The 245,060-nt window shown below is 48.4% G+C and overlaps 2 protein-coding genes and 1 long non-coding RNA gene across 3 annotated transcripts; 2 read left to right on the top strand and 1 right to left on the bottom strand.

Moving 5' to 3' along the window:
• The first annotated feature begins 6,576 nt into the window (after window positions 1-6,576).
• TDP1 (tyrosyl-DNA phosphodiesterase 1) lies at window positions 6,577-52,826 on the top strand. The gene is made up of 15 exons (XM_083166524.1): window positions 6,577-6,622; window positions 6,921-7,444; window positions 7,534-7,627; window positions 9,249-9,345; window positions 10,198-10,232; window positions 10,937-11,029; window positions 17,513-17,683; window positions 18,285-18,363; window positions 18,587-18,772; window positions 21,888-21,936; window positions 31,459-31,525; window positions 34,644-34,751; window positions 44,987-45,089; window positions 48,314-48,428; window positions 52,639-52,826. The coding sequence occupies exons 1-15, from the start codon at window positions 6,597-6,599 to the stop codon at window positions 52,710-52,712; spliced, it is 1,821 nt and encodes a 606-aa protein (XP_083022650.1). The 5' UTR covers window positions 6,577-6,596; the 3' UTR covers window positions 52,713-52,826.
• A 5,739-nt stretch (window positions 52,827-58,565) lies between these two features.
• KCNK13 (potassium two pore domain channel subfamily K member 13) lies at window positions 58,566-144,296 on the top strand. The gene is made up of 2 exons (XM_083167800.1): window positions 58,566-60,789; window positions 140,100-144,296. Exons 1-2 carry the CDS (start codon window positions 60,447-60,449, stop codon window positions 140,990-140,992), a joined length of 1,236 nt encoding a protein of 411 aa, XP_083023926.1. The 5' UTR covers window positions 58,566-60,446; the 3' UTR covers window positions 140,993-144,296.
• A 37,077-nt stretch (window positions 144,297-181,373) lies between these two features.
• On the bottom strand, window positions 181,374-187,018 carry LOC146049466 (uncharacterized). The gene is made up of 3 exons (XR_014466136.1): window positions 186,863-187,018; window positions 182,809-183,105; window positions 181,374-181,604 (listed from the first exon to the last, which is right to left on the bottom strand). It is a non-coding gene; the product is annotated as an uncharacterized LOC146049466 (long non-coding RNA).
• Window positions 187,019-245,060: the final 58,042 nt, after the last annotated feature.

Here is a 245,060-nt window from a genome sequence, read left to right as displayed (position 1 = left end):
TAAATTTTTCTCCCCCCTGCCAAAAGAAAAATTCCGACCGCCCCCCGCAAGACGGGGCGAGGTGATGGACTATTGATGCCGCTGGCTGAGCTGACAGGCGACCCAGGCAGCAGTGAGCACTGAGCTGGTCCCACTCCGTGCATATCTACTGAGCGGGGACCCAGCGCAGTGCATATTGAGCGGGACCCGCTAATTACATGTGCACGCGGTGGGGACCCGCTCATTCAATATGCACTGCGCTGGGTCCCCGCTTATTAGATATGTACTGGGCGGGACCAGCTCGGCGCTCACTGTTGCCTGTCAGTTCAGCCAGCGATGCCCACCACAGACCCCGCCGGCGCCGCTCCCTCAAGCAGTCGCAGGGTCTGCCACATATGTAGCTACGCCACTGTCCCAGAGGGGTATGTGTTTACCCAGAGGGGAGGTTTCAATCGGGGTGCTGTTATGCACTGAGAGGAGGAAGGGGGTTTCTTTATAAGTGTGGTCTGCAAAAGGCAAGTATTGCACAGTGGTCTATTCTGAACAGAGACAGTATGGAAAACGGGGATGTTCTGCACTGAGAGGGGGTATTCGGAACACATACCTCCCAACATGACACTCTCCAGGAGGGACACAATGCTCTGCTCCTGGACTTCCCTCTTAATGTATGATGGCAATCACAAACTAAGGGAGAAGTCCAGAAACAGAGTAATGTATCCCTCCTGGAGAGGGTCGTGTTGGGAGATATGTGAACATGGCAAACTGTTCAGGGGGGTATTGCACAGTGAGGGGTATATTCGGCAGTCAAGGGGTATATTTTGCACCTAGAGAATAGGGATGGCCATCGACCATCGATAATTCAAAATCATTGATGGTTTATGGCCGATGTTGAATACTTTTGCCATCGATGGGGGAGAACCAGATGGTTTCCTTACATGGATGGCACAGCAAAACCAATGTTTTGCGTTTTTTTTTTTCTTCAAATTGCTGGGACACAGAGCATAGCTCTGCCCCCGACACACACGAAGCCCCACCCAAGTGATTTGATTGGTCCACAGGCCAATCACTCACATATAATAGATTACCATCGATATGTAAAACTATGATGGCAAAGGCACCAATGGCCATCCCTAATTGGGATGGAAAGGGTGGGACGTTCTGCACTTGGAGAGTATTGTGAAGTAGGGATGGCCATCGACCCATCCTACATCGATGGTTGCCATCGATTGCTTTTAAGGCAGTAACCAACGATGGCTATAAAACATTCTATCGCTAGCCATCAATGGTTCCCGCCATTGCTTATCCGCACATGCGCAGAAGAACGGAGTGGGTCGTGCCCGCCAGGAGGTGTGTGTATGCACAGTAGAGAGTGACTTCTCTTTAGGGTGACCAACTTTCCATAGGGCCAACCCGGGACAGGGGGTCGCGGGCTCGGCAACCCCCCCCCTCCCCCTCACAGAGTGACTCACCCGGCCGCATATACAGGCAGGGGCCACACTCAGCAGCACACCGTCGCAGACGCAGAACAGACTGACAGTCTCAGAGAGTCGCAGAGTTGACTCGCAGGCTCCAGCCTCCAGCAGCCGTCGGGTCACTGCCTTCACCTTCCTCCTTCAGTCACGCCAGGGGCTCACCAGCACAGGCAGCAGCAGGTCATTAACGCGGCACCGGCGCCGCACTCTAGAGATGGGTCGTTCGTGAACGATCCGGTTCTTTTGAACGGTTCCTTCAAAAGAACGAGGGAGCCGTCGATCCCAAAATGGTGAACCGGATCAGTTCCGCTTTACATTGCATACAATACAATGCATTGCTTGAGCTCAGCACTGCCACCTTTGGCAGCTGAGATATTTTCTTCTAATTGGAGACTGAGTGAATAGAAAAACAAGCCTGCTTGTGCTTGTGCTTGTGCTGTTGCTGCTGCTGCTGCTGTGTCATGTGCAGATCTGATTCTTCTTGAAGCCCTGAAGGAGGTCAACAGCAGACTCAGCAGAGGCATTGCAAGATTGCTTCACCATCTTCTACTAGTACAGTGTCACAGAAAGGTGTGTAGAAGTATGAACACACATTCTCACAGACACACAGACTTTGGTTAGGCAGTGCACATGTTTTTTTTTTTTACTAGATCTGTGTTTGCTGGGCTGTGTAGTACTTTTAACTTTAATTTGGAGGGGGAGGGGGCCTTCTTTTAACCTTCATTTGGGGGGGGGGGGGGGGGGGGGGCTTGGCGATGAGCAAATTTAGTCCCCCTTGGCAATGAACAAATTTAATCCCCCTTGGCAATAAGCAAATTTAGTCTCCCTTGGCAACGAGCAAAATTAATACCCCTTTTACACCGCCGCAAAACCCCGGGTCTTCAGCGGGTCAGACCCCGGTCAGCGGCAGTGTAAATGGGACACGCGACTTCTACCCAGGTCCTGGGAACTGGATTGTTCGTCAGACAAGCGTTGGTCAGACAGTCACTAGGTCGACATGCAGAAAGGTCGACATGGGAAGAGGTCGACATGGAACAAGGTCGACATGGACGTTAGGGTGACATGAGGAAGGTCGAAAGGTCATAAGGTCGACATGGGGTTTTCGCTGTTTTTTTACCCGAATGTCAACACAGTTGGAAGTGAAATCGGACCCTCGCATCGCTCGCAATGCTTCGGGCACAGTGGATCACTTCGCTCGCCACACTATTATAATCTCACTCCATGCCCTAGTGGATGGTAGGGCATGAAATACCGCCTGTCGGCACATGTCGGCTCAAAAAACAGTGAAAATCCCCATGTCGACCTTATGACCTGTCGACCTTCCTCATGTTGACCTATAACCATGTAGACCTTGTTCCATGTCGACGTAAAACCACGTCGACCTGTAACCACGCCGACTTTTTCAACACACCCTGTATGTTACCTTGTCATTTGGTTTTTGTTTACTATGTACGGCGCTGCGGACACTTTGCGGCGCCTTATAAATAAACGTACTACTACTACTAACCACGTCGACCTTGTTCCATGTCGACCTAAAACCACGTCAACCTAAAACCATGTCGACCTTTCAGCATGTCGACCTAGTGTTGACCTAATGTTGACCTAGTTCAGTCGACCAAACGACTGTTTCCCCAGGTCCTGACCTGGGTAGAACATGACTATGACCTGGGTAGAGGGCAGTCGGTGTAAATGGGTACACTGGGTCATCCGACCCGGCTCCCATTTACATCAATGGGGGACCGCAGCATCCGCAGGTTGGACAGTGGGGCACAGACAGCCTGCGCTGCTGTCTGCTATATTCAGCAGACAGCAGCGGAGGAGGTGAATGGATGCCGGTGTGAGGCATCCATTCACCTCCAGGACGATGGCTGGAGGGGTGCACTGGGGCTGGGGGCAGCCCAGCAGCTTACCTTGGTGCTGGGCTGTCCCCAGCACGGCGATCAGTGGTCCCGGCGGGGATCACCGCGGGCCTGGCGCTTGGAGATGATGTCATTACATTTCTCTAAAATGTGCAATGTACAGAACGCTTTAAGGAGCCGCATCCCGCTGTAAGCTCCTCTTCTCCTTCTGATACCCTCTGTGTACTCCCTGGCTAGCAGCTGTACATGCACCAGAGACATGGTATCTTCTACTCTAGTAAGCCAGTATCCCCTAAATGTATCATCGGGGAACCCCGCAGCAGGAATCTCCGATCCCTGCTGCGATCCCCCTTTCAGCGCCGCCGGCCGCATCCCCATAGTTTCTATGGGGGATGCGAAGCTGCCCGATGTACCAACATCGGGCAGCCCGGCTTCGCACCCCTGAGCTACCGCCATTCTGAGATGGCGATAGCCCATTGTAGTCTATGCCTACACATCGCACTGCACGGCTCGGATGAGAGGGGTCAGCGGGGGTCTGACCCCCCCGGCTTCCAGGTTAGGGCTTCGCAGGGACGGGCTCCTTTCGGAGCCCTGTCCCTGCGCCCTCAAAATTGATAAATTGCCCCAATATGATCAATACCCCAGGACACCACCTCACAAAGGATTATTCCCTGTATTTGTCATTGTACAAGTATATAGGTAGGCATGAGGGAAATGGTTGTATTTAATGGGTGAGTAGACACTTTTATTTTTATATCGTAGGGACCCCCTCCTCCCTCCCGAAACTGGCAATGAAAAGGGGTCTTCAAGAGGGAGGCCTGATTTGTACAGTGAGCCACAGAATGTCAGACTCCACCTCCCCCTACTCCGAGCCGAATTTCCCATTAGGCACGTGAGGCATCGGCCTAGGGGCGGCACATGTTTGGGGGCGGCACTTGGATGCCTGTGATAGTACTGTCAGCCCAAAAAGTACCAATAACTGCAAAATATCCACTGTACTGTACTATATTCCATCTTAAATAGAGTGTAAATGGATAGGACATGCAGATACTGCCCCTATAAACTGTCCTACTTAGTAAACATTATTGTTGTGCCTAGGGGCGCCCTCATCCCTAAATCCGCCCCTGCCCCTACTGCCGTATCCGGCGGCGTGTATGCCTGAAATGCTGAGGGCCTATTGGGGAGATATTCAAGGGGAGGGGCTACAGGCTAATTGTAGTAGTAGTACAGAGACCGGTAGCCCCACAGGAAGGGACCCTGATATATATAAGGGGGCAAACCCAACGTATTCAATATTCAATTATCTACTGTGTTTACCACGCAGGGCTATTCAATTATTAGTCAATTTCCCCTGTGTGTAAAACCATAGATTCTACGGGCTAATACTGTGGAGAACAATCTATGTTAAGTGCACCACCTAGGTCAGGGTTAGAGAACCTTTGGCCCCAGCTGTTGTTGGACTACACATCCCAGCATTCCCTTCAACAGTTTTATCATGGCCAAATAGCAAATTGTAGCAGGGCATGCTGGGATGTGTAGTCCAACAACAGCTGGAGGGCCAAAGGTTCCCCATCTCTGACCTACGACTTTGCTCTGTTTCTGGACTTCCCTCTTAACGAATGATTGCTATTACCTGTTCTAAACAGGTAAATGGGTAAGAAAGGTGTTTCCACACAGGTAATAACAATCAAACATTAAGAGGGAAGTCCAGAAACAGAGCATTGTGTCCCTCCTGGAAAGGGTCATGTTGGGAGGTATGGTACACTAACTCAAACCATAAATAACTGTCTTTTTTACACAAACTGAGCCGCAGAGCTGCCCAAAGGATCTAGATCTTTTCACTGACCGACCCGGGTCCGCTCAGTGACCCGTTTTGCCCATCTCTACCGCACTCCCAGTAATGCTGCCTGACCGCACCCGCCCTGGCTGGCTGCACAGCATTACTGGGAGAGTGGGAGGGGACGCGGTCACGCGGCGGCCGAACTAACCAATGATGGGGAGGCGGCGGCGCACACCGCGTAACAGCTTCCCCTCCCACACTCCAAGTCTAATGCTGTGCGGCCGGATAGAGCAGTGAGCTGCCCGTCACGTCACCAGGCAACAACACCAACAATTTAGTTAAAACGGGACTTTCTGCGTCCCGGGAATAAGTTTGGCCGGGACGCGGGATTTAGGAGGTCTAAATCAGGACAGTCCCAGGCAAACCGGGACGGTTGGTCACTCTACTTTACTTGGCCGTCACTCTGTAGTTTTCTTCTGCGCATGCGCACCTCTGGCCGAGGTGCCGGCACTTCGCCGGGTGAATCATGAGTGACAGACTCATTACCTAGTGGCTGCCAGCAGCAGCGTGACTACAGACCACTGCAGTTCACTCCACTCCACAACGCGACCTGCTCGGCTGCAGTGCGCGAACGCGCACATGTCCACACAGCTCACCTGCAGCACAGCAGGCACGTCATACGCACAGCAGGGCGGGTGGCCAATCGAAATGCGTTGCCACCCTGACTCAGTCAACCAAGACCACCCAGTGAGTGCCGATCATCGCTGGCCCTGGCAATAGAAGGCAAGACGCTGCGGTGCAAATTGCAGTGACAGAGATTGAGAAGACAAGTGGTAGTAGGGCAGCAGCAGACAGTGGCAGGGGAAAAAAATAAAAAATAATCACCATCGGTTGCCGTCCATCAATGGCATAAAACTATTCAACTCTCGCCTATCGATGCCCAAAACATCGAGCACCAGATCCTGACCATCGATGTTTTGGGAACATCGATGGCCATCCCTATTGTGAGGTGTATTCTGATACTATAAGGGGGGTGAGGGTATTGCACAGCAAGCTGTTATTCACTCAAGCTGTATATACTGCACAGGGGTAATTATTGCATAGTGTGGGTTTGTTGCCCGGATGGTAGTCGATCACCGGTAAACAAAAAGTAGATAAACGGCCAGAAAAGTCCGGCCACCCCTGCATTACACAGCTGAAGGGGATCCAGACACTACCATTACACTATCTCCTGAGCCCGGGGTTGGAGGCGAGTCGGCTCGGCAAGGCCGCGTCACCATGACAACAGAAATCATGGGACAACATTTCCCTGCATGTTATAGAGAACGGAGTTGCTTGTGGCCGGACAGGCTGGGAGTCTCCGCCCCCCCGTACAACAGAATTGACGTCACTAACATGCGCCCCGTGGTGACGTTATCACCCAACACATGACAGCTGGAGAATGCACAGGTGATTCAGGGTGGGGGTAACGGTGACAGGGTGGAGAGAGGGGTGCAATGGTGATGGATGAGAGATGGAGGCAATGGTGACAGGTGGGGAGAGGTAGGGTTATGGGGGGAGGGGGGTAATGGTGATAGCTGGAGAATACACATGTGATTCAGGGTGAGTGGACAACGGTGACAGGGAGAGAGGGGGTAACGGTGAGAGGGGTTAAGGGTGGCAGGGGCTAAAGAAGAGTATAAGGGTGACAGGGGCTAAAGAGGGGAGTAAGGGTTAATAGAGGGGGTGACTGGGGGATAGAGGGGGTAGGAGTGACAGATGCATGTACTGGTCTGACCCCTATTTGTGAGTTCCCACTACAGGTGTATAATATTATATTTGGTGCACTAGGGGTGTTGGCTCCTTGCAGAGTAGCTACGGGAAGTGGACATTGTCTAGCAGTGATGATGAACCAGAGGACAAGGAGAAGCCTTCCACCTCTTCGCTGGTGCTCAGAAAACACGTTGATACTTTGCCACAGTTCCCTTGCTCCGACGCCAGGAAAGAGTCTCATAAGAGGAAGGCGCAGCCATTGAAGTTTGAGGAGATAACTGGGAAGAAGCCTTCACCGGCCAAAAAACTGAAAAGAGACCAAGAGGAATCAGGCTGGCATTTGTCAAGCAGTGACGAGGAGTCCAAGCCGCCACAGGCACTGAAGGTAAAGACAGAGAAAGATTTGACATCTCTAAAACAGGAGGTGCCAAACACAAATAGGAAACGCCGCCCCAGCCCAGATACACATGAGAAATACAAGACCCCTAGTGACTCTCAGGACCCCTGGGATCTGATGAAGACTGGGGAGATTTTTGGCTTCTACCTGACAAAAGTTTCGGGCATTAAACCCAAGTACAATGCTGGAGCCCTTCACATTAAAGGTAAGTTGTCAGGGAACAAGTCGCAACATGATTTCTCACTTAATAATGAGGTTGATCTCTGGGGTAACACAAATGTTCTCCATTGGTAGATATTCTGTCTCCGCTCTTTGGGACGCTTGTGTCTTCAGTTCAGGTATGTACCCTCTGTGTCCAGCAGGTAGGTGCATTGCCTTCCACACACAGGTACATGGTAACAACCTGACAACAAAGGTTTCACTTTAATGTAGCTTTCCTACAACAATTGCTAATTAGTTTACTGTTGCTCTACATCAGGGCTCGACAAATTCCGGGCGCAAGGTCGACACATTTTGCTTACTGGCAACCAGATACTTGAACAAAATGAGTGACCTGGTCCGTGAATACTGTGCTGGCAGCTTCAGATCATCCTCACCTGACCTGTCTGTGAGTCCATGGCCCGGCCAATTTCTGGATGACTGACACTCCGCTGCGGCAACCGGTGGGAGGGGAAGTGTCATCATGATGTGCCCTCCTCCTGCGCTGTGTGATGGTGTGCCTCAGTTTCCCACTAAGGCGCCGGGTGAGGAGATATCCCCGCAGCACAGCACTACCTGCAGCCTGCCCTTTCAGCACTCGCACCGCGCCCAGGCCCCAGGAGCAGCTCGACTGCCTGCCTGCCAAACAGAGTTGCAAGGTGGCCCATCTTTCTGACGACCTCGGCCCCAGCCCAGTCTTTGCAAATGCTGGCATTAATAGACAACAGACTTGGCATTCGCCATCACCACTCCCTCCGGTATCACAGAGCCGCCTAACGCAGACTGACAGAAGAAGGCAGGCATCAAGGACACACTGCCCTGGCCCTTATGGCCCTTATTTAGATCTGATTGCAGTACAAATTTGTTTGGAAAATGGACAAAACCATGTGCACTGCAGGTGGGGCAGATGTAACGTGCAGAGAGAGTTAAATTTGGGTGGGGTGTGTTCAAACTGAAATCTAAATTGCAGTGTAAAAATAATGCAGCCTGTATTTACCCTGCACAGAAACAAAATAACTCGCACAAATCTCACTCTCTCTATACATGTTACATCTGCCCCACCTGCAGTTCACATGGTTTTGCCCATTTTCCAAACAAATGTGTACTGCGGTGCTATCATGCTGGGACTTGTAGTTCTGCAAAGAAAAATACATGGTGCAGATGCACACTCCATATTAATAATCAAGGTACTTGTTTCCTAGCACGGCCACACCGATTAAGATCGGGGTGGTCGTGCTGAAAAAAATCGGGTCGATCGCATCGCATGCGATTTGGTCGCATGCGATGCGATCGACGCGACCGACCGATTTTTGACCCGATTTTTTCATTAAATCCAATGTAAATTGGGTCCCTGGGACCCAATTTTACATTGGATTGAATGAAAAAAATTCCAAACCCCCCCAAATTGAAGCGCGTACACAGCGCCCCACGATAGACGGCAACCCGAAGCGTGGCGAGCGCAGCGAGCCCGCGAGGGGCGGCGGTACGCGTCCTCCGACCTTTTCATGCCCTACTATCCACTAGGGCGTGGAGTGAGAATAGAATAGTGTGGCGAGCGCAGCGAGCCACCGAGCCCGAAGCGTGGCGAGCGGACGCGGATACCTTCACAGGTAATCGCGTCCCTTCGCGGGCTTCACAGGTGTCCGCGTCGCCACGGACACCTGTGAAGCCCGCGAAGGGACGCGTTTACCTGTGAAGGTATCCGCGTCCCCTCACGGGGCTCGCTGCGCTCGCCACGCTTCGGGCTCGGTGGGCAGTGGATACGTTTTCCTGTGTCTTGTGTACCCTAATCGTCTGTATCTTCTTGTAAGGAATAAGCCCCTACTCATTGTCCATGGTGAGAAACAGCAAGCTAAAGCGCAGCTGCATGAGGACGCGCACCCGTATGAGAACGTCCGGCTGTGCCAGGTAAGCCTGGTGTTCCTGCGGTGCTATACTGACCGGCCTGGCTCATATAAGGCCCCGGCTGCTCTACAGGAGTAATATAGTCATTGTAGCAGTGCGCTGTGTTACCATGCAACCGCATGGCTGTAATGTTCTGGCTGTGCCAGGCGAGCCTGGTGTTCCTGCAGTGCTATACTGACCGGCCTGGTGCATATAAGGCCCCGGCTGCTCTACGGGAGTATCATAGTTATTGTAAAATATGGTGGTTTTTGTTGTAATCTATGTTTCGGGAATAGATTACCCTTCCTCAGGACAAAATTATGTAGACTACAATAAAGACCATCATAGTTCTAAGACTCCAGAGTGCTGCCGTTACCATGAGTGATTACATGTAAAGGTTCTGTCTTGGGAAGGCTGTAGGAGCAGGTATTTCAGCGGTGTGGCTACCGAAATCTGAGTCCCCCAAATGGCACAACAAAGACCAGCATGCTGGTCTCATTTGTGCCTTTCAGAACTGAAATCTAAAATTAAAGCTGCTCTATCAGTTTAGGAATACTGTCAATTTGCTCTTAATAAGCCAGTGGCCGCTGGCAAGCAAAACACTTGAATTCCCCCCTATAGAGGTGAGAAGGATTCTTTGGATCTGTTGACCGTTCACAGACAAAAAATGGCTGTTGTGGACATGCGGTTCGAAAACAACCTCCCCATACCCTCTTCCATCTTTATCGGTTTATACAGAGATGGAACCTGCTGCTGCTGGGAAAGAGGTGGGGGGATGGGGTGGACACTGTCCTGGCTGGACATAGTAGTTCTCAGAGATTGTCACTTTTCCCTGTAAATGCTAACCTCCTAATAAGTACTGTACTTTCTCCGTAGGCAAGACTGGATATGGCGTTTGGGACTCACCATACGTAAGTTACAATTCCATCATTGTACTAATGTAACACAGGACTAGGCTGCATGCCAGAATTTCTGCCACTGCTTATACCCACTTATTAACAGGAGGGATGTGGTGAGGTTGGTGAGGAGATAGGAAGGACGTAGTGAGGTGAGAGGTGGGGCAGGAGGGACGAGGGGAGCAGGTGGGGGGCAGTAGGGCTCAGGTGAGAGGGAGGGGTGGGGGGGTATAGGAGGGACGTGGTGGGGTGAGATAGAGGAGGGGGGGCTGGAGGGATGTGGTGAGGTGAGAGGGAAGGGGGGAGATAGGAGGGATGTGGTGAGGTGAGGGATGTGGTGAAGGATAGGAGGGATGAAGTGAGAGGGAAGAGGGGAGATAGGAGGGACGAGGTGGGAGGGAGATTGGAGGGATGTGGTGAAGGATAGGGAGGAGATAGGAGAGGTGAGGTGAGAGGGAGGGCGGAAGATAGGAGGGACATGGTGAGAGGGAGGAGGAGGGATGTGGTGAAAGGGAGGTGGGGGGCATGAGGAACGAGGTCAGAGGGAGGAGGTGGGAGCAGGAGGGACGTGTTGAGGTGGGTGGGGGAGGTTGGGTCGGGCAGGAAGGACGTAGTGAGGTAGGGTGAGGGGGTGGTAGGAGGGACGAGGTGGGGGGGGGGGGCAGGAGGGACGTGGTGAGATGAGTGCATAATAACTGAATCTTTGTCCTCTTGTAAAGAAAGATGATGCTGCTGTTATATGAAGAGGGGCTGCGGGTGGTCATCCACACCAGTAATCTCATTCATGATGACTGGCATCAGAAGACCCAGGGGTACGTACAGTATACACCAGAGACCCAGAATACCCTATAAGTAGAGATATGGCTATTGTTATATCACTTCTGTAGTTACTGATCCCTGCGCTGCTTTTCCTCCACTTATAAAGGACAAGCTGGAAAGGGGCTGGAGCCACATGTTACATGTACAGCACCAGGTGTAACACCTGGTAACCCATGCCAACCATAATGCAGCTGCTTGCTATGGGTTTGCTAGTAATTATACAATGCAGCCGGGTTGCTTTGGCTTTCCTAGCCTTTAGTCATTATTCCAGTGCCAGACTGGGGACAGGGGTATTATGGCAATTGCTTGTCCTGTTAAAGCCCTCACAGCTGAGACCTTTCATTGAGCGCCTTCACCTGGTCCCGCTGCCGCCGTTATATTCTCTGTGGGGCTTTGCTGCTTCCTTTTGTCTGTATCGCATCTAAAAGCTTTTGAGTCTGCAGCCTGAGCCCCTCATCACCCCTTGAAACACATTATCCTTGGCTCAGTGTGATGCTGCATCTAGTCCTGCGCCTGTGTGATTACCGCACTGATATATATTGTGCAGTGTGTGCTCTGTGGTACTGACAGCCGGTGCAGTACATGGGCTGTATGGTTACATTGTATGTGAATTACAGGTCTCTGTCACACCGACAGCAGGTGTAGTATATGGGCTGTATGTTACATTGTACATGAATTACAGGTCTCTGTCACACTGACAGCCGGTGTAGTAAATGGGATGTATGGTTACAATGTACCTGAATTACAGGCTTCTGTCACACTGACAGCCGGTGCAGTACATAAACTCTATGGTTTACATTGTATGTGAATTACAGGCCTCTGTCACACGGACAGCCGGTGTAGTACATAGGGTCTATGGTTACATTGTACCTGAATTACAGGCCTTTGTCCATTCGCTGTAGCACTGTGTAGGGGACGCATATCTCAGTAATGTGTTGTGTTACTGGGTGCTCGTTCACTGTGATGTCACACATCCGCTCAGACACCAGTCTCTGCTATCATCAAAATGTTCTTTCTCATACGGTATAATAATAGCCAGACACTCACTGCACAAGTCGTAAATCTCACGGAACATCCATGTATCTCCTTATACAGGTGATGTATGCACACAGGCACCCATTGTAGGAGGCAGCAGGTTTACAGTGCATCTGGAAAATATTCACAGAGCTTCACTTTCTTTCACATTTTGTTACAGCTGTATTCCAAAATGGGTTGAATTATTTTAGTCCCTCAATATTTTACACACAAAACCCCATAATGACAATGTTTGAAATGTTTTTGGGAGATTTTAACAATTTAATTAAAAAAAAAAAAAAAAAAATGAAGAAATCAAATGTACATAAGGATTCACATTCTTTGCCTTGAAGTTCAAAATTGAGCTCAGGTGCATCCGGTTTCCATTGCTCATCCTTGAGATGTTCCTACAGCTTCATTAGTCAAATTAATTTAAAGGAATGGTCTGGTTTAGCTACCGGAAATTCCATTTCTCCGATTCCACAGGGGACAAAGCAGGCTGCTTACAATGGGGGAGTGGTGGACAGATAGGAGTCGGCACTGTACATCCTTTAAACTGTCTGACTCTCCCCCTCCATCTCCCCTAGACCCCAGTTTTAGAAAACTGTGTCCAAGAGGAAAAGAGACCAGGGAACCTCCAAGAACGGTGGAGAAAGACGACAACACACACACACACACACAAAAAAAAAATCAGGCTGGGCGACACAGTGCTGGGAGAGTGTGAAGTGTCACAGTAGGTAGGTACCAAATTCCTCTTTTCTCCTTCATCTACTAGGGCAGTGATGGCTAACATTAACACTCCAGCTGTTGTTGAACGACACATCCCGGCATGCCCTGCATCAGTTTTAGCATGGCCAAATAGTAAAACTGTAGCAGGGCTTGCTAGGATGTGTAGTTTAACAGCTGGAGTGTCAAGGTTAGACATCACTGCACTAGGGGTTATTGCAGGCTGCTTACAATGAGGACATCCCAAAGCTACCCCATGGAGAGTACTGGGAGCCCTGTGCGTCCAAATTTATGGTGGGTACACACCAGGACGATGCAGCTCATGAGTTGTTAAGGGATCATGAGAACGTTCACGATGTGGCGGAGCCTACAACCCGCTCAGGAACGGCATCCGATCTGATTGCGACCCGCACACTTGAATGGTAGTTTCTCAGATCCTAACTGCTGCAGATCGGATCTGAGAAAAGACCTATCGACCAATGGGCTTGCGCACCGGATCAGGATCGCATCATAACTGCACTGAAATGGCCCAAAATATGCCCAGTTTACATACAATCAATCAAGATTGTATCTAAATTGGCTCATTTTAGGCCATATCATCCTGTACCCCACATTAGAAGCTGACGCAGCAAAAGTGTCAAACCTGTAAAATTTTGTAAAGGTATTCGGACCTTTCCAGGTAGCTGCCCTACACACTTGTGGTAAGGACACTCCCTTTGCCACAGCCCAAGACGCGCTAACCGACTGGGTTGAATGAGCTGAAAGCTTGATAAGCACCTTTAATGGTAAGACAAATCCACATGGCTAGATTTTTTTTTTTTTTTTAGTAGTCGGCCAACCTCTCTTGACTGCATCATAGAGTTCAAAAAAGGGAATCCTATTTTCTCACGAATCTGTGCGTTCTAGATAGATTCGTAGTGCATGAATCACGTCCAATAAAGCCAAATCTCCTGTGAGAACTAGAACCACAATAGGCTTGTTTATATGAAAGGACAAGAAGACTTTTGGCAAGTAGCCTTGGCGGTTGCGTAACGCCGCCCTATCAGCATGGAACACTAGGTAAGGAGACCGGCATGAAAGGGCCCCTAGATCAGACACCCATCTTGCCGATTCTATCGCTAGTAACAATACTGTTTTCCAAGTTATAAAAAACCCGCAAATCAACGAATTCTATAGGTTCAAAAGTGTCTGATTTGAGGTCAAATCCCACAGTTCTGAAGGCGTGACAAAGGGAGGCTGGAATTTAAGAACTCCCTTGATAAACGTCTGGACTTGTGGTATAAGAGCCAGGCACCTGTGAAAGAACACTGAAAAAGCTGATACTTGTACTTTAAGTGAGTTAAGGCGAAGACCGGCAAAAAAAACAGTTTGCAGAAAAGCGAGACAAACAAAACACTGTGGTAGGATACAGACGATGCTCGCACCAAGCAACATAGCTTTTCCAAATGCGATGGTTATGAAGTGAAGTAACCTCCTCTTCTGGTCCTTAACATGGTCTGAAGAGGGAATTCCTTGTCTTCTCAGCAAGGTGGTCTCAACAGCCATGCCGTTAAACGAAGGCGCTGTAAGTTTTGGAAGATGAATGCACCTGGTTGGAGTAGGTTGTCTTGTAAGGGAAGACGCTACGGGTGGTCTGCGGGGAGGAGGTGGAGCTCTGCGTGCCATGCCCTCTGAGGCCAATCTGGCGCAATCAAGATCACAGAAGTGGACTCTTTTTATGCGTTTTAGTATACGCGGTAACAATGGCAGAGGAACAGGTATACCAGCTAGTAGTCCCATAGGACTGAGAGCGCATCCACTGATGCGGAGTCCTTAGAGCAGTACATTGGCAGCTTGTGGTTTAGTCTGGAAGCCATCAGATCTATACAACCAACACATGGAGCAATAGGGGAGGGGGAGCCACTGACCCCAAATTAAAACCCACAAAATTATATAAAACACTCCACCCACAAAGGAGTAACTTACTGGACCCCTAATGTGGCAAATACAGTGCAAAGACATAGCAGGCAACTGGGATCCCAGCATGAGTCACAGTCCCCTGGGAGACAGCAGTGTGGGTAGCCTTTCCATCTGTGCAGAGAAAACTCCAGCAAAGAACTCCGGGACTTGGCTCCTCCCCCATACAGGGGAAATGGCGCGAGGGAAACTGATTCCCTGCCACACGCACGTGGGATCTGCCCGATGATGACTGCTTCCGCCAAAATGGCTCTGCCTGGCCAGTGCACTTCTGACTGGGAGCCACACGGTGCAATGCACCCTTACCTGATCCTATGCCCCGGCTTGTGTGGCTTCTGGCCTGTGGACCCATGGCAAATTGCAGGCAACTGCGGTGGGTCTCTGATGACGTAATCGGCGGCCGGCACCAAGGAGGCGCACCGCGTGCGGTGGCGATCTGGTCACACCAGGGCTCCCACATTGCAAGCAGACAGCAGGGTACTGTCTGCCTGTCCTTCAATGAAAAAATAAAAGCGAAAAACATAAAAGAACTTAGTCCATTAAGGAGGCGAAGTGGGTTATTCTAGTTCACTCGGAAAGGCACAATCGCGCTCTAATGGACTGCAGGTGGGGCTGATGTAACGTGCAGAGTGAGTTAGATTTTGGTGTTTTATTGTTTCTTTGCAGGGTAAATACTGGCTGCTTTATTTTTACACTGCATTATAGATATCAGTTTGAAGTACAAACCCCACCCAAATCTAGCTCTCTGCACATGTTACATCAGCCCCACCTGCAGTGCATATGGTTTTGTCCATTAGAGAGTGATTGTGCCTTTGCGAGTGAACTAGAATAAGTCCCAGAAGACCGACTCTTCTGGGCACTTTTCTAAGACTGCGGGGGGGGGGGGGGGGAGTGTAGGGGGCAGGCGGCAGGCAGTGCAAAAGATTTAAAGTGCCGACTCCTATCTGTCAACCACTCTATCCCCATTGTAAGCAGCACGGATGGTGTAATGGTTAGCATTACTGCCTCACAGTACTGAGGTTATGCGTTCGATACCCACCAAGGCCCTAACTGTAAGGAGTTTGTGTGTTCTCCCCGTGTTTGCGGGGGTTTCCTCCGGGTACTACGGTTTCCTCCCACAATCCAAAAATGTACAGGTAGGTCAATTGGCTTCCAACAAAAATTAACCATAGAATGTCTGTGTGTGTGTGCATGTGGTAGAGGATATAGATTGTAAGCTCCACTGGGGCAGTAAATGATGTGAATGTTCAACTATACTCTGTAATGCGCTGCGGAATATGTATGCGCTATATAAGAAACTGTTAATAAATAAATATAAGCGCTATATAAGAAACTGTTAATAAATAAATATAAGCAGTCTGCAGTGTCACATAGTGGATGAAGGAGATCTGCTGCTGTAAAGGTCCCAAAGAGCACAGTGGCCTCCATCATCCGTAAATAGAGGAAGTTCAGAACCACCAGGACTCTTCCTAGAGCTGGCCAGCCATCTAAACTAAACGATTGGGGAGAAGGTCCCTAGTCAGGGACGTGACCAAGAACATGTATTCCTCTGTGGAGAGAGAACCTTCCAGAAGAACAACCATCTCTGCAGCATTCCACCAATCAGGCCTGCATGTTAGAGTGGCCAGACAGAAGCTACTCCTTAGTAGATAGCACATGGCATGTGAAGCAATATGAATACTTTCCGGATGCACTGTATGAATAACTATTCACTATATACAGTATGTGTTAGTGATGTCACTGGCTCCTAGAGACTGGTTAGGCTGCGCTCTCATTGATTGTCACTCTTTCTCCGCAACTTGCACTCTGGTCTCCGAGACCTGGCGACAGTAGCACACTCGTCCTTTTAAACACGGGGTGGCCAAGCCTGTCCTCAAGGTCTACCAAGTGTTCATGTTTCAGGCAACCTGTGAATCTGTAATGGAAATGAATGCAGCATGTATTAGAATGTGACAGTTGGTAATGACTACAGCTGTACACCAGCTACAAGGTCAGGTAAACGTGGATCGTTAGTAGAACTCGAGACCTGTTTAGCCAGCACGGTTTTTGAGGGTGCAAGAGACTAGTCTAGCTCTTGTGTGTGGGGTATTGGCATGGTTTCCCACACACACACACATTAGGCAGCCCTGGACAGCGACTAAACCAGTGTTTTCCCTGGCATAGGGGCAAAGTATAAACTGGCCCATAGTGTGTTGTAGGCACTCTGCAAGGGGGCGGAGCATGTGAGACGCTAGTTTGCCCCCCCCCCCCCCTATCTATTCTGCTTTAGCACAGCCCAGATCAGTGCACTGCAGCTCCAGAGACCCAATTCCTCTGCGGCCTGGCACTGTATGGGGGAAGGGGAGGGCGGAGCTTGTGGGAGCCTGCTCCTCCTTAAAGCAGAGCCAAGTGGTTTAATGGCAGACAAAGCAAAGGCCACTAAGGAAGTTGGTATTGCAATGTGGACAGTTGGACTGTGACGACCTGGCGAGGGGGCTGCATCTGCCACGGTAGAGCCGGCCTGAGCGGTTTTCTGCAGACCAGGTCTTGTTCCCTTCCTCCTAGAGGGGGGTTCTCATCTGGTGTTTAACCCACCTTGTGTTCAGGCCTTGGCGCATATGGCTTTGCGTTTTGAGAAGGACCCTAGGTTGCGTAAGGCCCAAATAGTATTCCTTTCTTAAAGATGTGATGTTGCCCATAGCAGCCAATCAGATTTTGTCTATCATGTCTCTATAGCATCCAGAATCTGATTTTATTAAATTGACCTCGTAGTTCCATCTCCATGTTGCTGTGTCTTGCAGGATCTGGATGAGTCCCCTGTACCCCAGACTGCCGGACGGGTCTTCATCCTTAGCCGGGGAATCCACGACCAACTTCAGGACTGATTTGGTGGCCTATCTGGCCTCTTACAACTCCCCAAGCCTCAAAGAATGGATGGATAGAATCAAGCAGCACAATATGTCCGAGACCAGGTCTGTACACCACGGCTATTGTGTGCGCCACGTGGGGGCGTTGCTACATATTATTCCATGTAGAATGCATAGTGGGGGTCCCACATGCCAGACTGTGATGAGTAAGAATGCTGGAGAGGAGGCATTGCTAATGCAGGGGTCACACCGGTGCTGCTGTTATGTGATTCTGGGCGAACGCCGATGCTCACAGTAACCCATACATGTTATATAGAGTGACCAAGCTCATTACCCAGCAATCTGCTGATTATTGTCTCTCTGTTATTGATCATGTTGTAATTAGCTGCTGGTGGGTGTGTGGGGGTTTATTTACTAAGATGGAAGTTCTATTGAAGAGTGGATGTTGTTATGGGCAACCAATCAGATTCTATCCATTATCTTCTAAGAGGTCCTAAATAAATACATAGAATCTGGTTGCTATGGGCAACATCCCGTCTTCACTAGAACTCCCATCTTCGTACATACACCCGTTTAAATTGTGCAGCTGTGCACAAGCCCCTCAGTCCCCCCCGTAATAAGCGGGTGGATGAGTGTATTGCACAGATTTGGGGTGTATTAGGAAATGCAGCTCCTTCATTCACTAATATCTGATTACATATTGCAGGGTGTATCTTGTTGGATCCACGCCTGGCAGGTTCCAGGGCAATGACAAGGAGAAATGGGGGCATTTCCGTGTACGAAAGGTATGCCAGCTACCCACTTGTCCGTCCTGCCCCGCACCATACATAACTGCAGGGTAAGGCTATGGAGGTGGGTTCGAGGCCACGTATGCCGTGATATTTTTCCCTTTACTGCAGCATGTCACCAGTACAATACATCCAGACCCCTCCTAGCTCAGTGGTGTAGGATCCACCTGTGGGGCGTCTCCTACACCCGCTCAGTCTGCTGTGTTTAATCTTCCTGCAGCTGCTGAGAGAGAAGGCTGGTCCCATTGCTGGTGCAGAGTCTTGGCCTGTGCTTGGACAGTTTTCCAGTATCGGCTCAATGGGGACTGACCGGACCAAGTGGCTTCATTCTGAGTTCAGTGAGAGCCTGAAGACCCTGGGGAAGGGGGTGAAGATGCTACAGAACCAAGGGAACCCCCTACAGCTGGTAATCACAGTACTGGTATTATCCTGTCATGTGGGCTAGTTCTTGGTCTTCTCACAGCTGCAAAGGGGGGGGGGGGGGGTAACTTATTAACAGCAATACTTCACCACTTCTAATAGGTTTGGCATGGGTTAACCCATTAGCCCCGATGTCTGCATCCTATGCCCTATCTTATCCAGGAGGTATGCATAGCATAACCGAATTCGGGGGGGGGGGTTTAACACAATTGCGCTGCTAAGCAATAATAACACTCTGATTAAAGGTTTGTTGACCAAAAAATCACACTGGACACGCTTTAGAATTGTTAATTTTTATAGAAATATAGAAAGAAAAAAAGACATATCTAAATGCACAATACAATTATAAAAGCACCTAAATACTCTAAAAACATATAAAGTTTAATTGTCAAATGAACAGGTGTGTCTCCAAGGTTTTAAGTAAATTTCCCAATGGTGTAATTGCTCAAGTTAGAATAGTGATATATCCAGGATATATTGTATATTTATTTGTTTATGAATCTCAGTTATTCAACCCGCAACAAGATGTTATTGATGCCAATTAGCATGTATACGAAACATGCACTAGGTGGAAGGCAGTTCATCAAATAGAAACAGTGAAATTTGTAGCATTAAGGCTTCTCACCCATGGATGTTTGTAGTCGCGGGGAGCCTTTGTACAATTGTAGTTCTACCCTGGTGCAGGATCTCCAGGTGCGGGTTCCTGGGACAGAGTTTCTCCTTTCAAATTGATAGTAGATGAATGGCGCTTATAGCGCTACAACCGGTGTCCCCAATATGTTCCGGGGGACAAGCTGGTCAGTGGTGAGAGGTCCCTTCTCACCCGCCGGGATAGGGTGAAGCAAGCCGGCGCCGCTGAAGTTGGTATATAGCTGGCGGGCAGATGCAATAACAGGCGGCTGCGAGGTGAGCAGAAGTCGGGAGTGCGGCTAACCATGAGCCGCGCCGTGAGCTTGAGGAGGGACCTTGGAGACACGTCTGCAAACTTCAGTGTGATGTCAACGCGTTTCGTACCCACAGTAGTTGGGAACTTTTTCAAGACACTTGTTTCAGGACTATTTCCAGGCCCGTCCAATACAGGGATGCCAGTCCTAGGTGCTCTAATGCCACCTTTTCCGTATGGCATGGCGCCCCATCTTGCATGAATATTCCGTAATTTCTTGCAGGCCACTTTCTTTTTGAGGGACAGGACGACTGAGAACAACCCGAATGTATGGCTCCTCATCATGCCTAGAACAGTATACAGGGGGTTATTCTAGTCCAGGGGTGGCCAACCAAACAGAGGCAAAGAGCCAAAAAAATCGGTTACCAAAGACAAAGAGCCGATACCATGCCAAAGTGGGTGTGGCCTAGCTCACAAAAGGCCACGCCCCATTTTAAGTGGGTTGTACACTGAAAAAAACAAAGGTATGGGCATGCTAACACACACAAAATGTTTTGGCGCACTTTCAAACACACCTATAAATATTAAGGGCACACACACACACATAAATTGTAAAGGCACCCTAAAACACACACATAAGTTGTAAGGACATACACCTCCCTCCCCCTTCCCACCCCCACCACCAAGAATACCTCTGTACTGCAGTGCTCATCTTGTGTCCCCAGGCAATGGACTAGGAGCAGTCAGTGGGGCCTGCATATCATCCATCCTGCAGCAGGACTTGGAGAACGTGTGGGCATGTTTTCTGCTGTGATTCTTCTGTAATGGTGGGGCAATACTGGGTTTGTATTCCCCCACAGCATTCTGACATTGATAAATGCCCACCGTGCCGTGCTCTCTCTGAAGGTAGAAATCCCTTCACTAATTGTGATACTGCAGCAGTAGAACACCATGACTCTCAACACGGCACATGTGTGTATGCACAGTTTTGTGTGGGCGGGCCGGACGGAGCTGTGCGGGATGCGGTGGCGGAGCCAGGTAGCAGACAGCTGTTATCTTCTGCGGCAGAGCTGAAGGGGGAGCGGCGCCAGCAGTGAGACGGTCCTGTGCACGATGCGGCAGGTGTGAAGGGGGATCAGCACCGGAAGAGATCCTTCTGATATGCTGCCAGGGGGCGGGGGTCACATAAGCAGGAGCTGAGACACACTCACTGACTGCCGCTGTCCTCGCGTGATAGCGCATGCGCCGGCCACTGGTCCTCTCCTTGTGCTCTTACTGCTGTGTCCCGGCGGCGCTGACCTGGGACAATTTGAATGACGAGCCGCAGTTTGTGAAGGGAAGAGCCGCATGCGGCTCGCGAGCCGCGGGTTGGCCACCCCTGTTCTAGTCCATTCTTTCTGACAAAATCCTTCTTAGATGGACAAACCATGTGCACTGCGGGTGGGGCAGATGTAACTTGTGCAGAGAGAATTAGATTTGGGTGGGGTTTTTCTTCAAAGTGAGATCTATATTGAAGTGTAAAATCATGCAGTCAGTATTTTCCCTGCACAGAAACAAAAGAACTCACCCAAATCTAATTCTCTCTGCACATGTTACATCTGCCCCCCTGCAGTGCACATGGTTTTGTCCATCTAAGAAGGATTTTGTCAGAAAGAATGAACTAGAATAAACCCCACAGTCACCCTGGGCCACAACCTCCTGTTGGTGCATTGCAGTATGCCTGCTGCACTCGAGACGGGACTCCTCCTCTCCTGGTCTCCGCTGCATATACTGGTGGCATTTGTCCATAGTGTACAGTACTGGTGTCACAATAGCGCACCTAGAAGTAGGAAATACTGTAGGGATTACAATGCATATCTGATAGGCCTTTACATAAAGCTCAGCATCTTTTATGCTGCTAATAAAACATGTACTGTACTCATTGCACACCATTCATTATGATAGGGAAATACAAGCCATTAATATTTTCTTACCTTGGCCCAGTTACCCGCAGTCCATGTTTTCTGATTGTTGGCCTATTCTGGGCACTTTTGTGTCATTGTTGGTGTTCTCATCAGTTCTGCAATCTAAATTGCAGTGTAAAAATAAAGCAGCCAGTATTTACCCTGCACGGAAACACAATAACTCACGGTGTTACCCAGGTGTTCAGTTACTGTTTCTTGTCTGCTTTATCCTAACTCAGAATAGGCATCTTTATCTTTTTTTGTATCTTTTCCAGATCTACCCCTCAGTGGATAATGTAAGGACCAGTTTGGAAGGATATCCAGGTATGTACAAGTATCAGGCAAAAAGCTGAAAGAAATATTACTTTTCCCTCCTACATAATGCACCACCCAACATATTTATTATATATTTCTCCTTCGTCCACCAGGTGTCACTGGAGTAACAGTGGGGAATAGAAGGGCGACTGCAGGGAGCATGGGCACTTTAAGAATTTAAGAGACAGTGTGGCCAGCTCCTCCCCTTCTACTTCCCCCAGACAGTCTTATTTTGTGCCCTGCGGGAGCTAGGCGCACTTCTGGCTTGCTCCAGAGCAAGTTCAGGAGAATTGCATTTTTATAATTTTTTTATTTTACAAGAGAATCTCTGCAATCAGCAAGAGGATGGGTCAGACGGCCTCTGCCCCTATCTGACCCCGCCGTTGGAGCTGCCAGGGGCCCCCGTTCGCAGCTGCATGCGGCTTGTGCTCTGGTCCCTGGCTGAGGAGACAACAGTCTCCGGAGCTGACCGAGACACCGCTGCGTGCGGCGCGTGTCCTGATCCTCCGCCAGCCCAAACCGTCCACTAGCCAGCCAGGCAGAAGGTGAGTAGAGCCTGGTCGCCCCTGTTAGTGAGGGGACCAGGTTAAAACTAAAAGTGACGGTCCTTGGCGCTCATTTTTTCAAATGGTCGCCATTGAAGACGGAGCTAGCTAGCTTCCCCCCGCGCTCCCCAGCACGCGCGGCCGCCATTTTCTACAGAGGCGCCCTTCTCATCGTGGCTGGAGGCTCCTGACACACTGTGTCTCTCTCCCTCACTGAAGACCTGGCAAGTCCAGCCCCAGGTTCCGTGAGTCGGTCAGTGGGGTATAGTGGGTGCGGGTCAGCTGAGGCTGTCTGCAAATTTAGGTCAGAGCGCTCCTATCATATAGTGCTGTATCTGGCTGGGGCAGCTCCTCTTCTGTTATACCTCTCAGCAGTCTATACTATATTCTTCTGAGTGTGTGTGTGATATATATGTCTAACATGGTTAAAAAATTGGCATGCAGGAAGTGCACAACTAAGTTTGTGCCTTCCACAGAGGGAGAGGTTTGCTGTGATAAATGTAAGGCTGACACCCCGGCGCAACCTGCTCCAGTGACCCCTGTCTGGGCTGCACAACTCACTGATGTCATGTCTAAGTTGGCCTCAGAGTTAGCTGCCTCCCAAAAAGATAGGGTGGAAACTATAACACAGCAGGCCAGTTTAGCCATTGCTGTGCAGGGTCTCACTAATGCACTGGTGCCTGAACCCGCAGCTGTGGTAAGCTCCAGGCTTCCCTCCTAAAAGCAAAAGATAATTTCCTCACATTTTGGAGGATCATGACTCTAATGATGACATGCCGGCCTTAGAGGGTGACTATTCTGAACCAGAGAAGGTTCAGGTGGAACCTGAACCGGTGCCACAGGGTCTTGAAGACCTTATCATGGTTCGACAGGCCCTTAAGGTGGAGGACGGAGACCCTACTCCGTCTCGGCCTTCTATGTTTGGGAAGCGCCAAAAACAGGCGGTCTTTTTTCCTTTATCTGAGGAATTAGATGACCTTTTGCAAAAAGCCTGGCACCATCCTGATAAAAAAATTCAAATTTCAAGGTATTTTTTATCCACTTATCCCTTCTCTGCAGAAGGGAGAAAGCTTTGTGAGACCCCTCTCACAGTGGACTCTTCAGTATCGCGTCTTTCCAAGAAGACGGTTCTGACGGTCCCAGGGGCTTCCTCTCTAAGGGACCCCTCAGACAGGAAGTTAGAAACCACTCTAAAATCCATGTACATAGCTGCAGGGGTAATTCAGCGCTCTGCAAACGTAGGATGCTGGTCAACAAAGCCATCGGTGTATGGGCTACCCAAAGAGCTACTGACTTACGCACCGATCCTAACGAGGATACCCTCATCAGATTAGCAGATCACATCCGTGAGGCTTCTGCATACTTAGTTGAGACCTCATCGGACATATGCATCATGGCTGTAAAATTGTCTGCCCTTTCCATATCAGCCCGTAGTGCACTATAGTTGAGGCAATGGCAGGCTGATGCTGAGTCAAAGAGCAGTGGTTAATGGTTAAGTTCTATTCGGGCCCGAACTAGACAAATGGATCTCCCAGGCTACAGGAGGTAAATCCCATTTTTTACCCACAGCTGCACCTGCCCCAGCTCTGCGGAGGACCTTTCAGGGGCCCTCCTTTTGGTCCTATCGTCCAGGCTGCAGATTTCGTGGACGTACCAGAGGCAGTTTTTCGTAGCGGGGGACGAGAGGACGTGGACGTGGCTCCACCACTACCCAGTCTGAACCAAAGACCGCCACCAAAACCACTGCATGACTGTCTCCCAGTCCACCTGGGGGATCCCGGAGTGTGAGTGCGCCTTCAGCTCTTCACAGAGAGGTGGGAGCACTTGTGCCACGATGCTTGGGTGAAGGATTTGATAGCTTCAGGCTACAAGATCATCTTCCAAAGTACTCCCCCTCAAAGGTTCTTCAAAACCGGTTTGCCAGTTTCTCCAGAAAAAAGCTTTCTATTGATGCAGGCCATAGAGAAACTGGAAAACTCTGGTGTGGTGATTCAGGTGCCTCGGGACCTTCGGAACCAGGGATTCTACTCCAGCCTTTTCCTGGTGCCAAAACAAGATGGTTCGGCTCCTCCAATTTTGAATCTGAGAGACTTGAACCCTTACTTAAAACCTATAAAGTTCAAGATGGAGTCTCTCTAATCAGTGATTGCCGGATTGGAGAGGGAGGAGTTCTTGATCCCATCTGTGCCTCCACCACTGGGTGATTTTGTCACCCAGGGCTCTCCTCTCCCTATTATGGCAGCTCAATTCAGTGAATCTGCAGAAGGAGAAAAGCTGCGGAATTTGGAATTGGACGATCCTCACTACAGACTCGAGTCTTCGGGGATGGGGAGCAGTCACCTTAGATCAACGGTATCAGGGGATCTGGTCTCCCCAGGAGGCTCTCCTGCCAATCAATATTTTGGAACTCAGGGCGGTGTAGTACGCCTTACTACAGGCTCAACATCTGTTACAAGATCAGCCTCTTTGTGTCCAGTCCGACAACTCCAAGGCGGTGGCGTATGTAAACAAGCAGGGCGGCACTCGCAGCCATGAGGAAAGTCAGTCGGATTCTCCTCTGGGCCCAGGACTACGCACAAGCCATTTCCGCAGTCTTCCTTCCAGGGGTGGAAAACTGGGAGGCCGACTTCTTAAGCCGACACGACATGCACCCTGGAGAGTGGTGCCTGCATCCTCAGGTGTTCCACCAACTGGTGAGGAAGTGGAGGAAGAATTCCCAGAACTATAAAGAGGGCAGGCAGTGTGCATGGTGGGGAGGCCTGTATAGAGTCTATTGAAGGGGAGAGGGGAAAGAGGAAGCTAGTAAAGAATTCAAATGGGTCCTGAGGTGAAACTAATCACAATATTAGAGCCATATCTAAAAATAAACATAAATTAAAATGCTTACTGGCTAATGCAAGAAGCTTAGTGAGTAAAATCGGGGAGCTAGAAATGGTGATCAGTAGGGACGACTACGACATCATTGGTATTACAGAAACATGGTGTAATGAGTCGCATGACTGGGCAAAGCCCCTGGCCTGGATGGTCTTCCCGGGGAGGTGTACCAGAAATACATTAATAAACTGGGTCCGCAGTTGCTGATAGTTTTTCAGCATATGGAGGCAGAGGAGTGTATACCTCAGTCAATGACTGAGGCTGTAATAATTATGATTCCCAAGAGCGGAAAGGACCCGACCCGAGTCGACTCATACAGGCCTATATCATTAATAACGACGGATGCAAAGATATATGCCAAAATACTAGCAACTAGACTCCAGAAAGTAATACATCAAGTGGTCCACCCCGATCAAACGGGATTCATGGTAGGAAAGTCCACTACGATCAATCTTCAAAAGGCATACACTTACCTCCAGGGAGTTGAGCTGAGGGGGTCGGATGCAGTGCTCGCGTCTTTTGAATGGCCGTTCCTATGGAGGGTGTTGCAGGCCTTTGGCTTTGGGGAGAGGTTTATTAAACGGGTTTCATTGCTCTACCAAAAACCGAAGGCTAGAGTGACCATCAATGGGTATACGTCTCCCTCCTTCTCTCTCTCTCTCCAGAGGTACGCGCCAGGGATGTCCTCTGTCCCATCTGCTGTTCGCTGTGGTGGTGGAGCCCCTGGCGTGTGTGCTGAGAGCAGCTCTGGGGGGAGGGAACGGGGGAGGGGGTCCTAGTAGGAACCTAGTTTCGCTATACGCGGATGATCTTCTGGTGGGAATGGCAGTGCCCGGAGATATACCTGGGGTGATAAAATGTATACAGGAGTTTGGGGGGTTACTCCGGCCTCACAATGAACTGGGGCAAATCCAATTATATTCAGATAGGAAATGAAGATGGAACAAGCCAAGCGTTAGATGTACAACTAAAAAGGGTGGGAAAATTTCAGTATTTGGGAATTTGTTTCGCTAGGAACTTGGTGGATTTTATTCCCGACAATCTCATCCCGTTTATTAAAGAGCTAAAGATCAAGTGCCGAAGTTGGTCCAGACTTCTGATCTCACAAATTGGCCGGGTTAAGATGGTAATACTGCCTAAGTTTTTGTATATTGTCCAACACTCCCCTGTTTACATTAAGGATGACTATTTTAGGAAGATAAAGAGTAGTAGTAGTAGTAGTACGTTTATTTATAAGGCGCCGCAAAGTGTCCGCAGCGCCGTACATAGCAAACAAATGACAAGGTAACGTACAGGGTGTGTTGAAAATTACAGTATAAATAGGGGTATAGCTGGTAGAAATAAAATCAGCATCAGTTCAGAAGGAGAGAAATATATCAGAGTATAGTCTCCACGTTTATTTGGAGGGACAAGTTGCCTAGAGTTAGAATGGACATTATGTGCCGGGATAGGGAAAAAGGTGGACTCACCCTTCCAGACTTTAAAACATATTATATGGCCGCATAGATGGTACAAATCAGTGCGTGGTTTAGGCCAGGGGAGGACTACGAAGCCTTGTGGAGTGTGTGGATCCAGATTTCTCTCCTCTCCAAAGACTGTTTGTAGGGGGGGCAGGGGCAAACGCAGGATTTTCAGAAGGGGGTTTCCAGAGGGGCGGAGCAAAGTACGGAGATGGACAATTAGGTGACCCAGTATATGTTTTGATGTCCCGCGGGTGGTAGGGGGTATTATATAAACCGCTCAGCATGTAGGGCCTGGATCAGTAATTTCCACTAATTGCCCCTTTACTGCACAGATGGTGGGAGAAGGGGGCATTGTGCTGAATGAAGGGGCCCTGATACATACCTTCCAGGGTGGTAGGGGATGTTTAATATGCATAGGAGGGGTGTATAGTGGAGTGGGCTTATTATTCATAATTTTCTGGTGGGAGGACAACTTGCTTGACTGCAGATATCTCCAGTTCCCGGAAATAGATTTATTCGATTTTAATGGAATTAAAAACTAGAGAATCCCACCTACCAAATGGTACTGGGGATGAGGGGATCAGAGTTCAGGAGGCAGAGCAATCTGTCAAGGAGTATATAAAACTACATGCCAGGTGTGTGGAGCTGGAGCAGTAACCAGCTGCTTGAAGGCTGATATCTCTGGTTCTGGGAACAGTAAAGACAAGCTTCTAGTGTCCTTCAAAGGGGGAGAGTCACAGATTTTGGAATATATCCTCAGAAAAACACTACGTCAGACAGAACCGGAAATATCTGACTGGGAACAGCAATTTACAGGCTTGGATGGGGACCATTGCTTTGAAGTCAGATATCTCTAGTTCCCAAGGTCCGATTTTTAAAAATTCTTATACTCTTGGAAAGAGGGGACCCTCAGCTTTCAGAAAATGGCCCTTAGACTCCTGGGGGGGGGTTTCTGGGTACTCGGAAACCCCCCCTGCGTGCGCTACTGGGGGGCTCCGTCGGGATCTCCACCCTATAATCAGTTAAGCGATTAAAGTATGGAGATGGTCTTGTAAATTAACAAAAGCTGTGGGTCTTGATCCGGACACTCCTATCCTCTCTCTGCCTGGAATGAGGGAACTCAAGGGACAACAAGGAGGGGTAGTCTGGAAATTCTATGGAGTTACCAATCTAGGTCAATGGTGCCAAGATGGGGTGGTGAAATCCTTCTCTCAGTTACAAACAGAGTTTAACTTACCCAAGGAGGTAATCTTCAGATACCTACAAGTAAGAAGTGCCATGACCCGTTGCTGTAAGGCAGAGAGGTGGGTGGTGGAGGAGGCTCCCTGTAAAATATTCATTAAACAACTAGTGAAGGGTAAAAGGTTGTCCAAAATGTATCAGTATCTACACTCATTTATCCAATCTGAGGAGTTAGGGGCCTTACGGGCAAAATGGACCGAGGACATCCCCCAGCTGGATGAGAACAGGTGGAGGGTGGCCTTGGCAAGCCCTCGGCAGTCGACCAATTTAATACGGACGCAACCGGTCCAATTCAATATCTTGCACAGGACCTACATTACCGCGGTCAGAATGAAAAAATATGCCGGCTCATTGTCCAATCAATGTCCTAAATGTGGAGAAGGGGCGGCTACATTTGACCATTTACTGTGGAGCTGCAGGGAGGTTAGCAGGTTCTGGGACGAAATAATGAAAACCCTCATCCAGGTAGGGGTTCCTCGAGTAGCTCTGAATAAAATTAATCTGGTCCTAGGGATATGAAGGGAAGGGGTAATTAATTGCGAGATGAAGCAGCTGGTAAAAAATCTTGCGGCCCTAGCTAAGGTAATTAAAGCTCGACGATGGATGTCCCCCTTGACCGCTCCATGGAGAATGGGTCATCTTGGTAAATCAGACCAGTGAACATGAAAAATATGTATATGCATCCAGGGGCTCGTCCATTAAGTACCAGCGTATATGGGGCCACTGGAATAGGTCAGTTAACTATAGAATATATAATAGTGAGAAGGTAAAGATTTAAGCACTTTAATATCTCAAAAGTAGAATTTGTACTTAGAGAGGTATGATTGTGTAGGGATCTCCCGACTTACACAGAGGGGGGCGTTTTAGCCCTACTATAATATAACTGTTTTTGATAAGCACTTTGTACATGACGGGAGAATGTTGCGCAGGTATGCGCAAGAGGGGACCCGACAGAAAGTTGGCACATGTTTTCTTCTTTATAGACGGAATGATAGTGTTTTATGCAGCAGCCAATAGCGATTATTGACACATGGGAAATTTAGGCTAATAAATGCGCGGCACAAAGTCACTAATTATGAAGGTATAGGTGCACATTATTTTACATGTCTTATTCCTTTTTTTTTTTTTTTTTTTTTTCTCTCTTCTCCCTCCTTATTATATGTGACATTGATATAGTAGTAAAAATGGGACGGCCTACAGGGTACGGTATGGAATAGCCCAGTGGGAAGTATATATAGCTGAGAAATCGGGGGAAGCCAGAGGGGGATCTAAATAATAAGGAATAAAAGGGAAATAAAGGGATATCCACGTTGAGGTTGGGACAGGGCAGGAGTACGGGAAGTGTGCAGCGGGATGTAGGTAAAGCAGGAGGGGTCTCTCAGGTTATATAAGAAATGTAGTGCTGTGAACTTGTCTATGTATATGTTAATGTCTTTGTTTTTGTACTTGAGTGAGGGCATTGAACTGAATAGTTTTTGATATTGTGTTAATATTGGAATTACCTATTAGATATGGTGAATGTGTATGTCTTTGTGTGACAATGGAAATTAAATAAAGACGCAAAAAAAAAACCTATAGTGGGCGCCCAACTAACATATGAGTACCATCCGTATATTTCCTGAGCCGCTTGGCTTTACTTCCAGAGGTACAGACCTTTTTCCAGGTGGTGCTTCGCATTCAGCCCCCCTTCAGGGCCCCAAGGGATTTGGACTTGGTTTTAGGTTTTCTCCAATCCTTCCTGTTCGAACCCTTGTTCTGTGGAATTGAAATCTCTCACGTGGAAAACTGTGCTTCTTTTTGCTTTGGCCTCCGCTAGGAGGGTCAATGACCTAGGGGCTCTATCCTGTAAACCGCCGTTCCTGACCTTTCACCCGGACAGAGCGGAGCTTCGCACCTGCAAGGCTTTTCTGCCAAAGGTTGTTACAGCCTTCCACATAAACCAGCCCATTGTAGTCCCCGTCTGGCTGACCATTTTCTGGATGTGGTACGGGCCCTCCGTATCTATGTGCAAAGGACGGCTTCCTTTAGAAAGACTGATGCTTTATTCGTGGTCTACGATCCGGCTAAATGAGGTTGGCCGGCAACCAAACAGACGCTATCTAGATGGGTTCGTCTGACCATCAGATAGGCGTATATCGCAGAGGCTTGTTCTCCTACTACATATCAGTGCACTCTATGCGCTCGGTAGGTCCCTCTTGGGCGGCTGCCAGAGGGGTTTCCATTTAGCAGCTCTGCCGGGCCGCTACCTGGTCGGGTAGAAAAGTCTTTGTCAGGTTTTATCAATTTGATACGATCGCGGACCCTGCTTCTCAGTTTGGTCGCGCGGTCTTGAGGGAATCTCAGCGCTGTCCCGCCCGTGTTGGGAGCTCTGGGATGTCCCCACTGTTACTCCAGTGACACCTGGTGGATGAAGGAGAAAACAGGATTTTGTACTTACCGTTAAATCCTTTTCTCCGATTCCACAGGTGGCACTGGACGCCCGCCTCTGCGCTGTAGTTCATGTTTTCTTCATTACCGACCAGTTAGTTTTCTTTGGTTTTCTACAGCACCATAGGTCTGTTAAAGTTAGGTTAGAGTTTCCATCAGTAGGGTTTGCTGAAACTCTCCAAAGTTGTATGTGTGGTCAAGGTTGTTTTATCTACCTTTTTTATTTTCAGTTACTGTAGTTTCTTTATACTGTTCTGTATATATGCGTGTTTTGTTTGTACTAACCTCCTCCTTGGAAGTGTTTTTCCTATCCTCTAGCTCCCTCCGGGCACAATTCTTTTGACTGTCTGGGGGAAGTAGAAGGGGAGGAACTGGCCACACTGTCTCTAAAATTCTTAAAGTGCTCATGCTCCCTGCAGTCGCCCTTCTATTCCCCGCTGTTACTCCAGTGACACCTGTGGAATCGGAGAAAAGGATTTAATGGTAAGTACAAAATCCCGTTTTCCTGGTCTAAAATCTAGCATTGGCCGTGTTCGGCATAAGATAGAGGTATCACCTGGCAGGCTAGGGAAAGGTATCGGGGAGTTGCGTGGTAACTGGATATCACCTGGCAGGCTAGGAAGAGGTGTCGGGGAGCTGCCTGGTAACTGGGTATCACTTGGCAGGGTAGAAGGTGGTGTCGGGGAACTCTGTGGTATCGGGGTATCACCTGGCAAGGTAGGGAGAGGTGTCGGGGAGCTACGTGGTAACGAGGTATCACCTGGCAGGGTAGGTGTCTGGGAGCTTCATGGTAACAAGGTATAACCTGGCATGGTAGGGAGAGGTGTCTGGCTCGCAGGCACTGACTCATCCATGCGCTGTCCTGTTATCAGGGTTCCCGGTCCCTACACAATTATGTCTCCTATGTATGACCACTGTCACATGTAGTTTTGTCGCATTGTGTGGTTTGTACTCAGTGTGTGAACCATTGTGTTTTGCAGCTGGCGGCTCTTTGCCGTACAGTATCCAGAGCGCTCAGAAACAACCGTGGCTCCACTCCTATTTCCAGTAAGTACTCACAACGGGGCTTATTACCTGCAAATGTGATGGCATGAGCTCACTGCACCCAGACGTGACGCAGCAATACACGCTTAACTCATGCTACATTACTGCTGCTTGTCAGGAGAGATGGTTCCCACCACGATTTGGATCCGGGGGTTGATTTACTAAATCCTAGCAATGAATGAAATCTCAGATGTCATAGAAGTAGAGGTGCCCATAGTTCCCGTTCCCGGACCGTCCGTTCTGTACTATGAGATGCGCGCTCCCGCGCATCTCCTAGTACGGTACAAAAAGTATGTGCTGCACATACTTTTTGTACTAGCTACACATCGCATCGGATCGCATTGCATGCACACTGCATGCAAAAGGCATGCAATGCGATGCGATGTGTGCTAATTAAGTGCCGAACGGATCCGTTAAACGGACCGTGTATGGGCACTTTAGGATTATTCCCTGGGGCAGGTCAGAAGATGCATTATATTACCCCTCGCTATTCTCATACAGGGGATTTTTCTCTGGGGCAGGTCAGAAGATGCATTATATTACCCCTCGCTATTCTCATACAGGGGATTTTTCTCTGGGGCAGGTCAGAAGATGCATTATATTACCCCTCACTATTCTCATACAGCCGATTATTCCCTGGGGCAGGTAAGAAGATGCATTATATTACCCCTCACTATTATCATACAGGGGATTATTCCCTGGGGCAGGTCAGAAGATGCATTATATTACCCCTAACTATTATCATACAGGGGATTATTCCCTGGGGCAGGTCAGAAGATGCATTATATTACCCCTCACTATTATCATACAGGGGATTATTCCCTGGGGCAGGTCAGAAGATGCATTATATTACCCCTCGCTATTATCATACAGGGGATTATTCCCTGGGGCAGGTCAGAAGATGCATTATATTACCCCTCACTATTATCATACAGGGGATTATTCCCTGGGGCAGGTAAGAAGATGCATTATATTACCCCTCACTATTATCATACAGGGGATTATTCCCTGGGGCAGGTAAGAAGATGCATTATATTACCTCTCACTATTTTCATACAGCCGATTATTCCCTGGGGCAGGTCAGAAGATGCATTATATTACCCCTCACTATTATCATACAGGGGATTATTCCCTGGGGCAGGTAAGAAGATGCATTATATTACCTCTCACTATTTTCATACAGCCGATTATTCCCTGGGGCAGGTCAGAAGATGCATTATATTACCCCTCACTATTATCATACAGGGGATTATTCCCTGGGGCAGGTAAGAAGATGCATTATATTACCTCTCACTATTTTCATACAGCCGATTATTCCCTGGGGCAGGTCAGAAGATGCATTATATTACCCCTCACTATTATCATACAGGGGATTATTCCCTGGGGCAGGTCAGAAGATGCATTATATTACCCCTCACTATTATCATACAGGGGATTATTCCCTGGGGCAGGTAAGAAGATGCATTATATTACCCCTCACTATTCTCATACAGGGGATTATTCCCTAGGGCAGGTCAGAAGATGCATCGGTACTCTTTACCTAGCACGGCGCCCATCGCGACCATCGCATGCACTAAAAAACGGGTGCGATGCGATGCCCGCGATTTTCCCATAGGGATCAATGTTAAAAGTCAGATTGGTCGCGATTTTAGCGTTAATTGGCTCAATGCCCGCGATTTTTACATAGGAATCAATGTTAAATGGGCCACAGAGCCCTAATAGTCCCCCTGAAGTGTGAAATGGCCCCCACAATTTTTAACGCCACCCCACGATCAACGTGAACCCGAAGCGTGGCAAGCGCAGCGAGCCCGCGAGGGGCGGCGGTACGCGTCCTCCGACCTTTTCATACCCCCACTATCCACGTCGGCGTGGAGTTGAGAATAGAATAGTGTGGCGAGCGCAGCGAGCCACCGAGTCCGAAGCGTGGCGAGGGGACGCGGATACCTTCACAGGTAAACGCGTCCCCTCGCGGGCTTCACAGGTGTCCGCGTCGCCACGGACACCTGTGAAGCCCGTGAGGGGACGCGTATAACTGTGAAGGTATCCGCGTCCCCTCGCGGGGCTCGCTGCGCTCGCCACGCTTCGGGCACGGTGGCTCGCTGCGCTCGCCACACTATTCTATTCTCAACTCCACGCCGACGTGGATAGTGGGGGTATGAAAAGGTCGGAGGACGCGTACCGCCGCCCCTCGCGGTACCGCTGCGCTCGCCACGCTTCGGGTTCACGTTGATCGTGGGGTGGCGTTAAAAATTGTGGGGGCCATTTCACACTTCAGGGGGACTATTAGGGCTCTGTGGCCCATTTAACATTGTTTCCTATGTAAAAATCGCGGGCATTGAGCCAATTAACGCTAAAATCGCGACCAATCTGACTTTTAACATTGATCCCTATGGGAAAATCGCGGGCATCGCGTCGCACCCGTTTTTGATTTACCCGCGATGCCCGCGATTTTTTACCCCCGACGCCCGCGATTGTAATCGCGGGCGCCGTGCTAGGTAAAGAGTACCGATGCATTATATTACCTCTCGCTATTATCATACAAGGGATTATTCCCTGGGGCAGGTAAGAAGATGCATTATATTACCCCTCGCTATTATCATACAGGGGATTATTCCCTGGGGCAGGTCAGAAGATGCATTATATTACCCCTCGCTATTATCATACAGGGGATTATTACCTGGGGCAGGTCAGAAGATGCATTATATTACCTCTCACTATTTTCATACAGGGGATTTATTCCCTGGGGCAGGTAAGAAGATGCATTATATTACCCCTCGCTATTATCATACAAGGGATTATTCCCTGGGGCAGGTAAGAAGATGCATTATATTACCCCTCGCTATTATCATACAGGGGATTATTCCCTGGGGCAGGTAAGAAGATGCATTATATTACCTCTCACTATTTTCATACAGGGGATTTATTCCCTGGGGCAGGTCAGAAGATTCATTATATTACCCCTCACTATTCTCATACAAGGGATTATTCCCTGGGGCAGGTAAGAAGATGCATTATATTACCCCTCACTATTATCATACAGGGGATTTATTCCCTGGGGCAGGTAAGAAGATGCATTATATTACCCCCACTCCAACCATGTCCGTATATTTCTCCTTTGTAGCAAGTGGAAAGCTGAGACCTCAGGCCGTAGCAGAGCCATGCCGCACATCAAAACTTACATGCGGGTATCCCCGGACTGCCAGAAGCTGGCCTGGTTCCTGGTGACAAGGTACAAGACGTCTGCCATGTGGGCAGCATTTCCTCAGCGGGATAGGGAAATTTACTAAAGCATGGGCAGATATAAAGCAGTGTATGTACTAAACTGATCTGTGTCCTTGGCTCTATGCCAGGCTGTGACTAGTCACTGCCCCAGGTACTTCTACAATGAGCCTATCACAGGCACACTAGTTGCACCAACATTGGCGTAGAGCGGAGTGCGGCTATATCTGTATGTCTTCCCGCCTTTTGGAGGTTATTCTGGTTGACACACAGCTCTGCAAACTTTGCGTGTCTTTTTACGCCCACCAGCCGTTCGCATTACCACCCACCCCCCTTCACAGAGTGGATTTGCCCGCACGGCTGTGAATGGATGTTTTGCCTAACCATCCATTCGCAGCCTAGGGGGTGAGGTCCACACCATTCGATGGTCACCGACCATCGAATGATGTGGAGCGTATACGCAAAACTAAGACACTCTCAGTACGAGGACAGGGTGGGCAGCTGCCATCCAGTGATGTCAGATGCCTGCCCCCGGCACTCGCGTCATCAGGGCATTACCATGAGAACGCCCAGTGTTTTCTTGGGAAGGCCCATGAACTGTACTGTTGTCTGTGGAGATGTTGGAACATAGCTCTCCGTAAATGGTAGTAATATCGATGTGCAGGTCTCGCATCAACACACAGAGAGCGAGTGATAACTGCATCACCCATCCATAAACTGCAGTCTGTGAGTGACGATGTCTGTTCTCAGGGTTAGGGTCATTGATTTATCTGCTTGTTTGCCACAACAAATGAACACAATACAACTCTGCACAATACATCCCAGCTGAGCAATTGGGGATAACCAATAATTGTCTGTTTCTACTTCTTCTGCTGCGCTGTTGTTATAGACCGTACGCCCGTCTGCCCAGCACTAATTCCTCAGCAGCTGACACTGTGGGGGGTGCTGTGCGCTTTTGTTCAGACGCATTATGTACGTCTTAGAGGGGGATAGAACTGAGAACTCGTCTGATCTTCATTAACTGTTGTGTCATGGAAATATAAAGCGGTGACGTTGTACCAGTCTCCTTGTTAGAGACGTATGACGGTGCTGGGAAGTCGGCTTCCGGAGATCGCACAGCAGCTGTCTCAGTGATTGTAGGGGTTTCAGGTGCTGTTAGGTGGTCCTCAGTGCAAGGAGTCGGCAATCCCAGAGAACAGGTTTCCATGGCAGCATCAGGAGCCGTTTATCCTGTTATAATCAGCCCATGTCACCATCATTCAGGGACTGGCAGAATTGCAAGTTGTCTGAGCGGGGACATTTGTGAGAAGGGGATTGCCAGCTGTGATATTTACAGATGTGAGATGTAAACTATTGTTAATAAATATACATTTAAGGTGATGATGTATCCTATATAATAAAAGCCTAACGCTGCTTCTTACATCTGTGGTGCACCAGTGGTCACTAGATGGCGCTATAACTAGTAGATGATATTTGCTGAACAATAGGTGATTTTTAGTAAATGGTGTCCTGGTTCCCCAAATGTAGGGATTTAAAAAAAAAAAAATATTTTACTAAAAAAAACACACATATTCGTTAAAATCGCATGCGAATTCTGACTTTGTCTAAAAAATTCACACACTATTACATTTTGCCCAAAGTACGAACCAAGTAGAGTAGAGGTGATAGAGTTCCCTGCAGGAAGAGGGCGGCGGCAGAAGTCACTGCAGGAAGAGGGCGGAGGCAGAAGTCACTGCAGGAAGAGGGCGGCGGCAGAAGTCACTGCAGGAAGAGGGCGGCGGCAGAAGTCACTGCAGGAAGAGGGCGGCGGCAGAAGTCACTGCAGGAAGAGGGCGGCGGCAGAAGTCACTGCAGGAAGAGGGCGGCGGCAGAAGTCACTGCAGGAAGAGGGCGGCGGCAGAAGTCACTGCAGGAAGAGGGCGGCGGCAGAAGTCACTGCAGGAAGAGGGCGGCGGCAGAAGTCACTGCAGGAAGAGGGCGGCGGGAGAACTTGCTTTTTTTTATTAACCGTTTCTTATATAGCGCAGCAAATTCCATTGCACTTTACATTTGGAAACAGTGATAAAACAGGCTGGGTATTTACAGACCGTCTTGAGGGCTATAGAGCAGACCTCACATTGTGGACCAGTGATGGTAGCTGCCCCGGTATACGGTCATTAGGTCAACACTATTAAGGTCGACACTCATTGGGTCGACCACTCAAGGTCTACAGGGCTAAGCTTGACAAAAAAAGTTTGACAAAGAATTACGTCGATAATGGGAAGGTCGGCATGGGTTTTTCACTTTTTTTGAGCAGACATGTTCCGACAGGCGGTATATCATGCCCTCCCAAACACTAGGGCATGGAAGAAGTCCATGTTGACTGTGTCGACACCCGGGACAAAAAAAGTGAAACTCATGTCGGCCTTTGGTCGATCTTCCCAATGTCAACATTATGTTTGTGTCGACCTTTTGATCCTGTCGACCTTAGCCATGTGACCTTTTTCATGTGTCAACCTAAGCCCTGCCGACACAATGCATGTCAACCTTTATTTGGTTGACCCAATGACCATACCTGCTGTTCCTGTGATACATGATAACCATAAACCATTAGAACTATATAAGCCTGGGCAGCAGCAGCTTTATATCTGCATGAGCTCGGACTATACAAGTGCTCTGTGGCTATTGTACTAATTGCTGGGTGTGTGTGCGCGCGTGCAGAGGAGTACAGAGCTCTATGTCAGTGCATAAGAACACAGCTTTCTATCTCCGGTGTGGCCCTGCACCACTGCTGGGTGTGTAACATCGGGGGCCACTTCATTCTGAGCCATTGATCTTTCCAGCCTTTCTTACATGCATGTGTATCTGCAGGTGTGTCATCACGTTGCACGGACAGAATTGTCCTTATGTTACAGAGGATAATTGGGTCCTGAGAGATCCAGCTGTTTGGTTGCAGGATACTGACTCCATGCTGCGGTTCCCCCTGTGTGTAGTGACATTGCCAGCTGTGTGATCTTACACTGACCTGTGCATAGTGTTGCCATCCTCCAATGTCCCTGTTCCACCTCCCTGCTTGGTTAGACAGTGTTTTGTGGAGCTTTGTCTGTGCTGTGGAGTGGAGAGAGGAACACAGGGGCATGATGGCTGGAATACAGTCCCAGCATTTTTGCAGCCTTTGATCTGACACAAAGGAGGCTTTTAAAAGCAAACCAAAAACCCTTTAGTAATGTTCTTTTGAACACAATGAGAGTCATGAATTGTCCAAAATACTGGGAAATGGACCAATTTCTATACCATAGACCAGGGCTCCTCAAATCATTTTGCTGTGGGACCCCATCAGACAATAAAAATAATTATAGGACCCCGGCAAGTTATTGCAGAAGGTCATCACATCATATGTGTAGTCAACAGACAGCACATGCAGGGCAGCATTGTGGAGACACAAAATTATGGGAGGAGTCTAAAATAACAGACCATTCAACAGATTTTTCAGATTCCTTGAATCCCTGACTGAGATTAGAAAAGTCATCAGCCTGATGGTCAGCAATATGGAGTCGCAACCCCATGCTCAGAAGGTCGGGACCCACTTTGAGGTCAGAACCCACGGTTTGAGAACCGATGCCCTAGACTTATTATGGAGCTACTGTATGGTACAATCTAAATCACTTTATCAGCCAGATTGAAGTCCAATATACACAGTGATGGTGCAGGAGAGAGGTCCGTTAGATATACCCAGCAAATGAGGCAGTGAGATGTGAGGCTGCCATCACACTGATACAGGAAGACACAGGCTGACCGTTACATAGTGGGAGGAGCAGGGTCCCAAGCAGCACAGAGCAGTGATGTGAGGCTGCCGTCACACTGATACAGGAAGACACAGGCTGAGGGGGGAAATTTACTAAGCAAAATACGTCTGAAATTCCTATTTGTATAGTAAAATAGGAATTTTTTAGACGTATAATTAGTTTCAAGATTTACTATCCTGAAAATACGTTCATTTGTATTCATGGCACATTTGTATTTGTACAATAGAGAAAGGGTTTTAGTGTAGGAGTATAGCGCTTAAGGTGTTCTCATAAAACAGTAGGGATGTCTTAAATCACCATATGTCCAAAATCCTCCTGGTAAAAGTCCAGTTTATCCAATATGTCTGACAATGTGTATAGGATCCTCAGATTTTCTCCATATGAAAAAACAGAGAAACCCAGATGGTGCAAATAAAGTTTTTAACACATAAAATTAAATTTTGAATTGCACTCAGACAGACGATTTTAAAAGCATATAGAGGGAGTCCAGAGGCAAATCAGCAACCACAGGTGTTAAAGGCAAGCGTCCTGAGCAGCACCCGGTCCGGACCAGTCAGCTGCTCCACACTTGTACTGTTTGTAGTAAGCCGTTCCACCAAGGGCAAATACTCCTCCTCTGCCACACTTAACGCGTTTCTGGATTGATCCCTTCTTCAGAAGTGTGGCTGTTTGGTTAGGGTCCTCTCTCAGGGACCTCTATCTCTTGCATTCTACTTTCCTTCCTTGCAAGAGATAGAGGTCCCTGAGAGAGGACCCTAACCAAACAGCCACACTTCTGAAGAAGGGATCAATCAATTCTGTATTTGAGTGGTATGGGGATGTCACTCATTGTGTAGTGTGGTTAAGCTGCTAAACTAGGACCGGCTCTTTGAGCCTGGGGCTGGTTATGGCCTGGGGGGGACCCCACGCATTTTTTTTATTCATCTCTCTTTTTTTTATTTTTTTACACTGTAGCCTGCACAGATCTGACTGATCCATGCAGGCTTCTGCCAAATACACCAGGAAGATTAAGTGTATTTTTCTGGTGTATTTGCCCAGCAATTAGCGGCCATATCCTGCTAATTTGCGGTAAATAGCGACTGTATATTACATACGGCCGCTAAGTAAATTAGGAATCACCATTCGTTTGAATGGGGATTCTTTGTCATATACTGTCGAGGGCGTATCCATTTGTATTTACAAATATAAATGTAGAGAAAAAAAAAAGTGCTTTCAGTGCTAAAGTGCGCTTTAATCCCCTCGACAGTATATGACAAAGAATCCCCATTCAAACGAATGGTGATTCCTAATTTACTTAGCGGCCGTATGTAATATACAGTCGCTATTTACCGCAAATTAGCAGGATATGGCCGCTAATTGCCGGGCAAATACACCAGAAAAATACACTTAATCTTCCTGGCTTATTTGGCAGAAGCCTGCATGGATCAGTCAGATCTGTGCAGGCTACAGTGTAAAAAAGAGAGATGAATAAAAAAACGCGTGGGGTCCCCCCCCAGGCCATAACCAGCCCCAGGCTCAAAGAGCCGGTCCTAGTTGTAAAAAATCTGGGAGAAATTTGAGTAGGGTTCCCCTTATTTTTTACAACCAGCGCCAGGCGTAAAGGCCGGTCCTGGTTCCCAAAATACAGGGGACAAAATGACTAGGGTATTTTAAGAACCAGCATCAGGCCCAACCAGCCAGCAGGGTAATGCCACAGCCAGGGGGAGACTTTTTATACAAGTTCCCCCGGCCAAAGCATTATCCCCCTGACCGGTCAGCATGGGCAGATGTCCTGGGGAAGTGGGGACCCCCCCCCCAAAGAAGGGGTCCCCCCCTCCAGAACTTACCTGCCCATGCTAAAGCCTGGGGCTGTCCTCCATGCCCCTGGGTGGTGGGCATCGAGCTGAATATTTGTGTAAAAAAAAGATAAAAACTATTGTATATTGCTGGTGAACTATGAGTCCCAATAGTTAAATAAACACACACACACACACACACCAGAATAATAAAACTTTAATTCACATGGAGCCCACTCATACTGATACTTACCTATGTTGAGCCCGTAGGTAGGTCGTCGTCCATCCATCGGTGGTCCGGTCCTGAAGAAATCTATAGGGGTACCTGTGGAAGGAAAACATACTTACCAGGGTCCTCTGGCTTTATATCCGGAGGATGTTTCTTTACCTCCGGCGGCTCCTTCACCCAAATGCTGCTATTGGCCGCTTAGCAGCCAATCCGGAGCCGATAGGCATGTCAGGCATTGACATTACTGAAGGTCAACATGTGGTTAGGTCAACATGGTCATTAGGCTGACATTTTTTTTGTCCCGAATGTTGACACAGTCAACATGGACACTTGTTTTGGGCACGGTGCCTCGCTATGCTCGGCACATTATTCTGTTCCACCTCCACGCCCTAGGGGATGGTAGGGCATGAAATACGGCATTTCGGCTAAAAAAATAAGTGAAAAACCCCATGTCGACCTTCAGTTACGTCGACCTTATTGCATGTCAACCTAGTGGTGTTGACCTAGTTGATGTAGTTACCTAGTAGTTAAGGCTGAATAAAGACTTGCGTCCATCGAGTTCAACCTTGGTTTTAGTGAGTATAATCTGTTAGTTTATCCCTTAGTTATACGTAGTGTTTTCTGATGTCTTTAAAGACTCTGATTATTGTGACAGATTATGATTATGTAGACCTAGTGCCATATCCCCTGAATGCACCTCTTCTTCCTAGACATGATTTACAAGTATATAAACCTTTCCCGGCGTTATCACTGCGAGAATGTATTCCTCAAGCTTTGTACACACTGGTCGATTCCAATAGTTAAAGAACTAGAGCAGTGGTAGCCAACCCTAGCCCTCGAGAGCTACCAACAGTTCACATTTTCCAGACAACCTAGCTGCTGCACTCATTAATCACTGACACATTTTAAAAGATACACAGATGGAGCTAATTAGCTCACTTGTGATTCTGTGAGGAGACCTGCAAAACATGCACTGTTGGTAGCTCTCGAGGACTGGGGTTGGCTACCCCAGAACTAGAGTGAGCGATTATAGAATTTACGTCTATCAATGAGCAATTGTCTGTAACCCACTTCACCTCCAGAAGCAGATTATTCATCCTAAGAATGTTTCATATTGTTCTCAGTTGGTTTCTATGGAAACATCAATTTCATGATTTTAAAATATTCTATGTCCCAAAGTCTTCAATATTTGGTGATCAACCATCAAATAAATAGTCTTTCATTCTGGCCATTGTGCTTCCTCCGACGCCTTCCCCCCACTACCCTGACATACAAGTGGTCTCCAGGTCTATTGGGTGTCGCTGTCAGAAGCTTGGTACATCGGGGACGATGCGAATTCTAGGAGCTGTCTGCACACCGTTGGCGATGCAGGATGCCGGCAGAACTCTGAGGTTTTTCTTTAAGGGGCAATTAATTACAAAGAAAAACCACGCCTTCTAATTGATTGCCCTTTTAAAAACCTCCAAGGATGTCCGGCATCCCGCATGGCTGCCGAATATTGAGGCTTTTACATATAGCCATATAGGCCATCCTCAGGTTGCTCACTGTGATCTTTCCTGTTATTTGCCTTAGGCTGGAGGTCAGGCTGCTCTGTTGTTCGTGCCACAGACAGAGTTGGGTAGCAGAGAGGCAAGGGTATTCCCAACAGTGTGGCCAGTTTGTTCCTTTTACTGATATCACTTGTTTCATTTGTGTAGATACATCTATTAGATATTAGAAATATTGTCAGCACTTGTAGTTTATTAGTCTTTTTTTTTTTTTTTTTTAAACTTTTTATTGAAAGTTTCCATATACACAGACATACATATAAAGCGAGAAAAGAACGGTTAAGCAATTGCTTTGCACATTGTATAAGGAAGTTGAACATTGCTTTTTCTTTTGCAATAGGTCAGTTTTACAATGTCAGAAGTTGACAGCCAGATGTTGCTTAAGCAATAACATGGTATGATGCAATATAGACGAAAAACAGACACATCAGGGGTGGGGTGGGGGGGGGGGTTGAGATTAGCATATGAGTGGATAATTTGATAACTTAAAATGGGTATTGCCGACTTCAAATCGGATCAGGTACTAAACAGGGAACAAATCTAGGAGCTCTCTTTGACAATCATCTCTACAATAGAGTATATATGTCTTTTAGGAAGGTATTAGCCAATTTGCTGTTTGAGTAGTTCCTTTTGGAGGTACAATATGTACGGAGTCGAACAGAAAGAGTAGTAATTGAGAAGAGTTTACTAGTTCGAAGCCAGGTCTGATGACAAGCCTTTCAAATGGGGACCTGCTCTTTCCCACTCTCCCTTATTAAAGAATCCCTGTATGGTGATACGTGATTCTTCGTCCATAGAATTTATGAAAGCGTCCCATTTGTCATGGAAGGATTTTGCGGACACCCCTGCATTTATCATGAGGGTTTTTACATCAAAATATAGTAACTGCAATAGTTTGCCTATCAGTTCTCGTATTGTGGGCGCTGATTTTTTAGTCCAATGTATTAGTATGGTTTTTTTTGCTAAAGTTAGCGTGATCACTAGAAAGGGGACCCGAAGTGGTGTGTGAGGAGCTAGGCTCCAAGAGCTAAAATCAAGGAGCAGGCATGCCTCTGGTGTTGGCAGGGCTGATATTCCCAGAACCCTGTTGACATAGGCTGTCACCTTTGCCCAATACCGACGGATTTTAGAGCACTCCCAGAAGCAGTGAAAGTATTTTGCGTTTGCCATTTTGCATTTAGTGCAGTCACCGGATTCCGCATTCCCCGGAATTATGTATCTACGCTGGGCGGGGGTAATAAATTATCTATGCAGTGTCTTTAGATGTGTTTCTTGTAAGTAGGCAGAGGTTAAGTAACGATTACATTTACCGTAGTGAATTATTGTGGAAGCGGACAGTCTACCCGGATCTGTAATATCTGAGCTCCATTTTGCTATTAAGTCCTGTGTGAGGGGTCTGGGTTTATTTTTTGCCTCTACCAGACAGGGATATAGGTATATTCTACGGTATCCCACGCCCGAAGTATGGCAGAGATAAGGTGTGTCTCCTTTCCCAGCAGGGGGCCCCTGTCCAAGGACCACACATAGTGTCTCACCTGAAGATAGAGATAAAAGGTGTTATTTGGTAATTTAAATTTCTCCTGAAGGTCAGCAAAAGAGGCAACGTGTCCTCCTGGATCGAACACCCTGCTTGCAAGGTCCACGCCAGCCTTGAGCCAGATCTTAAAAACAGGATTGGTCAGGGATGGACTGAAACCAGGGTTTCCCCACAGAGGTAGGTAGGGCGAAGTGTGGTATTCACGGTTAAGAAGTTTGTTAGTCCCCACCCAATTCTTGTATGTGTCTTTAAATAGGACATTTGCGAGTATCTTTGAGGGAATATCAGTAGGTTTCATATGCAGTAGTGCCGCAGGTGAGAAAGGATGTAGGACTGCCCGGTCTAGTGCTGCGTCAGTATATGTAGACCTCCCCAGCAACCAGTCCCCTGCGTATCTGAAGAAAATAGACTTGGAGTATAGCTCAAAGTCGGGTATTCCCAATCCACCTTGGGGCCGAGGGTTTGTTAATTTTGCAATCGAGATCCTGGCCCGACGTCCTTTCCACAAAAATTTAGAAATTGCCGATTATCCTTTTAATGTCGGTTTGGAGTATAGCTATGGGGAGCATCTGGAGTGCATAGAACACCTTAGGAAAGATCACTGTTTTGACTGCCGCGGCTCTGCCTAAGAGAGAGAGAGGAAAGCTTTAGTTTATTAGTCTATACAGATGTGTCATGTACATCTAGCCGCCATCACGTTAAACAGTTCTTCTTGTCGCAACTCTGTAGTACTGGGCGTCTTTCTACAACTTTCTTCATTATAATAAGTATCATCACAAATAAGACACGCAAGCAGCTTCTGCTGATTAAAATGTGTGGCGTGCCTATATTCTGTATGTGACTATGGCTGTATCTACTTATGGAATGCTACATTACAATAGTGTTTTCCGGGAAAATATTGTAACGGTTCATTTCTTATGTAGATACAGCAGCGGTAACACACAGAATATAGGCATGCCGTATATCAATGGTGCGTCTCATTCACTCCGTTTTGCAAATTAGATCACTTTTAAATCTCATGAAAAGATGCTCAGCACTATCGAATGACACGGATCTCACACGTTGTGTAAGGCAACTTGTAGCACACGGAGGATAGCTCACGGGGAAGATATTTTCTTATGCACAGCTGACTTCCTGTTAGCAACTAACACTGCAATTGGCCACATTTGAAAGGCTGCTAATTATAGGAAATTGCTGGTATTGTCCTCTGCTGCACAACCATCATCTCACTTTATTAATTAATTTATTTATTTATCTATCTGTACTATAACTGCAGCTCATCACCTAACATCCTGCATGTGGCAGAATTGAATAGTGTTAATGAGGGGTTTTCCTGCACCCTGACTGATGTCTGTGTGTTTTCTGTTTGCAGTGCTAACCTATCCAAGGCTGCATGGGGGTCTCTGGAGAAGAATGGAACCCAGTTGTTTATCCGGTCCTATGAGCTGGGTGTCTTATTCCTGCCATCTGCCTATGTAAGTGTAATTCTGCTGCTTTGCCTACACCAGGATTTCATAGATGAGGGTTTGGGCAAGTATTCTGTCTCCGCACATAACCCCCAGCCTCTGTACTACCTCGCTGAATTCCATTAGCCTTCGATTCTGTACACAGAGGGCAGCAGTGCTATGGCTTTGTCTATGCCAAGTCCCATTGCCCTATCTTTGCCCCTCTTGTTATGCCTGCTCATGTAACAATATTCTGGTGCCTGTTTTGCATCTTTACTTTCTGCTGAAAGCGAGTATTAAGCAGTTGTCAATGACTGCACGTTCCAGCGGGGTCAGGGGACGTAACTGAACGTTCAGTATCTGCACTATATCGTTCGGCAGGAATAGATGATGATATTGCTCATGGAGCAAATAGTCTAGTGTCTATGGGACTTATGTTGGAACACAGGCCCTTATTCAGATTTGATCGGAGTACAAATTTGTTCTCAAAATGGGCAAAACCATGTGCACTGCAGGTGGGGCAGATGTAACATGTATAGAGAGAGTTAGATTTCAGTTTCAACATACCCCTCCCAAATTTAACTCGCTCTATGGGCCACATTTATCAAGATCGCATTTACAATGCGATCTGGGCAGAATATTACCACCCAGGTATCACCTGAATGTATTAAGTTTGAGGGCGCAGGGACAGGGCTCCGAAAGGAGCATGTCCCTGCGATAGCCGGAAGCTGGGGGGGTCTGAGCATGCGCGGTTCCGTGCTGACCGCACTGTCGCTCGGGCAGTGCGATGTGTAGCCATAGGCTACAATGGGCTACCGCCATCCCAGAATGGCGATAGCCCAGGGGTGTGAAGCCGGGCTGCCCGATGTTGATACATCGGGTAGCTTTGCATCCCCCATAGAACCTACGGGGGATGCGGCCGGTGGCGCTGCAGGGGGATCACACCAGGGATCAGAGATTCCTGCTGCGGTCCCCCTTTTAATACATTTAGGTGATACTTAATATTTGCGGTTAACCCGTTTAGAGAACAAATTTGTACTGCGATCATATCTGAATAAGGGCCACCCTGTAACTAGGATGCACAAGGAGACGGTGCTGTGTAATGTGATAGATTTGACACCTGTTTGCTACAGAATCTCTGATCTGTACATAAAGTGCTACAATGTAACAGCCGCATCTTTTTCCAATGGAAATTGTTCTGCTACGTATACAGCCTCCATCACATGCAGTATACAGATCTGCCACACAGTTGTCACACATCACATCACTCAGCTCTGTATACAGCCTCAGTCACACCCGGTATACAGGTGTCATATAGACATCACTCAGTGGGGTCTACTCCGTATACAGCCTTAGTCACCCAGGTACAGGTGTCACATATGAAATCACTCAGAGCAGTCTGCTCCATATACAGCCTCAGTTACACGCAGTACACAGCAAAATGTGTGCCAGCGCTGGCTGCTCCAATGATAGTCTATATCATTGGAACAGCCAGCGCTGGCACACTTTTTGCTGTATATTGTATAAGACGGTTCTCAATTACAATGGTAATTTAATAATAGCGCACCACTTCACTTTTTTTCCTTTTTACACGCAGTATACAGGTGTCGCACATCACATTACTCAGCGTCGTCTGCTCCGTACACAGCCTCAGTCATACGCAGTATACAGGTGTCACATATCACATCAATCAGCGCAGTCTGCTGTGTTTACAGCCTCAGTCACACGCAGTATACAGGTGTTGCATATAACATTACTCAGCGCAGTCTGCTCCATACACAGCCTGTCACACGCAGTATACAGGTGTCATATATCACATTACTCAATGCAGTCTGCTCCGTACACAGCCTCAGTCACACGCAATATACATGTGTCACATATCACATTACTCAGCGCAGTCTGCTCCATACACAGCCTGTCACACGCAGTATACAGGTGTCATATATCACATTACTCAGCACAGTCTGCTCCGTATACAGCATCAGTCATACACAGAATACAGGTGTCACATCACTCAGTGCAGCCTGCTCTGTATACAGCCTCGGGGCCGCATTTATCAAGTAATATTAGCGGCTAAATCCCCGAAAACACCCGTTTTCACGGGTTACCCGCAAATATTAATGCGATCAATGATAAATGGGGCCATCAGTCACATGCAGTATACAGGTGTCACATATCACATCACTCAGCGCAGTCTGCTCTGTATACAGCCTCAGTCACACAGTATACAGGTGTCACATATCACATCACTCAGCACAGGTGTCACATATCACATCACTCAGCACAGTCTGCTCTGTATACAGCCTCAGTCACACAGTATACAGGTGTCACATATCACATCACTCAGCGCAGTCTGCTCTGTATACAGCCTCAGTCACACAGTATACAGGTGTCATATATCACATCACTCAGCGCAGTCTGCTCTGTATACAGCCTCAGTCATACAGAGTATACATTGTCACATCACTCAGCGCAGTTTGCTCTGTATACAGTCTTAGTCATACACAGTATACAGGTGTCACATATAACATTACTCAGCACAGTCTTCTCCGTATACATGTACATATAATAATATTGCATTGTAGCCTGTGAGGTTACAGAGGGATAAAAGCTGCCGGATATCATTATTACTATCATTATCTGTGTCCGTTGTGCCTCTGTTCAGCATCTGAGCTGCACTGTGCACTACAGTCTTGTCTGCCAGGCAGTTAGAGCTTCTTACACCGGAGACTGCTGTGTAATAGGTTACTGTAATGTAATTACATAATGACCTGTGCGTGTTCCTAGTGCTGTATAAATAGTCGTCTCCTGCACTGTTATGGGGACTGAGAACAGGACCAATTTCATGGATGCTGCCGGGCACACTCTGTCCATTTCCCAGACTCACCAGCAGTGGGCATTACAGTAGTGTGACACCTATATACTGTGTGTGAATGAGGCTGTATACAGAGCATTGGAGTATAGCTTAGGCTGCTGCATTGTAGCACTTGATGTACAGAGGGTGATGTAGGGTAGTGAATAACAATCAGCTCTTTGTTCTCAAACAGAAAACAATAACATCCTTCTTCCTCTTCCTCCCCTGATATGAAGGTCCCAGTGTAGATTTTATTGGTGCAGCTGTTTTTCTGTAATACCCGTTAGAGGGCATTCAGTAAAACCATTACCCCTGTAGCAGAGTAGGATTGCTCCCTCTCCCTGCCTCTGTGCTATATCTGTGCCAGATGTTTCTAGAATGTTCTCTTCTGTCTCTGCAGGGCTTGGACAGCGGAACATTCCACTTGAAGGCAAATATCTATGAAAGAAATGATGACACTAAAGGAGCATTTCCGGTGCCTTTTGACTTACCTCCTGAACACTATACAGGGAGAGGTGTGTCAATAGATGCGAGGAGAGGTGTGAGTGGTCTGGGTGGGGGTGGAGAGTTGTGAGTGGTCTGGGTCATTGGAAGGGAGGAGAGGCATGAGTGGAGTTTATCTTTGCGGGTGAAGGAGAGGCGTGAGTGGTGAATGTCATTGGATGAGAGGAGAGGTGTGAGTGGCCTATGTCATTGGGGGGGGGGGGGGGGCTGTGTCATTGGATGGGAGGAGAGGTGTTAGTGGCCTGTGTCATCGGGGGGAGGTGTGAGTGGCCTGTGTCATTGGATGGTAGGAAAGGTGTGAGTGGCGTGTGTCATTGGATAGGAGAGGTGGGAGTGGCATCTGTTATTGGATGGGAGGAGAGGTGTGACGGGTCTGTGGTTTCATTGGATGGGAGGAGAGGTATGAGTGGCACGTTTCATTGAATGGGAGGAGAGGTGTGACTGGTGTGGTGGTGGTGGTAGGGGGTGTGTGTGAGTGGTGTGTGTCATTTGTGAGACAGTTGGGGGGGGGGGGGTGAGTAGTCTCTGACCAGGGTTGAGTAATCCCTACCCAGAGCCTGTGCACTAAGATGACCCAGAGGTTGCACGTGAGGAAGAGAAGTGGTTCCAGCAATCTCAGCAGTGCCTAGGGAGCACTCTGCTTCTGGGTCCCAGTAACCCCTCCATCACTTGTTGGAATGAAGGGTGAAACATGTCTGCAATAATGGGAAAGTTTTATTGATCTCTAATCTACATGTATGACAGAACATATATGGTGTTTCTACCATTGTGGTATTAATGATGACCTTTGCCGCAGCGGCATAAAATAAGTGGTGGTATGATTTTCCGCTTGCACCTGTTAATTCCCTGCATTAGATGAATGGAATTGAGCATTACCATAAGGCAGTAAATCATGCTACAGCCGCTGCCGGCATATATAGCCACTTTGTGTGCACCTCAGAGTCAGGCTACATGTCTGTATTAGCGGGACACCCGGGTTACCTAATTCCCTGACCAAATGCAGTGTATAGTATTACATGCACCTGTTATCCCAGTGCTAAGAGGAGGTGAGCTCCTGTGGCACGTCACCCCCCACTTCCCATTATCGGTTATGGGTGTTTAACAAATCTATGGCTTGCGTGTCCTCATGTTACACTTCTCCACTGTCTACTGGGCTGTAATTGTAGCTGAGTGATAATTATAAGTTGGCATAGACCAGTCTTCCTCTCCGTTTGGGGTCTCCACAACCTCTTTGGCCGGATGTAATAAACTCTAAAAAGCAGCACCATAAAAGCACATTATGCTGAGCACCGATTTGGAGAGTCTAAAGGAAATTGGCTGTGTTCTCATTGAGAATTCATTATGCCCCAGCTTTGTGTAATGCCGTGGAACAATGCATTACATTTCATTTCTCTTCCATGTAAGTGAAAATAAGATTTCTATCATTTCTACTTAGCCCAAAAAACACACATTTGTTTTTCTGAGTTCCAGGAAAAATGTTATTTTACAAACGTAGCTTCCATTCTAACAGTATATTTGTGCAGAGGATGGGTGTACTCGGAGCGTATGGGTCTGCTCCACTGAGGAAGATGTCCGGGAGCAGGATGTGGTTCTGGCATTAGGCTACATCATTTATATAGACCTTTAGGCAATCAGACTTGGTATACTTATGTATGCACACACAAATATTCACTGTGCCAGCAGAATGGAGGGACGAGGAGTAACTGACCAACGCCTTTTTTGTTGCCTGTTTATTGACACAGGCAGGGGGGCTTCCTTAGAGATGCATTTCTGTGATCCGATAGCAATGGCCTTATGATCACAGGGAGGGACCCAGCCTGCTGGGTGGTCTTGCCCTGTGCCTGGTGGCCCCTACCATGCCAGAGACACCAGTAGCAGTTTTGCCTTTTTAGCAAAACTGAAGCTGAATCAGGCCCTTTGTCTTAAATATTAGTGAGGGGCTATGGCTGACTACCCACTGTTTTGGAAGTCATTGCACTCTTTGGATTTGATTGCATGCTAATCTGCTTTGTGGACGGGTATCGCAAATTGTATCAACTGTACATGTACTGTACATACAAATCCTTTAACATTGGGTCTCAAGTTGCGGCAAATATCCCCTCTGAGCTCACCTGGTCCCGGTTGGTCCAATGCCACGAAATGCTCTCACATAAGTTGTGTATCTTATATTAATGAATAAAACAACGCAGTGTTTTTTATTTTATGTTTTTAGCACATTTACACAGAGAGGTCTGCATAGGTCTCACCGACCTGCGCAGGCTCCATGTACAGGAGCGATTGGCTGGCAGCAAATACAAGCACGTACACCATTGGCACACACAAGTAACTAAAACATCAGCGCATACTCAATTTCTTTGTTTCAGTAATAAAAAAATAAAAAAAATCACCCATCAATGTCTGGAAAACATGGGCGAGATATGATTCCCAGTAGATTTACCCTTTGGTGTATGAGGACAAATCTGTATGGATAATTCAGATACTTATTGCCTATGGCAGTGCTGGATTGTTGGGGTCACATTGCTAGTGATAGGATTGGGGATGTGACAGGTCACAGCTTTTGTGGTGAGATACGGGAGGATGGCGTGTGATATGCACTATAGTACGTTGGACATGTTGGTGCAGTAATTGGCTGGGGCTGTATCATGGACATTTGCTTTGAGACCGAGGAACACGGATGTCTCATTGGGGGTAACCACTTTGTTGCATAATGTGGTATTGCCCTAAAAATGGGGTTTTATCACAACTTTGTATCCAGTTATTTGCAAAAACCATAGGTTTTATTAGGAATTTGCTTTTACCATCTATGAGCAGGTGAAAAGTTGGGGGTAATTTCTATTTGTAATGTAAAAATGTGCGGTTTTTTATTCAGAACCCTTGGACACCAACCCTACTAATTGGGCAGTGCAACTTTTTACATTTTTCTTAATTAGCCATTAAAAATGTCCTTTTTGGGGACAAACAAGTGAAACTAGAAATTGGGGTACATGCCGTAAGACAGGTATATTGGGTTTTTAGGCTTTCAAGTGTGAGTAGTACCTGTAAATAAACCAAATACATACCTATACCCATTGTATCTACCTTTCATTTAATGAGAGCATTTATTTTGCTGAATAATCATAGATTTCTTTTTATAATGCATATGATACCAATTTGACCCAATTTAAGTAGCCCAAATCGTTTTTATGGACACTGGTAGACTTCTATAAAGTTTGACTTTTTTGGGGTACAGGCAGAGTTCCCGATTTTCTCCTGTACTTCTATGGTTTCCACAGCTAGAATTATGTCACTAGTCCTGTTTTTGCAACACTTTTTCCCGGGATAGCACATACTTGTGATAAACCATTTTCACTGCATGTTTTGTGCAATAAGCTGACCCGGGATAAATTGCTGCGTTTTCCCGGATAATTGGATGTCTTCTCTTTATCTTTCATTTGGGAAGTTGCAGCACTGACTTTCTTGGTGATTAAAGTGCATCTATATGGAGCATGGATACTGTACTTTTACCTCTGACTTCAGTAGATGTGTTTGCCTTCCATCCACTGACTGTCACTATAAACATCTGACTTATACTGTATGTCCCACTTTCATTGTCTCCTTGTGGTTACTCTGCGGGCGTCCTGCCAGGGGCTGGGCACCAGGGGGTAGTAGAAATAGGGGCATGTACACTATAGAACCTCCCCCTGCAATGACAGGCAACTATTGTTATTACATACTGTACATAATATATATATATATATATTTATATTTATAAAATGCTGTTATAGCACCGGGCCTGATTCAGGTCTTGGCGCAGTAGCAGAGCATGTTGCAAGTTACGGATGTTTGGTGCGTTGGGAAATAGCCGGACCTGTACTGCACACGTGTGGCATTGGTCTGTGACTGTCGGTGATTAATAGCCTGATGCCATTTGGGGGCAGCAATAGCCTCAGGTTCTCAAAACAGCCACGTGTTATGGGGTAAGAACTGCCGCCGGTTGTGTGACCCCCATGGTCTGAGTCACTACAATGACTGCATGGAATGTGTATTATAGAGTGGCAGGTGTAGATCACGTTTCCTGGCTGCACAGAGCTCCGCTCATCCTCACATTTATCCATACAAACATCCCTGTGTTCTGCTTCCATCCGCCCCCATCTGCCATCTAAGCTCCCTTTTATCTTCATCAGTGCGTTCACCAGGCAACCAGCTGCGAGTGGTCTCACTAACCCCTGTGCTTTCTTCCAGACAGACCCTGGGTGTGGAACATTCCCTACGTCAATGCTCCGGACTCTCACGGGAATATCTGGTGTCCCTCGTAGGGTCACCCGGACATGGAACCATCTCACTGTCTGACTGTACAATATGTATTATTATTATTTGTATGTTTTCATAGAACTATGAAAGAAACAAATAAAAATTTTGAATTATTTCTATGGGGAGACTCGTTATTCAGGGGGGCGATGGCTTTGTGTCAGAATAGTTGGGGGGGGGGGGGGGGTGTCTCTTATCCCTTTCTTGCTTACTACTGATCGCTATGTAGGTGATGGCATCTAAGTGCCATCTCAGCCTGGTCACCAGCTGGTCCCACCTCGGGTAACACCATAAGCCACCTCATACCTTACAGCAGTCTCTGCCTGAGCATCAGATGATAACGTCACGGGGCACACCATATATGCTGGACACCACTGCGCCATCTCTCCATACAGTGCTGTTATTGGTGCAGACATATGCTGGACACCACTGCGCCATCTCTCCATACAGTGCTGTTATTGGTGCAGACATATGCTGGACACCACTGCGCCATCTCTCCATACAGTGCTGTTATTGGTGCAGACATATGCTGGACACCACTGCGCCATCTCTCCATACAGTGCTGTTATTGGTACAGACATATGCTGGACACCACTGCGCCATCTCTCCATACAGTGCTGTTATTGGTGCAGACATATATGCTGGACACCACTGCGCCATCTCTCCATATAGTGATGTTATTGGTGCAGACATATGCTGGACACCACTGCGCCATCTCTCCATACAGTGCTGTTATTGGTGCAGACATATATGCTGGACACCACTGCACCATCTCTCCATACAGTGCTGTTACTGGTGCAGACATATATGCTGGACACCACTGCACCATCTCTCCATACAGTGCTGTTATTGGTGCAGACATATGCTGGACACCACTGCGCCATCTCTCCATACAGTGCTGTTACTGGTGCAGACATATATGCTGGACACCACTGCACCATCTCTCCAGACAGTGCTGTTATTGGTGCAGACATATGCTGGACACCACTGCGCCATCTCTCCATACAGTGCTGTTATTGGTGCAGACATATATGCTGGACACCACTGCGCCATCTCTCCATACAGTGCTGTTATTGGTGCAGACATATATGCTGGACACCACTGCGCCATCTCTCCATATAGTGATGTTATTGGTGCAGACATATATGTTGGACACCACTGCGCCATCTCTCCATACAGTACTGTTATTGGTGCAGACATATATGCTGGCCACCACTGTGCCCATCTATAAAGTGCTGTTATTGGTGCAGACATATATGCTGGCCACCACTGTGCCCATCTATAAAGTGCTGTTATTGGTGAAGACATATATGCTGGCCACCACTGTGCCCATCTATAAAGTGCTGTTATTGGTGCAGACATATATGCTGGCCACCACTGTGCCCATCTATAAAGTGCTGTTATTGGTGCAGACATATATGCTGGCCACCACTGTGCCCATCTATAAAGTGCTGTTATTGGTGCAGACATATATGCTGGACACCACTGCACCATCTCTCCATACAGTGCTGTTATTGGTGCAGACATACATGCTGGCCACCACTGTGCCCATCTATAAAGTGCTGTTATTGGTGCAGGTATATATGCTGGCCACCACTGCGCCCATCTATCCATACTGTGCACTTATTGGCGCAGGCATACATGCTGGCCACCACTGTACCCATCTATTTATACAGTGCTGTTATTGGTGCAGACAAATGTGCTGGCAACCACTGTGTACATCTATAAAGTGCTGTTATTGGTGCAGGCATATATGCTGGCCACCACTGCACCCATCGATTTGCACTGTGCTGTTATTGGTGTAGGCATATATGCTGGCAGCCACTGTGCCATATCTCTATACAGTGCTATTATTGGTGCAGACGTTTGTGCTGGTCACCACTGCACCTGTCTATACAGTGCTGTTATTGGTGCAGGCATACTGTATATGCTTGCCACCACTGCATACATCTATCTATAAAGTGTTGTTATTGGTGCAGGCATATATACCGTCCTTATACCACTAAATCTTTATTACTATCTTTATTACTTGCCGCTATAGAGACTCTAGTAACCAATAGATGCATATATCAGCTTTGTGGATTGCTAACTGTGCATCAAATCCATTATATGCAGATAATATCTATAACTCTCTGTGTACTAGGAGCTCTCAGACTGAAGCTACAGAAACACAGGACCCTATCACTGCCGCGGCATTCATCTAATTAAGTCAGGGACAACAAAACATTGATTACAGTAAATAGGAGCCATCTGTCAGTCAATCATTGCAAATGAGCCTCGTGCCTCCTTGTGCGTGGTCCCTGGATGCAAATGAACAAACCACTATTCCCAGCTCATGTTCTGTAACATGGACAATAGGATGATTGGAGTGGCATAATGCAGTGTGGGTAAAATTGGGTGCGGTGTACAATGTACTTTATATGCCATAGGGGCTATAGAAGAGCTCACTATGGAAAAAGTAGGTGGGGGGAGAGGTATAGGTGGGGAGGTGTACAGATGGGCGGAGTAGTACAGGGGAGGCGGTGTACAGGTGGGGGGGGGAGTAGTACAGATGGGGAAAGTAGTACAGATGAGTGAGTTACAAAGATGGGGAGGTGTACAGATTGGGAGCTGTACAGGTGGTAGGAGTAGTATAGATGGGGTAGTAGTTTAGATGAGGGAGTAGTACAGATGGAGAGGTGTACAGGTGGTAGGAGTAGTACAGATGGGGGGGGAGTAGTACAGCTGGGAAGGTGTACAGGTGTGTGTGTGTGTGTGTGTGTATGTGTGTGGGGGAGTAGTACAGATGTGGAGGTGTACAAGGGGGACGTAGTACAGATGAGGTGTACAGGTGGGAGGAGTAGGACAGATGGGGAGGTGTACAGGTGTATGTGGGGGAGTAGTACAGATGTGGAGGTGTACAAAAGGAAAGTAGTACAGATGGGGAGGTGTGCAGGTGGGGGTGTAGGACAAATGGGGAGTTGTATAGGTGGGGGGAGTAATACATAAGGGGAGGTGTACAAGTGGGGAGAGTAGTACAGTTGAGGAGGTGTACAGGTGTGTGTGGGGGAGTAGTACAGATGGGGAGGTGTACAGGTGTGGGGAGTAGTACATAGGGTGAGGTGTACAGATAAGGGGAGTAGTACATATGGGGAGGTGTACAGGAGGGAGCAGTAGTACAGATGGGGAGCAGTACAGGTAGGAGACTAATATACTGTAGTTATGGGAGTAGTACAGATAGGGAGAGTAGTACAGATGGGGAGGTGTACAGGTGTGTGTGGGGGAGTAGTACAGATGGGGAGGTGTACAGGTGTGGCGAGTAGTACATATGGTGAGATGTACAGATAAGAGGAGGTATACAGGAGGTGGGAGTAGTACAGATGGGGAGGTGTGCGGGTGTGGTGAGTAGTACATATGTGGAAGTGTACAGGTGAGGGGAGTAGTATAGATGGGAGGTGTACAGGTGAGGGGAGTAGTACAGATGGGGGAAGTCATACAGGTTGGGGAGAGTAGTACAGATGGGTGAAGTAGTATAGATGGGAGGTGTACAGGTGAGGGGAGTAGTACAGATGGGGTAAGTCATACAGGTAGGGGAAAGTAGTTCAGATGGGGAGGTGGTGTACAGATGGGTGAAGTAGTACATATGGGGAGGTGTACAGGAGGGAGCAGTAGTACAGATGGGGAGCAGTACAGGTAGGAGACTTATATACTGTAGTTATGGGAGTAGTACAGATAGGGAGAGTAGTACAGGTGTGTGTGGGGGAGTAGTACAGGTGTGTGTGGGGAGGTGTACAGGTGTGGGGAGTAGTACATATGGTGAGGTGTACAGGAGGTGGGAGTAGTAAATATGGGGAGGTGTACAGGAGGTGGGAGTAGTACAGATGGGGAGGTGTGCAGGTGTGGTGAGTAGTACATATGTGGAAGTGTACAGGTGAGGGGAGTAGTATAGATGGGAGGTGTACAGGTGAGGGGAGTAGTGCAGATGGGGGAAGTCATACAGGTAGGGGAGGTGGTGTACAGATGGGGAGAGTAGTACAGATAGGTGAAGTAGTATAGATGGGAGGTGTACAGGTGAGGGGAGTAGTACAGATGGGGGAAGTCATACAGATAGGGGAAAGTAGTACAGATGGGGAGGTGGTGTACAGATGGGTGAAGTAGTACATATGGGGAGGTGTACAGGAGGGAGCAGTAGTACAGATGGGGAGCAGTACTTTTAGGAGACTAATATACTGTAGTTATGGGAGGTGTACAGGATGCAGTGGATGTAACAGGACCGTAGGTTGATTATGAGTGCCACTGGGGGAAATAGTCCCTCACGCTATATAAAGGGTTGTTCTATGTTTTGGTAATATATTCCTGAACATCACTTACTGGGTCACATGCTCAAGGCAACAAGGTAGTTGTTGTGGCACATGGAAATCTATGATGAAGGATCAGCAAATCCCATGCCATTGTTAGGAGGGAGGTGTGGCGTTGTCAGTGGTTACGGTGTTGTCTCCAAGTCATGTGCATAGACTGTGTGCATCCAGTGTGTAAGTGGGGCATGGTATTATTAATAATAACTGGCCTGTGACCCTAATGTTACTTGTGACAGTCCTCCCAAATGTATATTTCCAGAATGTGTGTTCTTTGTTACAGGGATCAAAAGGACAATTCTGTTATCCCACAGCAAGGGGGAGTAGAGACCAATCACCCCTCCCCAATACCAGTAAACTAAAGTAACTACCAAACCGAGTTCCTTCGATAACTCACCAGAAATGGATGGAGCTGCAGCTCCAGGCCCCCATATAAGAATAGGCCCATCATCATGACAGCATGATGCCCCAGACAGACTCCAGCTGCCACATGGTCGGCCATACATCATGCGCAGGGCAGGGGTAGTGTGCAGACAATGGAGCTGGCTGAATTATCTCATTCGTGCTGGAACCACATCAGGTTGGGTATGTCTCTGGAACGTGGTATACTGTACATCGAGATATGAAAATAAAGTTTAGTCACCACTGTGGGATATCGGTAGACGTTCTGCATTCTCTGCTAGATCTGTCTCCCAGTTCACTTTATGTTAAGATTTCTAATTGTCTGACAATGTTTTATCATCAGAACCATCTGGTTTTTTTTTTCTGTATGAAAACTTTATGATGGATGTGGCGAGCTGCGCTAAAGACACCGGCTGTGATAAGGCGTAACAGCCTCATCACCGTCAGTTCCCATCTGCGTCACAGACGGTATATACGAGTGAGGCCACAATGATTTATTTCTAGGATTATAATGGCGAGGCTGTCACATGATGGCCATATATACATTGTAGTCCCAATTGTATTTCCTTATACTGAACTGATATTAACCTTTTCCAATGAATTCAGAATTTATAAATGGTTTTAATACATGGTATTTAGAAAGCACCACAAGTGGTTGGCAGCACTGTACAGAGGGCACACATATTTTTGTGTCGTTTGAATGGTTTTAAAAACACCTGGTGCCTTTCCCCGATTGGGATTGTAGCCGATGTATGTCTTGTAGACCTGACTGCTAATGTATTACAACAGTGTTTCCCAAAAACTCCCTGTAATACTGCACTGTCAGGGTGCTGTGATGGCTGATGGCTGTGATGGGGAAAGATTTTATTACACATGTAACCACTAATAGTCCAATAAACTGACAATGGGGGTTATTCACATCTGCTCACAAGGCTGCTACTTTACAGAGCCCTGCCGTTCCTCCAGTGTAAAATCCTGCCCTGTGCAAGCTAGCTAATGGCCTGCAAAAATATCACAGCCCTGCGATTAGCTGCAAAGCTATTCACAACTCACCATCGAATGATTTCCCAGTGTGCGCAGCTGCGATAGAATTAAGCTGATCAGGGCTGGAGCTGACGTCACAGACCCGCCAATAAAGTACCACCACTATGCCTACTATAGTGCCACCACTACACCTACAATAATGCCACTACTGCCCATGCAATGCTGCCACCACTACCTCTACACTGGTGCCACTACACTTGCTATGATGCTACCACTAACTCCTACAATGAAGCTGCCACTACACTTACAGTGGATCAGCACCTCGGACAGGGAACTGGCCCGGGATCAGCACCTCGGACAGGCACCGGCCCGGGATCAGCACCTCGGACAGGGTCCAGCACCTCGGACAGACTAGCCTGGGACCAGCACCTCGGACAGGGACAAGCAACTCGCACAGGGACCATCCTTTGATCAACACTTCGGACAGGTGCCATCCCGGGATCAGCACCTCGGACTGGGACCAGCCTGGCATCAGCACCTCGGACAGGGACCAGCCTGGCATCAGCACCTCGGACAAGGACCCGGTAGGGGCACAGGGCTGCAGTCAGTAACAGGACAGATTCTACACCGACCCCTTCACCCATCAGATCGCTCCGATAATCTGCTCTGACCTCTCTGCCTGCCCCGACCGGCAGCCCAGGTGCTGTACAAGGTACCGATCCCCCGGTGTCGGTTCTGGGGGTGTGATCTGTGCTGTTAGTGATACAAAGTACCCGGCAGAGGCTGCACTCCCGCCGGCCGCCACACGGGGCGCTGCATATCCTGAGATTCCGCTCAGAAGGACGGAGAGCACAGCAGCTGCTGGCAGCGGAGAGGAGACCCTGGGGGGAGAGCGGAGAATATCTGGACCCGGGGGTAGCAGCACAGGGGCCGGAATAGCAGCTGCACCCTGCAAAGGTCTGAGCGGGGCAGAGGTTACTCAGCCGCTGCCGGCATTGCCCCGGGGTCCAGCAACTGCTCCCCACAATCCTCTGATTCCCTGCAAATCAAACACCCAGCAACTAGGTGCGAGAAGTTGGAGGAGTCAAAGTTCCATTCTGTGCATCAATGTGATATTGGTGGCATCAGCAGCAAGAGGGCAGATCCGGAAACTGCTGCCCATCATCCCAGCTACCGGGCTTCCCAGCTACCGGGCATCACAACTACCGAGCATTCCAGCTACCGAGCATTCCAGCCACCGAGCATCCCAGCTACCGAGCATCTCATCCACCGGGCATCATGCTTTGGCCAGACACAATGAAGTCATGAGCTCACACCACGGATGAGCCCATACAGATGAGAGCACCGGGAAGTTACACCTCCACACTCATCTTCCTGTGGATCTGCAACTAATCTATAAACCCTGGGAACTATGGTCAGCCCGGAGACCAGAAGCTCTGGACCTGGATCACAGTAGCCCAACTGAGCACTGAGACCACCCTGCATTATACTGAATGTACAGTAAGGCACAGAGGCTGCAGATGAGCTTGGGTAAGGTCTATGTCAGTAGTGTCCCAGCTGATGGCTACCACTATGGAACCAGCATTAGTCCTTATTGGGAGCAACCAGAAGTTAACCTGACAGCCACCCTTCATCCATATGGGGAGATATGGTCCTAGACAAATCAAGACCATGGAGCTGGGTTAATGTTCTGTTTCTGTTCTTACTCATTTATACGGACACTGAGATATGCCTAACTAGGCATCATCTTTTTACCCTGGCACAAGTGGGCACAGCTGGTTCCTTTCCAATTAGCTGGCAATATGTGAACTTTATAAGTTGTCTTAAATCATACAGGAAATCCAGAGATGTGTTTAGGTAAGCCTTCCAGCTGAGTGTACTACCATAGACATCATGTTCTCTGCACCCACCATGCACATTGGGTGCTATTTGCAACTAGTTGATGATTGGATCTCTGCCACCTAAATGAATGTACTGGACAGCAGATACACCTTGACATAGGTGCCCTACTAATTGCTGCCCATGGGCATGGCTTGCCGAGGTGGCTGTTGCTGTGGTTTTAGTCACCTGAATGAAGACAATGGTCGTTTCCTATTGTTGGCAATCCTGATCATTCTTTACTTGCTTTGTGGGGCTGCTGTATTCTCAGCCATTGAGCAACCCAAAGAAAAGGAAGCCAAGGAAAGATGGCAACATAAGTTTGACAACTTCACGCAGAAATTCAACCTCAGCAAAAGCGACCTCCGCAACTTCCTCCGGGAATACGAGGAGGCCAATGTAGCCGGGATTAGGGTGGACGCTATAAGGCCAAGGTGGGATTTTACAGGAGCATTCTACTTTGTTGGAACCGTAGTCTCAACAATTGGTAAGTAATCATTTTATTGACTTATCCAGATCCCTCTGTGCAAGAGATGGTTCATAGGAGATGTGCAAAATTTAGATATGTTTTCAAATTAGTTAAAGTTTGTGGCCTTGAAGACAGTTCTTTAATTACATATATAACTTGCTGATCATTAGCCTTCCATCTATACAGAACATGCCTGGTTTAGAGGTTTAGAGGCTTAGAGGCAAACCATCAGCAGTCCATGCTTTTGAAAATTGCCATTTAGTGAATTACCCTTAAGAGCCAAACTTGTTTTCCTGTTATGGGAAATACCTGGGTGCAATGTTAACACTGAACAATACTGGTAGGTATATAATATGGTCTACTCCTTTATACACAGAAGACACATCATCTGTTATATTTTCTATTAAGGCTTTATTTAAAACTCTTAGTCATGCATCTTCCTGTGGATCTGCAACTAATATCCTACAAGCTCCAGGAATCATGGTGAGCATGGAAACCTGTGCTGGTCAGAAGCTATTGGTGTAGATCACAGCAGATAGAAAATATGAAAGGATTTTGGGGTGATTTTATCATCTGTTTATAGGACTTTGCAGGATCCTGATAAGCATTGGGATTTGCAAAAGGTCAATTATTGCCAGGATCTGCTCGGGTCCCTGTGAACCTTGATTCAGACCTGAAGGAGCAGTGAGGGAGCAGGATGTGTACAGAATGAGGAGAGGGTTTGGGCAGGGTGAAGACAGCAGTGCATCTAGTTCTGCAGGCCAAAGCAATAATGAGACTTTTCTTTCCATGGCATGATTGAATTAAGATAGGAGAGTGCTAAATTGTATGGGTCTCAGCGCAAAATTGGTGGTCTTGGTCTTGATTTGCTCCTTCATGAAATACAACAACAGAGAAGGGAACTATCCAAGCAGTATAACAAAAAGCTTTAGATCTAAGAAAGTAATAAAGACTACTGTTGAGTTTAATTGCATACATGAAGATAAGAAGTCTTAGGAGAACATCTAATTTGTTGTATGTAACGAAAGGGCTTTGGTCTTGGTGTGATATTTACACTTCTGTACAATGAACCTCTTCACCCCAGGGTTAGGGTTCCTGGATGCCATCATGGCTTGCAGAGGAATCTCATGGGTGATGAGTGGGCACCCTTCATGTGCCAAGAGCAGACAATGAAGAAACAATTCCCAGGCATCTGGCTGCATGCGCCTGTGACCTACACAGTATTTCAGTCAGTAATAAAGGAGGAATCTCAATGTAAATCCCCCTTGCTACAAAGCCTCACTCAGGTGAAAATTGTGTGGCTGCATGGCCTGTGTGTAATGGGATGACTGACAGGTGAGTTCATCTGAGAGGCATCTTATTGTAAGTGACAAGAAAGAACAGAACATATGTTTCTAGTCATGTAAAACAAAATGTTCTCTACTGTCTATGGGAAGTCTCAGTGCTCTTAGCTTGTGCCCACGATTGAGGCAGTTGCAGGCAATTATAAGGTTCATGGTGACACTCTGAGGATATGGCTATTACAATCTCCAATGTTCTCTTCATGGAGTTTAAGCTCCCAGGAGATAATGGTAGAAATGTGTCAATAAATTTGCTATAAGAATAAAGTTCTGTCCATAGGTCCCATTAACACAAATTATTTTGTCATAGGATAAGACCCATGAGGCAGTGATGGAGATAGGGTTGTGTTTGAGAAATAACTTATTCATTTCATCTCAGAAGTTCTGTTCTTATTGGCTGCATTAGTGCTGAAGAAAGGTCTCTATTGAGTCATCATTCAGCTTAGACACAAAGCTCTGTATGTCTGTGCTCAGCGCCATCGAATCTTTGTTCATATGATAGGATATTATGCAGTGAGAGAACAGAATTAAATCCCTGCAACATTTGCATTTTCTCTGTCACCTTCTTTCACACCCAGAGAGTCTGTGATGGGAGTTTCTGAGAGCATCTGTTCTACAGTCTCTAAATGGGCCTATATCAGTGGCAGAGTATAGAAGAAGGTGATGACTCAAAGCAGTTTATGGCTGGGAGCATCCAGACTCATTATTCTCCAGAGAGGAGGTCAGAGCCAAGTGTAGGACTCACTAAGCAACTGTGGACTTCTTCCATAGGAGGATGGAAACTCAAGTTGGGGATTTTGTTTGCTAAGATCTTTTGGATGAGGAAGTGTATATTGTGTGTGAGTGTGTGTAGACTTATTTTGGTGTATATACTGCATTCTTATAATTGAGATGTTTACTAATTACCACAACACAACAATCATGGTATACATGATAATAGTTATCATATATAAATTCTGTAAATGTTGACTTTGGAAATCCAGAGCAAGCTCCTAGTTACTGTAAATGATATAAAGTTAACACCATTAGTTACCAATAATTAGAAATGGGCTGGTGGTAGTGGTGGGGGGCATTGTCATTATACAGACCCCAGTGTACTGCCATCTCTGTTTACAGACCCCCATATGCTGTACTGACACTGCAGTAAACAGAACCCCCAGAACACTGCCATCTCAGTATACAGAACCCTCATACGCTGTTCTGACACCCCAGTATACAGACCCCCCATGCACTGTACTGATACCTCAGTATACAGACCCCCCATGCACTTTACTGATACCGCAGTGTGCTGCAATCTCCGTTTACAGACCCCCATGCGCTGTACTGACACCCCCAGCGTACGGCCATCTCCATAAACAAACCCCCATACGCTGTACTGATACCCCAGTATACAGACCCCCCAGCACACTGCCATCTCAGTATACAGACCTACATGGCTGTTCTGACACCCCAGTAAACAGACCCCCCCCATGCGTTGTACTGATACCTCAGTATACAGACCCCCCCATGCACTTTACTGATACCCCAGTGTGCTGCAATCTCCATATACAGATCCCCTATGTGCTGTTCAGACCCCCCCAGCACACTGCCAGCTCAGTACACAGACCCCCCATGTGCTGTACTAACACCCCAGTATACAGACACCCCCCCAGTATACAGCCCTCATGTGCCTTACTGAAACTCCAGTATACAGACCCCCCCACTACACTGCCATCTCAGTATACAGACCCCCCATGCAGTGCACTGACACCTCAGTATACAAACGCCCCATGTGTTGTTCTGACACCATAGTATACAGACTCCTTGCACTGTACTGACACTCCAGTATACAACCCCCATGCCCTGTACTGACACCCCAGCATACTGACACCTCAGTATACAGACCACCCATGTGCTGTACTGAAACCCCAGTATACAGCCCCCATGCACTGTACTGACACCCCAGTATACAGCCCCCATGCCCTGTACTGACACCCAAGTGTACTGATGCCTCAGTATACAGACCCCCCCCCCCATGTTCTGTACTGATACCCCAGTATATAGCCCCCATGCGCTGTACTGACACCCCAGTATACAGACCCCCCATGTGCTGTACTAACACCCCAGTATTCAACCCCCATGTGCTGTACTGACATCCAAGTATAAAGCCCCCATACGCTGTAATGACACCCCCAGTGCCATGTCAGTATACAGACCCCCAGGCACTGTACTGACACCCCATGTGCTGTAAAGACACCCCCAGTGCCATGCCAGTATACAGACCCCATGCACTGTACTGACACCCCAGTATGCAGACCCCCCAGTATACAGCACCCATGCACTATACTGACACCCCAGCATGCTGGCACCCCAGTATACAAGCCCCCATGCGCTTTACTGCCATCTCCATTTACAGCAGTTATCATTTCTGAATCGGGCACATTGTCCACTGATTTACATACATACACAGGGGCGGTCGCTATTAACACTAGATCCCCTACCAGGGCCGGCACCACCACTAGGCAAATCTAGGCATTTGCCTAGGGCGCCGGCCACTGGAGGGCGGCATTTTTCCCCCGTGCTGCGGGGGTACCTGTCCTGCGGCGCTGTGTATTTAAAGCTGGCGGCGTGTCACGATAGGGGTTTTGGGGACCCAGTTGTGATCGCAGTGAACCAGTGCTAGATACCTGTAACACAGGGAATCTGGTTCTGAGGACTCTGGGATTACTAGCTTGAGTCAGAGAATGCCAGAATAACTTTGCATACCGGATCTGGGAGTACTGAATAAATGAAGGATACCTACTTTGGTAAACGGAAATAATAACTTAGAGATAGACCTCCGGCACTTGTGACTGCGACTGGTTGAAGAATTCCTGACCAGCGTAGGAGCACTGGGAGAGTGCCCTACAGAAGCGGGTGTACAAGCTGGAACTGGAGCGGCTGGAGGAGGTTGAGGATCTGCCTCTGGCAGCAGTCCTGTGGCAGGCTGCGCTGGTGGTGCTTGAAGCTTGGCGGGTAGTATGTAAGACCTACACATAAAATCTCAGGCAGTGAGTATTGACTGAACTCCTTGGCGAGGGCGCGGAGTCTAACTGCCCAGCGGTCTTCGCCAGGGACCCCCGCAAGAGGGTTTGGATTTCGCGGCGTCTGGACAGCAGGTCGCGGCCCCTCACTAGGAGAACTCACTGGTGGCAGGAGAATAACTGAATGGATTACTGGAGGTAGGTCAGGACACAAAGGTTAGGGAATAGGTGATAATAACGAAGAACAGAACTGGCCGACTTGGTGTGGAGACTCCGGGATAGTAATGGATAACTCAAAAGGCCGACCTGGCTTCAGAAGAAGGGAAGTTAAACAGCAGGATAAATTAAAGGACCGGCTCGATGAGGAGACTCTGGATGGGTATAACTGGAACTTAAACGGCCCACTTGGCTTCAGAAAACGGAGCAGGATAACTTAAATGACCAACTTGGTTGACGGAGTACTGGTACTTGTGGAGACGGGAACCACAGGGTTCAGCAGGAACAAAGTCCAGGGTTAAATGCTGAGGCACTGGAACAACACCTCCACACAGGAGCTCTGGAGGTAGCTGCAGAGCTGTCTACTTGCATCTGAGAAGCCAGAGGCAGCTAGTGACTGTCAGTGGCTGGGAAGCCGCAGATGACTGGATACCTGCTGGGATACTGGAGACCAGGAAGCAGCTGAATGCTGGGTACGGATGGGAGCCGAATCACTGGATGCGTCAGGAGAGCTGCTACAGGCTGGGTAACAGAGCGAGATAGCGAAGTTGCTCAGAGCAGCTTCTGTCTCCTTGAGCCAGGCTTTTAAATCCCTTGCCTTTCCATGATTGGATGAATGCTCTTGAAGTTGCCTGTAATAACAGTTATGGATTCTGGAATGAATGCCAACATGGTAGAATGATACTGAGAGTGTTATTGCAGGAAACAGTAGTGCAAACCCACTGGTGCTGCATAGCTAGCAATCAGGCACTTGAGAGGTTAATAGCTGGTTAGTATCCTCTGTAGTAAGCTGGACTACTACAGGTGCATAATTAGAGCTGAAGCATTGCAGAGCAAGGCAGATGCAGTCCAAATAAAGGCAGGCTGGGAAGTTCTCAGGACACTGCAATCCATGGCATGGACTCAGGGAGCTACAGGTTGAACTAACAGGTGTTAAAACATAGAACAGGCCACAGAAGGGTTACAGGTGATGTAGCTTCAACCTGGATTGCTTCCAGGTGCACCAGTAATGCACAGACTGACTAGGAGCATGAATGCAAACAGAACTGCATCAGGCTGAGACTTAAAAAACAAAGCAGAATCACAAGTCTGGTAAGCTTAAACAAGCAGATTCATGACAGTACCCCCTCCTTCAGGGTGGACTCTGGACACCTATGGCAGAACCTCCTGTGGAAGGGAGCTCAATGTCGCCGAAGATGCTTCTTCCTCTTCTTGGATGAACACTTGGATTTTCTTGAAGAAGGTGAGGCCTTTGATTCTGAAAAACAGTCATTGGAAAACACAGGGCCTCCCAGGAAGGGAGTGGCGTCACATTCGGAATCAAACTCAGAATTTGAGTCCTGGTCTAGTGTTAAAATTGGATTCTTCTCCTTAGATCTGGAACCCCCCATTGGATCACTGAAATAACATACAGCTGATGAACCAATGCAAATTGTGGGAATTGAGGGACTCGGATCCAGTTTGAAAGATGCATCCTGGGAACTAGAAGAACCAAGGGTATCTACATAAGGAGTAGATAAGGATGTGCACCCAACTCTCATATCCCTGGACAAAGACTGAGGAGATCTGTGACTCTTTTGAGTGTTAGAAACTTCTGTTTGTTGATTCCTTGATGCTTGGTCTTGTAAAGATGGTTTAGAAGTAACTACAGGAGATGTCTTGGGAGCAAACCTTGTAACTACAGCTTTGCTAAAAGACACTAAGTTCTGGAGCACTGGATCATTAGACTCTATGAGAGCATTTGCCCATTTCAAGGCTTCACCCCTAAAGGCCAAAAACAGGTATTTAACTACATTAGCCGGAGTAACATCACCAGAAGGATTTAGTTCCATCAAAGTCAGATATTGATCAACCAATGCATCATATTGTTTAAGGTCCCCATCAAAATAAATGTAAGCTGAACCTTCAGACGTAATCTCAGGAAAAGAGTAATTTGAAGATTCTGCTGGAGACAAATTCAACTCTGTTTTAGGTTCTCCAGGCGAATAAGAAAGCTGAACAGTATTTTTGGGTGCAATGGATGCACAGTGAGATTGTCCCGACTGGGCAGGAATCCCATAAGGCTCAGGCTTGGCATAAACCTTTGGTGACTTTGACAGAAGTGGAGCTTTGGATTGCCTGGATTGGGAAGGAACTTCAGATGACTTTGACTGATCGGAGACCCCTTGAATTTCAGATGAGGCTTCAGGAATGACTGGCATCTTGGACAAAGCTGGCACCTCAGACCCAAGGGCCAGGGCAGGAGTGTCCTCAGGCCCGGAGGCCAGGGCAGAAGGGTCCTCAGGCCCAAAGGCCAGGGCAGAAGGGTCCTCAGGCCCGGAGGCCAGGGCAGAAGGGTCCTCAGGCCCGGAGGCCAGGGCAGAAGGGTCCTCAGGCCCGGAGGCCAGGGCAGAAGGGTCCTCAGGCCCGGAGGCCAGGGCAGAAGGGTCCTCAGGCCCGGAGGCCAGGGCAGAAGTGTACAAATGTCCGAAGGCTAAAACTGACATATTGGACTCTCCACCAGGATCCCTGGTGTACAGGACCATGTCCTGGGACTGGACACCTGGATTCACCCCCTCCTAAAGGTTGAACACTAGAAATCCCAACTTGGGGCTGGACGCAGGACACCCTCTTCTTGGACTGGAGACAGGAAACCCCCTCTTGGGGCTGGAAACAGGAAACCCCCTCTTGGGGCTGGATACTTTGTGCCCCTTCTTGGGGCTGGAGACTTTGCGCCCCCTCCTGGGGCTGAAGACTTTGAGCCCCCTCCTGGGGCTCAGGGTGGTGGACCCCCTCTTGGGGCAGGTGACTTGACATCTCTGCTGGAGCGGGAGCACAATATTTCCCAACATGAAATAAAGACATACCAGGTTTGTTTATTGTTTGCAAACCTAAAGACCCTTTTGATGTGGTAACCACAGGAGCCTCTCTTGAATTCATCTGTACAGCATCAGATTTATGCTTGGTGAGGACAATTCTCATTCTGGGACCCCTATTGTAGACTTGGGTCTCTCTCTGAAGGGAAGAGTTAGCAGACCCACTATTCTTGGTTCTACGTAGGGCACAGTCTACTATGAAATGATCTGGGTTCCCGCAATAGAAACACAGTCCAAGCACTCTGCGTCTTAGAAGTTCTACTTCGGAAAGTTTAGCTCGTGGTCTACTTTGGTGCCTATCCTTTCTCAGTACTTGAGTGAGTCTCTCAGAATGATGTGGAACTGAAACTGGAGACCCCTTAGACTCAGAACTTCCAGTAGTAGGTATAGTGAGACCAGCTGTACCACCAAGCATGTTTGCGATCATAAGCAATATTTTGGACAGGAGACCTTGCAATTGTTCAAGTAAAAGGTGGAATGGTCTTAACAGTTCAAGTAATGACTTAGAAAAAATTTGAGAGAAACCACTACCCCCGCAGGGGCAACTTTCATTCTCAAGAGGCCTTTCCTTCACGGAATCCTCCATTTCTTTACTGAGGAGAGAGAACAAACCAACTGGAACTGAGTGAGGTGGTACTGAATTACTCGATGCGGCAGCTGAAGTCTTTATTGAGTTGGGAATGTTCATAGACAGAGCTTGATGTAATCTACATGTACTGACAGACAGGTCCTGCAAAACCTGCCTGATTGGAGAAGGGATTTCCACAGAATTCCCTACTTTGGTACCATGCACAGGCATACCACCACCTTGGTCACTAACCAGGTCCCTGGGCTCTGCGCAAACTGTCACGATAGGGGTTTTGGGGACCCAGTTGTGATCGCAGTGAACCAGTGCTAGATACCTGTAACACAGGGAATCTGGTTCTGAGGACTCTGGGATTACTAGCTTGAGTCAGAGAATGCCAGAATAACTTTGCATACCGGATCTGGGAGTACTGAATAAATGAAGGATACCTACTTTGGTAAACGGAAATAATAACTTAGAGATAGACCTCCGGCACTTGTGACTGCGACTGGTTGAAGAATTCCTGACCAGCGTAGGAGCACTGGGAGAGTGCCCTACAGAAGCGGGTGTACAAGCTGGAACTGGAGCGGCTGGAGGAGGTTGAGGATCTGCCTCTGGCAGCAGTCCTGTGGCAGGCTGCGCTGGTGGTGCTTGAAGCTTGGCGGGTAGTATGTAAGACCTACACATAAAATCTCAGGCAGTGAGTATTGACTGAACTCCTTGGCGAGGGCGCGGAGTCTAACTGCCCAGCGGTCTTCGCCAGGGACCCCCGCAAGAGGGTTTGGATTTCGCGGCGTCTGGACAGCAGGTCGCGGCCCCTCACTAGGAGAACTCACTGGTGGCAGGAGAATAACTGAATGGATTACTGGAGGTAGGTCAGGACACAAAGGTTAGGGAATAGGTGATAATAACGAAGAACAGAACTGGCCGACTTGGCGTGGAGACTCCGGGATAGTAATGGATAACTCAAAAGGCCGACCTGGCTTCAGAAGAAGGGAAGTTAAACAGCAGGATAAATTAAAGGACCGGCTCGATGAGGAGACTCTGGATGGGTATAACTGGAACTTAAACGGCCCACTTGGCTTCAGAAAACGGAGCAGGATAACTTAAATGACCAACTTGGTTGACGGAGTACTGGTACTTGTGGAGACGGGAACCACAGGGTTCAGCAGGAACAAAGTCCAGGGTTAAATGCTGAGGCACTGGAACAACACCTCCACACAGGAGCTCTGGAGGTAGCTGCAGAGCTGTCTACTTGCATCTGAGAAGCCAGAGGCAGCTGGTGACTGTCAGTGGCTGGGAAGCCGCAGATGACTGGATACCTGCTGGGATACTGGAGACCAGGAAGCAGCTGAATGCTGGGTACGGATGGGAGCCGAATCACTGGATGCGTCAGGAGAGCTGCTACAGGCTGGGTAACAGAGCGAGATAGCGAAGTTGCTCAGAGCAGCTTCTGTCTCCTTGAGCCAGGCTTTTAAATCCCTTGCCTTTCCATGATTGGATGAATGCTCTTGAAGTTGCCTGTAATAACAGTTATGGATTCTGGAATGAATGCCAACATGGTAGAATGATACTGAGAGTGTTATTGCAGGAAACAGTAGTGCAAACCCACTGGTGCTGCATAGCTAGCAATCAGGCACTTGAGAGGTTAATAGCTGGTTAGTATCCTCTGTAGTAAGCTGGACTACTACAGGTGCATAATTAGAGCTGAAGCATTGCAGAGCAAGGCAGATGCAGTCCAAATAAAGGCAGGCTGGGAAGTTCTCAGGACACTGCAATCCATGGCATGGACTCAGGGAGCTACAGGTTGAACTAACAGGTGTTAAAACATAGAACAGGCCACAGAAGGGTTACAGGTGATGTAGCTTCAACCTGGATTGCTTCCAGGTGCACCAGTAATGCACAGACTGACTAGGAGCATGAATGCAAACAGAACTGCATCAGGCTGAGACTTAAAAAACAAAGCAGAATCACAAGTCTGGTAAGCTTAAACAAGCAGATTCATGACACGGCGGAGGCAGCGAGGGGTCCCTCCAGTCAATAAGAAAGAACGAGCGCTATCCGCTGGGCTATGCGGAAGCGCTTCTGTTGTGAAAACACTGTCCGCACGCTAATCAGCGTGCGTCGTGCGGCCAGTGTTTTCACAACAGAAGCGCTTCCGCATAGCCCGGCGGATAGCACTCGTTGACTGCAGGGACCCCTCTCTGCCACCGCCGCCAGCTTTAAATACACAGCGCCGCAGGACAGGTACCCCCCCTCCCCCGGCACCGGGGCGCCCCCACCCCGACTTGCCTGGGGCGCTCCGGTGCCTTGCACCGGCCCTGTCCCCTACTACAGGGATCCACACAATCCAATACACAACCCAATAGTGTTATTAAGCGCCCATGTACAATTCAACAATACAATGTATTCAGTCTTTCCACTCAATGTAGAATTATCATTAACCAAGACTTCTTTCAAATATAAAACATTTATTAAAAAATATATATAAAAGAAGGTAATACACTTGGAATTAGAAGAACTTTCTTGGAATAGGGATCAGACCAAGTTCTTTTATATATATTTCTTAATAAATGTTTTATATTTGAAAGGTCTTGGTTGATGATATTTCTACATTGAGTGGAAAGACTGAATACATTGTATTGTTGAATTGTACATGGGCGCTTAATAAAATAAGATTTGTTCTCTGTGTTTTCTATATATATATATATATATATATATATATATATATATATATATATATATATATATATATATATATATATACATACATACATACATACATACATATATATATATATATATATATATATATATATATATATATATATATATATATATATATGTATGGGAGCAGAGCCAGCCTTATCCAATCTGATGCCCTAGGCAAGATTTTTGTTGGCGCCCCCTAGCAGATTATACCACCATCAAATATTCAACTGACGGCAAGTTTGGCCGTGGAAACGGCGAGGCTGGCCACTATATGCAGTGGGCTCGCTGCATTTTCGCCATTCTGGGGAATCCTTGCCGCACCTCTGACTGGCGGAAGTTACAGCAGCGGCTGCAGGGCCCCAGGCATAGGCAAATCTAGAAATATGGTAATGAATGGTCCCAGATCCAAATACTCAAGCAGGTTGGACCCTTGCGTGGCAAAAAGGGGGGCGTGGTATTACACATTAGACCACACACCGTAATGCCCATTACACATAATATCACACACCGTAATGCCCATTACACATAATATCACACACCGTAATGCCTATTACACATTTTACCAAACACTGTAATGTCCATTATACATAATGACACACACCGTAATGCTTATTACCTATTATACCACACACCATAATGCCCATTACACAATATACCAAACACTGTAATGCCCATTACAAATTATACCAAACACTGTAATGCCCATTATACATAATGACACACACCGAAATGCTTATTACCTATTATACCACACGCTGTAATGCCCATTACAAATTATGCTACACACCATAATGCCTATTACACATAATATCACACACCGTAATGCCAATTACACATAATATCACACACCATAATGCCCATTACACATTTTACCAAACACTGTAATGTCCATTATACATAATGACACACACTGTAATGCTTATTACATATTATACCACACACCGTAATGCCCATTACACATATCACACACCTGTAAGGATTTCTGGGAGTATCCCCGGTACCCTAACTCCGTTGCCTCTGACTGGAATCGACAGACGTGTGCGGTGCTAGGCTTCACCTGGGCCCGTCTCGGCTGAAGGGCGAATTAGGTCCGCCCCACTCCGCTTCAGGCAGGTCTTAGGAAATGACAACACGTCCGCCGAGGCCAGGAGAGAACAAGGGGAACAGCTAGCTAAATCCCTATACCGGGGAACTCCCAGAAGCCCAAAGAAGTAATAGGCTGAGCAGGAGACCCTGACTGGCAGCAGTGTATAAAGATATAATATAATGAAATGGCAACAATGCTAATGAGATGTTATATAATAAAATGGCAACAATGCTAAAGAGATGTTAAATAAAGAAGATGGCAACAATGCGAAAGAGATGTTATATAAAGAGAATGGCAACAATGCTAATGAGATGTTATATAGAGAAATGATAATAATGCCCAGTGACACCATGTGTCACAACTGCGTAAGGAGAAAGGCAGGGTAACCCCTGACTTATCTGAGAAGATGATGGAGTCCCAGAGGCAGTTGCAGATCTCTTGGGCAGATGAGTGTACAGCGAGACAGAAGCAGAATCCCAGGCACAGCGGGACCAAACCAGGCAAGGCAGGACAGGCGTGGAACAACAGGAGGCTTCCGATAGGCACCAGGACCAGGAACACACTCAGGCACAGACTGACTGAACGCTATAACCGGCGTCTGTTTGAGAGAGACGCCGGCTTATATTTCGAATTTGCCGCCCCCTGCGTGACGTCACATCCGGTCCGTCCTGCAGAGTCTTCCCCCTGCAGAGACGGCCGCGGTGGAAGTTCGGGGCGTTGCCTAGCAACGTCCCCGAAGCCTTCCAGTGACGTGTCCCCGGAAGATGGCCGCCGTCCTAGCAGCGCAGATGCTGCTGATGGATTAGGACGGCGGCGGTGCCTGGCAACACCGTAATGCCCATTACACATTATACCAAACACTGTAATGCCCATTACACATTATACCAAACACTGTAATGCACATTATACATAATGACACACACTGTAATGCTTATTACATATTATGCCACACATCGTAATGCCCTTGACAAGTTATACCACACTCCATAATGCCCATTACACATTTTTATTTGGGTACAAGGTGTCTCACACACACATAAGGTTAAGAGGGGATCAGACACCAAGGAAATTGGGGATGATGGGGTCACAGACACAGAGGAAAGGGGTAGCAGGGGATAAGGTGTCACAAACAGGTGAAGGGGGGTACAGGAGGGGTCAAACACCAGGGATTGGGGGGGGGGTACAGGGGGGTTACACACACACACAAGGAAAGCAGTGTACAGAAGGTCACACATACAAAAGAAGGGGGGTCACACACACAAAAGAGTTGATGGGTATAGCGATCCCTGGGCACTCAATAATCTGTGGGGAGGGGGGAGCTTCAAGGTGTCATGGTGGCCAGTGGATCCAGGGACAGGGCAAAGGGGAGGCCTGCTGCAGGAGGAATCCAGGAATTACAGATCGCACCCTGAGAGGCTCTGGCTTGAGGAACGCTTCCAGTTCCTCCACGGTGCGGCTGCGGAGGGAGGTGTCGCTTCCCCCATGGTGCCGGTGATGGGCAAGGAGACAGGGCAGGTCCTTGCTTACATCGCTCCAGCCGGGTATCGCTGGGTGTGCTGCACTCATCTGACAGACACTAGAGGTTAAGCCAACCTCTAGTGTATGTCTTCTTCATATTTGGAGTGGCCGCCGTGGACAGAGTGCGGTGCTAGCTCCCCGCTGCTGCATTCTGTGTAGGAGAGGGCCTATGCTGGCACCCCCGGACCACCCGACCCTTAGATTCTCCCCGGGAGCTGCCGCCCCTAGGCATAGGCTGCTGCCCTAGGCAATTGCCTAGTATGCCTATGCCTGGGGCCTGCTCTGTATGGGAGAGGGTTTATGTATATGGGTGTAGGTGTATGTATGTCTGTATGTTTGTGTGTGTATTTATATATGTATGTATGTATTTGAGTGTGTTTATGTCTTTATGTGTGTCTGTGCATAGTATGCCTGTGTGTGTATGTATATGCATGTTTGTGTGTGTGTATGTTTGTGAGTATGTATGTGTATATGTATGTATATCTGTGTGTCTGTGCATTTACTGTATGTATGCCATTGCCTGTATATGTATGTATCTATGTATGTATGTGTGTGTTTTTGTATGTCTGTCTGTCTCTGTGTATGTATGTACAGTATGTAGGTATGTATGTATGTATGTGCCTGGGTGTAGCTGCACAGTACCACTACACTTTGGCAGTGAGCAGGAAGTAGCATGAGCAGTGGCGGATTGGGGACTAAAAGTGGCCCTGGAAAATTTCTGGAAGTGGCCTCATGTGGGCCGTACCAAATTAAAAAAAGGGCGGGGCCAACATAGCAGAAGGTGGAATTACTACATCACCAATTTGATAAATGAAGTGTGGCAAATGACTCTCCAACTTCTCCCGTATGCAGAGTTGTAAGAACATTTTTTGGTTGAGGGAGAAAGTAAAATTTTAGTTTGGTGTCAATAGCTTCTGCCCAACTTAGACAGGTCACTTGGACCTGTATGGAACTCTATAGAGCAGCTTGAAGTGAGTGGCCCCTTGTGCACATTTTGCCAGGTAGAGCTCATTGCACACATTATGCCACGTAGAGACGCTTATACACATTATCCCACACAGTAGAGAAACTTATACACATTACATCACACAGGAGAGCTGTTAATACATGTTACGTTACACAGTAGAGCCACATACAGTATACATGTTGTGCCACAGTAGAGCTGCTTATACACACACAACACAATGGTAGAGCCCCGTATAAATGTTAAACCACAGTAGAGCCGCTATTAACCGATTCACCACAGTACAGTACTGGTGCAAAAAATGTATATATGTGTGTCACACATATATGAAATATATGACACTCAAATATACCTTTTTTGCACCAGTGCCACTGCTTTGGCCAGGGTCTGGGATATAGCTAGAAACACAGAAAAAATTAGGGATTCCCTAACATAAAATAAGTTTCAGATTCTTTTTATACATAGTACAAAGTAACCATATTGTTACCCAACTTGTGTTCCCTACCTCCCGTGTCCATTATCTTCTTCCCCATTATCTGTTTGGGTGCTGGACGACTCACCGACAGTCGGGATTCCGACAGTCATTACCCCGACATCGGAATCCTTACTGCTCCCTCGTGTTGGTCCATGACCCCCATAGAGTGAGAATAAAATAGGTGGCGAGAGCAGCGAGCCACTGTGCCTGCAGCGTGGTGAGCACAGGGAGCTTTGTTGCGCTCCCCCTGCTGTGCAGTCAGGATTCCAACGTTGGGCAAATAACTGTCGGAATCCCGACTGTGCGTGTGTACCTTACTCCTTCCTTCCATCTCTCACCCCCACACCCTCCTATCTTTCTCCACTTATGCACCATAGGCCTTCCATCCATCACCTCACCACAACCCACTCCCTCCTATCTCTCTTACCCCTGCACCTTACGCCTTCTTTCCATCACTCCCACATCCCACTCCCTCCTATTTTTCTCACCCTTGCACCTGACTTCCATCTCTCCCCACACCCTATTCCCTCCTATCTCTGTCACCCCTGCAACTTACGCCTGTCTTCCATCTCTCACCCCCACTCCTTCCTTCTATTTCTCACGCCTGCACCTTCTGCCTTCCTTCCATCTCTCACCCCAATTCCGTCCTATCTCTCTCACCCTGTACCTTATGGCTTCCTTCCTTCACTCACCCCCACACCTTATCTTTCTCATCAATGCCCCTCACTCCTTCCTTCCATCTCTCCCCACACCCTCCTTCTCTCTCACCCCAGCACCTTACACCTTCCTTCCATCTCTTAACCCCATTCCCCACTTCTATCTCTCTCACCCCTGCACCTCATACCTTCCTTACATCTCTCACCGCCACACCCCACTTCATCTTCCCCCCGCACACCCCACCCCCTCCCTATATTTTCAGATACAGCCCAAAAAACTAGGCTCACTGGTAAAATATATTGACCAAGGGGCATTGGTGAAAACGCTGATATAAAGAAGAGGGGCTGATACATACAAGACAGATAATGCTGATAGGGGAAATACTTAAAAGAAAGGCTCAGGGAGGAAACCAAATTAAAGAGGCTGATAGGGACAAAACATAGCGTAGATGGTGATAGAGTGATTATAAAGAATAGAATGTGATAGGGACAATATAGAAGCTATATAACAGCTATACAGTATAACAAATATGAGAGAATTATGATCTGGGAGGGGCAGTACCAGCTTTTAATGGGGGGGGGGTTTGAACTATGCAGCCTGCTCTGGGGGTGGAGGGTGCAGTGATAACAGCGATGTGGCCTGGCCGAGCTGGGGGTCTCACACTGGTGACAATGGGGACAGTCATAGCCGGCCCTAACCAATTTGATGCCCTAGGCAAGATTTTGGCTGGTGCCCCCTAGCGCATTATGACCACAGTCTAAGGTGCGGTGGGGAAGGCAGAGTGATTAAACAACAGGAGGGCAACGGGGAGGCGATGGACCGTTGCCAGGACAGTGGGGTTGTGGGGTGCAGTTTGGACAATGCAGGTGTGTACAGACTGTTTGGGGGTGGCATACTTGTGGCTTCGCAGCTAGGGGGATACTGGTTATGTGCGAGCACTACGCTGAATAGCGAAGTGTTCCCACAATAGCAAGGCACATTGCGAGAAGCGATGTGGCATGCTGTTGCAGCCTTTCCCATAAGTAACATATACAACATCATACATAAAACACATACAGGGGGTGATTCTGCTTTATTTGGTGTTATCTGAATTTGTCCCCATTCTGATGTTTTGGGGACTGCGAATCTGCCAGCCTGATTATGCGCATGTGTAGCCTTCCTGTGTGTGCGCCTTTGGCAACTATCACAGTTGCCAAAGTGTTCACAGGCATCAGGGCGGGCAGGAGGATGGTGCATAGGGACACCGAGCCCACAAAAATGGTGGGTGCACCCAGAAAAACACTGGGCTTCCCCATCCGAATGCAGGTTTGGGGAAGCCTGCATGGGGTGGGCGTCTAACGTCACATGACGTCAGCACCCACCCTGATCTTGAACATTTCTGAACCAATTAAAAGTCAGTATAGATTGACTTTTATTTGCGAATGGGGGGAAAAAAAATCATTCGATGGTCGGCAACCATCAAATGATTTTCTCCCTGAACGTCCGGGGAGCAGTGGGTGGCAATAAGCCGCTCGCTAAGCAGGGAATGACCACTGCTTAGCGAACAATCCCGAATCACCCCCACAGAACATATACAAACACACAACAGAAACACAGACACTTATGTTTTTAGAGTGCCCTGTTCTGATAGAGGAGGATGTCATTGCCACAGGAGATCAAGGGGGAATGGGGAACATCACTTTTCATCAGTAGGCCCCGCCTCCACAGCATTTTGCCGCGGGTCAGCAGGAGGGTGCAGAGTCAATATGATGCAATTTAATAAGATCTTGGGCGAAATGTAATAGGGTGCGATTTTTGTGCATGTACAAAAATCGCCCCAAATCGCACCTTAAAAAAAAAAATTTTGCCGCAAATTCGCATATGTAATGAGATGCGAATTCAAGGCAAAAAAGTGCGATATGGTATGATTTCGGGCGATTTTTAGTCATGAAAATGTGCACATTGTAAACATGCGATTTTGTGTTAGAAAAAAAAAACGACGTGAGGTCCCCCCTCCTGAGCATAACCAGCCCCGGCTCAAAGAACCGGTCCTGGTTTCATAAAATCACAGGGACAAACATGTTGGGGTTCCCTTGATTTTACAAAACCAGCACCAGGCTCAAGGGCCGGTCCTGGTTCCCAAAATACGGGGGACAAAATGTCTAGGGGTCCCCTGTATTTCAAGAACCAGCACCGGGCCCAACCAGCCAGCAGGGTAATGCCACAGCCGGGGGGAGACTTTTGATACAAGTCCCCCCGGCCAAAGCATTCACCCCCTGACCGGTCAGCATGGGCAGGGGTCCTGGTGGAGTGGGGACCCCCCCCCCCAAGAAGGGCTTCCCCCCCTCCAGAACTTACCTGCTCATGCTGAAGCCCGGGGCTGTCCTCGATGCCCCTGGGCGGTGGGCATCAAGCTGATAAATGGTGTAAAAAGAAATAAAAACTATTGTATACTGCTGTGGAACTATGAGTCCCAGCAAGCCTGAACTACATGCAGGGACTTGGAGAACCACAAGTCCCAGCATGTGGGGCAATAAAGGGCCCACTGGGACTTGTAGTCCCACAGTAGCACAAATAGTTACATAAATACACATACACACACACACTGACAGTAACACTTCATTACATTGTAAAATCAAGGGAAACCCTACATGTTTGTCCCTGTGATTTTATGAAACCAGGACGTTTCTTTGAGCCCGGGGCTGGTTATGCTCAGGAGGGGGGGGGGACCCCATGCCGTTTTTTTTCCCTCTTTTTTTTTGACAGAACCATGCACATATCACAATGATCTGTGCATGGTTCTGTCAAATTCGCCAGCCAGAACCTGGTCTAATTTTTTGGCGATTTTTGGTAACCTTTACCAAAAATCGCACCCTATTACATGTGCGAGTTAGATGCTTTCCAATGGGAAAACATCTGGATGCAAATCTCCACTTCAAAATGTGCGATTTCGCAGCAAAAAGTGTGATTTTTTATGCCGCGAATTGCCCCCTATTACATGTGCGATTTTTGTAAAACGTGCAAATTCTGCCTTTTTTAACCAAAAATCGCACATGTCTAAAAAATCCCACCCTATTACATTTTGACCCTTGTGTCATATTTGAATCAACCCTCCCCTTCCCCCCACAGACCAGCGATTTGCGCATATAGTTGCGAAGGGGCAGAGCTACAATGAAATCATAATAAGAAGAGGAGCTGCTACTGCTGGTCAGGCACAGAAGCCCTCCTCCTGAGGCGATTTTTAGACCTCCCCGCTGCCCTCACTTGCTGCTGTCGGGTCCTGGCTGAGCTGTCTGATCGGAGCTGAGAGTCCCGGTCATGGCAGCCAGCCCAAAGCACAGTGACTGCATCTGGCAGGAGGCAGAGAGCGGCGGCAGCAATACCTGTGGCTGTACAAGGGGCCGGAAGTTGTACATGATGACCCCTTCGCAGGTCCCGACGGCAACATCTGATCTGGGGGTGGTGCCAAGTCCTCGAGCCTTCTCCCGCAAGTTCACCAGTGGGAGGAGGCAAGGCCACAGGGGCTGAGTCCCCGGCCGAATTGTGTGGGTGGCGCTACACACGGGAGTGGGTGGAGCATCCATGTCTCGGGAACTTTCGGCCACCCTGGAAAGTTCCCGATGACTTAAATGGCCAATCCGCCCCTGAGCATGAGTATACTGTTACTGTGCAGCTCCCAGCACCTGTTCTGCCCAAATCCTACACTAAATTACAAGGGTGCATTGACACAAGCACTAAATACAACTCGGATGTGATATCCCAAGGTATAGATGGTACTGGAATCCAGCACCTACTTAAAGAGTTTATATATATATATGAACTCTTTAAGTAGGTGCTGGATTCCACTACCATCTATACCTTGGGATATCACATCCGAGTTGTATTTAGTGCTTCTGTCAATGAACCCTTGTATTTTTTCCATTGTTAGATTGGGAGATTGATGGTCTCCCAGACCGACACTAGCTGCTGATTATTTAATTATTCCCTGTATATATTGCGCCAGGTTCCAAGTACTTTTGTTGTTCCCACACTAAATTAGTCCAATCATATTCCTACTGCTGGATCACTGAGCCCCGGGGGAGGCTGCCGCCGGTTCCCTCTGCGTTCTCTGGATCACCCATAGAGTTTTATACAGAACAAATAAAGAAACCTGTTACTTTATCTGTGACATCATAAATTCTCTCTGATGCTCAGATGTGTCCCCGATTATTCTCCATCTCATTGTGGTAAAACAAGAGCGTGACCTGTGTGATACGCCCTGATCATCTGCCGGCACGACTGTAAGACACGGTTACACTGTCGACATCATCCCCTGATAAGTTCTTAAGCCTTCACCCAAGGGGTAACTTGATCCCCCTGCACAATGTCAGCAGCTGACTCAGGTGATGGTAGGTAGAAGCACTGTATGTTGGCCATGTTGGCCTGTGGCAGGTATGTGGTGGCTGCTGCTCTATTGAGACCTGATTATTTAGGAAAATGCATCCAACTCATTACCTTATAACATACATACATGCTATAGACATTGTATAGAGTTCTGTGGGAGTTCCAGAGTTTTCCTAATGTTCCCATGATCCATTTTGTACAGTTTCACATTTCCATTTTCAGCAGAACTTACAGTTTAAAGGCCCATACACACTGGGCGACTTTGAGCTGAAAGTCATTCAAAACAGCAGGTTTAAGCGGCTTTCAGCTCAAAGCTGCCAAGTGTGTATGCCCCGGCGATAAGCACTGCTGTGCATTCCCGCATCATTGCCGGGAAAGCCTTTCATCTGCTGGTTATACCAGCAGATGAGCGGCTTTGAGGACGGCTTTGCATAGCACTGCGCTATGCAAAGCCGTCCTCCCCCCACCGGCGGTGCCGGGCAGAGGGAAAGCCACTCAGATAGTGATCATCGCTGTCCATACACACTGGGCATAGTCGCCCAGTGTGTTAGTACCTTAAGAGGATTAATTCATCCATGAGGAGGGGACCCTGGAGAGAGACCTTGGAGAGGGAGCTGTGGGGAGGGCCCCTGGGGAGAGTCACAGGAAACTTACAACCAGTGTAATGCCATGACACCTGCAGAATCCAATCCAGTCCAAAGAGACTTGTATTGATCAGAATGGTTTTGAAAATTGTGATCAGAGTCATCTTAATGGGCTTACTGGGCAACTGCCGCAGGGCTCCATAATCCTAGAGGCCATAGAGCAGAGGTTATGAGGCTAGTACAGATTGCTACCCGGCTGCTTTGATTGTGAAATACACAAAATCAGAGCAGCCGGAAAACATTCGCTACCGGCTGCAACCAAACAGTTACTGGGTGTAAGATGCTAATTGCTGGATGGCTGATTGCAGGTGGAGAAACACGGCAGAAAGTTATTAGTAGGGGCCTCAGTGCATTGCCTAGGGCCCACAATGCCGTTAAGATGGCCCTGATAGTCATAATGTTCCCATCCTGTGCACACGCTGCTGAGTGTCAGACGCTTCCTATATTATTGTGAATGTTCAAAAATTCTCTATAGAGCGCTGCGGAATATGTGAGCGCTATATGAGAAATTGTTCATAAATATTGATTAAAGTCAATGATCAGAGATAGTGTAGCACACAATTAGCAGCTTCTAATGAGACACAACTTACGTAACAATACATAGACACTGCTTCATCTTCTAACAATTATTATTAATATTATTGTATTCTTTATACAAAGTAACGAGAGCTCAGTAGTCTCAGCATCTTCCAGGAAATTCTAGAGGAAACCTGCGCTGTCACATTGTATCCACACCACCTATTGTTTACCCCGAGCTTCCTGGTAACATCCTGTATCGTCATAGTAACCAGAGAGATTCCCTAATTACACTTCTACCAATAAATTGCTCCTTGTTCATCAAAAAGATCTGTCTAAGAAGAATCAGCTGATCGGCATCACTCTGCGCAATTAGTGGAATTACTGCGATAAGGCAGCGGGGGAGGAACCACCGTGCGGGAGAATTGGAATACATCGATAACACAAGTAAATAGTTCCCATAATTGTGCTTCCTGCCTGGCAAACGCCTCAGCTCCATTATTGTTCAGTGGAAATGTCCCCGGAATGTCGCACCTCTATATAAATCAATGTATATGTATAGGGTTCTTTATGAATACAGTGTGTAGGTAACGTATGTAAAGTGTACTTCCATCCTGTGCCTCTATTATTGTATACTAGGTGATTCATCGCGCCCTACGGGCGCTCTTCACACCGTCGTAAGGGGCTGCGCCCCCTTTATTTGTGAACGTTTGTTTTGTGAGAAATATGTTTAGAATTGTATGAAAGATGCCTGTATTGCAACTTCAGTTATAGGTGAAATGTGTTAAATAGAGAGCATATGATATGGAAGGGGGTGTGTATTGTTTTGTTTAATTAAAAAGCGGTTACAGAGAAAGATGTACATTGATAGTGTGGATGGTACAGTGACATTTGTGGGTGTGGGGGGGCTGTGTGTGCATGTTGTTTAGGTGTGTGTGTGTGCAATAGTATAGTAGGGTGTTTTTGAGTCAGCGGCTCCCCACTGGTGGAGGTCACGACACAGGAAAACAGGAGGCTGGGTAGTGATAGGGGTGTGTGGGAATAAGGGGGACTAAAAAGGAAGGTGGGAGATACTGTGCAGCTTCTGCCAGTGGGTGAGGGTCCAGCGTGGCAGTACAGGATGGTGGCCCTGAGTCAGTGTCTCCTCCTACTGGGTGGGAGTTAGGGTGCATGAGAGCAGGAGGCTGAGCTATGAGGCATGATAGGGGCATTTGGGCAAAACAGCGTCAGCGACTCCCCAGTGATGGAAGTTACGGTTCAGGAGAGCAGGAAGCTGGGTAGTGATAGGGGTGTGTGAGTATACGGGGGACTAAAGAGGGGCTTAGGGGTGCCGTGAATTGCGGGAGGGGCGCGGGGGGTGCCGTGAATCAAGGGAGGGAGGGGGCGCAGGTGTCCGCGAATCGCGGGAGAGGGTCCGCAAAGCACGGGAGGGGCGTGAATCGCGCGAGGGGGGGTTGCGAATTGCGGGAGGGGGGGTGCGCGGGGGTGACGTGAATCGTGGGAGGGGGGCGTGAATTGCGGGAGGGGGGATGCGCGGGGGGTCCGCGATTTGCGGGAGGGGGGGCACGGGGCGCGATGAATCAACCTAGTTGGTTATATATTCTTGTAGAAGGATGGTAGGATGTTGCGGTCATTCAGAATGCATTTGCATAAGCAGTAATAGTAGCAGTAAAAGCTCTGACTTAAAGCACCTACAGTAAAACAGAACAGGTGTTATATATTATACAAAGAATTGGTTGATGATGTCTAGGTTGACGTGCACATAGTTGTCACTGGAAAAAAAATTGCCACAAGAAAAAATCAACACAGAAAGGTCAACACATGTAAATGTTGACATAAGTGTGACACCTCATTGGTGTCCATGTCGACACATGAGAATGAATATGAAAACATTCAAAACAAGAAAAATAAATCTTCAAAAACTCATGTCAACCTTTTTCATTGTCGACCATAGCCGTGTCAGTGTTTTGCATGTGCCATTTAATCCTGGGGTTGCCGTGAATCACGCGCGGGGGGGAGGGGGGAGGGAGGAGGTAAGGGGTGTCCGCGAATCATGGGAGGAGGGGTCCTGGGTGGATGCCGTGAATTGCGGGAGGGGGGGGGGGTCGCGGGGGGGGTGTGGGTGCTGCGAATCGTGGGTGGGGGGGGGGCGCTGGGGGTTGCAGTGAATCGTGGGAGGGTGGGTCGCGGGGGCGGGGGGTTGCCGCAATGACAGGAGGGGGGGGTAGAAATCGCGGTAGGGGGGTACCGCGAACCGCGGGAGGGGGGCCGGGGGGTTGGCACGAATCGTGGGATGGGGGGGTCGCAGGGTGCTGCGAATCGCAGGAGGGGGGGGTGTCATGGGTGGGGCCGCGAATCGCGGGAGTTGCTGGGGGTGCTGCGAATTGTGGGGGGTGTGCTGCGAATCGCGGGAGGGTGCCGCAAATCGCCACAAGAAAAAATCAACACAGAAAGGTCAACACATGTAAATGTTGACATAAGTGTGGCACTTCATTGGTGTCCATGTCGACACATGAGAATGAATATGAAAACATTCAAAACAAGAAAAATAAATCTTCAAAAACTCATGTCAACCTTTTTCATTATCGACCATAGCCATGTCAGTGTTTTGCATGTGCCATTTAATCGTGGGGTTGCCATGAATGGGAGGGGGGGGTCAGAGGGGGTCCTGTGAATCACGGGAGGGTCGCGGGGGGTGCAGGGGGGATGGGCGCAGGGGGTTGCAGTGAATCGCAGAAGGGGGGGACGCGGGGGGTGGGGTGCCCCGAATCGCCGGAGGGGGGTTCGTGGGGGCTGGGGTTGCCGCAAATCGTGGGGGGTGCCGCGAATTGCGGTAGGGGGGTTCGCGGGAGCGGGGGAGCGCGCGAATCGTGGGAGGGGCCCCGCGAATCGCGGGAGGGGGGCGGCGGGGGGTGCTCACCTGGTGTGTCTGGTGAGTAGCTGTGTCTTTGCTGGGTAACATGGGGAGGCAGAGGGTGTCTGGCACTGTGCATACCTCCCAACATGACCCATGCCAGGAGGGACACAATGCTCTGCCGCTGGACTTTCTTCCTAATGTATGATTACCTCCATCTGTGTTGAACAGGTTAATTGATAGGAAAGGTGCTTCAACACAGGTGATGGCAATCATACATTAAAAGGAAAGTGCAGGAGCAGAGCAATGTGTCCTTCCTATGACTGTGGGCTCACTGGGCTGGTTCTCTGTCATGTGAGTCAGAGGCTCCACCCAGCGTTAGAGGGTCAGACACACTTTGAGTGACAGATGTAGCCAAATATATAAGAGATTGGATTTATAAGAATTATATTTATAATATGACTGTCACTTTAAGTAGCAAGGGTAATGGCAGTCATTTGCATTTTCTAACTCCAGGCTAGAATGAAGGTTAGAGTTCTGTGACCAACAGTATAAAACGGGTTACTCCATTCACCGACAGGCAGCTCTCTCACAGCTCCTATTTGTTAGTAAATGGTAGCATGCATATTCCAATGGTTAATATTACCAAATTTCAGTCAGTAATTTTAAAACTTAAAGAGCTCAGTAACTTGCCAGCCTCCCGATTATAGCTTTTGCTGCGGGGTGGAGGTGTCCCAGCTGCTAATTCCCTGCGTGTGCAATGCAGCTTTAACGGGCTTCTCCACACTCCTGGGCAAGATGACAATAAGATAGGCGCTTGCAAAGCTGTATACTGGTACCGGCACCGATGGATCTCCTTAACGCATTTCCCCGCCTTTGTCTCGGCGGCTTCCTCCACTGTGTGGAGCTTGTATATTTTCCAACTTAAATTAAACTTAGGGGGTGATTCAGTTTGGCTTGTAAGGCAAATTCGGTCCTGTTCCGATGTATCACACTCGCTGAGGCACCTCTATGGGCAGAATGCAGATGTTTTGCATGATGGCTCCCAATGGAGTATTCTGATTTTGCTCTGTTCAGGCTGCACACCCACTGGCACTGACATTACCATTCTGTCCATGGAAGCTCCTAAGTAGGACTGGGAAGGGGTGAATGGTCTATATAAGGTCATATTGTCTACAGCATTTGGGTCTACAAGCATTAGGTCTACACCACTAGTTCGACATGCATTTAGGTCGACATGTATTTAGGTCGACATGACTGAAGGTTGACATGACTTAGGTCGACAGGGTAATTAGGTCGACTTTTGTAAGGTCGACAGGGTCATTAGGTCGACATGGGGAAGGTCGACATGGGGTCATTTGACTGTTTTATGAGTCGACATGTGCCGACAGGTATTTCATACCCTACCATCCACTAGGGCGTGGTGGGAGAATAAAATAGTGTGCCGAGCGTAGCGTGGCACCGTGCCCAAAGCATGGTGGTGCTATGTTGACTCTGGTGACGCTTGCAAAAATGAAAAAAAAAAAATTTGGAGAAAAAAAATGTAGACTTTTTCACTGTCGACCTAATGACCCTGTCGACCTTATACCTGTCGACCTAATGACCCTGTCGACCTAACACATGTCGACCTAATGACCCTGTCGACCTAACCCATGTCGACCTTCAGTCAGAATGACCTAAATGCTAGTCGTTTAAAACTTAGCTTTTAATATAATTCAAATTATTTTAAGCATAAATTTATGCTTATAATATTTTGAATTATATTAAAAGCTAAGTTTTAAACAATTTTTCAAAAGTAGTGCCCCCACAAACAGAGAGTAATTTTTCTTCTTTTCTCTAGTACTGTGTTTACTCTCAGGGGAGCACCTCCACCAGCCATTGTATCTATATTTATAAGTACAGCACCCCATCGTTAACATTGTGGAAACATATATTTGTATTTCTATTTATTTCTAATTGTGTTAGTAACCTGTGCACCGGTACCCTCCCACAGTCCCCTTTCCCCTCGAAATAACTAAATGCTAGTCGACCTAATGGTGTAGACCTAATGCTTGTAGACCTAAATGCAGTCTGATGAATGATCCCATTCCCTATATAAATGGGTCATAGGAATGGGAATAGACTCTGGGTTTTTCAGTCCTAGGCTTCACCTAAAAGCACCAAAATATCTCAAAACCTTTCCTTTATCATTCCTTTTGTGTCATTCTGTTATTTTGGGAAATAATCTGAATATAATATGCCCTATCCTAATTGTGTTGGGTGCACCCACTTTTGGACTAAATGCCAGCTGCTTTTTCACAATCTAGCTCCAAGATAGGAAAAATTGGGAGGCAAGATCGGCACAGGCCTGATCCAGCTGTCTGTCCAGGCAAGTGCAGCAGATGTACAGTGCCAGTCTGTTATAGCTGGGCAAACTTCCTACCAATTGAACAAATCAGGACGGCCCTGCGGGGGCACACTGAGCAGGGCTCTGCTGGGGGGCACACTCAGTCAGGTCCTGCTTGAGGGAATACTCAGCCAGAGCCTGCTTAGGGGCACTAGGAGGGTGTGGTGTTACAGTAGGGGCTGAGATTGCTTCTGCTTGACTCAGTATCTCAACCTTCTATCCATAGGTGTAATCATTATCAGTGGTTTCAGCTCGTAAAAGATATAAAGTACCAGCCAATCAGCTTCCAACTGTCATGTCACAGGCTTGTTTAAGGAGTGATAGTTATGCCCGGTACACACGAGAACGATGCAGATCTCGAGTATGACCTGCTTACGATCTAGTGGAGCTTGCGACCCACTCACGATCTGGTGGAGCTTGCGACCCGCTCACAATCTGCATCCGATTCTATCGCGATCCGTACCCACTCAAATGGTAATTTTTCAGATCCTACCTGCTACAGGCCGCGTCTCGGATCTGAAATGGCCCAAAACATGGCCAATTTACATACAATCGGTCAAGATTGTATCTAAATTGGATAATTTTATGCCAAATTGTTACGGTGTGTACCCTAGTAGTAGTAGTATGTTTATTTATAAACCCTACATTAGGAGCTGGTTGGCTGCTACTTTATCTCTTTTTATCACTTGTAAATCTTTTGGGGGTTACCCGCGCACTGTGCTCTGTTTGGTGCTACAGCGGCACCTACCGTTCGACCAAGTATGGCTAGAGTAAATATGTAGACAGAAAAGGTTTTTGTGCCGCGCTCTGCTCCTTTTTCTTGTTGTGGATCTGGTTTGTTGACCGTCAGGTTATGGTAGGTGTGAGTGATGACTGACAAATAATGGGTATTGGGCAATAATACTCGTTGCTTTACTTGTGATCATAAAAGAACATAAAATATACTTTACATGCAATGTTACAGATAAAATATGCACTCATGACATTACATGTCTTGGCAAAATTATAACATAACATAAACTGCGGTTAAAATGAATACATGAATGAAATTCATGAATGAAAATGAAGGGGTACGGTATTAGTAATAATAATAATACCAGTAGTGAACACAAAGTTTGTAGTTTAGGGGTTCCTTGGAAGGTGTGCGTCGGTGTGTGTACGGGGCTAGGGTGGTTAGTGGGCTCCTGGGTGGGGCTGATGTCGTTCCCCCTGGTCAATTGTGTGGCTCGGTCTGCGGTTGTAATGGGAGGCGGTGTGATGGCATTTCCTAGTGGTCGCTTCTCTCTCTCCCTGGTGCCATTTGCCACTAATCTTGGGTTGGGGGAGCTTGCGTCTTGCACTGGGTGATGATGTCGGGATTGGGCGGTCGGCGGTGGCGGGTCCGGAGGAACCTTATGCTGTTCCTTGGGTTGTTAGGTCAGCGCTGCTCACCTTGTGGGCTGCTGCACTGCCTGTCATCCCTGGTGGTGCTAGCATGGTTCTTCTGACAGGGAGGTGGGGAGCAATTGGCACTGGTTAGCAGCCTGCCACTGCACTCTCTTGCCGACAGAGTCGCCTACTCCCTCTCAGTTACCCTACACCTAGTCCCTCTCCGTTACCCTCTTGGTGTCGTCTCTGCTCCTGCTGGTATCCTCTTCCCAGGCGGCTGCCTCCGTGTCCCCACTTCCGTTCTGTAGCTGACGGGCGGCTTCCGCTTGTAACAAGTGCTAGTGCCTGTATATGTCCTGGCTCTCGCTGTCTCTTTCTTCAAGGTTTATGATGGTTCACTGTGTTTGGTGGTTCTGGTGTTCTCTCCAATGCGTTTCGGCCTTTGGATGGGCCTTCTTCTAGGGAGTTGTGGTGTGCTTTTTTACGAATCTGCCTTTATAGGATGTGGGCGGGTACTTGGTGGGAGGTTTTCATGTTTCTCCCTTCTATGATTGGCTGGTTGGTATCCCCTGTGAATGGTTTGTTGTACTCTTCTGTGATTCGTCCCGGTCAGCTGTCAGTCCTGGTTCTCTGTCATTAGTCACACTTTAGACACAAGGGGTGAAATGTAATAGGATGAGAGATTCAGAAAGTGAGAGATTTGGTAAGAAATCTCCAGTTTTTTTTAAACCGGCAATCATTTACTCTGCACAGCCAGTTTGATTTTGAAGTGTAATCATTTACACTTCAAAATCAAACTGGCTGTGCAGAGTAAATGATTGCCGCTTTAAAAAACACCTGGAGATTTCTTACCAAATCTCTCACTTTCTGAATATCTCACCCTATTACATTTCACCCAACGTGTTTAGTGGATAAACACACTATTTTAGGATTAGACCATTAGTACTTGTTAGTAAACAATCCTATATCAGGTAACTGGCATCATTGATGGTTAGATGCTGATAAAAATCACCGGTTAGGCTCAAGCACTTTTAATTGTTAGAACTGTTTATGAAGAAATTGTGAAAAACTGTCCAGTGTTTATGTCTGGCCAGACTAGTTCAGAAGGGTACCTTACAGAGTGTCTTTTTTCTCAGTCCCGAGCCTCTCAGACCCCCATGACAGTTGGGCTGTGTATCGACTTTATCCGGAGTTTTTGCTCTGGGATGGGTGGCACAGCTGTTGTGGATGTCAATCACGGTCACCCTCTTGTGCACTTTTTCAATAACCCCAACGCGTTTCCCTGCCTAGATTTTGCTTTCAGCGGCTTCCTCAGGGAAAAAAAAAGTGGTAAGTTGTGACCTCTGGCCATATTAATATATAAATCTTTTAGTCTGTTGGCTCCCTATAGTGCGGGACTGAATTTTATTTGCTCTTTCGTCTTTCTTGATGTGTTGATTAATTGATTGAGGGTGTTTGTTTCTGGATTTATTGTTATGCTTTATTTCCTTGTTCCAACAATTGATTTAACTTCGTTATCGAGGTTGAGTCCTCTCGGGTTGAATGTTTTTAGTTCGTACATCCAGCTTAATTCTTTTGTGTTGATTTGCTGAGTGTAATTTCCTCCTCTCCAGTTTGGTTTTATTTTCTCTATTCCCATGAATGTCAGCAGTTTCGGGTCGCTATTGTGGAAGTCCTTGTAGTGTTTCGATAGATTGTGGGCCTCAAAGCCGTTCCTGATATTTCTTATGTACAGTATATGCGATTCTTTAGTGGTCTGGTGGTTCTCCTAATGTACTGTTTATTGCAGGGACACTATAAGAGGTAGATGATTCCTTTGTCTTTGCAGGTGATTCTATTTCTTATTGGGTATATCTTCCCTGTGGTGGTTGATGTGAAGTTGGTAGTTGGTTTAGTGCTCTTTTCTTGTTCTGGGTGCATCCTGTGCAGTTTTCACAGTGGTAAGCCTATAACTGGGTTGGTATTGTCAATGGTGGTTTGTTTGCTTTTGCTGAGTGCATTCTTTTTCTTTGTATTGCAATGTTAGTTCTGCACTTTGTAGTCCGAAGTCGTCTATTCTTGAGCAGTTGCGACGTAGTCTTAAGTACTGACTTTTCTGTATTGCTTGTAACCATCGTGGATGGTGTCCACTTGTTGTGAGTATAAAACTATTGATGTCCACTGTTTTCCTGTATGTTTTTGTTTGTATTTTTGCTTTGACGATGAATATCAACCACCACAGGGAAGATATATCCAATAAGAAATAGAATCACCTGCAAAGACAAAGGAATCATCTACCTCTTACAGTGTCCCTGCAATAAACAGTACATTAGGAGAACCACCAGACCACTAAATAATCACATATACCAGCACATTAGAAACATCAGGAACAGCTTTAAGGACCACAATCAATCGAAACACTACAAGGACCTCCACAATAGTGACCTGAAACTGCTGACATTCATGGGAATAGCGAAAATAAAACCAAACTGGAGAGGAGGAAATTACACTCAGCAAATCAACACAAAAGAATTAAGCTGGGTCTACGAACTAAAAACATTCAACCCGAGAGGACTCAACCTCGACAACGAAGTTAAATCAATTGTTGGAACAATGAAATAAAGCATACCAATAAATCCAGAACCAAACACCCTCAATCAATTAATCAACACATCAAGAAAGACGGCACATCAAAGAACCGACACAAGGGCAATACCACTAGACTAAAGAGAACTGCACAAACAGCAGTCGACACACTCAGTACGCAGATTCAGATCGACAGATGCAAGATCCAGCAACAAGCTGCGACAAATTGAGAACAGAACCGTAAAGTAGACACAGCTACAATCCAATCCAAAATAAAAACAAACTTAAATACAAGCAGGAACAAGCCAAACACATCAACAAGCGAGAACACCAATGAACTAAAGACACAGAAATTTATCTACACCATCCTAAAGGCATCGACAATACTAAAACTACACACAGATGCGAGCCGACACAGTCCACACAAACCAAGGAATAAACACAACCAGAACACAAAACAAAAAAAGACATACACCTACAAACGCCCACAGCCCACAAGGCGACCGGCTCTGAGCTGACAACCCAAGGAGGAACAGCATAAGGTTCCTCCGGACGCGCCACCGCCGACCACCCAATCCCGACATCATCACCCAGTGCAAGACGCAAGCTCCCCCAACCCAAGATTAGTGGCACATGAGACCAGGGAGAGAGAGAAGTGACCACTAGAAAACACCATCACACCGCCTCCCATTACAACCGCAGACCGAGCCACACAATCGACCAGGGGGAACGACATCAGCCCCACCCAGGAGCCCACTAACCACACTAGACCCATACACACCCCGACCCACACCTTCCAAGGAACCCACAAACTACAAACTTTGTGTTCACTACTGGTATTATTATTATTATTACTAATACCGTACCCCTTAATTTTCATTTATGAATTTCATTCATGTATACATTTTAACCGCAGTTTATGTTATGTTATAATTTTGCCCATACATGTAAAGTCATGAGTGCATATTTTATCTGTAACATTGCATGTAAAGTATATTTTATGTTCTTTTATGATCACAAGTAAAGCAACGAGTATTATTGCACAATACCCAATATTTGTCAGTCATCACTCACACCTACCATAACCTGACGGTCAACAAACCAGACCCACAACAAGAAAAAGGAGCAGAGCGTGGCACAAAAACCTTTCTATCTTTTTATCACTTGTTAAGGCATAATCATTTGTCCCATTATCACCTTTGCACCATCTGTAATTCCATCCGTCCAGATCTAGGATTTAGTGATTTATACGTTGAACAAGTGGAAATGGCTTGCTGGTGTCATAGGCAAAGTGTCACAAACCCGGGTGTTTGTTCTTCTGTTCCCCAGTTTCTACATGGTCTTTCAGTGTATTTTGCCTGGATTTATTCAGCCTGCACCTAGGCTGCAATCACTGTATGTGTAAAACTATGGTCAGCTTTCCCTAATTAGACACCTGAGAGACTCTAGCCCAGTGTTCTGACAGCTGTAACCCCTTAGCTCCTTGTTAGCAGTAGTTCAGCATTTTTCTATTTGAACTCTCATTGAATTACTCTATGAGCAATTAGTTCAATTTTGTTGCAGCCCTTGATTAAATTCTGCAAATCAGCGCTTTGGTATATGGATCTGAAAGCCAGCATGCCCTGTGCATGTTAGGAGTTAGGCTTTAGTGATTTACGGCCTAATAGGCATCTCTCCACTTCAAAGCCTACCTGGAGTACTGACATCACAGGGTCTGATCATCTGACCATGAACTATCCAATCCTGTGTCAGCCTGAGTCTCTCTGAATCACCTGTCTCCAGTCATCCATCCACTAGGTATAAATAGAGCAGTGGTAGCCAACTCCAGTCATCAAGAGCTACCAACAGTTCAGATTTTCTAGATCACCTAGCTGGGGCACAGGTACACTCATTACTGACTGACACATTTTAAAAGATCCACAGGTGGAGCTAATTACTTCACTTATGATTCTGTGAGGAGACCTGGAAAACATTAACTGTTGGTAGGACTGGAGTTGGCTATCTCGGAAACAGAGAGACCTGGGACTTCAAGGTTGGCAGTTCCTCAAGTCACGCAGTTCAGTGAGAGCTTGGTATCTGAGCATCCTGTGCTCCTAACCCCTTTTATTGTCAAATGGATCCTACTGCCAGCTCCTGTGCACCTCCAGCTACCAGGACCTGTGCACCTCCAGCTACCAGCACCAGTCCAGTCCTATTCATACCCAGCAACCAGCCCAGTTCAGTTGATTCCAGGTTCCAGTCTGGTACAGTCCTATTCAATATCTTGTCTCAACCATAGAACACTAATAACCTGTACAATTCAATTCAGTAATACAACTATACATTCATCAGTCTGCTTCCAATACTAACTCCCTGGTGATCCAGTGGTCAAGATATGGCTCTCTCTGCTGAAGCCTGGGTTCGATTTCCGGTCAGGGATTTCTCTCGGCCTCTTCGTCCGTTTCCACCCTCTTGCACAGACTTCACACATACGCCGAGTTCACAAAACTCCTAGCCATGACACAAAGTAAATGAAGATAAATGGTTACATGTTCATTTATTCAACATTATTGGCTGTGCAGGGGATGGTCCCCACCGCCCTACACTGCGCAGATGGACCATGATCTGTACAGGGTGTATGTAGACTGACACAGATGCATCATATCCATGCCACTTCCTGCCCTCAGTATTATGTAGCACACACGGTCTGGAGTGTATGATTACATTGGTGGTGAAAAGGGAAACAAAGGCCTTCAGTATGCAATATGCAACAAAGATAAATAATTCTTATTGTAGCATTTTCAATTACAGAGTCTGCAAACCAAGGGCCTAATTCAGCAGCAGCTGTAGTTTTGCGTGTTGTGATCGCAAAAGTTTGATTTGGGTCTCATCGACTGCATGTGATCCAATGCTGCATCGCTGCCCTCTCAATGCTGCACAGCCAACCCACCCTCCACCGGCACTTAAATTGCAGTCACACTCATGAAAATGTGATGGCTGTGTAAGTGCTCACAGATGCGCAAAGTGTCATGCGTGTTGAATCGTGAATGTGCTCACAGAAGTGCAAAGTGGCGTGCATGCACGCAGTGCTGAATCGGGAATGTCCTAAAAATTTGTAGTTTGATATACCTGCAATTGCTGTTATGTGATCAGTGATTAGAACAATGATATCCCTACAATAATAATACACAGGAATTGTTGTTTAATGTGTCAATCGTGTTCAGTCTGCACCTCCACTAATAACCATACTGTCTTATTCCAATGCCTGATGGAGTCCCTTTGCACAAAATACACATTTATACAAGCAGGTGCCACACATTTAGATATTTACCATAGGTGACACATTTATACAAGCAGGTGCCACACATTTGCACACCTGCCATAGGTAACGCATTTGTACACCTGCCGTAGGTGACGCATTAATACAAGTACCGTAGGTTACACATTTGTACACGTACTGTAGGAGACACATTTATACAAGTACTGTAGGTGACACATTTATACAAGTACCGTAGGTGACGCACGTGTACAAGTACCGTAGGTGACACATTTATACAAGTACTGTAGGAGACACATTTATACAAGTACTGTAGGCGACACATTTATACAAGTACTGTAGGTGACGCACGTGTACAAGTACTGTAGGTGACACATTTATACAAGTAGGTTAAAAGAAAAAAAAACAAAAAAAAAAACAATTAAAAACAAATGTGCACACAAAGCACTGGGCACAATCTACAACTTTGCTACCATGGGAGATTACTGGACGATCACTGCAATCTTTGTGGTAATGGGTTATTGACTGTGAAATGAGCTGGAAGTGTTATTGCGTGCTGCTATCTGCGTGGAAACCTGACCTCACATTGATTTTCCAACTGAACACCTGTCAAGAGATTTCAGCAATGATTCCAAACACACCAATGCACATTACATGAAATGCCCAGGGGCATGTGCATGGGGTTTTATTTTACTCAGAACTAATGCAAAGTTTATTGGCGCATTAAACAAAGCTTCACTCTATTGCCTCTCCTGCATGGAACACCCATAGCCTCAGCCAATTAGCTTTTTCCTGGTGGGCACGATTGCAGTACAAATTCATGATATGCAGGTTCCATTGTTTCCCGAGGGAGACTGCAATATGTCTTCGAGTTTGGAGGGGAAGTTACTTATATTAGATATCAGAACAAAATAAGTATCAGGTTTTAGGAGCTAGTGGAGTGATCAGAGGGGGAGAGAACTGACGCAGGGATCCCGGTTATTAAATGTAATATACACAATCCATACATCCCAAGATGACCCATTGCAGGAGGTAAACGTTCTTAGGTTATGATTGCCATCCCCTGTAGTGAAACACCTTTCTAATCAGTTAAGTAGTTCAACACAAGTGACGCAGATAATGTGTCCAGGTAATGAGCATTGTGTCTCTCCTGGAATGGGTCATGTTGGGAGATAAGCACAATCTAATGCAATGCCCACCCCCTTACCCGGGCCATCCTGTTATGTGTCCTGGGCACCCCCAAGTTGTAATCCAGCCCTGCCCCCCCTGATTCTGCTGCAGAGTTTAGTAATATAATAATCGTGTTCGGTAGAATAGAAGCGTTACAGCTCTAGGTTCTGTGTATTGTGGAATATTAATGTGTTCTATTTCCATCTAGAACAAGCTACAGAAAGGTGTTAGAGACAGTAAGTAGGTAAATGCCATCCCAATTCAGCATACAGTCTGCGTGGATACATCTAATAACTCGCTATGTTTCATAGACTCTGCCATTAATGGCAATAAATAATCATCACATAGATGCTGTTTGTAATCAACATTCTGTATGGAGGTGTACTTCCCTGGAGTCCACACGAGCGGAGGCCGACTGATTATTACAGCTATAACTCAAGTGGCTTCATGCACAGCTTCTGTAGATTATAGTAGCTAGAACCAGGGGGCTTAACTAGTGCTCGCCAGGCCCAGAACCAGGGGGCATAAATATCACTGGCCATGCCCAGAACCAGGGAGCGTAACTAGTGCTTGCCAGGCCCAGAACCAGGGGACATAACTAGTGTTCTCCAGGCCCAGAACCAGGGGACATAGCCAGCACTGTCCAGGCCCAGAACCAGGGGGCGTAACTAGTGGTCGCCAGGCCCAGAGAACGTAACTAGTACTCGCCAAGCCCAGAACTAGCACTGGCCAGGCCAAGAACCAGAGAACGTAACTAGTGCTTGCCAGGCCCAGAACCAGGGGGTGTAACTAGCACTCTCCGGGCCCAGAACCAGGGTCATAACTAGTGCTGGCCAGGCCCAGAACATAACTAGTGCTCTCCAGGTCCAGCACCAGAGGGCGTAACTAGTGCTCTCCAGACCCAGAACCAGGTGGCGTAACTAGTGCTCTCCAGGCCCAGAACCAGGGAGTGTAATTAGCGCTTTCTAGGCCCAGAACCAGGGAGTGTAACTAGCGCTTTCCAGGCCCAGAACCAGGGGGCGTAACTAGCACTGGCCAGGCCCAGAACTAGGAGGCATACCTATTGCTCTCCAGGTCCAGAACCAGGTGGCGTAACTAGCGCTGGCCAGGCCCAGAACATAACTAGTGCTGCCCAGGCCCAGAACCAGGGGGCATAACTAGCGCTCTCCAGGCCCAGAACCAGGGGGCATAACTAGCGTTCTATAGGCCCAAAACCAGGGGGTGTAACTAGCGCTCTCCGGGCCCAGAACCAGGGGGCGTAACTAGCGCTGGCCAGGCCCAGAACTAGGGGGCATAACTATTGCTCTCCAGGCCCAGAACCAGGTGGCGTAACTAGTGCTCTCCAGGCCAAGAACCAGGGGGCGTAACTAGCGCTGGCCAGGCCCAGAACATAACTAGTGCTGCCTAGGCCCAGAACCAGGGGGCATAACTAGTGCTCTCCAGGCCCAGAACCAGGGGGGCATAACTAGCTCTCTACAGGCCTAGAACCAGGGGGTGTAACTAGTGCTCTCCGGGCCCAGAACCATGGGGCGTAATTAGCATTCGCCAGGCCCAATACCAGCTCTGGAGGCAATTCATGTTCTGTGGGGTCTTGTTTTGGAATTTCAGTTCCATTCTGACCTTGGCACATTTATCAGGTATACGGGGGTGTGCATGGTAAGTGGGGTTACATGAATACATTAGTCCCTGCATATTTATATCTAAATAATATTGATCTTGCAGAATATCAAAATTATTTCCACATTCATTCTGTGCATTATATGAAGACAATGCAATCCCACATTGATCCCTACGGCAATAATTGCTTTAGGTTGTAAGGGTAAGTTTATGCTAGGTTTGTTGGTCTATTTGGGACAGAGTTTTGCCAGATGCATTTTCAGATTTTGCCACAGTTTTGCTTATTTATTTACTAATTGAGCAGCATTTCTTTATTTCGTTCATCAAAAATAAGAATTCAAAATAAAAATGATTCACTATGTTGTGATAGCAGTATTCTCCACATAGTGTACGGCAGTCAGCAGTAATCTCCACATAGTGTACGGCAGTCAGCAGTATTCTCCACATAGTGTACGGCAGTCAGCAGTATCCTCCACATAGTGTACGGCAGTCAGCAGTAATCTCCGCATAGTGTAAGGCAGTCAGCAGTATTCTCCACATAGTGTACAGCAGTAAGCAGTATTCTCCGCTTAGTGTACGGCCGTCAGCAGTATTCTCCACATAGTGGCCCTTATTCTGATCTGTGCGGATATTCCCGCATTCTTACGGAGCGGTCCGCACGCCACGGTGTTTTGCCGCATGCGGCCATCGTCCGTAGAAACGCCCACGTGTCCTCCGCATTCGGACGGACTCACTCTTTAAGAACAGGGCGTGTTTACGGACGACATACAAACCATGCGTGTGCGGGAGAAACACTCCGATTCGGCACGGTATTACAGAGTATTACAGAGTATGCTCGGGAATACCGCATCCGAACGGGAGCCAAGCGGTGCTACCGCACGTAAGCGGAGGATTTACGCCAAACAACCCACTATGAAGTATCTTCTGCAAGACATCACATGACCCACTTATTCAATTACCTATCCTCATAAAAAACTGCTTATTTGGAATTGGAATCAATTAGATTCCAATATATCCTTACAAGCATGCCTAACACATGCATAGCACACATTAACCCTTACAGCAATTGAAGTGCAATGGTTTCAATTAAAGCACTGACAAGCGTCCTATTAGTGAGTAATGAGTAAAGGAGTAGATTGTTATTGGGTTCAGGTGTTAATGGTTGTAGTCATTAGGCGTACGTTCGCCTACCGCATGAACGAGTGGTGTCCGCAAAGCAATAGTACACTTGTGGACACCGCACATTTCTGCCCTTTTTGCTCGCGTGCATTCGGAGTGGTTTCCGAATGTACGCCCCCCAACATAAGTGTACTCCCCCGTGTCCGCCCATGTTTCCGCCCCGTTTTGCCCACTTTGAAACTACGCCCATGTGTCATTCCGCATGACGCCCATAATACGCCCCTATTTCCCGACTGATTGCGGTGACCAGTTTTGGACGGGCTTTGTCCGAACTGGTACCGAGTCAAGGCGTGGCACATGCGCGTAGCGTTCTCCACGCATGCGCAGACGCCGTAAAGACGCGATCCGTAAGAACGCGGTAAAGTCCGCATCAATCAGAATAAGGGCCAGTGTACGGCATTCAGCAGTATTCTCCGCATAGTGTATGGCAGTCAGCAGTATTCTCCGCATAGTGTACGGCAGTCAGCAGTATTCTCCACATAGTGTACAGCAGTCAGCAGTATTCTCCGCATAGTGTACGGCAGTCAGCAGTATCCTCCACATAGTGTACGGCAGTCAGCAGTATTATCCGCGTAGTGTACGGCAGTCAGCAGTATTCTCCACATAGTGTACAGCAGTCAGCAGTATTCTCCGCATAGTGTACGGCAGTCAGCAGTATTCTCCGCGTAGTGTACGGCAGTCAGCAGTATTCTCCGCGTAGTGTACGGCAGTCAGCAGTATTCTTCGCATAGTGTACGGCAGTCAGCAGTATTCTCCACATAGTGTACGGCAGTCAGCAGTATTCTCCACATAGTGTACGGCAGTCAGCAGTATTCTCCACATAGTGTACGGCAGTCAGCAGTATTCTCCGCGTAGTGTACGGCAGTCAGCAGTATTCTCCGCATAGTTTACGGCAGTCGGCAGTATTCTCTGCGTAGTGTACGTCAGTCAGCAGTATTCTCCGCGTAGTGTACGTCAGTCAGCAGTATTCTTCGCATAGTGTACGGCAGTCAGCAGTATTCCCTGCGTAGTGTACGGCAGTCAGCAGTATTCTCTATATTACTCTACATGAGATGCTCCTTGTATTATATAGTGGTAACTAGTTTTCCACTGTAGTTAATGGCTGAGTAGTATGTTCTTTCTATTCTAAAACCGATCACTAGGATGATCTGTGTATTGTATGGCAGACACTACTGTACAATACAGTATGTTCTCTGTATTGTATCACTCACTAGGATGCTCTATATTACTGTATATGTTGGTCAGTAGGATGCTCTCTGTGGGCCTTTTTCTAGTTCACTCTTTCTGACAAAATCCTTCTTAGATGGACAAATCCATGTGCACTGCAGGTGGGGCAGATGTAACTTGTGCAGAGAGAATTAGATTTGGGTGGGGTTATACTTCAAAGTGAGAGCTATATTGCAGTGTAAAAATAAAGCAGCCAGTATTTACCCTGCACAGAAACAAAATAACTCACCCAAATCTAATTCTCTCTGCACATTTTACATCTGCCCCACCTGCAGTGCACATGGTTTTGTCCATCTAAGAAGTATTTTGTCAGAAAGAGTGAACTAGAATGAAGGCTCTGTATACCTCTGTATACCTCTGTATGTATTCCTCACACTGCCTTTATACACATGTTGTATATATCACAGTAACACAAAAAATACATGTCAGAGTAAGGGTCAGATGTACTAAGCTTCACTAAGCTTCTTGCCATGTTAGAGGCTAGTGAAGAAAATGACAGGAGCGGATTGGTCGGTACTTTATCTGTGATCACAATGCAGCCATGAGAGCGATATACTGACTGCTTCACTATGGGTACAATGATAAAGCTTCTTACAATGACCATACTCCGTACATTGCCAGGAACACCGCGGCGTGGCGTGGCGCCAGCTCCCCCATCTATAAAATGTGTATACAATGTATATCTCTGTAATGAGCATACAGGGTATGGTCTGGTAAACATTCCACAGTCCTGGTAAGCACATACATAGTGATGCAGAACAATGGGGTGCCGGACGGCTCCCCGACAGTCAGGATTCCGACAGTCATTCCTCCGACGTCGGAATCCCGGCTGCTCCCTCGTGGGGGTCCATGACCCCTATAGAGGGAGAATAAAATAGGTGGTGAGCGCAGCTCGCCATCGTGCCCGCAGCGTGACGAGCGCAGCGAGCCTGCAAGGGGCTTCATTGCGCTCCCCATGCTGTGCAGTCGGGATTCCGACGTCTGAGTAATGACTGTCGGAATACCGACTGTCTGGGAAATATACCACACCCTAACAATGTGGGGTGCATCCTCACAATGGGGAGATTTGGGAACTCGCCTGATTCACCTGTACTACATTCATACTCCACGCGTATTCCTAGCCGAGCGAGGGTTAACCTGTGAGATCCGATCCTGACTGGGAGCAGAGGTGACATCAGCAGTGCTGGGTTGTTGCTGCTAATCAGAACTGAGCCTTTGTCTGCCCTCGCTAATTGTACAGGCGGCAGTGAATGGTGGAAATGAGGCTGTAGCAGCCGCCTCACGTCCCCACAAAACAAAAACACTGAGGGAGCATTGTGTAACATGCGCTGGGATGTATCAGTCTAATTGTCTCCTGATAATAATAATAATGATGGGTGCACGCTATGCCAATATTTATAGAGGTGGCCCATTATTGGCCATGGTTGCACTGCTGCAAACACAGTTTAAGTAACATCATGTGGGGCGGTGATCGAATGTTTTATGGGAGTGGTCTAGACAACGCAGGCATGTCTGGACTGATCAGGGGGTGGGCGGTGGCGGCATGATGCCCCAGAGTTATTAACCATCTGTGCTAAAGCCTGCCAAAGCCTGACCAAGGGCCTGTATTAGACCTGAGCGCTTGACTGCGTAAGTTCAGAGCTCAGCGAGATCAACACTGTCCCACACATTCGAATGCATTCACAGCCGCGCAAAAAGGGGGGGGGGATTCATTTGTAATTACTCACCATCAAATGGGTCGTCGTCCCCCCCCCCCGCACTCGCTGCTGCAAGGTAAGTATAGTGCTGCGAGGGCGGTGGGGAGAAGGAGGCCGCTGCTGAAGTCAGAATTTGAAGCCTAAGGGGAGGGTCTGAATTGGGCACTAAAACCTGCCCTGTTAGTGTGCCTAGCGGGCCGAGGTTGGGAACAGCTGCTCTACAATCTACTCTCATGTCTGGTGCTTGTGCATGGTTAGGCATGAGTGCTGTGTCCCTGGTCTTCTATCTGCAGGTGCTGCAGCTGCTCAGACGCTGGGATGGTGGCGTGTAATAAGTATAACAGCTTATTTACTGTCTGAATTTGTTTTTAATCATTGGTGTGAGGGACATGAAGGGAACTGAACGTCCAGCTCGTATCACCCCAGCATCGGCTGCCAACAGGAAATTCAATCAACCCTGAATAATCGCAGCACCACAAAGTGCTTATTAATTGTGCATCCATCAGCTGCACCCAACAGAGGCGGAAATCATTGTACGGTCATGAAGAACAGCAGCCACTGCTGCTTAGTGTGTAACGAAAGCTGCATATACACACCTTATTTACTAACCACAAGGCAGGAGGTATACACGAGCCACCATGCTGAAGATCACTGATATAAGTGAGCCGCCATGCCAGAGGTCACAGCTATAAGTGAGCTGCCATGCTGGAGGTCACCGCTATAAGTGAGCCACCTTCCTGGAGGTCGCTGCAGTAAGTGAGCCATCACATGAGAAGCCACCGCCATAAGCGAGCCACCACACCAGAGGCCACCTATTTAAGTGAGCCTCCACGCCAGAGGTCACCTCTATAAGCGAGCCAGGGCTGGCGCTACCCACTCAGCAGCTCCTGCAAAGCAGGGAGGCGCCATGCTGAAAAGGCGCTGTCTCCCTCCCTGCTCTGCTAAAGCTGCCTCAGCCCTCACTGTCACTGCCTCCTGCAAGCCCCCTGTCTAACAGCGGGCGGCACTATGGAGAGGCTGAGCAGCTCCCTGCACACACTGTCCTCCTCCTGCGACCTGCCCCCTCTTCCTCACAGACTTTTGTGCTAAGGCATGTAGCGCTGTCTGTGAATGCCTAGATGACATGTCATGTCCGGATCCGCCCCCTACCCATTGCTTCCTGCACCTGTCAGCAGGACCGCTGACAGGGAGGTGCCAGGGGTACAACTGTCCCGGGCCCCCAGCCTCTGGAGGGGCCCAGGCAGCTGCCCACAGCGGCACGCCACCACACCCCCCCCCCCCCGAACCCACACAAATGCCCCCACCGGGCGGCCAGGCTCGCACAATACACAGTGCAGCTTGCAGAGCGCCAAGCCAAGGATACAGAGGGGCTGCACTGTGCAGAGAGTGCCCCGAGTCCCGGGAGAAGATGCTGCTGCGCTGCCGACACCACCGCTGGTAAGTAATTGGGGTGGGGGAGGTGGGGTGCCCACGCGAGGGGGGGGGGGTGCCGCTGGGGGCCCAGGCTGAATGTCAGTCCCGGGCCCCAACATTACTAGTGGCGTCCCTGCCTGTCTGCTGTCAATCAAATGACGAACAGGCATTTCCTTTCCTTTTCTCAGTGTGCTGTGCCCTTGCCACTGCCAGTCCTCAACACTCTGCCCCCTCTATCTCCTCCCCTCTTCTTCCATCTCCTCCTTCTCTCCCCTCCTTTCCCCCTCAGTCACGAGAGGGGTGTAATGGCGTCCTCATCGTCCTGCCTACGCAGATAGAAGAGGAGAGACTGCACAACAGTTAAACAGCAAGAACAGTGAGTTTTTTATTATACATGTTTATAACAAATTTTTTAATAATTGTAGATTTTTTTATATTAATTTAGACACTTTTTAAATAATGGGCTGGGTTATGTGCCTAAAGGTGCCCATATACGCTGCAATAGCAGCATGCAATGCGATGTGCGCTCCCGCTGGCACAGCACAAAAAGTATGTACTGCTTTCGGATCGCATCGCACACACATTGCATGCATGCCGTGCGATGGGATGTGATCTAGCCCATAATGTACGTGATTCTCGCAGCATGTATGGGCACCTTTAGTGCCTGCAACATTTTGCGGACATAGCACTGAGATGGTGCATACATACATGTACATGCCCCCGAGATCCTCCATAGGATCGCATGTTGCATACACTATCACAATCGGGCTGCAGCTTGTTGCAATGGCAATGTGAAAGGGGGCAAAATTTATGGTTTGCAGGAGGGCACCGGACACCCTAGCACCGGCCCTGAAGCGAGCCACCATGCTAGAGGTCCTATGACATGGGCTTTCCTGTATGCACTAGCCACCAGAATGAAATACCATGTATGTACTAGCCAGAAGAATGGAATACCATGAATGCACTAGCCCCCAGAATGGGCTATCATGTATGTACTTGCCAGCAGAATGGAATACTATGTATGCACTATCCACCATAATGAAATACCATGCATGCACTATCCACCAGAATGGGCTACCATGTATGCACTAGCCACAAGAATGGAATACCATGAATGCACTAGCCCCCAGAATGGGCTATCATGTATGCACTAGCCACCAGAATGGGCTACCATGTATGCACTAGCCAGCAGAGTGGAATACCATGTATGCACTAGCCAGCAGAATGGGCTACCATGTATGTACGCCATCAGAATGGGCTACCATGTATGCACTAGCCATCAGATTGGAATACCATGTATGCACTAGCCAGCAGAATGGAATACCATGTATGCACTAGCCAGCAGAATGGGCTACCATGTATGCACTAGCCACCAGAACAGAATTTTGTTTTGTTACGCATTAGTGGAGCGAGCACATTCATCTCTTGTCTAATAAGGGGCCTGATTCAACATGGATGGCTTAGTTGAAAAAAAGCAGTTGCTGCGATTAATAGTCACCACCTAGAAAGAAAAAATGCTCATTGCACAGATCGAGGGCGAGATCGCAAGAAGCTAATATCGGAACATAGAAGAGAACTTTCCTTCTTCTCTTTCCTTTCCCAGACTGAGGCTTCCACAATTCTGCTAAAGTAACAGGCTGGAAGTGGTCATCACCGATGTCAACACACCCCTAAATGCCATGTTTTCTACCCCTAAATGTCGGCTTCCTGCGATTGAATTAAAAGCAGGATGGGAGCGCAAAATGAGTCACAAATTGCAGGAGTGCATGTGCAGTCGTTCAATAAACACCTGGATTGTGGGTTCTCAATTTTGTGATCCAGCCCAGAATCAGACCCAAGTTCTGTAATTACCCCCATTATTCTCAGTCAGGAATTCTCCATCTACTGGTGGACAGGGCTCAGAACAGAAGGTTTATGGTGCTCCTGAGTCTCTGCAATATTGGCTCCTGTATGTTCCATATATTCCATGTGTGGTATGTTCGCCGCTTCCATCGCTTTCAGTGCAGTCTGCAAATTGCCTTTTCCCAGCGCGAGGCTGTAATTAGAGCTCTCGGATACTGAAGGCGCTGAGTTACTTGGTGCTAGACTGTGTCCTTTACACGGAATAATTGTGTTGGAAATCTGCCGGCTGTTTATCTGCATTAATAAAATATGTGTAATATGTACCCGGGTTCTCCTCCTGTGATCCTGTGGTTGCTCTGAGTATACACACACACGGCAGGCGTCGGACATTGTGCCACTGAGAATGTGGGGCCCATTTATCATTTAATAATTACGGTACTTGTGTATTAGCATGGCGCCTGGCTACACTACGTTATCAGCGTAGCCTAAGCTACGCTGTCAGAGTAGGACAACGGCTGCCTAGCGTAGTTAGCGTAGTGACTCCACGGCAGCTCAACGGCTACCTAGCGTAGTTAGCATAGGGTCCCTGGGCTACCACCATTTTGAGATGTGTGACCTATGTCAGACCTATAGGCCGATATGTAATAGGGTGTGATTTTTAGACTTTTGCGATTTTTGGTCAAAATTTACCAAAATCGCATTTTTTCTAAAAATCGCACATGTAATAGGATGCGAGTCGCGGTAAAAATCGCATTTTTTACCGCGAAATCGCACATTTTAAAGATGCGATTTTCAGGCACACTGAAAATCGCATCCAGATGTTTTCCCATAGTAAACTATAGAACTCGCACATGTAATAGGATGCGAGTTCTAAAGTCGCATATGGGAGCTTCAAAAAAATCGCAAAAAAAATAGACCAGCTTCTGACTGGCGAGTTAGGCAGAAACATGCACAGATCATTGAGATCTGTGCATGCTTCTGCTGTAAAAAAATAGTTAAAAAATAAATTTAAATAAAAAACTGGCGTGCGGTCCCCCTCCTAAGCATTACCAGCCCCGGGCTCAAAAAGCCGGTGCTGGTATCATAAAATCAGAGGGACAAACAAATAGGGGTCCCCTTGATTTAATGAAACCAGCACCAGGCTCAAGGTCCGGCGCTGGTTCCCAAAATACGGGGGACAAAATGACTAGGGGTCCCCCGTATTTAAAGAACCAGCACTGGACCCAAACAGCCAGCAGGGTAATGCCACAGCCGGGGGGAGACTTTTTATACAAGTCCCCCCGGCCAAAGCATTCAGCCCTGTGGCTGGTCAGCATGGGCAGGGGTCCTGGGGAAGTGGGGACCCCCCCAAAGAAGGGTTCCCCCCCCTCCAGAACTTACCTGCCCATGCTGAAGCCCGGGGCTGTCCTCCATGCCCCTGGGCTGTGGGCATGGAGCTGATTTTGTGTAAAATCAAGTTAAATCTATTGTTTTTAACAGTGGTACTACAAGTGCCAGCAAGCCTCCCCTGCAAGCTGGGACTTGGAGAATCACAAGTCCCAGCCTGCAGGGCATTAAAGGGCCCGCTGTAACTTGTAGTTCTACTGTTAAAAAAATAGTACACAAAACACACACTGACACACATTTTAAATAAAAGTTTAATACACACATCACACACACACTCATACTTACCTATCTTTATCCCGTCGGTAGGTCGCTGGCTCTGGTGTCGGCGGCTCCGTGTCGGCGGCTCCGGGCTCGGCGTCCTGTCCGACGATAATCCATGTTGGACCTGTGGAAGTAAATCCTACTCACCAGGTCCACCATGGATGGTCTTCTGTCTTCTCTTCTCTCTTCTCTCTTCTTCTTTATCTTCAAGCTCTTGCGGCTCCGGCAGCTCCATTCGGCAATATGATTAAAGGCGCTGGAGATGTTTGATCTTCAGCGCCTAACATCAGAATGATTCTATTGGCTGCTCAGCAGCCAATGAGAAGCGCCGCTGGGAGCAGCCAATAGAATCATTCTAAGCACCGGCGTTGAAGAGGCAACATCTCTGCGGAGACATGTTGCCTCTTCAACGCCGGTGCTTAGAATGATTCTATTGGCTGCTCCCAGCGGCGCTTCTCATTGGCTGCTGAGCAGCCAATAGAATCATTCTGATGTTAGGCGCTGAAGATCAAACATCTCCAGCGCCTTTAATCATATTGCCGAATGGAGCTGCCGGAGCCGCAAGAGCTTGAAGATAAAGAAGAAGAGAGAAGAGAGAAGAGAAGACAGAAGACCATCCATGGTGGACCTGGTGAGTAGGATTTACTTCCACAGGTCCAACATGGATTATCGTCGGACAGGACGCCGAGCCCGGAGCCGCCGACACGGAGCCGCCGACACGGAGCCGCCGACACCAGAGCCAGCGACCTACCGACGGGATAAAGATAGGTAAGTATGAGTGTGTGTGTGATGTGTGTATTAAACTTTTATTTAAAATGTGTGTCAGTGTGTGTTTTGTGTACTATTTTTTTAACAGTAGAACTACAAGTTACAGCGGGCCCTTTAATGCCCTGCAGGCTGGGACTTGTGGTTCTCCAAGTCCCAGCTTGCAGGGGAGGCTTGCTGGCACTTGTAGTACCACTGTTAAAAACAATAGATTTAACTTGATTTTACACAAAATCAGCTCCATGCCCACAGCCCAGGGGCATGGAGGACAGCCCCGGGCTTCAGCATGGGCAGGTAAGTTCTGGAGGGGGGGGAACCCTTCTTTGGGGGGGTCCCCACTTTCCCAGGACCCCTGCCCATGCTGACCAGCCACAGGGCTGAATGCTTTGGCCGGGGGGACTTGTATAAAAAGTCTCCCCCCGGCTGTGGCATTACCCTGCTGGCTGTTTGGGTCCGGTGCTGGTTCTTTAAATACGGGGGACCCCTAGTCATTTTGTCCCCCGTATTTTGGGAACCAGCGCTGGACCTTGAGCCTGGTGCTGGTTTCATTAAATCAAGGGGACCCCTATTTGTTTGTCCCTCTGATTTTATGATACCAGCACCGGCTTTTTGAGCCCGGGGCTGGTTATGATCGGGAGGGGGACCCCATGCCGTTTTTTTTTTTTTTAATCGCACATTTGAAAATGCGCACATTTTCATTACTAAAACTCGCCCGAAATCGCACCACATCGCACTTTTTTACCGTGAATTTGCATCTTATTACATATGCGAATTTGCGGCAAAAAATGCGATTTGGAAAGGTGCGATTTTGTGCGATATGGTGCGATTTTTGGACTAGTCCAAAAATCGCACCCTATTACATATCGGCCATAGTGACTCCAGTTCTATAATAGTCTTACCTTCGACCAGCAAATCTATGGATCAGGTGGTCTTTGGAAAGTCAGTACACAACAGCTACCTGGATCCACTAGTGGAGAGTTATGGAGGCCTGTCAGGGCTGCCATCAAGGGGGTGCTGCGGGCACAGCTGTCCCTGACAGAGAGGGAATGGCCCGGGTCACTAATTCCACCCACTCCACTCCTCGACTGCCTCCACTGAGCTGCCCCCACTGAAGCCTACTGCTTCTGGAGAGCAGGCTTCTCCTTCCCCTCCAGACACTGGTGCTCATTTAAAATGCGGCACCGCCGCCTGCGTACTCGCAGCTACTCTGATTGGCTGCTGGGGGGAGACCTGCGTTTCGCTCCCTCCAAATTGAACAGTGGAGGCGGGTGGTAATTGTGGGCCTTATTCTGGTTAGGTCTGTGCAACGTACGTACAGTCCGTTTCACCATACGTTTCCCGTACGTCCGCCCACAGAACAGCCGCATACGGACGGTCACAAACACTGACAATGGGGAGTGGCGTACACTTGAGCGTACGCCACCGTGTACGGGCGGATCTACCCTCAGCCACCGTTAACTGGCGTACATCAGAGCGTACGCCACCGTATACGGACGGATCTTGTCCGTTTTCACACCGGCACCTTCCGTATCTCTGAGCGTACGCCACAGTGCACGGACGGGTCTCGCCTTTTTTCAATGGAAAACTCAGCATGTGTAACCGATCGTGAGAGTGAGCGTACGTCCGTGCACGGTGGCATACCCTTCACATATATGGCCTTGCAAATCTTGCCTTTCAACTATAATTAAGACAATGAATTAATTATTCTGTTATTCAATAATTGTTTTCTAATAACTCAATTGTCTACCTTAATAAACACCCTACTAAAACAACATTTTAACCCTCATTACATATTTATTATTATCTCATTGTATATTTATTATGTTCTAATGTGGCATTTTAATCACTATCTATGTGTTCCCACATTGGTTTAATTTTTAAATAAAGTTATGTTTGTGTTACAGTGAAAAAGTTGACACATGTCGACTTCTGTGAATTGAGTGTCCTGCTTTTTAAAGTATACAAAAACACTTTCTGAATGGGTGTAGATGGTTATAAAATAACTACCTTGACATATATAAGCAGGTCTTTGAATGAATCTTACCTAAAATTAAACCAACCTTTACATGTTTAAGTGTAGAAAGATATGCTTCCGATGTGTTTGAGGGCTGTGTGTGGCTTGCAGGTAGTGAAATAATGGTTTTCACTTAATAGGCTGCAGCATTGCTTATTACATTCAGATGTATGTGTTTGTGTCCTAATCAGCGTTAATTAGCAGACCCAGGCGTCCGTTGTCATACGGTATCTCTAGAGGTGGTCTGGAGCTATCTTTGGCGTCCGCCGATCGAGCGGTTGTAGCACCGTACATTTTTTGTGCACACCCCTGAGTACGCCCATGTTTACGCCCAGTTTTCCTCATTCCGGACGCTCCTCTAAAAACGCCCCCATGCCGCCCACAATGACCGTACTCTTGCGGACAGGTTTTTTCGCACGGAGAGACCCGTCCGTGAGCGGTGTGAGGTTGACGCACCTGCGCATTGCGAAAGCTACGCATGCGCAGATGAAAAAAAAACGATCCGCTCGTATACGGTCCCACCGTATCGAGCAGAATAAGGCCCTGTGTGTGTGCGTGTGGGGGGGGGGGGGATTAGAAATCAGGCCTGGGCCCCACAATTTATAATGGCAGCCCTGAGGCCTGTGGTGGGGTGTCCAAGTAGTAGGTCTCGTGTGGTGGTCTCTGACTGGGCTACAGGCTTCCATAACTCTTCGCTAGAGATAGCGGCTTCTAATTTATTATACTTATGTCTGGAGAGATAGAACTGGGCTGTTACAGGCTGTAAAGAGGTGTTGTCACCTAAACAGCAATCACTGTGGGCGCCATCGGAATTGGGGACTGCGCAGGGTTGGGCCCAGCACTGCACACAATGCCCAACCGCCATCAAGCCCATTACAGACATTATTTTGCAGCGCATGAGCACAATCGGATGGATTATAATGGTGAGCAGAAATAAAATTCTTGTTATATAGCATGGCAATACATAGACCAGAGCACAGCCAGACGCTGCTACTGCACAGCATCAAGCACAATGCTGGCATAGAAGCTGCTAATGATGTCGTGCCCAGGAGCCAGAGAAAGCAACGTTACAGGAATATCATTACGTGTAGAGAAATGCATACACAGTTACTGCTATTTACATTCAGTAACTGTGTAACTCCTGCTGTCATAAAAAACATGTCACTCAGAAAATGGCTGCCCCCGTACAGCAGACCGTTTTTAAGGATGCTAGAGGAGGCATCTGCCTCCTCTAGCATTCTCAAAAACGGTCTGCATTATGGGGGCAGCCATTTTTTGTGTTTCACATTTTTTATTGCAGAAGGAGCCGGGAGAGCAGGGAGACGGAGAGCCGCAGCGCAGACTGATTCACTGGCGAAAGGTCCCTGGGCAGACGCAGCCTCCCCCCCCCCCCTCACCTTCCAAGCGCCTCCCCGCCACCGCGGGGGCTGCGGGGCGATAGTTACGCCACTGGTCTGAACATGCAGTACCCATATCAGTGGTGCCACAAAAGCCCTTATTCAGATCTGAAAATGGGCAAACCATGTGCACTGCAGGTGGGGCAGATGTAACATGTGCAGAAAGAGTTCGATTTGTGTGAGTTATTTTGTTTCTGTGCAGGGAAAATACTGGCTTTATTATTTTTACACTGCAATTTAGATTTCAGTTTCAACACACCCCACCCAAATTTAACTCTCTCTGCACATGTTACATCTTCCCCACCTGTAGTGCACATGGTTTTGCCCATTTTCCCAAAAAATTGTACTGTGATCAAATCTGAATAAGGGCCAAAGTGTATAGTGTATGGGGCATACACACTAGCCGATTTGTTTAACCCCTTCCCGCCGCAGCCTGTTTTTGCCTTCCTGACAGAGCCCTTTTTTTCAAATCTGACATGTATCACTTAAGTGGGGATAACTTTTTTTTGCTTTTACTTATCCCAGTGATTTTGAGATTGTTTTCTCGTGACACATTGTACTTCAAATTAGTGGTAAATTTGGGTCGATACAGTCTGTGTTTTTTTGTGAAAAATACCAAAATGTCGTAAAAAAATGGAAAATTTAGCAATTTTCAAAATGTTAAATTTTCTGCTTGTGAGACAAATAATCATACCACTCAAAATAGTTAATAACTAACATAGACCATATGTCTACTTTATGTTTCCATCATTATTTCAACCTCCTTTAAATTTTTTTGGACACTAGGAGGCTTAAAATATGATTAGCAAATTCTCAAATTTTCAAGAAAATTTCAAACACTGATTTTTTTAGGGACCAGTTCAGTTCTGATGTGACTTTGAGGGACTTGTATGTGAGACACCCCCATAAATGATGCCATTTCAAAAACTGCACCCCTCACAGTATTCAAAACAGCATTTTGGAAGTTTGTTAACCCTTTAGGTGTTTCACAGGAATTAAAACAAAGTGTAGGTGAAATTTCAAAATTTCATTTTTTTTGCAGATTTTCAATTTTAATACATTTTTCTAAGGAACACAGTAGATTTTACTAGAGAAATGTGACTAAAAATTGATTCCCCCAATTCTTTTGTTTTCATAAATATCCTATATGTGGCCCTAGTGTGCACGTTGACCAAACCACAGGCTTCATAATAGAAGGAGCACCTACTTGATTTTGGAGCCTCCTTTTTATGAGATTATTTTTTAGGCACCATGTAGGTTTCTAGGCACCATAAGATGCTAAAAGTTAGGAACCCCCCCACAAGTGACACCATTTTGCAAACTACACCCCTCAGGGAATTCATCTAGGGGTATAGTGTACATTTCAAACCCCCAGGGGTTTCACCAATTGTGGTACAACTGGGCTGTGAAAATGAAAAATTACATTTTTTACACAAAAATGCAGTTCTGGCTCAAAATTTTTAATTTTCACAAGGAATGAAGGAGACAAAGCACCCCAAAATCTGTGCCCCAATTTCTCCCGAGTACGGCAATGCCTCACATGTGACCAAAAAATACCATTTGGGTGCATGGCAGGACTCAGAAGGGAAGGAGTTATTTTTAGATTTTGCAGCTCAGATTCTGGTGGAATGTTGGTGGGTGCTATGTCGCATTAGCAAGACCCCCGAAGCACCAATACAGTGGAACCCCCCCACAAGTGATCCCATTTTGCAAACTACACCCCTCAGGGAATTCATCTAGGGGTATAGTGTACATTTCAAACCCCCAGGGGTTTCACCAATTTTGATACAACTGGGCTGTGCAAATGAAAAATTACATTTTTTTACACAAAAATGCAGTTCTGGCTCAAAATTTTTCATTTTCATAAGGTATGAAGGAGAAAAAGCACCCCAAAATCTGTGCCCCAATTTCTCCCGAGTACGGCAATGCCTCACATGTGACCAAAAAATACCATTTGGGTGCATGGCAGGACTCAGAAGGGAAGGAGTGATTTTTGGATTTTACAGCTCAGATTCTGGTGGAATGTTGGTGGGTGCTATGTCGCATTAGCAAGACCCCCGAAGCACCAATACAGTGGAACTCCCCCACAAGTGACCCCATTTTGCAAACTACACCCCTCAGGGAATTCATCTAGGGGTATAGTGTACATTTCAAACCCCCAGGGGTTTCACCAATTTTGATACAACTGGGCTGTGCAAATAAAAAATTACATTTTTTTACACAAAAATGCAGTTCTGGCTCAAAATTTTTCATTTTCATAAGGTATGAAGGAGAAAAAGCACCCCAAAATCTGTGCCCCAATTTCTCCCGAGTACGGCAATGCCTCACATGTGACCAAAAAATAGCATTTGGGTGCATGGCAGGACTCAGAAGGGAAGGAGTGATTTTTGGATTTTGCAGCTCAGATTCTGGTGGAATGTTGGTGGGTGCTATGTCGCATTAGCAAGACCCCCGAAGCACCAATACAGTGGAACCCCCCCCACAAGTGACCCCATTTTGCAAACTACACCCCTCAGGGAATTCATCTAGGGGTATAGTGTACATTTCAAACCCCCAGGGGTTTCACCAATTGTGGTACAACTGGGCAGTGAAAATGAAAAATTAAATTTTTTACACAAAAATGCAGTTCTGGCTCAAAATTTTTCATTTTCACAAGGAATGAAGGAGACAAAGCACCCCAAAATCTGTGCCCCAATTTCTCCCGAGTACGGCAATGCCTCACATGTGAACAAAAAATAGCATTTGGGTGCATGGCAGGACTCAGAAGGGAAGGAGTGATTTTTGGATTTTGCAGCTCAGATTCTGGTGGAATGAATGGTGGGTGCTATGTGGCATTAGCAAGACCCCCGAAGCACCAATACAGTGGAACCCCCCCACAAGTGATCCCATTTTGCAAACTACACCCCTCAGGGAATTCATTTAGGGGTATAGTGTACATTTCAAACCCCCAGGGGTTTCACCAATTGTGGTACAACTGGGCAGTGAAAATGAAAAATTAAATTTTTTACACAAAAATGCAGTTCTGGCTCAAAATTTTTCATTTTCACAAGGAATGAAGGAGAAAAAGCACCCCAAAATCTGTGCCCCAATTTCTCCCGAGTACGGCAATGCCTCACATGTGACCAAAAAATAGCATTTGGGTGCATGGCAGGACTCAGAAGGGAAGGAGTGATTTTTGGATTTTGCAGCTCAGATTCTGGTGGAATGTTGGTGGGTGCTATGTCGCATTAGCAAGACCCCCGAAGCACCAATACAGTGGAACCCCCCCCACAAGTGACCCCATTTAGCAAACTACACCCCTCAGGGAATTCATCTAGGGGTATAGTGTACATTTCAAACCCCCAGGGGTTTCACCAATTGTGGTACAACTGGGCAGTGAAAATGAAAAATTAAATTTTTTACACAAAAATGCAGTTCTGGCTCAAAATTTTTCATTTTCACAAGGAATGAAGGAGACAAAGCACCCCAAAATCTGTGCCCCAATTTCTCCCGAGTACGGCAATGCCTCACATGTGACCAAAAAATAGCATTTGGGTGCATGGCAGGACTCAGAAGGGAAGGAGTGATTTTTGGATTTTGCAGCTTAGATTCTGGTGGAATGAATGGTGGGTGCTATGTGGCATTAGCAAGACCCCCGAAGCACCAATACAGTGGAACCCCCCCACAAGTGATCCCATTTTGCAAACTACACCCCTCAGGGAATTCATCTAGGGGTATAGTGTACATTTCAAACCCCCAGGGGTTTCACCAATTGTGGTACAACTGGGCAGTGAAAATGAAAAATTAAATTTTTTACACAAAAATGCAGTTCTGGCTCAAAATTTTTCATTTTCACAAGGAATGAAGGAGACAAAGCACCCCAAAATCTGTGCCCCAATTTCTCCCGAGTACGGCAATGCCTCACATGTGACCAAAAAATAGCATTTGGGTGCATGGCAGGACTCAGAAGGGAAGGAGTGATTTTTGGATTTTGCAGCTCAGATTCTGGTGGAATGAATGGTGGGTGCTATGTGGCATTAGCAAGACCCCCGAAGCACCAATACAGTGGAACCCCCCCACAAGTGATCCCATTTTGCAAACTACACCCCTCAGGGAATTCATCTAGGGGTATAGTGTACATTTCAAACCCCCAGGGGTTTCACCAATTGTGGTACAACTGGGCAGTGAAAATGAAAAATTAAATTTTTTACACAAAAATGCAGTTCTGGCTCAAAATTTTTCATTTTCACAAGGAATGAAGGAGACAAAGCACCCCAAAATCTGTGCCCCAATTTCTCCCGAGTACGGCAATGCCTCATGTGTGACCAAAAAATGGCAGGACTCAGAAGGGAAGGAGTGATATTTGGATTTTACAGCACAGATTCTGGTGGAATGTTGGTGGGTGCTATGTCGCATTAGCAAGACCCCCAAAGCACCAATACAGTGGAACCCCCCCACAAGTGACCCCATTTTGCAAACTACACCCCTCAGGGAATTCATCTAGGGGTATAGTGTACATTTCAAACCCCCAGGGGTTTCACCAATTTTGATACAACTGGGCTGTGCAAATGAAAAATTACATTTTTTTACACAAAAATGCAGTTCTGGCTCAAAATTTTTCATTTTCATAAGGTATGAAGGAGAAAAAGCACCCCAAAATCTGTGCCCCAATTTCTCCCGAGTATGGCAATGCCTCATATGTGACCAAAAAATACCAGTTGGGTGCATGGCAGGACTCAGAAGGGAAGGAGTGATTTTTGGATTTTGCAGCTCAGATTCTGGTGGAATGAATGGTGGGTGCTATGTGGCATTAGCAAGACCCCCGAAGCACGGTGAAATGATGAACCTAATAATCCATAGATGTGTGGTATATTTTAAAACACTCCTTTATACATAGGCCGGGTTTGTCGGGGCAAGTTTCACAGTGGAAAATAGTATCCTTTCTTATTCCCTTTTTATAGCAAACTTTGCACCTTTTTTGTGTCCTGCCCTTTTTTGCAGTGGAGGGGATTTCGTTAGGAAAATGCTGCCCTGGTACAATACGGGGGCCAGTACTAGAAGTACTGGGGCCCTCTGCCTGCTGGTTCCCAAATATTAGGCCCTTTATGACTTCATCTTGAAAGTGCATAAATGTCCCCCTCTGGCTGGTAGAACGGAATAGCACGTAAGCGTTATACAGTGCCATCTGGATGATATACACGGCCAGCTTCTTGTACCAGATTTTTGTTTTCCGCAGGGGACTGTACGGCTTCAGTACCTGATCTGAAAGATCCACTCCGCCCATGTACTTATTGTAATCTAGGATACAATTAGGTTTTGAGGTGTGGGTACTGGTACCTCGTACAGGGACGGAGGTGGTACTGTCTCCATGAATTGTTGTCAGTATAAGGACATCCCTCTTGTCCTTATATTTGACCAACAACATATTTTCGGTGGATTGTGCCCTGCTTTCACCCCTTCTCAGTACTTGGGCAATGTGCGTTTTTAGGAGGCCTCTTTGGTTCTTGCGCACAGTACCGCAAGCTGCTGTACCTCTTGAACCAAGGGCCTTAAACAGGGGGATGCTAGTGTAAAAGTTATCCACATAGAGGTGATAACCTTTATCCAGGAAGGGGTGCACTAAATCCCAGACAATTTTTCCACTAACACCTACGAGGGAGGGGGGGCATTCTGGCGGTTCAATTCTTGAGTCCTTCCCTTCATATACCCTAAACCTGTGGGTGTACCCTGAGGTGCTTTCACACAGCTTATACATTTTTATGCCATACCTTGCCCTCTTATTGGGAAGGTACTGGCGGAATTTAACCCTTCCTTTAAAATGTATAAGGGACTCGTCGATACAAATAAATTTTTCAGGGATGTACATCTCTGCAAATTTGGCACTGAAATGATCAGTGACCGGCCTGACTTTGAATAGCCGGTCAAAGGTGGGATCATCTCTGGGTGGGCACTGTGCATTATCGGTGTAATGTAAAAATTTAAGGATTATCTCAAAACGAGTCCGAGTCATGGCCATACGGTAAAGTGGGGTGCTGTACAGAACATCTGTACTCCAATATTGCCTAATTTCTGGCTTTTTTACTATGCCCATATGTAACACCAGACCCCAAAACGTCATCATCTCTACTGCATCTACAGGGGTCCACCTAGCAAATGATGACGTGGGGTTTTGAGCAATAAACTGCTGGGCATATAAATTAATTTGGTCCACCATAAAATTTATAAAATCATCAGAGAAAAATAATTTGAAAAAGTCAATTTCTCTGAGACCTGTTGAATCAAATTGGATTCCTGGGATGGCCAAAAACTCAGGAACCTGGGGCTCAAAATTGTCTGGTGGTGGGGTCCATACGGGATCAATCATTTGGGGGGGGGGGGGTCTCAGCTGCTCTACGAGGGCGTCTTTGAGGGGGTCCCTCATCACTAGAGGAGGAAGAGGAGCTTAAGACGAATCCTTCAAATTCCCCGCTTGCATCACTGGCTGTGTCAGAGTCAGAGGCAAGCATGGCATATGCCTCCTCCGCTGAATACATTCTTCTGGATGACTGGGATGACATTTGGGATGACATTTGGGATGCCATTTTTATTTTTGTGTTTCTGTAAGTGTAATGTTTCAACACGTGTATAGTGTAGGGGGGGTACAAACTTTATTTCAACACGGGGGGTATGTAGTGTGTAGTGTGTATGTAGTGCAGAAAAAAAAATACTTTATACAGGAATTTGATCCCAATAAAAAAAAAAAAAATTGAAGGGGTTAAAAAAAAAAAAAAAAAAGGTCCTGCGCCAAAAATTGAGCACAGATGTTGGTCAGTAACGTCCGTCACTGAACAGCGCTCAAAGGCAACAGGAATTTGATCCAAAAAAAATAAAAAATTATATCAACCCTGTGCCAAAAATGCTGTTCAGTGATGTACGTCACTGATCAGCGCTCAGCGGCCACAGGACACCCACAAAAGCAACGTGGGTGTAAAAACAAAACCCCACTGCACTCTCCAAAAAAAAAAAACAATTTAAAAAAACTGCAGAAAAAAAATTATATCAACCCTGTGCCAAAAATGCTGTTCAGTGATGTACGTCACTGATCAGCGCTCAGCGGCCACAGGACACCCACAAAAGCAACGTGGGTGTAAAAACAAAACCCCACTGCACTCTCCAAAAAAAAACACCTGCAGATTAGTGATGCAGTGATGCAACACTGATTAGCAGTGAGGGGCAGCAGGCATACAACTGTGGGTGCAACCTGACAGGGTATATATATAAAAAAAAAAAACCCTGGACCCCAAAAAAGTTGCTGATCAGTTAATTTATACTGATCAGCACAAAAGGGGGGGCAGCAGGGGGGCAGCAGTCAGTTGCACAGGCAGCACAAGCTTTGGTGCAACTGACAGGTATATATATAAAAAAAATAACCCCTGCACCCCCAAAAAGTTGCTGATCAGCACAGATATACTGATCAGCACAAAAGGGGGTGCAGCAGACACAAAATATAGCACTCTCTATCACTCTCTGTCACTATCTCTCACTATCTCTCACTATCTCTCACTCTATGACACTGCAGCAGCAGCACACAGGGAGTGACAAGATCCAGGAAGCATCCAGCTGCTGGCAGCATGCTACCAGCGGTGATCAGGTAAGTATCAGGCAAGGATCAGGCAAGGATCAGGTATGTATATCACGACAGATTGGCCGTTGACCGCTCTGCACGCAATTCCAGACCGGAATGGCGTCTGCAGCGCAGTCACCGTTAGTTTAAATAACGCGCTATGGCTGTGATTGGTCTGTCGGTCCGACGGACCAATCACAGCCTTGGGGGCAGGTGGGGTGAGGTGTGGTCATCACCGGTGACCCCCTCACGCCCCCTCACACCCGGGGGTGATTGACACCTGTGTTACCGAGCGTCATATTCGCCGGTAACACAGGAAAACGCTGCGATTGGCTGTTCACATTGAACAGCCAATCACAGCGATCGCCGACGGGGGGGAGGCATCGCCGCCCCCCCTGGACATGCTGGGACATGTCTGCTGTCAGGGACAGCAGACATGTTTAAACTGTCACCGCGTCTATAGACGCGGGGACAGTTTACAGTCATGACGTATATATACGTCATGTGTCGGGAAGTACATCCCGGCCATGACGTATATATACGTCAAATGTCGGGAAGGGGTTAAGCCTTTGAGTGGCAAGTGAATTTGTCAAAATAGGTGTGAAAATAAACATCTTTATTCATCATATTGACCTGTAATGTTACCTTATATAGGAAATATTGGTACTTTTATTACACAACAGTTTTAATTTGAATTTATATAACAAATGTGAGCGATGCTGGCATTTTTAGCTGATATTTTGCACATCTCTCACACAGATGTTGGCACTTAAAGGGTTAAAACATAGAGCTTGTCTGAACATTGGCTTGGCTGAACATTCCCACCTGTCTAACCAACACAGCTAGGAATACTTCCATTACACCCGTCTGTATACTCTGCACTGTACATTCCTAGTCTGCGTGGCAGCACAGGAGTACAGGACGGTGCCCATGAGTCAGTGTCTCCTCCTACTGGGTGGGAGTTAGGGTGCATGAGAGCAGGAGGCTGGGTGGTAAAGCATGATAGAGGAATGTGGGCAACACAGGGTGAGCGGGTCCCCACTGGCGGAAGTTACGGGGCAGGAGAACAGGAGGCAGGGCAGTGATAGAGGTGTGTGGGCATGAGTGGTAGTAAAGGTTTTTGGCTGTTGCGGAGTAGGAATGGGCATTGGTGCAGACTCCATCGATGGTTGGCATTGATGGCAACTTTGCACCCTGCCATCGATTGTAGTAACATATTCATTTGATAACCATCGATTGATGTAGCTATCGATGGTCATCCATTATATCTGACTGAATAGGCCGTGGGTCAATCAGAACTCGGTGGCGGGACTTCCGGGTGGGGGGGGGGGTTTAGTGGGGAGGGCGTAGCTATGCTCCGTGTCCCGGCACCTTAAAAAAAATTTAAACTTGATCGGTTCTCCTTTGCCATTGATGTAGGGAAACCATCTGGTCCTCCCACATCGATGGCAAAAGTATTCAACATCGGCCATAAACCATCAATGATTTGAAATCATTGATGGTCGATGGGCATCCCTAGAACTGGAAGAGGATGGGGACAGTATGCAGCTCCCAGCAGTGGGTGAGCGTCTCCTCCCACTGGGAGGGAGTGAGGGTGCATGAGAGCAGGAGGCTGTATAATAGTGGTATGTGGGCAAGACATTGATAAAAGTTGTGGTGCTGGTGAAGAGGACCGTGGGGACACTTCTGGCAGTGGGGGAACCTGCAGTGCAGCAGCTTGGGCCGGATTTCCCACCTAGGGGCGGAACCTGCTTGTGGCGGTACAGGATAACCCCTTTCTCAAGGGGGTATGTGATATGCAAGAGCGGGGTCGCGGGGGTCCGCTGGGGTGGGAATTGCCAGAAGGGGGTCAGGGGGGTCTGCAAATTGCGGAAGTGGGGAGTGCGGGGATCTGCGATTAGCGGGAGGGAGCGGGGGTCCGCAAATCGCGTGCGGAGGGGGGGCTTGAATCGCGAGAAGGGGGGTCCGCAAATTGCGGGCGGGGGGTTGTGGGGGGTCAGTGAATTGCGGGAGGGGGGTTGTGGGGTCCGTGAATCGCGGGAGGGGTGCAGGAGGTGCCATGAATCAAGGGAGGGGGGGCGCATGGGTGTGTGTGTGTGCGGGGGTCCACGAATCGCGGGAGGGGGGCGCGGGGGAAGGTCATAAATCGCGGGAGGGGGGGTTGTGGGGGGCCGCAAATTGCCAGAGGGGGGTGTGTGAATTGTGGGAGGGGGGGTCTGCGAATCGCGGGAGGGGGTCTGCAAATCGCGGGAGGGGGCGTGTGAATCGTTGGGGGGGTTGCGAATCGCAGGAGGGGTGTGGGAGGTGCCGTGGGGGTCCGTGAATCGCAGGAGGGGGTCCGCAAATTGCAGGAGGGGGCCGCGGGGGGTGCTGTGAATCGCGGGAGGGGGCGGACGTCCGCAAATCACGCGGGGGGGGGCTGAGGTTCGCAAATCGAGGGAGGGGGGCGCGGCGAATCGTGGGAGGGGGTCGTGGTGAATCGCGGGAGGGGAGGTGCGGGGGTGCCGTGAATTGCGGGAGGGGGGAGTCGTGGGGGGCCCGCGAATCACGGGAGGTGGGGTCGCGGGTGTCTGGGGGGGGGTGTGCTGGCAGAGGGGGGGGAGGGTGCAGGAGTATTGGTGGATGGTGGCTATGGAGAAATGGTGGATGGTGGGCGTGTACTGTAGCCCTGGCTGGGCGGGGGGAGGTGATGTCAAGGGGGTGGGGTGAGTAGAACGCTGGTCTTTTCCTTAGGGGGGGGGCGGGTTTGTGTATAACGCTGGGCGGGAACGTTATACACATAGAACACTGATCTTTTCCCTAGGGGGGCGGGTTTGTGTATCCCGCTGGGTGGGAACGTTATATACATATATGAGTGACAGATCTGGCTAAATATATAAGAGATTATATTACTCTGCAGCCTCTCATTCTGCTAATTGCAGAGAGCTGATTGCTAATTACCGGTTCCATCATGTGGGAACCAACTGTTCATTGTTTTACAATACTGTATGTTCTGTATCGCTGGTTACATAGCGCCATGCTCACCTGCTGCAATTATACAGTAATACAGCGCAATTAGATCAATTGCTCACTAGTGTGTGCTAATTAGCAATTATCCTTCCTTCTCTGCCCCCTACACATCTCACACACACCCCGCCACACACAGGATCCCCACACCCTACATATCTCATTGGGAGTGTAGGGGTCTGTAGCCTTAGCACAGGAATGGCAAAAGGCTCCCGCGGGTCCCCCCATAGAGGAATGTCGTGGGGGGGGTGTCTGTAGCCTTAGCACAGGAATGGCACAAGGCTCCCGCAGGTCCCCCCATAGCGGAATGTCGGTGGGGGGGGGGGGGGGTTGTGGTGTTCAGCCCCAGCACAAGTCTCCTTCAGGTCCCCCCATAGAGCAATGTAGGGGTCGGTAGCCTTATCACAGGAATGGCAAATGGCTCCCGCAGGTCCTCCCCATAGAAGAATGTAAGGGGTCTGTAGCCTTAGCACAGGGATAGCACAAGGCTTTCGAAAGTCCCCTCCATAGAGGAATGTCACAGGTCTGCTGCCTTAGCACCCAGGGGCCTGTACATATGGAATTGCTCCTGACACACTGAGGGGGGATGGGACACAGCCCAGCGTTGGGAAATAGCATAATGATGTAGTAAGAGAACAGAAAAGATTCTGACAGACAACATTATGTAGATGTTCTGTACGTGGGAATCATTTCGGTGCTTTCCCCAGAGACGCGTTTCTCTGCAGCACAGAACTGATGAAGCGTCAGGAGCAGAGGATGTTACTCATTCCCGCGGCAGGCTGTCCTGTATACAGGGTGATCGCAGGAGGAGAAAGCATCACCTATAGGCTCCAATACATATATTGCACAAACCAGTCATCATTTAGAAATACTCTATTACAATAAACATCTATATACAGTAAGTACTGCTGGTGTATACAGTCATGATACTGTACCAATAGCAGTAATAGGATACACCACAGTCCTGTGCATTATAATGTAGCATGTATATCTCGCAACATTTTCAACAGGATGATTGGGACGTGCGTGTCCAGAGGAGAGACCTATGGTGAAGGGGGCGTGGCCTCATGGTGGCATTCCACAGGCCATGCCCCTGTTTTCCATCACTATGGGGGCATGGCTCTGTAAGCTGCTAGCCATGCCCACAGCCCCTCGGAATAGATGCTCTGCAGTGCCGGGCAGGGGGGACTCCCAACTGCTACCACCACCACCACGGGTCACTGCCGTGTCCTGCGCAGACTGCGGACAGTCCTAAAAACACAGGACTGTCCGAAGAAAAGTAGGACATTTGGGGAGGTATGCATAATGTATACAGTAGTTCAGTAACAGTCCTGGAACCTGTAGAGTAGGGGTGCAATGTCAGGAAGGGGGGCCCACCATGGGGGGGGGGGGGGGGGGCAGTCCAGCCCTGGGGTCAAAGGTAATTTCTCTGTCCTATTTCTGGCTTAGTCCTCGGTTTCTGTACAAATGCTGATATCCTCAGGCCTTGGATCACTTTGTGGTGGCACCTGCCCTAACTGCACCACACTCTAAGATCTAGGGGGCACCTACAAGGCCCGGCAGCGACTGTTCCATGTTGGGTCGATCTGGGAGCCCGATACTCTGTGATGTACGTCCTGGGCTGAGTTCACCAGTTAGGAGCAGAGCCTGCATTTCTCGCGCTGTATTACACCCATGTCCAAGTGCTGAGATGATATATTCATATATTCAGGACATTTAATGCTATTCGTCTTCCTCTAAGTGTCAGATCTTTACATCGCTATCAGGGGAAATCGTCCTGATTGCTCGTCTCAGCGCAAATTGCAGCTCTATTATCAGATCTTCCCCTAATCTGTGCTCCGCGCTCTGTGATCAGAGGGAAATTATCCTTCTTGATGATGTTACTGTTCTCCTATTCTATGTGCTTATTGTGAATTGTGTTCCCATCAGAAAATTGCGATGTGCGCTATGTACTGTATATCTGTGCTCTGCACTGCGGCCCCAAGAGATATCCGGGCCAGACACAAGGCCCCAGGGCAGTGGCGTAACTATAGCACCGCAGCCCCCGCGGTCGCGGGGGGGCGCTGTGCATATGGGGGCGCCGGGGGGCGCTGCGGTGCTATCGTAATCCCCCTGCCCCCCATCCCCCGCATGCTTACCTGTCCGCGCGTCCCGGCTCCCCTCCTGGCTTTAATCAATGCTATGGAGACGGACCACGATAAAATGGCTGCCCCATAAAGCAGACTGTTCTCTGAAACTGTCTGCGGTATGGGGGCGGCCATTTTATCGTGGTTATCCATTATCGTGGTTATCCATTAACAGCGGGGGGTGCCCCAAACAAAGCTACGCTGCTGCCCCAGGGCCAGGAGACAGGTTACCGTGCAGGGGCAGATTGGGATGGAAAACCAGCCCAGGAAATTTATGGAAGCAGCCCTTATGGGGGAGGGGTCTGCTGAGGGGGTGGGGTTTCTCAAGAGGGGCAGGATCCCTACTAATAGAGTCTGAATCCGAGTTTCATGCAGTTACGGCTTTCCTTGAATCTTTGGCTGCAGTTGCATCTGCAACTTTATGCTAATACCCCCCTCTGCCTGGTACAGCATTCTTAATAATCGCATATGCACTAACATACAATATGTGATTATTAAAGCAAAGGACAGCTCTTGTAGTGGTGTGTGTATGGTTAGGCTGTGGCAGCGTGTATGGATAAGGGTAGGATGCTGGGGGTGTGTATGGCTAGGGATAGGCTGCAGGGGGGGGGGGCATATGGCTATGGATAGGATGCTGGTGGGTGTATAATTGAATAAGGCTGCGGGCAGGGGTGTGTGGTCAGAGTTAGCTTCAGCCTGGTCAGGTAAGTCCTGGAGGGGGGGGACCCCTTTATTGGGGGGGGTCCTTACTACCCCAGGACCCCTGGCCAGGCTGACCGGTCAGAGGGCTGAATGCTTTGGCCGCGGGACCTTATATAATAAGTGTCCCCCGGCTGTGGCATTACCCTGCTGGCTGGTTTGGCCTGGGGCTGGTTCTTAAAATACGGGGGACCCCTGGTCATTTTGTCCCCCGTATTTTGGGAACCAGCCCCGGACCTGGAGCCTGGGGCTGGTTTTAAAAAATCAGCGAAGCCCTATTTGTCGGGTTTCCTGATTTTTTAATACCAGCCCCGGCTCTGTCAGCCTGGTGCTGGTCACGGCTGTGGGGGGGGGACCCCACGCCATTTATTTTTTTTAGTCACCCTGCCAGAGAGGATGCAGCTATGGAACGCCCACATGGGCGTTCCAGCTTTGGCAGTGTAGTCGCAAGGACGGCAGCATATCGGTCGAACGTGCGTACACACTGCACTTTTGTACCGATATGGGGCCATCCTGTCGGATGAAAATTAAACAGCAAAGAACCTTCGACCTACCGAGTACAAGACAGTTTTTTGCCGTTTATCGCTCGTACGGTACAGCGTACACACATATACAATTGAACGGCTGTCCGACCCAGAACAGAAGAACGGCCCGACAATTGTATATATGTGTACCCAGCTTTAGGTTGCGGAAGGGGGTGCATGGTCAGAGTAAGGCTGCGGGAGTGTGCATAGTCAGAGACAGGTGGGGAGGGTGCATGGTCAGAGATAGGCAGGGAGGGTGAATGGTCAGAGATAGGCTGGGTGGGGGTGTATGGCCAGAGCCAGGGGGGGGGGGGGGGGGGGGTGTAGTATAAGGGTTAGCCTGCAAGGTTGTGTAGGGGATTACTAACGTTACCCTTCTTGAAAGGAAGCTGCTTTTGGGAGACTCTCCAGTCCGATTAAATTTGAATCCCTCGAGACTTGGACCTCTGGTTCCAGGATACCTCTCTGCGCTTTCTCTCTGCCCGCATATCTGCTTCCTTTCCGCTGCCTTCAGCAGCCCTTCCGTGGCATTTTAACTTTGGGGAAAACACTGCGTTCCGTGTCTGCTAACAGCTGAGATCGTGGTTAGTGGCCCAGCCAGGGAGTAGAGCAGCCGGTTCTGAAGTGTTATGGTCCGGCCAACTGGAAAGTGTCCGGTTTCGCACCAGGGCCAATCCGCACCTGGTACTGCAGCCTTGACACAAGGGTAACCCGCTGTACTGTGGCCCCCAGGCTCAGGATAAATCCGGGCCAAACACAATTGTAACGCTCTGTATCGGGCCCCCCTGGCCCAGAATAAATCCATCCCGACACAAGGGTAATGCTCTTTACTGCTGCCCCGGGACCAGGTGTCCAGGACAGAGACAAGGGTACTGCTCTGTACAGCAATAGTGTCTCATACAGGAGAACCTCACTACTACTTATAGTGGGGTAATGGGTCATTGGGTTGACATGGTCAAAAATTAGAGCAAAAAGATGAAATGAAAGACTGACATGAGAAAATCATGAAAAACGCATGTCGACCTTTTTCCTGTGTCGACCGAATGACCGCATACCTCTGTTTGGCAAAGACCCTGCTTCATGCCAGTACTGTACCTTCTGCAATGGGACATTTTGTATCACTGTTTTAGACTGATATGCAGTAGCGGTTTTTACCTATGGGCTGCAGGGCTGCAGCCCCCCCAGGTAAAATCCGCCACTGTCTCTGCCTAAAATGAAGCCAGATGCAGTCTGTGAGACTGCTCTGGCTTCAATGTGACTGGCAGAGACTTCCCATTGGAAGTCCGACCTGCCAGTCACTGGATGCATCCCATTGGGAGGTGTTCTCTCCCTCCGGGATGCCTCTATGTGCGCAAATGCATGGCAGCCCCCAAATCGGGTTTTGCGCATGCGCAGTAGCGCGGATCATACTGCGCATGCGTCTGGGAACCTGATTAAGCCTCCGGGGGCTGCTGCAAGTGCAGCCCATGGAGGCTTGGGCCAGCGCATGCGTAGTATGTATGAACTTACTGCATATGCGCTGGCCCCGTGCAGGGGACCGGCGGGCAGGGAGTGCGGCAGACATGGAATTCGGTCGTGACAGTGAAAGCGGCAGCGAGGGGGGGCCCGCATTGTGGCAGCCCCCCTCCTCAAAAACAGTAAGAGCCACCACTGCTGATATGGGAAATCAATAGAGCGAGAGAGGAAAACATTTCCTTTTTGTAGGACACATCACTAATTAGCACACTCTAGCCCCTCCCTGAGCGCAGCAGAACTCACCTCTAACAATGGAGGCACCGGACATAGCGCAGTTATTGATCCAAGTGCTGCCAAAGAGTGGAAGCTAAATATGGATATTCTCACCTGTACCAGGGCATCCTCCTGCCCGTGCACCAGTACTCTCCAGTCCCGATGAGAGTGCAGAGCCGGGACAGGGGTTTCATGCGCATATTGTGCAGGTAGCATTGAGCAGTGCTAAGAGCCTATCTCTAGCATCCACCCAACTCTAATGTAGGGTACAGAGCAGAACGATCATGATCGTATGATGGTCTTACGATTTGTTGGAGCACACGATCTGCCTTCCTATCATGATCTGTACCCAGTTGAAGGAATATTTTACAAATCCTGACTGCAGCAGGTAAAATCTCCAAAAGGACCAAACTACTAGTGGGGACGCAAATCAAAAATGGATCTAAGACATGCCCCATATACATACAATCGGTCGAAATTGCATAGAAATTGACGGGATTGAGGCTAAATAGTTCTGTGTGTACCAAACATAACTCTCTGCACGCAGTGGCGTAACTAAGCCTCCGCAGCCCCCGCCGTGGCGGGGAGGCGCAGAGTAACTATGGGCGCCGGGGGGGCTGCGGTGCTATAGTTACCCGCTGCGCTGCTGCCCGGCCGCATCTTCGGTCACTGTCCCGTCACTCGCTCCCGGCGCCGGCTCCTGCTGATAATGAAAAGTGACACTTAGAAAATGGCTGCCCCCGTATTGCAGACAGTTTTGGCAGCCATTTTCTAAGAGTCACTTTTCATTATCAGCAGGAGCCGGCGCCGGGAGCGAGTGACGGGACAGTGACCACAGCGGAGACTGGAGCAGCGCAGCGGAGCTGAGGGAGACTGGATGGGACAGTGACCGCAGATGCGGCTCTGTCAGGTATGGGTATGGGGGGGGGGGCGCCGAAAAAGTTTGGCGGGGGGGGGCGCAAATTATATAGTTACGCCACTGTCTGCACGCTACATCTGCCCCACCTGCAATGCAGTATGGTTTTGCCCAGTTGTGTGCTTTGCTAACAAACCTCTATTAGGCCCATAGTCCACACTATAGAGATAGATTGAAAATGTTACTCTATTAGAAAGATCGGTCCTTCCACATCTTTGCGGCCACCGCTTATCCTACGGAACTTACAGCGCTTAGCATACGGCGCACCACGCCACCCTGCTGTGTCCGCTCCACCATCTATTACCTTTAGTAAAGTTTTGGCGAGCGAAGCAGTCCACCAAGCCCGAAGCGTGGCGAACGAAGCGAGCCCGCCTGGGACGACTATGCTATTCTGAAAGCGGCTAATGTAACTGCTGTATGCGCTGGCCGCAAAGATGAGGAAGTACCGAAAGGATCTTCTTACCTTATTTATTGAGCCACCCTCCTATAACTCCCTACAGAATAGGTGATACAACAATATAGCGTAGTGTGTACACTATGATGTACGTTTATTGCCCCCCCCCCCCCCCGGTCCCCTACTGGCGCACATTTCCAAGCCTTCATCTGCAAGTGTGTATGCACTTGTCAATGCCGGAACCCCTGCCCCGCTGGGTCCCTGCTACCGATTTCGTCAATTGGCTAGTGTGCATGGGGCATATGTCATATGTATATATATATATATATATATATATATATATATATATATATATATATGTATATATATATATATATATATATATATATATATACACACACATCCCTGCCATGGATTTGCATAATGATTGTGCTGGAGCCTCAGGAGGCGATGGTGGGAATACTCTGCATTATTACACAGAACACGACTGTACAATGTTCCCTGCTGACAATATGTTTACTAGCGGCTACAGCTGTCAGTAATTCTGCAGGAATTCCCTGTATAAGCAGCAAGCTGCTGACATTCTCCTGCTCCCAGCGGTATTGTATTAAAGGCAAGGCGTCCGTGTGCTTTGTGCCCCAACCTTCATGTGCTGGAGTCACTGGGGAACAGGGAGTTGTGTAATTATGTCAGCGAGATCTTGTGCTTTAATCCTTCAGCTTTCAACTCAACAAGCAGAAAGTGAAATGCGTTCTGCTTCTAATTACCCTGGCGGAGGCTGCTGGTCTGTGCTGTGTGAGTGCAAGTTGTGGTCTATCAGCAAACACCCCCCCCCCCCCACCCCTGTGTATTAATAGTAGACTTGTGCTTAGTAAATTAAGTAGTAAAGTGTTGGGGAAAGAACCCACTTGGGAATAGTCCTGGAATGACAAAGTGTATATAATTAAAATCCTCTTTGTTAACTGTAAATAGGAACAGTGTTGTGGTATCTGGAGCTTCCTGCTGCCTCCATTCCTCTCCATAGGAGTATCTAGAATTATGGTAATGGGTGGTCCCAAATCCAGACATAATAGCAAGGGGACCTTTGCGCGGTATAGCCGTGCGGCAATAAGGGGGCGTGGCCTCATGGGATGGAGGCGTGGTATCACAAAAAGGGGTGTGGTATTCCACTTTAGACCATACACAGTAATGCCCTTTACACATTTTAGCAAACTCCGTAATACCCATTTCACATAAAGCCACACGCCGTATAGCCAATTACACATAAGGCCACACACCATAATGCCCATTACACATTGTGACACACATCATGATGCCCATTACATACTATATAACAAACCGTAATGCCCATTACATATTTGCCACATATGTGCTGCTTACCTACGTGCTCATTGCTAGGGGGTTCTTGCTTGATGGCACCATAGTACCCATTACACATGATGCCGCACACCATAGTACCCATTACACATGATGCCGCACACCATAGTACCCATTATACATGATGCCGCACACCATAGTACCCATTACACATGATGCCGCGCACCATAGTACCCATTACACATGATGCTGCACACATAATGTCCCTTACACATGATGCTGCACACATAATGCCCCTTACACATGATGCTACACACATAATGCCCCTTACACATGATGCTGCACACCGTAATGCCCCTTACACATTAAGCCACACATTATGCGTAATGCCCCCACATACCGCCACTTGTAGCGTCCCTTAAGAAATACCCCCAAAAGTGCCACTTACTATAAATTTTTATATGAGCCTTCGCTGCTGCTGCAGGGAGAGATGGAGAGCGGTGCAGCTGCTTCTATGGGGAGAGGAGCAGAGCGCAGAGCACGCTCCCACTCCCCTCCTGGTGTCCCCTCTAGCCGAGAGGACATTTGAAATATTGTGCGCGCTGTTGTTGTGCGTGACATCGGGGGAGCACGCCGGGTACCGGCCCCACATGATTAAAGGGGGGGCGGGCTGAGGTGAAAGCGGGGAGAAGAATTGGAGCGGAAGCTGCATGGTTGACAGTCTGCAGCTGGGCAGAGAGCAGGGGCTGCCCAGCTGTATTCAGAGCACTGCAGGTCACGGCTGTTTGAAATAATACCCCTTTCACAACAGAAAATGCAGAGATTTACCCGGGAATATGGTCCCAGGATCATGCAGGGACATTCCCAGGCTGACCCCTTATACACCAGCCTAGTCCCTGCATTTTCTGGTGTGAGGGGGAGAGACAACCACTTCCCTCTCCCTACCCCCCTTTAACCAACCAGCTATATCTTCGGAACCAACTGACCCATTTACATGAGACCAGTATCATATTGAAGAACTTTTGAGTTGGCTTCGAATGATTTTGGTCCCGTGAAACTGGGCTGTTTGTTCCAGAGAAATCTGCCCTCAAAGAACATAAACAGTCATGAAATTACATTTAAGAAAAAAAAAAAAAAAAAAAAAACAATGGTTTAACCTCAATATCCCTGGAACCAATTAACCCATATGGATTCAGCCTGCTATCAGATTGAAGGCCCAGCGATTTGGGTTAGACTGAGATCAACCTCGAGCTTCAGTGATGCTGAAAGGGGAACTGGCAGCCGTTGAACTGGGTGGGGGTCGGAATTAGCGGGTCCCATGTTATCCTATAGGGAAAACGTTCCAGCTTTGCCTGGCAGTATCTCCGGTTCCCAGGGGGCTAGAGACACTGGGCTGGGCTCGTTGGGAAGCCCCATCCCTCAGCTACAAAATGGGCTAATGGGTGGTCCAGTGAACCCCCGGACCACCCCCTAGATTCGCCTATGTTCCTCTCCTCACATCATGTCACTGCCCCTGTCCTCACTAACACATCACTAATTTCCTGATATACTCTGTGCTGCTGGTGATCCTGCTCCTCCCACTATATAACTCTCAGTCTGGTGTTTCCTGTTTTCTCCGTTCCTGTCCTCACATCATGTCACTGCCCCTGTCACATGCAGCCCTGTCCTCACTGACACATCCCTCATCTGATATACTCTGTGCTGCTGGTGATCCTGCTCCTCCCACTATATAACTCTCAGTCTGGTGTTTCCTGTTTTCTCCGTTCCTGTCCTCACATCATGTCACTGCCCCTGTCACATGCAGCCCTGTCCTCACTGACACATCCCTCATCTGATATACCCTGTGCTGCTGGGGACCCTGCTCCTCCCACTATATAACTCTCAGTCTGGGGTTTCCTTCTGCCTCCATTCCTCTCCTAACATCAAGTCACTGCCCCTGTCACATGCAGCCCTGTCCTCACTGACACATCACTCATCTCCTTATATACTCTACTGGGTCATACCCCTTTCACACTTGCAAGCCGGGTCACAAGCCGGGTTCTAAGTTCCGGGTGCGACTTAGCTTGCAAGTGCTTTCACACTGGCCACCCGACCCGGAATGAAGTCGGGTGGGGCGGCGCTGGGAGATGTCAGCACCTCCCAGCAGCACATTTTCGCTGCAGTAAACGGGATCTGGGTCACACTGACCCGGAATACACGTTCACACTGACCGCATCCCGTGTCGATTCCGGAATCTACCCAGGTCAGGACCTGGGTAGAAATCCCGGAATGCTGAACACGGGATGCGGTGACAAGACCCTTTCACACTGAGCTAAATCCCGGGTTGATGCGCGTTCATGTGCAAAAACCCGGGATATTTTTGCAAGTGTGAAAGGGGTATAGGAGAATGGAATAGACAGACTGGTGGATCAGTAATATAGGGGCAGATGTATTAAGCTTTAACAAAAGATAAATGCAAGGGTGATAAGGAGAGATAAATGCTCAGCCAATCACCTGCTAACTGCCATGTTACAGACTGTGTTTGAAAAAAGTCAGTAATGAGCTGATTGGCTGGACGTTTATCTCTCCTTATCACCCTTGCATTTATCTCTTGTTAAGGCTTAATAACATACTTGCCTACCTGACCCTCTCCATACATTACCAGGGAAGTCCAGGAACAGAGCATTTTCTCCCTCTTGGAGAGGGTCAAGTATGATACAGGTGTAATCAGCTGCGTATAGTACATGCACCAATGCCATACAGGTTTAAACAGCAGTGTATAGTACATACACCAATGCCTTACAGGTGTAATAATCACAGGGTTGCCTACCTAACCCTGTCCTTCAGGGAGAAACTGTTCTGTTCCTGGACTTCCCTGGTAATGTATGATTGCCATCACCTGTGGTGAAACACCTTTACCTAGCTCCCCACAGGTGATGGCAATTATACATTACCAGGGAAGTCCATAAACATTTTCTCCCTCATGGAAAGGGTCAGGTAGGCAAGTATGGTAATAACTAGGTGATTCATCGCGCCCTACGGGCGCTCTTCACACCGTCGTAAGGGGCTGCGCCCCCTTAATTTGTGAACGTTTGTATTGTGAGAAATATTGTTAGAATTGTATGAAAGATGCCCTGTATTCCAACTTGAGTTATATGTGAAATGTGTTAAATAGAGAGCATATGATGTGGAAGGGGGTGTGTATTGTTTTGTTTAATTAAAAAGCGGCTGTTTAAGTGTGTGTGTGTGTGTGTGCAATAGTATAGTAGGGTGTTTTTAGGTCAGCGGCTCCCCACTGGCGGAGGTCACGACACAGGAAAACAGGAGGCTGGGTAGTGATTGGGGCAGGGCCGTCTGGGGGGGGTATGGGCTTAATGGGCACTTGCCCAGGGGCCCCAGGTGTATAAGGGCCCTATGCTGATAGCTGAGGATCCCCTTTTTCCAGGGATATCAGAATTTAGAAAATCGGCCCTGGGGAACTGGATATCACATCCAACTTCAAAGTAGCAGTCCACATCTGACCTCTTAATTGCACTTCCCAGTCATATTTCTCAGGTTCTTTCTGATTTAAGAGTTTTTCTGAGAGTATATTCCAAAAACTTAAGGTGCCCACACACTAGAACGATTTTTGGGCCGATTGACTGACTTCCAATAAATCGGCCGATATATCGGCCGATTTTTACCGATAATCAGTCAAAAATCGGCCGATATCGGTCCGATGCACGCTCCCGTGGATCTTTAGCAGAATCTTATGATCTTACGTGCTGCACAAAAGTACCGCGGGGGGTGCCGTGAATCACGGGAGGGGGCGGGGGTCCGCAAATCGCAGGGGGGGTGCCGTGAATCGCGGGAGGGGGCTGGGTTGCAAATCGCGGGAGGGGGGCGCAGCGAATCGTGGGAGGGTTGGTCGCGGGGGGGTGTAAATCGCGGGAGAGGGGGTCGCGGGGGGCCGCAAATCGCAGGAGGGGGGGTGCCGTGAATCGCGGGAGGGGGCTGGGGTTCGCAAATCGTGGGAGGGGGCGTGGCGAATCGCGGGAGGGGGTGCCGTGGATCACAGGAGGGGGCTTGGGTCCACAGGGGGGGCGCAAATCGCGGGAGAGGGGGCGCGGGGGCCGTGAATCGCGGGAGAGGGGGGGGGGTCGTGGGGGTCCAGCGAATCACGGGAGGGGGGGGCGCAGGGGTGCTGCAAATCGCGGGAGGGGGGGAGTTGCGAGGGGCCTGCGAATCCTGGGAGGTCGTGGGGGGGCCTGCGAATCACGGGAGGGGGGGTCGCAGGGAGCCCACGAATCGCGGGACGGGGGGGGGTCGCGGTTGTCTGGTGCCTGGGGGGGGTGTGTGCTGGCAGAGGGGGGGGGGGGTGCGGGAGTAATGGTGGATGGTGGCTGTGGAGAAATGGTGGATGGTGGGCATGTACTGTAGCCCTGGATGGGCGGGGGGAGGTGATGTCAAGGCGGTGGGGTGAGTAGAACACTGGTCTATTTCTTAGGGGGGCGGGTTTGTGTATAACGCTGGGTGGGAACATTATACACATAGAACACTGGTCTTTTCCCTAGGGGGGTGGGTTTGTGTATCCCGCTGGGTGGGAACGTTATATACACAGGGGATGAGTGACAGATCTGGCTAAATATATAAGAGATGACTGATAGAATTACAATAGTACAATACAGTCCAATAAAAGACAGATAAACCACCAGGACTTATGTAGGGTACACACCAGGACGATTGTATGTAGATTGTATGTTGATTGGTCCCTTTTCTGTCCTATTCCAATATGATCGCGATCAGATGCGCGGCCCCGTGGGTCAGTCGTTATTCAGATCCTACCTGCAGCAGGTAGGATCTGAAAAGGACCATACTCCCGGGGTGCAGATCGGTGCACATCGTGAGCGAGTCATGCACTCCGCGTGATCGTGAGTGGGTCGTCCTAGTGTGTACCGGGCATTAGCTGAGTCAAAATGCTGGAGGTAACAGAACTTGGCAGACAGGAGCAGGACTGGGACAATACACCTGGACACTGAGGGAGCGAATGACTAGATTCAAGCTGCATACACACCACCAGATTTATCTGTCCAATCTGTCTGGAAATATATGGGACCAAATGACAATGAAAAATTTGCTCCCAAATGCTGGAAAACAAACAATGATCAGTCAGAGAAATTGGTTTGTTTGCACCAGACAGATTGGACAGATAAATCTTTAGGTATTTTTCCAGCTTTAGTTGGCCCAGAGTGCACAAATGACTGAGCCTGAATATGCTGCAGCTGTTCCCAATCCGGCACCAGGGCCGGATTAAGGCCTGGAGGGCCCAAGGCAATTAATACAGGAGGGAGTGTATAAGATTGTATTTACCTCTGAACATGACGCATTGAAGGAGAGACAAATGCTCACTACACCAGTGGTTCTCAAACTCGGTCCTTAGGACTCAACACAGTTCACGTTTTTCAGGTCACACAATACTGACTGACACATTTAAAATGATCCACAGGCATACCGACCCACCCCCCCCCCCCAGCAATTTCGGGCGCGACCCCCGCCTGCAATTTCAGGCACCCCCCCCCCCCCTAAAATAAAGCCTACCCGCCTCCCACCTCGCACTTACTCACAGATTTACTTGTCTCTTGTCTGCGGTCCCGCCTCTCCTCCTGTCAGGCTTGTTAATGAAAATGGACCTCACAAAATGGCCGCCCCCTAACAGCAGACACTTTTTGAGGATGCTAGAGGAGGCGGCGGTCTGCTGTTAGGCTACTGGGAGGGTGTATAATCAAGGTTAGGCTTCAGGGGTGGGGGGTGTATAGTTAGAGCTGAGCTGCAGGGGAGTATGGTTAGAGTTAGGCTGGGGAAGGGAGGGGATAGGGTTACCACCTTTGTTTTGAGCGATTCCCGGACAGTGACCCCCTTGACACACCCACAGCCCACCCATTGACCCACCCCCAGCCCCACCCCTTGACCCCCTTTATGGTTTTTTTTTTACATTTGCTTCAAATTTTTTCTTGAATTCGCACACGGTAATGCCACATACACGTTACGTCACATCACACACTGTAATGTTCGTTATACATTATGCCACGCACTGATGCCCATTATACATTATGCCACACATAGTGATGCCCATTACACGTTATGCCATGAGTGGACAATTTAAAAAGAAAATACGGACAAAATGGATGGTGCGTGCCGAAGGTGTGCACCAAAAGTTTACACCATAATGCCTACATAATGCCACACACTGTGATGCCCATTACACATTACGCAGCACACTGTGATGCCCATTACACCGCACACTGTGATGCTTATTACACATTATGCCTCACATCGTGATGCTCATTACACCCCACACTGTGATGCTCATTACACATTACACCCCACACTGTGATGCCCATTACACTTTATGCCCCAAACAGTGATGCCCATTACACTTTATGTCCCAAACCGTGATGCCCATTACGCCGCACACTGTGATGTCCATTACACTGCATGCTGTGATGCTCAATACACATTATGCCCCACACTGTGATGCCCATTAGGGGTAAAGAGAGAGAGGGTACCGTTTTCAGGAAAATGAGTGACTGAGAGACAGGGTGTCAGGGATTAAAAGATAAAGGGGGATAAGGGGGAGCGAGAGAAGGAATTAGGGATACGGGGTGTCAGATCGATAGTGGGAGGAGAAAGGGCAGGCTGTTGCAGAGGTGGCGCAGGCATGCTCACAAGCAAGAACGAAGTAAGAAGACTGTCATGTGGGGGGTATCGGCGGGCATGTGCAGCTGAGACAAGGAACTTAAGGAAGGCATGCTGTCACTTGCAGTGAAGGGCAGGCATACACAAGAGGGGGGGGCACAGGATATTATTTGGGGGGGTCAGCACTGCACCACACAAGTTCTCACTGCGCTGTCCGTGACCGTCGTGCGACACAGGCAGGCACGTCACACTTCCGCAGGAGGAGCCGGAGGACATACAAGGAGTGACACTCAGACTGTGTCCCGCCTCCCTCCTCCTCCCAGCCAGCGCACACTGAAGGAGGAGTAGTAGGATGGTCTGCCCTGCACCCCCCCCCCCTTCCCGGCGCCGGCTTCCACGGTATGTGTTGACAGTGACTCTGTCATGTTGTGTGGATCAGATGGCCGCCCGGCAGCCCGCATCAGTAATAGGTAGTGCTGGACGAGTGGCGGAGGGGATCCCGGACAATGTATAGTTCGGGGCAGCCACCCTTCTGGACTCCGGACGCTGGGCTCAATTACCAGACTGTCCGGAGTAATCCCGGATGGGTGGTAACCCTAGGAGGGGAGGGGGGTTGCGCCTGTTACACGTTTAGTTTATTTTTGTGCACCCTGCTATATTTTTCATTTACTTTCTTGTCCCCCTGTTCCTATATTTGAAGAGTATTTTTTGTAGCCCCATCATATTTTTAGGTAATTTATGCCCCCCCCCCCCTTATATTTTTTATTGTTTCTGTGCCTCCATCCCCCTTATAATATGACATGTTTCAGCAGCTGCCCCCTCCCATTAAAGTAACTTACATCTGCCATTGCTGCTTTTCCTGTTGCTGCTCCTCCTCGAGTCCTCTGTGCTGAGCCTCAGAGCAGACAGGAATTCACTTCCTGTCTGACTCAGAGACTGAGAGCAACAGGCAGCCTTGCGATTGGCTGCCTATTGCTGTGGCTACCGAAGAGGAGACCAGCTGCCAGTCACTGGACGAAATGGATGCAGAGCAGAGGTACAGGGCACTGGTGCTGCTCCCTCTGCATCCTTCTATGACTGACGCGCACCTGCCGCCCTGCCCAGCTGCATACCCCCAGCTGCCCGCGGACACGAATAGCGACACACATTTAAAAAATTACAACTTCAACATGCCGGGCGGTAGTTCCGCCCCTGATTAAGAGAGGAATCCAGTAGCGGTCCCTACTGGAATGTGTCATATTGGGAGGTGCGGATTGTGTATATTACATTATAAAAAAAGTAAGTATAATTAATAATGTCCAGATACTGTTTATATCGCCATCTCATTAAGAAACAACTATTTTATAAAGTTTTCTTATAGTGGAACAAAGGCAGTGTAACAAGCCTAAAATACAAATAGAGAAATAAAATGTACTGTATCATCTGTCACCTACACACTGGGGGTACTGTATAATGGGGGTTATTCTTGCAAATCCACCAAACCTACCCGGCGATAGCATAAACATCCATTCGTATGCCTTGGGTAACCGCCCACATCTTTCGACCATCGAACGATGTAGAAGGTACACGCGTATAAAAGTGACTTTCAAGTCACTATCATATGCGTGTACGCTGGGACGGATATGGGCGGGCAGCTGACATCACCGTATGTCAGCTACCCGCCCATATCCGTCCCAGCGTGCTCGCTTATGGAATTGGCTTAAAAAGTAACTTTTTTATTGCGTGATGCATTGCAACATTAACATGTCTAGACATTGCAGTATTTGCAAATTAATCATACAGTATTGTAAATAAACTTCAAACAATTACATTACTTTGTTGTTTAACAATATCCAAAATTTAAAAATTCAAGAATGTCCTCTGCACATCTCTCCAATAAAAGGCAATATATGAGTAACCATGAAACGTCTCCTGAGAATTTTTGGAAGTTATTTCTTTGTATGTTTATGTGTGTGGAGGTCCCATCCTCACAAATCCCTCATCAGCGAATAACAATATGAAGACCCCTTTCTCTTTGTACAAGGTTTGTACCTGAATTTCCCGCCCCTACACCACTACTATTGGAGGATCTCCCAGTAGCCTCCTCGTCTCATACCACTCTGTGCATTGCAAGGTGTTTTGAATTCTCTTTTGAAAGTCTGCTGGCAGAGTCACAATGTAACTTTCCCAAGTTTCAAAAAAAATTTGGGTTTGTTTTTCTTTATCTAAGGTTGTTTCCAACCAATCCATCTGAAAGATGTGGTGGAGCTTAGTTTTAAAGAGAGCAAAGGAAGGAGGCTGCGTGGATATCCATTCGTGCAAGATGGTTTTACACGCCGCTGCCTGTACAGCCAGTACAAGTTTTCTGCATCCCCTAGTTATCCTCTGTTCTGTAGGAATGATTCCAAATATGGCCCATTCTGCATTAAAGGGTACATAATTTATTAAATTATCTAGCGTGAATCTCCTCACTTGTAACCAGAAGCCTCTTGTAATTGGGCATGTCCAAAGACAGTGTAATAACCCCGCCTCTGCCTCTCCGCAGCGAGGGCAGGAACCATTTGATGGCATACCCGCCAGGAGCTGTCTATGTGGTGAGAAATAAGCTCTATGAAAAAGGTTTAAAAATTGCTCCTGGTATTGTGCAGCAGGTAGCATGCGGCAAGAGTTCACCAGATTTTTAAGCAATATTTCGCATGATAGGTCGGGGAAATCTCTTAGCCATAGCTTCATACCTGACCTAGTGTCCTCGTGTACTATAAGTGGTCTGAGGTAGTTGTAGTGTACAGAGATGGCTTTTTCAATTATGGGCTTAGCTCTCAAAACCCCATCTAAGTCGTTGTACCAATCTTTGTCAGAGAGGTGTCTCACTGTTGTTTTGGCATAGTGGCTCATTTGGAGGTAGGCGAGGGGAAAATTGTTCAATATTGGGAATTTCTGGTAAGCCTGCTGAAAAGTTAATTCCTTTATTTGAGGAAGGGTCGCATATATCCTTCAAACTGGAGATTCCTTCTCTGTAAAACAGGGTAAAGGGGAATGCAGCCTCTCCATGCTGGAAGTCTTCATTGCCCACGAATGTTAGGAATAAGAGTGATGTGAGTTCAAGTGTTTTGCATATCTCAGCTTGTGCCATAATTTATAAGTTGTCCACATTAGTGGATTATCTTTAATAGATTGTGGGATTTCAGCTTCAAATTTATGAAGAAAGCTTACTAAATTATTGAAAGTCACTTTTATACGCATGTACCTTCTACATCCTTCGATGGTACAGTGATGTCAGCTGCCAGCCCCCTGCACCCGCGTCACCACCTCATTACCATGAAAACCCTTAGCATTCTAATGGGAACGCCCATGGAATGCTGGGCGTTCCCATATATTAATGGGACAGCCCGGCGCCCCCCCCCCCCCCACACCGAACCGAAAGTTTGCACCCTAATTCTGCACACGTGCAGAATGCATGGTGGACCGAATGAACTTGAATAGTCCCCAATTGGAAAGAACTCAGGAGATCCAATGTTGTCACTATGATCAGACCAGGGGGACCTGACAGAGGGGGGCCCAGGGCACTGTATCATCTATCTGTCTCCTGCAGGAACAGCAGCAGCCTCTGTACTACTACACACTGGGACAGGACTCAGGAGAGCTAGTGACAGAGTATCCCCTGTGTCCCCTCCTTAATCTGACTATGTCGGGCAGGTCTCATCCAACTGGGAAACTAAAAAAATCCCAGCCTAACAGTATGATAGACTTGCCAGCCCGTTGCCTAGCAAAGATATTGATCACGTCATTAGTGTCTAATAGCCGGTGGGCGTGTCCCTCAGCACGTTTGTTGCCTCGTGCATCCCACGCATGGCGTGCACTTTGTTCGCCATGCACGTCACCTGGCTCATGCACTGCTTGGTGCAGACCTCACCAAGAGCATGCCCCATTGGATGGCTGCGATGGTGGCTTTAGACAGAATCTCTCTCTGAGGCAGCCATCTCTGGCACAAGCAACGATGGACCTACAATTTTTGGGGCCCGGAAACTTAACCAGTTATGAGATCCTCTTCCCACCTCACAGCACTCCCCCCCCCTGTCCATCAATAAATACCTAACAGCGCACACTGCTCAGCATCAGCATCAGAGGTGGAACTACCATTGGTACAGCAGGGGCAGTGCAGCGGTGTCCCTGAGGACTAATGCTGCTTAGCCCCGCTCATTCCATATGCAGGGGGCAGGGACCCGCTCATTAAATATTCACTGCATGGAGCGGGTCCCGCTCATTAGATATGCACAGAGCGGGACCAGCTTATGCTCACTGCTGGCTGGGTCCTAAATACAGTTTCAGACCCGTTCAAACTGCAAACAAAAACGGGTCTGAGATGGGTAGGACCCTGCTTTTTTACCGTTTCCAAATACCTTTTTTTGGAAACGGTAAATTCACTATGGACCTTTCAGACCGCACAAAACCGGCAATATATTTTATATAGTTATATTTTGGTGTTTTATTGTTTCTGTGCACGGTAAATACTGGCTGCTTTATTTTTACACTGCAATATAGGGGGAGGGGGGTATAGCAGCACTCTCACGGATTTCAATAAAACAACTTCACTCAAGGTAAAGGTGACGTTTCGGATTTTACTCCTTATTCCAGACCAAGTAACCCCCTACACTGCAATATAGATAGTTTGATGTACAACCCCCCCCCCCCTAATTTAACTCTCTATGCACATGTTATATCAGCCCCACCTGCAGTGCATATGGTTTTGTCCATTAGAGAGTGATTGTGCCTTTCCGAGTGAATCAGCCCCATAGTCCGGGGCTGATTGGCTGGAGACCAATTTATCAGATGCAATAAGTTTTAAATGGGTTGATAATTTTTTTCATATAATTAGCAGAAATGTAATCCCTCTGTAATTAATAATAACACGTGCAATGATTGGACACATTGATCAAGTCAGAATGCGTAAAATGTTCCTGAAATACAATACAGACATTGTTATTGTGTGACATGTCAGGTCAGAGCATTGCGCACGTTCATTTCTATATTTGCAGCAGACGCAGCTCTGTGTGAAGATAATTACTGATCAGAGTCTTGTGTTTGTCATACAGGCTTTGGGATGACAACCCCAGCCACCATCACTGGCAAGATCTTCCTCATCTTCTATGGACTCATCGGATGCGCAGCCACCATCTTGTTCTTTAACCTGTTTCTGGAACGCTTGATTACTGTCATCGCTTACGTCATGAAGTCCTTCCATGAGAGGCAGCTGAGGAGAAAGGAAGGTGTGCCTCCTGAAACGCGGCAGGACTCTGCCAACTCAGAAGCGGACAGTCTGGCCGGATGGAAGCCATCTGTGTATCATGTGATGGTCATCTTGTGTGTGGCATCCATTATTATATCCTGCTGTGCCTCCGCCATGTTCTCGCCCATTGAGGGCTGGGGATACTTTGACTCCCTTTACTTCTGTTTTGTTGCCTTCAGCACAATAGGTTTTGGTGACATGGTCAGCAGCCAAAAAGCCAGATACGAAAACCAAGGACTTTACAGATGCGGGAATTTTATCTTCATATTTATGGGCGTCTGCTGTATTTATTCCTTATTTAACGTAATCTCCATCGTCATTAAACAATGTGTGAATTGGATATTAAAGAAATTAGACTGCCAGAGATGTCACCGATGCCAAAGAAAAATATTTAGGTCCAAGAGGAACGTGGTGATGCCAGGCAATGTGCGAACTAGACGCAACATCTCTATAGAGACAGACGGTGTGTATGAGAGCGAGACGGACGGGAGGAGGATGTCTGGGGAGATGATCTCTATGAAAGACTTCCTGGCCTCCAATAAGGTCTCACTGGCCATCATGCAGAAGCAGCTCTCTGAGACCGCCAACGGCTGCCCCAGGCAAATTGGGACCAGTTCCCGACACAATGGCTTCTCAGGGGGGGTGGGGGCATTAGCCATAATGAATAACAGACTGGCAGAGACGAGTGTGGACAGGTGAATGTTCTTGATTGAGGGAAGGAAGACGGGTATTTGCTTATCATCAGGGGAGAGTGATACAGTATGTATGTTGCAGAGGAGAGAGATACAGTATGTGTGCTGCAGACAAGAGTGATACAGTATGCGTGCTGCAGAGGAAAATAATACAGTGTGTGTGTTGCAGGGGAGAGTGATACGGTATGTGGGTTGCAGGGGAAAGTGATACAATATGTGTGCTGCAGAGGAGAGTGATACAGCACGTACAGTATATTGCAGAGGAGAGTGATACAGCATGTGTGCGGCAGAGGACAGTGATACAGTACGTATGTTGCAGGGAAGAATGATACAGTATGTATGTTACAGAGGATAGTGATACAATATGTATTTGGCAGGGGAGAGTGATACAGTATGTGTGTTACAGGGGAGAGATACAGTATGTGTGTTGCAGAGGAGAGTGATACAGTATGTGTGTTGCAGGGGACATAAATACAGTATGTGTGTTGCAGGGGAGAGTGATACAGCACGTATGTTACAGGGAGAGTGATACAGTACATGTGATGCAGGAGAGAGTAATACAGTATGTGTGTTACAGGGGAGAGTGATACAGTATGTTACAGAGGACATTCTAGTGAGCGGTGTACAATACAGATGACATTCTGGGGAGTGGTATACAATACAGAGAGTAATGTAGTGGGCATTGCACAGAAGGGGAATTCTAGTGAGCAGTGTGCAATACAGGAGAGCATTCTAGTGAGCAGTGTACACGACAGAGGGCATTCTAGTGAGCGGTGTCTAATACAAAGGGCATTCTAATGAGCAGTGTACAATACAAAGGGCATACCAGTGAGTGGTATACAATACAGAGGGCATTCTTGTAAACAGTGTAAAATACAGATGGCATTTGGTGAGCCGTGTACAATACAGAGGGCTTTCTAGCAAGAGCGTTACTACCATAGGTGCAGGGGGTGCAGCTGCTATGGGGCCCAGACCTGAGAGGGGCCCACTTTGCCTGTCGAAGTATCATGTGCTGTATACATTTTTCAGCATTAGGTGATAAATAGGGGACCTTACAAACTTTTGCTATGGGGCCCACATCTATCTCGTTACGCCACTGCTTTCTAGTGAGCGTTGTACAGTACAGAGGGCATTCTAGTTAGTGGTGTACAGTACAGAGGGCATTCCAGTGAGCAGTATACAATACAGAGGGCATTATTGTGAGCAGTGTACAATACAGAGGGCATTCTAGTGAACAGTGTACAATACAGAGAGCATTCTAATAGCATTCTACAATACAGAGGGCATTCTAGTGAGTTGTATACAATACAGAGAGCATTCTAGTAAGCAGTGTACAGTACATAGAGCATTCTAATAGCATTCTACAATACAGAGGGCATTCTAGTGAGTTGTATACAATACAGAGATCATTCTAGTAAGCGGTGTACAGTACATAGAGCATTCTAATGAGTGGTGTACAATATAGAGGGCTGCACCACTGATATTGAATTTGAGTGCCTGGTGTTAGGGGAGTGTGAGTGCCTGGGGTCAGGGTAACATAGTTATTAAGGTTGAAAAAATACGTTAATCCATCAAGTGCAACCTATTTGACTTGTAACTACTGACTTGAGTAAGCCATATCTATAGGATTCCCGTGGTGGTCAAAAATCTATCCAGTTTTCATTTAAATTCATTAACAGTAGTTTCTGTGATCACCCCCACCGGTAATGAGTTCCAGAATGTTACTGCCCTAATGGTGAAGAATCTTCTTCTTAATTCAGTACGGAATTTATTTTCCTCGAGCCTCAGTACATGCCCGTGTGTTCTAAGTATAGGCCTGTTAGTGAACAAATCATGACCCATTCCCATATGATTGCCAATCCTGTTTATGAACATACTAATCATATCACCAATGTCTTGTATCCCTTGAATTCATTCCCCTTTTAATCAGTGGTGGTTTTTACCTATAGGCTGCAGGGCTGCAGCCCCCCCAGGTAAAATCCGCCACTGTAGTGAAGCTAGATGCAGTCTATGAGACTGCACTGGCTTCACTTTGACTGGCAGTGACTTCCTATTGGAAGTCCGACCTGCCAGTCACAAAGGCAGTCCCATTGGGAGGTGTTACCTCCCTCCGGGACGCCTTGTTGTGGGTTGCCAGGCAAAAACGGCAACTGCGCAGTACCTATATCGGTACTGTGCATGTGCTGGTCCCGGTGCCTGTAATTTATATTGTACAGGCGCCGGGACCATGATTACTTCTATGGACTGCTGCCGAAGCAGCCCATAGAAGCTGTCCATATGCGCAGTACATATGTTTGTACTGCGCATGCGCCAGGATGGGAAGAGGCGGCGGTGACAGGGGGAGGGGGGTGCCTGCGTCCAGAGACAGCCCCCCTCCCCGAAAGAGGTAGGAGCCGCCACTGCTTTTAATGCATTCCAGTGTCCGGTTTTCTTTTGCAGCTGCACTTAAGCAGTGTGCACTATTTTTAGTAGTGTGAGTCAGGGGGGTGTGAGTGTCTAGTGTCAGGGGAGTGTGAGTGCCTGGGGTCAGGGTGGTGTGAGAGCCTTGTGTCAAGGGAGTTTGAGTGCCTGGGATCAGGGGAGAATGAGTGTCTGGGGTCAGGGGAGTGTGAGTGCCTGGTGTCAGGGAGACTAAGGACCTTATGCAAGTCCATTCGCCTGCGTTTGCATGGGGCTTATAGGAGCAAATGTAATATTTACTTCAGAAATTTGTCCCAAAATCTGGAAAAGATCACTCTGACACGGTACTGTAGTTGAACCTGTTTGATTTAAACAATTTAACTGAATGTTTTTGTCCATTTTTCTGGGTTTGTGAGCACATTTCTGATTGTCCTCTGCTCCCATCCAGTCCCATACTTTTATTTCATCCAAGCAACTAGTTGGATGGTTGGAAGAAAGTTGGTCTGATGTGTGGCCCATATTAGGTTTCTCTGAGCAACCTCAGATCTGCGTGCACGTTCCACATCATTCGGTGGTCGACAACCATTGAATGTTGTGGGTGTTGCCCCCGTAGGCTGAGAATGGATGTAAAACAGTGTGAACGTACGCGCCTTGCGAATGGTGGACCGGGATACCACCATTCGCGTTTGGCAGGATTTGGTTGAATCGCAAGGATGCAAATTCGCATCCGAGTGAACCAACCAGAATAACCACTTAAGTTTGTGTAGTCGGGGAGTATGAGTGTCTGGGGTCAAGGGAGTGTGGGTGATGCTATCCTGAGTGTGTCCTGAATGTTATCACTCCTACATATGATACGTAAATGAAAGGAATTGCAGAAAACAATGATATTTTTCTATACATTAAATAAAATGTTATTACAAAAAGCCCAGTGTGTTATGTCATTACTGTATGATGTCATTACTGTATGATGTCATTAGTGTGATGTCATTAGTGTATGATGTAAGTACTGATTGATGTCATTACTTGGTTATGTCATTACTGTAAGATAATTTGTTACCACAATACACATTGGGAAGGGGTGTATGTACAGTAACTATAGTGTGTATTCCCGGTCCATGTTGTTATTACTTTATGATGTCATTACTGTAAAATGATTTGTCACCATACCACAATACGCATTGGGATAGGGTGTGTATACAGTAGGGTGTGTGTGCCCTCTTGAGCAATGATCACGAGGCACAGAACCTACTTTTAATATTAATATATCTTTTATGCAAAATGTGCAGAATTATCTTGTAGGATGTTCATAAAGGACATACCAAATCCTTCTACAGCGCGATATGATGTAATATATTTACCGGAGTGTTATCCCAGGAATCACAGCATCTTATTAAACATTCAGCATCACTCTCCTCCTGGGCTCCCCCCAACTCCCATTGGCTAGGTTCATAGGAGACTGGAGGCGGGCTTAGAAGGTGAGGTGCAGTGCTGCTGATCCTGGGATAACATACTGTATATTACATACATGAGAACATATATGGACAACTAAGTCTCTAAAATTGCACTATTGTGTCTATGGAGGTCACTTTTGTAAACATACAAAATGTAATCTCTTGAATAGCCCGATCTAAGAGAAAGTGATCTTTTTCACCAGAACAGGAAGCACCTTCTCTTTTAATTGTTCATCTATTATTACCATCCTATGGGAACGTCTTTAAACCCTCCATCTAATTGAAGGTAACCATTTTAAGAAATCAGAACAATTCTATCATACAGTATCTGGAAGAGTAATACATTACACAACAATTACTCAGTGATGGAAACTACCGATATAATGTCCCAACAATTTGGTCAAAAGTAGAGGATAATACTATCTCAGACCTCTATAAAAATTGGATAAGAGATTTATTTTTTGCCCCTGATGAAGTTTCTTGTTGAAACGAAACACATTGGATATGCTACAACTGTTAACATCTAAAATTACCCCAGCTACAAGGAGCCTTGATAATTTTATTTTAAATAAATATTTTATATTTAAGAGATTGCATTTTGTATATTTACAATTATGGAATGATCTTATGTTGATAATTGGGCGCACCATCAGAACATGTATGTTTATATGTGCTAAGCAATTCCTCTGCACTATGTGGTCAGCTCTGCAGCCCAGGATTAACCCTTGTGTGCATGAGTGAGTATGTGGTAGGCTGTGAGTTTCTGATGGGCCGGTGTAGCCCATAAACCTTGCTGTGCAGCTCTGTAAATGGTGTTTACTACAACTCTCAGTGCCAGCATGCCACACACCAACCCACTGCACCCTGCAATGCAATTACTAGCCGCTAGCCCTTAGACTGTGGTTGCATTTTTCAAAAAGCAACCACAGTTTAAGGGCTCGCACTGGTATGTGGGGGCAAGCACAGATTGCCAAAAATCTCCTAATAGTGATGCTGAAGCTGTGTGATGTAACCGATAATCTATGAGAATATACAGTATATTTACCAGATTGTCCTTTGCGGTCTCTTCTAGTGGGGGATTTGGGCCACGGAGCAACATGTAATCAGATCTGCACGTCACCTGTGACAAGTGACACCTGCTTATTTGCAGTCCTCAGGACAGTAATGTTCTCGGTGAATTATTGATGGCAGCCTACTTGAGGAGAGCCCAGTATCAATGTCTCTAGATTGATCTCTGATTAGACCCCCGTATAGGAAACCCCCTAAGTGTGGAGATGATAAAATGCAGACAAGCCGTCAGATCATATATGTGCCATGTCTGAGGATGGCAGATTATTACAGGTCTCCCTGGACCTGATTGCTGCATGTCATCGGAGGTTATCGGCCAGATCTGCAACAACAGACTGAGGCCTCAGCCTCATGAAGAACAGATATCAGCTACAAGTGGGCTCACTCGCTGAATTGATACGGTGCACTTGGTTTGTTATTAAACTTTTCTGTAATAATAAATAAAAAAAGAAGATGACGATGACTATTATAGATTGGGATTCAGGGAACATCGGATGGGAAGCATCAATGCTCTTTGTGGCAGTAACACCTCTGAAAATGTCCGCTCTCCATGTACAGGTACCCCACTGTAATCCGGCACTGGACTAGATTATACGTATTCCCGGCAGGCGCGGGGGGGGGGGGGGGGGCACCCTGGCGCTCACTCACCCACCCCGGCACTGGCCGCTCATCCGCTCCATGCTGCATCGCATCACAATACCCCCCGCGCACGGCTGACGCACGGGGGGAGGGGGGTGTTGGGATGACAGGATGACAGGCGGACGGGTGGGGAGGGGGTGTTGGGATGACGGGTGGACAAGCAGGGTGTAGAGATGACGGGCTCACCGGCTGTAAGGAGCCACGGGGGAGTCTTGGGATGACGAGCGGACGGGCGGGAGTGATGCAGCGGCGGCCGCTGTGTTGCTGGGAGCGGGGGGGAGAGGAGAGACAGGCAGCTACTCACCTCCATCCAGCGGGGTCCTGGCTCCCAACAACTGCCCTCCAGTGGTCGGCGCCCTAGGCAAATGCCTAGAGCTGCCTAGTGGTGGCGCCGGCCCTGATTGCCGGACTATCAGTGGTGTCAACTGGCATCCACAGCAGCCCCCCCAGCCTACTTCCGAGACCCTGGGGTATCCAGGTCACAAGAGGTGCCGGACCAGCAGGTGCAATTTAATCAGGGGTGTACCTGCACCAGGTCCCTGAATGCGATACACTCACATGGTTTCATTAAGCCTGTGGGCTTATCTTTGTGTTTTCCTCATAGTGGGATCCAATTAGATTCCTCCCACTGGTTGCAAATCTCTGGCAAAGGGCTAGATGTGTCCATACGTACAAGGATTATGGCGCATAGTATGGCAGGGTCATGGCGATGCCTTTCTGCATTGGTAGGTGATAAATAGGGACAAAATGCATGAATTAAGCCCCTCACCACTGGGCCCATTGTAGCACTTCCTATTACACATGTGCGTGTTCAGCAGAACTTGGGGTCTTATACCACATTTGGGTCTCCAAATTAGGCGAAACATCTTTTCCCCAGAAATCTCAGATTATAAATCAGACATCTTCTGTAACCTCGCATACACCACCATTTCTCTCTGAGTGTGAACAAACTCAACCTGGGGACAGTCTAGGGGTGACCACGAGTGCTAAGTCTGAGATTTCTGACTCTGACACTGTTATCCTAGAGAAGCCTATTATTTCCCCAATTTCTGAGCCTTCAGCAAGTGTGGGGATAAATAATACTAAAGTGATGGTGATGGCTTAGATATAGAACTTGAGGATGCTACTATGGAAGCGCAACAGAATGAGGGGGTAATTATGTATTTGATGCTAATGAGGAGTATGATAAATGTTTTGGACAAGAAGATTCTGTGAACATTTGGGAGGAGGATGTTGTTTGTGTCGCTGTAAGGAAGCTAAAAATGGCAGCACCTCATGCCAGTGATAAGAAGAAGGACACCTCTTCCAGGTGAGTGAATTTTTACCAAAAATCCTGACAACATTTGACAATGCATGATCAGGATGTTAACCCCCCTCTCTGTTACATCATTTGCAGCAAGTTCATTCAAATCATTGATTCCTTACTTGTTCCAGGTCATTAAACAAAAAGTTCTTATTTGCCCACGAATGCCGTTTTACCAACTGTCCACTCAACTATAGAACAAGCGGTAGTAGTCAAACTCAAGATTACATAATGGTGACATTTCACTGGATGGTTGTATCTCCTTCATCAGCAGCAGTGGCTAATATAAGTAGCATGTCACACAGTCCCTTTGAAAATTATGAAGAAGAAAAAGGGGTACTTGTGTACTTTCACGGCTCCCACGATGTGCATCGTACAAGGCAAAATCGCATCGCATCGCATTGCATGCGATCGCATGAGATCGCATGCGATCTGATGCGGTGCGATGTCATTTTTCACTGAAATTATGCACATGAGTTGACATCATGTAAAATGCACCCCAAATGTCATTTTTCACACTGTACCACCCCCACTATCAACGCCACCCCGAAGCGTGGCGAGCACAGCGAGCCCGCGCGCCGCGGCGGTACGTGTCCTACGACCTTTTCATACCCCCACAATCCACGTCGGCGTGGAGCTGAGAATAGAAAGTGTGGCGAGCGCAGCGAGCCACCGAGCCCGAAGCATGGCGAGCGCAGCGAGGGGACACGGATACCTGTGAAGCCTGCAAGGGGACACAGATACCTGTGTAGGTATCTGCGTCCCCTCGCGGGGCTCGCTGCGCTCGCCACGCTTCAGGCTCGGTGGCTCGCTGCGCTTGCCACACTTTCTATTCTCAACTCCACGCCGACGTGGATAGTGGGGGTATGAAAAGGTCGTAGGACGCGTACCATCGCGCCTCGCGGGCTTGCTGCACTCGCCAGGCTTCGGGTTGGCGTTGATAGTGGGGGTGGTACAGTGTGAAAAATGACATTTGGGGTGCATTTTACATGGTGTCAACTCATGTCCATAATTTCTGTGAAAAATGACATCGCATCGCATCAGATCGCATCAGATCGCATGCGATCTGATGCGATCTGATGCGATCGCATGCGATTTTATTAAAAATGCACAAAAACACGGGAAAATCGCATCGTATGCCATCGCATGCCACTACATATGGCATGCGATGGCATGCGATGGGAGCCGTGAAAGTACACAAGTAACGAAAAAGGCAATTTAGAGCTCCTTATTCATACTTGCATTGGTGTACTTAAGCTACCCACCCTCCATTGTGCACTCGGAAGAGCTTTTAGCTCGGTCAGAAACCTTGTGCTTAAACAAACCAAGCACTTCAGCCAGAAAGTAGTATACCCTAATGCTGAAGTATTTGGTTTGTTAAACTGTTCATGTCCTTTTTAATATACAGCATAAGTGTAGGTAGAAAGAGCCAATGACAATTTCATCATGCACCACTTTTTTATTATGGGCTTTGCCAAGATTGTGTGTGTTTCACAGATATCACTGTTCTGTTCTGAGGCATTGCTGCTCTATATCTTACAAGTTCTTTCACTGTACTGTATTATTTTATTGGTTTCTGAACTGTTTATTAGAAATAATGAAGACAGTTAAAAAAATAACCAGCAATTGCTTTGTCTTTCCCCCCCTGTACAGAATAATGATAGAAGAGAAAAGTGTGCAGCTGTCTACGCTCAATCCAAAGCTGGAAGAGTACAGGGTCCAGCATGACCAATTGTGCAAGACACCCAGGGATAGGAACTGGATGGTCTCTGTATATAAAGGTATAATAATCTCTGTGTTCTCAAAACACAGGTTACATAATAGAAAATGACATTAGTAAATAACTGTCACTATCATTCTCCCAGTGGTTATATGTCTGCAGAGCTGACTGCTGCAACAGGACTCCAGAGGGGTATGTATTATCCAGAGGGGTATGTGCGTGCAGTTTGGGCCGCCTAGACCCATGGATTTGTGTGTACCCCTCACATTTCATCTATGATAGATATACCAATGGTTAGGACTGACACCACATGCACCTGCATGAGGTGCAGTCTTAGTCCTCTGTTTGCAGCATGCCTACAGCATAAGCAGCCTTCATTGCAGCTTGTAAGTCATTGTCTGTGCATCCTAATGGTTAATATGTCCTCAGCAGTGGGCCAGGACCATCCAACCAACCTACACTTTATCCCAGCCCAGCTGTAGCAGAAGAATCTCATCTGCCTGAAGTGTTTCTCCCGCCAGCCGCTTATGGCCGAGCAAGATGACTCCCACAATTACAAAAGATGAGTTTGAAATCTCCTGTAATTCTCGGGCTGATTAATGGCTCATCAGTATTCTGTTCCACAGACAGACACTTCATATGGAAATTGCTGTCCTCATGCAGCTACATCTCTATGTTCAGGCAAAGCCGCTGGCCTGGTCACAGGGCCGCAGTGCAGACATCGCTCATATGGACAGCACTGATTGCATATAGAAACCAGTATGGACCTAAAACTGCTAATTTGTTATACAAGCTGCCTGTTGGACTAAACCCAGCCTGGTACAGATAAACAACTGAAATGCTTATATATATAAGCATACGACCGCTCTTTATACGGTCGTAAGGGGCTCCGCCCCCTTAATTTGTGTACGACTTTATTGCGTGAAATATGGTTTGGGCAGGTGGGGAAATACTGTGGGTGCAGGAGGGCGGGTGTGGTGTTTCCACAGGTGGATGTGGGGGTGCTATAGGTGGTGGAGTGGCGGGTGCAGTAGTGTGGCGGGTGGGTGTAGCAGTGGCATGGGATGGTGAAGTTCAGGTGCGAGGGTGCCATTGGTGCAGTGGGTGGGGGAGGTTGATTGGTGGTGGTGGAGTGGTGGGTGCATGTATAATGCAGGTGTGGAGTTGCTGCTGTTGGGGTGCACCGTGTGATTGGTGTGGGTTGCGGGGGGGGGGGGGGGGGAAATACCTCCACAGGCAGGCACACAGGCCACATACACATTATGTCACACACTATAATAGGCATTACACATTGTGCCATGACTGGACAATTTTTTTTAAATCACTATAATATGGACAGAGTGTGCCATACTACCTATTTCACATCACACACCCATATTATACCACATGCCATAATGGCCATTACGCGTTATCCCAAGGCTGAACTTGTCAAACATGTCAAACTCGCGACACGCGGGCCCACAGCCCTGCGAAAATGCTGCTGGGAACAGACTTCAAGGGCTACTATGGGCTTGAAGTTTCTTCTGAAGCCCGGTCCCAGCAATGCTTTGCAGAGATGCGTGGGTTGACGTCACCACGCATCCGCGTACCGGCGTACGGCGCTTACACATCAGGCGCCAAAGGAGTCGGTGGAGGCGGGCAGTCGGCCATAGGGAGGAAAGGATTGCTGGCGGCTGAAGGCAGAGGGGCGGACGGCGCTGATTTCTTGCGGCTGAAGGCAGAGGGGCGAACGGCACTGATTTCTGCTGGCTGAAGGCAGAGGGGCAGACGGTGCTGATTTCTGATGGCTGAAGGCAGAGGGGTGGATGGCACTGCAAAAAAGTAAGACTTACTGCAGGTGGGGTGGAAGAGGAACAGGGTCTGTTGATCCTACCTGACCCTGTGGGCAATCTATGCCCACATGTTTTCTATGAAAAAAAATTAGTTACACTCGGTGACTCTCATTGGTGGGCATAGCTTGCTTTTGTGGTGTCAAAATCACGGCCCTCCAGCTGTTGTGGAAATACACGTTCCAGCATGCCCTGCCACATATTTTATATAATGGATTGCTAAAACTGTGGCAGGGCATGCTGGGACATGTAGTAACACTACAGCTGGAGGGCCATGGGTTTGACACAGCTTGTAATTTATTGTGTGTTAGGTGTCAGCTGACATTCCCTGTGTCAGAATGTGAATTTTTACTCATTCCCTGTGTCAAATGTGGATTTTTACTCATTCCCTGTGTCAAATGTGGAATTTTACTCATTCCCTGTGTCAGAATGTGAATTTCAGCTTATTCTCTGTGTCATAATGTGAATTTTGGCTTATTCTCTGGGGGAAATTTACTAAGAATATGAATTTCTCCATTGTGAGACGAATAAAGGAATTCTATTCTATTCTATTCTATACAAAAAATTGTATTCGTATTCTTGCTACGAATGAATACGACTGCATACGTCGTATGCAAAGTCGTGTTCCGGAGGGGAATTTACAAAGCAGTCATATACGACTGCTTTGTAACCCTCCGATGTCGTATTAATTCGTATTTGCTGTCCGTATATACGGTTGCTAATACGAATAACTACAGGCAGCCTGCACGGATCAGTCAGATCTGTGCAGGCTGCAAGGTGTAAAAAATAGAGAAATAAATAAATACATTTTAAAAAAAAAGGCGTGGGGTCCCCCCCAACACCTGTAACCAGCACCAGGCTGAAAGAGCCGGGCCGGTAATAAAAAAATCAGGAAACCCGACAAATAGGGGTTCCCCGATTTTTTTTAAACCAGCCCCAGGCTTCAGGTCCGGGGCTGGTTCCCAAAATACGGGGGACAAAATGACTAGGGGTCCCCGTATTTTAAGAACCAGCCCCTGGCCAAACCAGCTGGGGTAATGTCACAGCCGGGGGACACTTATTATATAAGGTCCTGCGGCCTAAACATCACCCTACTGACCAGTCAGCCTGGCCAAGGGCCCTGGGGGAGTGGGGACCCCCCCCCCAATAAAGGGGTCTTCCCCCTCCAGGACTTACCTGACCAGGCTGAAGCCTGGTGCTGTCCTCGGTGACCCTGGGCGGTGGTCACCGGGCTGATTTCAGTGTAAAAAAATAGAATAAACTATTGTCTTTTACTGTGGAACTATGAGTCCCAGCAAGCCTCCCCCACATGCTGGGACTTGGAGAACCATAAGTCCCAGAATGCGGGGCATTAAAGGGCCCTCTGGCACTTGTAGTTCTACAGTAAAATAAATAGTTAAATAAACACACACTGACAATACAGAAAAATAAAAGTTTAATACATACATTACACACACATACTGATACTTACCTATCTTCAGGTCCCGGGGTCCGGGGCTCCAGGGCTGCTGAGTCGGGGGTCCGGGGCTCCAGGGCTTCAGATTCCGGGGCTCCAGGATCCGATGAAATCCTTAGGGGGAACCTGTGGAAGGAAATCCTACTCACCAGGTCCTGTGGCGAAGATCCCAACATCTTCTCGGTCTCCGCCGTAGTCCACCGCATCAGCCGCCGGTACCCGCTCACGAACTGAGAGGCGCAGAGATCTTTCATCTTTAGTGCCTCTCCTCTGAATTATTCTATTGGCCGCCTAGCGGCCAATCAGGAGCTGAGAAAGTTGGCTCCTGAGGAATGCGGGACTGAGGAATGCGGGTCGAGCTGCGCAATGCGCAGCCTGTGGAGACTTCACTGTACTGGCCGGCGGCGGCCTTGAAATAGTAACTGCATCTCCGTCCTCTCTTCACGGCCCACACTCACGGCCGTGGTTATCGTCACACAGCGCCGCAGCAGGGCACATGATATGCTGCCCCTCCCTCCTCCTCCCAGCATGCGCTGCGTGGGAGTTTCAGTCACAGACTGAATGAAGTGGGTGGCCAGGTTATGGATGCCTGCAGCGTGCGTGCAGTGCATCTGACTCTTTTTTTTTAAATTGCTGGCCATTTAATTGCTGGCCATTTGCAAGTAGGAAGTAGTAGTCTGGGGGTGGTAACTAACCATCCATTTCATGGGAGTGTCGAGGAATAGGTGGGGAGGGTGTGTGACGGCAGCTCCAGGCAGGATATGCCTGTATTATGGGAGGATGTGTGACGTCAGCTCCAGGCCAGATATGTCTCTATTAGGGGAGGGTGTGTGACGTCAGCTCCAGGCCGGATATGCCGGTATTAGGGGAGGGTGTGTGATGTCAGCAACAGGCCTTATATACCTGTATTAGGGGAGGGTGTGTGACGTCAGCTCCAGGCCGGATATACCTGTATTAGGGGAGGGTGTGTGACGTCAGCTCCAGGCCGGATATACCTGTATTATGGGAGGGTGTGTGACGTCAGCTCCAGGCCAGATATGTCTCTATTAGGGGAGGGTGTGTGACGTCAGCTCCAGGCCTGATATGCCGGTATTAGGGGAGGGTGTGTGATGTCAGCAACAGGCCTTATATACCTGGAGGGTATATATGCCGGTATTAGGGGAGGTTGTGTGATGTCAGCAACAGGCCTTATATACCTGTATTAGGGGAGGGTGTGTGACGTCAGTTCCAGGCCGGATATACCTGTATTAGGGGAGGGTATGTGACGTCAGTACCAGGCCAGATATGCCAGTATTAGGGGAGGGTGTGTGACGTCAGTTCCAGGCCAGATATACCTGTATTAGGGGAGGGTATGTGACGTCAGTACCAGGCCAGATATGCCTGTATTAGAAGAGGGTGTGTGACGTCAGCTCCAGGCCGGATATACCTGTATTAGGGGAGGGTGTGACATCAGCACCAGGCCGGCTATGCCTGTTTTATGGGAGGGCGTGTGATGTCAGCTCCAGGCTGGATATGCCGGTATTAGGGGAGGGTGTGTGACGTCAGGACCAGGCCAGATATGCCTGTATTAGGGGAGGGTGCGTGACGTCAGCTCCAGGTCAGATATACCTGTATTTGGGGAGGGTGTGTGATGTCAGCTACAGGCCAGATATGCCAATATTAGGGGTGTCATGTTACATCATCTCCAGGCCGGATATGCCTTTATCCATTGCACCGCCAAGTAAGTCCATGGCTATGCGGCGCCTGCGATGACCGGTGCGCAGTGTAATAATCATTAGATGGTGAAAGGCTTATTAAGCATTTTTAACATATTTGCGCGGTGATTTGCAGCACACACATCTATTCACACAGCAGGCACATTCATTTGCAAGGTGGGATTTCACTCTGGCGGGCGTCGTCTACACGATCGCTGATTGATATCCTGATACACCCATATTGGGAATAAACGGATGGCTGGAAATCAGCTCCCTAAGTACCGGCATCAAACTTATATTGATCTCAGTGTACAAAAATGCAATTGTGTCTGAAAAAGAGGAAAGTTAATGTAAGAGTCCCCAGATACAGGAGCTAATTAGCAGCCGCAGTAACTATAAAGTCACTTTCTCCATCAGTTCCCCCCCCCTCCGAGTGCACCCCCGCCCCCGCAGCTCTTCCCTTGTACAGATAATAGTCAGCTACAGAGCAGAAGCCTGAATATTAGTGTAATAATGGGATGAGATGATCTGAGTTATTGATGCAACACTCAGTGTAAGAGAATGAATCCTTTTATCCAAATGGCTTCGTCTGAAACACGGAATTCTCTGACACTGAAATAAAACCAACAGAAAACTACATAGGACACAGACCACTCTAGGAGCCCGATTCACACCTGATCACATGCCGCAAATTTGCATGACGGCTGAATATTGAGAAACACTGCGCATGTGTATGGGCTGCAATGCGTGTGCGTGACGCTGGCCAGTGATGAAAGCTTGAGGCTTTCTTGGATTGCTGGGTGGTCACAAGGTGATCGACAGGAAGTGGACATCTGGGGGTGGTAGCCGGCCTTTCCATCGGAGTGCTAAGAGATACACAGGCATGCCCTAAGCGTTTAGGCAAGGGTGTATGATGTCAGCACCAGGCTGAATATGCCCGTATTCAGGGGGCTGCCACTAGAAATTGTGGAGCCTGGGACTGACCAGGTAGACTGCCCCCCCCCCCCCAAAAAAAAAAAATATTTATAGCACAGCTCGGCATAGCAGGCACCCCCTCTCCTGCACGCGCTGTGGGTGGAGCTATATACCTCGCTCTGACGTATCACTGGGTCTCCCTGTGCAGCGCCGGGTGTACCAGGTCTCCGGTGGCCAGGTTTACCTTGCGGCGTCATGTATCCAGGCCGGCGACAGGGGGGGCGAAGGGGACACTTGATCTGGGCCCGAGGGTCGGAGGAGCCCCAGTGATCAAAGACATATGTAATATCCCAGAACATGTAATAGAACAAAATTTTTTGATGTTTTTAGTGCTGACGCTGTTATATGTGCATTATAAAAATCTAATGTAATTATAAGTCATTATCTATGTTAAAAGGAAAATAGAGTACTTCATGAGAAATGGGTGTGCTGTGGAGAGGGTCTGAGAAAAGCTGAATTGCGACAGAAGGGCGCTGTGTAGCAGAACCAGTGGAGAGCATTGGAAGGAGCTGATGAGAGCAGGTGAACTGCTGTACAGAAGTGACAGGTAAGCCCTACTTTGAGGAAGCGGTGCCGGATCGCTGAAAACCTGGAGCTCTGGTGACCGGGTGTGAAGCCTGGTTACTTCCCGGTCCAGCCAGGAGGTGTGACCCCGCCCCCCGGGCGGTCCCGGAGCAGCAGCAACTGATAGAGACGGGCGATGCAGTGAGGACGGAGGCGCAGGCTGGCCAAGGCAGACCAACGGTAGGAGCTGGGTGGTGGGAGAAGTGCTGTGGTGCAGTTAGGCCCTCCCCTGGATGATGGAAAGATAAAGTATAGAGTGAGGACCGAAGCTATACCAATCGTATGTCTGCCCCTTAATTGATTAGTAAACCCACCCACAGACTTTGTACAAGGTGCTGAAATCTGAGCACTGTGTGGGACGCTCAGCTTAAAGGAAAGTCACAATACCACAGTACCTGTTCTGGTAATAGAGACAGTTAAAGTACCTGCTACGAAAAGGCTATTAATCTTCAGGGATCTGACAGCACAGAATTTACAAAACAGACTGGAGAGGATACAGCATAGCTCTTTACTGCGTGTAGGCAGGGCCGGCGGAACCCGCTCAGCGAGGGATGCAAAGCAGAGAGGCGCCGGCCAGCAGAGGCACTGTCCCGGCTCTGCACCCTGCTCCTTTCGGCTGCCGCTGCCTGTGAGACGCTGTTGCGGCGTTGGCAACATGAAGCACCCACCTGCACGCGGGGAAGGGTGAGCTGAGCCAGGGCCGTTTTTAGAGGCGGACAAGCCGTGCAGCAGCCCGGGGCGCCGCACGGCTTGTCAGCCTCTGTTACACAGCCGTGGCGCCTGGCAGCTCCCCCCAGCGCCGCCTTTGCCCCCTATCCCCGTCCGCGGCGCCACAGCTCAGCTGTTTAATTTCCCAGGGGAGGGGAGGGGAGCGCATCGCGTCTCTCCTTCCCCTCGCTCACTTGGCTGTCAGCCAATCAGAGCTCGCGGGCGGCAGCCAATCAGGAGCCAGCCCGCGAGCTATGAATGGCTGGGCACACACTGTGAAGGCGAGGCGCGTGATGTGCGCTCCGCTCCCCTCCCCTCCGAGTCCCCAGGAAATCATCACCATCATCAGCAGCAGCAGCAGGCCAGCAGCTGAGACACAGACAGTGAGTGGGCTTATGTGTGGCACTGTGGGGGCGTATCTGTGGCACTGTGGGGGCATATCTGCCACTGTGGGGGTATATATTTATGGCACTGTGGGGGCATATATGTGTGGCACTGTGGGGGCATATCTGCCACTGTGGGGGCATATATGTATGGCACTGGGGGGGGCATATTTGGCACTGTGGGTGCATATATGTATGGCACTGTGGGGGCATATCTGTGGCACTGTGGGGGCATATTTGGCACTGTGGGTGCATAGCTGTCACTGTGGGGCATATGTGTGGCACTGTGAGGGCAAATCTGCCACTGTGGGGGCATATGTGGCACTGGGGGAATATTTGTCACTGTGGGGGCATATATGTGTGGTACTGTGGGGGCATATCTGCCACTGTGGGGGCATATATGTATGGCACTGTGGGGGCGTATCTGTGGCACTGTGGGGGCATATTTGGCACTGTGGGGGCATATGTGTGGCACTGTGGGTGCATAGCTGTCACTGTGGGGGCATATGTGTGGCAATGTGGGTGCGTATCTGCCACTGTGGGGGCATATCTGGCACTGTGGGGGCATATTAGTAAACGGCAGCAGCGGTGCGTGGGGCAGAATGTGTGGTACTTGTGTATTATCTGGGCGCCCAATTTTTTTCATCGCATGCCACTACTTAAGGCATACGATGCGATTTTTCATTGTAAAGACACGATTTTTCATTGTATAGTCACCCATGGGTGATTTCATACCCCCACTATCCAACTAAGCATGGAGTTGATTTTATATACTGTAGTGTGGCGAGCGGACGCAGATTACTTTACATGTATTCTGCGTCCCCTCGTGGGGCTCGCTGCACTCGCCACGCTTCCGGCTCGGTGGCTCGCTGCGCTCGCCACACTATATAAGGTCAACTCCATGCATAGTTGGATAGTGGGGGTATGAAATCACCCATGGGTGACTATACAATTAAAAATCGGGTCTTTACAATGAAAAATCGCATCGCATGAATTGTATGCCACTATATTGTATGCGATGCGATGCAATACAATGAAAAAATCGGGCGCCCAGATATTACACAAGTACCGAATGTGTAATAGGCGTTACGGTGTGGGGAGTATTGCGTAATTGCCATTACAGTGTGGAGTGTAACGGGCATCACAGTGTGGGGGTCTAATGGGCATCATGATGTGCGACATAATGTGTAATTGTCATCATGGTGTGCGACATAAGGTGTAATTGTCATCACAGTGTGCGGCGTAATGTGTAATTGGAATCACGGATAAATAGTGTATAATGATTTAAGTAGGCTGTCATTGGCCTTGATCTGTGAGGTGTACTAGGTCACTGTGTGGCCCTCAGCTGGCCAACTTATGTGTGGGAGGACAATGACAATTCCTGCGGTAACCAATGTCTGGTCATGCAGGTTGTAAAAGTGAGATGTAAGGTAATTGTTGTCCTGCTAGACCAAACCCCTTATATTAAGCCACGCCCCTTTCGTCAAATAAACCACACCCCCTATTTCGGCGCGCGCACCTTCGGCGCGCGCAATTTCTTCTGTACCATGTTATATATTTTGGGGGGGGGGGGGGCGCATTTTTATTTCTTTGCCCTGGGAGCTAAATTGTCTAGAAACGGCCCTGAGCTGAGCATCGGAGGAGCCAGAGGAAACTCAAGATCCGGAGTTACTGCTAACTGCAGTACTTGCAGGAGCCACTAGATGCCCCCATCTCAGTGTGTGGAGCTCTGCACAAGAGAGATGGCCGGGGAGCCTAGAGAGGAGCTGGCTGTGTGAGTTTGTTTTTATTTGTCTGTGTCTGTCTATATCTCTCTCTGTTTTTATATATCTATCTATCGATTTATTAATCCATCTATTAATCTATTACCTGTTTCTCTCTGTCTCTATCTATCTATCTATCTATCTATCTATCTATCTATCTATCTATCTATCTATCTATCTATCTATCTATCTATCTATATCTCTGTCTGTATATCTATCTATCTATCTATCTATCTATCTATCTATCTATCTATCTATCTATCTATCTATCTATCTATCTATCTATCTCTCTGTCTAAAAAGCTATCTCTGTCTATTTATCTAGCTATCTGATGAACCCCCTCATATGCCACCCATACACGGTGCGATGTGCACCATGCATTTTGCACTACATTGCATTGCATCTATTTAAAAAAACATACAATGGACTCTTCCCTCATGTGTTTTGAACTAGATGCGATGCAATCTAGTTCAAAAAGTACCTGCAGCACATACTTCATGAGCTGTGCCATGTGATGTGTGCGGGAACACGCATCTCATCGCACCACCCCGTTGCACCGTGTATGGGTGGCAATAGTGCTCTCTTATTTTAAAAAAGGGGAAAACAGGAAGGTTACATAAACAATGATATTGGTGGTGATAAGACCTGTGCTGCACTGCTGCCCGGATGCTAAAAAAAATTCCCCATACATGTACAGTATATCTTAAGTGCAATACAGTAAAGTAAAAAAGTGGAATGGTGAATACTATTGCAATCACCCTTAGCTGGGTGATTACAATAGTATTGCAGGAGGGCACAAATTTTTGGTTTGCAGGAAGGCGCCAGACACCCTAGCACCGGCCCTGCGTGTAGGAGTACAAACTAAGAAAGAATCCTTTCCCAGCTGAAGCCATCACAAACTAGGAAATTGTTACACAGTAACAGAAAATTATACATTGTATCAGAAGTGTTAAACTTGAAAGAAAGTTGGGTACTTGTTTCCTAGCACGGCGCCCATCGTATGCCATCGCATACTACTAATTAAGGGATGCGATTGGACCCGATTTTCGGGTCCTAGGAGCTGCACTGTACAATTTTAATATCGCGTCGCATCGCATGCCATTACAATGGTAAATAGTGTGGCGAGCGCAGCGAGCCATCGAGCCTAAAGCGTGGCGAGCGCAGCGAGCCCCAAGAGGCGACGCGGAATACATGTGAAGTTATCTACGTCCCCTCGTGGGGCTCGCCACGCTTCGGGCGTGGATAGTGGGGGTATGAAAAGATCGGAGGACCCATACCGCTGCGCTCGCCACGCTTGGCGTTCATATTGGGGGTGGCGTTAACAATGGGGGTGCATTTAACATAGTAATCACCCATCAGGGTGCCTGTACAATTAAAAAATTGGGTCTGATCACATCGCATGCGATCGGGTCGCATGCGATGTGATCGAAACGATGGCATAAGATGAAAATGGTGGGCACTGTGCTAGGAAACAAGTACCGAAAGTTGCATGTGACATCCAGAACACTGGATAAATAGTGTGATTTAACCTCGCAAAACTGACTGCTGAGTATTAGTTATGGATTTATTGGATGTGTAGTGATGCTAAATTTATGTGATATCAATAGTAACTTATTGCTGCATAATTTGTCAGAGTTAAAATATTTTAAATGTTGCATATCTATGATTAATTACATATCTATAAAATAAATTACCTATGCGATTAGGGTAAGTGCCATGTGGTTTTCTATGAGGGTAGTTGGGGAGTGCAAAAATGGGAACTGTAATGTAAGGGGAGCTAATGGAGGTGTACTGAAATGGGTGAGAAGTGCTGTGGTAGGATGGGGTGCAGTGGTGTGATCGGAGTGGGTTCTGTGAAGGGAAAGAGATGCTTTGGTGGGAGAGAGAGCGCGCGCGCGCTCTGGAACATTGTGTCTATTGATTAATTATTACAAGTCCTGTGAGTGCGCCGTCAATCCACTGCTATACATTGCTGTTTGCAAATTGGAAGGCTAAAATAAATAAAATAATAGATAAAAATCTAACACGCACATATTCACTGGCAGCCTATCCATTTTTTAGCAATGTTTATTTAATCCATTGTGCACGTGATTTCGAATGTACTTTTAATATTATTCCACTTTGTTTAATCACCCCAGGCAACGTGAAGCTCTGGAGCTGTTCTGCTGCCGGCGGCCACTCACTGAAGGAAAAGGGTTACCTAGACAACCACAGAAGCTTGCGTCTCAAGCTCTGACTATCGTCATTTCCGGCTGTGCCAGCATCAGCCGCGTCATTTCCTTCCGCACACCCGCAGCAGCGGCAGACAGCGTACAGCGTTTCACGCCGCCTCTTACACACCATCCCTTATTTAAGGTAAGCACTTGCATTTGTTTTTGTTACCACACACACCTTGACAAAGGGGCGCAGCCCCGAAACGTTGGATGTTTTCTCACCCGCTGTGAATACACTTGTTGTACCAAGACCCTTGAGTGCCAGTCTCTTTTCTTCAATTATCCCACTGTTTGGATGGGCACCGGGGCAGCTGCCACGTTGGAGTGAGTGCCGGACCGCACTACCATATATATATATATATATATGGGGGGTCTCAAACATATCTTGGTATTGGGGCCCAAGATTTCTGTTGCCGGCCCTGTGTGTATCCTGTGGATGGGTCTCCCGCGCAGCGGTGCGTATCATTTGCACCGAGTCTCCTATGTGCGGCGCAGGCTTGTGTGGTGCCGGATCTCTTGTTCCCCTCTGCCACTGAAGGGACAGCGGGATTTTAAACCAGCCTGGGAAATTTCTCAAAGCAACCCTAATGGGGTGGGATCTCATGAAGGGGCGTGGTCAGCCAAGGGGAAGGGGATTCTCCTGCCTCATATATCACTCCTCCACAGAACCATTCCCCCACACTAACAGCTCTCTCACAAACTCAAAGCACCAACCCCCACCCCACTGACACCTCTCACACACACAAAGCACCAACCCCCACCCCACTGACACCTCTCACACACACAAAGCACCAACCCCCACCCCACTGACACGTCTCACACACAAAGCACCAACCCCCACCCCACTGACACCTCACACACACAAAGCACCAACCCCCACCTCACTGACACCTCACACACACACAAAGCACCAACCCCCACCCCACTGACACCTCACACACACAAAGCACCAACCCCCACCCCACTGACACCTCTCACACACAAAGCACCAACCCCCACCCCACCCCACTGACACCTCACACACACAAAGCACCAACCCCCACCCCACTGACACCTCTCACACACACAAAGCACCAAAACACCCTCCTCAGTGACAGCTCTCTCACACAGCACCAAATCCCCCCCCAACTGACATCTCTCTCACATACACACAAAGCACCAACCTCCTCCCCCCCTTCCCCTTCTACTCACTGTTTACATCAGCGTCAGGCTCCATAAGCTAGGGGACGACACTTAATCAGTGGCCTTCTATCCTAGGGCGGCATGAGGCAGCGGCGCATGAGTGTTCAGCTGCACCCACTGCTTAGATTTCTACTGTCCCGTAGCGGCACCTGCAGGCTGCAAGGCCTGTCAGCGTGGCGGGGGCGGGATATGGCTGGAGGAGCATACACACTGTTGTGAGTTCAGCAGCATGTTTGCTCTTCCAGCCGCATCACCTACTCTGTCTGGTCTGTGTCTACTGAACTGTATTAGCCGCATACTTCCACCGCCGCTCTCAGCCTCTCCAACTTGGTTTTTGGAAACAGCAATACGCCGCTGGTAACCGCTGAGAAAGCGCAGCCACGGCCAAGCCATGGGGGAGAGCAGGCAGCCCTGTTTTAATGTTATATGGGCCAGCCCACCGGGAAATGGCCCGGTTTCCCGGCACGGCCAATCCGCCCTTGTGTGTGTGTATGTGTGTATACTTTGTGTGTATGCTATGTGTGTGTGTGTTTTCTTTGTGTATGCTATGTGTGTCTATAGCTTCTGTATGTTTATAAATATGCTTTGTGTGTGTATGTATGGTATCTGTGCCTGTATGCCATGTGTGTGTGAGTGTGTGTCCTTTGTGTCTATGGTATGTGTATCCTGTGTGTATTTATGGTATGTATTGGAAACATTTCTGGGTAACGCAGGATCTCTCAACAATAAAGTGTGTATACACACACACAGACCTCAGGGACCCCCTGTCTTAAGTACCTCGGGCCCTCTAGGGCCTTAATTCAGCTCTGAAGGGAGTATCTTCTTTGTGGATTGGTACTCACCCTAAAGGTCGATGGTCCATACACACTGGCCATTTTTGCCCACCGTGTATGGATAACCATGTGTAAGGGTCATTATGGTATGTGGTATAATATGTAATAGACATTACAGTATATGGCATATTGTCTAATAAGCATTGCCACTTTTTGGAATGGGCACGCTATATGTTCTTCATAAATTCTTTGTGTTTTTTCTTTAATTTGGGGGGGGGGGTGGATTGCTGAAAACCTTCCCTGTTTCGTTTACCAAAGAATGGAAGGAGGGGGGGGATGACAGAATTTTTTGGCAGGGGGGGGAGCAAAATTTCTAGTTACGCCACTGGATGTTGGCACCGAAAGGGTTAAACTGGTGAAGTGATGAAGTGGCCAATCAGGGTTAATAAATCTGGTGCAGCATATGCAATTGGACCTCATCTTCCTGCTTACTAAAGGAATATTGGGCGCACAGATGGTGCAGATACAAGTATATTGTCAGGAGAATGTGATAAGATATTTTGTTACCAAGGAAACAATTACAAAGTGTGGAGTGTAAAATAATAACGCACTTTGGGCTGGTGTGTCGGGAGTAACGCCAGGGAGAATGCAATGTCGTCTCCTAGGTATGAAGCAGGTTTTTGTATTATACAGATTCTGTGACACAAAGGAGGTTATTACAGAGACAACATCTCTCCTGCACTTACAGAGCTATAATCACTCCGTGCCTGATGGTAGGAGGACCAATGGAGGGGTGACACCGACCCTAGTGACGCCTCTGGCTATAATCACTCTGTGATAGAGCTCTCACCACATGCTGTCTGCCTGCAATGTGCGCAGTAACAATCACGCTGCATATCAGGGATAAGGACGTTACTAGTTACAGAATCAGGGCGCTGCCGGCTTTTCCTTCATATTGTTACCATCATTGTATACGTCATTTATTATCTTGGAATGGGACAAAGAGCACAGCAGCAGTAGTCATGTGTTCAGATGGAAGATGGGATGTTACCCATAGCAACAAATCAGATTCTATCTATTATCTTCTAGAAGGTTCTAGATGAAGATTCTGCTGGTTATTCTGGTAGATTCACAAGGCTGTGAATTTGCAGCCTTGAGAGTCCAACAACCCCCCCCTCCAGCATTATTTAACATATTTATCAACAATATTGGGGTGGCAATACTAAGCAATGTTTCCATCTTTGCGGATGATACAAAACTGAGTAGAGTAATTAGATCAACCAAGGATATCTCGCTTCAGAATGATCTTAATAAACTTGATGAGTGGGCAAAAAAGTGGAAAATGAGGTTCAATGTGGACAAATGCAAGGTTATGCACCTCTGGAGACATAACCAGTGTGCTAGTTACAACCTAAGCAGGGAGGAATTGGGTAATTTGGTACTTGAAAAGGATCTAGGAGTCCAAATAGATAACAAACTGGGATGTAGTGCTCAATGTTATATAGCAACAAATAAGGCCAACAGAATACTAGCATGGAAACTAGGGACTCAAAAGTAATTATGCCACTGTACAAAGCATTGGTTAGACCACACCTAGAATATAAAGGGTACTCTTTACCTAGAAGGGCACCCACGATTTTGATCGTGGGCATCGTTAGGGAAAACAAATCGCGTCGGTCGCATCGGATGCGACCAAAAAATCGCATGGGAACAATGTTAAATGTCCCAATTGACCCGATTTTCCTGTTCAATGTCCCAATTGACCCGATTTTCCATAGGGAACAATGTTAAATTGTCCACAGAGGCCAAATAGGCACTCTGAAGTGTGAAATGGCCCCCTCAATTGTTAACGCCACCCCACGATCAATGTCAACCCGAAGCGTGGCGAGCGCAGCGAGCCCGCGAGGGTCGGCGGTACGTCGGCGTGGAGTTGAGAATAGAAAGTGTGGCGAGCGTAGCGAACCACCGAGCCCGAAGCGCGGCGAGTGCAGCGAGCCCCGCGAGGGGACGCGGACAGCTGTGAAGCCCGCAAGGGGACGCGTATACCTGTGAAGGTGTCCGCGTCCCCTCGCGGGGCTCGCTGCGCTCGCCACACTTTCTATTCTCAACTCCACGCCGACGTGGATAGTGGGGGTATGGAAAGGTCGTAGGACGCGTACCGCCGACGCTCGCCACGCTTCGGGTTGGCGTTAATCGTGGGGTGGCGTTAACAATTGGGGGGGCCATTTCACACTTCAGGGTGCCTATTTGGCCTCTGTGGGCCATTTAACATTGGTCCCTATGAAAAATCGGGTCAATTGGGACATTGAACAGGAAAATTGGGTCAATTGGGACATTTAACATTGTTCCCTATGGGAAATCGCGGTCATCGCGTCGGTCGCATCGCATGCGATTTTTTAGTACATGCGATGCCCGCGATGGCCGCGATGGGCGCTCTTCTAGGTAAAGAGTACCATATAAAGTTCAATTCTGGGCCCCACACTATAAAAAGGACATCATAGAACTGAAAAAGCAAACAAAAAAGAGCAACACAGCTTATTAAGGGAATGGAGAATTTAAGCTACGAGGACAGATTGAGCAATTTGGGATTGTTTACGCTTGAGAAGAGACGTTTAAGGGGGGACATGCTTTACAAGTATAAATATATATATATAGTATACAAATATAACAGGGGTCAATAAAAGGAACTGTCAAGCACCCTTTTTACTGCAAGGAAGGATTCTAGGACATGTGGGCACAAGTTTAGAATAGAAGAAAGAAGATTTCCTTCCCTTAAAGCCCCCATACATTAAGGACAAGTCGGCCTAATGTCGGACCGACTTCCACTGTGCTCTCCCGGCAGCTCCTGATATGATTTGGCACTTGATGTACCATTTTTTACATGTGATAAATTGGATCGATTTATCACATATGAATTGATCCTGGTCCACCAACCCAAGGCACCCCTGCAAGTGTCCTGAGGCACCCCAGATAGCCTAGGCCAGGGGTGTCCAAACTTTTTGTGACGAGGGCCAGATATGGTGACGTGAAAATGTGTGGAGGCCGACCATTCAGCCTGACATTCTTTGAATCATTAATCACATCAGAATGGTCCCCCACTCACTCTATGTCCCCCCCGCCTGCCCCATCACTGTATTTCCCCCAGCCTGCCCCCATTCACTGTATGTCCCCCAGCCTGCCCCTCCTTCACTGTATGTCCCCCACTCTGCACCCATTCTCTCTGTCCCCCAGCCTACCCCCTTCTCTTAATGTCCATCATTGCCCCCATTCATTCTATGTCCCCAAGCCTGACCCTCCTTCACTGTTTGACTCCCATTCACTGTATGACCCCCATTCACTATGTACCCCACTCTGCCCTCATTCACTGTATGTCCCCCAGCCTGACCCTCCTTCACTGTATGTCCCCCACGCTACCCCCTCCCTTCTCTGTATGTTTCCCAGTCCCTTGTGTGAGCCAGAGGAAGGAGAGGCAAAGCAGGCACTGCAAGGACAGGAGATGCTTGGGCTCCCGCTGCTGCCCTCCTCCACTCTGCATGTTACGGGAGCAAGCTTCCCCCTTGCTGCCCCCCTCCGCAAACACTGCTGTCACTGTGATTGTGGAGTAGGGTGATATACGATTGCAGCAACAGGGGTAGCACGCCAAACACATTTGACTTCTCACTGCAGCAGACAGCAAGGTAAAGGCGTGCTCACCAGGGCCCCACCTTTAGTGTCCTGTGCTGTGCATCCTGCATCTGATGCTCTGCCTGCTTCCAGCTGGAGGCTGCAGGCTGCTTGAAATGACAGCACGGGCCGCATTTGGCCCCCGGGCCTGACTTTGGACATGCCTGGCCTAGGCACACAGTTTGGGAACCACTGCCTTAAACACATCATATTGTAAAAAATTGTATACGAGACACATGATAGTGTTATAATTATAGTTAATCACTTATATTTTTGCTGGCCTAAGGTTTAAGAAAATGTACATTTTATAAGACAATACATACTGCTTAGTGAATTACCTAAGAAACTGTCAATGTGCACGCTGCATTTTTTCTTGAGGGTAATTAATGTGAATAATTGATTTGATCTATCTACTACTAGTGTGTGTAGTGGATCTCTTTTGTCTATGGGTTACTGATTGGAACATTGGATCAGGCCACCATTGAACACACACCCTGAGGAAGGCTTGTGATCAAGCAGAAACGCGTTGGTGGAGATTTTAAAAGGACATAGAGGCCGTTGGACTGGACTTATCACTATACCATCTGAGGCTGTTATAGGAGGACTTTTTTTCTGTGGAGGCCCGGGATCCCACTGAGAACTATCCCTCTGACTGTCCACTAAGCGACACTAATAGCCTTGATGATAAGGCCAGACACGGTACTATGCCAAATCATTGTGTGTATTTTTGTGTATTGAAATAAATTGTTACAGTTTTACACTATGTGCAATATTTAAATTTAAACCGAGGTATACAAGTGAAAGAGAAAGGGGATCGTTTTTGGAACATCGAACGATATTATACGAGATATCTTGTGGCCTAAGAGAAGGCTCATTTGCGGTACGGGAAAAATCCTTTTACCTGAGAGATTTTATTATATGTTCATTTTTAATATCTACACTATGAAGGTTGCGATTTCTCTTTTTTTGAGGTATCGCATCTCTACAAGGCTCATCTACATTGAAATCCGGTACTTGTTTCCTATCTGGGCGCCCGCTAAGTTAATTGCGCACCATGCTATTCTCCGTAGAGAAATCTGATCGCATCGCATCGTATACATACACGATATTGAACGATGCGATGCGATGCGATCCGATTCGATTTCCCATAGGAAACAATGTTAAATGGATCAATTTACCCAAATCAGCATAGGGAAGAATGGTAAATGGGCCAGAAACCCCAAAAAAACCCACATGGCAGTGGAATGTCCCCCCAAAAGTAGGTGACGCCACCCCGCCATCAACGTGAACCCGAAGCGTGGCGAGTGCAGCGAGCCCGCGAGGGGCGGCGGTACGCGTCTCCGACCTTTTCATGCCCTACTATCCACTAGGGCGTGGAGTGAGAATAGAATAGTGTGGCGAGCGCAGCGAGCCACCGAGCCCGAAGCGTGGCGAGCGCATACCTTCACAGGTAAACGCGTCCCTTCGCGGGCTTCCCAGGTGTCCGCGTCGCCATGGACACCTGGGAAGCCCGCGAGGGGACACGTATAACTGTGAAGGTATCCGCGTCCCCTCGCGGGGCTCGCTGCGCTCGTTGATGGCGGGGTGGCGTCAACTACTTTTGGGGGGACATTTCAATGTTCAGGGGTGTTTTTGGCCCATTTACTATTGTTCCTATGATAATTTGGCTAAATTGAGCCATTTCACATTGTTTCCTATGGGAAATCGAATCGGATCGCATCGCATCGCATCGTTCAATATCGTGTATGTGTACGATGCGATGCGATCCGATTTCCTTACGGTGCCGTACGTAGAAAACCTGGGCGCCCAGATAGGAAACAAGTACCTGAAATCCTTTATCTCAAGTGGGAGCGCCCTGTCAAACCTACTGTTCTTTGTATCTACTATCGCTGGATAGTTTGGTGACTATCTTTTCTTGATAAGGCTGCACCCTTTGTGTAGAGCGCAGGTTCTTTATTATATTTTGTATAATTGTGGGAGTTGGTCACGCCTCCCACGATTAGGCCACACCCCAAAATTTTACCGGGGCCCAACATACCTCTCGGCTGCCCTGCTGCTCGGGGACTGACTGCAGAAGTCCGGAATCAGCGCTGAGTCGCATATTGTGCCCATTTGAGAATCTAGTAGATCACTAGTTCTCTATAAGATCTGGTCATTTGCAGACTTTTCTTCTCTCCTGTTTATGACCTATCTGGAGTGGATCGCTTTTTTAAAATATTTGTATGTTTATTTTAGAACTTTTACCTTAAGTTCTCCATTTTATATGATAATTGTGATGTTATTCCCTATGTAAGGATTTTATCATTATGTTCCTTGTGTATTAAAACCTGATTACGCTATGATGGTTTTTATATATCTCTTTTTCGCATGATTTACATAGGAGATATTTGAATAAGGAACACCACACGACCAGTTAGATCAAAGATAAGAGTTTACTGCATATTCTTATTCTGGTTATTTATACATGTGGAAGGGTTGAGGCGCAAAAGTGTTGGGAGATAATACTTTTTTCTATAACCAGTTTTCCACGAGGGGTGTGGAATTACCTCCATTTATCTCACCAACAAATTTGCTGCCCACCTGGGAGCGCACTATCTGTGAATCCGAAACCTACTTTGCAAATATCATCAAGATTACTGTGATCACAATTAGTGATTTGGTACAACAGAATGCTGACACAATTAATTGTTATATCTCAGGTTTGCACAGAACTTTTTAAGGTTTTTAGTAGAACGTGATACCTTTATATTTGTAGTGTCCACAGGCCTTTGTGCTGATAAAAATGGAAGCCAGCACAGTCTCCGGTGGTGTAGATGTGGATGGGGATAACATAAAATGTACACAGCGGCTGCTGGATGCATGGACAGACCGCAGTGTGAGACCAGCTCACTTTCAATGCGTCTGTAGGTAGTCCTCTCACATGCAGCTGGGGGCGGACACCCGTTTGTATGGCAGTCTTAGTGCCCCTGGTTACAGGTCCCCCGTCTCACCATACAGTTTGCGGCAAAGAGTCCTCGGCTGTGCGGGCGGGTCTCTGCAACTATCTATCTGACCCCCTGATTGGTAGTGGTACGTTATTCTGCAGCCACAGATGCCCGGGAGCTACAATCCAAGCCGGCCTGTTCCCGGCACACAACCCTCCCGCACAGCTGAGGACTCTTTGCCGCAAACTGTATGGTGAGACGGGGGACCTGTAACCAGACTATCTATAGACTATCTTTCATCAGTTTGAAAGCATATTCATATGAAACAGAAAAAAGAGTAGATCATAGCGTAACAGTTGTTTAATTAATACAATAAGATTCACATCAGTACTTAAATTCCCTCCAGGGATTCCAAGATATAAGTACAATTACCAGAATAAAATGAGAACCTTAACCTTAAATGCACCGTGTCATAGGTGCCGATTTATGTTTTTGCTGGTGGGTGCTCAAGCCAAAAATATTGGGGAGTGGCTTCATGGGAAAGGGGCGTGGCCACAAACTAATACTGATTTATATTATGCAACACAGTTGTCTCCAATATTCAAAGTATGGCAACAGTGACAAATACATAAATGCCCACAAAGTGCAGGTAAAAAATCCCCCCCCCCCCACAGTGCCAAATACATAAATGCCCCCACAGAGCCAAATACATAAATGCCCCCACAGAGCCAAATACATAAATGCCCCCACAGTACCTGTGCCAGCGACGAGGGAGGGGGAATGCAGTGGGACACGGGTGGGTGTGCCGCTGCTGAGCGGGTGGGTGCGCATCAATTTCCGTGGGTGCTCGGGCCCTCAAGCACCCACAGAATCGGCACCTATGCACCGTGTATGGGTGGCAATAGCTCTCACTTGTTTAAAAAAAGGGAAAACAGGAAGGTTACTTAAACAATGAAACTTAACAATTGGTGGTGATAACTCTGCATGCATTACCATCTGTCTGTCTATAGTGCACATAAGATCTGTGTTGCCTGGATGTTAAAAATATACTCATACCTTGAGTACTGACAAAAAAAACAGAAATTCATGGTGCAGTACAGTAAAGTAAAAAAGGTGGACTGGTGGATACGCCAAACATATCAGGAAAGTTAAAGTACTGTAGTGATGATTGACTGTCCAGTGATTGCGAATGTATACTTCCCTGTGTCACTTTCCCTATATGATGTAAGGTTGAGAGAAAGAGAGGTGGCAGGCCGGAGAGAGTAAGGAGAGAGGAGGGGGCGGGGGGGGGGGGGGACAGCAGGGGAGAGAGAAGGTGACTGGGTGGGAGAACAGGAGAGAAAAGGGGATGGAAAGAGCGAAAAAGAGGAAAGGTGGGGGAGAGGTGAGAGAGGGCTTGAGGTGACGTCGCAAGGGGGGGGGGGGGGGGGTGATACAGGGTTAGGTGCCAGGGGGCGAACAAGTAAGGTGATGGAAGAAGAGGTGAAGGGGGTTAGGTGAAAGGGGGTAAGGCAACAGGGTAGTGATAGGGCGGGTGAGGTGCTTTGTTGGGTGTGAGGTGACCAAGGGTTACTTGAGAGGGGGTAAGACAACAGGGGGCGATAGAGAGGGTGAGGTGTTGGAGGGGAGGTGATAAGGGGCAAGAGGGAGTGAGATACAGTAATTGGGATGAAGTGACGGGAAGAGTGTATGGGATGGTAGGTTAGGCAAGTCTTCTCACCAGTCTTCTCACCAGCATATGCGGGTCTCCTGGTCCTCACCACCAGCCACTGCTCAGCTACTGATCCATCCACTGGCTGCTGCTTGCCTCATTATCCCCAGTGCCAGCCTGCCGCTTGACTGGGGGGGATCCGCTGCTCTGTTTAGGAGGGGGGGGGGGGGTCAGGCAGCGCTGCCCGCACTGTGGATGCGCTGCGGCTGCACTCTTAGCAGAGCTGCCCACGCTGTGGCTTCACTGAGTGGTGTGGGGCAGTGATGCCGATGCACTTCTAGGAGGAGGGGCAAACATAGGATTTTCATGGGGGGGGGGGGGGGTGGTGTACATGCACATAACTATTTATACACAAATACCCACACACAAGACTCATACCATAGATACACACATCCTGTACACCCACACATAGCATACACACATTATGTACACATCCATACATACCATTCATACACACACCATGTACATACACATACATAACCTACATACACAAACACATCATGTACACGCCCAGCATACACACAATGTACACACACATATACGATACATACATACACACATCATGTACACATACCATCCATTATTTACACACACATACCATGCATACATACATACATACATCATGTATACACAAACACACAGCCACGGAGCACTGCTTGCCTGGGAGGAACTGTTCTAGCAGGCTGCCTCTGTACACACAGCGCCCCCTACCTCCAGCCAGCCTAGCAGCACCAAGTCAGTGTCATCAGTGACTGGGGTCGGGCAGCGCAGGAAGAGGGGTGGGAAGGGAGCGGGCTGCACGGCTACGGCACTCTTTGATGTATCAGCGCCCGGAGCCCATGCTCCACCCTCCCTACACCTCTGGGTATGGAAAAGGATGGGGACACTTGAGGGACCTTGATGTCTTTTACAAAGCTGAAACTGCCAGTGTTTGTTTGATGACAGGGCTCTTTTATAGGGATGCAGTTGTGATAAAATTGACACAATTTGCAATGTGATAATGTGATAACTGATTACATTGCACAATTGCGAGAAAGCCCTGTCCCTGTGATGCGATTCCACAGCCTTTTTGGGGTATTTGTGAAAAATACCCACACGGTAGAATTATCCCTTATGCCCACATAGTGGTAGTCCCATAGGGTGCTGGATGACTGACCAGCAGTCGGAATTCTGACTGCTAAAAGCCCAACAGATGGGCAGCGGCTATACTCCCTCATGGGGGTCCATCACTCCCATAGAGGGAGAATAAAATAGGTGGCAAGCGTAAATAGGTGGCCAGCCTGGCGAGCTCCGCCCTCTGAGTTCGGACAGTTGCGTACCACTGTCTGGTGGCTGGACTCCAAAGACCCTCCTGCCCCCAAACTCCCCTTGCCTAGCCCAAGACTGCAAGGATGAAAGAGGGTTTGCCATCTGCAGTCAGTGGATGGGGCCTCTAATGCTGCCGCTGCCGCTGCGATGATTCTTCCAGTGCCTGACCTGTCTAACCAGCTACTCACCTCCCGTGCCCGATCCTCTCACCTACAGTAGCTTCTCTAGGAGGCCCCACTTCCACGCCCAATTCTTGCCTCAGCCATTCCCCCCTCACCCTTACCTGGCCACGATCGTTACCCACCAGAAGAGAGTGGGACAGTGCCTGGGTGTGCCTTAATGTCAAAGGCCCCTCCATACACAGGTTCCTGCCTGTCATGGGCCACCCAGCTGGCAGCAGTTTCTCCAAACCTGCACCTCCCTGCTGCTGCGGAGTGTGCTGTGCCAGCCCAGCCAGAACTGGCAGTGGAAAAAAAATCAGCAGTGCCACTCCCCTGCTCGGGTGTTGTCATCACTCTCATAATTGGTGGGGGGTGGCGACAACACCCGAGCAGGGGAGCGGCACTGCTGATTTTTTTTTTCCACTGCCCGTTCCGGCTGGGCTGGCACAGCACACTCCGCAGCAGCAGGGAGGTGCAGGTTTGGAGAAGTGCTGCTGCCGGACAGGCAGGAGTCCCATGCATGGAGGGGCCTTGTACAGGAAAGCACACCCAGGCACTGGCCCACTCTCCACTGGCGGGTAATGATCGCGGCCCGGTAAGGGTGAGGGGGAATGGCTGCCTTGCCTGCCCACTCACCCCTCTCAACAGCGGCAGCAAACTTGCCAGCGATCAGGAAGGAACTCTGCATCTGCTGACGCTCACACATAGCTGGTCAGCTCTGCCTCCTTGAGCAGCTGAAGAACTCAAGGAGGCGGAACTACCTGGCTATGACAGTGAGAGCGAATGGGAGTAGCCGCAGCTTGCAGCAGCTGCTGTAATTCTACTGACAGGGTCTGAGTCTGATACCCCTTTTACACCAAGGAATAACCCAGGTCGGACCCAGGTCAGCGTTGGTGTAAAAGGGGCCAACCCAGGTTCAGTAACACTGGTCTTCTACCCAGGTCCTGACCAGGGTTGAACACTGGTTGGACCTGGGTTGTGGGCGGTGTAAATGGTCCCAACCCAGGTTTGGACATCCAGGTAGTGATACCAGAAGTGCTGGACGTCTTTCCACAGTGCGCTGCAGTGGCAAAAGACAGCAGCCAGGAAGGATACAGGCAGTGCACACAGAAATCATAAGTGGATGCTGTATCATTTATATTATTTTTTCTTTGGGGGGGGGGCGACACATGGGAGATTCGGATTGCTGCAGGGGAAGGAGCTGGAATATAACTTTTTGAAAATTTTTTTACTAAATACAACATTTTGCAATGCTAACTTGTCATGTCTTTTAATTTTTATTTTAAATCATTGAGGGAAGGTTGGATGGCAGTTTATCAGTCCTAAAATGGACATTTTTAATGTCATCCATAGGTAAAAGCAGTGCTGACCCAGGTTCAGTGTAAACAGCACAGACCTGGGTCCGACCTGGGTCACAGTGCTGTGTAAATGGGGTATGAAGCTGGGTCCAACCCTTGAAACTCCCGTGTTCAAAAACCAGGGTCCGACCAGGGATTTTGGTGTAAAAGGGGTATGAATGAGCTTTTGTAGGTATCGTCCCGGCTTGGGAAGAGAACAGCCGCTGAGAGGGGAGCGGGACCAAATCACGGCATCCCGGTGTCCCAATCTGCCCCTGGATATATGTGTAATATGTGTTAGGTGACACACATACAAGATTTACTCTATTGTAGCTGCTCCTTTGTGTGCCTGTCTATATACATCTATATACTGTGGGGGGTGGACACACACATACATACATACATACATACATATATATATATAAATATATATATCTTATATATTTAGCCAGATCTGTTAATCACTGTGTGTATATAACGCTGGGAGGAGTTACAGCCCCCTCCCATTTCAGTTTGCAGGGAGGCGCCTAGATGTGTAACAAATACTGTGCTGGGATTAGTAGTGCTCCCAGTGCGCTGGCGGATGTGCATGACTACCCCCATAGTGGTACATAGTGCTCCCACTGCGCTGACGGATGTGCGTCTTTGTCTTTCTGAAACCCTCTCGGAGGGCAGGATACTTTGCTGAGGCATCTCAGTGACAGCCATATCCATTTGTGATGGCAGAGAGGCCTGGAATAGCAGAATGCATCTCTGATAGATAACATTGCTCTGCTCTTCCTTCGTTCTGACCCCCGGGGCTCTCTGTACTTTATTCTGTTTGCTTGGCTTTCATATTGCCAGTGTTATTGTAGCTGTAAATCTGGCTTAGGTGCAGGATGTAACCACAGGGTCTGTTCTCCAGTGTGATGAGGAATTAGGAGACTGTTCTCACGCCTAGCATTCCCCGCGTGCCCTGGGCTGACGCACATAGACCACATCACTCACTCACTGGGACGGGGAGACACAAATTAAACTAGGAGGAAGAGTTTGAGAGGTGTAACTACAATAGGATTGTAACTTCAAACCCAGGTTACGACATGAAATATATAATAATTATTCACATATAACCGTATCGTACCCATTTATAATGGAGAGACGGAAACTTCATCCGGGTCATTTACACCGGAGATCAGTTATAGGTTGAGAAGAAGAGGGTCACCACCAATGTGACTATAGCTGCTGTATCGGGAGGTTGTAAGGCTCCCAAAAATATACAAGTATGTAAAAGAGAGTTTGATACAGCGCTTGGGTTTTTCTGAATTTATTACAATGTTAAAACATGATTAACAATACATTTTCATATGAGAATTCTCAAAGATAATAAAAAATGAAAAAACTGGTATAAAATGTTTTAAAAGGTTTTGCTGCTAGCATTCAACGTTGGAGCCAAATAGGTGTTGAGTGTCCTGAATCAGCACCAGGGTATATAGTTACCATACGTGATGGATGATTTTGTTGGAAACGAATATTCAAAGTCCCGGAGATTTCCCAGTGATAGATTCCTGTACCTCTCACAGTGGAGGTGGTGGTGTGGCAGTTTCAGCGTTTCAGCGTGTTCACACGCCTTCATCAGGAGCTGGAAATACCCTTGCTCCAGCATTCTTTTGGACAGCCACCCAGCTCCAATACAGCTACCCCTTGCAATTGCAGAGGACACCATACCCAGACCAGTTCTGCTCCATATTACTTTGGATCTCCTGGAACCCGCAGCCATTTCCATTTGGTACCAGCCGTACTGCCACACTACCACCTCCACTGTGAGAGGTACAGGAATCTATCACTGGGAAATCTCCGGGACTTTGAATATTCGTTTCCAACTAAATCATCCATCACGTATGGTAACTATATACCCTGGTGCTGATTCAGGACACTCAACACCTATTTGGCTCCAACGTTGAATGCTAGCAGCAAAACCTTTTAAAACATTTTATACCAGTTTTTTCATTTTTTATTATCTTTGAGAATTCTCATATGAAATCCAAACCACACAGTCTACATATATATATATATACTAGGTGATTCATCGCGCCCTACGGGCGCTCTTCACACTGTCGTAAGGGGCTGCGCCCCCTTAATTTGTGAAAGTTTGTATATGAGAAATATGGGGAGGGGGGGTCGCGGGGGGGGGGTGCCGCGAATTGTGGGAGGGGTGTCGCGGGGGTGGGTGCCGGGAATTGCTGGAAGGGGGGGGCACGGGGATTGCCGCGAATCGTGGAAGGTCGCGTGGGGGGGTTTCCACGAATTGCGGGATGGGGGGTGCCACGAATCGCGGGAGGGGGGGTGTGTGCCGCGAATCGCCACAAGAAAAAATAAACACATGAAGGTCAACAAATGTGGGGTTGCCGTGAATCGCGGGGGGGGAGGTGGGGTGTGTCCGCGAATCGCGGGAGGGGGGTGCTGCGAATCGTGGGGGGGTGTCGCGGGGGCAGGGGTGCCACGAATCGCGGGAGGGGGGGTGTGTGCCGCGAATCGCCACAAGAAAAAATAAACACATGAAGGTCAACAAATGTAAATGTTGACATAAGTATGGCACTTCATTGGTGTCCATGTCGACACATGAGAATGAATCTGAAAACATTAAAAAAATGAAAAATAGATCTTCAAAAACTCATGTTAACCTTTTTTCATTGTCTACCATAGCCATGTCAGTGTTTTGCTTGTGCCATTTAATCCTGGGGTTGCCGTGAATCGCGGGGAGGGGGGTGCTGCGAATCGTGGGGGGTGTCGCGGGGGCGGGGTTGCTGCGAATCGCGGGAGGGGGGATCGCAGGGGGGGTGCCACGAAGCGCGGGAGGGGGGGTTGCCGCAAATCACAGGAGGGGGGTCACAGGGGGGGTGCCGCGAATTGCGGGAGGGGGGGTTTCGGGAGGGGGCGGGGGCGAATCGCGGGAGGGGGGGTTGCCGTGAATCTCGGGAGGGGGGAGGTGGGGGTTTTGGCGCGAATCGCGGGAGGGGGGGTCGCAGGGGGGTGTGTGCCGCGAAGCACGGGAGGGGGGGTTGCGGGGGTTGCCGCAAATTGTGGGAGGGGGGTCACATGGGGGGTTGCTGCAAATTGCGGGAGGGGGGGTTTCGGGAGGGGGGGAATCGCGGGAGGGGGGGTGCCACGAATCTCGGGAGGGGGAAGGCGGGGGTTTTGGAGCGAAACGCGGGAGGGGGGGTGCCACGAATCGCTGGAGGGGGGAGGAGGGGGGTCGCAGGGGGGGTGTGCTGCGAATCGCGGGAGGGGGGGCGGGGTTTTTGCCGCGAATCATGGGGGGGTGCCGGCACTCTGGTTGACAGGGTCCAAGGACCGTGTTGCCTTCCCTTAGAGGTGATAACCAGACTAAAAAGAAAGAGGGCGGCACTCACGGGTTTTGAAGTGAAAAAACTTTTGTGCAAAAGTTGTTACAAAGTCCGACGTTTCGAGGCTCCTTGGCCTCTTTTTCAAGAAGTGAATATATATATATATATATACAGTTTTTCAAAGGTGAAGCACTCCAAGTGATGATGTAAGTATAGCCGGTGCCAGGCACATAGAAAATGAACCAAAGCACTTACTCCTTCAGGGAAAGGAATTGGAGCCAGCACTCAGCAGTTGGTGAACGAAAAATAGTGTTTTAATGCAAAGACATAGTTGCAATGGTGACAGCTGTTATCCTGACAGCTGTTTCAACTGCTCTTGGCTGTTTCAACTGCTCATTTGATGAAAATTGCCAAGGAGCAGGTGAAACAGCTGTCAGGATAACAGCTGTCAGGATAGTCCCTGGTAGCCACAGACTGCAAACTGAGGGCACAATGAAGGTAAGACCTAAAAATTTACACTAATTGCTAGTCTTGGAGATGATTTGGGGCGCGGTTCCCCTTGGGTTGGTGTAACCGAGTTGCTTTCGGGGTGGCACACCCTAACATTTATTTAGCACTATTTATTTTCACTAATGTACTTTCTAGTACTACACTTTTTAACCTCTAGCTCCTGCTTCTTTCTTATTAACACATTTTTATAGCCTAGTTTTTCACTTGTGTGCTGCCCTGGGATGACTGGCTTATGCTGGCCTTTTTGGGGTTCTGCGCTCCAGATTCAAACTTAGCATTAGGGACCCACCGCTTTACAGAGGATAAGGGAAAAGCAGAACTGTTAATTGGGTTCTTCTCATCAGTGTTTACTACGGGAGAGCAGATAGAGGAATGCACAGATACCACAAATGGGACGAATACGCAGGATCTTAATAATGTTTTCATGACCGATATTGAGGCTCAGCAAAATCAAAACAAATAAATCACCAGGGCCAGATGGGATCCATCCTAGGGTACTAATGGAATTAAGGGAGGAACTAGCGACCCCTCTATATTGCATTTTTAATAATTCACTATCATCAGGTAAGAAACCAAAGGACTGGAGAATAGCAGAGGTAGTGCCGATATTCAAAAAAGGTGAAAGGGATGACCCAGCTAATTACAGACCTTTGAGCTTAACATCAATAGTGGGTAAAATATTTGAAGGAATTTTAAGGGATGGTATCATGGAATTTTTAGACCTTCGTAGTTTACTTAGTATTAACCAACATGGGTTCGTGAAAAATCATTCATGCCAGACAAATTTACTAGGATTCTATGAGGATGTCAGCAAAAACCTTGATAATGGAAACACAGTAGATGTGGTCTTTCTAGATTCTGCAAAAGCTTTTGATACAGTACCACACAAGATGTTGATAAATAAAATGGAGGACCTGGGATTAGGGGAAAACATTTGTAGATGTGTAGGGAACTGGCTGTGTTATAGAGAACAAAGGGGAAGCGGTCATCTATTAGAATGAACTTAGGTCTACAGTCATTAGGTCGACCCCACTAGGTCGACTGGCAGGAAGGTCGACCTGACTTAAGGTCGACATGGGCCAAGGTCGACATGACTTAAGGTCGAATTTGCATAAAGGTCGATATGAGGAAGGTCGACTGGTCATAAGGTCGACATGGGTTTTTCACTGTTTTTTGAGCCGACATGTGCCGACAGGCGGTATTTCATGCCCTACCATCCACTAGGGCGTGGTGGGAGAATAAAATAGTGTGCCGAGCGCAGCAAAGCACCATGCCCGAAGCATCGCGAGCGAAGCGAGCGATGTGAGGGTCCGATTCTCATTGCCAACTGTGTCCATGTCGACTGTGTCGACATTCGGATAAAAAAACAGTGAAAAACCCATGTCGACCTTATGACCAGTCGACCTTCCTCATGTCGACCATTATGCAAATTCGATCTTAAGTCATGTCGACCTTGGCCCATGTCGACCTTAAGTCAGGTCGACCTTCCTGCCAGTCGACCTAGTGGGGTCGACCTAATGACTGTAGACCTAAGTTCATTCTGACAGATGTCCCGATTCCAGAACAAAGAGTGGTTGTTAACAGTGCTGTATCAAATATGACACCAGTACTAAGTGGAGTGCCACAGGGTTCGATATTAGGTCCCATCTTATTTAACATATATAGTAACGATATTGGGATGGGGTTACTCAGCAATGTATCCATCTTTGCTGATGACACAAAATTGAGTAGAGTTATTAAATCAGCAGAGGATGTCATTGCACTTCAAAGTGATCTTAACAATCTAGATGAGTGGGCTAAAAGGTGGAAGATGAGGTTCAATGTGGATAAATGCAAGGTTATGCACCTCGGGAGGCATAACCAACGTGCTAGTTATAACTTAAGTGGGGGAGGCATTGGGTATTTCAGTACTTGAAAAGGATCTTGGAGTCCAAATAGATAACAAACTGGGGTGTAGTGCTCAATGTCACATAGCAACAAAAAAGGCCAACAGAATTCTAGCATGTATTAAAAGGGGCATGGAAACTAGGGACTTAAAAGTAATTATGCCACTGTACAAGGCATTGGTTAGACCTTACCTTGAATATGGAGTACAGTTGTGGGGCCCACACTATAAAAAGGACATTATAGAATTAGAAAAAAAAACAAAGAAGAGCAACTAAGCTAATCAGGGGAATGGAGAATTTAAACTACGTGTAGAGATTGAGCACTTTGGGACTATTTACACTAGAGAAGAGACGTTTAAGGGGGGACATGCTCAACATGTACAAATATATCAAGGGCCAATATAAGGAACTGTCAAGCACACTTTTTAGTGCAAGCAAATAATCTAGGACGCGAGGGCACGAGTTTAGATTAGAAGAAAGAAGATTTCAGTTCCCTCAAAAGAAAAAAAATCTTTACGGTCAGAGCAGTCAAACTGTGGAACTCTCTTCCTGGAGAGGTGGTGTCGGCGGACACAATAAATATGTTTAAAATAAGGTTGGACAAGTATTTATTGGATAAATACATCCAGGGGTACTAATAAGAATCATATTCTGTCTTTAAAAATGAATCACACTCTGTCTTTTACAAGGGATAAGCTATTAAAACCCAGGTTGAACTCGATGGACGCAAGTCTTTATTCATCCTTATCTACTATGTAACTATGGCCCTTATTCTGATCGGTGCGTACTTTCCCAAATTCTTACGTAGCGTCCCGCATGCCACGCTGTGCGGACATCGTCCGTAGAAACGCCCCCCCCCCCGAGCCTCCGCATTCGGACGGACTCACTCTTTAAGAAGAGGGCGTGTGTACGGACGCCATAAAAACCTTGCGTGTGCGGTGGACACGCACAGATTCTGCACGGTCTTACAGCGTAAGCACGGTCTTACCGCGTTAGAACGGACGGGAACCTGGCCGTACGCACCGATGCGGTGTATTTACGCACAAATCACCACTCTTATCAGAACACCCAAATCTGTAACATGACCCACTTATGCAATTAGGCAACCTCATTCAAAAGGGATTGTTTTTAATGGTCATCTATTATTTATCTAATTGATAATTAAACACTTTACTACCACTTTACATTAACCCTTTCATCATGCTAAGTTCACAACATTCTTTGTATGCATATTACATCATCAATTATTCTTCACCTGCAAACACACACATACAAATCAACACACTATGTACATCTTTACATTACCCTTTACTTGCAGCCACTTTTATGCACTAAACCCATCTATATATACTGTATATCCCTTTTTGCACCTTACATAAATAAACACCACTATTTATACTTATATTTATACTTATACTGTAAAATTATACAATAACACACAGACCACTTCTAACTTTAACTGGAAACATTTATTAACATCTTACAATTTTTTTAAAAAAAGGTCTTCAGACCAGGAGGTCGCAAACATTCTTCACCTCTTCTGCCATGAGCAGAAGGTGCTGGTGCAGTCTGAGGAGGGCCTCTCTCAACCCCTCGCCTTCTTGCCTCTGGTCATCAGGGGGATCAACATTAATTATGCTAACCAGGTAGACCTTGTACAGTCAATCCTAAGTACCTACAGCATGATAAATCATACATACAAACAATTACATAGGCAATACTGTTTGTAATGGAAAAAATTAAAATGGGCCCACACACACACACACTGGCTTACACTACTGAATATGTGACTGATAAAAATCTCCTGCCTTAACAATCACCAATCTACTAGAAAGATACATCCAATACAACATGCCACATTTTGCCATACATATATACCTGCATGTCACTGCTTAATAGCTAAACTGCATGATAGATACAGATGGGTCTTGTCCCATCTTTGCAGGGGATGGCGCTGGCGTCGCCAGCCGTCATCCCCCGCCAGCGCCATGGCGATGGTGAGAAGGGGACGCGCGCGCACGAGCGGCGCGCGCGTCCCCTTCCGACGGCGCTTCGATACGTTCCCCCGGGTCCCCGCCGGCTTGCCGGCGGTAACCCGGGGTCCCCGCCGCCTGCCCGCACCCCCCCCTAACCCTGTCCGTCTCCCTGAGGCGGAGACGGACAGGGTTTCCGTCGCGCTAGCGACGGAGACTGAGACGCGCGTGCGCGTGAGACGCACGCGCGTCTCAGTCTCCTCGCTGGCGAGGCTGCTGGCGGGTCGCCAGCGCGTACGTTCTGGCGACCCGCCAGCAAGGATGGGACAAGACCCATCTGTAGATACATAGATGGATACATAGATGGATGGATAGATACATGGATGGATGGATACATAGATGGATGGATAGATACATGGATGGATGGATGGATGGATACCACATTTAAAGGCTAGCCTAGTCCCTCTACCCCTTACTTCCGGAATCATTGTCACATTGCCAGATAGGTGAAACTGCTGCACTAATCCGCTTCCTTACACCAAACAATTTCTAAAGTCAATGCATCCTACAAAATAGCTTTGCAAAATACATGGCAACAACACGGGCCAACTGGCTAGAGGGGGGCCCAGGGGAACTGCCCACTTGGGACTCCATTATAAATCACGCCTGACCATACTCCATTGATGTTTTATTTCTGCTAGTATAGAAAGGCCCTCCATAAATAAACACGCATCACCTACGTGAGCCTCCAGATTCCACGTTTTTTGCTTGGGCCTATAACCCCTAAGTGTGTCTGTTGTAACCCACTTTTGTTTACAATAATAGAGTAAAACACACAAGATTCACCAGTGGTACCTAACAAATAGTACTACCACCAATTATTAATGATGCCTTATGTTTACCTACCAATTACTTCTTCCTCCACCACCTCACATGCCTCCTCCTCGTACAATCCCTCCGAGGCCACCTCCTCCTCTGCCACTTCTTGCGCGGCCTCCTCCTCCGCCACTACTTCAGTGGCCTCCTCCTCCGCCACTACTTCAGTGGCCTCCTCCTCCGCCAATACTTCAGTGGCCTCCTCCTCCGCCACTACTTCAGTGGCCTCCTCCTCCGCCACTACTTCTGTGGCCTCCTCCTCCGCCACTTCTTCAGGGGCCTCCTCCTCCTGGCCCTGCTCACGGGCCCGTCTTGCACGGTCACGTGCTGTAAGGAAAATCAAAATGTAGAGTGTTAAATAAGTCACATGATTTGTTCATTCATCATGCATCCCAAAAAATGACATATTACATCCACATTACAGCATGTCAAACATGAAGTACCACACAAATAGTGTATGCCATGTTTAACTCATGATCAACCAGGTTACCTTATTGTCAAAAAAAAGGTCATGGAAGCATTAATGTACAATTGGCCATTTAATGTGTAAACACTTACATCGTGCAATGCTGGCCCTTATTTGCTGGAGCTTTTCTGGCTCCCGGCGCCTCAGATCAGACCATCGCCGCTCCAGCTGGGCGATGGTCCTGCGCACCTGGGTGCGCGCGAATATGCACTGCGGGCAGCGGCATACGCCTGGCACTTCTGGCGGTTTTGTAATGAAGGGCCCCGCACGCCCCAGCCTGGTATCCATAACGGAGACCAGTGCCCTCAGCTCCGCGCCAGAGCTCGTGCTCTCCCATAGGCCGCCATCTTAGCAATGGCACAATTCAAGCAATCATGTCCTGTAATTGGTTGTTCAGTGTGATATTTGGTATTAACTTTATTGTTCATTTTGTCATTAACAGCGTGTATGCGCCACAACAGACGGCTAACCCATTGCATCGCAAAACAACACTTGCTGTACCTTTGCATAGTTGAGCAGACCATGCCATTACATAGTATCTCCTAAACAGACAGGGTGAAAGAAGTTTGCAACCCATTATATATAATCTATTACATTCACCAAACATGGGTGAAAACAACAGGTGAAATAGTCTGCATCACTGGCCAGTTACACCTAACTCTACAAGGTACTAAACAGCTTTATTATAGTGAAAGCTATACAGCAGAAACATAGCAAATAGTGCAAGGACCTTTTCCCAATATTAGGCCATGGTGCCATGTGTACACTTACCTTCTACTGGCCCACACTAGAGATGTGGAATGCAATGTAGCTAGCATCAAGCCAGTATTTGGACACCTTTCCCATGTGATTTGGATGCAAGCACTGATTACTATTGCCTGAGTGGTGGACTGGATTTACATATGGAATGGTTAGTGTCATTTGTACTACATACCAAACAAGTGCACAGTACAAATGTACATTCACATATACATTTCATGTCTGACCACAGTTGAAGTTGGTCATTGGAGTACAAATCTGCAATTAGCTACTAAATCAGACTTACTAAGTTTGCCAGGTTTTTGATTTTTATTTTCCGCAGGTAGGGGCGTGGCCTATGCGCCGCACGGTCTACGCTGCCGTACGGAATGCTGCCGTACGGAACGCAGGGTGTCGCTGTACCCAATTACAGAAATAGGATATAAAGGTGTGCTAGAAAACTGCAATGTTGTTGCAAACATGGCTGGCTCACAATCTGAGGAAGAGCAGGTGTGCCAGGACCTGTTTGCCCGCATGGACTCCAACACCAGCTATGTCCCCCTCAACCCAGACCAGCCATTGGGAGAAGAGCAGCCAGCTGGGCCATCTACATCAGGCCAATCGGCAGCTGGCCCATCTTCAGCCTCAGCAGAATCATTGGGAACACAGCAGGTGGCTTCCCAACAGAGTAGCCTGGCCAGCACTTCAAGTACAGCGACAGGTGGCCGTGGCCGTGGGCGTGGCCGAAAGAGGCCAACAGAGGAACCAAGCAGCAGAAACATGGCATTCGAAGCGCAGGAGCTTGCCATCCTGGTACCCCGCGCACGGGATTGGATCGAGTGTCCACAGGACAGGTTGACACACACAAGGAGATGGAAGATTTGGGAGGACATAACGGCGGAGATTAATGCGGTGGCTCCACAAGTCCGTGAGACGGAGCACGTTAAGAAGAGGCAAATTCATGTGTGTTACATTTGAGCAGTACAAGACCAGTAAATGTTTACATTAGATGTTAGATGGAGTTGGTCAATGGCCAGGTCCACGTTGCTTGAAGCCACAGACATGTTTGCCATGTCATTTAATCGATAGTTATTGTAGGGGTGAGTGTGAATGTATCTTATAAGGGTTGGTTTTATATTTTAATAGAATGTAAGTTGTGTGTAATGAAGCACATGTTGTAATCTGTTGCAGATTGCAATGGGTGCTACAGCAAACATGAGGAGTGACATGTATTAATATGTAAACTTTGATTGCAGGTGGCACGACTTCAAAACCAACCTCAAGAAGAAATTGACCCAGCGGTGGGAACACAGCCACACCTCTGGGGCTGGCCCCATGCCAGGCCGGCTGAAGCTCACCCCCCTGGAGGAGATGGCAGAATGCTGCATTGCAGTAGAGGAGGTCCGGGGGTGAGCACCATCGATAGCGAGGCCCCAGCGGAAGTCTTTGCTGCTTTTCTTGAAGGTAATTATTTGCCATGCCATAAGTAGTTGGTCCAAATTTTGCATGAATGTGTTGTAATTGTAATTTTCTCTTTCACCAGCATCCCCACCGCTTGGTCCAGAATCTCTTGAGGTTGAGGAGTCTGTGCCACCTGCCACCAGTGCCAGGCACGTGCAGCAGCAGCAGCCACCGCCGAGGCCGAATACGACAGGTGGGTGCAGGTGCTTGGCCATATTCAGCAGCAGGAGACTTGGCATCAGAGCGGATGCGTAGGACCGAGGAGGTCATGCAGGGTTTTGGTCAGCACCCAGCACACAATAGCTGGAAGCTGCAGGCTATGGCTGATGCCCATCAGGCCATGGCTGCAAGCCTGCAGGTGCTGGCAGATCAAGCCCTGCGGCAAATGACCTCCTCCTCCACCATAATGAGCTTATGGTGGAGCTAGTTTCCAGCAATAGGGTCCTAATGTCATCCGTTTCTGGTGCATTTCCACCAGCAGCACTCCCTGCTGGCAGAGGGGGAACACCACCCCCCCCCCCCCCCTCACCAGCATCTGCTCCACCTGGGCCACCATCCGAACGTGGCCGTGGCCGAAGAGCTGCTGCACGTGGCAAGGAGCCTACCAGGGCCAAACGTGCCCGCAAATGAACTTGTGTCCGCATTAATCTCCACCCTTATGTGTTTCCAAATCTTTCATTGAGCTGTGTGTGTCAGCTTCCTGTGTCCAATCCCGTGCAGAGGGTACCCACATTTGCCCTCGTTTCGAATGTCATGTTTGGTTCCCCTGTTGGCCTCTTTCGGCTAGCATTACTGTCTGCTGTACTTGAAGTGTTGGTGCTATACTTTTGTTGTGAAGCCACCTGATGTTTTCCTAATGATTCTGCTGTGGCTATGTATGTCACAAATTCATGTATTTATTATATATTATTTTTTTATATTCCTGCCATGGTACCTTTTAATTTGTTACGGTTTCCATTTTATTTAATAAGTTCTTGTAATAAATGTTTTTTTTTGCCCCCAAATGTGTGGTTTAATTGATACATGTAGAAGTGACGGGGGAAATTTACCAATAAGAAAAACCTAGTTTTTCGTATTGGTATTTCCCCTACGGCTGCATACGACTGTCTTAGTCGTATGCAAAGTCGTGTTCCGGAGGGGAAATTACAAAGCAGTCAGATACGACTGCTTTGTAACCCTCCGAAACCAGCCCGGACAGCAGGGAGCCGCACAGTGTTTGTTTACATCGTGCGGCTCCGCCTCCCGAATGCCGCTATTGGTCGCCTTGCGGCCTAGCGGCCAATCAGGAGCCGCTAGGCCGCAAGGCGGCCAATAGCGGCATTCGGGAGGCGGAGCCGCACGCTGTAAACAAACACCGTGCGGCTCCCTGCTGTCCGGCTGGTTTCGCGTGTCGGTTTGTTTTTTTGCCAAGACACTTACCGGGACTACGTCGCGCTGGGACAGGTGAGTATGGTTTCCTTCCACAGCTTCCTCCATGGATTTCGTCGGACCCGGACACCGGACGCCATCGCCGACAGCGACGTCGACATGAAGAAGGACGTCAACATGAAGAAGAACGCCGACACAGACCGGACATCAGGACCAGGGCTTACCTACGGAAAGAAGATAGGTAAGTATTAGTATGTGTGGGCTTTGTATGTATTAAAGTTTTATTTAAAATGTGTGTCAGTGTGTTTTGTGTACTATTTTTTTAACTGTGGAAATACAAGTGCCAGCGGGCCCTTTAATGCCCAGCAGGCTGGGACTTGTGGTTCTCCAAGTCCCAGCTTGCTGGGGAGGCTTGCTGGCACTTGTAGTGCCACAGTAAAAAACAATAGTTTCATCTATTTTTTACACTTGAATCAGCCCGATGCCCACTGCCCAGGGGCATCGGGGACAGTACCAGGCTTCAGCCTGGTCAGGTAAGTCCTGGAGGGGGGGGACCCCTTCATTGGGGGGGTCCCCACTCCCCCAGGGCCCCTGGCCAGGCTGACCGGTCAGGGGGTTAATGTTTTGGCCGCGGGACCTTATACCATAAGTGTCCCCCGGCTGTGACATTACCCTGCTGGCTGGTTGTGCCTGGGGCTGGTTCTTAAAATACGGGGGACCCCTAGTCATTTTGTCCCCCGTATTTTGGGAACCAGCCCCAGACCTGGAGCCTGGAGCTGGTTGTTAAAAATCGGGGAACCCCTATTTGTCGGGTTCCCTGACTTTTAATTACCGGCCCCGGCTCCTTCAGCCTGGTGCTGGTTTCGGCTGTGGGGGGGGACCCCACGCCGTTTTTTTTTAAAATTTATTTAATTTTTCTATTTTTTTACACCGAAGCCTGCACGGATCTGACGGATCTGCAGGCTTAAAGCAAATACGACAGGAAAATGGTGTTCTATTTTTCTGTCGTATTTGCGTGGGTGTTTCACACCACTTAGCAGCCGTATTATCAGTACGGCTGCTTAGTACATCAGGAACCACCATTCTTTTGAATGGTGATTTCTGTTGTATCCTATCGATGGTGTAGACATTCGTATTTGTAAATACAAATACGAATGTTCCATCTTTAGGACTACGAATTGTTGTATTTTTGGGATTGTAAATCCCGAAAATACAAATTCGTAAAAAAAAGGTGTATTTCTCCCTACGAATACACCTTTTTTCTACGAATCCATTTTGGTAAATGTCCCCCGACATGTCTATTTCTATTATTAATAGTAAGTTGTGTCCATTATTTGCAGTGTAAAAGTGTGTGAAAAGTGCAGCATATATGTGTGTGTTTAGTAATGGTCCATTTAAGCTGCAATGGTTCCATTTGAAGCAGTGACAAGCGTGTAATTAAAGTGTAATGAGTAAAGGAGTGGATTGTATTGTGTTCAGCTGACATTGATTGTACTGATTAGGCGTTCCGATTGCCTAGCGCATGAACGAGTGGTGTCCGCAAAGCAATACTTGCTTATGGACACCGCATATTTCTAGCCTTTTTGTTCGCGTGCATTCGGTGTGCTGTCCGAATGCACACCTACCAAAATAAGTGCACTCCCCCGTGTCCGCCCATGTTTCCGCCCAGTTTAGCCTACTTTGAAAGTACGCCCCTGTGTAGTTCTGAATGACGCCCATAATATGCCCATATTACCCGAGTGATTGCGGTGCACATTTCTGTACGGTATTAGTGAGAACAAGTACGGAGACCATGCGTGGCACATGCGCATAGCGTTCCCCACGCATGCGCAGACGGCTAAAAAACGCCATCCGAAAGTATTCGGAAATATACGCACCAACCAGAATAAGGCCCTAAGTAACCAGAAATGAGGTCACCATGAAGCTGGTTGGTGGGCAAATATTTCTTGGCCAATGAATATACCAAGAACCTCTATTATTGATTGATTTGATTACTAATAAGGAGTGTGCATCTGCACCACGTGTTTTTCTTTACAGAACTACAAGTCCCAGCATGATAGCACCTCATGTAAATCGGGTGTGCATTCTAAGATCCCCCCCCCCCCCATAATTAAGGAGACACAATGGATTTTGAGGTTGGGGACCACCAGGCCTGGTGGCCTCAATGACAAAATCAACTGGAGTAGTCTTAGAGTTGTTGTGGGGGGAATTCTCTAGGTCCTGGGTGGGTCTCTATGTCAATATCTGTGATATACATGACGTACCTGCCATCTACTTTAGGGTAAATTTTTTCTGCAAATATTAGGAAATGTAGATATCCATAGTCTACACACAGGAGAATATGTAATATTTTCATTATTGTTTATTTTTTTGATGGCTGTATGATTTGTCATTTATTTTTGTGTATATAGAATCTGTCAACTCTTGCATCTTCATGAGCGTTCAAATCGCTATCCGCCTCACGTAGAGGATCCACAATAATTGTTGTCATTGCTCTGACCAATTGTTCTGTTCTGTTTGGTTTCAGCTTTCTTTTGGGAACGTTATAGACTATGGAAGGGATAAAAAATGATTTGTTAAACACTGAGCATATATAAACATTGCAGAGTTTAGCAAACACAAGTTTGTGGCCTTCCGCCACCTGCACACTAGCTATACTGCAACATTACCCATTATGTTTTCTATCCTTTTTCAAAAAACAGTTTAAAGGTATTTTAAAGTCATTGTGTGGGGTGTAATATTGTTTTAGGTTGCCGCTCATCTACACACATCCCAGCATGTGTTAACATAGTTTTAGTATTACGTATGGACTACTGCGGCAACTGTGACACAGCATGCTAGGATGCTTAAAGGGCAATAGTTTTGACACCACTGCATGATGTGTGTGTGTGTTTGTCTGTGTGCAAATTTCAAAGTTGTGGGCTTAGATGCCTATGAAGTCTCCGCCTGAGAATCCACTACCTCCTCATTTGCAGCGCTGATGGAATCATCGTTGATGCTTGACTCTTCCAAACTGCAGTCAGATATAAGCAGCTGGGATGGTGGTCCACATTGTGAGCTGGGTAGGCTGTGCTGTGTTTCTGCATGGTCCTCCTCTAGTGACATCTGGGTATTGGCACAGCTGGATGATGATAGTGCAATGGGATTAGTTAGGGCACTTTTGCCAAAGAAACTGTAGCATAGCTCATAATATGGCCAATCCATACGTCCTGCGCCACTTTTCTTGCGATTATGGACGTGGGTTTTCGTAAATTGTTTGCGTAGTGCCTTCATTTTGTTGAACACTTGCTGCTGTGTTTTGGTTTTGCCTCTGTCTGTCAGCAAATGGTATCGTTTACTGTTCCCATCATCTGCCTTCTAATTTCTTCCTCTCCCCGAATATTAAGCAGCTCTTTTATCTCACTCTGTACAGCTATAGCTAGACATGTTTTGCTGTTGAAATACCTGCTTGTGCCCAGCATTATAGAAGGGAAGCTGTTGTGATGGCTTCTTGTGCCCAGCATTATAGGAGGAAAGCTGCTGTGATGACTGCTTGTGCCTTGCCTACTTTTGAAAACTAGTTTCAGGGAGATTATAGTTGGTAGTATAATTTTGCACAGTGACCCATTGAGGGGGCATGTCATGCTCCACCCAAAGGACGTGTCTAGTTCCATATATGGAGCGATTGTGAAAAGAGATTGTGAACGTGGCACCTAGAAGCGTGGGTGTGTACGGCTAGATCTGAGAGGAATCTTTTAAAATCCAGGGCCGGCGCCACCACTAGGCAGCTCTAGGCATTTGCCTAGGGCGCCGGAGGGCGGCAGTTCGCCCCTCACCCCCAGCGAACTGTGTAAAAAAATTGCTGCCCCGGCGTCCCTGCAGTGCTGGGGCGGTCAGGGGTGTCCGTGCCGTAGGGGTACCTGCGGCGCCGTCATGTGTATAAAGCTGGCTGCGGCCGGCGGGGTCCCTGTAGTGAATAGCAAATAACTAGCGCTATGCGTGCGGCGGCGTGGGAAGCGCTAGTTATTTGCTATTCACTACAGGGACCCCGCCGGCCGCAGCCAGCTTTATACACATGACGGCGCCGCAGGTACCCCTACGGCACGGACACCCCTGACCGCCCCAGCACTGCAGGGACGCCGGGGCAGCAATTTTTTTACACAGGTACCACCCCCCCCCCCTCCCTCCCCCCGGCACCGGGGCGCCCCCACCCCGACTCGCCTGGGGCGCTCCGGTGCCTTGCACCGGCCCTGTTAAAATCACTTATATACAAATGTAGATGAGCCCCAAAGCAGATAGTAAGAGATACTATACTTAGTAAAGTGCTGGGAAATGGTGCTGATGATTTAGTGTAAATGTATCTATCTCTCATTCCTTTTTATCCCCCAAAATGTAACAGTGTAATGTGGGCTAGGTGAAATGAGGGAGATTGCTAGACTAATGAGGGAGAGAGGAGATTGCTGCTATTTCAGGGAGTCTCCTACAGAATGCAGAGGGTAGGCATCTATGGCCCAGTGTTATAGGAGGGAAGTTGCTGTGATGGCTGCTTGTGCCCAGCGTTATAGGAGGGAAGTTGCTGCGATGGATGGCTGCTTGTGCCCAGCATTATAGGATGGAAGCTGCTGTGATGGCTGCTTCTGCCCAGTGTTATAGGAGGGAAGCTGCTGTGATGGCTGCTTGTGCCCAGTGTTATAGGAGGGAAGCTGCTATGATGGCTGCTTGTGCCCAGAGTTGCAGAGCTGCTGCTGGGATGCCTGCTTGTGGTCAGCGTGTCATCTCAAGGTGCCCCTGAAGAACCAATAAATGGTTTAAGAGCGTTACCCGGGTAATGTGCGTTTACACTGCTCACAGAGACGTGTCATTGCTGTGTTTTACCAGTGACGTGCGGTGAGCTCAGTGGCTGGTGAGGCAAATACGGCAGCTAAAGTCCTTTCACCGCCACAATCTCCCTCCTGGCCTGTACAGCACTGACAGTACCACTGGTCCATGAGCTGCTGCAGCAGGTACCCCTGCCCCCTACACAGCCAGTGCGGTGCCATTTATTACTATGTGCAGCACAGAGTTGGACTACATGATGGGGTAACATAGGGTTGGGGATGGGGGTAGGGGGGTTTGGTTTGACCATGCAGATAGTTTTTTGCTCATTTGTAAGACGTAGAATGTCACTGTCAGGATACAGGGCGGGATGTATTAATATACATCGCCGCCCTTCACCTGCCAGCCGCCGCGATGCTGCCGCATATGTACTAACATCGGGTTGCGGTGACGGAGACCCCCGCGATACCTGTGATGTGGTCTGCGGGGGTCTCCGTCTCATCCCGGCGGTTGCCAGTGTCCCCCTGCGTCTCCTCCTACCCCCTGCAGCCGGATGTCCTCCCGGTTGTGACACCTTCTGGGGGAGGAGGAGACAACGGAGGACGGGAGGGGGGGGGGGGGCGCGGACGGCGGATGGCGCTTCTATAGGGTATCGCCACCCAGAGGGTGGCAATACCCTGCCCAGCAGAGACGGGGCGGACGGCTAATGGTAAATAGGAAAATGCGGTAAACCCCCCGTTTTACCGCATTTTCCCTTTAGTACATCCCGCCCACAGTGTGAAATGAATACCTGCTACTGATGATGCAAAGTAACTTGTACGGTAGATGTGTCCCTGGTGCTCTTGATGCAGAGGGCAGAGAAAGCAAAAAATGGTATCTTGTGTGTGGGGGGAGGGGGGGTGCCACGAATGGGGGAGGGGAGGGCCGCGGGTGCTGTGAATGGGGGAGGGGGGGCGCGGGTGCCGCAAATGGGGGTGCCGCGAATGGGGGGGGAGCGGGTGCCGCGAATGGTGGAGGGGGAGCCGGGGGGGGGGGGGTGTTGAGGGTGCCGAAAATGTGGGGGGACGGGGGTGTTTAGGGGTGCCGTGAATGGGGGTGGTTTACAGGTGCCGCGAATGGGGGGGGGCATGGTGTTCATGGGTGCCGCAAATGGGGGGGGGGAGTAGAGTTGGATCTGTGAGGGGAATTTGTTTGAGGACTGAGGAGTTGCAGGAGGCGGTGTTGCAGGGCATTTAGTGCTCTGAGAGGGATGGAAGACAGCAGGACAGGAGAGGAAAGGACAGGAGAAGACACTCACTGTGCACCACTTCAGTGTTGCTGCATTGAAGTCGGGACGAGTGGTGGGTGACAGGCGCTTCTCTTAAACTCTGCACAGTGCACACAGCACTGAAGTCAGCGGGCAGAGGCTGACTTCTGCACAGCAAATCATTACATTACCGTATGCACTCAAATGAACGCTACGGATGTACCCACGTACCATTGCTACTTCCTCTATTTACATGGCCCAATCACATCGGCTTCAGTGACAGGGGCGTGCTTTCATATTGGCTGAAAGCACGTTCCTGTCACTGAGGCACTTGTAGCGGTGCCGCTTCTAGTAGTATTTTTAATGGGCATTTGCAGCCCTCTGCTTGTTCCCGCCTCCCTGCCTAGCCGCTGCTTCCAGGGTTTTGTTATGGGCAGCTGGAGGCACTGCTTTCGGTGCCTCCAAAATCAGTGTAAAAACTGTGCAGCAATGAAAATTAGAGTAATATGATTCTTATGACACAGAATATGTGTCATACGTATTTTCTTTGCATTTTACTCACTAATGACAGGGGAGGCACTGCCTCCCCTGACTGCACGTCCCTGTGTTTTACCCTGGTAGCCACCAGGGTAGAATTCCCTGGTCTCTCTACCCGGGTTTTTGAAGAAGGACTACTAGCAAAAAACCCGTGTCGGTGCACGTCCTGCGCAAAAACCCAGGTAGACTTTGGTAGTGGAAAAGGGTTCGTTATATTGTTTCGGTGCAGGGTACTGGCTGCTTTATTTCTACACTGCAATTTAAAATTAAATTTGAACACCCCCCACCCAAAAAAAAATCTCTCTGCACATGCTACATCTACCCCACTAGCAGTGCAGCATGGTTTTGCCCAATCTGAGAACACATTTGTCTGGCTATCAAGTCTGAATTAGGCACCATATTCCCAAAGAATATGGTCTGTATGCAAAGCACCACAGGACTCTGAAGAGCTGCAGAAGTGTGTCTTTACTCCATGCATCATGCTGTAAATGGCTGTAGATGTTCCGTTTGTGTAATAAACACTTACTCTATGTCAAAGTGGATGGCAATGATGCAATAATCCACATATGTGTCATGTAACACGGAACACTAAGAGTCACAGGATAGAGACATATGCTTCATGTAACATAGCCCCATGGTCTGTGGGCACCTGGGGCTATGTATACATGATGGTCTGTGATGCCAGCCGCTCCCCCGGGGTCTGTGGGCACCTGGAACTATGTACACATGATGGTCTGTGACGTAAGCCACTCCCCTGTGATCTGTGGGCACCTGGGGCTATGTATACATGATGGTCTGTGATGCCAGCCGCTCCCCCCGGGGTCTGTGGGCAACTGGGGCTATGTATACATGATGGTCTGTGACGTAAGCCACTCCCCTGTGATCTGGGTTCTGTCGGAACCTCGGGCTATGTATACATGATGGTCTGTGACGTCAGCCACTGCCCTGTGGTCTGTGGGCACCTGGGGCTATGTATACATGATGGTCTGTGAAGCCAGCTGCTCCTCTGTGGTCTGTTGGCACCTGGGGCTATGTATACATGAAAGTCTGTGAAGCCAGCTGCTCCTCTGTGGTCTGTTGGCACCTGGGGCTATGTATACATGAAAGTCTGTGAAGCCAGCTGCTCCTCTGTGGTCTGGGGGCACCTTGGGCTATGTATACATGAAAGTCTGTGACGCCAGCCCACAAAAATCAGCATTTTATACTGCGGGGAAGGGGTGGAGCAGGTACTGTGGTCAAAATGCGGGAGAATAACCAACCTTCCCGGGGGGGGGGGCGGGAGGAGAACCCAATTTGCTGGACCCTCCCGGCCATTCCGGGAGGGTAGGCAAGTATGGGCTATGTATACATGATGGTCTGTGACATCAGCCGATCCCCAGGGAGCTGTGGGCACCTGGGTTATGTTCACATGAAGGTCTGTGACGTCCGCCGCTCCCCTGTGGTCTGTGGGCATCTGGGGCTATGTATACATTATGGTATGTGACGCCAGTCGCTCTCCTGTGGTCTGTGAGCACCTAGGGCTATGTATACACATGAAGGTCTGTGAAGCCAGCTGCTCCCCTGTGATCTGAAGTCTGTGAGCCCCACGCTGCCACCAATACCCACTTCCCAGCCCCATTCTGCCCCCAATACCCACTTCCAGCAACATGCTGCCACCAACACCCACTTCCCAGCCCCACACTATCACAAATACCCACTTCCCAGCCCCACTTTGCCACTTATACCCACTTCCCAGCCCCTCAAGGGAAAGTGTGAAGATGGTGCCTTAAAAGTTTCCCAGCCACCACCTGCGTTGAGTACAACACAAATCTTCCTAATAGACGTCCTTCATTGTGTGATTGGCAGAAAATGGTAAATAATCTCCATCGATCAAAGTTAAGTAAAATAATATTAATTATAATAATATTATTAATAATAATAATAATACGGCTGAATGTATTCTCCCTGGTTGGGGCGTATGTTCTACATATCTATATGTTATGAGATGATAACGAGTTTCCAGGCAGCATTTCTGGAATTTGCATCAGGACAGGATGGATCTGTGTCAGTTGCGCCCTTATCAGGACACAACAAGGTCTGATGCATCTCGCCAGGACGGCTCTTGATCTAGTTTTCCAATTATGATGGCAAGATGGCTGCATGGAAGAAAGCGCCGGACTCGCTTTACATCGCCGCCAATCACTCTTATTTTTTTCAAGGTTAATTTCATTTACTGTGAAAAGATTTTTGGAAACGAGTCTTTAATCCATAAAGCTCAGATTTTCTTATGAAATAAATAAAACACCAAAAATAAAACCGACCCCAAACACCACAGATGTTACGCACTATTCTGCAGATTTCTGTATATTTGTATAAGGGTATAATAGGACATAGTGGCACCTGTGGCTGGCGACAGGATCCCAAGCACAGTTCGGTCACAGTCAGCGACCAAATCGCTAAACCCTAATTTGTCTTTTCCCGCATATTCTAACACATCCGATAATGACCCAGTTCCTTTGCCTGGATCGCACGGCTGCTACTTTGCAATACCCTGTGATCAGGTATATGCCACCCGCCAAATGGCTTAGCGCGGCTTGTGAAAATGAGCTGGATCAGAGATTAGCAGCAAACCCATCCACAAGCTGCTCACCCTCTAATGATTTCCCAGTGTGCGCAGTCTGTGCGTAGCCCAGGACTGATTCTGTGACTGCCATAGAAACAGGCTGATCGGGGCAGAGCTGACGTCACATGATTTCCCCTATAACACCTGGCCACGCCTGCATTATCCCTGACACTTCCAGATAACAGCTGCTTTTGGAATGATTCCACAGGGTGTGCAATCTGTGCGTTCCCTAGAACTTAGTCAGCGGCTGCGATAGGATCAGGCTTATCAGGGCCAGAGTTGACGTCACATGACTTCCCCTCATATACCTGGGCATACTGTACCTGCGTATTCCCTGACACTCCCAGATAACAGCCGCTCCCCATGGAATGATTCCCCAGTGTGTGCATAGCTCAGGACTTACCCAGAGGCTGCAATAGAATCAGGCTGATCAGGGGCAGAGCTGATGTCACATGACTTCACACACCTGACCACGCCTGCGTATTCCCTGACACTCCCAGATAACAGCCGCTCCTCATGAAATGATTCCCCAGTGTGTGCGTAGCCCAGGACTAAAGGCCCCCATACATTAGGCCGACTTGTCCTAGGGACAAGTCGGACCCAATTTACCTGCGAACCGCCCGGCAGCTCCCCGGGAGGCTCACATACAATTTGGCACTTGATGTGCCATTTTTACATGGGATAAATCGCATGCGATTTATCCCATGTTAAAAAAAACCCGGGGAGCTGCAGGGCGGTGAGCAGTAGTGGGGGCGGGCAGCGGCAGTAGTGGGGACGGGCAGCGGTGGTGGGGGCGGCCAGCGGCGGTAGTGGGGGCGGGCAGCGGCGGCGGGGACGGGCGGCGTGTGCGGTGAGCGCAGTGTACTTACACATAGCAGCAGCGGCGGGGACGGGACGCGCAGTGGCGGCTATTATATTTTTAAAATACTTGTCAAATGACCGGCCGCTCTCTGATTGGCTGAGAGCTCTCCGGCCAATCAGAGAGCGGCCGGTCATTTGACAAGTATTTTAAAAATATAATAGCCGCCACTGCGCGTCCCGTCCCCGCCGCTGCTGCTATGTGTAAGTACACTGCGCTCACCGCACACGCCACCCGTCCCCACCGCCGCTGCCCGCCCCCACCACTGCTGCCGCTGGCCGCCCCCACCACCGCTGCCGCTGGCCGCCCCCACTACTCCCCCGGTGTCTGTATGCATATGCCTGTCAGGTGGCAGGCATATGCATACAGGGAGGTCGGACGTGATCGTATGTACAGACCATCCGACCTCCCTGATCCGGTCCGATGCGCACGGGACCGCGCATCGGATCGGATCAAATGTCACATACCTACGATTTTGGGCCGATTTCATCCGATTATCGGCACAAAGTGAAAATCGTACTCAGCAGATGTGATAGGATCAGGCTGATCGGATGTCACATGACTTCCCTTCACATACCTGGGCATGCCTGCTTTCTCCCTGAAATTCCCAGATAACAGCCACATGGAATGATTTCCCAGTGTGCGCAGTGTATACCTAGCCCAGGACTTACTCAGCGGCTGCAATATCATCTTCAGCCCCAATCAGCCTGATTCTGGGGCGCATTTATCATTCTATAGCAATCCTGGCGTGATGACAACACCGGGCATCTCATTGCGGTATCATCTGATACCGCAGGGATTTATCATTCTGGGGGCGCAGGGACAGGGCTCTGATAGGAGCCCGTCCCTGTGAAGCCCTAACCCGGAAGCCGAGGAGTCAGCGCATGCGCGGTTATGCGCTGACCCCGCCGACCTCTCTGACCGCCGACCTGCTCGGGCAGTGCGATGTGTAGCCATAGGCTACAATGGGCTATCGCCATATAAGAATGGGATAGCCCAGGGGTGCGAAGCCGGGCTGTTCGATGTTGATACATCGGGCAGCTTCGCATCCCCAATAGAAACCTATGGGGGATGCGGCCGGCAGCGCTGCAGGGGGGGATCGCAGCAGGGATCGGAGATTCCTGCTGCGGTCCCCTTTATTACATTTCAGGGATACATAATATTTGCGGTTAACCCGTTTTCGGCGATTTAGCCGCAAATCTTACTTGATAAATGGGCCCCTCTGTCACTTGACTTTCCCCCAGACACCTGGGCACACCTGCGTTCTCTCTCACAGCTCTACGAACTCTATGCATGCGCAATGTAACAACAATCACCTGGCCTGCGAATTCACAGCCATGCGATCAGGTCTGATCACTAATCAGGCATCCACGTGCTCAGGTGTTAACATTGACAATTAAAAAAAAAAACTCACAATGAGCTTTTCCATGTTGACCTTTTGTCAGTGTCGACAGAAAAAGTGGATGGATCATAATTGCAATCTGCTCTGTTATACTGTACAAAGGTAAGCAGATCATTTTGACCGTAGAGACTGGTACCCCGTTCTCACTGCAGCCAAATTCCCGGGTCTAGCATGTACAGTAGACCCGGGAATTTTCCTTTTAACATGGGATTTTTGGCAGTGTGAACGGGTCGCATACCCGGATCTCAGACACAGGTAAAACCCTTCTTTTTACCCGTGTTTGAGATCCGGGTATGCAGACACGGGTCGACCCGTTCACACTGCCGAAAAACCCGTGTTAAAAGGCAAATTCCCGGGTAGAACTTCTTCACCTGGGAATTTGCCTTGCAGTGAGTACGGGGGTCCAGCGCGACAGTCTGCGGCATTGAAATGCCGGGGAAAAGCCGTGTATTTCTCACTCGCAGTGAGAACACGGCATTAGTTATGCTCTAGTAAAAGCCCTATTTCCTGGAACAGACTCTAAAGACTTCCCTCCCTGGGGATATAGGAATAGAGAACCAAGTGGCGCATGGCGAGGCCAATTCTCTTAAGGGACCAGTCAAGGTCACATCCACGTTTACTGCAGAGCAACCCTCATACCCCCACCTGAGTTAAAGACTTTTAGGTTATAGACTCATCCACTCAGAAGCGTAACTCTGGGAGGCAATGGAGTTCCTGCTCCCAAGGGGGCACCGGGCTCCTGCTCCCAAGGGGGCACCGGGCTCCTGCTCCCAAGGGGGCACCGGGCTCCTGCTCCCAAGGGGGCTCCTCTCCTCCCCTGCAAGTTTTAATCAGTTCACTGAAAGCTGTCGATACTTCTGTGGCTAACTCCCGCTCCTAGCGGGATAATAGACGTCACAGCCTCTTTATTGTAAACATAATATACATAACATACATAACCGCCAAGGCTCAAGACAGTGTCTGAGAAGGACCGGGACGTGAGCGCAGCAGTGGTGATCCCGGCGTCGTGACCCAAATGACGACATCTGCCCCGACAGTAGGAGCGAGAGGGCCGGACCTGAGACAAAGGTGCAGCATCCAGTGCAGGGGACCCTGTCACACATCCCACCATGAGGAAGCGCTTGCCGACAGAGCCCAGCTTAGGCCCCTGAGGGAGACACAACCCGGGTCAGAGACATCCCAGCACAGCAGGAGATCCTGAGACTCTTCTGAGGAAACCAACACACTTTAACGTCGGAGAAACAAATAAAGGACTACTCCCAGAGACCTGTGTAAACCGTGGACATTGTCACCTTGCTATACCAGCATGTACAGGACCGTCATTGCTTGTTTCTGAACTACTGCAACCTGAGATGCGAGATTCCCACTGGTGATCGGCCGGCTCCAGTCCTTACCTGGGGCCTTATTCTGCTCGGTGCGGATATTCCCGAATTCTTTCGGATGGCATTTTTTAGCCGTCTGCGCATGCGTGGAGAACGCTACGCGCATGTGCCACGCATGGTCTCTGTACTTGTTCTCACTAATCCCGTACAGAAATGTGCACCGCAATCACTCGGCCAATATGGGTGTGTTATGGGCGTCATGCGGAATGACACAGGGGCGTAGTTTCAAAGTGGGCTAAACTGGGCGGAAACATGGGCGGACACGGGGGAGTACACATATTTGGGTAGGCGTGCATTCGGACAGCACGCCGAATGCACGCGAACAAAAAGGGTAGAAATGTGCGGTGTCCAAAAGGCTAGTATTGCTTTGCGGACACCACTCGGTCATGCGCTAGGCAATCGGAACGCCTAATCAGGGCGGACGCACCTCAACCAATGTCACCTGAACCCAATACAATCACATACTTTACCCATTACTTGTTAATTACACGCTTCTCACTGCTACAATTGGAAGCATTGCTGCTTAAAGGGAACTTTACATGCTGCCCTTGTCACACACTTTTACACTGCAAATAATGCACACAACTTAATATTAATAAGGAACATCCCTGCAGCTGAGCATTGAATGGGTCGGCAAACTGTATGAAACAGTGTATTGTACCTTTCTAGCCGCTGAGTCATGACATCGCAAAAAACTCATTTATAGTATAATCTTTTTAACTAAAGTGTAGACTGTGGATTTATTATAAGCACAGACGTCTATAGAACAGTGCTTGGAATGGCTGTTTGGTTCTATCTGAATCACCGTGTCTTTTATACCCCGGCATGGATTGTGCGTAAATACTCCGCATCGGGGCGTACGGACAGCTTTCCGTACGTTCTCACGCGGTAAGACCGTGCTTGTGCGGGAAGACTGTGCAAGAATCTGTACGTTTCCCCCGCACACGCACGGTTTGTATGTCGTCCGTACACACGCCCTGTTCTTAAAGAGTGAGTCCGTCCGAATGCGGAGGACACGAGGGCGTTTCTACGGACGATGCCCGCACGCTGCCGCACAGCGATGCGTGCGGCCCGCACCGAAAGAATTCGGGAATATCCGCACCGAGCAGAATAAGGCCCCTGGAAACAAGCCAAGGACTACACGCGGCCGTAAGTCTGCTCCCTTACGAGTGTCAGCCCCCAGCCGTGTGAGCGCTGACGGCTCACTGAGGTAGTAATTGAATACTAGCTACTGTCAGTTTATGTGAGCAGCAGCCGCATCTGACCTATATGCCGGCTTTATTATCCATGCCGGTTATTGAGACTGGACTGAGTAACTAAAAGTAAAAGACCCGATAGTACAATTTGACATCTCTTTGGCTCAGGGACTGGATATTGGCCTTATAATATTACCACCAAGCATCTTCTGGGGCACAGATTCAGAAATTCCCAAAGCTAAATACAACTTCAGTTGTGGCTATATTGGAAATATATATATATAAAAATCCATCAGTCCGTAATCTGTGACCCCACACAGTGGACTAAGCCTAAAAGAGATTGACAATTGTCCACAGGTTCTTTATGCCTTTTATTAACATCTTTTGATGTATACAGTATGCATATATTTGAATTTGATTGTTTTATGTGTGTAAAATATTGTAATACATTTTTCAATTTTGGAAAGTATTGGTGTCACATGTGCGCTCTCTAGAAGTAATTTCTTTGTTGCGATCCTGAGACCCTATGCATCCCAGCAAGCCCCGTCGGGCCCAGCTAAGCACAGAGTCGTGACTGGCAGGAGCCGGCAACAGTAGCAGCCAGGTAGATTGGTCCTACCCAATCCAGACCACTTGATACCCTCCCTGGCTTACTGCCATTTGCAGGACCTTTGACAGGGCCATCTAGCTCAGTCTACCTTTTAGTCCTCTCCCCTGCATTACAAGGCTTCTTCCTGGGTGCCATTTTAGGGCCTACCCTTGCCTACAGATAACCAGACTGCGTTCATCTCCGCCATATTAGCAAGCCCCCTCTTCCAAATGCCTGCAGGGACAAAGAGAGAAAGAAATTATTACAAGCTCCCCCATAGCGCCACCTGTGACAATTGCATCAAATGTCAAAAAAATATAGAACCTTTCACCAAAGTTCAAACAGATACACCCAACCACAATTTTTTGAGTCACACTAAGCGATATCACAACAGAAATATATCTTACATAAATACTCCTGCAAGATACTGAGGTTTCAATTTCATACAATCAATCTGAAAAGGAAACTCAAAAGAAAAGAACCATAGTGCAGATGGTAATTAAACAATTCAAGAGTTTATTAATAGAACCACTCACATAGTACGTAATAATTAGCGCAGGGGTTCCCAAACTTTTTTGAATCACGGTGCCCTAGAGTCAGAGCCAGATTAAGGTCTAAATGGGCCTGGAGCTAAAAATTATCAAGGGCCTATTATGCGCAATAATAGGGGTTGTGGCCAGCACTTAATAATGTGGGGGGCGTGACCAGTGTTCTGGTTGGGTGGTCTGCTCATGGGTCTCTATTTGTGTAAATACTTTCAACTAATATATATGCCTGGAAAAGGCAGGGGGCTGGCATAGGAAAAATGCAGGGAGATATATTGGCGGGTGCCCTCCAAAAGGTGCACCCGCAGGATGCCAATGTCCTAAAATCCTAAGATACTTGCGGGGTGAGGCGGCACTCCAGTCATAATACTGAAAGACAAAACTTGATAGACAACATTTTAGCACCTTTTATGTGGTCAGCTAAGTTTACCACACCATATACCGGGATGCGGTCAATGGTGGTCAGAATCCCAGCGGTCAAAATACCGATGCCAGAATCCCGACCACTGCAATGCACTTTGTCCCTTTATGGGTGTCCCCCGCAAGGAGGAGCGATCCACAGCCCCCCTTGTCGGCATTGCGGAGGTCGGGATTCCGGCGTCGGGATTTTGACCGCCGGGATTCCGACCACCAGCATATCATACCGGACCCCATATACCCCTTATACAAATCATGCAACAAAAGAGTAACCCCTTTATATTGTACTTGCCTCTTAGACATTATGCCACATGGAATGAGCAAAAATTCACACCGACTGAGCCAAAATTCACGTTATGCCACACAGATTAAGGAAAAATTTAGCCACATGGATTGAGCCAAAATACACACTATACCAAACAGATTAAGCAATAATGTACAATATGCTTCATAAACGGGCATTGCGCGCCAAAGGTGCGCATTAAAAATTACACCATAATGCCCATTACATGTTAAGCCACACACCATAATGTCCATTAAGTATTATGACAAACACCATAATGCCTATTAAAAATTATGCTACATAAGTGCTGCTTACCTATATGCTCATTGCCAGGGGTTACATGCTCATTGCCATGTGGGATTGCATGCTCATTGCCAAGGGGGAATACATGCTTGCGGTAACTGGGGGACAGCCGCCGCCGGGCAGAAATGACAGACATTGACAGCCGGGCAGAGAGCAGGGGGCTGCCCTGCTGTATTCAGAGCAATGCAGGTCCCGGCTATTTGAAATAATACCCCTTTCACACCAGAAAATGCAGGGATTTACCCGGGCTGGCCCCTATTACACCAGCCTAGTTCCTGCATTTTCTGGTGTGAGGTGAGAAAACTACCCCCCCCCCCCTTTAAACTTTAGGGGTAGTTAATTAGCATTATCTTCGGAACCAACTGACCCATTTACATGTGGGCTTCGAATGATTTTCAAATGAATTTGGTCCTGTGAAACTGGGCCATTTGATTCCAGAGAAATCTGTCCTCAAACAACATGAACAGCCATGAAATGATATTTCAAACATGAAAAAATGGGTTTACCCGCAATATCTCTAGAACAAATGAACCCATATGGACCAACCTGGTATCAGATTGAAGGCCCAGCAATTTGAGTTAGACTGAGATCAACCTCGAGCTTCTGTGATGCCGTTGGAACCAGGTGGGGGTCGGAATTAGCAGGTCTCATGTTATCCTATGGGGAAAACGTTCCAGGTTTGCCTGGCGGTATCTCCGGTTCCCGGGGGGCTAGCAACGCGGGGCCAGGCTTGTTGGAAAGCCCTGACCCTCAGCTATAAAATGGGCCTATTTAGAGAGTGGGCCTGGAGCTGTAGCTCCATCAGCCCCATTGTTAATCCGGCTCTGCCTAGAGCATCAAAGTATTTTCAAGGCACCCCTAGGCCAAATGCTTTTAATCGAGAAATTGAGAAAAAAATATTAAATTAAGTACACTGGGCAAGATTTAGTGGGTTTACCTTTTTGGGAAAATGTGATTTTTTCTCAAATCGCCCTGTATCGCCGCTTTTTAATATCGCATTTTTTTACAGAAATCGCGTATTTAATGGCTGGCGTAATGCCGCATGAAAAGTGCGATATATGGCGATATGGTGCGAATTGAGCTGATGTAATACGCCATAAAAGTGCGAATTCCGGGTTAGGTCATGTGCGTATTTGCGGCCAACCGGAATGCGGTTTACAGGAATACACGTGATCAGCCCATACAACATGCTAACCTATTGGCCCGCCTTATTCCCTTGCAATACGCATCACACCCCTATATAAAGGGGCGCAGGCGCCATTTTACCCTTTGAAAGGGAGTAAGGCGTTTGAGATGGAGAGGAGCAGTCATAAGGTGCAGAGGAAGCAGAGGGACTGCCAGCTTGGGCCCAAATACCCCAACCACTGAGAGAGGCAGGGGAGTGAGAGGCAGCACTGTAAGAGGCAGGACAGGGAGAGGCAGCATGCTGCCAGGAAGAGGTGCGCCAGGGAGAGGCCACATGGTGGAAGCTGAGCAGGTGGCTATGGAGGATGAGGAGGAAGCAGGCACAAGTCATGTGTCCTCACAGGAGGAACAGAGTGCCAGGCACACAGAGGAGGAGCTGCAGGAGGGTGATTTTTCTGAGGTGGACTGGCCTCTGCAGGAGGAAGATGAAGCAGACTTGGAGGTGCTGGGGGAAGAAGCAGGACAGGAGGAGGAGGATGAGGAGGGTGACCCTGAAAATGTGGAGGAGGAGGAGGATGATGCAGCTCGTACAGCTAGTGGGAGGAAAGTCAGGTTCTCATATGAGGAGAATATGGCCCTGGTGCGTGCACTCTTGCCCCTGTATGACCTCCTGCTTGGTCCTCTCCATCACCGCACAAGTGTGGCAAGGAAGAAGGGGATGTGGGACAAACGTCAAAAAACGATATAATGACATCAAGTGCCTCCTCAAAGCCAAGCTTGCCCTGGAGAAGAAAAAGGCCTGTCGCACAGGAGGTGGACCTAGGCAGCTAGTCAGCTTTAAGGCCTATGAGAGGCTGCTACACCGAATAATCCCACCGGAGGTGCTTCCCTGCATCCACATTGCCGATACAGACAGGCCCCCCACTCCACCGCCAACTGGTAAGTGTCCACACATGTCAACTTCACATTTTGCTATGTCAAGTGCGCATGCAATTATGGTGGAATGTTTTCTGTGTCCAATAGATTTGTGTGTGTGGAACTACATATCCCAGCAAAAACACATGTTACTAGGTTTGCTTGCTAAATAATGTACTGTGCATTTTGCTGGGTTATGTAGTTCCACAGAAGCAATTAATGTGTGCTGTCCTTATCACTGTAGGCCTGCAGTGTAGATGATTGTTAATCCACATCAATCCTCTGGGTAGTTGAACAAGCACTTTACAGTCACTTTTACATGTGTAATCGGATGCACTTTCCTGTTTGTAGCAAGTGGAGGACAAATATCGTGCACTGTCCTAATACTTAAATAACCTCTTCAGTTCAAATACATCAAATTCCTTATGTAATCATATCAGAATAGAAATGTTTTTTTGTTTTTAAAGTTTTTATCTGCATATTTGACAAAGTGCCAGTTAGGTGCCAATGTTCATAATGGAAAATTTCTTCCTCTTTCAAACAGCTCCATCTCTGGAGTCCCAGCCTGCTGTTAAGCCACATCAGCCACATCCGATTGTTCCCAATGTCCAGTCTGCAGGTGAGATATCACACTGTTACACAAAGACATTGCACATTTCACACATGGCTGGCGCCACCACAGTAGCCTGTACCAATGCATGCACAATGAATGAGCGAAACCTCACAATTCCAACTAAGGTAACATGACCCACCATACACCATTCTGCATAGCAGACAGCATTGCACTGTTATCTCATTTGTAGGACCTTCACAACCGATGCCAGAACCCACTGATCCCATGCAAACTATGGACGAAATTAGTGAAATCATCCTGGAGCCGGTGCCATCGTTGGATCCTGCACAACACAAATCACACCCAGTCAATGAGGCCCCCTATACTCAGTCACATAGGCAGCAGCCCCCAATCATTGCAGCCACCAACACCAGGGCCGTAACTAGGGGGGGGCTGGGGGGGCACACGCACCGGGCGCTGGAGGGGGGGGGCACTATTGTGCAGCGGCAGCAGCGGGTGTGATATATGTGGACTGAGAGAGGAGAGCCCAAACCCCTCCCTTGTGATTGGGGCAGTCAGGGGTTAACAGTCTCAGCGGGGGACCCAGCTCCTGTACATGTGCAGGGAGCATGAGACCCCCGTCCCTGATTGGCCGGCGGTGTGAGCGGGAGAGAGAGGAAGGAGGAGGTGACCGCTGGGGAGGAGAGAAATGATGGTGGCCGAATAGTGGAGCGGGATCACGGAGCACCAGAGGCGGCCCTTGAAGCAAGTAGAGCCGGGGAGGAGAAGCCTGACGCGGTGGAACCGGGCGCCTGTGATAGCTGGCAGAGGAGACAGGATGCGAAGGAGCCAGGGAGCCTTGCGGTAGCACCAGGGGAAGCGGGAGCAGCCACACGGGGGAAGAGAGGTCAGTGACGGGGCAGAGAGTCGCGCTCCCGTCCAGCAGGAGCACCCAAGCCGGGAGAGGGAGCCTGGCAGCAGGAGGCAGAGGGCCAGTGGTCCCGTGAGGCGGCAGCAGAGTGGCAGCAACCAGGAGGAGCAGTGGGACCCAACGGTGAGTCCCTTTCAACCCCCTTTGACCCTTCCGGGAGGCCATTCTATTCTCCCTGTCTGGACAGGGGAGATCCACCCAATATGGACAGTGCAGCCAAGGCTTGACCAATTAGGAGACATTCCAGCACCTAAGAGAAAACGGGAGAGGAAGGCAGCAGGGGACAGACTGAGTTTATTTAACCCCTTTGTTACCCACTGGCTCTATTTAGCTGAGAGGACTGGGGAAATCCCTAGTTGAACTTATTAATAAGCAGCATACTGCTGATACTGCGCTGATGATTTTGAAAAGACTTGCCGGATGCTGATTGGCTGAATTCAGCCAATCAGCGTCCGGCAAGTCTTTTCAAAATCTGGGGGGGGGGGGGGCGACCAAATGACTGCTGCCCCGGGCACCGAAAGACCTAGTTTCGGCCCTGCCAACACTCCCACTAGTTGGCGCAATCCATCCATATTTTTAAAGGCAAACAAATATCTTTTATGGAGATGCAGACCCAGTAGCGCACGCAGGGGGGGTTTCTGAGTACCCAGAAACCCCCCCAGGAGTCTAAGGGCCCTAGCCTGAAAGCTGAGGGTCCCCTCTTTCCATGGGTACAAGAATTTTAAAAAATCGGCCCTTGGGAACCGGAGATACCTGACTTCAAAGCAGTGGTCCCCATCCAAGCCTGTTAATTGCTCTTCCCAGTCAGATATTTCAGGTTCTCTCTGACTTAGAGTTTTTCTGAGGCTATATTCCAAAATCTGGGACTCTCCCCCTTTGATGGACACTAGTAGCTTGTCTCTACTGTTCCCAGAACCAGAGTTATCAGCCTTCCAGCAGCTGGTTACTGCTCCAGCTCCACACACCTGGTATGTAGTTTTATATTCTCGTTGGCAGATTTCTCTGCCTCCTGAACTCTGATCCCCTAGTCCCCAGTACCATTTGGTAGGTGGGATTCTCTAGTTTTTAATTCCATTACAATCTAAGAAATTTTTTTCTGGGAACTGGAGATATCTGCAGTCAAGCAAGCTGTCCTCCCACCAGAAAATTGTGAATAATAAGCCCACTCCAGTATACACCCCTCCTCTGTGTATTAAACATCCTCTACCACCCTGGAAGTTATGTATCAGGGCCCCTTCATTCAGCCCAATGCCCCCTTCTCCCACCACATCTCCCACCATCTGTGCAGTAAAGGGGTAATTAGTGGAAATTACTGATCCAGGCCCTACTTGCTGAGTGGTTGATATAATACCCCCTACCACCCGGGGGACATCAAAGCTTCCCCCACCCCTACCGCTGGAGGATCGGTAGGTGCCCCAATACATTGCTATGCCCAGGGGTCTACACGGCTGTTGAAGCCCCTGTATGTATTAATATATATGTATGTATATATATATATATATATATATATGTGTGTGTGTGTGTGTGTGTGTGTGTATATATTTATATATATATATATATATATATATTTTATAATTATTATTTATATACATTTGGTCTATCTCTAATACTTTAACTGACCCGGCATATACTGGGTCACCTAAGTGTCCATCTCCGTGCTTTGCTCCGCCCCTCTGGAAACCGCCTTCTGAAAATCCTGCGTTTGCCACTGAGACCACCCAACTAGAAAGCATTAAGGGGTATGTGCGTAACATAGCTCAGCAAATGAGAAGAATTTCCCAAAGTGTGTGTGCTAACGTAGGGACACAAATTCGCCTTGTCTCCACATTAGACACACGCTTATCAGAAATTGGACAAGCCATTCAGGGCCAAACTACTAATTTTAGATCACTAAATGCCAATATGGTTGAACAGACCCAAGCTATTAATGGGCAAACAACTGCGTTGATGTCCCTACAAACGCAACTCAGCCTCAGTGCTACTAGTTTGTTAGGTCAGCACCAAACCACATCTACGCAAAGTAGTAGTGTCTCCTCCACACCCATGAGTGGGTCCCCCACTACTCCCCCATGGCGTAGTATCCGTACTAGGGGTGGAGGTGCCACTAGTGTTAAGGGTGCTAATACCCGGGCTCTAGGGAAAAATGATTAATGTTGTGTGCATTTACCTGTATCATGTGCTGTTATGTTTGCCACACTCATGCAGTGATTGTTAATGTCAACATTTTCTATGGTATGGGCTATGCCTAAATTTTTCAGCAAGTAAAAATAATTTGCAGCCAGCAAACTTGTTGTCATTCTTTACAAATGATTACCCACACTGTACTTTGAAGTACAGTATTTGGAAATAGTGTCATTTTAGCTGACATGGGTCTTTGGTTTGTGTGTGCTTATTTGTCATATAATTTGAAGGAAATACTGCCATTTGAGGGGGATCAGCATTGGGCATTGCATACTGTATGTAGCCGCCACTTGTTTTGGTGAATTCCAACCACCTCAGATCCATGATCCATGATCCATGGCACCTCCATCCCAGTGGCGTAGCTATAGCTCCGCAGCCCGGCAGTGGGAGGGGGGCGCAGAGAAATTGGGGGCGCCGGGGCTATAGTTACCCGCAGTCTGCGTCTCGCCCGGCTCTCTGCCGGGACCTGCCTGACCGTTACACATACCTTCCAACTTTGGCAGCTCAGCAGGCGGAACGCTGCTGCGCGCCAAAATTTTTTTGGGGGGCGTGGTCTATACTCGCGTCTCTCCCGCAAGGCCACACCTCCATTTTGCCGCTATGGGGGCATGACCCAGAGGCTCTGTGAGCCTCTAGCCATGCCCCCAGCCCCCTGGCTGCGGGAATAGACGCTGTGCGCATGCGCACAGCGTTTATTCCCCGCTGCTTAGCAGCTGATAGGGGGGACTCCCAACAGCCCCCCCACACCGCGGGACACTGCCGCCCGCGGGTGGGACAGTGGGACAGGCCCTGACAATCGGGACTGTCCCGCTAAAATCGGGACTGTTGGGAGGTATGCCGTTACGGTCCCGGCCGGCTCCTGCTGCAATGAAAACTGACAATTAGAAAATGGCTGCCCCCATACTGCAGACAGTTTTCTGTCTGCAGTATGGGGGCAGCCATTTTCTAAGAGTCAGTTTTCATTGTAGCAGCAGGACCCGGCCGGGACCGTGACGGTCAGGCAGGTCCCGGCAGAGAGCCGGGCGAGACGCAGACTGCGGGTGCAGGTACTGGTAAGAAGGGGGGGGGGGGGTTGCAAAATAGTTAGTTACGCCCCTGCTCCATCCATTAAACCTATGTTAATTAGCATTTTCATTAATGTGGCCAAAGTAAAATACTTACATACTTACATTACAGTGTTATAGGTGTCATCATGTTGCCAGGCATAAACTATGCTGGGTTGTTGCAGCTTGCAGGTGTTGGCCATTATTGCTGGTCTGTTTCTGGCCAATGAACATGGACAGTGAAAAATGTAATGTTAACAATGTATGTGTGTTAAAGGATCCCCTTTACTATTCATTTTACACAACAAAATTACCTGTGAAATGCTGAAGTATCATCTGTGTACGAAACACATCCCCCTCCGCGTACTACTCACTACAACATCAGTAGTTTGAGCTTCCTGCTTCCTGCTCCGCAGAGGTGTCATGAGCCACGAATGACACCCATATCCTGAGTCACCTAACATGTAAAGAGATTTGTGTGGTCACATATCATGTGGGTAATTTGCACATAATAGTAGCAGCCTATACTATATTGTTAGGGCAGGTATAAACAATTACAACAGAAATGTCTCTTTAACATAAGGTTACGCACATGGATCTTAAAGGGCAAGACATAGGTATGCAAACATCATGTAAACAGTGCTAAGTGACTTACCAAGTAGCCAGCCCTCTGGCATGGTGTGGTTGTGGAAACGGTCCCAGAGAGCTGAGTGCCGCAGGATATAGGCATCATGGCAGTTCCCGGGATAGCCTGCAACCACACTGAGAATTCTGAGGTTGGCATCGCAGACCACCTGCACATTGAGGGAATGTCTGCCCCTGTGATTCACATAGACATGCTCCCTCACGTGCGGGGCCCGAATCCCAATGTGGGTGCAGTCTATGGCTCCCAGCACATTTGGAAATGCTGAGAGCCGATAGAATGCCACCTTCAGGTCCTGCCACTCGGACTCACAACGTGGGAATGTGATATATGTGCGCCACAGCTTCTTCAATGCATTTAACACCTGAGATAAATGTGGCTTAGAGAAAGTGGCTTGTGACACCCCCAAGGCCCATGAGCTCACAGACTGAGTGGAGCCTGTGGCAAAGAAGTGGAGGGCACACATTCATTTCTGCAGCCCAGACACTGCATAGTTGCCCCCCCCCCTCACAAGGGTCCAAATCATCTCTCACCTGCTCATATAAGTTCAACAGGTTCTGTCGGTTCAACCTAAACATGTCCACCACCTGTTGATCAGAGAGGGAGTCCAGGTACACCCTAGCACGGTACCGACGAGAAGCACGGAGTGGTCGGGGTACCTGGTTCTGGTGGGCAGCATCATCCCTCCTGCGTAGCTCCTCCAAACGCCCCAGCTCACACACTAGCACCTCCAGTCCACTCTGCAAAATCTCCATCTCAAACACCCTCATAGGTGTCCATAATCATGTGGGGGTATATGTAGGGGACTTAGTAATTGCTATGTGGGTCACCTGTGACAAATTTAACCTTTTCTACGCTCAAACGCTGGCGATTTTGAGGAAATCGCCACCCTCTACTTGGTCTATTTTGGGGGGGGGGGGAAATCGCATTTTGTTGCCGATTTCCAAATGCGGCAGCCATTAAATTAGCGATTTGTATCTTTTTTCAATGGGAAAACTACTGGATGCGATGTTGGAAATCGCCACTTCAGAAAGTGCGAATTAGCGGCAAAAAGTGCGATTTATGCCGCAAATCGCCACCCATTAAGTAGTCAATTTACAAAAAAAAGCGATAACGGCCGTTTTTGCGATAAAAATTGCCAAAAACCCTGCATCGATCACTAATAAATGTCACCCATTGTGTTTATATGTCACAGTTATCTGGTGAGGGACAGGATTTGCTCCTGTTTGTCCACATATGTTATGATTGGCAGCCACAAGCACTGGTTTTGCCTGGTACATTGACCATAAATAATATTAATTGATCCTGGTCCACCAACCCAAGGCACCCCTGCATGTGTCCTGAGGCACCCTAGGGTGCCTAGGCACACAGTTTGGGAACCACTGCATTAGCGTGTTATGGACACTGAGGTCCTGAATAGATCACTCTTCCAATATGTACGTAGTTTCTTCAAAGTAATTACTTTTGCTACATAATAAAACATCTTATCACCGTCCTCACGTGTGGCGACAGCATTCTGTCCCTCTACCCTCCGAATTGCAGGCGAGTGAAGCAGGCAGGTCGCAGACTGATGGCACCAAGTAATTCAGGTACCAGTCATATCCATACACGCAGTCTGCCAACATCACATATGCAAGAACAGGGTCCAGCATTCTTACCCTGCAATTATTATTATTATTATAATTTTATTTATAAGGCGCCACAAGTGTTTCGCAGCGCCGTACAAAGGAACAATACAGGGAGACAAAAACTTGGCATAACATTGAATAAATAACAAAAATACAGTACAAATAAAGAGCACCACAGTTCAATACACATTACAGCTTAAATGTAAGTAGTGAGGACCCAATCAACATACAACTAGAGGCTTGAGGCCAATGATGGAGATGAGTATGAAGATGGTCACTGAGTGTTGGAGTAAAGGAGAGCTGTGAGTGAAATTACAGAATGCATATTGGGGACCTTGTCAGTCTCAGGGACAGGAAGACAATTAGTCGCCAGTATTCCACTAAGACAGGAAACCTAAGTGCTTACAGAGAACACTCCTTTCTGAGATTAGAAATCCATATAATAAGTGTCCGAGCTACAGGATACTCCTGTTCAAGACTCTTTAAGTTAAGGCCTTCTTTGTTCACCAGAATTCTCTCTAGTCCAGTTTCAATAGGACCCTGCAACCTACTGGGACGTATGAGTGGCACACTAAGGGCGGGATGTACTATCCTATTCCGCCACGTTATTTCATGTTTTCCATGGCGGCACAGTGTTCTCTAATGTATTCAAGTTTCCCACACAAAAAAATCGCATCTCTCCCGCATTGCGAAATACTGTGAGTCTTCCGCCGTGGTATTTCCAGCCTATTAATTCAAATGTACAGATTGCAGACTCGGATGTACTAAGAGCAGCCGCGGAGGACAATAGAGATTTTAAATTCCATATATACCTGGCGAATTATAGCACTTTTCCTTTAATTTATTCACAAAGCACACAGCTTAAAAAGCAGATCGCACACAACTTACATTAATGAAGACCACCATTGTGCTCCCTGCCTGCCTCTACGCTCAGCCATCCACTCTATCACCCATTCCTATCCTCTCTGGCTTCTACTGCGCATGACAGCATCCACAGATGGGGATGCGCATGTGCAGCAATCATGCAGACAGCTAGACTAGGTGGATCGCATTCTCAGCTGTGACCGCTAGTCACATAAATGTTACATACGGGGAAGACGAAGGTGGAAACAGCCGGGAACGCCATGAACAGGCTGCGAAAGCAGTGCGAGTAGACTGCTACAGCAATGCGGTAAATAGTACATCCCGCCCTAAAACCCACACAATTCCGGTTGTCGAACTATATCCTGTCATACACAAATGGTTTACTGAGAGTTACTCTGATCATACTGTGTGGTTATACTGAGGCTGATCTCATATTAGAGTATTGTGATCTATGTTGTATTGTTAAAATAGTGATCTACTGTGAATAATATGGTATTAGCTTCATATTGGCCTCCAGATGTTTTGATTGCTTTATTGTACCAAGAATCATTCTGCATAGATATTTCAAGCTGTACATCGATCTGATAGCCAGAAATAGAAATTACTTGTATGCATTGAAATGTGTATACTCTACTATGAGTATTTAACCTTGTTTTGCATAGTGCTCTAATACATACCTCCCAACTGTCCCGCTTATTTTGGGACATTCCCGCATCCCGCCGCCGGCAGTGTCCCGTGGCGGGGGGGGGGCAGTTGGGAGTCCCGCCCTGACGTCCGTGAATACACTAAATAGACGTTGTGCGCATGCGCACAGCGTCTATTCTTGCAGGCAGAGGGGCTGGGGGCTGGCCAGCAGCTCACAGGGCTCCACGGCGGCGCGCACCCCATCCTGACCCGCTGTTTACAAATGTTGGGAGGTATGTAATATACCACTTTTTGCACTACCCAGTTGCAAGTACTGTTGCTACAAATAAACCTGTTTAAACCATTCCCTGCATGTCAAAGTTGGTCGCTGATGAAGAGAAAAGCATCTGTAACTAAGGAAGCAAGGTAAAGAGAAAGGGTTACTGGCCTGTCAATCCCTGATTACTACAGATAGCAACATTTTCACTCACAGTCTGCATGGGATGGGTTTTCTTCCTGTCTGGGTGATGGCTATCTACTTGCACATCAGCATCCAGGTGTGAATCAGGCCGATACCCCTGACATGGCACTGAATGCATGGCCCATAGCCTGTACTTACAGACCTCTCAGGTTATTGCAGAGACACTGGCCCTTATTCTGGTTCACTCGCAAAGGCAAATTACTTCTCAAATGGACAAGACCATGTGCACGGCAAGTGGGGCAGATGTAACTTGTGCACAAAGAATTAAATTTAAGTGGGGTTTTACTTCAAAGTGAGATCTATATTGCAGTGTAAAAATAAAGCAGTCAGTATTTTCCCTGCATGGAAAAAAAATAACTCCCCCAAATCTAAATCTCTGCACAAGTTACATCTGCCCACTTGCAGTGCACATGGTTTTGTCCATTTGAGAAGGAATTTGCCTTTGCAAGTGAACCAGAATAAGGCCCACTGTGCAGATGTTAGTGACTACATGTAGGGTGTACAGCTACATACAGGAGAATTAGCGTTGCGCTTCCTCCTGACGTCAGGTCTCTAAGGACTCATGTAAATTAGAGATGTAGCATAAAACCCTCCAATAATCACAGGTTGGAATACATTTCTTCTCTTGCACACTAATGAGCCGGAGACGTAGACCTGTCAGATTTATCTTGATGAGCAGCTGAGCATTACTGGCCAATTGATTTGTAAAGTGTTTGCGTTTTGCTCAGTTGGAGTTCTGATAAATGGCTGCTAGGTCTCTTCATCAGGTAATGTGTTTGTGCAGAGGCAGATATTCCTTGGGGAGAGCGGAAACGTGGAGCTTTGCGGAGGCACTCGGGGGAATGCTGAATAAATCCACCATAAAGAGAGCAGAACACCCAGAACATGCTCAGTAGGATCTGCACCTCCATATAGTCAGATTATGCTGATCGCACGGCTGCTAATTTGCCCTGAGATCAGGTAATTGCCGCCCGGTGAAATCCCACCCAGTGCAAGCTGGTGAATTGATGTAGAAGCCCTGCGAATGGTTTTCATAAATTGCACCAATCTGCAATTAGCAGCAAAACCATCCGCAAGCCACGCACCATGGAATGATTCCCCACTGTGTGCAGTCTGTGCATAGCCCAGGACTTACTCAGCAGCTGCGATAGAATCAGGCTGATTGTAGCCGGAGCTAATGTCACATGACTTCCCGTCACACAACTGACCGCACCTGCATTATCCTTGGCACTCCCACATAACAGCTGCTTCCCAAGGAATGATTCCCCAGTGTGTGCATAGCCCAAGACTTAGCGGCTGGGATAACGGGGATTTTGTAATTACCGTAAATCCCTTTCTCCGAGTCCACAGGTGTCACTGGAGTGACAGCAGGGATAAAAGGAGGTCTACAGGCCAGCTCCTCTCCTTCTACTCCCCCCTTAGGCAGTCAACAGAATCATGCCTGGAAGGAGCTGGAAGAGAAAGATAAACTTCCGAGGAGTAAACAGATATAGCTATGATACCGAAATAGAGTTTAGGATATGACCTGTGATGGCGCGCTGCTGCCTACGAGATGTACTTTCCCTGGTTATCACCCAATAACCTTAAATTACCACAAATACAACAAAACGGGATTTCCAAGTCTTTGGCGCAACACTTGAATCAGGTAAGTCTGGAGATCTTTTTTTTCCTTCTCAGAGGTTTTCTTACTTTTCAAGAGTATTTTCAACGGTAAGTAAAGAGAAAGGGGGAATCACTGGTTAAAAATATCTCTATCCCAATACGAGGAAGGAAACAACAATGAAGGAGATATAGGTATAGGCGTACCCCCACTCACGGTAAGTAAGGTGATGTATAGGCCCTTTAGCGGTTTCTTTGTGATTCTTTTCTCTTGGATTTCTGTTTTTCTGTTTTCTCTGTCGAGGTTTTTGTTCTCCGTTCAAGACGTGGGAGCGAAGAGAGAGGGGGAAGGTTAGTAAGTGGATCTATGTTGTGATTAACACCCCGTGCAGATTCAGATGTGAGAAGATGTGATTATCATACCTTACTCACCCCAAGATAGAGCAAGATACACATATAAAGGTTTCTTTGTTAAAAGATAACTGGTTGCTACAGTGGAAGGTGAATGTGCGTACCGCACTCACGTGAGTAGATGCGGGGTATATACCCGTAGCGTTTTCTTTGTCTGTGTGAATTTCTGTTAGTCCGTGAGATCGATGTTTCTCCCAATTAGACGAGTGGAAGTAAATGTGAAATAAAATAAATAATGAATTAGTGTGTGCTTATAAGGTTAAATTTTGTGTGTACCCCCATATATATATTGGTGGGTATAAGGAAACTGGTGTCTTTATTCCTTATAAGCCAAAGTAGAGGCAACACAAGCGTACCGTGACTCACAATGGAGTGTGTAGATGAACACCCAAAAAGGTTTCTTTTTATGGAAGAACTACAGCTTCACCACGTGATGTATATAAGTGTATAACAGTATATACCCAAGAATGAACCAAATAGGAAATCTGCGTACCAAAACTTACAGTAATGTAAGTTTTTTCACCACCTATAATGGTTTCTTTATACTCTGGATGGAGATCAGTTAGCGAGGATGCTTTTTCTCCCAGATATGACCAGAAAGTTGTTTAAAAAAATTAGTCCTTTATTCCATAGTAAAAAAAATTAATTAGATAAAAAATCCTCCATCCCAACAGTGGTAGGATTATACAAAAGTCCAAGAGTTGTCCACAGGTATCCACATTACATCCAAAGAGGGTAGTAAAAAATACAAAAATAAATAATAATAGAAAAATCGATAAAAAGTACAATGTTTAAAATACATACAATGTATCCAAGATGGAGAAGATGATGGCTGCTCACTCTCCACAGAACTGGTCAACGCGTTTCGGTGTCTAAGGACACCTTTTTCAAGACATGTCTTGAAAAAGGTGTTCTTAGACACCGAAACGCGTTGACCAGTTCTGTGGAGAGTGAGCAGCCATCATCTTCTCCATCTTGGATACATTGTATGTATTTTAAACATTGTAATTTTTATCGATTTTTCTATTTTTTTATTTTTATTTTTGTATTTTTTACTACCCTCTTTGGATGTAATGTGGATACCTGTGGACAACTCTTGGACTTTTGTATAATCCTACCACTGTTGGGATGGAGGATTTTTTATCTAATTAATTTTTTTTACTATGGAATAAAGCATCCTCGCTAACTGATCTCCATCCAGAGTATAAAGAAACCATTATAGGTGGTGAAAAAACTTACATTACTGTAAGTTTTGGTACGCAGATTTCCTATTTGGTTCATTCTTGGGTATATACTGTTATACACTTATATACATCACGTGGTGAAGCTGTAGTTCTTCCATAAAAAGAAACCTTTTTGGGTGTTCATCTACACACTCCATTGTGAGTCACGGTACGCTTGTGTTGCCTCTACTTTGGCTTATAAGGAATAAAGACACCAGTTTCCTTATACCCACCAATATATATATGGGGGTACACACAAAATTTAACCTTATAAGCACACACTAATTCATTATTTATTTTATTTCACATTTACTTCCACTCGTCTAATTGGGAGAAACATCGATCTCACGGACTAACAGAAATTCACACAGACAAAGAAAACGCTACGGGTATATACCCCGCATCTACTCACGTGAGTGCGGTACGCACATTCACCTTCCACTGTAGCAACCTGTTATCTTTTAACATAGAAACCTTTATATGTGTATCTTGCTCTATCTTGGGGTGAGTAAGGTATGATAATCACATCTTCTCACATCTGAATCTGCACGGGGTGTTAATCACAACATAGATCCACTTACTAACCTTCCCCCTCTCTCTTCGCTCCCACGTCTTGAACGGAGAACAAAAACCTCGACAGAGAAAACAGAAAAACAGAAATCCAAGAGAAAAGAATCACAAAGAAACCGCTACGGGCCTATACATCACCTTACTTATCGTGAGTGGGGGTACGCCTATACCTATATCTCCTTCATTGTTGTTTCCTTCCTCGTATTGGGATAGAGATATTTCTAACCAGTGATTCCCCCTTTCTCTTTACTTACCGTTGAAAATACTCTTGAAAAGTAAGAAAACCTCTGAGAAGGAAAAAAAAAGATCTCCAGACTTACCTGATTCAAGTGTTGCGCCAAAGACTTGGAAATCCCGTTTTGTTGTATTTGAGATATAGCTATGAAACCATAAAACATGAAAGAGAAGGAACAGTGAGAAAACAACACAGAACCACACAGTAACATGCAATGAAGTTCCAACAGTCATAACCGGAAATAGCCCGGGCAGGAAGAAACAAAGGTTTCAAGGTCGGGACCGTAACCATCAAAGGGACAGCGCCGAGGTGGGTGTCCAGTGACACCTGTGGACTCAGAGAAAGGGATTTACGGTAAGTACAAAATCCCCATTTTCTCCTTCATCACCAGGTGTCACTGGAGTGACAGTGGGGATGTCCCAGAGCTGCCAACATGGGTGGGAGAGCGCTGAGAACCCCGTAGTACAGAGCAGACAAATTTTAAAAGCAGGGGCTGCAAAAGTATCAAACCAGTAAAACTGGACAAAAGTCTGACGACCTGACCAGGGGGCCGTTCGACGGAGCTGTTGAATAGAGACCCCCCGGGCAGCCGCCCATGAGGGCCCCACAGAATGCATAGAGTGAGCTGTAACAGAAACCGGAGGAAGTCAAGCATTGGCGGATAGTCAGTCGAATCCACCTGGCCAAGGTTTGCTTTGACGCAGGCCAGTCACACATAAGTGACAAATAAGGCATCTGATTTTCTTACCGAAGCCCTACAAGCCACATAAATGTGAAGGGCTACTACATCCAAAGATCTTGCCCCCATAGAGTCATCTGCAAAAGCCGGCACCACAATCAGCTGATTGATGTGGAATGCCGATATGACCTTTGGCAGAAAAGAAAGACTGGTTCGGAGTCAACATGGAACACCAAAAAAGGAGGGCGACAGGACGGAGCCCCCAACTCTGAAACACACCTGGCCAAAGCCAAAGTCAGCAAGAGAACAGTTTTCCAGGTCAGATACTTTAGATCCTTGTCTTCCAAAGGTTCAAAAACCGAGGATTTAAAATAACCAAGGACCAAATCCAAGCCCCAAGGAGCCGTCGGCAGACAGAAAGGGGGCTGCAGACGCAAAACACTCGTGTGTATTTCAGGTAAAAGAGCCAAACATCTTTGAAAAAAGACAGACAAAGCCAAGACCTGAACTTTCAGGGAACCAAGGCACAATCTAGAGGCTAGACCAGCCTGAAAAAACAAGAGATTCCGAGCTTTCTTAGAAAGGGTAGTGAAAACCCCATGCCTCTCGCACCAAGACACATAAGCGCGTCAGATACAGTAATAGTGCTTTTAGGTGATCTCCTTTCTAACCCTCATCATGGTGGGGGTGACTGCTTCCGGAATACCTGCACGTCTCAAGATGGATCTTTCAGTAACCATGCCATCTTGCAGAGGAAGTGGCCACGGCTCATCTATCAATAGAGACGTTAGGTTGCTGTACCAAGACCGATGAGGCCAGTCTGGAGCTATGAGGAGAGCCATGACTTTCTCCACCCATATGCACTGAAGCACTCAGGGTAACAGCGGAAAGGGAGGAAAAAGGTAAACAAAGCTGTACGGCCAAGGGACCAACAGGGCATTGACCCCCGCTGCCTCTGGATCTCTCGTCCGAGCGAAGTACTGAAGCAGCTGGTGATTGTGTCACGATGCCATAAGGTCCACTTGAGGGCAACCCCAACAGCGTATCAGGCATTGGAACACTTAAGGGTTGAGACACCACTTCCCCTGATGTACATCCTGCCGACTTAAGAAGTCTGCCTCCCAGTTATCTACACCGGGTATGAAGATAGCTGAAATGGCCTGAGTGTGTGCTTGAGCCCAACGCATGATCTGACTCACCTCTTTCATGGCTGCGCAACTGTGAGTACCACCCTGAGCAGTTCACTGCCCTGAGCTTGAGTATGTTTATCGGCAGCAGAGCCTCCTGTGGAGTCCAATGGCCCTGAAACTAGCAATCTAAAGTGACTGCACCCCAACCGTAGAGGCTGGCATCTGTGGTGAGGAGGGTCCAGTTCCAGATGCCGAACCTCTTCCCTTCTTGGAGATTTCTGGTGTGGAGCCACCACTGCAGAGGTTGTCGGGCCCAACTAGACAGCATCACCTTGTGGTGGAACTGTAGGTGAGAGCCCGACCACTGCTTGAGAAGGCCATGATGAAATGGTTGAGAATGAAAACGATCGTATTGGACCACCCCGAACGTGGCCACTTGTCACAACATTCAAGTATTTTGGGTGTTTACCTGCTTTGTAAATTCCTGCTGGTTCTGCTCTGCCTTCCTCTGCTCCATGCTGCTAACCAGCTCTGTGTTAGTTTGAACACTGCAGGCTGGTTGCAGCACCTGGGTGAGAACTTGCACAGTCTCCTTGATTAGATTAAGCGAGGGCTGCATAGGCATGAGGGCAGGGCTTAAAGTGGTCATGCAGAGGTGGGGGAACTCATTTCGCTGTGACACCTAATTACCCCCCCTCCCCCCATTAGGCAGAGACAGGGCCAGTGTGGGGGTATGTGGCATCCCAATGCAAACTAGAATGCTTTTCTGTGATAATTACTGTGCAGTGCCAATGTGGAGGTTAAAATGTATCACCTCACCATTAGAGGTGGTGGAACTCAGTTCCACCCCGTTCCCCCTCACTTTAACCCCTGCATGAGGGCATATAAGAGCCTTGCAATTTTGTGATTGGCATAATAAAGTTAGTTGAAATGTTTCTTACCCCATAGAGTCCAGTGTTGTAGGTGTAGCCAATCAGGTGTAGAATGGGTGGTAGCTTAGGCAGGGGTATTTAGGGGGTAGTCAGGTGATCCTTCTTCCTCTTTGAGTCTGGATTCCCACCCTCCCTCCCTTACTTTCTTCAATTACCACCCGGCCTTCACACAATTTGGCTTCACAAATATCAATTTATTAATTGGCGGGAGGGCGGTCTCGATCAGCGGTCAAGTTTGAGGTACAGGAGGTCACTGTGCAGTATTGCCACCCTCTGCCAGGATGGCTGGTGAGTCCCACCCCTGAGGGGGGACGATGGCCACGTCCTTGAACTGTCCTCACCATGCAATAGGAGGGGCGGTAAGACCGTCACAGTGCGGGCTGTGCCTTGAATTCAATGGGGGCCGGTTTATCGCCCTGGTTACAAGTTTGGGCGTTGTAGTCGCCGCCATTGTTAACGTTTGTGACTTAGCTGGTCTCCAAGCGCTCTCCTGGCCATCCCTTTCAATAGGGTCATACCAACAATAAATACTGTTGACCTTTTAAACTTATGCAGTGGTTGTCCGTGTGGTTATTTCAGGTCATGTGTCCGTGTGATTTATTTCAGGTCATGTGTCCAAGTGAGTTATTTCTAGGGGTAACAAATGTTAACCCCTTCATGACAGAGCCAGTTTGTGCCTTCATGACAGAGCCCTTTTTTTCAAATCTGACATGTCTCACTTAAGTGGGGATAACTTTTTTTTGCTTTTACTTATCCCAGTGATTTTGAGATTGTTTTCTCGTGACACATTGTACTTCAAGTTAGTGGTAAATTTTCGTCGATACAGTCTGTGTTTTTTTGTGAAAAATACCAAAATATCGTGAAAAAATGGAAAATTTAGCAATTTGCAAAATGTTAAATTTTCTGCTTGTGAGACAAATAATCATACCACTCAAAATAGTTAATAACTAACATAGACCATATGTCTACTTTATGTTTCCATCATTATTTCAACTTCCTTTTAATTTTTTTGGACACTAGGAGGCTTACAATATGAATAGCAAATTCTCAAATTTTCATGAAAATTTCAAACACTGATTTTTTTAGGGACCAGTTCAGTTCTGATGTGACTTTGAGGGACTTGTATGTGAGACACCCCCATAAATGATGCCATTTCAAAAACTGCACCCCTCACAGTATTCAAAACAGCATTTTGGAAGTTTGTTAACCCTTTAGGTGTTTCACAGGAATTAAAACAAAGTGTAGGTGAAATTTCAAAATTTCTTTTTTTTTGCAGAGTTTCAATTTTAATACATTTTTCTAACGAATACAGTAGATTTTACTAGAGAAATGTGACTAAAAATTGATTCCCCCAATTCTTTTGTTTTCAAAAATATCCTATATGTGGCCCTAGTGTGCACGTTGACCAAACCACAGGCTTCATAATAGAAGGAGCACCTACTTGATTTTGGAGCCTCCTTTTTATGAGATTTTTTTTTAGGCACCATGTAGGTTTCTAGGCACCATAAGTGCTAAAAGTTAGGAACCTCCCCCACAAGTCACCCCATTTTGCAATCTACACCCCTCAGGGAATTCATCTAGGGGTATAGTGTACATTTCAAACCCCCAGGGGTTTCACCAATTTTGGTATAACTGGGATGTGAAAATGGAAAATTACATTTTTTTACACCAACATGCAGTTCTGGCTCAAAATTTTTCATTTTCACAAGGAATGAAGGAGACAAAGCACCCCAAAATCTGTGCCCCAATTTCTCCCGAGTACGGCAATGCCTCACATGTGACCAAAAAATACCAGTTGGGTGCATGGCAGGACTCAGAAGGGAAGGAGTGATTTTTGGATTTTGCAGCAAAGATTTTGGTGGAATGAATGGTGGGTGCTATGTTGCATTAGCAAGACTCCCAAAGCACCAATACAGTGGAACCCCCCCACAAGTCACCCCATTTTGCAAAGTACACCCCTCAGGGAATTCATCTAGGGGTATAGTGTACATTTCAAACCCCCAGGGGTTTCACCAATTTTGGTACAACTGGGATGTGAAAATGGAAAATTAAATTTTTTTACACAAACATGCAGTTCTGGCTCAAAATTTTTCATTTTCACAAGGAATGAAGGAGACAAAGCACCCCAAAATCTGTGCCCCAATTTCTCCCGAGTACGGCAATGCCTCACATGTGACCAAAAAATACCAGTTGGGTGCATGGCAGGACTCAGAAGGGAAGGAGTGATTTTTGGATTTTGCAGCAAAGATTTTGGTGGAATGAATGGTGGGTGCTATGTTGCATTAGCAAGACTCCCAAAGCACCAATACAGTGGAACCCCCCCACAAGTCACCCCATTTTGCAAAGTACACCCCTCAGGGAATTCATCTAGGGGTATAGTGTACATTTCAAACCCCCAGGGGTTTCACCAATTTTGGTACAACTGGGATGTGAAAATGGAAAATTACATTTTTTTACACAAACATGCAGTTCTGGCTCAAAATTTTTAATTTTCACAAGGAATGAAGGAGACAAAGCACCCCAAAATCTGTGCCCCAATTTCTCCCGAGTACGGCAATGCCTCACATGTGACCAAAAAATACCAGTTGGGTGCATGGCAGGACTCAGAAGGGAAGGAGTGATTTTTGGATTTTGCAGCAAAGATTTTGGTGGAATGAATGGTGGGTGCTATGTTGCATTAGCAAGACTCCCAAAGCACCAATACAGTGGAACCCCCCCACAAGTCACCCCATTTTGCAAAGTACACCCCTCAGGGAATTCATCTAGGGGTATAGTGTACATTTCAAACCCCCAGGGGTTTCACCAATTTTGGTACAACTGGGATGTGAAAATGGAAAATTACATTTTTTTACACAAACATGCAGTTCTGGCTCAAAATTTTTCATTTTCACAAGGAATGAAGGAGACAAAGCACCCCAAAATCTGTGCCCCAATTTCTCCCGAGTACGGCAATGCCTCACATGTGACCAAAAAATACCAGTTGGGTGCATGGCAGGACTCAGAAGGGAAGGAGTGATTTTTGGATTTTGCAGCAAAGATTTTGGTGGAATGAATGGTGGGTGCTATGTTGCATTAGCAAGACTCCCAAAGCACCAATACAGTGGAACCCCCCCACAAGTCACCCCATTTTGCAAAGTACACCCCTCAGGGAATTCATCTAGGGGTATAGTGTACATTTCAAACCCCCAGGGGTTTCACCAATTTTGGTACAACTGGGATGTGAAAATGGAAAATTACATTTTTTTACACAAACATGCAGTTCTGGCTCAAAATTTTTCATTTTCACAAGGAATGAAGGAGACAAAGCACCCCAAAATCTGTGCCCCAATTTCTCCCGAGTACGGCAATGCCTCACATGTGACCAAAAAATACCAGTTGGGTGCATGGCAGGACTCAGAAGGGAAGGAGTGATTTTTGGATTTTGCAGCAAAGATTTTGGTGGAATGAATGGTGGGTGCTATGTTGCATTAGCAAGACTCCCAAAGCACCAATACAGTGGAACCCCCCCACAAGTCACCCCATTTTGCAAAGTACACCCCTCAGGGAATTCATCTAGGGGTATAGTGTACATTTCAAACCCCCAGGGGTTTCACCAATTTTGGTACAACTGGGATGTGAAAATGGAAAATTACATTTTTTTACACAAACATGCAGTTCTGGCTCAAAATTTTTCATTTTCACAAGGAATGAAGGAGACAAAGCACCCCAAAATATGTGCCCCAATTTCTCCCGAGTACGGCAATGCCTCACATGTGACCAAAAAATACCAGTTGGGTGCATGGCAGGACTCAGAAGGGAAGGAGTGATTTTTGGATTTTGCAGCACAGATTTTGGTGGAATGAATGGTGGGTGCTATGTTGCATTACCAATACAGTGGAACCCCCCCACAAGTGACCCCATTTTGCAAACTACACCCCTCAGGGAATTCATCTAGGGGTATAGTGTACATTTCAAACCCCCAGGGGTTTCACCAATTTTGGTACAACTGGGATGTGAAAATGGAAAATTACATTTTTTTACACAAACATGCAGTTCTGGCTCAAAATTTTTCATTTTCACAAGGAATGAAGGAGACAAAGCACCCCAAAATCTGTGCCCCAATTTCTCCCGAGTACGGCAATGCCTCACATGTGACCAAAAAATACCAGTTGGGTGCATGGCAGGACTCAGAAGGGAAGGAGTGATTTTTGGATTTTGCAGCACAGATTTTGGTGGAATGAATGGTGGGTGCTATGTTGCATTACCAATACAGTGGAACCCCCCCACAAGTGACCCCATTTTGCAAACTACACCCCTCAGGGAATTCATCTAGGGGTATAGTGTACATTTCAAACCCCCAGGGGTTTCATCAATTTTGGTACAACTGGGCAGTGAAAATGAAAAAAATACATTTTTTTACACAAAAATGTACTTCTGGCTCAAAATTTTTCATTTTCACAAGGAATGAAGGAGACAAAGCACCCCAAAATCTGTGCCCCCATTTCTCCAGAGTACGGCAATGCCTCACATGTGACCAAAAAATACCAGTTGGGTGCATGGCAGGACTCAGAAGGGAAGGAGTGATTTTTGGATTTTGCAGCACAGATTTTGGTGGAATGAATGGTGGGTGCTATGTTGCATTACCAATACAGTGGAACCCCCCCACAAGTGACCCCATTTTGCAAACTACACCCCTCAGGGAATTCATCTAGGGGTATAGTGTACATTTCAAACCCCCAGGGGTTTCATCAATTTTGGTACAACTGGGCAGTGAAAATGAAAAAAATACATTTTTTTACACAAAAATGTACTTCTGGCTCAAAATTTTTCATTTTCACAAGGAATGAAGGAGACAAAGCACCCCAAAATCTGTGCCCCAATTTCTCCAGAGTACGGCAATGCCTCACATGTGACCAAAAAATACCAGTTGGGTGCATGGCAGGACTCAGAAGGGAAGGAGTGATTTTTGGATTTTGCAGCTCAGATTCTGGTGGAATGAATGGTGGGTGCTATGTGGCATTAGCAAGACCCCCGAAGCACGGTGAAATGATGAACCTAATAATCCATAGATGTGTGGTATATTTTGAAACACTCCTTTATACATAGGCCGGGTTTGTCGGGGCAAGTTTCACAGTGGAAAATAGTTTCCTTTCTTATTCCCTTTTTATAGCAAACTTTGCACCTTTTTTGTGTCCTGCCCTTTCTTGCAGTGGAGGGGATTTCGTTGGGAAAATGCTGCCCTGGTACAATACGGGGGCCAGTACTAGAAGTACTGGGGCCCTCTGCCTGCTGATTCCCAAATGTTAGGCTCTTTATGACTTCCTATTGAAAGTGCATAAATGTCCCCCTCTGGCCGGTAGAACGGAATAGCACGTAAGCGTTATACAGTGCCATCTGGATGATATACACGGCCAGCTTCTTGTACCAGATATTTGTTTTCCGCAGGGCACTGTACGGCTTCAGTACCTGATCTGAAAGATCCACTCCGCCCATGTACTTATTGTAATCTAGGATACAATTTGGTTTTGAGGTGTGGGTACTGGTACCTCGTACAGGGATGGAGGTGGTACTGTCTCCATGAATTGTTGTCAGTATAAGGACATCCCTCTTGTCCTTATATTTGACCAACAACATATTTTCGGTGCATATTCCCCTGCTTTCACCCCTTCTCATTACTTGGGCAATGTGCGTTTTGGGGAGGCCTCTTTGGTTCTTGCGCACAGTACCGCAAGCTGCTGTACCTCTTGAACCAAGGGCCTTAAACAGGGGGATGCTGGTGTAAAAGTTATCCACATAGAGGTGATAACCCTTATCCAGGAAGGGGTGCATTAAATCCCAGACAATTTTTCCACTAACACCTACGAGGGAGGGGGGGCATTCTGGTGGTTCAATTCTTGAATCCTTCCCTTCATATACCCTAAACTTGTGGGTGTACCCTGTGGTGCTTTCACACAGCTTATACATTTTTATGCCATACCTTGCCCTCTTACTGGGAAGGTACTGGCGGAATTTAACCCTTCCTTTAAAATGTATAAGGGACTCGTCGATACTAATACATTTATCAGGGATGTATAGCTCTGCAAATTTGGCACTGAAATGATCAATGACCGGCCTGACTTTGAATAGCCTGTCAAAGGTGGGATCATCTCTGGGTGGGCACTGTGCATTATCGGTGTAATGTATAAATTTATGGATTGCCTCAAAACGAGCCCGGGGCATGGCCATACGGTGAAATGGGGTGCTGTACAGAACATCTGTACTCCAATATTGCCTAATTTGTGGCTTTTTTACTATGCCCATATGTAACACCAGACCCCAAAACGTCATCATCTCTACTGCATCTACAGGGGTCCACCTAGCAAATGATGACGTGGGGTTTTGAGCAATAAACTGCTGGGCATATAAATTAGTTTGGTCCACCATTAAATTTATAAAATCATCAGAGAAAAATAATTTGAAAAAGTCAATTTCTCTGAGACCTGTTGAATCAAATTGGATTCCTGGGATGGCCAAAAACTCAGGAACCTAGGGCTCAAAATTGTCTGGTGGTGGGGTCCATACGAGATCAATTATTGGGGGGGGGGTCTCAGCTGCTCTACGGGGGCGTCTTTGAGGGGGTCCCTCATCATCAGAGGAGGAAGAGGAGCTTAAGACAAATCCTTCAAATTCCCCGCTTGCCTCACTGGCTGTGTCAGAGTCAGAGGCAAGCATGGCATATGCCTCCTCCACCGAATACATTCTCCTGGATGACTGGGACGACATTTGGGATGACATTTGGGATGCCATTTATATTTTTGTGTTACTGGTAGTGAAATGTTTCAACACGTGTATAGTGTAGGGGGGGGTACAAACTTTATTTCAACCCGGGGGGTATGTAGTGTGTAGTGTGTATGTAGTGCAGAAAAAAAAAAATACAAAAAAAAAAAAATTGAAGGGTTAAAAAAAAAAAATGGAAGGGGTTAAAAAAATAAAAATGGAAGGGGTTAAAAAAAAAATGGAAGGGGTTAAAAAAAAAAAAAAAATGGAAGGGGTCAAAAAAAAAAAAAGGTCCTGCGCCAAAAATTGAGCACAGATGTTGGTCAGTAACGTCCGTCACTGAACAGCGCTCAAAGGCAACAGGAATTTGATCCAAAAAAAAAAAAAAATAGATCAACCCTGTGCCGAAAAAGCTGATCAGTGATGTACGTCACTGATCAGCGCACAGTGGCCACAGGACACACACAAAATCACAGTGTGTGTAAAAAAAAAATGTAAAAAAGACCCCACAGCACTCACAAAAAATAAAAAAAGGTGATCAGTGATGCGACACTGATTACCAGTGAGGGGCAGCAGGTGCACAACCTTTGGTGGTACTGACAGGTATATATAAAAAAAAAAACCTCTGTACCCCCAAAAAGTTGCTGATCACCTCAGATATAGTGATCAGCACAAAAGGCGGGGGCAGCAGACACAAAATTTAGCACTCTCTATCACTCTCTGTCACTATCTCTCTCTATCTCTCTATCTCTCACTATCTATCACTCTATGACACTGCAGCAGCAGCACTGACAGGTATATCTATATATAAAAAAAAACCTGCGCCCCCAAAAAGTTGCTGATCAGTTAATTTATACTGATCAGCACAAAAGGGGGGGCAGCAGTCAGTTATATAAAAAATATATAGCACAATCTGTCACTATCTCTCTCTCTATCTCTCTCTATCTCTCTCTATCTATCTATAGCTCTATCACACTGCAGCAGCACAAAATATAGCACTAGGCCTCTCTATCTCTCTCTATCTCTCTCTATCTCTTTCAGTTATATAAAAAATATATAGCACAATCTGTCACTATCTCTCTCTCTCTCTCTCTCTATCTCTCTCTATCTCTCTCTATCTCTCTATCTATAGCTCTATCACACTGCAGCAGCACAAAATATAGCACTAGGCCTCTCTATCTCTCTCTATCTCTCTCTATCTCTCTCTCTCTAACTCTCTCTCTATCTAATAAATCGCAGCAGCACAAGATGTCACAGGATGTCACAAGATGTCACAAGCATAAGCAATATCAATGATCAGGTAAGTATTTTGGATGGGTTCTGGTCAGTATAGGCGGCAGCTGGGCACGGTGACCGCACTGCACGCTATTCCAGACCGGAATGGCGTCTGCAGTGCAGTCACCGTTAGTTTAAACCCCCCTCCATGGCTGTGATTGGTCCGTCGGTCCGACGAACCAATCACGGCCTTTGGGGGCGGGAGGGGTGAGGTGGGGTGACACCAGTGTCACCCTTACACCCCGCGGTGATTGGTGCTGTACTTTACAGCACCAATCACCTCCGATCCCGTGTCACCGGCGAACGTTATTCGCCGGTGACACAGAAAACGCTGTGAATGGCTGTTCACAATGAACAGCCAATCACAGCGATCGCCGACGGGGGGGCGGCATCGCCGCCCCCCCTGGGCATGCACGGACATGTCTGCTGTCAGGGACAGCAGACATCGTCCCTCTGTCACTGCGTCTCTAGACGCAGTGACAGTTTTAAGCCATGACGTATATATACGTCAACGGTCGGGAAGTACTTCCCGGCCATGACGTATATATACGTCAAATGTCGTGAAGGGGTTAATGTTAAGGTAAAGGTCAATCACAATAATTCAATAGGCGCCTTAGAAAACCTGTGAGGTAATAGCTCAGTGCCTGACAGCTGAGCTCATTAGCTCCTTATTAAAGGCACTTTCTGGCAGGTATTCTCTGCCAGAATATATGTTCACTAACCTGCACCAGCGTTCCCAGTGTCTGGTCTGATGTCCTGTTTTTCCAGTGTATGATTCTGGCTGTTCTCCTGACTATTCTCCTGTGTTGGTGCTGTGTGGGTGTTTGAAAGGTGTCAGTGTGTGTGTGTGTTGGGGGTTGGTGCTGTGTGGGTGTGAGAGAGGTGTCAGTGTGTGGGGGGGGATGTGGTGGTGCTGTGTGGGTTTGTGAGAGAGGTTTCAGTGTGTGTGTGTGGGGAGTTGGTGCTGTGTGGGTGTGTAAGAGAGGTGTTAGTGTTTGTGGTTTTTTTTGCTTTGTGCGTTTGTGAGAGAGGGGTCAGTGTGTGTGTGGGGGGGAGGGTTTAGTGCTGTGTGGGTGTGTGGGGGGTTGGTCCTCTGTGGGTTTCTGAGAGAGAGGTGTCAGTGTGTGTGTGTGTGTGTGGGGGGGGGGTTGGTTCTGTGTGGGTGTGTGAGAGAGGTGTCTGTGTATGGGGGGGTTTGTTGCTGTGTTGGTGCTGTGTGGGTGAGTGAGAGGGATTCAATGTATGCGTGTGTGTGGGGGTGTGCGTGGTGTGAGTGTGAGAGCTGTCAGTGTGTGTGTGTGTGGGGGGGTTTGGTGCTGTGTGGGGAGGGTTTGGGGGGTTGTTGCTGTGTGGGTGTGTGATAGAGAGGCATCTGTGTGTGTGTGTGGGGCTGAGGTTTTGAGCTGTGTGTGTGGGAGGGTTTGGTGCTGTGTGGGTGCGTGTGTGTGTGGGGGGGGGGGTTGGTCCGGTGTGGGTTTTTGAGAGTGGTGTCAGTGTGTGTGTGGGGGGGTTGATGCTATGTGGGTGTGCGAGAGGGTTCAGTGTGCGTGTGTGAGAGAGGGGTCAGTGTGCGTATGTGGGGGGAGGGTTTGGTGCTGGGGGGGGGGGGGGTTTGGTCCTGTGTGGGTTTGTGAGATAGGTGGCTGTGTTTATGTGTGTGTGTGTGTGGGGGGGGGGGGGGGGTTGGTGCTGTGTGGGTGTGTGAGAGAGGGGTCAGTGTGTGTGTGTGTGTGTAAGGCTTTGGTGCTGTGGGTATGTGGGGGGCTGGTACGGTGTGGGTTTGTGAGAGAGAGGTGTCAGTGGTGGGTGTGGGAGGGGGTTGTTTCTGTGTGAGAGGTGTCAGTGTGTGTGTGTTGGGGAGTTGGTGCTGTGTGGGTGTGAGAGAGGTGTCAGTGTGTGTGTGTGTGTGTGTGTGGGGGGGGTGGTACTGTGTGGGTGTGTGATATAGAGAGCTGTCAGTGTGTGTGTTGGAGGGGGTTGTTTCTGTGTGAGAGGTCTCAGTGTGTGTGGGTGTGTGAAAGAGGTGTCAGTGTGTGTGTGGGGGGGGGGGGGTTGGTGCTGTGTCAGGGTTGCCGACTTTCAAAAAATCCTCTCCGGGAGAAGCCCGGAGAAGAATCTTGCATTACGAGTTTTGGGGGCGGGGCTTAACGGTGACGTCATTGAGCCCCGCCCCCATTACGGCAAATAGCCAAAATAACTGGTAACCATGGAGGGGCGGGGCTAAAATGACACGATTGTGCCGTTTTAGCTCCACCCCCTCCCCTGAGACCCGCGGATTGCGGCATATAATTGCCGCGATCGGGGGGCTCAGTGGGGGTCCCCCTGATTCCGGGAGGGTTGCCCACCTTTCCGGGGGCCGGGAGGAAGGACCGATTTTCGGGAGACTCCCGCAAATTCCGGGAGGGTCGGCAACCCTGTGCTGTGTGTGTGTAAGAGAGGTGTCAGTGTGTGTGGGTTTTTTGCTGTGTGGGTTTGTGAGAGGGGTCAGCGTGTGTGTGTGGGGGGGGGAGGGTTTGGTGCTGTGTGGGTGTGGGGGGGTTGGTCCTGTGGTGCTGTGTGGGTGAGTGAGAGGTGTCAATGTATGTGTGGGGGGGGTGGGTGTGAGAGAGCTGTCAGTGTGTGTGTGGGCGGTTGGTGCTGTGTGGGGAGGGTTTAAGGGGGTTGTTTCTGTGTGGGTGTGTGATAGAGAGGTGTCTGTGTGTGTGTTTGTGGGGCTGAGGTTTGGAGCTGTGTGTGTGGGAGGGGTTGGTGCTGTGTGGGTGTGTGAGAGGTGTCAGTGTGTGTGTGGGGGTTGATACTGTGCGTGTGAGGGGTTTGGGGGGGATGGTTCTGTGTGGGTGTGAAAGAAAGGTGTCAGTGCGGCATGTGTGTGTGTGTGTGTGTGGGGTTGGTCCTTTGTGGGTGTGTGAGAGGTGTTAGTGTGGGTGTGGGAGGGGGTTGTTGCTTTGTGAGTGAGAGGTGTCAGTGTGTGTGTGTGTGTGGTTTCGTGCTATGTGGGTAGGTGTGTGTGTGTGTGGGGGGGGGTTGGTGCTGTGTGGGTGTGTGAGTTAGAGGTGCCAGTGTGTGTGTGTGTGTGTGTGGGGGGGGGTAGGTTCTGTTTGGTTGGATATGTGAGAGGTGTGAATGTGTGTGTGGGGGGGGCGGTTGGTGCTGTGTGTGTGTGTGTGTTAGGTGGGTTCTGTGTGGGTGTGTGAGAGATGTGGGTGTGGGGGGGGGGGGGGTTTGGTGCAGTATTTGGGAGTTGGTGCTGTGTGGGTGTGTGAGAGGGGTCAGTGTGTGGGGGGGAGGATTTAATGCTGTGTGTGGGGGGGGGTTGGTCCTGTGTGCGTTTGCGAGAGAGTGGTGTCAGTGTGTGTGTGTGGGGGGGGGGAGGGAGGGGGGGAGGTTGGTCCTGTGTGGGTGTGTGTGAGAGAGGGGTCAGTGTGTGTGTGTGAGGGGGGTTTGATGTTGTGTGGGTGTGTGGGGGGGGGTTGGTGCTGTGTGGGTGTGTGGGGGGTTGATCCTTTGTGGGTTTGTGAGAGGCGTCAGTGCGTGTGTGTGTGTAGGGGGGGGGGTTGGTGCTTTGTGGAGGTGTGAAAGAGAGGTGTAAGTGTGGGTGTGGGGGGGGTTGTTGCTTTGTGGGTGAGAGGTGTCAATGTGTGTGTGGGGTTGGTGCTGTGTGAGTGTGTGAGTTAGAGGTGCCAGTGTGGGTGGGGGGGTAGGTGCCGTTTGCATATGTGAGAGAGGTGTCAGTGTGTGTGTGGGGGTTGGTGCTGTGTGGATGTGTGAGAGGTGTCAGTGCGTGTGTGTGTGGGGGGGGGTTTGGTGCTGTGTGGGGGGGCTGCTGTGTGGGTGTGAGAGATGTCAGTGTGTTTGGGGGGGGTGTGAGAGATGTCAGTGTGTGTGTGTGTGTGGGGGGGGGGGGTTGGTGCTGTGTGTTGGAGGGGTCGTTGCTCTGTGGGTGTGTGACAGAGAGGTGTATGTGTGTGTGTGGGGCTGGGGGTTGGTGCTGTGTGTGTCAGGGCGTTCGTGCTGTGTGGGTGTGTGAGAGAGGTGTCAGTGTGTGTTTGAGGGCGTGGTGCTGTGTGTGAGAGACGTGTCAGTGCTGTGCATGTGGGGGGTTGTTGCTGTGTGGATGTGAGAGAGAGGTGTCAGTGTGTGTGTATGTGTGTGGGGGGTGGTTTGGCGCTGTGTGGGTGTGAGAGAGAGGCGTCAGTGCGTGAGTGTGTGTGTAGGGGGGGTTGGTGCTTTGTGGAGGTGTTAAAGAGAGGTGTTAGTGTGGGTGTGGGAGGGGGTTTGTTGCTTTGTGAGTGAGAGGTGTCAGTGTGTGGGGGGGTTAGGTGCTGTGTGGGTGTGTATGGGGGGGTTGGTGCTGTGCGGTTGTATGAGAGAGAGGTGTCAGTGTGTGTGTGTGTGAGGGGGTGCTGTGGGTGTGGGGGCGGTTGATACTGGGCGTGTGTGTGTGAGGTGTGTGTGTGGGGGGGGGTTGTTGCTGTGTGGGTGTATGAGTGAGAGGTGTCAGTATGTGTGTGTGTGGTTGGTGCTGTGTAGGTGTGCTAGTGAGAGGTGTCAGTGTTTGTGTGGGGAGGAATTTGGTGCTGTGTGTGGGGGGTGGTTGGTGCTGTGTGAGGTGTCAGTGTGTGTGTATGTGTGTGGGGTTTGGTTCTATGTGGGTTTGTGAGAGAGATGTCAGTGTGTGGGGGGGAGGGAGTTGTTGCTGTGTGTGTGTGTGTGTGTGTGTGTGTGTGTGTAAGTGGGAGTTGTCAGTTTGTGTGTGGGGGAGTTGGTGGTGTGTGAGAGGTGTCTGTGTGTGTGTGTGGGGGGGTTGCTGTTGTGTGAGAGAGAGGTGTCAGTGTGTGTGTGTGTATTTGGGGGGGTTGGTGCTGCATGTGTGTGTGGGGGGGGTTGGTGCTGTTTGTGGGGATGGTGCTGTGTGGGTGTGTGAGGTGTCAGTGTGTGTGTGTGTGTGTGGGGGGGGGGGGGTGGTGCTGTGTGTGAGGGGGGTGTTGGTGCTGTGTGGGTGTATGAGTGAGAGGTGTGAGTGTGTGGGTGGGTGTGGTTTGGTGCTGTGTGGGGGGGATGGGTGGGGATGTATGGTGTGTGAGAGATGTGTCGGCATGTGTGGGGGGTAGGGTTGGTGCTATGTGTGTGGGGTGGTTGGGGATGTATGGTGTGTGAGAGAGATGTGTCAGTGTGTGTGTGTGTGGGGGGGGGGGGGGTTGGTTGGTGCTGTATATGTGTGTGTGTGTGTGTGTGTGAGAGAGAGAGGGAGTTGTTGCTGTGTGGGTGTATGAGTGAGAAGTGTCAGTGTGTGAGAGAGGTGTGTGTGTGGGGGGGGGCAGGGGGATTTGTGTGGGTGTGTGAGAGAGGTGTTAGTGTGGGAGGGGGGTTGTTGCTTTTTGAGTGAGATGTGTCAGTGTGTGTGTGTGGGGGGGGGGGGGGGGTTGGTGCTGTGTGGGGGGGTAGGTGCTGTGAGTATGTGAGGGGGGTTGGTCCTGTGTGGGTTTGTGAGTGAGAGGTGTCAGTGTGTGTGTGTGTGGGGGGGGGGGGTTGGTGGTGTGTGAGAGGCAGAGGCAGAACTCTGGGAGGCAATGGAGTCATCTGCCGCCGGGCTCCTGCTCCCAAGGGGGCACCTATTTTCCCCTGCACATTTGAATCAGTTAATTGAAAGTTGTCAATAACAGTTAAGTGGCTGACTCCCCCTCCTAGCAGGACCATAAATGTCACACTCTTCATTTTAAACATTATATACAAAACATGTATTTATTTCAGGTGGTGTATGTGTGTATGTGGGGGGGGGCACCAATATGTATCTTGCCTCCGGGCAACTGGGACGAACTTATGCCACTGGTGAGAGGTGTCTGTGTGTGTGTGTTGGAGGTTGGTGCTGTGTGGGGTGTGAGAGAGAGGCGTCAGTGTGTGTGTGTGGGGGGGGGGGGGGTTTGGTGATTTGTGGAGGTGTGAAAGAGAGGTGTTAGTGTGGGAGGGGGGTTGTTGCTTTGTGAGTTAGAGGTGTCAGTGTGTGGAGGGGGGTTTGATGTTGTGTGGGTGTGTGTGTGTGTGGGGGGGGGGTTGGTGCTGTGTGGGTGTGGGGGGGGGGTGTTGATCCTGTGTGGGTTTGTGAGAGGCGTCAGTGCGTGTGTGTGTAGGGGGGGGGTTGGTGCTTTGTGGAGGTGTGAAAGAGAGGTGTTAGTGTGGGTGTGGGAGGGGGGTTGTTGCTTTGTGGGTGAGAGGTGTCAATGTGTGTGTGGGGTTGGTGCTGTGTGAGTGTGTGAGTTAGAGGTGCCAGTGTGGGTGGGGAGGTAGGTGCCGTTTGCATATGTGAGAGAGGTGTCAGTGTGTGTGTGGGGGTTGGTGCTGTGTGGATGTGTGAGAAGTGTCAGTGTGTGTGTGGGGGGGGGGTTTGGTGCTGTGGGGGGGGGCTGCTGTGTGGGTGTGAGAGCTGTCAGTGTGTGTTTGGGGGTTGGTGCTGTGTGGGTGTGAGAGATGTCAGTGTGTGTGTGGGGGGGGGGTTGGTGCTGTGTGTTGGAGGGGTCGTTGCTCTGTGGGTGTGTGACAGAGGTGTATGTGTGTGTGTGGGGCTGGGGGTTGGTGCTGTGTATGTCAGGGCGTTGGTGCTGTGTGGGTGTGTGAGAGAGGTGTCAGTGTGTGTTTGAGGGGGTGGTGCTGTGTGTGAGAGACGTGTCAGTGTGTGTGACGGGTTTGGTGCTGTGCATGTGGGGGGTTGTTGCTGTGTGGATGTGAGAGAGAGGTGTCAGTGTGTGTGTGTGTGTGTGTGTGTGTGTGTGTGTGTGTAGGGGGGGTTGGTGCTTTGTGGAGGTGTTAAAGAGAGGTGTTAGTGTGGGTGTGGGAGGGGGTTTGTTGCTTTGTGAGTGAGAGGTGTCAGTGTGTGGGGGGGTTAGGTGCTGTGTGGGTGTGTATGGGGGGGTTGGTGCTGTGCGGTTGTATGAGAGAGAGGTGTCAGTGTGTGTGTGTGTGTGTGTGTGTGTGTGAGGGGGTGCTGTGGGTGTGGGGGCGGTTGATACTGGGCGTGTGTGTGTGAGGTGTCTGTGGGGGGGGGGGGTTGTTGCTGTGTGGGTGTATGAGTGAGAGGTGTCAGTATGTGTGTGTGTGTGGTTGGTGCTGTGTAGGTGTGCTAGTGAGAGGTGTCAGTGTTTGTGTGGGGAGGAATTTGGTGCTGTGTGTGGGGGGTGGTTGGTGCTGTGTGAGGTGTCAGTGTGTGTGTATGTGTGTGGGGTTTGGTTCTATGTGGGTTTGTGAGAGAGATGTCAGTGTGTGGGGGGGAGGGAGTTGTTGCTGTGTGTGTGTGTGTGTGTGTGTGTGTGTGTGTGTGTAAGTGGGAGTTGTCAGTTTGTGTGTGGGGGAGTTGGTGGTGTGTGAGAGGTGTCTGTGTGTGTGTGTGGGGGGGGTTGCTGTTGTGTGAGAGAGAGGTGTCAGTGTGTGTGTGTGTATGTGGGGGGGTTGGTGCTGCGTGTGTGTGGGGGGGGTTGGTGCTGTTTGTGGGGATGGTGCTGTGTGGGTGTGTGAGGTGTCAGTGTGTGTGTGTGTGGGGGGGGGTTGGTGCTGTGTGTGTGTGGGGGGGTGTTGGTGCTGTGTGGGTGTATGAGTGAGAGGTGTGAGTGTGTGGGTGGGTGTGGTTTGGTGCTGTGTGGGGGGGGGATGGGTGGGGATGTATGGTGTGTGAGAGATGTGTCGGCATGTGTGGGGGGTAGGGTTGGTGCTATGTGTTTGGGGTGGTTGGGGATGTATGGTGTGTGAGAGAGATGTGTCAGTGTGTGTGTGTGTGGGGGGGGGGTTGGGGGGGTTGGTTGGTGCTGTATATGTGTGTGTGTGTGTGGGGGAGATTCTCTAACATTCGCGGAGAATCTGTGTAATTTTCGCTGGTTTAACGGCTCATTTGCGCGCCGTTATTGATGCACACTTCGCCATATGCTGTAACAATTCAGCTACCGCAATCTGTCTGCGGTAACTCACCCATCCGCGATTCCCGGCTTTGTGATTTTTTTCTACTGCGCATGCGCCCGCTGTGTGCCAAGCGGTCATGTGCACTTGCTTTTTCCGGACATCGCTGGTCTCGCATCCCTGTGCGGAGACACTGCCAATGTGATATACTGTACATAGATAATGGGCTGCCCCCATCCACTTACATTGTGTGCCGTTTGTTGAGGTTGAATGGAGTCGCGCTGAGGGGACAGTCGGGCGCCGGAAGCAGTGAGCGCCAGCAGCCAGAGGAGATAGGACGGGGAAAGGCAGAGGGAGCAGCCGCCCGCGGGGAGAGAGGTCCGCGACGGCTGGCGGTGATTGACAGGATCGCGGAGAAGCGCGCGGTGTGGAAAGTGGCTGTGGGGCTGGAGAGCAGACTGCGGGGGTGAGTGACGCCATCAGTCCCGGCGCATCACCCGGAGCCCAAACACGCCGCAACCCAGCGGGAGAGAGGCGCCGTGCAGAGAAAGTGACTGCAGAGCTGACGACAGACGGCAGCAGAAGGTACAGGAGGACCAGAGTGAATTAATTAATTATTATTTGGGACAATTAACGCTGACCTCTCCGCCAGCCAAAGGAGGGCGAGTTAACACTCTGCTTCAAGTAGCGCGTCGGGGGTTACAGCATAAGGTGCGCGCGCTTCTCCTGTTCAACCCTATGAGGAGAGCAGCGCGCACCGAAAACCTCCTGAATGCGGAAGTGCAGAGAGAAGCACTGAGCTGCCGGAGGATATATCATACAGCGGCGCGGAAAAACACCCGGGGCCGCGGCGGTGAGTGATATAGCATCCCGCCCTGTGTGAGAGAGAGAGAGGGAGTTGTTGCTGTGTGAATTGGTAGTAATTCACTTACGGTTAGGTGAGCTCCTCAACCCTCAAAGGTTCCGCGAAGGGTCCGCCCCAGGTATCCAACGAGGACCGGAATATCACTAGAGGGGAAAAGGATACTTGTAACCACAGCCGGGCTGTATGGTAAGACGGGGTCACTTATGGACACCCACGGGTGGCTGCGAGCTTCGCCGGTTAGGCGAAGGTCATCATCGGCCAAAGGCCTCAGCCACCCTAACTTCACCTATTCGCACTCTCGCACGTAGGTGGTAGATGTGACTCTCTCACGGGAGAGCCACAGACCGGCGCTCAGGGACAAACACACACACGGATGAAACTCACCTACGTAATTCCTTGTCACCTTGCTTGAGGATCCCAGCACCTGGGGAACAAGAACGAAAACAGCCTCTCTACAACCCTTCACTAATCTAACTAGGACTAACCTGTCCCTAACATAACACGAGTAACTAGGCTGAACTTACACTAGCAAACAACAAGCAATATCCTCTAACTAAGTCAAGGCAGACATAAGGACAATCAAACAATTACGTGATCAGATCATACTATAACAGGTGTGTGTGAAAGGTACTAACCTCTGTGATATAAAGTGCTCCCGGCTTACTGTAGTACACCCCTAGGACAGGCACCGATACCTGGGTAGACAGCCGTCTATCCCAGCTCAAGACCTGTGGTGTGGGAGGGCTGGATCACCCTTCCCTTCCTATAGTTAACTAATATACAAAATGGCCGACAGGCCTAAGATGGATGCCGCAGACCTATGACACACAGGCAGTAGGCCTGGGGATGAGCACAGGACAGAGGCCTGGTGATTACGTACAGGCAGGAGGCCTGGGGTTAGGGCACAGGCTGGAGGCCTGATGATGAGGCACAGGCCGGAGGCCTGGGATTAGGGCACAGGCTGGAGGCCTGGGATTAGGGCACAGGCTGGAGGCCTGACACTAGGCACAGGCCGGAGGCCTGGGATTAGGGCACAGGCTGGAGGCCTGACACTGAGGCACAGGCCGGAGGCCTGGGATTAGGGCACAGGCTGGAGGCCTGACAGTGGTGGTCTAGGGTGGCTATGTGCTGGTGGTGGCCGGCCCGGGGCCACTTACCCGATCCGGTGGGAGAGGCTGCAGCAGGGGACTTCGTTAGCTCTTTTGTCTCCCCACTGCTGCAGCACTCTCCGGTCCTCAGCTTCTGTTCTTCGGGCCCTTCGGTAGCCTCTGCTGCGGTGCTGGCTGCTCCTGGATCTGCCGCCGTCTCTGCCGCCGTCTCTGCCGCCGTCTCTGCCGCTGCTTCTCTCTTCTGCCTTCAGGAGCTCTTCCTCGCTCCCTCTCCGCCGACGAACTCCGCTCCGCCGCTCCCCCGCGTCTAATATAAGACGCTGGGAGGAGGCGGAGCTATGACGCGGTGAGCCCGGATTGGTCCGCCGCATCCCGCGCTGATTGGCCGCCTCGCCGCGAGCGCTTATTGGCTCGCGCGAGGCGCGCCATTCGAAATACCGGCGGTTGATTGGAGGAACCTGAATCCTCCCGGACTCAAGTTCCTCCAGGCCGCAATCTCGCCGCCGACGCCGCAACGGGGAGCCAGCCGGAGGGAGACGGAGGTAAGCCTCCTCCGTCCCCTCCCACAGCCCCCCGCCGCCTGTCCCCTCACATTTCCCCCCCCTTTTTCCTTTGTCGTCCCGACAAATACAGGACTGGACCATACAAAGTTGGGGTCAGCATATTGCGGACCGGGAACACCACGGTTGGTCCTCTGTGAACGTCTCATTGGGGGAACAATCCCAGGACCAGGAGTTCCATCATCAGGGGCCACACTGTCTCTAGGCAGTTCAATGGGCACCCACCCATCTTCGCTTAGATCATCTTCCCCGGGCACTGGTGGTGGCAAAGGCCGCGTGTCCGGAGGTCCTTCCTCCTCGATGTCTTCTGGAAACGGGCAGGGACGCAGCTTGTCTCGATTGAGGATCCTCAGCCGACCTGTCCCATCCGTACTTTCTACCTCATAAACCGGACCTTGCTCAGACAACCGTCTCCGGACCACATATGGCACCACCTCCCAGCTTTCTGACAGCTTGTTCCCCGGACGGACCATGCGGACAAGTACTCGTTGACCCACCTGCAGGGGCTCCGCCCCTCGACCACTAACAGGGGGGTGAGCATGATCCGCTATCCTTCTCCTCGCTATGTCGTGTGCCTCTTTCAACCTCTGTTGATGTTCAGTGATCCAATCCCCAGGCAAGGCGTCCCCCCCTGCTCCCGATTCGGACAGATGTAATTCCTGGGCATCTCGTCCGGGGCGCCCAAACATCAAGAAAAATGGCGAGAATCCCGTGGTACTGTGTACCCTGTTGTTATAAATCCACACTAATTCTTGCACATGTTCGGGCCATCGTCGTCTCTTGGTTGCTTCTAAGGTTCGCAACATCTGAAGCAACGTCCGGTTGAACCGTTCGCAAGCGCCATTGCCCTGGGGATGATACGGCGTGGTGCGGGACTTCTGCACTCCATATAGCAAGCAAAGCTGTTCCATGAGTTTCCCTTGAAAACAGGCACCCTGATCTGAATGGATCCGTTCAGGACACCCATATTGCCGAATGAAATGCTCCACAATAGCTTTGGTCGCGGACTCCGCCGTCTGATCCCGGGTCGGCACCACCACAGTGAACTTTGTAAAGTGATCCGTCATGACTAGGGCATATTGATGAACACTGACAGATTCTCCAATGAGGACGTAGTCAATCATCAGCAGTTCCAAGGTGCGACTGGTCTTGATGGTCTGTATAGGAGGATGTTGCATCGAGGGCTTCACTACCCCGCACTGTCGATACTCCCGACACACTCTTTCTACAATCGCCAGCAACTGGGGGGCAAAGAACAGGCGTTGTACCCACTGGTAAGTTTTTGCTGCCCCCAGGTGGGCTCCATTCTCATGAGCCTCAACCACCAAGGTCAGTATCAATGCTTCGGGCACTACAACCTGGTCCACCATGCGAAATTCTTGTTCCAAGTACACCTGGCGGCGTAACGTACCAGCGCAGATCTTTAGACGATCCCAGCTCCGAAGGAGTTTCTGGCAGTAGGGGGTCAGTCGATTCCGCTCCTCGCGATTGGGCCAGTGTCCTCTGATCTTCCATTGGCGAATGGCATGTAGCCCGGGATCATCCTGTTGTAACGAGGCCCAATCCCGCTCTGTGTTTCGGTACAAACGTGTCTCCACCTCTACCTGGGGTTGCGTCTGTACCCCAGAGGAGGTGATCCTGGTTAAGTCGGGAATCTCTACTGCTTCATGTTCCTCGTCCGCAAAACATCCCACAACAACAGGACACTCTCCCACTAGGTCAGCTGAATCCACTATAGCTGCCTCTCCGCCCATCTCCCCCGCGGGTGGTCCCGTGACCGCGAGGGACTCTAGTTTAAAGGAGGGCCCCGGTCTGCCCCGCACTCCCGAGCGAAGTGTCCGAAGCGGCCACAGCTGTAACATCGGGGGCCTCTGTTCTCTCTAGGTCGGGCCCCACTGTTGTTGCCCCCTCGTGATCCCCCTTGCACTCGCCGGGGAGCACGGTCTTCTACATTCCCATGGCCCCTCTGTCGATGGACTTCTTCCCGCAACTGGGAGATCTCTTCTCTCATTTCTAGCGTGACTTTTGAAAAGGCCTCCTTCAAATCCTTGATACATGATTCAAGGGGGTGGGGTTCCTCCCGAACGACTGGGGCCGATACGGGCGTCAGACACTGTGGGGCCATAGCATAGGGGCCGAAGTTAGCATCCCGGTCTCGGGCGATGGCCTCCACTTGGGTTTGGTGGAACGTAAGCATTTTGTTGTCGGAAATTTTGTCCAACAAAATCTGCCGCAGGGGGACACTCCGTAATCCCAGTGCAAATTGATCCCGTAATACGATGCTGGGGTTGGCCAACTTGCCCAAACATTCCGGGTCACGGCGACAAATCTCTCCCAGCATTTCTTGTAGGGCATTGGCAAACTGCGGGATAGATTCGTCCTCCCTCTGCACGCGCGTAAACAATCGCTGTCGCAGGTTTCCCGCGGAGGAAGTATTGCCATAGATTCCGTCGAGTATCCCGAACACGTCGTCCAAGGTATCCCGGTCATCCTCGGCGACAAGAATGACGGACCGCCAGGCCTCTCCATCTAAAGCATTAACCGCAAGTTGATGCTGGAACTCTTCCGGCACCCGGTACATCTGGATGATCCCTTCCAGTCTCTTCTTCCAATCTCCCAGCGACATATTCTGCCCATCGTACCGGGGCACCCTGGACAGGGCGGAGCCGAAATTAAACTTTCGGTCCCCTTTCGGAGAAGTTTCCTCTGTCTCCGACATCCTGCCGACTACGCCAAAATGTGAATTGGTAGTAATTCACTTACGGTTAGGTGAGCTCCTCAACCCTCAAAGGTTCCGCGAAGGGTCCGCCCCAGGTATCCAACGAGGACCGGAATATCACTAGAGGGGAAAAGGATACTTGTAACCACAGCCGGGCTGTATGGTAAGACGGGGTAACTTATGGACACCCACGGGTGGCTGCGAGCTTCGCCGGTTAGGCGAAGGTCATCATCGGCCAAAGGCCTCAGCCACCCTAACTTCACCTATTCGCACTCTCGCACGTAGGTGGTAGATGTGACTCTCTCACGGGAGAGCCACAGACCGGCGCTCAGGGACAAACACACACACGGATGAAACTCACCTACGTAATTCCTTGTCACCTTGCTTGAGGATCCCAGCACCTGGGGAACAAGAACGAAAACAGCCTCTCTACAACCCTTCACTAATCTAACTAGGACTAACCTGTCCCTAACATAACACGAGTAACTAGGCTGAACTTACACTAGCAAACAACAAGCAATATCCTCTAACTAAGTCAAGGCAGACATAAGGACAATCAAACAATTACGTGATCAGATCATACTATAACAGGTGTGTGTGAAAGGTACTAACCTCTGTGATATAAAGTGCTCCCGGCTTACTGTAGTACACCCCTAGGACAGGCACCGATACCTGGGTAGACAGCCGTCTATCCCAGCTCAAGACCTGTGGTGTGGGAGGGCTGGATCACCCTTCCCTTCCTATAGTTAACTAATATACAAAATGGCCGACAGGCCTAAGATGGATGCCGCAGACCTATGACACACAGGCAGTAGGCCTGGGGATGAGCACAGGCCAGAGGCCTGGTGATTACGTACAGGCAGGAGGCCTGGGGTTAGGGCACAGGCTGGAGGCCTGATGATGAGGCACAGGCCGGAGGCCTGGGATTAGGGCACAGGCTGGAGGCCTGGGATTAGGGCACAGGCTGGAGGCCTGACACTAGGCACAGGCCGGAGGCCTGGGATTAGGGCACAGGCTGGAGGCCTGACACTGAGGCACAGGCCGGAGGCCTGGGATTAGGGCACAGGCTGGAGGCCTGACAGTGGTGGTCTAGGGTGGCTATGTGCTGGTGGTGGCCGGCCCGGGGCCACTTACCCGATCCGGTGGGAGAGGCTGCAGCAGGGGACTTCGTTAGCTCTTTTGTCTCCCCACTGCTGCAGCACTCTCCGGTCCTCAGCTTCTGTTCTTCGGGCCCTTCGGTAGCCTCTGCTGCGGTGCTGGCTGCTCCTGGATCTGCCGCCGTCTCTGCCGCCGTCTCCGCCGCCGTCTCTGCCGCTGCTTCTCTCTTCTGCCTTCAGGAGCTCTTCCTCGCTCCCTCTCCGCCGACGAACTCCGCTCCGCCGCTCCCCCGCGTCTAATATAAGACGCTGGGAGGAGGCGGAGCTATGACGCGGCGAGCCCGGATTGGTCCGCCGCGTCCCGCGCTGATTGGCCGCCTCGCCGCGAGCGCTTATTGGCTCGCGCGAGGCGCGCCATTCGAAATACCGGCGGTTGATTGGAGGAACCTGAATCCTCCCGGACTCAAGTTCCTCCAGGCCGCAATCTCGCCGCCGCCGACGCCGCAACGGGGAGCCAGCCGGAGGGAGACGGAGGTAAGCCTCCTCCGTCCCCTCCCCAGCACAGCCCCCCGCCGCCTGTCCCCTCACAGCTGTGTGGGTGTATGAGTGAGAAGTGTCAGTGTGTGAGAGAGGTGTGTGGGGGGGGGGGGGGCACAGGGGGATTTGGTGCTGTGTAGGTGTGTGAAAGAGATGTCAGTGTGTGTGGAGGGGGTTTAATAAATATAGAGCGCTAGGAGTAATGTACACCAGCAGCCATACGGTGTAGGGATGCCATCCTCCAAAAGACTAAAAGCAAAAGTATTACCGTTAGGCGCTAGACATTCACAGGGAAACCAATATATTAAAAAAGATATTTATTAAAACACTATTTAATATAATCGCATGCATGCACTAAGAAACATATACATAAGCAAAATAGTAACATGAATAAATATAAAGTATTGGTGAAAAAGAAGAAAAAAAAAGGGAAACAATAACCTGAAAAAATAATACAATTTTTTTTATAAAAAATATAAAAAAAAGAATAATAATGGTACTTTACATGAATGCACTGTAATTACAGAATAAATAGCATGGACTTGTAGGGTCCTCCAATTACAAATAAACATGATGGAGTCTTTAAAACATAGTTACTCACACATCCACCATTTCCTTGCAGGCTCCGATATCTGCCGAGCATTCTGCTGTTGGTTGTGGGGGCTAGCTGATTACCGTACTGCAAGTCTGAGGTGCCGCTGAACCCCACGAGCAGCGCGGTTCCAGGCTCCGGACTCAGACCACCATATGTTTTAATTGGCGGGAGCCCATCTGTGCGGCTGAGCCGCGAAGTCGATCCTGGTTGGTGGCACAGTGGCTCCGGCTGTCAGTACCGGGTATGGGTAAAAACTGGACCAGGACAAGACCGCCGGACCGGACACCAAAATCTGCAGTCCAGAGCTTGTAGCGTCTGGTCCGGGGGGGGGGGGGGGGTGTCCTGTCCTGGGGTGCTGCCTGTGACACCTGTCACCATGGAGTGGAGGAGGGGGAGAATAAAGCCTCCCTGTATGGTCCGGGCATGTAGCAAAAACCGGACGGTCCAGACCACACAGGAAGGCTGAAGTCTCCCCTTCCCCATGTCCCTGATGATAGCTATCACAGGGACCCCCCGGACAAGACACCCCCCGGACCGGACACTACAAGCCCCGGACTGCAGATTTTGATGGTCCGGGGTTTAGTCCGGGTCCGGTTTTTACATAGTCCCGTCAGTACCTTAAATCTGGTGGGGATGCAGTTACAATCCCGGCGGTCGGGATCCTGGCGTTCAGAATGCCGATGCCGGAATCCCGACACATTCTCCCTCCTGGGGTGTCCACGACACCCCTGGAGGGAGAATAAATTAGTGTGCCGAGCGTAGCGAGGCACCGGGCCCGCTGCGTGGCGAGCGCAGTGAGCCCGCAAGGGGGGGCGATCCACGTCCCCCCCTTGTCGGCATTTCGGCTGTCAGGATTCCGGCGTCGGGATTCTGAATGCCAGGATCCCGACCGCAGGGATTCAATACTGAATCCATCTGGTGTACCTGGACTGGAATTCGAACACTGGCAGTACA

This window comes from Crinia signifera, chromosome 12 (genome assembly GCF_055691185.1).
Source record: "Crinia signifera chromosome 12, ASM5569118v1, whole genome shotgun sequence".
Lineage (NCBI taxonomy): Eukaryota > Metazoa > Chordata > Amphibia > Anura > Myobatrachidae > Crinia > Crinia signifera.
This window is presented reverse-complemented; position numbering and strand designations above follow the sequence as displayed.

Excerpts from the sequence above, each read along its gene's own strand:
- TDP1 (XM_083166524.1), top strand. The coding sequence starts at position 6,597 with ATGAGAGATGGAGGCAATGGTGACAG. Across the intron at positions 11,030-17,512 it reads TGGCATCAGAAGACCCAGGG|GATCTGGATGAGTCCCCTGT; the intron begins GTACGTACAGTA and ends TGTGTCTTGCAG. Across the intron at positions 21,937-31,458 it reads CAGTTTGGAAGGATATCCAG|CTGGCGGCTCTTTGCCGTAC; the intron begins GTATGTACAAGT and ends TGTGTTTTGCAG.
- KCNK13 (XM_083167800.1), top strand. The coding sequence starts at position 60,447 with ATGGGCATGGCTTGCCGAGGTGGCTGTTGCTGTGGTTTTAGTCACCTG. Across the intron at positions 60,790-140,099 it reads AACCGTAGTCTCAACAATTG|GCTTTGGGATGACAACCCCA; the intron begins GTAAGTAATCAT and ends TTTGTCATACAG.